Consider the following 287,290-nt stretch of genomic DNA (forward strand, 5'->3'; position numbering starts at 1 on the left):
GAAGTTCCCGTAGACACAGCAAACACTATCATGTCCCGTGTGACAAAAGCTGTTAAAGATGTGAGAGAGGTGAAAGCATTGTTGTGATGAAACAACCTCACCCACATCTTCCTGTCATGTTGAGAAACCTCGAAAGACAGATGATTCATACCTGGGGTTTAGCATCAGTTTCACTAGCACATACATTGCATTCCTGGTCACTGACTGTCGCGTCTGGAGACAGATCTTCAGATGACAGAAGACAGGAGCACGAGGCCAAATATGTCACTAAACTGGTCTGAGTAGTGCCACATGTACTGCATGGCTCCTTTAGGTGCTCCTTTGTTGAGATTTTATATCCCCGAGAAAGAGCAAACTATTGTTTGTTAAGCCACCTACTCATCTATCTTCCTTCCACCTGACTTCATTTAAAAACTGCAAATTGTAGAGAAAAGGTTCAATTACAAGAAGATTACTGTTTGTGATGATATATCATTATTTCAGATTGATGATAATAGTGGAGGTATGTACTTCAGCACCACACAGAGCAGGCTTTGTCAAAGCACAAAGCAGTTATTATCCCCATCAGAGAGGGGAAACAGTGCTCATGCAGCCCTCTTCCTGCTTATCTCAGACAAGGGAAGGCACTTTATAATCACCAGGCGTCTGGATGTAAGACTGCAGTATCTGAAGTCCACGCTCAAGACGCTAAACTAATCACATCTGTCTCACTGTTCCTCGCACCGCCTCACTGTCTCCATTTCAGTTTTCACTTCACTTAATGTGTTTCCTGCCGCAATTGCTAGACAACACTGTCCTGAATACATTTTTGACATGTCAGTACTAATAAAGTCTCGTAAAAAGTACTGTAAGAAGAGCAGTTTGTAACTGAGTCACTTTTTGGAAAGGGAATGATATTGTTTGGTTGTGATCTTTTTTTTTATTATGACAACAAAATCTGAGGCAAAGACTTCAAAATATGAAAATTATAGAGAAAATAAACAAAAGAAGCCATACTACTCATTATTATATGTTGATGTTTTTTTTTAAGCTGCTTCAGTTTCAGGGTTCTTGTGCATGGCTCGCTGTCACACTGCCCAATGACTTACACTTGAATAAAACTGAGTCATTAGTAATGTTACTAATACCTGTTGTTTTCTAAAACAAGTCAGAATGTTGCAAACCGGGTCAAGGGTATTAAACACCTATAAAAGTACTGCCCATACTGTATATATCTGATAGTACTGACACCATATTCATATCATACCTCCAGCTGTTAATTCTGTGAATAGGCTGTTTATGAGAGGATGGGCCCCTGGGCTCAGACATGCTCACATGCATAAAGCCCCAAGTCCTAAATTTGAGTTTCGAGTCCAAAACAAGTCATGATGCATGTAATGCATGCACATGCAACAAAATTTTAACAATAATTATATGTTAAATTTACAAAAATCAATCAAAACAATTTTTCAAAATGTGTTACAAGTTTGTAAAGAATTACTAAAGTGTTAAGCTAACATTACTTTATCGTAAGCTCATCATCATAAGTGTTAATACTGGTCTTGTCTTACCTCCCTTTGGGCAACTTTTTGTGCAAAAATGCTGAACAAAGCTGAAAGTTTTGACTTTTGACAACTGTGAAGATTTGTATGCAAACAAAAGTATCTTTGGTGCCATTTTTTCATACGGCACTCAGTAAGTTAATGTTAGCTCCTTCCAGTTATCTGCTGTGAATTCTTTATTGATGCTGTCAGATTGGTTCCAGCAAAGTAAATCATCTCGGGAATTAAGTGATGACTTGCTGGGAATGAATAGCATTAATGTTAGTTGAATCAGAAAATGAAGAGAAGTGAATTTATTTGCACCACACTTTTTAAATATTATACTTTAAAATCTTTAGGCTTGAGGGAAGGCATCATGTATTTTCATATCAAAAGGCTCAAATCCAAGTGAAGTCACGAGTGTTAAAGTCCAAGTCAAGTTGCAAGTCTTTTTGATTTTGTCAAGTTGAGTCTAAAGTCAACAAATTTGTGTCTCGAATCCAAGTTATGTGACTCAAGTATTGACTTCTGGGGTTATGAGCACAGTATAGAAATAATCATTTAATTCAATCAATATCAATAAAATAAAATAAAAATATATAGAGAAATTATAATTAACCCCCAATTTCCTTCAATGACCCAGTGAAAAAGGGTCATTTTACTGCCCGTGTAAGAAACAGACTGATTCTCTGACAAAGACAAACCTATTTTTGTTTGGCCATTTACGATGCATTTGCTGGAAATCAATTAACCTGTAGGTTTTCTCACTTACAGACTTGCAGAGTTTCCACAGTAGCCGTTTTCTATGTGGCTCTCTGGGAAAAGAAAAATCACCCTGAGATCAATATACTTCCATGCTGACTGAGCCAGTGAAAAAAGATTCCTGACTCAAACATGTCACTTGATTTTGGGAGACTTTCTGCACCTATCTCTGGTGTTTGCTGAGGCCTGAGTGCAACAACAGCTGCCACTACAATATGAAAGCTTTTGCATTGTCAGAAATCCTGGTCTGTTTCTTCATAAACCTGACACTGAGTAATTACAGGTTTTTGTGACAAAACTATGAGAGCAAAAAGCTCTCAGTTTCTCACACTACAACTAAATACCTACAGTGAGGCAGCCAGGAAACACAAGAAACAGTATTAAGTTACACTTCTCTCTAACAGCGAGGTGTTTTGTTACAGAGAGCCCTACCCAAGTAATAGAAGTAGATTATTTAAATGGTTCATGTTTCATGCTTCACGATTCACACTAGAAACATTAATAAACCAATTGATTAGTCCATTAGTTTCCAAAGATTAGTCTCTTTTCCTCTTTTCTCTCTCAGACGCATAAATACATGTGCAGCTTGTAACTTGATTGCTTTGTATTGACTTTCTGAAAGGAAATGCAGCCTTACTGGTCATAGAGAAATGCCTACCTCATGTAAACAATTACTACCCCAGAGAGGTGTGTCTTCCTGGAGGTTTCTGGAGAGAGATGGCCCTAGTCACTGAGCTGAAAACAGGATCAATGAGTATGACATTTTTGCTCTTCACACGGGGTTCTATTGCCATCTAGTGTTGTTTTATATACTGCAGCCTGTAGGGGGCAGACCCATGTCTGTCAACATTATAGCCAGGTACTTGTAGTGACTGTCTTATTGAATTAACAAGTTTGAACATTGATTGACAAGAAATAATGGGAGAGAGGGGGTTGGGTGACATGTAACCAGCAATGGAAGAAGTAAAAGTAGCAATACTACAGTGTAAAAACACTCTGTTAAAAGTGAAAGTCCTGCATCCAAGTCCTTGAGTAATAGTACTAGCCTCAAATTTACTAAAAGCACCAAAAGTAAAAGTATTCAAGCACACATCGGCTAAAGCACAGGCTCAGGGGCCTAATGTATAAGGGCGCCCTTTGGCCTTCACCTGCAAAATGACCCTCACATTAACATTTACTAGTAAGAGACACACAACAACCACAAGGAAGCACAAAATCAGTACAAAGAGACATAGCATGAACAGTGACAAAATAACCACAAAGAGACAAAAAAAAGCACAAGGAGATGCAAAAGGACCAACAAGGGACAAAGAACCAGAAAGAGACACACCAACCATGAGGAGACACAAGATGGATACAAAAAAGACACAAAATGACCTCAAAGACACAGAAAGCAAGCACAAGTAGCCACAAAATGACAAAAAAGGCCTCATAGGCACATAAAACAACCAAAAAAAGACACAAAGGGTCTTACAAGAGACATAAAACAACCCGAAAATACACAAAATTTGCCAAAAACCACCATCACCATTGCATGCAACAAAGTTCCCAGGCCACAATCACAGGATTCTTAAATCTCAGAGATAAAAAAAAACCCCACACATATATTTATGATTGGATTCATTTTTAAAAAAGAACATACATTAAATTTTTGTGTGCCAAAAATGCCTAAAATCACAAGTGCAGCTATCATAACTGAGACACAGCGAAAACGCAAGTATAACATAAACATAATAACATAAGATTAGCAGCATGACTGAATTAATTTGACTGTTTCAGTTGTATGGACCCATAACAGACACTGTCCTTTAAAGAAAAAAAATATCTGCATTATAATATAATTAGGAAATGTGCAACAGATATGAGAGACATTTTGTTTCAGAGGAAAGAAGACAAACATGCACATATAATGACTAACAAGGAACAGAAAAAAAGGGACAAACATCACTTTTTATATGAGCAGAACATTTTTTAGCAGGTAAAGAAAAGTAAACTCCCTGGGTGTGGGTTTGCATTTCACAGAGACAGCTGTGGTGCAGGTGGTGAAGTGTGTGTGTTTGTGTGTGTGTGTGTGTGTGTGTGTGTGTGGAGGGTCTTAGCTGCTCCTGATGAGTTTTACTTACTCACTTCCTTTTCTCCCACTGGGCTGCAGGGAGGCCAGCTGAGGGGAATGAGAGCCACACTGTTTATGGAAAGAGTTAAAGCAGAGGAGGGAGAGCATTAGCTACATCGGCTGCCTGTTTTACATACCAGATTTTCTGTTATGCTTCAAACAAAGCAAGGATGTGCATGTTTATATTTTCATTCATATCTTTTTTTTAAACTTACTGTTGATATTGCCACGAAAAGAAAACTGAATCCTGTATTTATTCAAATATATGTAATGTATTAAAACCAAAGCTATGCTAGTCACTATGAACTTCCCAAAAAAATTGGGTTATTATAAAGGTCCAAGTGAACTTTGTTGACTGTAATGGGACAAAAAAATAACAATAATATAATGTAAACCTGATTTTTACCAGTTTGATATCATATTTAGCTAAAATCCTATCAGTAGTTTTTTTGTATGAACTGGAGGAAAGCAACTGATGTCTGGTCTAAGTTAGAATAAAGACATCTGCAGTAGTTCTGAGGAGATAAAAGCATGAATGGCTTTTTTCAGGATCACACTGTTAAAAATGATTTAATCTCTACACAGTTGTACTACCCTGATGCTTGTTCGTCAAAGGATCAAAAAGTCAGATCAACCATATCTGAGGTGAAATGCAGTTGTGTATCATCGGCATAACATGGGAATGTATGCCATGTTTTTGAAATATGTGGCACAGATGCAGCATGTCAACTGAAAATTAAGAAGGACCTAGGATTGGTCCTTGGGGTACGCAACAGCTCCCAACCTAAACAGTTACAAAGAAGGAGCAAAACAATCGAGAGCCCAATTCATGATGTCTGAGTGGAGGAGAATCAGTGGGTTTATGCATGTAGATGTTTGAGATATTGGTACTTCACTTAAAGGCCGAGTGTGCCAGATTTAGGGGGATATATGGGCAGAAATTAAATATTATAAAGTGAGTATGTTTTCTTTAGTGAATAATGACCTAAAAATAAGAACCATAATATTTTCATTGCCTTAAAATGAGCCGTTTATATCTACATAGCGAATGGGGCCTCATCCATGCAGTTTGGACTTTACTCATTGCTTTTATCAGTTTAAATCAACTGGTTTGTTTATTTATTTGTTTTGGACTGGAAGAGAAGAAAACTCTGTTTAATAATTGGGCTCCCAGTAAAAACCTCCTGAACAAAAAACTCTGAGGGAATCCTAACCAGAGGTTACAGCTTAGTGCAATATGCAATCATCCCCACTAGATGCCACTAAATCCCCCTAAAGCTTAGGCTACACACTGTTCCTTTAAGGATTACCTCGTTATGCTACTTTGTATTTCTTCTCTATTACATTTCAGAGTGGAAACATTTGCTCTTTACTCAACTACATTTATTTTACTACTGAAATTCCGTTGAGCTTCATAAAAAATATAAAATAACATGAAATTATAAGACTCTGAAAGTGGCAAATCTGCAAAATGAGAAGTTTTATTTTGATATGTTAGGACATTTAGAAATAACACATTTGTATTTGTATTTTACTTTGGTAAAATCTGAAATGCAAGACTTTAATTGTAATACAATATTTTAACTTTGTGACACTGCTATTTTTGCTTATTTACAATATTTGTATACTCCAATCCACCAATGGCACAGTGTAAACAGATTTTTCCTGCCCCAAATACCAAAACGCTTCGGCTTATAATATATTAGTTCTCCTATAGCTTTTTAGGCTAGTAATAAAATAATCACACCCTGCGTTTTAGATACTTGCCAATATAGCCAGTATTGTTGTTGTAATGGATAAATTAGATGCGTGCGGTAGAGGAAGGAGCGCCTTTACGCACAGGGCGGAGCTGGTAGCCATTAAAGTTAAGGTGACAATGCAGGTTTTGAACACATTTATGTCGGACTTTTTAGACACGCTTACCCCCAAAATCACGTTTTGGCAGCCCTGCTCTGTGATTTTGTTACTTGTGTAACGTGATCGCAGTCTCGGCCCCTCCTTGTTTTTCTGGTTAAAGAGCGCAGCAGTAGTATCAGCACCACCCACCCCGCTGCCTCTCCAACACTCCCCCTTTTCACTCTGTACACACACACAGAGAGAGAGGCAACAACATTACGAGGCGCTGCGTAAAGACAAACACCGTCTCACTGGAATGAGCTGTTACACGGGAATCCCCTCCAAATCCCCCTCATCTGGTTGAAACAGCGAGAAGGAAGAGCCCATAGAATCAGATCTGCGGACTTACAAAAACTTAAGTTCAAACAGGATCCTGAAGAACACTCCCATCTCATACCGTGCATAACTGTGCATCACCAAGCTGGGAATACGTTGACAATAGCTTGAAAAAGCCACCAGCGGGAAAGCGCGAAGGGAGGAGGCAACAGAAAATAAGAGGGTGATCAGGGGGCGAGGAGGAGAGGATGGAGGCCCTTTTTCCTGTGCTGAAGCGTCACCCCGGCCCCTCATTGCTGGTGTTCTCCCTGATTTTCAGACTGACCCACCGGTTGCTCCAAAGGCTGCCTGTGCCTAAAGTGGTAAAACAGGATGACTTTCGCTCCTGGAAGTGGAGGAACCTCTCTGTGTCAATGGTGCACTCTCTGCTGACTGGGACATGGGCCTTGACCTGGTAAGTTTCCATCCAAAACATCTGTCTGTTCACCCATCTATCCACCCATCCACACTGGGGACACCATTGTCTATTCACAGTCCACATGATGTGAGTGTGTGTGTGTGTGTGTGTGTGTGTGTGTGTGTCCAGCAGTGACAGTCTGTGGCAGCCAGGAGAAGAAGGGCATGTTCAGACAGGGTTAGGGCCGGGGGAGAGAATGGCATTTTTAAGTGGGGAGGGAAATACCACTGTAAAGTATGAGCCACATAATAATGCTATGAGCTTGCACTGATTAAATTGAATTTCTCTTGTGAAGAACTAAATCTTTTTAGGCTCACATGTTGGCTGCACCTGTAGACACATCAACTGGAAAAACCTGCTGGCTCAATGATTCCTGTGCATCATGAGAAACTATTTTTTGGGGTGGGAACAGGGTTTGTGACTCAGCTTTTAACATTGCTCAGTAAAATCTGACAAGTGGATCATCCTTAAAAATGAACTTGGAAACCGATTGCCTTGAAAAAGTAAAGGAAATATAACTATAAATCTTTCCGTTAAGTTTACTTTGAATTTAACTGTATTTACTAAATATTGTGAAGTTGTTGCAAAATGAAAAGCCTTGTTCTTTTTAAGTGTTAGCAACTTCAGTAAACCGAGTTAATCTAACTTAGCCTGATCATCATGTAGAGGATTTTGCCAATGATGAAGTTAGGAGTTCTGCAAGTTCTGTTTTCTTAACATGTTTATGGGAATATTACCAGTTTGCAACCAGCAGAATACATACATATATATATATATATATATATATATATATATAGAGAGAGAGAGAGAACAGTAAACTTGGTTTCCTGAATTTGCTAAAATTTAGAAATATTGATTTAATTAAACTTTTTATGTTTAAGTTGCAACAAGTTCACAAAATCAAGGACATACTAAATTTTCCAAAGCAATTGGGTTCCTAGATTTTTGAAAGTAAAATCAACTTGTCAGGCTTTACAATTTGAGAAGTAGGATGTCAGATTTCACACCGCTATCTGCAATCTCGCTTATTTGTCAATACATTTGTGTGAATTAACAGTAAAAAAAAAAAAAAAAAGTAAAACAGTACACTAATTTACATGTCACACTATATGACTGACTAGAGGTTATTTATTAACCCTTTGAAACCTATGCAAATTAGTTTTATTTAAAAAAACTTGGGGAGAAGATAAGCAACCAATTTTTTTTTACCTGAAAATAAGCCAAAAAAAGAAAGTGCAGATTTTTTAAAGTATTTTATTATTTTGTGTATGTAACATAATTTTATATATATCGTTATTAGAATTATAAAGATACTTTTTAGACATTTTTCTCCATTTTTTTGGGATAATTTTCTAATAATACCCTCTTCTTAAAAATAATTTTTTGTTAATATCTTGTCACCTTTTAATAATTTCATGCAATTGCACATTTGTTTGTGTTTCAAAGGGTCAAACAGGTTGTGAAAGGTGTGTGAATGCAGCAAAAGACAACTGATGTTGATTCAGTTTTCAAAAGGTTAACAATTATTCTGTCATGGTGTGTTTATACAGGGAGGGGACATAGAGAGACCTTTGCTTTTTGAGGTGTGCCCCCTTTACCAACAGCAGTAAGAAGTGTCAAAGAATAATGTAACACCAGAGAAAAATAGTTGCACAATTGTGTAAATAATAGATATATAGATACAGATAGAAGCTAGATTGTAAAAAAATATTTAAAATTAAATTGAAACAATAATATTTCTCATACTATTTAAAGCAGGGGATATCTATTGTTCAGGGAGGTTAAAAAAGCCCTAATATCTGATATTAATGTCTCTGCTTAGTCAGGCTTTTCTCCAGGAGTGAGCCAATGTATGTCTGAGTGAGGTGATCCATCTATCCATAACATGTGCCTCTCTACAGTGCGCTGGTTTGGCCAGAGACGTTGAGCAACCTTCACTCTTACCACACCCCTCTGTCCTACCTGCTTGTCTGCATCTCAACAGGTCAGTAAATGCATCATGGGAAAAGAATGACTCATCAGGATGACAGTTTAAACAGCTGCAAAGTTAGGATGTGGTATCTAGAGGAAGTTGTAGTATTAAAATAGTGTTTTGTGATCTTTTCTATAGAAATTTTAAGTCAATAGAGAACTTTCCTTGGTTGTTGTGTTTTACCCTTTGAAACCTGAACAAATTGGCTTCATTAATTTAAAAAAAATGGGAAGAAGGCATTAAGCAAATAATCCAAAAATTTCATTCGTAAAATAAATAAATATATAGACCTGTGACAAGTGCTTAAAAAATAAGACTAATTTTGTGAAATAATTTTAAATTTGTCATTATAAATATCTTTTTAAAAATTATTTTCGGAGACTAATATTTTTTTTTGCAATTGATGGAACGTTTCTTACCAAGTTGCTCATAGCCTTTTCTTCCATGTTTTTGAAAGAAATCACACCAATTTGCTTAGGGTACAAATGTTTAAATATGTAAAAGTTGTCTGAAAGCAACACAAGAAAAGTGATGTTGCTCAAGGTTTGAAATGGTAAATGCAGAGCTGCAACAAAGGATTATTGTCATTATGGATTAATCTACTGAGGATTTTGTTGATTAAACTGTAAACTGATGTGCCTGTAAGACGTCAGGAAATTATCCAGGGGTGTCCTCCCCATGGAAATTTTGAGCATCAAACTTAAGGTGGGCTATATGGCTGTAAAATAATATAAGCATATGGGGTATTTTTGCGATAACTCTTCTTGATGATATGATAGATTACTGAAAAACAACCACCAACAACAATCAACAATCAGCAACATAGAATTGCAACAAAATAGGTGTTAAGTTTTAAATGTCAACAGTTTGCCTTTACATTTTCAGTGAGGAGCCGGTAGCAGTTTTGCTTTTAGCTGTGCTTCTCGTTGCTGTGTGTAACGGTATGATATCATTATGTCAACAAATAGGACTTTTACAGTTATCATGATATGAATGATCTTATCAAATAAAAAAATATACCTGTGTTATGATGAACAATATGATGTGCCACACCCCTACATCAAACCCTTAATTTCTGCATTCTGCATTTTTTTTTGTGGCAATGCATACCATTTTTTGTTTATGCTTAAACAATATATTTCAGTTTATGGTGAAAATGTCTTTGATTTCATCAAAATAAAAGTCCCCCTGCATGTCCCCTGTGTTTACAGCATTTTCTCTGCCATCTTTTAAATTGAGGATTAAATACATCTTTGGGGTATGGAACCGCTGCCTTTCCAATTGCTTCTTTTCAGAGAAACAACAGAAACGGTCCGCCCCCTCTCACCTGATTCTCAGAACAGACAAACAGGCGTCTCCTCTAAATCACCACGGACACCAAACATAATCCACAGAGGACTCGGTGGTCTGGTTGAGCTGCACTGTGTGTGGTTAAGTCTTACATGTTACCATGAAGACACAAATCTGTGGAGATCTGCCCTGACAACCACGAACAGCTCTGAGCTCCACTGAGGCCACAGCAGATACTGGAGGTCATATTCTTAAACACAGGGGCTGGTTGTGTCTCATTAGAAACAGCACGTCAGTCATACAGAGGCACAGAAGCACTGCCTGCACAGCGTAATAACTGTAGTTATGCTGTGAAATGTTTAGTTGGCATCTTCTAAAAACACGGACGAAGAGAGACATTTGACACTGCTGTCAGATCAGTTCAGTTTAATGCCTCCTGATTAATGACAAGTAACACTGGGATTCTTGTATTGTAATGCCAGATATATTTAACATAACCTTATAAGAAGCTGATCTTCCGGTATATGCTTTAAACCTTTGATACCTGAGCAAATTGGCATGATGTCTTTCAAAAACATGGGAAGAGGGCGACAAGCAACTAAACAAGAAGTTTCCCAAAAAATTGCAAAGAATTAAGTGAAAAGTTACAAGAAAATTACCTGAAAATAAGCACACAAAAAAGTAATGTAAAAACTAAACTTGAAAAAAGAAAACAACCTCAAGAGAGCACCAATAATTTTTCCTGTAACATGATTTAAAATATCTAATTAAGAGAATTATGAATATAGTTTTCTGGACATTTTTTAAGCTAATTTTCCAATATTTCTTCATAACCCTTTTACTAATTTCTTGTAGTTTGTGGGACATTTCTTGCCATGTTGCTCATTAAGTATTTTTTTCATGTTTTTGAAAGAAATCAAACCAATTCGCTCAGGTTTTAAAGGTTTAAATGCTAGTGAAAGGCATCTGAGTGCAGCACAAGAAAACTGATGTTTTCTTTATCACCATGCCAAAGGGGTAATAAGTGTCAGTTTTCTGCAGTAGTAAAATGAATAAAACACTTTGTTTGAAAAGTCTCAAGGTACTAAACTAATACTTGGTAACAAAAAGTAAATGTTTGCAAACTGCTGTTTTTTGAACAAAACAGGTTCTGCATGTTGGGGGCATGTTTAACATCCTCATATAAAAGAGAGTTTTACTGCTGCTGGAAACATATTCCCCTGGGAGGAGAGCTGGCAGCAAATATGGAGACAGTCCTTTGGTTGGTGGCTGTGGCGGCTTGAATTTGGGCAGTGCAAACCCCCCCAGAGACGGATGTCACAGCGAGCTGCTGGCCTGTGACAGTGCCAGGTCTAACCTGTGTAACAGCAGCAACAGAAAGTTTGCTGATCTGGTGGGGAGGAAGGGCTGTTCAGTCCCTTGGAGTTGGAGTTTGTGCTGGCTTTGACTGAATTTGCGTTGATGAACGGTGGTCTGTAGCAGTGGGGAGAGAGGTGGAGGACATCTTTACCCCTTTTCCACCAAGTTAGCTGTGGTTCATAAACTGGTTCCATTATTTACGCTAGGAACCTCGGGACTATCTAGTGAACCATTGTAATCAAGGATATGTCCAAAACACAACGGTAAAGTAAAGTAAAGTAAACAACAGGAGCATAATGGCAGATCACATTGATGACCTGCAAACTTTTGCTCTGTTATAACAGATGTTTTGTTTTATCCTAAAATGAGCATAGACCAACTATGCATGATAAGAAGACATAGAAGACTATTATGTGCAAGACTATTTTATTTTTTTAGTTCCAGCTGGGAACCAACTTTTGGGTTCAAAACAAATTTTTTTTTGGTCAGAATGCTCTGAATAGTTCAAGAGTTACTGCAGGAACCAGAACGTAACTGGTTCCATGTTAGTTAAAAAAGCATACATGTGATTCATGGCTTTATAGCCAAACATGATCACAAAACCACAGCTGTGAGCCTTATGCTCCTGTTGCTAAACTATTAGCAACATTTTCTCCACATTACTTAAGTGCTTTGCATATATTGGCATGTTTAATGTCTTCTATTGTCAGACTCTTGAAGACTCTTTTGGATAAGTTCGCTTTACTTTTTTTTGAGTTGCTCTGCCTTTGAGGCAGTTGTTGCCCATGCTTGAACAGCAACTTTCTCTGCAGGATACTCTTACAATAAATCAGGCTTTCACCTGAGGGACGTGCACGCATATCATATCTACATTTGCGGAAAGGCCAATAGGAACGCCCTCTCTCCAGCCAGGAGAGCCAGGAGGAGGTGCAGAAGTGTAATGTTCTCTCAGTCCACTTGAATTTCAATATACTCAAAGTTTAATATGGGTTTTTTGCCCAGTGACAACAAAATTGAACTGCGTACCCCAGCTTTAAAGCTGAATTTCCTAACAGTTTATGATGAATTTCTTATTACATCAGTTTTTAAGGCGAAATGAGATTAAACACTAACTGTAGTTGGAAACCTGTCTGAACTGGTAGACAACACCAGCTCTATCTAACCTTATCACCTCAGCCATGCATTTACATTTACTTTATCTGCTTGGCTGGTGACATTGCCAATTCATGTGGTGAAACAACTGTACTTAACAAACCCTCCTACAGCTTTGTCATTTCTGCTTTCTTGTTCAAGCTGTTTGAAGAGACAGAAAGATGAGGGCAGATTTACTGTTTAAGATATTTTGGCAAGCAAAAGACAATCACACAAAGCTTTTCACAAGTATTAACAAAAACTGTTACACACCCAAAGACGCCCAGTCTGCATGGGCACTACTTACAGAACATACAAAGGTAAGAAGAAGAAAACTAAAGGAAATAAAACACATATGACTGTAACCTAGGGGGAACCACACATGTCAGATATCAACCTACCAAATTAAACATACAACACTGCAATATGCTGAAAAGATTTTAACAAAAACGGAGCTACAGTAAATTAAACGTGTAACTGTACACTTATCTACGTACGTTTATGTATCGTGCCAAATAGGCTGGGATGTCCGCAAATGTTTTTAGGAAAAACTCAACTCAAAGATCAAATAAACAGTAAAATATGAAATGCATATGCAAAAACCTCATCTACTTCCTGTGTCTTCCCTTTCAGGGTACTTTGTGCAGGATGCAGCTGATATTATCCTGACAGGACATGCAATAGGAGCGTGGGAATTCTTACTCCATCATACAATAGTAAGATGACGTGTGTGAAAGACTGTAGAAGACTGTTTTTGCAGCCTGAGCTGAGCTGAATGCAGCATGTTGTCACAGAGCAGAAGATTACTGAAACTCAGCAGATTAGTTAATGGCATCTTAACTGCATGGAGAGTGTTTTTTTGTTCAGTCTTTATCTTGAATTATTTTATTTACTATAATTTATACCATTCTTTGTAAACAATTTGGCATCACTATAGCAACATATTGTCAGGCATGTTTCGTTTACTGTCCTGTCATTCTGTCAAACTCTTTGTTTTTCCCATGAAGTCCATGTCAACTCAGCAAAAGGCTGAAAACATAAATTCCAACAGAATCAAAGACACCAATCAGTGACAACATTAAAACCATCAACAGGTGTAATGAAAAGCATTGATTATCTTGATGCAATTCAATGATCTGCTGGGAAACCTTTGAAACCTTTGCGTTTAAGTAGATGGCACTTGAAGCAGACCACCCACTGAAACACTGTTGCAATTCCCAATTCAATCAAGCATCTTCGGGACAAACCAATACCCTGCATAGCAACCCACAAGACCGCCATTGCATTGGTGCCAGACCCCACAGGACACACCCCTAGAGGTCCTGTGTCCATGCCTTGAAAGGTCAGAGCCAAGTCTGATTCAAGGGGGCCCCACCATGAATCAAACTTGGCTCTTGAGTACCGGCATGTCCAGTGCATGCTCAATCGGATTGGGATCTAGGGAATTTGGAGGCCAGATCAATGCCTTGAGCTCTCTGTCTCATTCCCTGGGCCATTCCTGAGCGTTTTTTTTTTTTGTATGGCATGGTGGCAGTGCTAATATCCTGAAGGATGTACTTGGTCTTTAATAATGTTTGGTTTGGTGGGTGGTATGCGTCACATGGAAACCACATAAATGCTAGAGCCAGACATTTTCTAGCAGAACATTGCATTGTAACGAGATGATCAATGTTTTTTTCCTCACCCATCAGTTTCAATGTTATGGCCGATCGGTATATATTTTATTGTTTAACAATTTGTTCCATTGAAGCTATGTTTGAGTTAAGTTAAACGCTTAAATGCTTGAATCATGAAGACTTATGAGGCATTTTATATGATTTTTTCCTCCAAAATTCAGCCTGAAATATATGGTATCTTTGAAAACTTTTGCTTCTTCACTAAAAACATAAAGTTAACTTCTTTGGGTTTGGACTTTTTTTTTTTAAAGTACGGCATTAGAAGCTTGAGTTTTTAGTAACAGTGGGGTTTAAGGTGTTTTTTGAGGAGTATTGCTTACAGAATGTCTTACAGGGAAAAAGGACAAAGGAAAGGATAAAAGCAACGCAAATAAAGACAATGAACAAAACAAACACCAGAGATTAGCTGTCAGTTGTAAAAACACCTCCACCTGTCTCTGTCTCCCCCTCAGGTGATCTCGTGTTTCCTGTATACCCTCTATACTGAGTTGTATGTCTCCGGTGCTGTTATCGCTCTCTTTGTGGAGGTCAACAGCGTCACCCTCCACCTGAGATTGTTGCTTAAGTTGGCAAATGCTCAGTCCTCCACTATGTACTACATCAACAAATTCGCCAACATCTTCACCTACATCACGTTTCGTCTGAGCACCCAGTTCTACCTCACCTGGTACATCATTCACAACTACTCCTGGCTGGACCACGGTTTATTCTTCCTCATCCCTATAATAGTGATGAATATCATGATGCTGATTTATTTCTACCGCCTTGTACGCTCTGACTTCTTCCACCAGAGTAAGAAATCTGTGGGACAGAATGGAACGCATTACAACAACTCAAAGAAGTTTCTCTCTGATTGACTGGGGGAGGTTTACAGAACTGTATCATGTTTATATTCAGGGCAGGAGTTTACACATTTTTGTCAAACTGACACCATTCCTTATGATGGATGTTTTTTTTGTTGTGTGTCACTGCAAAAGAAAAAAAAAAAGCCCAGAACAACTTTTGGTGGAAAAAGATGCAGCCTTTTTCCGCAATGTTTGGAAGTCAGAAAGGTGGCTTTTCACAGGGTAAATACACAATGCAGCACCACTATAACTGAAGCCAATATTCTGAGTTAAAAACTCTTTTAACATCTCTCAAACCCATGACTTGTTACTGCTTTTACTTTTTATATAAAATAGATTTTCAGTATCACGTATTGTGTAAAGGAATAGCTGAATGTTTTGGGAAATAGGCTATGCTTAAATGTTTCTTGGCAGGAGTTAGATAAGAAAGTTCATACCAGTAAGGTTGTACCCAACTCAGAATGTCAGTCGAATCACAAATGGCTCTTCAGTATAAATATTATACTACTCATTTTTTTTTGTCTATATACAGTTTGAGAGATTGAAACAGAGTTCAGCAGGAAGTTCAGGGTGACAATAAGATTCACCTAATATAGTGAACAAGCCAATTTTGCCCTCTGAGCTGATGCGGGCTAACGACGCTAACAAGCGATCGATATTTTGCAACATTTTGAGACAATAAAAGATGTCAAACAAAAGTCAACAACTGTCATATTAAGGTGCTGTGAGTTGTAAATTCACTACTTCTAAGCAGAAAATAACGTTATTGCGGATAACCCTGGGTCTGTGTCTGCAGCTGCATATACCAGAGAACAGCGAAAAGTTAGGCGCTTACTCTGCAGCTAAATCTGGCTGATAAAGCTTACAAAAAAAGCACTGTTTGACATGAGGGAATATCAGTCGACTGAGGGCGCTACTGTCAGCAACCCGTAAACATAGCTTAGCATAAAGACTGGAAACGGAAGGAAACAACTAGCCTAGCTCTGCAATTAAGAAAAAAAAATCCATTTAACACTTTAATTATGTACAGACCACACAACCAAGATATAACATATTTATTTGTGAGCCTCAGAGGTGCTGACCGATAAGGGGATGTTTTTTTGTCTTTGGAAAGCGCCCAGTTAGCTTTTTTTCCCCTTTTCCAGTCTTTTTGCTAAGCAAAATGAGCAAACTGCTGGATGCAGCTTGAGTGTACAGATACAGAGGAAAGCATCAGTGTCATCTAAATCTCTGCAAGAAAGCAAATAAGCCGAAAAGCTCATTTTTACTCTCTTTAGACACAAAAATAGGTAGCTTTATTTGAAATGTTGTTACCATTACTGCCGACATACTTCCATGTGTCCTTCATGTTGGCATAGATACAGGCAATAAACAGCAAGAGAATGTTGAGACAAAAGTCTCTGACAACATACAAAGCGACACTAAAGGAGGTTGTAATAATGTACCATATAATGGAGACAGTGTTGTGGATGGTTGTCTGTGAGACCATTAAATACATCACAACATGTGGACGCAGAATTGTTTTTACTGTTTATTACAAATTTTAAATGTCTTTGTCATGTCCTATGGTCATGTCTAGCTTGAACTACACTACAATGCCCCCATGATTTCCTGTGGCACTACTTGGTTTCACCCCTAACCGTAACCTTTAGAAAACATGCACAAATACAGACGGCATAAACGCAAAGTACGGATAGAAGGCTTCATTCGTATTCATATACCTATCTAAAGGGGAGCATAAATGAGTCTTAATTTCCAAAAGTGTCAAACTATTCCTTTAGTCCATCAGAAAAATTTAGCAGCAACAGACTCACTCTCTTTCTCTGTCTCTATGACGCCATTTGTGACTGATGAGATACTGGGCTATGACTAAACTGGTACAGGACCAATTTAATTGTAACACAGGACAATTTATGGTCCTCTTACAGTTCTTTTTTTTTTTTTATATCTGTTGGCATTTGTTAGAGGTTGGGCTGAAGCTGGATCTTCCTGCCGTTTAATAGTCTGATAATTAAGCTCATGAAGAGGTGGACACTGTGAGAAACCCTTCATGATGAGCAGGTAGCAGCACAATCAGTACTGATTGATTTTCACCTGTAGTTAGACGTGATGTGGAGCAATAGAAGAGTATCCCCATGGTGTGTTAGGTTTGTGAAATAGTTCTTTTGCCCAATAGATGCTTTTTTTTTAGATAAGATAGATAGACAGATGTTGTCTTCTTTCCGCTCTTTCCTCAAACACAGACACGCCAGCTCTACCAACTGAGCTACTGGGCGCCCCGTCTGCTTTATGTTTTATGTGCTGACAGAGTCATTAAAAAATCTAATGATCAGTACATTTCATTTTTATTTCTTTGCTGCATCGCCTTTACCACAGTGCCTTTTTAAAATGAATAAAGCACAGACAGAGATAATGTACAGAAAAGTATCGATAAAGTGCAGACTGGTATGTATGCTTTTGAGTGGATTTTTTAGATAAACTTGCAGTAAACTAATTTGACTGTGGCCACAATGTATCTTGTAATAACTGTTTCTTTTTTTTTTTTTAGAAATCCATTATTTTTGGACATTTGAGTGATACTGAAAATTAAAAAAGATGTTTTCAAAATAAAAGAAGTAGTGATGTATATTTTTGCAATTTACTGATGGGAGAAGATTTGATGTTTTACATTAATGCAGTCACACCTGAGATGTCTGGTAAAGCTACAATCAGATATTGTTATACCATTCAGTAAAGTACCAATACAACAACGAATAAATACTCCATTAAGTTAAGGTCCTGCATTCAAAATCCCACTTGAGTGAAACTGTCATTTAGCATGAATGGGGTCAGCATATTTTCACATCTAACTGGGTGAATTCATATTTATTTAAACCAAACAAGAGTTGTTGATTGTTGGGACAGTTGAAAGAAGGACAAAGATGGTTTTGTGAGTTTCATTTTGTGTCTTTCAAGTTTGGATGAAGTGCATTTTATAATGATAAAATCCTGTTTTTGTTTTTTTTTTTTTCTGTAGGGATCCTTTCCATAATGTTTTGACACTTTGACACATAATAACAGTCTGAGCCTGCTAGTGGAAAAAAACTTGCACTTTAAGTGGACTTTAATTAAAGGTGCACAATTGCCTGGTAATGTTATATCACAGGCTGTTCCGCTGCTGTCGACTGTATCTTTCCATAGTGGACTGGTGTCTTTCCATTAGTCAATTAAACACAAAAACATCAGAAAATAGGTTCCAGATAACTCTTTTAATGATAGTTATTATTAAAATTATTGATGATATTTAGTTTAGTAATTAGAAAGTACTAATTTTACGTTTTTAATGAAAGTTTTATACTCTTTACATATTTTCTTAATTTTACTGAAATATTTATATTTCATTATTTTAGGGTATGCCTGCCATTCGTTTTGTTCATAACACAGAGCCACATTAGTCAGAAGAAGTTTAGAGCGCCCTCTGTTGTCCAAAAATCTAACTGACGGACAGGAAACAAAAAAAGTTACAGTATCTTCTCTTTTCAGACAAACAAGTATGAAAACATAATTGGCACCGACTATAAACTCTAAGAAAGCATGTAGAAACTCCGTAGAATTTATTTTCAGACGGTTTTATCCATATTTTCCAAAGCATGACCTGATTCTCGAAGCATTACTTATGCCTTTAGTCTTTTGCTTTCAAAAAACGAGCAAAAAAGGAGGTAAAAATATGTGTACAAGAATAAATAGCTATGCATGGATACATATAAAGAATCATGGTAAAAGGAGACTGTAAGATGTGCTCAATTTGATTCGCTTTGTTAGATCGACACCCCCAATTTCCGATTATTCCTCATTTCGTCCAGCAGGGGACCGAGCGGAGAAAATCTGGGAGGAAAGAGAAAAGAAATCCAGGGATCTGAGTCAGCAGCTGCAGCGGCCACAGTCTGCGTCTCCCCTCAACTTCCGTGGATCGATTTCAGCTCCTATCAGTATAAAATCAGCTATTCAGTGCTTATCAATGAACATGAAAGAGTCTACATTAGGCCTACAATAAAAAGCATCAACGGAAGTTAAAAAACAACAACACATCGGATCACTGAGGAGTCTGTGTCGCTGAGGTAACTTCTTTAGCTGCTCAAACACGCTGTTTTTTCTGTTTTCAGTTTAAAGTTGAATGTGATCACGTGTAACTTTTATCCTTCTTAACGTGGTCAATTTTAGGGAGATAATAAGAAACTGGTGTTTGGATGTGAAATGAAGTTTTAAAGTGGCCTGGTTTCAGATTTATGTTGGATCAAACCAAACTCTTCTTCTGTAGCGTTACGAGAAGCTTTGATGAACAAGAGGATTAAAACAGATCTGTTCAGTAAGTGGATCAACTCTGACTACAGTTGTCTGGTCTGACTCTGCATGTGGTCAGAGTGCCACACAATGGAAAACTATGATTTTCTCCCCTTACAGTGTATTGTTTGACTTGGAGCTCTGCCTGGCTCTCTGTATAGACTGTTACTGAGGAGGAAGATATTTTCAGTCTGGGGTACAGTCTATGTTCTGGGTCTGATATACAGATGGCAGAGGAGGAGAAATCCCAAATGTACGGAAACAGAGTCATTTCCTTTGTACTGTTTGGAAATTACATTTTAAATACAAAGTAGTAATACACCCCTCTCTCCTTTTTGGGTGCATTATTTCTACAGTCATAGATATGTCAGTTGCATTCAGTCAAGTTCAGTTGAGATCTTTATTGTCCCACAAGAGGGAAATATTTTTGCAGTAAGGCAACAGAAAACCAGAACAAACACAGTGAAATCAGAAAACAATTAACTAATTATTTTTTCATTATCAGCTAATGTGTTGGCTGTTTTATTTTTAGTTATTTATTTTTGGTTAATTCTGTCTAAAATGTTGGGATTTTTTTTTCAAAACCAACAATCACAAATCCCAAAGATGTTAAATTCAATATCAAAGAGGACTCAGACAACATTCATGTTAGAGCAGTCCAATCAGGTTTTTTTTTAATTAAAAATGTGACAAAAGATCAGTTATTAAAGTATTTTTTGTTTCAATTGCCTTTTTTGTTATTTTGAATGTCTTTGCAACTCTTTGTGGTTGTGTGTCTCTTTGTAGTTCTTTGCATCTGTTTTTAGAATTTGCAGCTTTTTATAATCTTTTGTGTCTTTTTGTGGTCTGTTTTCATCTCTTTAAGGTTTTTTAAAAAGAAATGTTGTGGTCTTTTTGCATATCTTTGTGGTCTTTTGTGTCTCTTTAGTTGCTTGTTGTGTCTTTCTGTGAACTTTTTGATTTTTTTTGTAGTCTTTTTGTCTGTTTTTGCAGGTCTTGCATATCTTTGCAGTCTTTTTTGTCATCTCTTGTGGTCTTTTTGCATCTCTTTGCGGTCTTGCATATCTTTGCAGTCTTTTTGCGTCTGTTGTTGTTTTTAGCATCTCTGTGGTCTTTTGTATCTTTTTGTGTCTCTTTGTAGTTATTTTGCATCTCTTTGTGTTCTTTTTGTGTCTTTGTGGTAATTTTGACTCTCTTCTTGCTTGGTACATCTTAATTTAAATAAAATTTTGCAGGTGAAGGCCAGTGGGCCCCGGACAGCTTGGGCCCCTGACTGTTTCCTGTTCTCAAAATATTTTTCTGCTTTTTTTCTGTATATCTAAGTTTATTATTGGTCGACTTTCGACTGTCAGTTGGACAAAAAGTTATTTGATAATCAATTTACAAGTCTATGTAAAATAAAAGATAAAATAATTAATTTAACGTGTTTTAAGTTTTATTTTCATGCAACAGGAGAAATGAGCATCAGGTCTGGTGACTGGACCTAAAACCCATTCACTGAGGTCTAAATATTATGAAGAAGCTAATTTAAAATGTCAGGTTATTTATGCTGCTGTCTTTCTCTCTCTGTCCAGCTCACCACAAAGCTTCATGTCCGTCCGAGTTTCAGCCATGAGTGTCCTTCCTCCTGTCCGAAGGGACCGTATCATCGCTCAGCTCCCTCAGGTAAAATCATAAACGGTTATTAAAGCCTTTAGTTGTTCACCATCACTCTAAAACAGCCTTACAACTCTGTCTTCTTCTTTTGTAGTATTTCAGAAAAGAGGCAGCTCTGCACACTAAGGAGGATTTCAACAACAAAGTGAGGACGGCCTGTCAGGAGCAGCGTACGGGCACAGTGGGGTGAGAGCAGGAACCAGCAGCCACATGACTCTGGATGTGGTGTTTTTTTGGCACTTATTCACTTGTTGCTGTCTTTTTTTTTGTTCCTCTCAGCAGATTTAAAATCTCTAAGGTCATTGTTGTGGGTGACCTGGCTGTGGGGAAAACCTGTCTGATTAATAGGTAAGCTCAAACATGTCACTGGTGCTGTTTAAATAACTGAAACACGAAATAAATCAGAGGACAAAGGCATGGAAGCAAGAATCCTCAAGATCGGTTATTTAGAAAGTGCAGCTAAATGTTAAATCTACATTAAAACACACAGTGTAATAGACATTGGCACAAAGTAACTAAGTACACTACTTTTACTTAAGTAAAAGATATGAGTACTTCTTCCATCATTGGCAACAGACAATCATGGGATATACAATATGTGCAAAGCTTTTTCATTCATTTAGATGGAGCAGTTTCATGAGAAAAACAGCCTTTTTTACTCTCAGAACCATTCATCCAATAGTGGTGGCATAAAAAAAATGTTTCCGGTGCTCAAAGCATTAAAATTAAGTTTAAGGCATTTAAAAAGGCAACATATTTTCCAGAAATGGTGCTGGTGTTTGGGTGAATAATCCACAGAGCATGCTTTTTAAAGTTTTCATTGTAACTCTACTTTGTACCAAAGAAAAGTCCCTAAAATTCGTTATATAAGCGGACATTTGGGTTAGCCAACCCTTTAAAATATTGGTGTTTCCACACTGTATTTTATGGCAGAATCTATTTGCATCTAGGGTATAAATAGCATCATTCGTAAATTTTTTTTCTTGTAAATTTACAAGTCAAATCTCAGAGATTATCCAAGATTGGCTAGTACTAGCCTTAACCACGACCTTGTTGCCCTAATCCTAACTGCCTCCAGCCTTAATGTGTTAATATGACAAGTACTTGACAATGGCAGCACGCAATGGGATCCCAAAAAATGCAGCGTAAGGATTGGTGTAAATAGCCAAATTATTGCAGTATGACTATTTTTACAATTTTTTTGTTTGATAAAAAATATCTAAAACCAAATTGTAGAAAATATATACTCTCTTTTTTAGATAAATACAGGATTTTTTTATGTTTTCAGATTTTGTAAAGATGCTTTTGATAAAAACTACAAGGCAACGATCGGTGTTGACTTTGAGATGGAGCGCTTTGAGGTGTTGGGGGTTCCTTTCAGCCTGCAGCTGTAAGTCTAATATCTTCATTATGATACATCAAACAAAGTAAACGGAGTCTCTCTGGTTGATGCTGATCACATGTCTGTCTCTGTGTTACAGCTGGGACACTGCGGGCCAAGAGAGGTTCAAGTGCATCGCTTCTACGTATTACAGAGGAGCCCAGGGTGAGAGATTTGTGTGTTACAGGGCAGCAGACTAATAAGAAATGTATTAAAGTCTGCCCTCTTTCCATGGACAGAATGTCAGGGTAGAAAAGAAGCTGTGTTCACATCGCTGGAAATTGTGGTTCTTAAACTTGACACATTTTCTTCTCCTCCAGTTGTGATTATTGCATTCGATGTAAATGATGTTGCCTCTTTGGGTCATGTGAGGTGAGTTTACTCAGTATGAGCAGATTGTTTGGACTTTGTGCAGTTTTTCATCTCAGCTGGACGACTTAAACTTGGCTTGTTCTGTCTGCAGGCAGTGGCTGGAAGACTCCCTGAAAGAGAACGACCCCACTGCAGTTCAGCTGTTCCTCGTTGGCACAAAGAAAGACCTGAGCGTATGTTTTTTACTGTTTAAAGTGGGCATGCCTGTGAACGTTTCTGTGTCTTTTACTGGAGTCAAATGTTAAGTGTTTGGACTGATGCCAGCAGCACAAAGCATTTGTGTCCTGGATCAAACCTCAGGAATGTAGTTTGTTTCCCCGTCTCTCATGACACCAGAGCTTTTCTGATAGAGGCTGAAATGACGGACATGCAGGCATTTTAAAACATCACTAGCTGTATTTAGGCAGTGGTGGGAAGAGTTATTTAGGAATTTTTCTTGAACTTTTTGAATTGTGTCTCCTCTTTTCCACTACTGTCATTTTCCCAGAGATAGTTTGAGCACACTGAAATCTGGTATTTTGTTTTTGTCTTTTTGTATTTGCTAATGCTGCGGCTCTCTAAAAAAAAACCCAAGCAAACAACAAATTACATTACTGGATTATTTCTTGAGAGCTTCTCTTGTCCCTGAGTCTTTCCCTCGCAGTGGAATAAAATATTTCAGGACTCCTATTGACTATGAAAAACAGTGAAATGTTATTGATGTATGAGGCTGAACATGTATTTGTTAGAAAATATGTCACTATGTCATTGTCAATTTTCAGAAAAGGTCCCTCTTTCTCACAACTTAATAACAAGCATTTGCTGTTTTCTATTTCTATATTTTGTTCATCAGCCAAAACAATCAATTTGAAAGCCTCACCATGGAGTCTACATAGGACATTACAACATTACGTTATAATGTTATAAATTATAAAATGACTATAATGGCCCCATTGTTTTACTTATTCTACCATTTTTCTCACAAAGTAATTGACCAGATAAGCATTAAAATAATCATTAGTCACAGACCTTTTGTGTTTGAGTCCATTATATCTAACGTTGCCTGCTCTGGTTCCTCTCCGACAGTCTCCTGCTCAGTATTCTCAGATCGAACAAGACGCCCTCAAACTGGCACAAGAGATCAGAGCGGAGTATTGGGCCGTGTCATCACTGACAGGTGAGTGTTTTATAATTAAATAAATAAAATGAGTGCCAGTAACCCCACCATTGACCTAGTGACTGTTTGAGAAATATTAGGTGGGGTCAGAAAAGTTGGAGGGTTTTACTTTGTTTTGTTTTGTTTTGTTTTGTTTTTGGAGGGAAAGGGGGTTAATTTTTTTCACTTTGGTATTCTCTTGCTGATCATATTAAATTTCAAAATGTGAGGAGATTTAAGAAGTAAAAGTACCACTTGTTTGTTTTTTCATAGACCATATTACACGACTCACAGAGCACTTTCAGAGCTCATTTATGCTCGATCATAGATCCGGACATGGAGGGACCCTTCTGTCTGTTCAGTTTGTCTATATTTGCAACACGTTATCATGTATATGTGCAATTTGGGCTGTATTAAAACTATTATGAAATCATTATTATTATTACATTTTAATCTTTAAAACAAAAATAGTAGCCCTGAGGGTCAAAACAAAACACGCCGTTTTGCTTGGTGAATTGTGGTTGTGTTTTATGAAATGAAGCATTTTGTGAAATGTTGTGTCTTTTGAAATGTTGTGTTTTCTGAAATATTTATGTATATTATATTAGGGCCTCTGTAGAAAGGGGATGGCAGTTTTTTTTAGTTTTTCTTTACATTACGGTGAAGGTGAAGCTCAGTGAATATAAATATTACTAGAGAGAGTCAAACCTAACTTTCAGCGCTCCTCCACACTCCAATAACTTGGTTACAGTCCCACACTGATCTATTTTTTCTCCATGCTGTAGGGGAAAACGTCAGAGAGTTTTTCTTTCGTGTTGCATCGTTGGCATTTGAGACCAACGTTCTCGCCGAGTTGGAGAAAAGTGGGTCGAGGCAAATTGGGGGAGTTGTCAGTGAGTATCCACTCTAATCTCTCTTTGATCATAAAAAACTGTCACATTTGTAACATAGTTTTAATACCCAGCTGTTAATTTGTTTCAGGAATTAACAGCAACACAAACAATCTGTACGCAACGTCAAAGAAGAAACAGCCAAACTGCTGCCAGTAAGGACGGGAGTTTAAAATCAAAGGTACAGACTGAAAAAGACTGGAATTATTTCTGTGGTCAGAGCAGGAGGAGGGACGCTGGAGTTTTTACTTCCTGACATGTTTGAGTTCAGTTTTTCCTGGCCTAGAAAGAGTTTTCCTCTGTGGGATGGGGATTCTTGTGGTGTTGCTCAGTTTAACTTGTCTGGAGTTACTGAGTGACACAGCAATTAGGCTACACAAAAAAATGACTGTTCTGCTCCTGCAGAGATGCCAAAGAACGACTGTGGATGTTTAACATGGTGTGTGTGTGTGTGTGTGTGTGTGTGTCAATGCTTAAATATTCAGTCTCGCTGCTGTAGTTTGTAATTTTTAACTGTTAAGTTTTTAATTCACCATAATACTCTGGTTTACCCTTAAGTCTGTTGCTTTGAATGACTGTTTTATGGTACTTCACCCGTTTTTATAACATTGTAGATCAGAGGTTCCCAACTTTTCTGTAAAAAGTAAAAATGTGCCGTAAATCAAAAGGAAAATGCAAAAATAGAGGCAAGACTAAAAATAAAGTCCCTCTCCAGACATGTTTTTAAGGTCCAGTGTGTAGGATTTAGGGGTATCTATTGGCATAAATAATATAAAATATTCATAACTGCATTTTCAGTAGTGTGTAGTAACCTGAAAACAAAAATTGTACTTGAGTTGCCTTTAATGAGCCGTTAATATCTACATACAGAGCAAGTTCTCTTCCACAGAGTCCAGCATGTTGTTTTTACAGTAGCAAAGAAAAGCCAAATCAAACAGTGGCTCACGGTAGGGCCATTCGTGTTTTTACTTTTTTGCGTCTGCCACTGTAGTTCTCCTACACGCTTGGCCGATAGGAGAAGTTTCAGTTCACACTGGACCGTTAAATTATACTTAAACTAATACTAATATTCTGTTTGATATGGTTTTCCCACATAACAGTTTAAAGGGTCTGGAAACAGATCTACTTTTTCTCTCTCATTGAGAAATTTGCTTTCAGTATGTTTTCCCTTTGCTTTCCGCTTTTTTTTTCTGTGACATTGCTTGCGTTAGATTGACCGTTAATGAGCGGTGTGCACCAAGATGGCTAGTGCTAGCATAAGAAGAAACAGAGAGATTCAAACAAACATGTTTGCATCTCAGTCAGACCCAGACTCAGTTGAGGAGTCTGTTGGGGACCAAAATGAGCGACGAGCATAGTATCAGAATGGTAAGTGTATAAGCATCATTTATTTATGGTGTTTGTTAGCTTGTAGGCTAACTGGCAGTCGTGCACACCACGTTAGTGTTTGGTTAAACATGTTATAAAATTTGATATGACCCGCTTTTTGCTCATTAGTGTAAGGATGCTTCAGGGTCTGATTCACAAACTGTAAACTCTACCACGTCTGCTGTCAGGACTTTCACTATGCTAATGCAAAATCTGCTGTCTGTATTGAAAGTCCACTCTGGGCTGGAGGTTTTAAGGTTTCTTTGCTGATGTTGTGTTGAGGTCTGTTCCCCAGTTGGTTTGCGTGTCCTGCATCCGACAGCAATTGGCTTTTATATTAGGTATGTACTAATATACAGCCTTACAACCAATTTTTCGCAGTATTGCACAAATTAAAAAAAAAAATCCTCTGTAGCCCAAAAAGTATTTTCCCCTTAGGTAACAATTGGTAAAAGAGACGTCTCTAAAACTGTTAACAGGACATCTCTAACTGCCAACAAGGTCAGGTGAATCTTTCAGTACTGATTTTTTTTTTGTTTTTAGCCATGTTGATGTAATATTTGTAAAAGTTTCCTCAAACTGAGAAAATCAATTTTAAAACCTGTGACGTTATCACAATATAAAGTCTATGAGACAAGCGGGAACTTTGAGCGGGGCCAGCGGGAAAAAGACATTTATTTTGACGATTTTGAGTTGGAGTGATATTTTTTTCTGATTTTCTATCCTGACAGCCCCTCGGACTCCTCGGGGGCCTCTTGTGGTGGTCCTGTACTCAAGTTTGGGATATATATTTGTTTGTTTTTTTTAAATCTACAGTGTATGCTTTATAGGTACGTTTTGCTTTTTGTTTACAATCCATGACTGAATTGGGATAATCATTTTTATAACAAAAATAGAAATAGTGTGTACGAGTATTTTAAGTCTTTATTTTCTTTAAAATGTCTCATTGTGTTTTTACATGTAATAAAAATGAATTTTTAAAAAAAGCAGTGTGTTTTAAATATAGGGCATGTATTTAAAAAAAACAACAGTTATTTAAATCACAGTTTACCTTGTACTGATCCAAAACAGAGGTTTCACTCTATTTCTTTCTCTTTTTTTTAAACACACATTCTCTCATTTCTTCTTTAGTGAAGTTGGACGAAATTATGTTTTCTTGCTCAGTTGAAGCCTTTGAAAAGATCAAGATACTTCTGGTCAATTTGGCTCTGGAGCTCTTCTGGGATGCAGTGAGAAAATTTGTAATTTTCTTTGATCCACTTTCCTCCTTCAGTGTTCTCGATGGCCACTGCTGCTACACCTGCAGAAAAGGGATTGTGTTATTTAGTAAAAAATGTTGAGGATCTTTGAATTATGGCACGATGATGTATCTATCTTGACTTACCTACAACAGTGGCTCCCAACTTCTCCACAAGCTGGATCGCAGCCTTCATAGTGCCTCCAGTCTCTATCCATTGGTCCACTAACAGTACCCTCATCCCTGCAGGATGGAGAGATGTGTCAGCCACTGACATCCCAGGAAGCTTTTTTTAAAAAACATTTTTTGCTGAAGTGTTCACATGGTAAACAAAGTAAAATATTTATTTAAAATGGAAATCCATTTTTGAATAGGACATAGCAAATAACGACTGTAAATGGAAAAACGAAATGAATAGTTCGCAATACTGTATTTAGGGCCAAATACAAAGCAAACAACACAAATAATATATTATTCTAGAAAATGCTAGGGTTAATACATGCCAGAAGAATGAACTAGATACTTAAAATTAAATCTAATAAACATCAATCTTTCTGCCCCATCTCTTATTCTCCACTGTGGGACTAACTCCAACTGTAAAATCTAACAGAATAAATATAAAAAATAAATAAATCTTTAATAATAATTTCCAAAACTGTGCATGTCTTGGCAGTAGAAAATACAGAGGGATACAAAAAGTCTGCCTGTGGACTAAGAAGATCTTGTGTTTTAAAATGAATAAAAGTAACTCCAAAGCGATGCTCATAATATCTGTGTCAAAATTATTGGATATTTTTTTTCAGCACACTCACACTAGAGGGTGCTGTGTCACAGGGAATAATGGACATGAAGTTGAAGAAACCTGCAGTTTAAAACATTTGGGTCATGTATTCATATTAATTTTAGACAATTAATTCATTAATCAGTTAGACCAAATCAGCTGCTATTTTCATGATTACGTAGAGGTTTTAGACATTTTTTAACACAAAATATGTGAGGATTTCATACTTTTCTTTGCCAAATATGATAATAAACTAAATATCTTTGTGTTTTAGACTGTTAAACAGCATTTTGAACACATCACCCTGGACTGTGGGATATCACAATGGACAATGTTTACTATTTTTCTTTTTTTTAATTTAAATTTTTAAGTGATTTATAGACAATCAAGTAAATGATCTACAGAGTAATTCACTATGAAAGCCAGAATCAATATATTGAATTTTCAATAGATATAAATAAAAAATATAAAAGATATAAATCTTACAGCCTGGTTTAACTTATCCATACATTTTTATATGTTTAAATTCTGTTTATTATTTCAATTTTAAATATAAATACACCTGAGCAATTAATATTTAGAAAAAACACAAATAAAATAAGTCTAAACTGATTAATTTCCTTATAAGCACTACCAAATGGTGGTAGATACACTTTAAGCTGTGGCTGTCACTACCCTGAGGCATCCAAACATTGCCAGCTGGGTAAACATTGGTCTCCTCAGGAGAAAAAACTGACATTGTGAGAGGGTAAAAACCAATGGAAGACGAACCTGGTCTTAGCGCATCCAGTCTTACTTCCATAGTCTTTTCTCTGCCTGTGTAGTCTTTGTAATTTTGGTTTTGGGTTGGGACACACAAGTGTCCCGCTTTGCGGACAGCCAGAAAACCTTTTCCAAGGGTGCTGGCAATAGACGCACCTGAAAAACATTTATCAGAAACATTCATCTGCACCGACAGAATGGCTTAGAAATTATCATGTTGTGTGGCTAAACTTCCAGCGTAAATAGTTTTCACACAGTGTTGTGCCCTCCATAAGGGTTACCGTGTCTAAATTTAGTACCTTAGGTCAGGGGTTAGGTTTCTAGACCAGCGTACTAACAGAGTAACAACCTCTTAAAATAAAATTACTGCTTGACACCAAGTGTGAATGCTCTTAGCCTACCAATTTATATCCTTCTTAAAATTAATTAGTGTGTTTTCTTACCGAGAATGAACCCCATTGCATCTATCCCGGCAACCAAGTCAATGGTGTCGCTGTGGAATGGGCTGAGAAGGTCTTTGACACAGTCTGCAAGAGCCTGGATTAAATGCAAAGACAGTCAGTGCACATAATGCCAAGTGTGCACATGAAATGCATGTACAGCTTGTATTTTTCAGTTAAAAATTAGTTTAATGATGTGTTCAGTGAGACAGGCGACAGTAGAAAAAGCATCAAATAACTATAAATCATCCTTTTTTTCCCCACTCATACCTGTGAGTTGCAGTAGAGTCTGGACGGGTCCAGCCAGGCAAACTTTGGTCCTTTAGTGTTGGGTGCCATCAGACAAAGGTACCATCCTTTATGTCGGTCTGCAGGAGCTGCCAACACGTCCATTTAAAAAACAAAACTTCAAGTCTGTGCTGTACGAAGGAGAAACTGGGGGGAATGAAGTGGACTGTGAATAAGTGAGTGACCCATCTCAGGTTCCAGGGGGGTGATTGGTGGGAGGGAGGGGGCTGCAGTGAGTGATTCGATGACCAGTCTCAGCCTTGTTAACCATTGCAGAAGAAAAGTCATTTTTATCTTGACATTTTGACATTCTGTATGTCACAAAGGTCTGGGTTGAGATGACCCATTACAATGACAAACCTATGTGGGTGAAACCATTTCCCTCCTGAATTTACAGGAGAACTCAACTTGACCCTTTTTATCTTTTGTCATCACAGCGTCTGCAATACTTGCTGTTAGGATGCAGAGCAGAAAATGCAGATAGCACTTGATAAGAAAAAGGAAATGCTCCACCATTTTCTTTTGTTGCTAATTTCTTTTTGTTTAACATCATTTGAGGAAGCTGTTTGTGTCTGAAAGTTTAGACTGCCGAACACCTTCTTGTTTTATGGTAGTGTGGGGAAAGTTTGTATTGCATTATTTAGCTCGTTTAATACAGCGCTTGTACACTTTACATCTCTGTAACTTAGTGTCCAGTTTTTTTTTTACTTCCTTTAATGTCCTTTTCCTACACTGCAAATCAGTACTTCATAAAAATGCATCGGAGAGGATGACCTAATTTATTAATGTTTCTAAATTATTGCTTTTTATGCTCTGGTTTCAATGAATTAAAACACTTTGTGTGCTTTTTAAAATAGTATTGTTAAGTATTTGATTAGCAAAAGTGCAATGTTTTATTTCAATATTGATTATCAGGTTAATTAGAAGACATTTTTGTGATGTTAGCAACAAAAGATAAATTGCATAATTTTCGTTATTGCTGCAACACTGAATAATAAGATATGTATTCATTCTATTTGACCAGAAGCTATAAATTATATTTAAAAGTCCAGTGTGTAGGATTTGGGGGCATCTAATGGCAGAAATTGTATGTTATATTTAACATATTAACATATATATATATCTTTTCTTTTTTTGTTTTTTTTCATCTTTTAATGTTGAATGAGCCATTTATATCCACATACAGAGCAGGTTCTGGTCCACAGAATCCACCATGTTGCTCTACAGTAGCCTAGAATTGACAAACTAAACAGTCTCTCTATGGGGCCATTCATGTTTTTGCATTTTCACATCAGCCACCGTGGTTGTGCACGCTTGGCACACAGGGGAAGTTGCAGTTCTGCAACCTCACCACTAGATGTCACTAAATTCTAAACACTGGACCTTTAAAATACAGCCACCTTTCACGTGGGGTCAGTGTTGCAAAAGAGACATTATTAGTCCAATATTACATCTAGACATGCCTAAAGCTTTGTATTCATTTATTTTCATTTGATTGGTTATAAACATGATTTTGAATTATTTTTTTCAAAAGTCTGTCACAGAAAATGACACACTACTTTTTGGGGATTATGGTTAAATACAATAGAATTTCAAATCTGTGATTGGTATTGGCAATACCCTCCCACATATTTGGATTTCTGTCAGTAAACCCACAAGTGTTGAAGCTTAGATTAGCAAGAATGTCTCATGTTTTAAGATTTCTGTGCATATTTGCACCAAACACAAACACTTGGTCAACAACTGACATCAACCCTGGACTGAAGAAACTGATGACTGATCCTCTAAAATTGTCAATTTTCCCCTCATGCATGCCTCAGGTTGTTTTTCAGAACTGCCTCAGATGTCACCGGAGGATCGGTGTTTGAATAAGCTCAGCTTGTGATCATGTTCACAGCTGGAGCAACAAATTCCATTTTCTTACTGTATTCCCAGTACATTCCCCAGTTCTCAGACCGGAAAGGTTATTAAATAAACTAATCTGAAATTTCATCCCAGTTTTGTACAATAGATTTCAAGCTGAGCTAAAGACTGAATGTCCACCTTTCTGCCAGAAGGGACTGTACTTTCCCACAGTTGTGTCTCATTGTGAACCAAGTGACCTCACAGTTAAGGTAAGACTGGGGTTATCACATGCTCTTTTACACTTTTGCATAAATGTATGCTCACTTCAAAGATTTCCATCATGATCAGAGAATATATTTACATATTAACATGTCTGACTGATAGTGCTGTGTGAGTTCATGCTGAATAATTTATCTTATAGAGAAATGCTTAACTTGCAGAAACAATTTTTGGGACAACATAACATAAACAAACAACAACACTGAAACAAAGGTGCAACAAAACATTGCACTTGAACTCAGTGCAAAGATCCAGCGACCAACTAGCACACACATTCTTCACCTGCATGAGAGGAGTTATCTCTCCATACCAGCAGGCAGCAGTAGTCTATATTCATCATTCACAAAGACGGGACGGATTCAAGATGCTAGTTGGCCAAATAGCTCATTGATAACACAACCAGATATTGAAAGGACAAGTATTTAGCATGCCCTAGCAAACAAAAACACAAACAATTACAAACTGTTACTGCTAAAGGGGACCAACAGCTAAAAAAAAATATGATCTACCTATTATAAAAAGTCTGTTTTTTTATCTCACTTTCTATTTTCTTCTCTCCTCGGCCGGCCATAGAATCAAAACAATGAATAAATAACAGCAACAACAGAGGGATTTTATATCATGCATTAATACAGAAATATATTAATTTCTAAGTCAGTCAGTACCATGAAAACCACCCCCCACCCCATTTCCAGTAGGTAGGGCTAACTTTACTACTACTGTACAATTGTTGGGATGTAATGTTATGTTGTCTTGGACCCCAGAAAGACTAGCTTGTCGCCTAGGCCTCAGCTAATGGGGATCCTTATAATAAACAATAACCAACTATGTAACATAAATCAGTGTCTTTAAATAGCTCTCTGTAGGCCAAATCGTTTATATTGATGAGTTAAAACATTCACTCTCAACTTTGCAAGAAACATTTTTGCATCTGTAAACTGTGCACACATATGTGGACAGTGAGTGTCTTCGACTCAGACACCGACTCTTTTAACTCATCCCGGGGCGCTGTTCTGCAGCTGTCCAGTCTGACAGCAACATTTCCCAGCGCGAATCAGTACAATACATGTTTCATCAAGTGTCAGCTTTCACACCCACTGTGCGCTATGAACTCAAAATCTTTCCACCGGGATTATCAGCCTCATTTTTTTTGGGCCCAAATCCCTCCTGCAGTCACTTTAATTCATGAGAAAGCTTTTTTCTTCCCCCTCCACCCTCAAGGTTTGGTCGAATGTTGCCTCTGGTGATTTTACATCATTTCTCTCCGCCTTCCAACAATCCGATTTCAGTGCCTTGAGTAGGCTGGATCTCTGCCTCTAGGGCTCCGTGTAAGACCAGCCATGTGACAAAACACTGGGCTGATGAAAAAAGCAGCCTGACAAGAGCTATTTCTTTTCTTTTTCTCAGTCACTTGTTCACAGATGCAGAGGAATTTGCTGTGCATCATTTTATTAACTGACATTGGGTTTGTGTGAGACTTTGTCAAAAAGAAAGAAAAAAAAATCACAGAGACCAAATATCTCCGATATATAGTCAGACACAGATCTGCAAAACAATTCATGCATGAAACAGTTTCCCTGATGACAATGTGCAGCATCACTGAAGCTGCTGATACACTGATGACTAAACTAATGTGTGCTTTTATTATTGTTTCATGCACACTATGTCCACTACAAGTATGGGCAAGACAAGGGTGCTGCAGATTGCATGCTCAAATAACAACAAAAGTCCACATATAAGGGACTGTATTTTATTTATAAGGGGGAAGGGGGTGATGCAAAACAGGGAAGGCATGTTAAATATTTTTAAGCACTGTGGGACTTGTTTTTCAATTTTGGATAAGGGTAGGGACAAACAACTTTAAATAGTTGTGTAATAGCTGTATTTTGTACTTAACACTACTGTACTCTACTTTAAATACCCCCTGAACCCCAAATGGGGTCCCCCTGGTGGGTTTGAAAGGCAAACCTATAAAACCTATTTCAGCCACCTAAAAAAAAATCCATATAAGTAAGTGTATGCTATATTGAGTATTTTCACAGCATTACCTTAATGTCAGACAGTGATTTCCAACTGGGAAAAAAAGCAGTTTTATCACTCTCTTCAAAGCCAGACTCCAGTGAGAAAAACAGTAATTAAACATCGCTAAACACAGGAGATGCTGGTCTACTGCTGCCTTGATCAGTTAGTTTGTGTTATTGTGTGACTTTGGGATTTATAAGGGTGCGTCTGGAAACTCCAATGTCACAAAAACCACAAACTTACTGCTCAAAGCAGCTGCAGATCAGCAGCTCCTGTGTTCAAGCTAAAATTACTGTTTTTCTTAATGGAGTCTGGTGGCTTTGAGGAGAGCATAGACAGGAAACTGAAGCTTTTAATGGCTTTTCTGAAAGGTAAAATGGTGAAAATACTCTCAATGTTAGCGACCACTTTAAATGATGTTGTTCTTATTGGTTGGACTTTTTTTTTGGGTGTTTAAATATGGTTAGTTGTTGACTCCTCCACAGCAGTACAACTTAGTTTCTGTATCGGCACTCCTGCCTGCTTCTCCAAACTGGGGGTTGCCAACTGACATATACTGCCTGTAACACACTGACTATGAATAAGTACCCCATAAAACCCCACTTCAACAGATCCTAACCATCCCTTTAAAAAATTAACATTTTTTGGGAGATGACTCTTAATCCTGTTCTATTTGCTTGATGTTTCAGCTCCAATAGGATCTACATTTGGTGTTGAATATATGTGTTATGGTTGGAAGAAGGGTGATGCATTTTGCCCCAGTCACTCAGGAAGGCTCAAGGAAAAATATTTGTAGTTTCCAGTAGGATAAAGACAAAAACAGCAACAGAGTCACACCCCAGCTGCCCCATCCTCAGATAAATAAAGAACAGTCCCTAAAAATTTCATTATTTTTTTATAATCAAAATTTCAGATCTTCATGTCCACAACAAAATGCACAAATCACCAAAACAAATCAAGTGCTATATTAAAGTGGTGAACTCGAAAAGAACACTAGTTAAATACTCCATCTTGCTTCCTTTTACAGGCTTTCCACACAGTTTGCAAACTTGCACACATCAGACTTGAACCTGTCCAATTTTCGATCTGTAGTCTGTAGTCTATTTCAGGGTTTAGTTTTTACAGAAATGTAACCCTGAAATAATTTGTAGTGTTTAGAGTATAAAACAAAGTGTGACTCACTTCACATCTTCCCAAATCACACAGTTCACCTCATCTGAGCCCTCTGAGGCCCTTCAGTCAGTGCGGTTTGCGTGTGACAGCGCCAACCTTTCCTCACATTCCACAATGAAAGAGTTTTGTCCCTACATTGTGATTTAGGTCATCACCGATTCAGTGGCTGTTTTGTGGCATTTGAAAGATGTCCAATCTCCTGGGTTGGCACAATCCCCCCATGCCTGTTACCATGGGAAGCAGGGGCAAGCTAGAACCTCCTCCATGCGTGTTCCCAAAGTAAATCTCCACTTTCTGGGGGACGTATGAGCTGGGGGGTTGGGGAGGTAACTTGCGGTCATCTCTGTGTACAGAGAAAGGTGCTGGAGGTCCATGCACACACCCACAAATTAACCCTGTCCTCTCCCTCTGCACGCTTTAGGTCAGTGAGGTAGCAAACTGCTGCGCTCTGCGGCTGTGTATTCTATGAAAATACTCAACCCCGGCTGGAAATCTAATGCGGTTGATTCAGCTGACTCCTCCCCGCGTTGCCATTTATCCTATTAATAATCACACCACTTGAGCTTCGCCTTAAAAGTGGGAGGGCTGCTCGAGCGCGCCAGAAAACCGCGAGGAGCTGTCTCCGTTACGCGTGGTGCTGAAAGTGCCACTCGCAGCATCATGTGGTCAGTCTTCTTTGTCTTTCTGTCTTATCTGGACAGAAACTTCGTCAAGGGAGACCTTTTAAGCCGCGCTTTAGACGCAGAGAAGGAGAGCAAAGAGATGTTCTCCATGCTCAATGGCACCTTTTGCGCTAAAATGTTAACCGTGAGGGAGAGTTTCCTTTACCAAGTGTCAGACGGAGCCGAGGTGGTGCGCTCCGTCGTCAGCCCAGCCGGGAAGCTCGTGAATTGCTCTGTAACAGTGAGCCAGATGCAGGTGAAAGCGTTCATGCACGAGTGCAGGTTAGGATTGAAAGAGCAGAGAGGCGGTCGGCAGCTGGAGACGCGTTTTGCTCGCATGGATGTAGCCAAAGTTATGTGCCAGGAGTTTAAAGACAGGTCGGAGCGCAGCGGCAGGATAGAAAGGGGAAACAGTGAAGATTCTGCGCTGCAGGACAAGGTTTTAAAAAGATCCAAGAGAGGCTTCACTTATCCTGGGACTCTTTGGTGTGGAGCTGGAAACATGGCTGATCATTATGACCAGCTGGGTGGGTAATATGACTTCACTATCTTTAAGGACATTCAGTTAAATATGTATGTTTTTATATGCAATAATAATTCTGAGCTCCTTGTTGCAGGAGACTTTGCAGAGACCGACAGCTGCTGCCGCACGCACGACCACTGCCCTCATGTCATCCACGCCTTCTCTTCCAACTATGGCCACACTAATTTCAAGTGGCACTCCATCTGTCATTGTGACTGCGATAATGAGTGAGTAAAACCCTCTACGAATGAGACCAGTGTTTTTTTGCTTGAAAAATAGCCCAGTTAATTGGACCATTATTGAGCTTTTAAGCTGTATGTAGGACAATGTTTTGAAATAAGACATAAAAAGGGAGACAGCAAGAGGAACTATCACAAAATTATGATATATATATATATATCTATATATAAACATTGCGCGTCAGCCTTTTAAAGAATCAGCCTGGGGGGGTTGAAAGCACAATCAACATAAAGAACTGCATCAGAATGAACTATAGAAAACGGAACTTTTCAAAATAAACTCAGACCTTACGTTCAATAAGCAGCTCTTTATATGTTACTATCTGAAACTCAAAAACATAACATTTTGCATTGGCCATCAACCTTAGGAGTTTTAGAAGCATAATTAAAAATGCAACACAATTCATTAAAACAAAACATAACTTGTTCAAATAAATCCTGTGAGGAACTGAGAAATGTGTCGCTATTGGTTTGATCGAAAAATATAATTTTGACAGCTTTAAAATGTACTAGAAAATGCTGAAATGTAATGACAGTTTGGCAGATACAGTGTAATCATAATCATAAATACACTTCACAAATTGCAATAGTTATTACTACTGGTTCTAGTATTGGTGTATTGCAGTGCATGTGGGTAGCTAAAATCAATGGCAAACTCTATATGATCTATTTCATTGTTTTTCACTTGTTAAAAAGTGGTTAAATGTATTGTAATATGAGTGGTGTGTAGGTTATATCGCTGGTGATTGTAAAAGCTTTTGCAAAATGTTAGAATGTCATAAAAAATGTAATAAAAAGCTCATAAAATGTCATATGTGTCATAAACAAGTCATAAAAAATCTTAAGTGTGTGTATTTTTCCTGTAGGGCCCTCAATCATATGACGACCGCTTAAAAGTGTGCACAGTCATTAAAACTTTGAGAATCCCTGATCTAAGATTTTTATTTCAAAATGCTTTAAGACGGCCAGTTTAACTGTTAAGTTTCTGAAAATTTCGCTAGGGGGAAATTTCCCCCTGGAGAGTTGGGTCGCAGAGAGTGTAAACTGTGGAGGGATTACAGCCCTGCAACAGCTGCAGTGCAAATTGAAAGCAGGAATCTTAAGTAGGGGTGGAATCATAGCATTAAGACAAACAGAAAAATGCCCAAATCAGTTACTCTGCTACTGTAAAATCAAACCGTGTTTCCATCTCTTTCTGCATTTAACTGATTTCTAAACAAGTCTATATGTTTGCTCTCTCTGCAGGTTGAAAGATTGTCTGAGGAAAGTAAACGACACATCCTCCCGGGTTGTTGGTCAGGCGTTCTTTAACGTCATCGGTGTGCCTTGCTTTGATTTTGTCTATCAAGAACAGTGTGCAGAGCGGCACTGGTATGGCCTGTAAGTATCTGGTGTTTAACTCTGATCTGCAACATAATATATTACCAGTGGTAGAAGACATGTTCAGATCCAGAAGTACTAATGCCACATTGTAAAAATACTCTATCACAAGTTAGAGTACTGCAGTGAAATTTTACTGAAGTAAAAGTAGGTATCTTCAGGAAAAAGTACTCAAAGCATTAAAAGTATAAGCACCAAATGCAGAAAAAACATCCCTAAACTATAGAAAAAAAAACTCAAAATTATTTAAAATAAAAGGAAAAAAACACCCCTCCAAAATCTAAATTATTTATACACCCTCAAACAGTTTTTCAAGAAATGTTTTATCAAAAAAGTTAATTGATTGACTAATCAGCTAATCATTGCAGCTGTACTTGTATAAACTGTTTTGTAATTACATTTTTAACAAAACATCATGTTTTCTAAACTCCTCTTATGTTTTTTTAATGCAAATATCTTAATCTGTAAAGTAACTAAAGCATTCAGATAAATGTAGTGAAGTAAAAAGTACAATATTTCCCTCCGAAATGTAACGGAGCAAAACTATAAAGTGACATGAAAAGAAATACTCAAGTACTAGTACCTCAGATTTGTACTTAAGAACTGTTCTCAAGTAAATGTTAATCTTAGTTACATTCTACCACTTCGTACTACTTCATAAAGTCACCACACACTACCTCTCCTTTGTTTGCTCTCTCGTAGGTGTAAACGATATGAGAAGTTTCCCATTGCTGTGATGAGAGAGGCGGTCCCGTACGACTATGGTGGTATTGACGTCATCGATGAGCTGACGCCGGGTCCTCCCAGGGTGAAAGATTTGCAGAAAAGCCAAAAAGGAGAGAAACCAGAGAGTACAACACAGTCTACAATGTCCAGCCCTGAAGAGCCATCGCTCAGAAACGTTGTCACTGCCGCTGAGGACTTCATCAAGGTCCTCGCCACCGTCTCCACCTCTCAGAGCTCCACCACCGACTCTGACAAAAGCGAGACGCAAAGCTCAGAGAAGAAGAAGAGGAAGAACAAAGCCAAGAAGAAAACAAACAAAAAGCGAAAAGGAAAGGGGAGGAAACGAAAGCTGAAAATAGGAGAAGTAGCTGCAGTTTCGCCGTCTGGCAGCAAAGCAGAAGAAGTCGTCACTCTAAGTAACTTCATCAGTGATTCACACAAAGGCGACCAGTCAGGTAGAGACACAAACAGAGTGGATGACAGTGAGTATAAGCTCGGAGGAAAAGAGGAGCCCTTTAATGAAGTCATGAAAGATGAACCAGCGATGGATAAGGAGACCGTTTCCGTCACATCACCTGTGACAGTCCAGAGGAAACCAGCGGATCAAATCACTCTTTCTACGAGCACAACTGTTAGAGCAAATGCCACGAGGCTCAGAAAAGGGAGAAAGAAAAGCAAGAAACTCCCTCTTCCTTCTTCTGCAGACCTTGTAATGCACACAACAGACAACTTAAGAGCCTTCTCTTTCCCCACCATCATTTCCATAGCCCAAACGGCACAGCCCGAGCGACAAAGCTTTGCTGCCAGTACCCCCATTGTAATCCCCAAAGTCAAAAGGAACAGGTCAAAGGAGAGAGGGGACAGAGAGGGGAGGAAAAAAAGGAGGAAACTCAGCTCAGCTTCTCCCATTGTGGCCGCTGCCCATGAAAATTCCTCCGCGGACAATCTGAAAGTAATCCCACCCACTGGGGCTCCCACAGTACCATCGTTGCCCACCACAGAGCAGCAGGTTTCACACAGGGTGGACGTTTACGGAGGGAGGACGACTGTCCAAGTTACGGCTCTGAACTCCTCCTTTAGTGTTTTGAAAAAGCAAAAGTCGAAAGGACTAAAAAATCGAAGGAGAAAAACAGTTTTCCCTTCTTCTTCAAGTCAAAGTCCTCCGATTCTTCAAACTCCAGAGACAAGCAATGCACTGGACAGTCCTGCAACCACTGCTGCACTCAGCAGGTCTACAGAAGAAACTCACAATGAATGGAGGCTTTTTACTACCATCACGTTGGCCCCTTCTGTCATCTTAAAACGACACAGAAAGACAATCAAACAGCAGAGAAAACCAAGACAGAAAGCTGAGGCTGCTGGTTTCAGTGATGTAGTTTCTGTCTCTAAACAAACTGAACAAACACTAATGACTTTTACAACCACACCACCCAAAGCTGCCACCACTGAAGAGCCACAGAGATCTGAAAAGCCTGATGTGACCACTTCAGCATCTCCCGTCATGAGTCCAATTCAGTTATCTATTGAGAGAGCAAAGGCACAATTCACCCAGAAGAAGAGGAGGAAAGCAGCACGGTCAGGGATGATCCGTGTGCTGCAACAGGAGAGCCGAACAGCCTAAAAAACACTTATCTGGTTCCTGTTGCTCAGACAAACCTACGACATTGAAATATATACAATCATTTATAATCTTTTCTGGTTCAGCAGTTAAATCACAGAAATCATTTCTGATTGTAATGTGAGATTCATGTTTTGTCATACTGTTTTCTGCATGTCTACAATAAAATTTTTTGAATTATCATATGAATGTATCTGACAGTGCCTCTGTTTATATCCAGTGATAAAATAAAAGTAACATATTGGTCATTTTGAGAGTGATGCTCATTTATTTTCTAACTGAGAGTTTAATTCTCTTTTTAAAGATTATTTTTGGCTTTTTTTTTTTAACCTTTATTAGACAAGACAGGGGACAGGAGAGAAAGAGGGGATGACATGTAGCAAAGGGCCGAGGGTGGAATCGGCCCCAGGGCCACTGCAGCAACAATAGCCTTTATACATGGGGCAGGTGAGCTAGTGGGCACCCTCAAAAGTTGGATTTTCTTACTTGCAATAAATAGACAGCAACATGTTTGAGATTTTTGGATTGATGTGTTGTTTTTGCACAAAATGATCTTCAATCACAGTGACTTTTTTCATATTAATGAGTCATGCCGTGTTACCTTGAATTCATAATGAAAATTTTGTTTTTTTCGCATGCCTCCACAAAAATGCAAAACATACCGATTTACTGATTGGGGGCCAAGAGCAAAACTATACAAAATCTCTGTTTACAAACCCTCACACAACTTGTGCAGTATAGTCCAAGTCTCATTTGTCCAGTCATATGTTCAGTGCTTCCCAAACACATGCATTTTAATGAAAATGATCTATTATCTAAAATCTAACCTCTTCAAAACCAGACTCCAACACAAAGAGTTTTTTGAAACTGCATGTGTTTGAGTAAGTACTGAGCATATGAGTGGATAAATGATTATACTGCACAGTTTTTTATAAACTAATGTTTTGATATAGTTTTATTGTAGCTTATTGTGGTATCAATATTAATCCAAAAATCCTCTGTGAAGTCATGCGAGGAAGACAGAGTTTTCTTCACTTATTGGGGTAACAAGGCATGACTTACTGATATAAAAATGATCAATTTGTGGGTGAAGTGTTCTTTTAATCAGCAAGCTTTAGAGGTGCTGGTGAGAAGATTTTGCTACCTTTTTGACAGCTAAAGCCTTTTCCACCTGTTTACAGCCACTGGCTGCATATTTGCAGTTCAGACACAAAGTGGTTGCAAGTTTTTTTGTTTAACACCGACATTGTGTGAAATACAGTTATCTATGTTCTTGCAAACAATTCCTTTAAATTTTGTAGATACCAGAAATAAATCATAATCATTTTGTGTGCACATTCCCTCAGCTGGAAATATCCATCAAGAGGAGAAAATTGGAAAACTCAGAGGCTTAAAGCTAACATGCTTAACCTGATTTGAATTTTTTGTGAACGTTTCCGTCCATGCAGCAAGCACAGAAACCGTGCCAAGAAAGTCCTGCAGGTTTATGTACTGTGCTCTTTGTTTAGAGGGGACTTTGGCCTTATAGTGTCCCCCTTTGTGTGGTATAACGCAAGGTCACATTCTCCACACAGATTAGGTGCTCACTTTGCACTTTAACCTCTCAGCTCTGAGGGTTTGTAACACCCTGTGCAGAGGCTAAAATCCTTCCAGGTCAGCTGATCATCACATGCTTGCATAAGACGAATTTAGCTGGATGAGTTTGCATGAAGTGTGATGTGCAGATTAGATCTCCATCACATCCGACACATCAAATACACAGTTGAGGGAAGATTTTCAGATATACAATACAACATCTGATTATCTTGTGTGAATCTTGCAAACAGTGGGAGCGATGAAACAATGCAGACTTTCACGCGACGGCTCAAGTTCAGATTTTTTGGAAGACACCCAAGCATTCAAAGGAGCTTGGCATTGAGGCACAATCATAAGCTGAAATGGCGGCACGACTAACACAGTTGGATCTGTGATTAGACCATTTCTCACAGTGAGGGGGAGAAAAGGCTGTGGGAATTTTCCATTTCTTCCACAAGTTTAATATGTTTGAGTTCATGTTGTGATGTTTCAAGTTTTTAAGCACATCATCTGCATATAAATATAAACACTAGGCTGGGATTTTTTAAAACTAAAATGACCATGATGCTTGGCAACGATAACTAAAGAATATAATAATTGCACAAAGGTATGCATTTGTATTTATGCCCCAATTCATTTATATAACAAATGAAACGCCGTGAGACAAATGTGTCTGGGTAGTTTTTTTTCTTGCTTAAGTCTGTACAATCCAGATTTATATGAGGATGAATAATAATTATTTCCAACACACAAACAGAATGGTGGAAGAAGTACTCAGATCCTTCACTTAAGTAAAAGTACTAATACAACATGTCACCACACGTAAAGGTCTTGCATTCAAAACTTACTTGAGTAGTAAGTGAAAGTAATCACCGTGCAGTAAAATGGTCCCTGTCAGTGTTTCACTGTTAAATATTATGGTTTTGGATTCAGATAATAATTTTACTGCAGCATTAATGCGTATGTTGCATTTTACTGCTGTCTATGTTTAAGGTTGTGGTCATTTTAACTCCTTTATAGGTCGCTGGTAGTTTAATCTACAGCAATGCATCACAGACTGTAATAACCTCATATCTCTGAAAAGTCCAGTTTTTATGGTGGCAAAAACAGGCCTGTTTCCAGCTTTGTAGTGGTTCATTTTCAAGCTAATCCAACAGGGATTTTTAAGGTGGGTAACTTTTTCCAGGAGTTGATTTTGGATATTAACCCCCAGCTGAAGGAAAACTCACTTAAAAATATATATCAAAAACAGTTATTTACTGTGTGTGCAGTACAGACTATTTGGAAAAAGTAGCTTACTGTGAATGGTGTGAAGATGAAACCAGAAAGACTCCATCGGTGGAGTTTTGATGTCCTGTGGTCCATATACAGCACGGGTGGCTTGGTGTCGTATTTGGAAGAGCAAGCAGTGATGGCGGACACCTGTGCACAGAACAGGAAATAAAACATGGTTATAAAATGAAATCATAATATTCCCCTCTGTCTACTTATAACCATTCCTGCTACTCCTAAATACAAATTTTGGCTTAGTCCTGAATAATATAACCACTGGAAATCTTATTTCCAAAGTCTACGCAATGTTTTGGGCAGGTGATAGAGCCTGATTCTTTAATATATCATTTAATATTCTTTAACATTTGGCATCTCAGGAGAAGAGAGTCCTCTTAAAAGGAGGTAAGTACAAGACTGCAGCTTTTATACTTCTTTAAGCATGCAGGTTAGTTCTCCTAAACTGTAAAAATCCACAACCTCCCAGTTATAATTTATGGTTAACCACCTTAAACTAGAGAAACTCAGATTTCTACTTTGTGGTTCTGCTAACAAATTTGTGAAAATGTGGCATCCCTTTAGGACTACACTTACTTTTGGATACATCATGTATGTGTGTGTATATATATATATATATATATATATATATATATATATATATATATATATATATATATGTATATATGTATTGACCCTGAGTTCCAATACCAATACCACTATACTATTTAGTATGCCAGAAAAAGATTTAGTGTGTCCCAATACAAAGTATGTGAAATGTAGTATGCCAAAAACACCAGGATGTCCTACTACATCTGGCCGCATTTTCTGTTTTTCTGACCCACAATCCTCTGTGCAGTGGATAATTCATCACATATGTCATGGTGTGTCGTGTGAATATATATATATTATATATACAAAGCCGAGAGAGCACAAACATTTGACAGCTCACTAACAGATGACAGTTGGCATCAAATGTAAGTACCAATAATGTTTTGCGACTTGTGTACAATTAATACCTAACTATTGCTGCACGAAGCTACATGGATAAATGAGTGAAAGAATGTCAACAAATATTTGAATGAATTTTACCTTAGAATGGCTTAGTATGTCCCACTTGTATGCATACTGCATGCAACAGTGTGTATTTTGTAAGGGCAGCTACAGTACGTACTAAAAAGTAAAAAGAAAAAGTATGCGATTCAGAATGCAGCAATAGTTTACTGCAAACTGAGATGTACAGCTGATGCCTCCTCCGCACTGCATTGGTCGGATGCCCATTGGGCAGAGGTCGTGTGAGGGTTTTGACCTCAGCCTGTTACTGTGGAGAGGGCTTTCAAACATAGGAGACATGTGTTCAGAGGCACGCTCTGGTCAGGCAGAAAAAAAAACAAAACAAAGCTATGTACAATCCATAGTATGAGCGATAATGAGTACACCGCATTCTCTGCTGCATCCTTTTAGGTGAAGAATCCAATAATTGATTATATTCATCAACACAGAGGAGGATTTATTGATTGAGAGAAACCAACACGCGCTGGTTAAATTGGCTGATGTGGCAGTGATGTATGAGGGAGAGAGGGATGTTGCGCTTCTGCTTCAAGTGATCCCGAAGGGTTGCTCATCAAATACAAACGATCCTGCTTCTCCAAACTGACTATGTTGGTTGTGTAGATACGGTAAATTAAGGGTGAGAGCAGTATTTCAAGTATGTATAGAATTTTTCAAAAAAAGGGCTACAAAGTGCTTTACAGTTGCAGAAAGAAAAATAAATATTTAAATCAAAAGGTAATCTATGGTTTTTAAATAAGAAGGAACATCAGTGAAATGACTGATTTAAAAATGTTTCTGAACGGCTTCCTGACCTAAATCATTTAATGATGGCGTTCCTGCTGCTTATTGATTGAATGAGGTTCTGTACATTCAAAGTTACTCATCTCATAACAGAAAAATCTTCATTATGACCCAGATCTGGAGGTTGAAATGAACCTGTAGTTCTATTCATCATTGTAGACTGTTTTTGTGTGAGTTGCTGAGTGTTCGAGATATTGGCTGTAGAGATGTCTGCCTTCTCTCCAGTATAAACGAACCAGCTGGCACTCTACTTGTTTTGCTCAAAGTGCCGTTATGTCCACCACTCTGCAACTCACACCAAAACAATCTAGATGAAAAAATAAGAAAGAAAGGTCAGAGGAAAAATACGCAATTTTGATTTTGGGGTGATCTGTCCCTAGGAGAATTTTCTTTTGTTAAAAATTCATTGTAATTACAAAATTTCTTCCAAACTATAAAAATTCTGTTCACTGGTGTGCTGCATGTCCATTCAAAGATCTTACTCAAATCTTACAATGGGATACGGCTACGTGCCTCTTTCTGTCTCTAAACAAGCCCAGTCATCATTATTTTATTCCTGGCAAGTGATAATGGCAGAGACTCGCCCCCCATTTCTCTGACCCACATTTTCTGTTTGGGCGCGAGGAGCCTCAGCCTGGTCACAAAACAGTGAGCCAAGTGCTTTGCCACTATTTGTGTACATATACAAATGTAGGCTCTGTGTAACTGGATGTTCATTAACATCAGAAAGATGGTGGGTGGTGGTGGTTGGCAGTCGTTGGCTAACCTTGGCTTTCCTGTGGACTGGAAGTTGAGCAGGAACCTCGCTGGCAGCTCTCTACAGGCTGAAACACACAGGAATGAAAATAGGTTTCTCAGCTATACAGAATGGGACTGCAGTCTGGACCTGCCAGAGGCTGCTTACATGGCTAAAAATTCATATATTTACATTATCTGATAACAAATTCTTGCACCTTCTCACCTCATCATCATCTCCTTTCATCTGTTGATATTGTGGAAGAAGAAGAAGCAGATTGCTCCTCTGTTGTTGACTGCAGAGAATAATAAGAGACATTTAAGTAACAAGCAAAACATTGTTCCAGGTTGATGCTTTTCTGCAGCCTCCTCAATATCGTAAAATGCATTAACTATGCCTCAGTTATCACTTTTTTCTCTTCGCATTGCTTTTCCTTATTTAAAAAGGAAAGAATGTTTTTGTGTCTGATTAATGTTCCTATCATTTTGTGATCATTTGTTTTGTGTTCATTTATATTTCTCCTTTTTTCCACAATGTTGTATATTTGCTTGATGTGTGTAAAGCAGTGGTTACTTGAATTATCACCAAATCATCTATTTCAGTATGACTTTAAGAAGCCATTAGCTTTTAACCTCATTAGAAAAGTTTTGACTGCCTTTAAAATCAGGTGATAGGTTACAGTTTTAGTTTTATTGAACAGATAGGGTAGGTCCTCCCTAGTTAAGGGGAAAAAACATGTATTTGTAAAAACTATTTAGGAAAATACATGTAAATACAAAGAAAAAAAACTAAAGGAGACACACAAAATGTATGCATGAATTTAGCACATATTATCTGACATTAACCATAAAAAATGCTGAATTTTGCCTCCTTTATAATATGTAAGACTGTTTTTACTGTCTTACTTCAGATTACATATAACGTATGTGTTCTTCTTAAATAAATACATTCATATTAGCCAAAAGCGCCCACCATGACGTCACCATATGGAGGCGTGAAATAATACTGTGCTTGTGACCTCTAGTGGGAAAAACCTGAAGGTATCCAAGTTGTCTTGCAAATCCATACTGTATGTTTGTGAAAAGTAAATTGTTTCATTTAAGTTTTTAAAATATTGTTGGATAACTTATATTATTTCATTGCAAGGCATTGTTAAAAACAATAACATCATTTAGGTTAAACCTACCATTTACATACAATCCAGGACTTGTTGATGAAACTCATATGTTCATATGGAGGAACTAGTAGATTTAAAGTAAGAACATCTGCTTTTCATTACCATAATTAAGTTCTTAGTCCTAACAAATGACTTACTGAAAAAGAACTCGAAGTGAATCCTTCAGGTATTGTACTTCAATTACTTACTGTACACAAGGAGTAGTGTAGAACACTATGATATATACTTCTGGTGGTCTTGAAGATATGACATGTTGTCTTGTGACTGAGTTGTTTGTGTAGAGCTACTGTGTGAGACTTTGAGTTTGTGTTATGTGTTACATTGGTGTTGCAATGTGCTTAGTCAAACTGTAAGTATGAATGTCATGGATGTGTTGTCACGTAATCTAGTAAATGAAATATTGTTCATGAAAATAAAGGAGACTCCAGGAATAGTAGCAGCTGTCTAACACAGAAGCTAAAAGGGACCTTAATAAACAAACTACTAAAACTAATAAAGTAAATCCCTATACTTATATAAAACTCTGAAAGTGCTTGTAAATGTTTACCAGCTCCCCCTCCAGCTCTTGAGCAAAGGGATCCAGTTCCAGCTCTGTGACGCTTCAACATTTACATGTTATCTTCCACTTCAAAGCATTCACAACCATCTTGTGTGCCCACTCACAGGTCTGGGGATGAACCATCCAGAGCTTCAGTGAAAGAGTCAGAGCTGTAAATTCAAACAGTGACAACACGCCACATGCTGGCCATCATGCAAATAATTTGGATTTTGTTCAGTCATACTAAAAGTGAGTTGTATGACAATTTAAATCCAAAACCAGTGATGTTTTTAATCTCACAGGGTTGCAAAATGTCAAAATGTGTTTTAGGGTCTGACCTCAGTCTTTTTTTTGCATGTCCCAGGACTCTTCCCAAACATCTTCAGCAAGTCTCAACCTCTTCTGTGCATCCTGGAAAGCTCTGTGAAGACACTAAAATGATGACAAATTTCAAATGAACAACAGATATTTGTGACACTGGTAAAACAGACAGAAGACTCCCATGCAAGACTTAACACACAAAAAAATATAAAATATAAATATAAAGTCAAAAAGGTTTACCTCTGTCCAAGGGCAAGCATAGATTTGCGAAAACGCTAGGCCTGAAGATAAAGTCAAAAATACAGAACAGAAACAAATACCAAAGAAGTTTAACTAGGAACATTAGACACAAAGGAAGTATGAACAGGCAAAGAGAACGGGGAACACTGAATTTGCTGGGGAGAAAGGCAAATGCAGGACAGGTGAAACTAATCAGACTTGGGTTGGTAATCACACAAACAGGAAGCACACAAGGGCAGGAAATTGAGGTGAGCATACAAAACAAAACAGGAAGTCACAACATATTATCAGAAACTTCATCCACAGACCGAATGTGACAATATTCATATTAAAACCACATGGATCACTCTAACTTGGAGGATTACATCAATGTACATGAACTTAATGAATATTCATAAATAAAGAGATAAAGACAAATAAATAAGTGAATAAATAGATGAATAAATAAAATGATAATAGCATTGATAAAATAAATAAATAGATAGATAAAAAAACATGATGAAGTAAATGAAAGGATAACAGCACAAAGTAAAATAATAATTATGTAAAAAAAAATAAAATGATGTTGAGAGTGGGAAAACTGTAAAAGAGACTAAAATATATGAATAAATGGTCAATGGAAAAATACTGTTCAATTAAAAGCCAAACTAAAAAGGTGGGTGTTGAGTTTGCTTTTAAATATATCAACCTCTTCTGCTGCCCTTAAAGTAAAAGTCGCAGAACCACTGTATAAAATACAAAAACTCCACTACAAGTAAATTTTATTCAAAGCATTAAAGCTTTTACTCAAGTAGAAGTGTTGGCTGCAAAATACACTTAAAGTATCAAAAGTAAAATTACTTCTGCTAAATAACATCCCTTAAAGTGTTTGTAATTCATGTCATGGAGTGTTATTAGTGATGCATTAACATGTAAGAAGCATTTGAATTGAGCTAATTTGAACAACCTTTTATAGTGTTAAATCGTTTTCTTTGACCAAGTATCATAATTAGTAAATTCATCTAATGTTGAATTTATTAACCAAAGCTGCCAAATAGACAGAGGAGTAAAAAAAGTAGAATATTTCTGTCGAAAGTGGAGTAGAAGTATACACAATTATAAAATCTATATAGTCAAGTAAAGTAAAAATATCTTAAATATGTATTTAAGTACAGTGGCTCGGTATTTGAAAGAATTAGTTCAGATTTTTTTTGTTTGTGCAGCTTATAATTTGATTATGTAAAGTTTCTTTTTTGTGACAATTGTAAACATGCTGTTAAAAACATTGTCAGTCAAAATGGGTTGAACTGAATGATGAAATGCCTCCTGAAAGTGAGAGCGCTGCCCTTTACACACCTCCTGTTTACAGCAGCTTATCTACATGGAGATGGATTAGGTCTTGTTTTTCATTCAATACTCCTGCAGAAATAATCAGTGCAGTATATTCATAGTAACTCCCAACCCTAGCCCTTCTGCTGAAGGGAAGTTCCTTATCTACAGAAGAAATAATCTAATAACCAAAGACCATACCTGTGTGCAAGAAGTCATATATGAATGTACTAAATGTCTGATGATGTTAATTAATAAAGAAATGGATTTGATGAGCATGACAGCATCAGAGCTGTATATTGAACTCAACTCTTAAAAGGACATTTCACAACATTTTTTAATGATTCACAACTTAAAAATTTAATTTAATTTAAAAAAAAATATTTTACTAATTTCCTCCAGAAATGTCACTATTACTAGTAATTTTTAGATATTTTGCAAATATTTTTGGACAATTTATTAATTTTTGTTAGATACTCTACTTACGTTTCACTGGATATTTCACAGATTTATACCCTGAACAATTCACACATAGCAGTTTGAAAGATATAAAAATATATCATTTTATATATATAAAATCTTGCATTTTTAAGGTTTCTATTGCATGTACGCTTTTCAGCTATGAAAAAAACATTTTGATAATTTGACACTTGTTTGTTGTTTTTTGTGCATCCTTGTGATCTACTTGTTTACTGCAGAACTACACATACAATTTTCTGTATATTAATAAAGTTAAAGGGCAAAACATTTCATGTTTAGATCAGACACTTTAATCTATACATGTGCAATCTTAAGTACTTATTTTAAAAAGCAAATTCATTTCATGATCAAATTAAGTCATTGTGATAATCAGATTTGGAATGTCAGTGCACTAAATTAGCGGTCACATGGTGCAGACTTATGACACCTGCTCCACAGGTCGCATCTGAATGTCACCAATCTGAAAGAAAAGACGTATAAAGGTTATCTCAAAGGTCAGCTAAGGTCATATCAGCAATGAAAGTTCAAATGTTGAAACAGGTGATAGGTCACAATAGAAAGCACCAATACATGCACAAGACATAACATACCTGCACATGAGGAGGGGCACTCAGGACGTATGTAACAGAATTTGCAACATCGATTGCATCCAAAGGCTATAAGACAAGTGAAAGGTTATTTATTCTAGTAATTACATCAATAATTCTCTATAATACTACTACAGTGGGTAATAATGTTTTTTACCTTAAATTTAGTGTATGTAGCAGCAGCTTTGTCTGCATTGTCTCTGTACAGCCGCGGAGCAAATTCTGTCTCCACCACACCAGGAGAAATGCACTGCAAAAAGATTGGATCATATCAGAAATTAGTAAACTTCATAAAATACTGTCTATTAAATACTGTGAGCTTATAATCATGGTGTTAATGGTGCTGTTATAGATTTTAGATTTTATTTGGTTTTTAGATGTTATTTTTTTTTATTAATGCAGAGTTACAGGCTAAATGTAAAAAGAAAAAAAAAAAAATCATTTTTTAGTATCTCTTACTGTGGCCCTGATGTGGGTGTTTGCCTCACGCAGCTCCTGTCTCAGACCCTCCGTCAGCGCCGTCACAGCGAACTTGGTGGAGCTGTAGAAATGAACATCAGCACTGGGAACCACACGATGTCCACTCATGCTGCAACAAAATGTATGAGTTGTAGGAAGAAATGATCAGGTCAGCACCAATTTAAAGACACCACCTTCGCTTCAAGATATTGTGACTATTGTGACTGTTTTCAATAATCAATCAAGGAAATATTGGCAGATTAATCAACAATGAAAATTTCAGTTGGTCCATAAATGGGTGATCTGTTATTTTACTAATCACGGGGCGACTGTGGCTGAGGAAATAGAGCGGGTTCAATTCCCAGCTCCTCCGGTCTGCATGTCAAGGTAACCCCAAAATGCTGCGAAGGCTTTGCCATTGGTGAGTCAGTGCATATGAATGTTGAGGCTAAGTAGCAGGTGGCACCTTGTATGGTAGCCTCGGCCGCCAGTGTATTAAAGTGTCTGAAAGGGTGAATGTGACCTGTAGTGTTAAAGCGCTTTTAGTGGTTAGAGGACTAGAAAGGCACTATACAAGTACAGGCTCATTTACAGTTGCCAGTTACAATTATAGAGAACTGAAACTGAAAAAAATCAAAAATAAATAAATGATAAACTATGTCATAATTCAATCCTCAGCTCTAAGTAGTGTGCTATAAATAAAATTTGAATGACATTTAAAAATTTCCATCAGTCAAACCAACAGAACCGTACTTAAAAATTCTGACCATCACTGAAAATCATCAGTGAATACAAATGTACCTGTTTATGTTTATGATGTGCCCATCGTCGATATTTCTCTCTTTCATCGACTGATAGGCTTCACGGGTGCAGATGCACAATGCAAGAACGTTCACCTGAAGACACCAACAAGAAAAGTAAACACATCAATGCCTTCCAGGTGATGGTCTCAAGTCTGACAGTGCAAAACAATTAGCAACAGAAATTTTGTTTCTGCACAGAAAGGTAACTTAATCTTTAATTCACATGGACAAGGAAACTGCTTCTTAGCCACTTAAAACTATAAACAAGTCAGCCCGAAGATGTAGGAGACATTTTATTTAATTACTTCTTGTTGTGTGTATATATATATAGTTATCTTCTTATATATATACATTTGCATACTTACATCCAGCATGTTCTTCCAGCCAGTGGTTTTGCCATTTAACAATGACTCTGGATGAGCCAAGCCAGCGTTGTTGATGCACACATCCACCCCTTTGTGCTGCGCTTTGATGGCGGCGAACATTGACAGAATCTCTTCGTCGTTGTTCAAATCACACTTAAAAGGCACCAAAACACCACTGTGGCCTGCACTTTTACACTCAGCTGCCAATTTCTGAAATCAGGAACGTATGAAGATGTCAGACAATTGGTTATATAGTCAACTAAGTTGTTCACACAATCCACCCCACCACTCATCAGAGGTTACATTTTTATTTTATTTTATTTTATTTAGAGTCCTCAATTTTAGAGATGAAAGGATTATTTCTTCTTTTTTTTCAATAAATTTAAAAGCAAATATTTTAACACAGCTAACTTTTTCTGACTTCAAACTTGAGTTAACTCTGGGCCATTTTTTAACAGGTTATCTCCCAGGAAATTGCTGAGGTGTTTAAGTGTCTGAGTTTTGACGCATCTCATCTGGTGAATAATTTATCTTAAAGAACAGAGACTAAGCCAAAGTCACACTCATTCATTTTATGGCAATTTCTTTGTGGAATAGCTCATCTGGCTCTTTTCTTTCAAAGCTCCAGTGTGTAAGATTTTGGAGGATTTAGTGGCATCTAGCAGTGAGCTGAATTTACCCGCAGAGGTCTCTGCCTCGCCAAAAAAACCCCACCCAAAGCTGGTGATGTTAACCCAGAAAAACGCTAAATAAAGCAATTGTATTTTATTAATAAAATAAAAAGCGGCTCATTCTAAGGTAATGAAAACAATACAATTGTTAATTTCAGGTGATTATATGCTAAGGAAAACATACCTATTACGCTATATCATATATAATTTCTGCTAATATTTTCCCCTAAATGTTACACACTGGGCCTTTCATAAAAGTTACTATTTTATTTCAGAAAATATTTATAATGTAAGTTGTACACTGGAGGGAGTCTTGTTTTAACTTGTTTATCTTGATGGACCTCTTTCACAGCAGACATTTGACTTGTCATAGCAGGAAAAGTGCATAATATTAACACTGGCTCAGTGTCCCAGTATATTATTCCAGTGAGCCAGCAAGCACAACTTCCCCTAAATGGAATGCAGCCATCATAAATAGGCCTGTCTTTTTCCTGCTATGACATTGCAAAATGTCTGCAGTGAAAAAGGTCTTTTAATGGATAATGTATTAACCTATACCATCCGCAGGAAGGTTTTTTTTTAAAAAATAAAATAAAAATATCTCAAAGTCATTATGACAAGTTAGCAGCAACGTCTGAGACAGAAGACAGTTTAACTAGTTTTTATAGGAGGTTGATTTGTACAAGTAAAGAAAAAAAGGGCAGCTGGTATGGTATCTCGTGATGTGATCACGAGTTTTAAAAACATTATTTACCCACTCACCCTCTCTAGCTTGCACAAAACTGACCCATCTGAAAATTATTTCTATAACCCAGTAACTTTTGGACTTCCGGTTAAAAATCATTAAGGACGCATCTGAATAATGTAAAATAAGTTGTGCAAACATTAAGTTGCAAACAATGTTTATAATAATAATAATAATAATAATAATAATAATAATAATAATAATAATAATAATAAACACGAACTTTGGGTCCCCATAAGCTTCTGTTTACGGGATAACGTCAAATTATTTTTCAGTTGTTTTTTTTTAACTAACTAAAAACAAAGCTTGATTACGTCTTTATTTGCTAATAGGTTACTGTAGCAAAGACATTTATATCATTAAGAGCATTTTAATTCATCTACGCCAAACAGTTATTACTTCCATAATGAAGTTTAGCTAGACAAGGTACTGCCAACGTTAGTTCGATGCTATCTTACTTAGCGTTTAAGTTTAGCTTAACAAACTAAAGCTAGAGCCTCTGATAAAGTCACATTGGTTTGTATTTTTGTCTCAGGTGGACTGTTACTCTGATAATCTTTGTCAAAGCTCAAAAAATTCATAACTAAGTTTTGAAGCACACCTGTATTTTTTCGACGTCCCTCGCGCAGCCCACCACCTTCATACCGTACCGGACCAGCTCCTTCGCTATGGTTGCCCCGATCCCGACCGAAGCTCCGGTCACTAGAGCCACTCTGCCCCTCCAGCGGTCCATCACGACTTGTCCACCGGTAAGTTACCGGCGGTAACCTGCTTACAGTGACAGAGACAGAGACAGCAGAGGTAGAGAGCTCCTGAAATGAGGAGCTCCTGAACGCAGCACAATAACTGGTTCAGCTCCGCCTACGGTCATTACGTCACGGTGCTGCATTCAAGACCACTGCTGAAATGGGCGAACTCCACTCCACTCACTATGTAAACTATATAATGCAATTTTTGTCAATATAAAAATAAATAAATAAATAAGAGCTGTAAATGAATAAATAAATAAAAGGGGAGCAAAATTATTTACTTAAATAAATAAATAGATTAATAAATGACTAAATAAAAAAACAAACAAACAAATGAATAAATAAACGGGGCAAAAAATAAATGTACACGCACAAAAAAATACGGACATATTTTTTATTTATTTATCTAATGGTCATGTTAATTTATTTCCTGCTCTATATTTACTTATTGATGTATTTATTTATCTATTAAAACAAATAGACAAATGATACCTACTAATGTTAATATGAAGCTTTTTCCATTATATTATAGATGTCCTATTCCTCTTATTTACCCTCAAAAGCTGCCTTGCATCTTTCTAGAACCTCCCACAACATCCAAGAATCTCTTTGCAGCATATTATTATCTTAGTTTTCTCCGATTTCCTTTCTGTTTCAGCTGCATAATCACTAACTATTGCCTTGAGGGCAAACTGCTGTTATTCATGTGTCTCCTAAACAAGCCCCTTTGCAAAACAGTTCATTTTATGCCACTGATATTTTATATTTCCATGTTTGTAATTTGAGTATTTGTCACATGTCCTGCATTTTTTTTTTTTGGTTTTTTTTTTGTTGTTGCATTGTGCCCTCCCTGTACATTAATTAATGCATTTGCTATCTTTAATAGTTTGCTCTTCTTTTTATTCCACATGACCACAATATACTTTTTTGTACTTTATTCTATGTGTGTGTATGTGTGTGTGTGTGTGTGTGTGTGTGTGTGTGTGTGTGTGTGTGTGTGTGTTAGTGTGTGTGAGTGTGTATTTCATTTTAGCAAGTATTAATTCTCTGTATACACACAGTTTGCAATGTATTTTTTTTCACTATGTGGTACATACAAAAATCCCTTGAGATGAATAGACTCTTTCCCTCCCAATCATTGCTTATTTTATCATTCATAGTGCACTTATTTTTCATAATGCAAACAGATATTTTTAGTTTGAACTTGTACATCTGTTTTGTGTTTGTACATTTATGCCACTCCTTTCTCTCTCCGTCTTGTACAGTTGTTGCACATGCACCCATCCACATCTATTCATTTCCTAAAACAGAAATGATTGAATTCGAAACCACTAAAAATTATGCACAAAGATTTTTTTCTTTACAGAACAACAAGCTAAACATTCCAATGTCCACAACTTGTGATAGATGCATATAAATGCAAATTCATACATTCATTTAAAAAATTTTATTCTTTCTTTATTTATTTTAGTCTTCTAGTCCACTGGTTTTTGGGTTTTCCAGCTGCTCTTGATTACCAACACAACATGATTTTAAATTTCCATAAATGATAGTCCTTCTTTAAGAGTTTCAAACTAGATGTTAAAAATACATCTGTATATCTCATAACATGCATTGTCTTTTTTCTAAGTTGTGTATCCTAGTTAGATATTACCAAACACACTGAAAGTTCAAAAGACTAGTTCTAATAAAAACAAATATTAAAAATGTAAAAGTAGCTATAGGCCTACCAGAAAGCGTGCATGTGGCTTAACAGTGTTACATGTAAAAGCAGCAGCAGTAACATAAAAATTTTTTATGAATCACAATCTGTCATCAAAGTGATAACACTACCTCCCACAGGTCATTAAGAATAGAAAGTTCATGTTGCACCTTAATACATTAATCATATCTGATCTGGTGGAGATTTTTCTGTCCATCATTCAAACTGTGAGATTTCAGAACAAACCCTGTAAATATGGCTTCATTCATTATCTTCAGATATCAGTGTTTGCTGTGTGTCAGTGGTCAAAGAAATCAGTAGTCATAAAACTAAAGCATGCAGTGTGGGCGGGATTGAAAGGTTAGTCTACCTGTGTTATAACAGGCTGGTTGAACTCTGTTTCTGGCATCCTCATCCAAAACCTTCATTTCAGTTCAGTTAGAAGCGGACAGATACAGGAAAGTCACAATGCTGCTCGCACCTGTTTTCATTTTGTTTGCATCTTTCATGAAGATTGTCTCAGGGGCAGGTAGGTTATCTAAGGAAAAATAACAAATGAATTGATTCGATTTTAAAAATATATTCAGTCTGCAGAGGTCTTTTTTATTTGTGGTGTTTGGTTTTTAAATAAGTCGCATGATATCAGATATTATTTAGCTAATGACAAAAGTGTTTGGGCTTGTTCATGACAAAGATGAAATTTCAGATTTCTCACAACAGAAGTTATTTTGCAGTTTCTTGACATTATTGACCTCTTTTGCAGATTGGTGCTACCATTCCCAAGTTACATGCAATCATACCTGCACAGGTAAACCTCAAGAAAAGCTGCTGACATCAACACTTAAAATAAACGAAGAAAATATATAGTAGTAGAGTTACTTTTTTTCTGCCTTCACAGTTCCAGAGGTATGGGGAGCAGTTTCACAGCACTGCGGTGGCAGACGTCAGTCTCCAGTTAACATTGTTACAAGGAGATTGCTACCAGATGAGCGTCTTACTCCTTTTCACTTCATTGGCTATCAGGAGGCTTTTCATGGTCGCCTCAGAAACACCGGCCACACTGGTATGTCTTTCTGATAATTTCAGTTTTATCTGAAAGAGAAGATTTGGTAAAAGAGATAAGTCAATGAGCCCGTCTAAAGTTAACGGGCTGTAAAATAGTCATAAGGCAATTACCACGGTCGTAAACTACTGAGTTATTGATTATATATAATGCAAGAGGTGGCAAAAAGGATAATAACAAAAGGGAAAAATAGTCCTGCAGCCCTGTCTTCTTGTATAATTAAACTAGAATAACCGCCTTATGGTTGTGTGCCTCTATGAAACAGTCAAGTTGCTGTTAGAGCTTCCATCCATGTCTGTCCAGACTCATATGTAGCAAGGACAGAGGACGGTGCTTCAAATACAGATGAAAAATTCAGAAAAAATATTTTGCAAAACATTATGATGTTTTAGTGAAGTTGACCTTTGACGTTTTGGATATAAAATGTTATTACTTCATCATTTTATTTGATTAGACATTTGTGAGAAATTTCATCATAATTAGCATGTATTCTTGAGATATGGCAAAAACGTCTTTTGTGAAGTCACTGTGACCTTGACCTTTGAACACCAAAAATTTAGCCAGTTCATATCTGAGTCCACGTAGATGTTTGTGCCATATGTGAAGAAAGTCCCTCAAGGCTTTCTTGAATTTTCACACTCACAAGGTTGGAATAGATGAAATATCACTGACCTTGACCTTTGTCCACCAAAAATGTAATCAGTTCATCCTGTGAGTCCAGGTGGATGATGTTATCAAATTTGAATAAGTTCCCTTGAGGCGTTCTCGAGATATTGGGTTTACGAGAATGGGACAGACACAAGGTCACAGTGACCTTGACCTTTGATTTTTTTACCAAGAAAATGTTATCAGTTCATTATTAAGTCCAAATGAAAGTTTGTGCCAAATTTCAAGAGATTTGTCCAAAACATTTTTAAGATATTGCGTTCACAAGAATGGGAAAGACAGACAAAGTATTAAGTGCGCAATAATAGATACTTGAGCCTGAAGAAGCTGCAAAACATTGTCACATTATAACTTAAAACAAAATCAGTTGCCTGAATGTTGAAATGATTACTTGAATGTTTTTTTTTCAGTTCAGTTGGATTTGCGCTCCAGTATGAAGATCCAAGGAGGAAACTTGGCTGGACCATACAAGGCGGTTCAGCTTCACCTGCACTGGGGTAAAGATGGAGGACCAGGGTCAGAGCACACAATTGATGGAGAACGATTTCCAATGGAGGTAAGACATATGGGGATTAAAGTGTGTTATAATAAGAACTTCATGTGATAGAACCTTACATGTACTGTACTGGATTAAAAAATAAATGAAATATTGACTTGTGTATGCCATTTACAGATGCATATTGTCCACATGAAAGAAGAATACGAATCTTTTTCCCAGGCTGTAAAAGATCCCACCGGTGTGGCCGTTCTTGCATTTTTCTTTGAGGTAATTTAATTCAATTACAGCAAAAAAAAAGTGGAGATCTGCTTAAAATTGAGGTTTGATGTAATTCGATGAAACTAAGTGCAATACTTCTTGCTCTAGATGAGCATTCCTCTTATTAAAATGTAGACAAGGTTTAAAGATCAGTCAGGGACTTGATCAACTGGAATCAGACATATGCATTTTTTAAACCTGTAGGAGGAGTAGGAGTAGATCTTTACACTTATGAAGGATTTCATCAATATTATTGATATGCCACATTGGAAACATTGTATCAAATCAACACAATATTCACAGAATGGTAAATTACAATTAAAAGAGCTCCTGACTTCTAAGATGCAACTTTGATGAATGGAGGCGATTGACAGGCTAAACGCACTCACTCAGGCAGGCACACAACCACACGCATGCTCCCCTGTAGACTTGCGTCTGGTGGAGATAACAAAGCATCATGACTTGATAAGTAACTCAACAAAGGGCCGTTTTAATGTTGTGATAGTGAAAAAAACAGAACTGTGGGCAATAAAGCATTGGCATCTTTTTTAACCAAATCATCGATGTTGTCCCCACTTTTACAAAAATGTGATTTCAGCTTTTTACTTTAATCTGTCATTTCAGGAGTCCAAGTCTGCCAATAAGAAATTTGATCCAGTTCTTAATGCTCTGAAATACATCAGGCGACCCTGTAAGTCAAAGGCTATCTCTTTACTTGGAAAAATAAGATAACTGTGCTTCATTATCTTCCAGCAGCATTGTGCCTAGGCGCCTAAATGTGCTGCTGATTGTTGCAGCATCAGGCTAAAGTGCAATTGTCATTAGATAACACAACATCATAAAACACCTCTTATACCACTTCCACAATAAATCTCTTATAACAATATCATTCTTACTTTGAACCTAATTGTGTTCTAATATTAAATTTAAAGCTAACTTTATTGTTGTGTTAATATTTTATGAAACCAGCAGACAGCACGGCACTGAAGGGTGTGTCCCTGGAAACGTTGATTCCTCCTCAGAAGAATCTGACCAAGTACTTTCGCTATGAAGGGTCCCTCACTACACCTAACTGTGCTGAAGCTGTCGTCTGGAGCCTGTTTGAAAACACCATTCTTCTTAGCCGGAAACAGGTAATTATGTTCACAGTAATATACCTAGAGTAAGAAAGGTAACTGATTACATTCATTGAAATACTGGATGTAAAAGTATAACACTGAGGTAATGTAAGGGAAAGTATACTTTATTGCTTAAACAACCACATAAAGTTACCATGTTTCAAACAATAAATAAATAGTCAGTTTACAGTATTCTGGTTCCTGTATGGAAATGTAAAATAACTTTTAGTCTTAATTTATGTTAACTTTATATCCACTTGTTAAGTTTACTTAAAATTTAGTTATATTTATTAAATTTTGTGAAGCTGTTGCAACTTAAAAATGGATTTAGTTAATCCTCCGCAGCTTCAAGCGACATTGTTCATGTTACATGAAGTCATTTAGTCCATTTCTACTATAAAAATATGATTTATCTTTTGTTACAGCTCGCTGTGTTCTGCCAGCTCCAGTTTTCTGATGGAAAGCAAATGGTAAACACTTACAGACCAGCGCAGCCCTTGAATGGACGGCAGGTGTATTACTCCAGAGGCCATGTTGCTCTGGTTAATTCTGTGTCAGTCATTGTGTCAGTGCTGGTATCCAGTACACTTTCCTTTTCTCTCTCTGTTTAATTTACACATCCTTAATGAGTAAATACTGCTGTATATGCCTGCTGATGATTGTCAAATACATGAAATATGATGTACTTTGTATATTTAAATGTAATATATGAATCTGTTGTATGTACAATGTGCGATTCTATTGTTGTAGCCAACCTTCCTCAAAACTTGTGTCATAGGCATTGTCTCTCTTTGTTCTATGCTGTATATCAAATAATTGTATATTTAAAGGAATACTTCACCCACAAAATCACCAATTATAAATGAACTAGCCATGTCGTGTTACCCTGAATTCATGAAAAAAACTTTACATATTGAATTGATTAGGGACCATGTTTAAAAGTGGCTAAACTACTTCAAACCTCAGTTTACAAACTCTCACAACTTGTGTTTTGTAATCCAACTCTCATTTATCCAGTTGTATGGTACGTACTTCCCCAAAATATGGATTTTTCACTGAAAAATGTTAGTATTATGCAATGCTCTCTCTCTTTGAAGAGAGAGCATAGATAAGTTTCACTTGCACTTCACTTTTAAATACTTATCAAATAAATAAATATCTCTGCTGTTTTCGGAAAAGGCATGGCAGAAAAACAAAGTTCTTTTTTAAAAAAATCTAGGTCACATGGCATAAATGAATAACAAATGATCAATTTGTGAGTGGAGTATTCCTTTAAATTGTAGAGTTAACTTCTTGACCCTTAATAATTTGTCTTTTTTGATTTCTGTAACAAACTGCATTGAACTTCACTGACAATATTCACATAATTTAGTTTTTACTTTTGATTGCACAGTTGCCGCATACTGAACTTTTTATAGACTAGTGGACTAATACTGAATATTGCTACACTGCCTCTGGTGATATGTTATCACAATAAATATGACTTTGATACTTCTATGATATTATTTCCTTCCTGTCCTGCAGTTATTTGAACTTTGAGCTCTGAACTGTCCTTTCTTGCAGTTCAGCAGTTCAGACTTTGGCACATACTGTTCAGCAGTTGTTTGTGAAACATTATGCAATAAATAAATAAAGTCTGATTGCTGCTTCGCCAAAAATATTTGGGAAGAGTTTTTTTGGGAAGGCATATCATTGTCTTCAGCAAGAGAGATGTTGTGTATAATACTTTGTTACAGTACTTTTTTGTGAGTATCTGTACTTTACTTGATTTTTTATATTTCTGTCAATTTTCACTTTTATTCCATTACATTGCCTTAATAGTGTGTATACTTTTACTCCACTACATTTCTCCAAGCATTTTAGTTACTTACTACAAGAAAGGGGAGGAAGGCAAAAGGGAAGATGGGAGGAAGGTATAGCTGGGCAGTTGAAGGAATGAGAGAGAAGGGGGGAAAAAAGATTTTGTATTTTATATTCTTTAATTTGTAAAAAAAAAAAAAAAAAAAAGTCTTTCTTCAAGACTATTGCAGGCTCCATTTCTTAGGTGCTGTATGTTATGAGGAGGGCCCACAAGGTCATAGTTGTCAAAATTCTGACAGTTTTCTTTTTTTATTAACAGCATTTACTTGTACTTTTACTTTTAATAGTCAATTACATTTGATAAAGTACAGTTAATATCAGATACTTTAAGACTTGAAGTTATAGTCTAATTACCTTTAATTCTACTTAAGGTGTTTCCTGATAATCTGTACTTTTTTTTAATTATGGCTTTCAGGCACTTCCACCACTGCTTGTGGATTACTGTAGCATACTTTATAGTATATTACTTTATATATAAGTCAGAGCGTCACCTCCACTGACATCCACTGCATGGCAGCACTGAACAAGTCAGTCAGTCAGTCATTTTCTGTAACCGCTTGAATGGCTTTTTGGCCTCTGCTTTCATTTAACTCTGAGTAGCACTTGCATGTTGCACACACATTAATAAAAAGTGCATGAATATCCTCAGACATTTTATTTCTATGTTTAGGAGTCCTGGGGAACAAACCCACAGTCATAATTTAATGAGACAGGTATAACATTTGACTGGATAGAAACAGGAATGGTGGCTTTTTTGTGGTGTGTGTGTATGCGTGTTAGTGATTATGATTATAACTGTTTGACCCTGGTTTGAAATCCCTTTTTTATACATTCAAGACTTTTCAGAAGTATTTGTTTAAAATACTAAAATACTTATATGTATGTATATATATATATATATATATATATATATAAAAATAATATTTACATTTACAAATAACAATTCATTTTTATTTTCAAGCTCTTCTTGTCAAGTCATTTCCTTGTTTGTTTGTTTTTAACTCCCCTTGTTTGTGTGGAGTTTCAGGTAATTTTCTTGTATTATTACTAATTTATTATACATTTTTGGGTCATGTCTTCTTACGTTTCTCATTGCCTTCTTTTTATGTTTAAAAAGAAATCAGGTCATTTTTCTCAGGTCTCAAAGGGTTAATACTCTTGATGACATTTTTTAAAATTGCAAATATCAGAAAATGGCTTAAACAGCAGAAACTATTTCAAAATTAAGTTGCATTCACACAGCAGAGGAGGATTTTCTCCCTGTCTGACATCAGTGAGCATAGGTGAAACATAATTCAATCAGTCCTAAGCAGCAACCTGGAAGGATAATGTGTACTGGTGTCATTAGATGATGCACTTGTTTTTGGCACGCTGACTATCTATACCACTTTAAGTACTCGAGGAGATCACTTTGGATGTAATCCCATGTTGCACAGGAATAGTTGTCTGATGCAAGGACAGTGGCGCAACAGCAGATAATCTGCAGGATGCACAGTCATGCCAGCCTGCAGGGGTTCAGTTCTTGTTTTGTTGGACAGGACATGAATAAACTCATTGTCACAAAAAATACAACATTTATGTGTCTGTATGTTTGAAAAATATCTTAATTATCTAATTTTTTGCAGCAAATTAGCCTTTTTGTCAGTTCTTCTATTTGCAACCTGTTTGTTCTTTTCATCTGCCACATTACTGTCTGCATGTCTTTTTTTTTTCTTTTTCTTTTCTCACAAGGACATCTTTTCTCAGTTTGAGTGTGCCGCCCATCCCCCACTTCCTCTTATTTCACTTGGTGTGACTCTGAGGTTTGGGTTGTCGTGACAACGGAGGACACAGGCCCATCTCTATTCTATTTGCGAAGTTTCTGTTGTTGCAAGCATATTGCACATTTGCTGCTGGGATAGGGAAGAGTCTTGCACCACCATCCCCCACCCACACCTTGTCAGAAACATGCAGGCGTGAACAAGTTCTCAGAAATATCAAAGGAGATATGAATCTCTTCCGGTAATCTATACAAAAGATTTTGGACTTGTACGCCTGTAAAAAATAGACATAAGATATTTAAGGGTAGTGCTGAGGAGCTCCCCTTGCTAACATAAATGTTTAACATCTCTAAAATAAGCTCACTCAATCAATAAATCTGCTAATAATCTTTCATTTACTTTAATCTTTTATCATTATGTTCCAGGTCAACGTCTCAAGCTGCATCAGTAAGGAGTTTTTTGTCCTGAGATAATTGACCCACATTAGTTATTAATGAGATCAATATCTATCTACTTAAGTGTTGGACTTATATTTTAAAAGCAGGTGTCACCTTGTAACTGCATGTCCTTAAAAGGGATGAGCTAAAGCTTGGCAGCAGTAGTGCAGTCTGGGTTTCATGGGCGTAGGTTTGAATTACAAGTGTGTGTGTGTGTGTGTGTGTGTGTGAATGTGTGTGTGTGTGTGTGCGCGCGCGCACATGTGCGCGCGTGTGTGCAGATGTGAAAAGTAACTAAGTACACTTCCTAAAATGTATGTTAAATTCTTAAGTACTGTTACTTTGACTATTTTTAGGTTGTGAAACATTTTTTTCCACCTAACTACATTTATCTAAATAACTATTTATTTACACACTTTACACAAAAATATAATATATAAATATAAAGCTGCTGTAAAATATTATTATACAAAAAACATAAGAAATTTTACATAAAACCATCTATGGGAGGTACAGGGCCATACATACAGTACAGTATAATAAATTCAAACATCTCTGAAAAAACACTGAAATGCTGAAAAAAAACTGCAAACATTTTATATATATATATATTTTTTTTTTTTTACAGTTTTTAGCAGTTTTGGAACATGTTCACATACTAGGGTACTTCAGATACTGTTCTCTCTACTGTGTGTGTGTGTGTGTGTGTGTGCATGTGTGTGGATGCATATGTATGTGCACATCTGCATACACTTCCCTGAATGTTTAGTTTTGTGTGTGTGTGTGTGTGTGTGTGTGTGTGTGTGTGTGTGTCCGACTGTTAGGGCTTTTCCTGTGTGAACCACGTGGCCACAGGGTTAATAAAAAGATCACGTTCACTTCTCGGTTTTCTTTCTTCTGGGGAATCCAAATGCTGGTAAGACCCTGACTGACAGCAGGTGACTCTTTAAAAATCTAATGATCGCTGCTTTTAATTGTTGCATTTTTCCTATTCAAATGTATTCACAGGAGTTACTTCTTTGTTTCATTATTGTCCTATTTTAACACAATTTTGAGTATACTGTCAAATACTGTGAGTGCACACTGTTTTCATATTTCTCCATTATAAAATGAAGCTAGAAATTCTTGATTCTTGTTCTTGTGTTTGATTTAATGTGTGGAAATGTGCCTTCATTCAACCCGTCATGTCTTCAGTGTTTGTGGTGGAGCGACCAGAAGCTTCTGTTGTACAGTGTTGTCACCCATAAAGTAGAAAGCACTACTAATATTCACTACACAGTGTAGTGTTTCCTACTTTATGGATGAGTATACTGTTGGCTGCAGAGAAACTTGCAAGAAGAAACCAGCAACTCTGTGTGAAAGATTTTAAAACTTGTAGACCGCATCATGAAATCCTATTGAATTTTTCTGTTTTTATTTTTTGCATTAATGTATTACAAATCAACAGGATAACAGTGAGTATGAAAACCTGTCTAAATCTAAATCTGTCTAACTCCTGTATAAAAAAATGATAGATGTGGTAAAATCATATACCAGGACAAAGTAGCTGAGACCTATGCAAGAAAGCGAGTGAGCATTGTACAAATTTAGCACGTTTATTTTCAGTTTCTGCTTTACAGTTCTTTTTATAATTACATGAATAATTTCTTTTGTACAAAGTTTGTTATTAAATATTTTACATAAACATTGCTGAAAAATTAAAAAATGAAAAAAGTCTCAATGCATTTTTTGCCATTTTCTCTATAAGTAAAAAACAGCATCAGCCAATTATAGAAAACTTATAAACAGGGTGTAAGGCAAATATGAATGTATTATATAAATACACTCTGGTCTGCAAAACAACTGAGACTAAAGGTGTATTATTAAGGCTAAAATAATAAATCTATTGCCGTCAGTTATGGTTGAAATAATTACAATTTGTTCAAACTGTAATGTGAATAGGCAGGCAAATGTAAATTGCCTAAAGTCAATATTTCACGTGTTTTTTGAATATATATTATTTGTATTTTCTGTACTGTTTTTAATCAAATGATTTGCAATTTTTTTGCAATATTTCAATAAAGACATTTTCTGAAAATTGTATGATGAGACAATTTTTCATTTGCATCCTGATCAGTGCTGCTAACATTTAGGGATAATTAATTGCTTATTTGCATCGGCCCTTGTTGACTCAAAATCTATAGCAGATGCAATGTCATACTATAATATAATAAAATAATTTGACACATCTTTTGATGAAATGTCCATTTAGCTATTTTTCTCACTTTGTCTGAGACTTGGCATTTGTAGCAAACATCTTAGCATGGCCTTTTTTTCTAGTTCCAGGGCAGCAGCTCTAGGTAGTTTGATGGAACCAAACCTCGTCGTCCGTGCAGATCCGCCTGAAAAGAAATGATAGTTAAATTTATGTGCAAAAGTCAGAGCAAGCACTAATCAATCTAATCAGTCGTTGTATTGGTATTGTAGAGGTGACACTCACGTAGTAAAATCCATCCTGATCCATTTCACCTAATGCGTACATGATGTCTCCTGAACGAAAGCCAAGTTCAGCCTTTGAGAAACAAAAGAGTTTTGAAACATCACCACAAACCACGCCATTGTACTTGATTAATAGAAAATGGTTTGTGTGGTTCATGTTGTCACTACAGTGCTTACTTCACTGTCCATGTTGGGTGAACTTTCCCACGGGTCGTAGTCAAATAAGGCCACCATTCGTCGAACAACCAGATCGTCAGGGATGCTGGCTACATTGCTCAGCTCTGGCGTTAAAGACATACCTGTGGGCCCAAATACACAAATACTTACTGAAATCATGCAACTTTAAAGCTAAAATATAAAACCAATTTGCACAGAAAGAAGAAATAACTGCTGAAAAAGTTAACATACTTGGGTAAGCAACATTTTTGAGCAACAGAACTGAAAGAAATAATTTCATTTGCAGTGTTTCATTCACATTATTGTCATATAAACTCAACATTTCAGACTCTCGCCCCTGCATTACATTATATTACCCCTAAGTTACTGTTCTGGCATTGTGTTACAGCCAAGTGTCCTGCAGAAACAGAGGGTATAAATACCTGTGTGGTCCACAGGGAGGAATCCCTGCTGTATGAGTAGATGCTTCAGGTACTCATCATCCACTGGGATTTCAGCCACCATGTTACTTGGCACGTAACCGGAGAGACCACCAGACTCACCGTGATAGAAACCATCAGAGTCTTTGTCTCCAGACACCTAAAAATAAATAAATAAAAATATAGAATAAAAGAAGGATTTATTGCCAAGTAGGTTTTCACTTATGAGGAATTTGCATTGCTTTTTGGTGCATATAAACAAATAATAAACATATTAAGAGAATACACACATTAAGAGGAATAAAAATAAGAGTGCTGCTATACTCAAGAATTGAAATATAGAATAGAAACTGTACAATAAAAATGCAAAGATACTCTTAAAAAATTACTATAACATTAAAAATCTATACAATGTAGCTGTTTCGGAATAAGCTGTACAGTTTTATGCAGGATGTGCAAAAACAAAAGCAGAGAAAGTTGAGTTTATTACTTTACTTTATGGTTTTAAAAAAGCATTTCATCACTGCATGTTGCACCAGCAGGCAGTGAAAAATCACATAAATCAACTGGAAATGGTGACAGGAAATAAAGAAAAAATGCTAATGTCTTTGCACACACTCAGCTGGCCTGAATTGAGCACAAACAGGAAACACTACTACTGTTCTTTCAAAGAAGCTTTTTAACTCATGAGGTGAGGAAATGCAGCTTCAACATGTGAGTTACACATGCCAGCACACTTGAAGGGCACCATGAAAGAAATGTATGCCAATAAACCTGCTCTGCTGTTAAATTAAAATGCAAAAAGTTAAAAGATATTATGTTTTCTTACCTTGATGATCTGGCCTGGTACAAAAGGCAACTCTTCTGCAGCCGTCTCATAGTTGGGAGACATTGCAGCAGGATTATATGGGTAAAGTGCCACAAAGAGTCGTACGGTGGGTATGGACACTTGGCTCGCGGTTTCAAGCTCCCATTCTGTGAGCTCCTCTGGAGTAACAATCCTCACTTCATCTGGGAATATCAAAACATCCAGCTCCAGCCGTGTCTCCATTTACAGCAGCGTGAGCGCTCCAACGTCCACTTGGAGGACAGATGGTCTGCTGCAGACAGCAGAACTCTCCTTACCCTTATCCTAATTTGAGGTAACTAAGCCAAGCAGAAGGACCAGTAATCCTCTTTGAAGCAAGCAGATAGATTCATTAGTGCAGTGCTGCCAGTTGCACTGTTAGACTGCTCTATGGAACATAAAGGGAGTAATAGTTTGCAAAAGACATCACTAACATGTTATCAGCTCAGATAATAGCATGCACTTCTTATAGGCTGCTTCTGCATCACATGTGGCAGCTGAGAGATCTTCTATAGAGTGTATAATAAATACATTTCTGAGAAAAATAAAGAAGCATGCTTTGAAAATTAATCATACTTCTCAGTTTTGGAATTTAAAGGTAAAAAAATGAGTTATAAGCCCTACATTTTCTTTTAAAAAATAAAATAAATTGATTCTCTTAAGAAACAATCAAGTTGAAGCATAACTGAGAATAGATTTAAACTAGGCCTGTTTTTGCAAAGACTCTGGTCTTACAGTCCTGACTTCTAAATCCACTTGATAATCAAAAAGCTAATTTTTGTTTTTGTGAAACCACAGAATACAAAGCCATATCAACACAATATTCATATATTAAGTATAACACATCAAACCACGGTAAAGTGTGAAGCAGCAGTATTTTTTTCCTCCCCCAATTTGACCCAGTTTCCACATCACTAAAAGCCAACACCTCCTCTCTTGACTTCTGGTCAGGTCAGCAGGTGATAATCTCTTTCTGGAGAGGAAGGAAAGGTTTAGGAAATTGACAGCAAACACATCTGATAGCAGTGCATGCTGGGTTGTTATTGCTTTTGTTTTTTGTTGTTTGTTTACCTCAAAAGATCTAGGTGATGTTTTTGTTTTATTATGTTTCATTCTAAATGTATATAATCATTTAATATTTTGATTTACATAAATTCACTATTCAGTCTTTGCAATTTTAATCAAACATGTTTTTTTAACTCATGAGGAGTTTATGATTAGCTCTAAAAAACATAAGTATTCAGTCCCTTTACAGTAATTCACTGTTAAAGGTCCAGTGTGTAGGGTCTAGGTGTATATATTGGCAGAAATGGAATATAAAATAATAAATATGTTTTCTTTGGTTTATAACCACTTACCAACCACCATTTGTGTTTTTGCATCGTCTACCATAATTAGCAGTCCCTCCACAACAAGCCAAACAGCATCAGACAAACAGTGACTTTTAAAGTGAAGCTGTTTTATTCAGTGTTTTCACTTGTTTAAATAAAAGAGATCCTTTGTTGTTGAGAGGAAGAGACCTCTGCTGATGATTTAGATTTCAGTAAACACCTCCGGAGATTAGTTATTTAACATATTAGAGAAAAGAAGTAAGCACACATTCACAGGCACTGGGCAAGAATCCTGTCTGCAACAAACTGAATAGTGTCAAAGAAACACTGATTGTAACATGAACTAGATTCTTACCTGAGAGTTCATGTTTGGCACATGACAAAAGTTTCAGCTGGTTGCAATCTGCAATCTGCCACTAAATCTACACACTGCTCCTTTAAATTCATTTGCACTCTCCCAAATCTCCACATGAGTCTCTTGTTTTTAAAAATCTGTTTACCTACACAGATACAAAATGTGAAATGAAAAATTCCTTTAAATTGGTAGTGTTTTGTTTAGTTGTCCTTTTTTTTAAACCTTTTTTTCAAAGATTTAAGTAAAACATCTGATCTTGCAAGCATCTGTACACAATTCCTGGAAACTGACAACAGTTCTTGCATGGTGTGCATACTTACCACACAAGTCACTCACCGAACATGTTTGGGATGTCAGCGTGTTCCAGGTCCTGCCAATATCCAGTTACTTCATACAGCCATTGAAGAGGAGCTGGCCTCCACCCCATAACCTGATCAACTCTATGTGAAGGACATGTGTTGCACTGCACAAGGCAAATGGTGGTCATGCCAGACACTGACTAATCCTTTGATAAATAATAAATAACAAATGTTTTTTTCAAGATAAAATTGTTCATCTTAAAATGGCCTTTTACTGTGACACCCAAATGCACACCTGTAGTAATCATGCTGTCTTATCAGCGTCTTGATAAGCTACACCTCTTCAGTGTATTCAGCCCCAATTTCCTAAACTGCTTACATAAAAACAGTTTTATTTTTGCAGGTTTCACAAGATAGTTCCATAGTATCAGAAGCTTTTTCACAACGAGAGGTTATAAAGTACATTTCCTTGAAATGACGCAATACCAAATATCACCCTCATCCTCAGGTACTGTCGTTTGGCCAGAAGAGGGAGCTGTGGACATTTGTTTCTCCTTCTGCTTTTAGCAGCTCCTGTTTTTTGGTAAAGAGCATATAAATCAGTTCAGTCCACGTATAAATCAGGGTGAAATGATTTACAAGTAATGTAACACACTGAAGTGTCTAAAATTTAAGATGCTGTGATATTAAACTGCTGCCTCTGATAAACATGGTCTGCTCTCTTTTGTAAAATAACTGCACAACACCGACCTGACCAGCAGAGTTTGCCCTTTTCTTCACTCTTCGCGTTTGGCCTTGAGGGCAGGAAGTGCTGTGAAATCCGATAACAGTTCAGGCACGCCTTCTGAGCAGTCCTGCCCCCCCCCAAAAAAAAGAAAAAGAAAAGATGATGTTGTGATTTAAAAAATGAAAATTTAAAGTTTGACGTTACAGGACAAAGTCTGTCCAGGCTGAGATGTTAACCAGTCAGAATATATGTAGCACCAAGTTTACAGTAAACACTCATCTAGTCCTTAAATTCAATCCAGCCATCACACCAAACCATGCTCTCGTGGATTGCTGAACAGGTCTACAGAGGCACAGGGGACTGACCAGGAAAAGATGCAAAATGTCCTCCAGGAAGCATAGAAAGACCACAAAGATACACACAAAAAACAAAAGTTAGGTGCAGAACAGCTGCAAAGAGACACACTGAGACTCACAATGACAACAAAAATATCAAAACAACCACAAAGAGACACAAAAAGACCACAAAAAGACACAAAATAATGACAAAGTCTGTGTATCTTGCTCCTATACGACAGGTGGTGTGGCCCTCTGCATGTCTGCACCAAAGGGCCCATTTCATCATTATCTGTCCATGCATGCACTACCTTAAAAATGGTTTTGGGAAAAGGGGGGGACTGAGATCGGTGTCTTATCAAACTGGGCACTCAAAATAAGATTTTTCACTACGAAGTTAACCCTCATTGGTCTAATTTGACACTCTGCTACACATAATAAATATGTCACTAAATTTGATGACCAGTATATCTTTACAGTAGAATTCAGATTGATACCCATATAGCAGAACACAAACTCTGTGCTGAGCACTGAAATAACACAAATCTAGACATGAAAAATGACATGATAAATCTCTTGTTTAAAAAACACAACAGAAAAAAGTTACTAGCTTTACAAAATAAATTAAAAAATAATAAAAATAAGTTGCTTTGGCAAAGAGAAATTTTGGCCAATGAAAGCAAATAATACAATGAACAGTACAAATTAATATCCGATTCATCTGATGTACCACCTGATAATCCAACCATTCTCAAAATCACGAATTCTGAAGTTCCCTAAATATGTCACTATTAGTGCCTCTACCCGTCACCATGGCAGTGAGTCCACAATGCAGCAACTTCTTAACATTTAGACTCTTGAGGACTCCTCATAAAACTTTATGTGAGTGCCTGTTTGCTCGAGACTAACTCTGTTTTTATGACCAGTCCAGGACTACCAGGCGTCTGACCCCGCTGGTCCGAGGGTCACTGAGGCTCCGTCTTGGACTGTGAGGAGCTCAACAGTCTGTGAAAGTCTGTGGTTGGGTTACGAGCATGTACAGTAAAAGTTTGGTCAGTGATGCCCGGCGTAGTGCAAGTCCAAAGGCGCAATTTCCACTGGGAATCTTAAGAGCATGTCCTCATTTTCATACTTAAATCTCTAACTGTGCAGCCACCACAGTCCAGATGACTGAAGATCTGAGTCCATCACATAAATACACTGAAGGAAACATAATGCCATGTTTAGGACTTGAATTGAAACGGTCGGGACTTGTGTCTGGACTTCACAGACTTTAGAGTTGACTTTTTATAAATGTTTTGCTAAATTGTGGGTCATTTCTTTTTAAGCTGCTCATTGCGGTCTTCCAGTGTTTTTGAAAGAAATTTAGCCAATTTAAAAGAAAGGGTTTATCTCAGGCACAAGAGGTGAGGTTGCAAGATTAATGTGTATTATTGAGGTTTTTTTCTGTTTCACTACTCAGTAAACTGTCATTTGATTTTCCAGTTATTAGGCTGTACCTTTATATGACGCTGCTTCAGTTTTGTGGTTCTTTTCATTTGGGGTCCAGATTAAATTGTATTCAACCCAGATTCGGGAGGAGTCAATTTATTGACAGTGGTGGAATGTAACTAAGTACATTTAGTCAAGTACTGTACTTAAGTTAAAAATTTGAGGTTTGTGTTTTTTACTTAATAATAATAATATTATTATTAATAATAATAATACATTTTATTTATAGAGCGCTTTTCAGGAAAGCCAAGGATGCTTTACATTGTGAAAAGGATCAAAGAATACAAATAAAATACAAGCGTACAAATAAAAACATAATAATAAAACATAATGCAGCACAAACACTTTACTTCACTTTTTCTCGTCATTCTACTGTATACTTTTACTCCTCTACATACATACTCAGAGGCAAATATTGTACTTTTTACATCACTACATTTCATCTGAATGCGTCAGTTACTTTATAAATTAATGGTTTTGCATCAAAACATAACAAGAGTTTATAAAATATTGTGTTTTGTGATAAACTAAAATTTTATACAAGTACAGCTGAAATGATTATTGATTAATCAGTTGATTGACATAAAATTAATTACGTGTAATTTCTCAGTAATTTTAAGCTTTGCGTTGTTTTTTTCCAAAAGAAAAAAAAACAATAAATTTGAGCATTTTGGGGGTGTTTTTTTTTAGTTTCCTTTTGATAACTTTAAGGTTTTGGTGTTTTTTTTAATTTAATAATTTTGGGTTTATTGGGTGTTTTGTTTGTTTGTTTCTAAGATTTTTCTACATTAGGTACTTTTACTTTTAATACTTTTCAGTACATGTTCCTGATTATACTTTATTACTTTTACTTAAATAACATTTTCAACACTGACAGTGGTATCAGTACCTTTACTTAAGTAAAGAAACTGCATACTTTGTCCACAATGGTTTATAAAGTATGTGGGCTTTAGACTTTGTGCCACCTCACTCATCTCCTTTCCATGGGCCAAACAGCTAACAAAATATTCTGTCAGAACCTACCCTTAAACCCAATTAGCCACATGCAGGTTGAGATTAAAAAGTGACCCTAAATCCCACCAGCAGCCCCCACAGAGAGTTGCTGTGTCACACCCAGACCCCCCATAATCCATCAGTGTCAGCAGGCCTCTGGCTCCACACATGCATCCACGTAGGACTCCATTCCCCACAAGGCCTTCAGCCCAGCTGCTCCCATCCATCCATCCCTATACGCCTCTGGTTCCCCATGTATGGAGTGTTACATCATTGGCACAGGCACCCACCTTTCTGAGTGATGACGCAGCCGAGGGAGAGCGTGTGAGGAGGGAGGGAGGGAGTCAGGCAGGGAGGGAGGGAGAGAGGAGAGGGTGTCCCGTCTACACGGAGCACAGACAGACAGCAGGGAACAGCTGCAGCATTAGGTTCGCGTAGGATTTCACTGCATTGCGATTTAAAAATATCAATCATTTCATCCCCAAAAACTCAAGTAGAGCAGCTCGACTAAGCAACCAAATATCATTTTTTAAAAATGGTTGATCGCGAGCAGCTGGTGCAGAAAGCCAGGCTGGCTGAACAGGCTGAGAGATATGATGATATGGCAGCTGCTATGAAATCGGTAAGTCTATTCAAAAAAGAAAAAAATGTGATATTTATGACTTGTGTGAATGATGTTTTGCTGTCTGTGCGTAAAGGCGCGTCCTGCAATCTCGACTGTGTTGGCTGTAAATCTGGGGGTTAGACTGCTGGATTCACATGTCTGCGCTATAGTTCTGTAAAAATAATAATATCTAGTGCATTTATTGTGTTGTCGTCAATTCATCGAGAGCCCAGCGCCTTTTTTTTCTGACACGAGTCCAAATCGTCTGCTCCTTGGGCGGTGCCTTTCTGTCGGCCGCGCCGTTCAATGAAGTATTACAATGAAATGCACTCAGGCCTGAGCTAGATCTCTCGCTTAATAAGAAGTTCGTATCATATAATGGCTCTGCTCTATTGCATTTGCTGTTTTTTCCCATCCTTTTTACCACCCCAACTCCCCTCCCTCCATTATGCCTAATTTATAAAAGCTTCTGCTGCTGGGAGCCATGTGAGGTTGCTCGGAAAAAGCCTATCAACTGCTGCTGCTACCCCCCCTCCTCCTCTTCCTCCTCCTTCTCCTCCTCGTCTTCCTCCTCCTCTCTTTGTCACATTAATTAAAATAATATGCATTATCAAAATCTGCTAATTTTTCATTCTAGTAACCAAGGCTTAAAGGCATTTTTGGAGTATGGTTGCATTATGAAAAAAAAGCCCCAAAAAGCTCTTTCCTCTAAACAAACGTAGGAGGCAGCAGAATCTCTCTAGAATATTCTTTGTCATATTGCAGTGAGTCAATATGCTCAGATTTGTAGGCATTTGTTTCCTCCTCTTGCTTGTCTCCTCATACGTGTGCATGTGCTGTTTCTGTGTCAGATTTCTCCTGCAGCATTTTGGAGTCATTTTGGGTTAATGGCCCCTGATGAGGTGGTGGTGTAATATTTCATGCAAAGAGGATGACCTACCTCACAAGGAGCTTTCTCAGCTCTTATTGGCCACAGTTGAGGACAGAGCCTTTTGTCTGCTTTCTTTTTTCTCTCTCTCTAAAGAAATCATGGGAACTGGATTCACCAGTGGGTTAAAAAAACTGCTGTGTCACACCAGCTCATACTGGAACCAACAGCATCCTGAGAGTCTCAGCGTGAGCTCACATATAGATTAAAAATGAGCTTTAAAGGAGGAACATTTTGTCTGATGTTCCTCAGGAGAGATGGCAGTGAGCCCCTGTGGGTCATTTGTCATGGGGGGTTTCTGGTTGCAGGAGGTGGGATGATGTGTGTGTGTGTGTGTGTGTGTGTGTGTGTGTGTGTGTGTGTGTGTGTGTGTGTGCGTGCGAGTGGGTGCAGGGAGGGATTCCTTTCCCTTTACACAATCTGCCATGTCAGTGCGGTCCAAACTAGGCCCTCTTGCAGGGGTGTGTACTCTCACTCTCTAATCAAAGGGAATCCCTTGTCATTGCAGCCAGAAATGACAAAACGACATAAAAAATACATACAGGTTATTCTCATTGTAACAGCTTTTTGTGCAGCTTTTCAGACTGAATAATTTATTGATATGCTAGGGCTGCATCTGACGACTGTTTTTTGTGTTTAATTGCTTAATCATTTGGTCTTAAGAGTCAGGAAATAGAAAAAAATGCCCATAAAATGTTTTGATTTGTCTGACCAGTAATCCAAAATCAAAAGATTTTTAATTTACTATCATTGAAGAAAAAATAAAGAAATTAATAAATATTCACATTTGTGAGGCTGAAACTGGTAAATTTTTGCCATGTGTTTGCCCCAAAACAAAATTCAAAATGAATGCGCAGTTATGAAATTATTTAGTTAGTTCCTGTTGATAAACTAATTAATGAATCAACTATTCCAGCTCCAAATGCATGTTGGGCTCTTTAGCTCCAAATGAGGATCGTGGTATTGGTCATGGATTATGATTCATGGCAGTGAAGCCCTTGAAATTACTTAAAATATTTATGTCAGTCAGATGCATTCTCAGCTAATATATTATATATATTATCATATCTGTAATCCAACTGACACACAAGCTTGCTTCTCAAACACGAGAGCATTATATTTAGAGTGATGACCTGTTTGTTTCCTGTAAAAAAAAACACAACAGATGAGTCATTTGATTAACAGAAATTTGATAGTAAATTCTGCTTGTTTGTCATTGGGTTGACAGTAGGCCCCTCTGTCTCCACAACTTGAGCCCTGCTCTTCATCCACTCAGAGTGTGACGTCGGCGATTCTGCACCATCTTTGTGCTCCTCCGCCTGAGCAGAAAATGTCAAAACTGAGAGATGAGAACTGTTAGCAAGACAAGGAGGAGATATTCAAATAAAAAGTAGCTTTAACGTTTTGTGAGCACAAATATATACATATATATAGTCATATATCTATGAATATATATGTCAGCCATTATTGATTTGACAGAAGCCAACACAAGGTAACCTTTCAGTCAAATAACCCACAGTAATACTGTCTTTTTATAGCAACATTCTCTCTGTAAAAACTCCCCAACTATCAAACTGATCTGTCAAAATCTATATTTAACACTCAAACTCAGAGTGATGTCACGGCGTGGTGTTCTCGACAGGTAAAAAGGTCAGTTGGAGCCAGAGAGAAGGTCACTGGGACACGTGAACCGCCTGTGCAGTGATGGTTTTCACTTACAGTGCAGCTGCCCTGGAGTGCTCGTGGGAACATTTTAGCCATCTCCAGCCCTCCAATCCCCCCACCCCACCCCTCCCTCTGCCGTTGACTATCTTAAATATTGTTTCTCACTAACCAGCAGCAGCCGTCCACATGGAAACTGGAGCCACCGGTGCACTAAATGACTGGACTGGCATGGAGACTGGGAATTGGACATGAGAAGTGAAATATTGTTCACCTTCTGTGCTGTGAACTGTGCTGTTAGTCCAGAGTCTTTCACTTAACAAAAGTTTTTTTTTGTTTTTGTGTTTTTTTTTTAAATGATTAGAGCTGAAATTGATGGTTCTTTTCACCGTTAGTTGATCTGTCAATCATTTTTGGTTTGCAAAATGCCAAAACCTTAAGTTACTTCCTTACAGCATATTTTCTTGAGATTTTTGTAGCTTTATTACAGACAGTAGTAAAGAGATGAAAAGGGGAAAAAAAAGAGGGATAATCGCAGGTCCTAGGTGGGGCATTGCAGTACATGGTTGTCGTGTTAACCCCGAAAGCACAGTGGCTCCCCCAAATATCCCATCTCAAAATTGCTTTTTTTCCGCAGACTGATTATCAAAAAACAAAGACATGTTCAATTTACAATGATCGAAAACAGAGAAAATCCTAAACTCCTCACTTTTGAAAAGCTGCAATCATAAAATGGTCGGCATTTTCTGCCAAAACTTGGATTTTCTTGGATTATATGTTTTCATATTCATCTTTTTATATCTTATCAAAGCTTGAGCTCTAAATCTGGTGATTCAACGGTCCGTTGTCTTTGTCTTCCAGGTAACAGAGCTGAACGAGGCCCTGTCCAACGAGGAGAGGAACCTCCTTTCTGTGGCCTACAAGAACGTGGTGGGGGCCCGCCGCTCCTCCTGGAGGGTGATCTCCAGCATTGAGCAGAAGACCTCGGCCGATGGCAATGAGAAGAAGATTGAGATGGTGCGAGCCTACAGGGAGAAGATTGAGAAGGAGCTGGAGGCCGTGTGTCAAGACGTGCTCAACCTCCTGGACAACTTCCTGATCAAGAACTGCAGCGAGACGCAGCATGAGAGCAAAGTATTCTACCTGAAGATGAAGGGCGACTACTACCGGTACCTGGCCGAGGTGGCCACGGGGGAGAAGAGGGCCACGGTGGTGGAGTCGTCGGAGAAAGCCTACAACGAGGCCCATGAGATCAGCAAGGAGCACATGCAGCCCACCCACCCCATCCGCCTGGGCTTAGCTCTCAACTACTCTGTGTTTTACTACGAGATCCAGAACGCCCCGGAGCAGGCCTGTCATCTGGCCAAGACCGCCTTCGACGACGCCATCGCCGAGCTCGACACCCTCAACGAGGACTCCTACAAAGACTCCACTCTCATCATGCAGCTGCTCCGAGACAACTTGACACTGTGGACAAGTGACCAGCAGGATGACGAGGGAGGGGAGGGCAACAATTAAAGAGAAACCACACTTCGAAAAAAAATATATGAAGGGCCGGTGGACTTTGGCAGCCGCTTTTGCCGATGATACCGCAGCAGCAGTTCTTTATTTTTCCATGTGTTACAAGAAAAGAATCAAAAGAGAGGTGAGAGTGGAGGTTAAATCTTAGTTTAAATATATATAGAAATATATATACAGTTGAAAGGGGCCTCCGTCTTCTTGATTTTCTCTTTGACATTTGCCAAAACCACTGATATGTCAGTCAATCAGCCTGAAGTGGTTGTTGTTGGATTGAAATGGCAGCCTCACACTGGCATAGGAACTGATCTTGTTCTGTCAAGATAAGCTGCTTAGTTAGGTTTTTGCGTGATAGAGATGCATTTGAGTAACTTGAGAGAGAAAATGCTTGAATGGGAATGCCTCACAAAAATAGTTTGCATTGGTTCCAGTAGTCTAGTTATGAGATAAGGGGCCCTGAAAGATGTTAAACTCACACAAACAAAGAGAAAAGAGTAAATGAGTTAACCAGTTGAACCCCACACCAAAAAAATAAATAAAAAAATTAAAGGATAAATTAGACAGTAGTGAAAATGAGGACTTGATAAGATAATAATAATAATAATAATAAAATTGACTCCCCTCGTCAAAGTACAGATTAGTCTGTCACTGGAACCATAGGTTCTTTTGGAGGTGAAGGTTATTAAAGGCAGAGACTTAACGATATTAAAACACAAAAAAAAAGTTACAAAAAAAAAATTAAAAAAATAAAAGCAGCTTCAGAGTTTGTGGTTTACTTCTGTGTTTGTTTTATTAAATGCACTTGCCTACTATACTGTTTCTTCAGTGTAAGATGATGACAACAATAATATTCAATATTGTGCATGCTGGTGATGTATTTATATACAGTAGCTTGACTTTATTAACTTATACTGTGGGTGTTAAGTATTCATCGGATTGAGAAAAACCGGCTTTGTCTGATTTTCTGATTTCTAATTTATTTTGTTATGGTTTTTTGATTTGCTATACCAAAATGGTGATCGTAAAAATTGACCTGTAATGGGCGTTGCTATAGTGACATGCAATATGTGTATTTAATTTGTTACCGAGAGAAAAAAAAGGAAGATCTAAAAAAAAAACTCACCAGTGATCACTTAATCTTACCAGCTGGTGTTTGTCACATTAAAGTATGATTATGATATATTTTGAACAGTATTTAAGTATTTTTTTTCTGTCATGCTATCCAGTTTTAATAATGGTGAAGTTTTCAGGCTCAGTGTTCTGTTATGAATTCACAAACATGGACCATATTTTATTTCTGACCGTTTTTTTTGTTTGTTTGTTTTTATACCTTTTAGCTGTTCCTGAGTGACAAAATATCTTGAATGTGAGTCATTATGTAGCAGTTGCACAAGAACCGAAATAATAGCTATGATAATAAAAAAGAATATGACTAAATTATACATGCACCATTTCTGTGGTGGTCTAGTGTATTGTTGTATCGTCACCCATAAGAAAAGTTTGTTTTTAAGGAAAAACCATGATGTTTGGACAGTTGGTTTGAGTACAGTATGTGCTTTATTTTTGTGCCTGTATCATTATTTAATATGCCTCATGTGCAAGAAAAAAAAGATTTTTCTGCCAGTATTTTTAAGTTACTGCAAGCATGTGTGCAAGATGTAATATTTTCCTCACTTTGACATGTGTCTGCTCTCTGTACAGCACATAGATATGAATATTCAACACCAATGCACAACAGGGAATGCATAGGCAATTCAACAGAATTGGTCATCGATTAGCAAATGTGATTCTTCAGAACAAACTTTAGATGGTTAGGAAGCTGCTCAAGAGCACAGAAAGCTGCTGAACAGATTTATCTCCATGATGCTGCTACTTCTATAGATTATTACATTAATATATTCATACAGATGGCAGTTTTCGGGACTTTATTTTTCCTATTAGATGGCAGGTATTTGGGGGGGAGTTTATTTTCTAATCTCAGACATGATGGCTTAAGAGAGAAACCAAAAGCCTTAAGGTCAGTCACACAACCTTGTGCATGTATGCCAGTTAATTCATTATTTCACCATCATGAGTCAGCCTCTGTGAGCTCACACTGTATGTCACGGCTGATTTGATTTATTTTTAACGAAATATAAAGCTGATGGTCGTAAAGGCGCACCAGACAAAAAGCATGAAATCATGATGCCAATCTGCTCACACAGGTCAGAATCAAATCCTTTATTTTATTTTTTGTGTGTTTAAAAAGTTAACTGAATTATTGTTTGAATATTTTTTAAAAATGTCAGGAGACTTTCACTCATTGCCAAAAATACATGCATTGTGTTCCTTTTTATTATTTTTTCTTCTGTGTAATTTTATTTTTTTAAGTTTTTATTATTTGGGATGTTGATCCTTGTTTCTGCTGTGACATGAAAAAATACAAGAAATGGGGAGAAAAGAATTTTAATCACAAATTAGATTAAAAGAAGAGCTGACCTGCTGGGAATAAGCAAGAGGGGGCAATAGGAATACAAACTGTATGCTCTGAGGAACTTTTTGGTTGCCATCTGTTGCCCATTAAAGTTATTTGTTTATCGTTATTATTCTATATTTTTCATTTCTCTCTTGCCATTTACAGCCATGCCACAAACACCACAGCTTTATTTTCATCATTCAGCAGATTTTCAACGTTTCTGTTGAATTTTACAGCCTAAACATTGATGCAGGAAGTCAATATGACCTCATGTAACCCTTTGTGGGTTACAAAATAGATTGTGTGTGCTTGAGTGTGTGTGTGTGCATCCATATCCAAATGTGTGTACTGTATATGCCTGCATCATTGCATGTATGAGATGGAGTCTGTGTTAGCTGCAGTGCAGAGACATGGCCAGCTCATAACAACTACAGTATGTCTTAAATGAGGCTCTTTTTAAGCCCTCCTTGCTAATCATTAACTAAATTAGGGCACAGATCAAAGAACATTGCATCAAAAGACAGCAGGTTTTATGATCGCAGCAGAGGAGCGCTGCAATAAAATAAAATCCTGCATCATGATGGACAACGGAATGAGAAGCTGCTTCTCTCAGGCTTTTAGATTCACATGGAAGGCGTATTTTTGCACCTAAAGCTCGGGTTTATCTGGTATCTGTGTGTTTCAAACTGGGAGCCACACTGATTGGTAAACTGAAGTAGCAAGCTGCTGGATCACCCACCCTCAGACTGCAGCCTCTTGCTGCAGCTTGCTGCACTGAACCTTTCATGAGATGAAATTCTGTGCTTTGAAAGGTCCTCCTCGTCAGCCAATCGCTGACAGGCTCACTCTCCGCAGCCACCAATCCTCTTCCTGTTGCTAGGGCTATAATAAGTATCCCACTATTAGCCCATCTCCTTGCTGCACTGCTCAGACACCTATTGCATCCTGTAAAAAAAAAAAAAAAAGCTCAGAGCACACAGGAGGCATTAGGATTCAGCACCAACCTATCTTCCGGCTTGTGTTTTAATGCACTGCTACACTTTCAGGGACGTTGGTGTCATCATTATTGGTAAATCCCGGTCACATTATACATCCCAAAACACACTGGGGTCGACTAATGCATGTGTAATTCAATCTACAGCTGCTACATGTTAAATTTAGCATGTTCAATGACACATTCTGTCAAATTTAAGAAAAACTAAATAAAGATGCAGCATAAAACATTATATAATTTATGCTGTCTACATTTAACATAAATATCCATCCAAACCTGCTCATTAAATTGATGCAATCTACATCCCTCCAGAAGATTATCTTTTAAAGGTCACATCTACAGGATTCATACAAAGCAGAAAATTGCTCAGGCATGCTTCACTTTGACGTACACAATCACCGCTCTGTCTGATCACTTTCATCACATGAAGTATTATTTCCCTGAGGGGGGGTCAGGATGACAATGCACAAGAGATCACTGAGTCATTATTAGCCTATGTCACACGAACACGAATGCCCTCTAAATCACTCGATCAAATTCCTCGTTAGCATCAGTGGACATGATGCAACTTTCAGCATCAAAGAGGGCCCTGATGATGTAAAATAATCCACATCTTCGATGAGTAAAAATAGACTGTGAAAGCTGTGGCTTATCTTGAAGATGACACAGGTAAGTTATTTTTGTCCTCTCTGAATTCTATGAGCTGTTTTAGGTCTGTAGAAAGGTAGTTGTGTTCACGCCTCTTTTTGGAGAAGGTGCAGGATGTATGTACTGCATTTAAATTAATACAGTACTTCCACCTTTATTTTATGTTTTCTGGAAAAAGAAAATATGCTTTCTTGCTCGACTGTCTAACAAGAAGCTACAGCCAGCAGCCAATTAGCTTAGCTTAGCATAAAGTCTGTAGAAAACAGCTACCCTGGTTCTGTCTAAAGCTTTACCATTTAACACCATCAACATATACCAGCACTCCAAACCTCTACTAAAGTCTTAAACTTGTAAGGAACAAAACGACAAAATAAAATGAAAAGTTAGTTTTTTCAGAGGTGCTCTGATGTTCATGATGCTGATGAGTTCATTACATCTGAGCCAGGGCAGCAAACTGTCAACACTTTGGAGTGGTAGCCCACGGACTGGGTTTTGAGTACCATTAACCCTTTGAAACCTGCACATATTAGCCTGATTTCTTTCAAAAACATGAGGAAAAGGCAATAAAACAATGAAAGAAGAAATGACCCAAAAATGAGCAAGACATTAGTAAAAAATACAAAAAATTACCAGAGAAATCTAAAAATAAATAAATAAATGACAACATTTTAACAAAATATAAAATAAATAAATAGTAAACAAGAAAATGACCTGGGGAAATGTGCTCAAAATTATCAAAAGAAATCTCTAAAACAATTTCAAATATTAAATCATTTTAATTTTAGATATTTTTCAGCCTAGCTTTTATTCCTTTTTCCACCCTAGAATTAAAAAAGTCTTTTTCTAAAACTATTAATTCTTGCAATTCATGGATAATTTCTTTCCAAGTTGTTAGTTGCCTTTTTGCACCATGATTTAAAAGAAATTGCACCAATTTGCTCAAGGTTCAAAGGGTTGTGGCATTGACCAAAATAACCCAGTACCAAGTTGAATCGCAACTTCTCCAGACAAACAATACCTACATCCCAGATTGTCACGACTCCACATTAGATCAGTAAACTTTGTGTTGGCGCCCATCTCCCCCTGGTTCAGTGAGCACGAGCTAACATAAGTAGCAGCTCACAACCAACACAAAGCCATTAAACTTTTCCAACATGCTCACACTAACACCAAAATGGTTCAGTGTGCTGAGATGGCACCAAAACACTCAAAAGCAAGGCTTTACTCCATGCCGCTACATTTATATTAGGGGTGTTGGATGAAGTACTTGATTGGTATCAGTATACTTTAAACTTATTACTGTTATTGGGATTTTTTTAAAACTCCCCAGCTCTAGTAGCTGGATCGCCTTTCATACTGAGGGAGTAGCAGAGTGCAGTGGAGGGGTGGGCTGTATGGTTGGATGTTGTAGGATGAGCTATTCACAGCACAGTAAGTAAATTCGAGTCTTGAACTTGATTTGAGCGGCTAACACGAGCCAGTGCAGGATGTGGAGTTGTGTGGGAAAACTAGGCGGGTTGAAAACCAGCTGGGTTGCAGAGGTTGTGTTGCACATGAAAGCACAGCAGTCAGGAGGGGGTTCAGTAGGCACAAATGACAAGAGCCTGTCTGCCTCTTGGGTGAGGAATTGACATATCCTCTTGATGTTGTGGAGAATAAATCAGCTGGAGAGTCAATGTCACAAACATGTTGGCAGCAAAAGACAGTTGTCAATCCAGTGTCACAACCATTAGCTTGATGATGAGTCAAACCTTTTTCTTTTCCAGTCCTATATTTTTGTAAATGTAAAGCCTGTGTTCAGATACTCAATTCTACACCTTTCAAGTTTCAACACAGCACGTTTTTAGCATTGCTAACGATGTGGTGCTAGGAATGGCAATGTCAGTCTGTCCAACACTTTTCTGACAAATATTTGATAGATTGCCATTAATTTTTTTTAACAGATATTCATGTTCTTCAGAGGATGAAACACTCTGTATTTGTTGATCATCTGAACTTTTCTATAGTGCTAATATATATATATATATATATATATATATATATATATATATATATATATATATATATATATATATATATATATATATATATATATATATATATATATATATATATGCTTTTGGGGTGTTTTTTCCTCTTTTTAAAGTAATTTTGGATTTATTGAGTGTTTTTTTTTCTATTTTACCTTAATAATTTTGAGGTTAAGGGGTAGTTTTTCTGTGTTTCAATAATTTGTTGTCTTTTTTTCTTGAGAGTGTGTTTTTCATTTTGAAATAATATTAGGTTTATGAGATGTTTGTGGGTTTTTTGTTTTGTTTTTTTAAAATTTTTCTGCATTGGGTACTTTTACATTAATATTTGTAGTACATGTTCCTGTTTACTTACTTTTATTTAAGTAGCATTTTCAACACAGAACTTATAGTTGTAACAGAGTATTTCCACAGTATGGTATCAGTGCTTTTACTTAAGTAAAGACACTTACTCCTCGACTGGTGGCAACTTTGTAAGTTTAGAGGTTAAATATGGCAGTTTGTGACCAGTCAGGTGTAAGAAATAAAAACTTGGATTAACAATTAATTAAACTGCTATTCTTCAACTCTGATACCAAACACTGGGAGCAAAATATATTTGTGAGCAACAAAGCCACACAGATGCTGATAAAATAGTCAGACGCGTCAGATTTTGAAAAGTTTATGATCTGACTCAACGTGATCTGCACCTCAAAGATGCAAAGAAGATAATAGCTGCACAGCTCCAGAAATATCAACCCATTAGAGGGGGGGTGAGATGGAGGAAAAGAGGGGACCAATGTAGAAGCAGAGAACAGAGACAGATCTATAAATAGGTCTCCCTGCAGCCTGTGAGTAGACAGTGAGTAGACCAGAGACATCAATGTGACAGCCACTCCACTATAGAGAATATCTGCCTCTGTATGGATGGTGAGAGTTCATATCTTTGGTTAAGGAGCCTGATTCATCACTTTTACCTTCAGCTGAGCAAACACACGACCGTGACATGAAATTACACCACAATTAATCAGCTCCGATATCTCTGCTCTTTTATCAAAGTTCATCCCACCATGTTATTATTTTTTTTGTTAAAGTTATGATAGCACAAAGAGCGCTGCTGCTGACTCTTTCAGGCACAAAGACAGCTGTTATGCATGACTGCTGCAAAATGAATTATTCAAGCTAACATTTAGACTTTCTATTATTTATCAAAAAGTGCCACAACATTCAGCTGAAGGTTTTAAGAGACTATTTTAAGGCTGCACTTGTCCCAAAACATTGCAGGATACATTTCATGTGCTGGGCGGTGTCATCACATGATTTTTGGGAGTGTTTCATCCCCACCAAATGAACACTCTCCATCTTGCTGCAACATACAACAACGCTGCTGTCATAGAAAGTTTGTTATTTTGTGATTATCAGACCGGTTTCATACTGTAATGTAATCATACTGTAGATGATTACTCATAACTACAGAGCCTTGTGTGATGAACAGTTTGTAAAAGATGAGTCTAAAATTAAATCCAACATCCCTCTACCTGCACTGTCTCACAGTTACATCACGTTGCATGTTCGTTTAATGCCCATTGCAGGAGGATCACAGTCATAACACACCGCCCGAGAAAAAATAACAACTTCATCATTGAAATAACACAAGTATGCTCAAACCCATTATTTAAACTCTTGCTTTAAGTGTCGGAAATCATAAAGCTCATTTACTTTGTTGTAGATAATTCTCTTTTCTCAAATAATCACGTTAAAGCATTTTGTCAATTTCCTGTATTTTCAACACAGTTTCAATAGATTTTTTTTCTCCCAAAAAACTTCTTTAAAATAAAGATCTGCTTATTGATGAGCAAGCACAAAATTTCCACTGTGAAAGATAACTTCCAAACAGTAACACAGTATTATTTCTCGAAATTTCTGGTCGCAAACTTGTTAAAATCGGTCTCAGTGAGCACTTCTCTTTCCTCAAGATAATAAATCCACTTGCGGTGCGGCATATTTAGATGCTCATAAATTAAACAGCATGATTTTGACACAGCCTTGGGATGGTCGCAATAAAAGGCCATTCTAAAATAAGCAGTTTTATCTTTTTTCGGGTTTCATATAACTTGTGCTGCAGAAATGTGCGTTTTGGTCACAGACACCCCAAAGAATCAATATCTGGTGTGACCTTATGCATGTCAGGCTCACAGGTAATAGACACACATGCATGCCTGTGAGGCAATTCAGGTAAGAGATAATCAAGGGCTTTATTTATAGCAAGACCCAGTACACAAGAGGTTAGTCAACAAAGAAAACAAATCAGAAAAGAAACAGTCTGATACAAAAAGGCACGAGGAAGCTTATTGGGAAATATAGCCGAAACACTCGCTATACAGACAAAGACAAACTGGCACAGAAGGAAAGGTACACCGAGCTTATATAGCCTACACAAGGGAAGCTAACAAGACACAGGTGTGGCAATCAGACGCAGGTGAAACATGTTAGAGGCAGGGCAGGTAATCACACGGGGGAAAACTTGACAGGACATGGGGATTGAAAACAATGGGTTGTTATGTTATGTAGAGGCTATATGTTGTACATGCCAATTCATGCTCAGTGTCTGACATGCCTGGTGAGAATCAGGCAACACATGAACTGGGATGTTATTATCTTCCAAGAATTGTGTACATCTTTGCAACATGGGGCAGTGTATCATTATGCTACAACATGAAGTCACAGTCACACATCTCATCACAGTATCTCTGTGCATTCAAACTACGTCAATAAAATGCACCTGTGTTCCTTGTCTGCATACACCAACCCATACCGTAACCCCGCTGCCTATGTGGACACTCTGTTCACAATACTGGAATTAGCAAACCTCTTGCCCACATTACGCCATACAGCCGTGTGCCATCTGCCTCATACAGTGTAAAAACTGGGATTAATCTGTGAAGAGAACACTTCTCTAAAGTGCCAGACACCACTGAAGATGAGAACTTACCCACTCAAGTCAATTTCAGCAGTAAACTGCTTTCCAGTTGAGTGAAAAAACTGCAAACTTTACAGCGGCCTTTTATTGTGACCTGCTGTTTTTGCATTTCCTGTGAGGACAAGTGACTACACTAATACCTTATACTCTAAACTAAAACCTTACACTTAAAGAAATATAATGTGCCAGTATGATATTTGCAGAAGTATTTTGAGATTTAAAAAAGAGCAGATAAATAACAGATATTGCTGTTTTTAAACAGCAACATCTATGTTTTAAATTTGATTATTTATATTTATTTTTGAAATTTATTTTTATTTTCCCTTTTTTCCAGTTCTTCCTAGACGTCCATGAAGTTTGAGACACAGAGATACAAACAAAACCTTTCCTCCTGAAGAAAAACTCCAAAAAATGCCATTCACCATTCATTTAAGTGAAGCTGTCTTTGTAGTACAAAATTAGATGATTGACAACAAATGTGAATTAAATCTTTTCTTGTGTTCTAATACCAACAAGAATCACTGATGGTGGCTTCTCGGAGCCCATCCTTAAGCATCCAAAGCCTCTCTGGACAGTCGTACAGTGTCCGTGCACTCAGCTCACTATCAATCATAAGGAGCCGGCCTACAGTATGTGTGTGACCTCCTATGACAGAGCATTGACTACAAGGAGTCTGCAGCGAGGAGGCCACACACAGTGAAGCAGTTAACACCTAATGTGCTAAATTTAGCCGCATCTGAATAAAGAAAGTGTTTTTTTTTCCTCAGGGTTTTGTTTATAGTCATGAAAGTGAGAAAGAATGACAACACTCGTCTGGCAGGATGTGGTGTGAATCTGCACATTATATGAAACGTCTATTTTGGAAATCTTAACTCCCACCTCAGACCGGCTCACAATGTGATAATCGAAACTGTTAATGATTAAAATACAACATGCAAAATTTTGTCGATTCATCTGTTAATGCTGAGTTTAATAAAGGACCTGCAGTCTGATGCTTTTATTAAGCAGTTTTGAATATTTCTTGCCTCTCTGCATGTTCTTTTACCTTGACTTTTACCTTTACCTTTAGGTGCCAACGGGTTGACAAATTATACCTCCAAGTGTTTGTGGGTCTGCCTGATGTCTGAGCCGGTGACTCATTATGTATGTCAGCACAGGGGATTCCCAACAGTGTAGGGAAGGACAGAAAAAACTTCCTCAACTCTGCAGCCTGGAGGGTATGTACAGTTTAACTGACAGTGGGCCAGTGGGGTCGGTCGTAGTGAGTAACAGGCAGTGGGCCTAAGAGAGAGGAGGGTGAGTGGTGATGTGGAGCCGGCTGACGCTGAAGGGGTGAACTGTGGTGTAGTGACAGCAATACAGGGTTAACAGGGAGAGCCAAAGGTCAGTGTTTAGCTAAATATGTGAGGCTGAGCTGCAGCTGGCTCTGGATGTGGAAATAGAGGGGAGTCTGGGCGTGGAACCGGACGCTGAACCAAAGTTTCCCTTGCACATCCTCGAAACAATGACACCACAGTTACAGCCCAGAATATAAAGACCTTATTATGCATGTGAAAATACAGTAGAATAGAATAGAAAAGAGTAGAATGGAACATTGCATTACTACTCATGTGGCGAGCTCTGAAAAAGAGCAGTCATACAGTGAAGTTACTACTCTGTATGAGCGCAGGATTGTGCTGTTGCATGGCAACAGTTTCCACAGAAATCTTTGCTCAGAAACACTCCTCTTTGGTCCTCGCATAACTGCAACGGCAGAAAAATGGGCTGACTGCAGGAATACAAATGGTCTCATGAACCATTTCAGCTCACAGAGGCTAAAGAAGTCTGGAAACATATTTCCAGATCAGTCGACACATAAATGAAACTTGAGAGCTTATTTTGTATCTCATATTTGAAACCATTTTGAACTGTATTATAATGGAGGGCACCAAAGGACATATGGTGTCAATCTGTGATAGAATATGTGCTACTACAGCTTCCATATTACATGTGGCCAACTGATCAGATAATAGCAATATTTTACTGTTGATCCTCAATGATACATATCAAGCTTTCCTCTGTATTAAATGCTGCTATGACATTTTTCACACAGCTCTGATAAAAAAAAAATTCAAGCATGCCAGCTGTATTTGTTACACAATTCTCACCCAAATCAGTCAAAGGACTAATTGTGCTTTGTTCTGTCACTTGGGGCCTACATTTTGTGTTTTCCTTCACATAAGAAAGAAATTTTCACCATAAATCAAAGGTATGACACCCCATATTTGCAGGGGGGGTGGGACCCCCAGACCCCTCACTTCACATCTGAAGGATAGCCTACATCACCTTCTGCTTTTCTTCCAGTAGAAATCAGTGTCAAATTGCCACTTTCTGATTGGCTGCTGTTTGTGGTCAAAATGAGATCCGATTAAATATTGGTCTCATAAAAATGAATTAAAAATGAAATTCCAGTTGACAAATCATTTGCTTTATGCCAAGAGTGAGGTGAGACAATTGATACCGCTGTCATCACACAGAGTGGTATCAATCTTTTTGTCTAATTCTTAGCAGGAAAGTGGAAAAGCCCAAAGTGTGGAACTATTCCCTCTATAGCTGCCATCATATCATTATTACATATAAATTGATGGTCAATCTTTATGGATCTGTAACCAACAATGTGATTTGATTTAATCTTGCCTGCTGTACTTTTAAAGGTCCAGTGTATATGATATAGGTGGATATGTTTAGCAGAAATGGAATTCAATATAATAAGTGTGTTTTCTTTCATGTATAATCACCTGAAAATGAGAACTGTTGTGTTTTAGTTTCCTTAAAATGAGCCATTTATACATAATGAGCAGGTCCTATGGAGTCCTTTATGTTGCACCGCCATGTTTCTACAGTAGCCTAAGACAAACAAACCAAACACTGGCCATAGATGGGTAAATTAGACTTTACCAGTGAAATCAGCGTGTCAACGTTTGTTTTGGAGCAGAAGAGACCTGTGCAGATAACTTCGCTCCTGGTAAAAACCTCCTGAAGACTGAAGAAATTCTAAGTAGGAGAAATTCTAGCTGGTTGTAATCTGCAATCCTTACCACTAGATGCCACAACATCTCGCTAATCATACACACACTGTTTCTTAAAAGGTCCAGTGTGTAGGACTAAGTGCCATCTAGCAAATGGTCCCATCTGGAGTCAGTGTTTGGTTTGTCCATTCTGGGCTACTGTAGAAATTTAGCAGTGCAACATGGTGAACTCCGGGGGCGTATCCGCTCCCTATGTAGATATAAAGGACTCATTCTAAAGTAACAAAAACCTGCTTATGATTTCAGGAGATTATACACTCATGAAAACATAGATATGAATATTATACACCATTTCTACCAGTAGATGCCCCTGAATCCTACACACTGGACTTTAGATAGACCGAACTGTGTAGTTAGTTCAGTCTACTGATTTCCAAAGAAACTGTTTAACCTCCGTCAGTTTACTTTTTATTCTGTTCAAGGTTTTCCACTAAAATGTCCTTTACATTTTGATCTGTTTTCTTCTCATCTGTAGTCACACAGCAGCCTGATCATTCATCAAAAGTTAAGCTAAAAAGTAGATTTATTTTTATACATCTATCTTTGTCTGTGCTCAGTGTTTGTTGCCATTGTCTCTGTTCCACATTGTTCTGTTTGGTCTCAGACCACAAGAGATGTTGTTCCACCTACTACACACACCTCCAGAGAAACCTTAGGGCCCACTCCACCTCACTCTACTGGTTTACCTCATTAAAACCTGCCTATCTAAACCAACCATGTATCCACAGCTCAATGTGATTAACCTGAAATTTGTGCTGATCAGACCACGTTATGGACAGTACTGCTGTGAGAGGGACTCTCAGTGGCACTCAGGGATTTTACATTTTGCAGCATCATGCCTCCTCATCCACAGAAGTCTATTTTTTGCTGCACAGTTACAGAAGAGAGAAGTTCTGGGATACAGTTTGCATTTACATAAAATATCTAAATAAATTATGATCGTTACAGATGGGGTTTACATTAGACACCCCTCCCCCCAAAAAAAAGTATATGTATAGTATATGTATATTTCTTAAACTTGTTGTTGGATTGGCTGTCTGGACTGTACCAAAATATTCTAAAGCTTAAAATGTACCAATGATATACCAATAATAATAAAAGGATGCATTATTTTTTTAAACATATTTTAACTGCAGTAAATTAACAAAGAGAAATTTGCTCCAGCAGTGTCCCTGGAGCTGGAAGTGACCCAGTGTCTTGCTCAAGGGTACTTCAGTAAAATTCCAGCCCAGTTGCCAGAATAATTGTTGGCATTGAAGGTTTCTGCAAAGATGGATGTTATATTTGTTATTCCATGTGTAGCAGATACACTGAAACTCTTCTTTATGACTCTTATTGTTACAACCTTGTGGTCACAGTTGGTTTGGATAAGGCTAAGAAAAGATAAGAAAAAGATCATTCTCCTGGCTTACAATGTCCCATTTGATCACTACAAACAATGCTTGACATTTCTCAAACTGTCATTGATAAACACCCACTTTTGTCACTACAAACACAGCTGGACGTGTCCTGGAGTGTTGTTAAAAAAAAAAACAAAAAAAAAAAACAGCTGCTTTTGGCGCTACACAAACCATTCACCAGACCCCTCCTCCACCTGATGATAAACTCAGCTCACATACATGTAGTTCAATATACATACACATGTAAGGTGAACTATACATGTAAGGTGAACTATGGTATACATGTGAACTATGTCATACATGTAATGTTTCTGTGGTTTGCAGAATTGTACAATGCCAATATTTTACTCTGGTGACCAGACTATAAATTTCACCACTGAGGGATAAAAAAGTCCTTCTTTCTGAAAACATAGACTGTATATAAAAATGTGATATTTATATTCAGTCTGTTACTGAAACTCAGGGCTTCCTGGTTTGCAGTTGATCTCTTTATTTGCAACATGATGTTGCCCTCTGCTGGTGTGGGGAATGACGAGTATTTGACACTGAAACAGGCCTTAAAAAATAACTAAATACATTACAGGCTACAGTTTGTCAGTTTGCAGTGTCTTTAGAGTTTTGAGATGAGATCCTCTGTGTCACTGCAGAGCATCCTTAAAGGTCTGGCTAAAATACAAAGTGATGCGGAGTATTTATTTATGCGTGTATATATATTAATTAAAACTTCACTTTAGGACATTTCTAAATGGCATCATGGCTTTAAAATTTTAAGGCCTCCTAGGAAAAAGCAGAAAGACTGAATGGGGAACCTACACAGAGGCAAAATAAGGACACAACAAAGAGAAAATGAATATACTTGTTTTCACAAGGCTGCCTTCTGGTGTTCAATATTCAACACAACAGCACTGCTATGGCGCTGTAATAGAAGTTGCATTTACACAAAATGGCCTTTTCTGCAATCATTTAAAGTCATTGTTTAAAATTGGAACTTTTATTATCTTTAATAATAAAATTATCTTCAACAGCTGTAGTAAAAAGGTAAAAATTTCTTCTTTACGGAGCATATTTACATTTTAAGAACATTCCAAAGTAAATACATAATTTTGATGCTCATGAACAACATCAACAATGCCATCTGTAAACAAGAACAGAATGAAATTTAATCTAACTTGTGAATGTTTTATGTATGAACTACTCATTTTTATGATATTGAATACATCACAGAATTAATTTCAGAATTATCAGTTTTATGCACTAAAGTGAGAAGCAAATTTTATGCATGTGAGCAGAGCAAGCAAAAGCAAAAATAAGGGATAAATTAGGACAGAAAAAAGGGTACAAAAGCAAATTATTTGCTGCAGCATCTTTTTGTATGTTATCTGTGTGCATATGTCAATTTAATCTGTACTCTCTATAAATGTATCGTCTTCCATCAAGTTCTCCAACTCCCCCTCTCTGCTCCCCTCATTGCTGATTTTCCTGTGGGGCAACAAACACTCGGTGAGGTTGTCGAAGGTGCAACATCAGATTGCAGGTGAGCAGGTGGAGGAGGAGGTGGGGGAAGTTAACAATAGATTAAAAAATGTCATGGACTACTTGTCCTCCACAGCTCAGCTCATCACTTCTTGTTAACATTGAGAGAGATGGGAAAGCCAACACAAAGCAGCCAACAGCAAATGTTTGTCTATTTATTTCAGGTACAGCTCGTTGTTAAGAGCCTTGTCTTCCTGAAATCCTCTTAAGGGTTGAACAAACAACTGATAAGCTGTGCTGTGTATGAGGCGTATGAGCGCAACCTTTTATAAAAATTTACCTTAAGGAAGGATGAAGCTGCGGTGAAGACCTTAATAAGCCCCAAGAGCCACTGCAAGAAGGAGATGTAATGTAAGAATTTATCCTCTAATAATTTACAAACAGAGGTTTTATTCTAGCAGTTTAAATGCAGTTAGACATTGATGAGAATAAACCTTTTCTCTTTTAAGCCATGACTTCAGTGAGAGGATTGATACCTCTCTCATGATTGTTTAGTAACTATAAAACTACAATGAGTTAACTTAGCTTAGCAAGACTGTAAATAGAGGGGAACAGGTAGCTTTACTCCATGCTCACCTACTTGCCCTTGTAAAGCTCACTGATTAACACATTATATCCATGGGCAGATTATGAGACAATGGGCCCCTGGACATAGAAATGCAAAAGGCCCCAGCACCTCACATACATAGGAAGTAAGACATACAGACTTTGTGGTGTTTTTGTGCCGTTTTTAGTCACTTTGTGTCTTTTCAAGCTAATTTTGTCTCTTTTAAGTCATTTTGTGTCATTTTTAGGTAATTTCGTGTCTCTTTTCAGTCATTTTGAGGTAATTTTGTGTCTCTTTTTAGTCATTTTAAAAGGTAATTTAGAGTCTTTCATGTCTCTTCTGGATCATTTAGTGTCTTTCTGAGGTAGTTCTATGTCTTTTTGAGGCAATCTTGTGTCTTTTAGTCATATTGTGCCTCTTTTAGGTCATTATTTGTCTTATTTAAATAATTTTGTGTCTTTTTTGGTTTTTTTGTGGTTGTTGTATATTTGGTTGTTGTATATTTTGTCGTTATTTGGTATCTCTTTCCAGGTCCTTTGCATCCCTTTGTGGTCTTTTTGTGTCTTTTTGTCAATATTCAGAGTCACTTCCTTGTCAGTACGTGTTCATTTTGAGTGATATTTTGCAGGTGAAGGCCGGGGGGGGGGGGGACACTTTGGGCTCTAGGGCCTGTCCCTAATGATTATATATCTCATTTGTTTAAACTGTACATAAAAATTTAGAAACAATAATTTATGGTTTAATGGGGATTATGTAACTGACTAAAAATGTAATTTTTGTTTTTACACTTTTTTATGAAATTAATCAAATGATGTGGAAGCATTTTGTGAGCTTTGAAGGTGCTAACAGGCAGATTTTGTTAACAGTTGATGGACCAGGCTAGCTGTTTCCCCTTGTTTCCAGTCTTTATGCTAAGCTACCCTTACTGGCCACTGGCTGTAGCTTATATATGATAGTGGTATCAATCTCCTCATCTGACTCTCAGCATTAAAGTGAATGAGTGCTTCATTTATTGATTCATTTAAGTTTCACTATTTGAAATTTCATTATAGTGCTCCATATGGGTGATGATGGAGAACCAAAGTGTTCAATATAAAATATGCAAATAAGAAATTACATAAATAATTATGTAAATTAACAGATAAATCATAGAAAAGTGTGATATTACAATACATCATCCCTCCAAGAAGATCAAACCAAAACACTTGATCTTCCTCTTGAAGCCAGCTGTAGAGCCAAACTATGCCTTTTGATCTTTAATTATTGCATCCGCTTTCGTATCCAGGTGCTCAAATATAATTTTAAGTTTTACCCTTCACACTGCAGCTGTCTAAGATTTACTTAATGTATGATCTCCGCAGATTACACATGTGTGGGAGACGACGGTACTGTGGCTCTGGTGGTGGTGCCTGGGTAAGTGTGGAGGAGGACGTAGCTGCAGCTCCACATCTCTTCACATGGAGGTGTAATTAGCTGTGCCAGAGGCCCCCCCACAGACAGGACCGGCTTGTTAATGGAAAACAAAAGCAGCACAGCCATTACTGCTGCCACAGGGGCTTCCATTTAGCTTATCAGGAGAGGACAAATGCTTTTATCTGTCTGAGTGTGCTGCTAATTTCTGGACCAAAACAAAATAAATACAATGGGAGTTAGAGCTAGTCAGTATTCAAAGATTTTTATATTAAATATGATGGTAGATCAAACATTTTTAATATGTGAGAGACACGCTGCACATATAAAGAATGTAACTGACTGATCTATTTTTATCGAAGCATCTGCTCGCTGCTTTGTTTTGTTAGAGGCCTAATCGCAGAGCTGGCAGTTTGGCAGAGCAGAGCAGGCAGGATCTGCAGAGTAGGCTACTTACGTAAGAAGACCTCCAGGGGCAGACATGGACCTCTCCGCCCGTCTGCCCTGACACTCAAAGGGATTACTGAAAGACCGCTTCCTCAGCATGGACTTCACCAGAATCTGCAGTGGACATCAGAAAGAGAAAACACTTAACATTTCCATGCTGCCAGTGAGGTAGTGAGGTATAACACCAAATTTTAACACTAATAAATGTCAAAATATATATTTTAACATGAAATCCTATCAATTTCACTTGTAAACTTGTATACAATTGTAAACTGTAAACCATTGAGGGTTTACACTTTATAGTTTTTAAAACTATATTATTATCTGATACTTTTAATAATCTCCCCTTCACCTGTACTGTCATATGAATATTGCAATTCCACAACTTCAAACATAAAGCAATCACATAAATAGCTTTTTTATGTTCTCCTGTGTCTGTTAATGTCTACATCTTGAGATTTGAGTGCTGGAATTTTGTAAAAGTACATAGATGTGATTTCATTTAGGCGAAATACATTGTCCCCTTATGATTGTTAAGGCCCAGACACTCAAAATCAGCATCAAAGAACTAGTGGCGATGAAGGCTGACAGTTGCGTTGCCTCACATCACCTCTGTCTCGGCCAAAAAGTTGCACTTTAACACACTGCAAAGACTACAGCCAACAGCCAAATAACTGGTACGTTCTGCACGCGTGAGAGGGAGTAACTCTCTCCACCAGCAGGCAGCGGCAGAATGCATCTGTCACGCAAACTGGGAAACCAGAAGACAGACAGGCCGGATTCAAGAAACTAGTCATCCAGGTAGCACTTTAACAACACAACCGAATGTTGAAAGAACAAATTATATTTACCATGGGCTAGCAAACATGACCCAAAGAACTACAAAACGTTTCTGCTATAGAGCTCAATGGCTAAAAAATATAATCTTACTGAATGTAACAAGTTTGTTTTGAGATCACACCCTCTTGACTTCAGTCGTGTTTTTTCTTTCCTCACTTCAGTTTCTCTTCTTGTGCACCGAGCTGAACTGACAGTCAGAGTGATTTCATTCACCTATGGCCTTCATCATCACTGATTCACGTTCAATATGCTGGCTTGGCCAAAAAGTAGCCAACGAGAGCTGACAAGTGCCAATGGTGTGGGACACACTGCAAAATCTAGGGTGTCACATGTTCACCGACAGCCCGAAATTGACCAATGGCCAACCGTTGGCTTGGTGCATCGATGCTGTAAGACTACAGATACAAGATTTTAAGAAAAGGCCTTCAAGCAATTAGCTGAGATAAAAGCTGATATTTTAACTGAGCTATCTCAGTTGAAATACTCAATCCAGCAGCCCATTGTGGTCATCAAAGTGTTAAATGGGGACCGGTAAGTGTGCGACTCACCACAGTGGAAAGGCTGGTGATGAGTTTGATGCTGTTCTGCACCTCCTCCTCAGTGACCTCCACCGCAGTGCAGTTCTCCTCCTCCGGTGGAAGAGGATTGGAGCCGTTCTCTGTCACCCACACGTGGAGCTGTAACAACAAAACACCATCATTCTGAAAATGTAGCATAGATTGACAGTGAACACATGATGTTTTGTTTAATATTAATCAGATGGTGTGATTTTTCATTTCCTGTCACCTTAATTTCAGGGATGGTGATTCTTGTTTCAGGGTTTTTATCCAGCATCCTTTCAATGAGCCCCCTCAATTCATTACTAATGACTGGTCTGTGAAAAAAACAAAACAAAAAGACTGATGTTTTTGATATTGGTTCCTGTTACAAATCCAGCCCAGGGGGAAGAAATGTGAGGAGAAAACAAGGTTATTAAGTTTATGAAGTGAAATAAAATAAAAACTAAACAAAGTGGTGTTTAGAGACCCTGCTGGCTGTGACAGGGTAGGAGGGAGGTGGAGGATGGGTCTTTTGTAGGTGGATCAGGTGATTGGAGGGAAGGGTTTAGTTGATTGGGAGCGTTCTGAAACAGAGGTAGGAAACCAGGGACTCGTTCAAACTGAAAACAGTGTGCACTGTTTCGAGATGGTTTAGCAGTTAAACAACATATTTCCTTAAAATGGTTTGAAATGGGCTTTTGAGGTTTGTTTTCCATTGTGTGTCTGAGGTGTTACTTAATCAGCAGTGACGTGTGCATAAATCCTGTGACATAAAGAAGCACTAAGGCTATGTGCTTGTGTAGCATAGCAGGGAGTTCAACGCACCACCATTTTTGTTTAAATAAACATTGTTTTATGTTTGAACATGTCAAAATACAAACAAAAAAAAAAACATATTGTGAGGGACAACACCATTTGGGTGCTCTGTTGAAATAAATATGGCTCAGAAGGAATGGTAAGACAACGCAAAAAATTGCAAAGGACAGCACACAAAATCATCCCATGTGACCCTTGGGGAGCTCCACAGAAATATTCATATGGCTCAGAAGCAAAGGGGAGAAGAGAAGTAGTGCAAGGTTGTGCAAAAAGAACGCAAGTTTACTGCAAAAGAACACAACACATTTTGTTCTCGGAGAGATCTGTAAAAGTGAACAAATGGCTCGGTAGAAATGGAGGAAGAAAAGTATTTTGAGGTAAGGCAAAATATTGTGAGAGAATGCAAAATAATGGAATGGAATCAACCAATATTTCAATTTTTAATCACTTTTTTCTCTCCAGTTAAGAGAAGATATTTTTTTAGTGAATAATACTGTAATAGGCACATCTACTGTAATGTCTTTACAAAGTGAGATTCAAACTGTTTTTTGTTTTATCACAAGCAAAGGCACTTGCTGCCAGATGACACAATTTTAACCAATACTGATATTATATTATAGCTACATCATGTATCCTGTCACAAGACAAATACATTTTCTTGTATCTAAACGTTTTGAATGTTTCCTTACGTCTCTGGAAACTCCACAGGTTTGTTCTTGATCTTGTTGTGCAGAGAGACAATGTACTCGTCGTAAAAAGGGCACTGCAACAGGACCAACAAAATGAAATGACTGACATGTTGAGTAAATGTTGGACTGGTTTAATTATTGTACATGCTGTGAGCTTTCTTACCTTCCCAAAGACAAAACAGTAGAGTGTGACTCCCATCGCCCACACGTCTAATGCCTGGTAAACAAGCACAGTCATGATCAAGGCTGTGTCATTACTGAGAAGCTCTCAGTAGGCGGTTGGACATAATTTCTTCATCATTTCTCGCAATTAAACACAGTCTGATATGATGAGTCACATCCAAAGCATGTGTCATTCAGTGATTACCACTGTCTGTTTTCCTGTTTTGCCTCACCTTTCCGCTGAAGCTCTGCTCGTGTTCGGTCATCATTTCAGGGGCCATGAAGGCTGGTGTCCCCGCCGTGCTCGACAGGAGGGCGTCCGTCCCCTCAAACTCGTTGCTCACGCCAAAGTCTGCGATCTTTATGTGACCGTCGTCCCCCAGCAGCAGGTTGGAGGGTTTGATGTCCCTGTGGATGATCTTGTGGTAGTGCACTGTGAAAGACAGTGCAGAGAAACTGCTCACAAAAAGGTCTGTGGATTATCTTCAGTAAACTGTGTCATGATTTCTGGAACGAGTCATTGCTGTTGAATTTTTCAAATGTCTGTTTCTGGCGCTTTGAGCCACACAAGTCAAGTGACATCTAGTTCCATTTTACTGGAGAGAAGATAGACATCTCTATGATGTGAGTATGATCTTGATTGATAAATAACACTACAGGTGAAAGGAAAAACCTGTTTTTTTTATTTGGGTTAAACTGTACCTTTAAGGCACCAGAGTTAGAGATCTTCTGGTTCTACACATAGTAGCTTTAATCCCAAAAAAGTCACTACTGAATGTGTAAAACACAAATGATTTAAAGCAAATGTTACCAGTACATTTGAAGCTGTAAATGTTTATCAAATATCAATATTAAATCATGTGTAAACTTACAGTACTCTATTCCCAGGACGACATCTGTGAAGTAAAAGCGAGCCTGCTCCTCAGTGAAAGGGTCGTCTGTCGGCACCTCCATCACCGGGCTGACCCACGTGAGAAGTGAAGGGAAAAAAATATGTTAATTATACTTTGAAAGACAAGCTTAAACTTTTAATACTAGAATGTGACTGCATACATAAACATACCCTTTTTTCACCAATTCGAAGGCTTGAGGACAAATAATCAGGATTTAATGACTCTCCCACTTTGTATTGATACACAGAAAAATTAAAAAAAACCAGACGAGAGCATTCCTACCCATATGAAGTCCATCTTCATCAGGATCATCAAGCACCTGCAAGACATGTTGAATTCAGCGGTCTCATATTCTTCAATGTTTCACACAAATATATATTAAGTCTAGTTAGTAAAGGTCATGATACACCCACACAGGTGATCTCAATTATTTTGGCTGAGTCCTGTGACGATATTTAATTCCCAGTGTACCTTCACCATTGGCAACCTGAGTAGAGACCAAATGAGCAACCCAGCTGTCCAGCAATGTCATTAGATGTTTGGTTGAGTTTAGGTTGTTATGTCAGGTGACCAAAATTCAATGTCAGGACAGTGTCTAATGCCAACGTCAATTCTATGTGGAATACTGACGGCAGAGGATGATGATATTTTATTTGTCTGAAGTTGTGTTGTCAAGTAACCAAAATCCAACATCTTTCAAAACTCTCATGCCACCGTAATTTTGACATAGAATCAATATTTAGTCGTAAGGTATGGAGAACAAAACCTAATGTCTGCAAAACGTTTTATTATTAATGTCCACACAGTGTGAAATTCTAACATCAACACATCAAATACTGTCAACTGGATTTTTTTTTCTGTAAAATTATAATTATAAATTTGCAGTGTTTACATATTTTTTCAACTTCCATATTTTTCTGTACATTTTTCCCATTTTTTGATAATAACTAATTATCTCCCTGCATTTTCAATTAATTTTCTTGTCTCATTTTACTATTTTTTGCAATTTGCCAGACATTTCTTGCCAACGTTCTTAGTGCCTGTTTCTTTTTTTCTTCTTCAAAAAAAATTATTATTTAGAACACTTTCCTCCAGTTCCAGAGACTTAAATGCTTGTAAAAGATTTCTGAACGCAGCACGACACTGATGTCGATCCAGATTCTAAAGGGTAAAGTTAAACATGCTGTTCGATTGTAGGATAAATATGTACAGCAAATGACTTCTGACTGACCTCCACTAGTTTAACAACATTATGGTGGTCCAGTTTCTTCAGAATGGCGATCTCTTTGTACACTTTCTCCAAAGGGAACACAGAGTTTGATCCTGGAGGAGGCACACGGCCTGAAATCACACAAAACATGTCACCACCAACACCTTGAGAAAACTTATTATTAGACATTTAAATTTTATGATTAAAGACTCACGCAAAAATCCACACTGCCTCATCAGCCTCTTCTTGGAAACAACTTTCATTGCCTGAATATAAGAGATTAAAAACATTTTGGTGATGACAAACTGGCATGTTAACGCAATAAAAGCAATATGTATAAGCTTCAACTTACGTAGTACTGCTCGGAATCTTGATTATAAGCTAATCTTACGACTCCGTATGAACCCTAGAGTGAACGAATAACAAAGGTAAACAGCTTTATGAGTAATTTGTCATCACTTTTGCTGAGTCATTGTGCAGCACTGAGTCACCACCTTTCCAATTTCATTCTTTAGCTTATACTGGTTGAGCTGGACACAATCCTGCAGGAAATGAGAACAACATGAAATCAGTAAATCATCATTAAGTCAAAACATTCCACTCTTGAGTATCATTTCTGTAGTTAAAGTGTCCTCACATCACCATCCGTGATGGACACACGTTTGGTCTCGATGGTGGGCTGGCGAGCCATGCGGCTCCCTCTCTCCTGCAGTGACAGCTTCCTGTCTGAGAGTTTCATGGCCCTCGGAGCACCCGACCTGTAGCCGTTAGGCGGGGTTATGCGGTTGGCAGCCACATTTATGGCCGAAACCAAGTCAGCCAACTCACAGTTGTGCTCCGAGTCCATCTCTGTCCTGCAAACAGTGTCGGCGCTCATGGTGGTTTGTCGTCGTTCACTTACAGCTGAACGTCCCAGAGCTTACTTGGTGAGGAGGCATCATTGCACTGAAGAGGCAGAAATGGAGAAACATGGGATCACACACACACACACATACACACACAAACATGTGCATTTCCTTTTGTCAAATGTTTGTCTTTGTCTTGTGGAAACTCTTCTGTGTTCTGGTAATGTAATGTAAAAAAGTCCTTCTGGCAGAATTCTAAATCTAAAGCCTCAGAGTTGCCAATCAAACAGCAAACTTTGTAAGAAATCAAATTCATATTTGTGTCGTGTTTGTCGTGTGTTCTTCGTCTTTGTAACACCACCGCTTGTCAATGCACTAACTTTTAGTAGCTGACTTTCATATCTTGAGATGCAATATGTCTCTCGTGCAACTCTCTGCATGGAAATCTAAAAATGGTCAAACAGTAAACGCTCAAAGGGAACCCCACCGATTTTACACATCAAACTTTTTGCAGGTCTTGGGGAGTTCTACTGCAAATCCCAACAAAACACTTTTGTGACTCCAGAGGAAGCTGTACAAAGTCTGACAAATTGACTCTAGTGAAGTCACATGAGTTTTACTCTAGCAGCTACTTCTAGTATTTTAACCGAAATGCAAGGAGAAAAGTTGGCACTGCACATCTCTGCAAACCATGTTACATTTGCACTTGATTATATAGCGGACACACAAACTTCTCCACTCAACAACACTGTGATAAATGTGTAGGTATGTTTAGGTCACAAAACCCACTTTGGTGTGGTTAGGAAAAGATTATGTTTTGGCTTCAAATATCCTTTATGGGGGGCACAATCCCTGTCAGAAAAACAGCAACAGGTTGCGACACCAAAAAGTTTGGTGCTTAAAAAGCTGATGGAGACTGAGACTCACTTAATTGCAACCGGCTGTGTTGTTTCTTGGTCTCAAGAAGTGGTCTGCAACTTTGTCTGCAACATTATATTCAGTGAGCAACAGACCTCTGCCCAAGTCTCAATGGATCTTTTTCACAGCACATATTTTGACTTGTCATAGCAGGAAAAGCACAGGTGTACCTGATAACTATAACGACGGCTTTGTTCTCATAGGTAACCCAGTAAGTCATGACATTAAGCCAGTATGCAACAATGTGAAAATGCCTTACATGGAAAACATTTGTCATTAACGTAATAAGCAACATCTGTGCTTTTCCTGCTATGACGAGTTAATGTGTTGGCTGTAAAGGTTCTGTTTGTAAGCTAAAAACGTCACTGTTTATGTGATATTCCGCTAAATATCAACTTGATTTGATTTAAAACAGAAAAACAGAAAACTTTTGACATAAGGATTAACTTGTCTGTTTGAGTCTATTGGCGTCCAATCTGCAGCTTAAAGGGTGAAAACAGTTCCTCTTGTCCAGATCTTTGTTTCACAGATGAGCCAAGATAAGAAGTTAAGGTACTTTTTGACACAAAAACACAGAAAATGAGAGATCTCACTCTCTGAGAACAGTCTAGCAACAGATAAGAGTCACCATTGCCTTAAAGGGTGCTGAAAAGCTTCTTATGTAACAAGGTAGAAAGCTTTAACGGGCAAGCACTGTCACAATATATACATTACACAAGACCGTCAAATGTGTACACATGATAAAATAAACTTGTACATCATAGCAACACCTAAATGTGAAACTTAATATAAAATGATAAACAAGACTTACTAATGTGCAGCAGAAGCCTAAAGCTCATCTGAATCCCCTTTAACTTATTACACTAATAAAATACTGTGTAAGATAAAATATAAGGTGAATTATTAATTTTACTTACGCGGTGCAGACGTCCTGTGTTGGTGGCTGTTGAGGTTAATCTGCATGTTGCTCTCAGGAGGGAAAACTCCTCTGTGGCTCAGTGTGCAGGACTTTCACTGACGAGGAGCTGCACGCGTCTTTAAGGATTAACTCAGGCCACATATAGCTGAGGCAGAGTTATTCTGAGGCACACACACACAAACGGAGAGAGAAGACAGGACTGGACATCCAGAGATACACATGTCCAGAGGGTAACCCACAGTGGTAGTGATAGGATGTTAACAACACATTAAAACACACTGTCCATTGAAAAAAGCATGTTTAAAAAATTAATTAATTAATTAGTTAAAAAAAAAAAATATATATATATATATATATATATATATATATATATATATATATATATATATAAACATGCGATATTTAATTATTTTGATTGAATAATACTAATACTAATAATAATAATCAAAATAATACTAAAAATATATTTAATATATTATGTTCTAACATATTATGTCTGTTAAAAATAATAATAATAATAATAATAATAATGTATGTAAGCTATTGTTCTATTATATACATGCATGTGGAAAATAAAAAAAAAAACTTGTAAAAATAAAAATAACCCTTAGCCTATTTGCACAGTATTACATATTATTAAATATTTCAGAATGAATCACAGACATTTTTATTTACAAACTCTTAATTCCAGCGTTACATGTAATTAAACTAAAAAAAGGCTTTAATGTATTGTTTTAGTTTATGTACTGCAATCCTCACGTTGATTGAGGCTTAAAAAACGTAACGTCTACATGTAAAGCTCATAGTATCATAAAAGGCGAGTGTATGTGAAAAAAACTACACGATGTAATGATTAAAAGATTTCACAGCGTTTTTCACATGTAGAGTGAATTAAGCCAAGTTTAGTTCAAAAACCACTTCCTGAAGTTACCAATCAGAGGCGAACTTCAGCATCATCAACTGCAGACTGTCTTCATTGCTCTCTCTTTCTAAAACTCAGACCAAACTGAAACCTAACTGTAAAAACGGGGTAGCACTAATGAAATATAAAGAGTTTTGTTACTGTATTCTCCATCAGTCAATGTTTTTTTGAAATATAATTTAGCTTACCTTTTAGCTTTAACACAAGATTTTTTGTTACCACCATGGACGTGCCGGCTGCCATTTTGTGTTCAGTGCATTCTGGTAGTTGTAGGTTTTCTACCTCATGGTTTAGGCTTGACATTCAGTATTCTTGCACTTGCTGTAAATGAGAAGAAGAAACAATCTGTCATTTATTTTATAACTGTATGTAAACCAGAATGTTTTTCAATGATGTTTAACTTTGTATATGAAGGTAACTGAACTAACAATTCATTTGCAGGATCAAGACATATTTATGCAAGGTGTAGAAAGACATCATTATTATTATTATTATTATTATTATTATTAATAGTATTAGCACTAGTAGTAGTAGTAGTAGTAGCAGCAGTAGCAGTATTATATTTTATTTTGTTTTATTCTATTTTATTATATTATCATTTAATTTTATTCATTTATTTATTGTGCAACTGTTTTTACTTTTGGGAAAAATCCACATCCAGAAGAAGAGATGGGCAGACTCCAAACCAGACTTGAACTTTTCTTATAAGAATTTAAACAATATGGCACTATAATACAGGGCCTTAAAAATGAAAAAGGCATTTAAGACAATGTTTCTGATATATTCACAGGAACTGAAGGGGTAATACTTTTGTATGTATTTAGATTTTGTATTGATTTTCATTATTTATGTCAATTTTGTTTTATTTTCTTTAATTTCCTCTTTATATATATATGTACCCCTGGTATCTTAAGTTTGTTGTATATATGTATGTTTGTTGAAAATAATAATAATAAAAAAACAGTGGTCAAGTAGCACCAATTTAAAAAAACAAAACAAAACCTGTCTCTCTACAACATAGACAGCCTAGTTTTGTGAAAAGACCATATTTCCAGCATTCAGATGCTTAAAATCCTAGTATCATAGCCCTCAAGCCTGTGCGCTGTAGTGCCGTAGACTGTACACAGTCAAGGTGTAGAGTTTACCGTCAGTCCTTGAATGCATCATTTCCAGACCACATAGCGCCCCAGCAGGATGCAAGAGGAACAAACAGGTACCAAACTTTGAAGAGACAAAGAGCATCCAGTGTGCTGGAGGAGTCATTATGTCTCTGTCGGTGCAGTTTGGTGCTCTGAGGACCAGAGAGCTGCGAGAGCTGCTGGAGGATGAAGACAAAATCAATCACATCATCAGATGCAGTGAGAAGGTGAGGGTCTGACAGAGGGACGTTAAAAAAAACATCAGCAACGGCAAAAAAAAAAATCAAAAAAAAAAAATCGAATTGCATAGAGAGACGATTTGCATTGTGAAGGATTTTTATCACTTCTCAATCTTATTGCAAATCAAACTGGAATCCCCGTTTCTTAAACTATTCATCCATGATTATTTGCAGTTTCAGGGGCTAAAGAGAGCTGCGGAGAAGATGCTGGTTTCTAATGAAAGATTGGCAAAAGTCAGTCTTTCTCAAAAACCTAAATTCAGAGATGCTAAATTGATACTTGCAATGAAGTACAAGGAACTGGAGAAACTTCGAAGCTTAATCCAGGTCAAACAAGAGAAACTTGGTGAGTTTTTAATATATTGTCAAGCCTTTTTTATGTACTCTTTTTATTATTATTATTTTTTTTAATATGTAAATTTTAATTCAATTTCCTACATATGCTTTGCAGTAGAAACAAACAGTGCTCATTCTGCTCAGTGGAGCCTCCTGAAAAAGATGAATGATGCAGAGGAGGAGTGTGAGGTTAGTCCATGTAACTTTGATTTGTATTTTATTCTGTGATGTATTTTCCTTAATTTAAGGAGCAGCAACAATCTTACACACAGACAGTGCAGCACATGGGTTAAAAGTAACAAACCTGCCTAGAGCAATCAGACTGTGTACATGGTTAAATGTAAGTGTATGCTCCATGGTGTATAAATATATATATATAGATATATAGAGATCTACTTTTCTTAACCATATGAAAACTGAGCAATTGGCTTGATATCTTTCAAAAACATGTGAAGAAGGCAATGAGCAACAAAACATTACTCAATAATTGACAAGAAAAAAAAAATACCCGAAAATGAGTAAAAACCTAAATAAATAGAAAGTAAAAACAAACAAACAAAGCAAACAAGACTTGGGGAAAGTGCTTTAAAATGATATTAACCCTTTAACATCATTTTTACTATGTAATTATGACAATTATTTTTAAAAAATTGCTTTTTTTCTTTTCTCCCTAGAAATTTTCCCTGGCTTAAAACATATTTTTTTCTCAATCTACTAATTTGTTGCAGTTTACCAAGTTGCTCATTGCCTTTTCTGTCACGTTATTGAAACATGGTTTCATGTAAAATCTGCAGCTATTTGACTATTAATGAATATATGTTAATAAACTCAAACCCAGGGAGTGTTAAAATGGAGATTATATTAAATCACTGTTAATAATTTGTCTTAACAAAGAGTAAATAATGTGATGGTGCTTAATAAATGATACAAAATACTACTTTATTGTAATATATCAAAAACATGAGCAGCAAATATCACAAGTGGCCCTGCAAGGTAACGTGTCCCTTCTGCAAATAAACTTTACACAATGAGGAGTGTGTTTGATGACTGTGAGATCATAGCCAATTCTCAGTACAAATACTACATGTAGATGCATATAGTCTTACACCCCCTGGGAAGGCAGTAACACACCACCACCTCTCTTATAGAAATGGTCTGGAGGACAAGACACCATCGAAAACAGGACAAGCAGAAATGACAGACCTGTGGGAGAACAGCTGGTTGACAGCAGACAGCATCAGACAAATAATACATGTCAGCCTTGTTTGTTCACACTCTAGAAAGCCAATATTTTAGGCTGTTGTAGGAGCAAACAAGAGGTGTAATATTTATTGTGTTTTTGAAAATGGAATATTTCTCCTCACAGATGCTGTTTCAGAGGTTTTTGGAGAGGAAAACGCCGCTGGCAGAATTCCTGGATTCCTTTATCAGCTCGCGGAAACTCCAACACATCAGGGTGGTCGTGGTGAAGAAGCTCCAGGAGATAGCGCTCACTGACATTCACCCTGACACCCAGCATTTCTCAGTGGAGGAGATACACAACGCCTGCCCCACAGTCTGTGGGCTGACCACCGCTGTGGTCCTACCTGCCTGCTGCCACCCTCCAGTCCTGCTGCCCTGCAGTGTCCATGTAAATACTGCTCACTGTCTACAGCATTTACCGCTTTGTCTTGATTACAGTCATGATTGCAACGAGTCCCTACATCCAAGAGTGCATAGACGAGGCACCAAATGGCCAGCGAGACCTGTCCGCCTGCAGCCCCTGAGGGTGCAGCAGAGGAGGCATCAACAAGCACCACAGTAAAGTCCAGTCCAGTCTCAGATTTTGTATTTCATTGAAGTTACCAAAGTGAAAACAGTCACTGGGTAAAGCTTCCATATCATCACACCCTTATGTATTTATTTGTGTTGAAATATTTTCTGATATGAATGGTAACTTAATTATATTAATATAATAGTATTTTATTTTGGTGGGTATTGAATGTTTGTTTGTGTTAAAGGTCCAGTGTGTACGATTTAGGGCGATATACTGACAGAAATGGAAAATAATATTATAAGTATGTTTTTTTTTGTTACTACGTTGCACCGGCATGTTTCTACAGTAGCCCAGAGCGGACAAAGCAAACAGAGCATCAGAAAAACACTTTTTTTTCACTTTTTTTCCCACATGAAACTGTTTTCTTTTGTGTGTGTGTGTGTGTGTGTGTGTGTGTGTGTGTGTGTGTGTGTGTGTTTTAAACCCTTCGTCTGTTTGTTTTGGAGAGGAGGAGACCTCTGTGGATAATTCAGCTCCAGTAAAAACCTCCTGAACACAGAACACTGAAGGAATTCTTACCAGGAGCAGTTTAAACTGGTTGCAATCTGGAATCTTCACCATTTGCAATCTCTAAATCCCCCCAAATCTTACAAAGTTCTTTTTAGACAAAATTAATAAATACTTATGGACAGAGAAGTCTGAAATACTTGGTAAACTAGAACATCCTATTTCTAAATCTAAAATGCATGTATTGTATTAGCAGTGGCATCCAAAAGTACTAGTTACAGACAATGGATAGATATGGTAAGTGTAGATTTAGATCATTTATTTTTTAACCTGGCATATTACATAATACAAAGTTAAGACAATGTTTGACAGTTAGACAGCAGCTCCTACTTTGCATTTACATCGAGGATTGCAGATTGTAAACAGCTGAAACTTCTCCCAGGTAGAATTCCTTCAGTGTTCGTTGTTCAGGAGGTTTTTTTACCTGGATCCGAGTCGTCCACAGAGGTCTCTTCCTCTCCAAAACAAACACGACTGGTGATTAAAACATGTAAAAACTTTGAATAAAGCAGTTTAATGTTAACATGATGCTGCGTGTTGCAGAGGTGCTGTTAACTATGGTGACTGATGCAAAAATGCAGATGTTCCTATTCAAAGCCAGTGTTTGGTTTGTCCGTTCTGGACTGCTGTAGAAACATGGTTAACTATGGACGAGGGCCTGCTCACTACATAAGGGCCTCATTCTAAGATGACAAAAATATGTCAATTCTTATTTTCAGGTTATTATGGATTAAAGAACACATACTTATTATATTCCATCTCTACTGATGTATCCCCCTACATCGCACACACTGGACCTTTAATATATCTCAAAATATGTGATTTGCTGTCACTTTGTGGCACTGTGCGTATCAGTGTTCATTTGGCCAGTTATCTGTAGGAAGTATGACAAAATGTAGTCAGTAGAGCATGTGCATCGTCATCGTTCCAGACACATCTGAAGGTTGAAAACCAGTTCAGCCAGTTAACCAACAGCTTGTTACACAAAAGGAAAAATGTATCATGTCCGATAACAACATGTTTGTGTTGCCTCGGTTTAGACACATTGCTCACTGTTGGTTCAGTGAACTTGAACTGCTCACTGACACTCGATATCTCTGATCATCTGCGTGCAGAGACTCCTGCCAAGGTCAACACAGGAGCACTAACACCTTACTTATCACAGCTCCACCTCTTCATTCCAGCATTCACCAGCATGGCTTTTCATAAAACGCCAAAGGCAATCTTGTGAAACTCATCATTTAGTCAGTGTCTTTGTGTGTGTCCCGACCAAACTGACTCCCCTAAATGCTCATGAGGGTTAGCCAGAGTGCCATATGGCCCAGCACAGCCCACCATACCAATTCAACCATGGAGAAGCCTCACTGGTGCCACAGGAGATGATTAGCAAGGTGGAGCATGCTCAGAGGCTTTTGTTACCCCACAGACTTCAGTTACATCTTTGTCAGCAGCCTCTTTTGTCCCACAAGACTCAAATTGGGCAATTTTCTCGTCTGTCAGCTGACTGTTTTGTGCTGTTTGCCTCTGTGTGTCCGCATTGTTTGATAGGAAACCCGGTTATTGCTGCACATAAATATACAAAGCTCATATAAACAGTATTTAGATTTCAAATGATGACAATCATTAAAATGCCACAACAAACCTGCACTGTATCTGATATTTAACAAAATTACTGTACAAGTAACATTAAAACCATAGTGTCAATGTAAACACAGCCTATCTCAGTTAGGGGGGTGTTTCATCTTCACATTGTTCTCCTGATTGGTCAAATGTAAAGAGGATTATACAGTAGAGTATCTATAACCGCATCCGGTTGTAGGGCAGGTGTGGAGTGACACCCCATTTGTCACAGTGGAGTGAAAGTCCCTTTTGTGGGGTAAGAAATGTGGGTCCGTGTTGGTTGACCTCTTTTGAAAACACACTTTTACACAGATTTCAATCAGATATTTGTGGTTCATTTCATTCATCCTGTATTTAAGACGTGAACGATTGTTGGTGTGGTTCTAGTTTCCTATGTTAAAGCTACAGTTGGTAATTTTTAAACAACCTACATATTATATTGACAGTGTTGTAATGTAAACTAAATACATTTACTCAAGTACTGTACTTACGTAGGAATTTGAAGTACTTGTATTTAACTGGAGTATTTTCTTTTTATGCTACTTTGACTATTACTTCACAACATTTCAGAGGAAAATATTGTACTTTTTACTTCACTACATTTATCTGACAGAATTAATTAACTTACAAATTAAGATTATTGCATAAAAAATCATAAAAGGAGTTTATAAATTATTATAATATAATAATATAATATAATAGTTTATACAAGTACAGCTTCAAAGATTAATTGATTAATTAATCTGTTGATTCACAGAGAATTATCTGCCTACTATTTTGGTGAACATTTAAGTGTTTATAAAATAATTTTGAGGCTGGGGAGTGTGTTTTTTCCTTTTCATTATGATTTGGAGTTTTTTTCCCCCCTCTTTTTAGTAATTTTGAGTTTTGGGTTGTGTTTCTAATTTACTTTTAATAATTTTGAGTTAGTTGGGGTTTTTTTGTATAATTTTGAGTTGTGTGTATTCATCCTTCTTTAATAATTTTGATTTTTTTGGAGTGTGGGGTTTTTTGGTTGCTGTTTTTGTTTTTTTTGTTTTTTTTTTTAAAGATTTTTCTGCATTGGGTACTTCATTTCATTTAAGTAAGTGTAATTAGGAAGTGTACTTATAGTACACTTCCTAATTACACTTACTTAAACTTAAGTCTGTTTTTCAAAGCAGGACTTTTACATGTAACAGAGCATTTTTACAGGGTGATATTAGCATATTTGCTGAAACTATCACTATATTCTGAAAGAAGTTCATGAGATAAATTGTCTGGCAAATAAATCATGTCCCTCCTCCTCCTTTTCATAGTGCTTCTGATGGCAGTCACTGTCTCTAATCTCTCTAATGCAGCTGTAAATAATTTCAATTATTTCTTGTGCGGTCAAACAAATTTTGCTAATGTAATGATGGGTTACTACAAATACTTTTTTTTGTAGATGAGAGTGATGGTTCTGCACAGGAGACAGTTGAGTTCAACTGATAGATACCTTAAGATCATCGAGTCAGGCGTCTCTCGGGGAAAAGTGGAAGCTGTTTTGGAGAACTGCCCACTCATACACAACATCTGTGCAACTGTAAGCCAACAGTGACCAGTAGTATGTGATCAGCTTCGTGCCTCACCACAAGCAGCAGATGATGCTGAGAGCAGCTGCAGGTGAAGGACACTTGGGAGGAGATGCGCATCAACTCCCAGGTGGAGAGAGAAGTCCTCCAAATCATTACTGAGGCTGCAATCTCAGCAAAAATTGACAAAAAATGTGATGAAAAATAGGCAATGCAGTGAAAGAATCTGGATTCATATTTGATCAGCACTGCTCAGTTTGACTGCACCTCACGAGCCGTGATTGAGATGATTAAGAGCTGTGTGAGAGACTCCCCTGCTCTGATTGGTTGTTTTCATTAACGACCAGTAAAACTATTAGAAATGCTACAAGGCAATCGAATTTAGAGCTGTGTGAATATAGTGACAATTTCAGTCATTTTTTAAAATACCAATTGCACGTATGATTCACTGCCACACACATGATTTCACATTTTAAAGAGATAAAAAGATATAATATGTAACATATTCGAAGAACATTTTGAGGACTAAGAGACTAACTGATTCATGGTTAAAATAATTGGAATTGGAATTGGAAAAATAAATCCTTAACCTTAACCCATTCATTTTCACCTTAATTCCTAAAGATTCATATGAAACAATGCAAGAAAATTATAAAGTTTCACCTGAAACCAGACATGAAATACAAAACCAAAGGGAACCAGGAAACCAATAAATTACAGCACTTGAAAGACAGCTCTGTAACTAACCCTGCATCCACACCCACACTTTACTTTGTAAACAGGTCCTTTTCTCAGTGGACATTTGAACTTCTCATTGACGGAAAAACACAGGTGTTACTCATATCATTAACAATGGTTCTGTTCTATTCAGGTGTCTCAGTAAGGCCAGATCTACACAGGTACAGATATATTTGCAAAGTGATATTTTCCTCTACATTTTGGCCTCTCGTCCACATGCAAACACATTTTTAGGTAACTAAAATGGAGATATTTTACCTTCCGGGGTGCCCACTAGCTCACCTGGTAGAGTGGGCGCCCCATGTACACAGGTTATGTCCTTGCTGCAGTGGCGGCAGGCTCAATTCTAATCTCAGCTCTTTGCTGCATGTCATCGCCTCTCTCTCACTCTTTCACACTTAAGCTGTCTTATCAAAATTAAGGCCAAAAGCCCCCCCAAAATAATCTTGACAAAAAGAAGGAAAAAAAAACTTTTAAGTTGCAGACTTTTTCATAACCTCAGTTACAGTGTATCTGAGTGGATGTGTAAAATGGAGCATCGAGGACATAATGACTTAATGTCATCAATTTTGTGCATGTCCACTGTTGCTTTGTGCAATAAGCATACACCAGAAACAACAACAACCGCGGGCTGCTGATTTGGTAATGTTTTGTAAGCACTGCTTGGGCCAATGACTACTTTACGCTTAAGTATTGCTGCAACACTTAACCACTAATGTTTTTTGTTCCGCTTGAGCGTCCGTAGTTTAAAGCCAAGAAATGACCATTTTGGATAAGGCCCAGTCAAACCAGACACTTGTCATTATTCTTCAACAGAACATGAATCATCGGTATTGATATCTTCAGTCGTTGTTTTGAAAAAGTTTACATTAGCCAGAAAACCTATTACCTTTATGACAAGGGTAGACTTTGAGAGAGCTAACACTGGCTAACGTTCTGAGTTGTTTTTTGCATTCTCGTTTGAACAGAAATATTTTGTAAAACAAATGTCGTGGAGAGAGCTAATTTTTTTAAACATAGGAAAAATATCAATTTTCAAAAATACCTGTATCCATGTTGACAGCGATGACAGCACACATAATACCAGGACCCTAAAACTGAAGCAGCTAAATGGAATTCAGCCATCACTGATTTTGTTATTTACACCTGTGATTCTCTCACTTAATGTGTCCTTTGTGAAAAAGGCCAATTGAAAACACTATTAGAAACATTACTAGAAAAAAACTAAAAGTGTGCGTAAGTCATTAACAATTCATTGTATAACATCCCTGCAGTTTTTCTTTGAGGTGCAGCTTCATTAAAAAGATGCGGTTTAATCCCTGAGGGAGAGCAGGTCTGAACCAGCAGCAGTCCTCACCACACTGTCTCTCTTCAGCGCATACTGATACAGACACTCCTGGTTTTGCCACACCAATAACATCAATCCAGTGCTAAACCAGCCGTCAGATAGGTCGGGGCGGAGACTCCCAGTACTGTTGAAATCTCGCGACACCTCTCTTGATCTGCTCGTAGCTCACAAACATCACAATGTTCCAGGAACCCAGACGAAGAAACGAGGGAATGAATCTATAAAAAGAGTCAAGAAAAATGTCATTTTCCTTTACTTTGCTAAACCTCTGTGTTAGTGATTCTGACATGCTCGTTTTTGATAGCTACTCCACATACCCCTTGTAGAAAGCTGTGGGTCCCTCTTTCATCAGCATGGTTAAGGCACAGTTAATAGCGCCGCTGTACTTCCCAGGAGGTGAATTCATGTAGCGTGTTTTCACCACATCCACCGGAGACGCTACAATGGTGGTGCAGAAACCTGCTGCAAAGCCTGCTGCAAAGTGACACGGCATGTTGTCTGTTGGGATGAGAAAATATTTGCTTTAGTATTTAAAAAAAAAAACCCGACATAACATAGAAAAAAAACCTTTTATCTACTTCCTTTGGCTTAGGCAAAGAAAGTATGTGGTTTAGTTTAGAAAAAAACAGAAATGTTTTGGCTCTGTTTCAAACATTATATAACATCACTTGACATACCTCACATGCAAAGTCAACATGCAACAACACTGTTGTTAAAACGAACTTTTGCCTTTTGGTTTCAACCGGTATTTTACCAACACTGGATTTTTAGTTGGGAGCTGTGAGACCGGCTTGTAAATTTTGAAGACTTTAAGTAAAGAGTTAGTACTTACCTGTCATCAGGTTGTACTTCAGGATGAGCTCTTTGATGATGTCATAGGTCACCAGCTCGGAGCAGTTTACGATGGCATTGCGAGCTATGTTTGGCAGACAACCTGAAAAGACAGTTTGACAGTTTATACAACAAAAGGATAAAAAAAAAACAAAACAGTGCAGCAAAATCAGATTTTTTTTAATATGCATTCTTCTTTCTTGTCAAAACCTGGTTCCTACATTACCCATAACACAACTCTGACTTCCTACACTTTTAAGAGAGTTGTGTAAATAGCCCCTAATGTAATCTCAAACTGTTAGTCTCAAACAGAGATGAGGAGCAGGTTAACGAGGTCAGGTAAACTTACTTCCTAACAACATCGCCTTGGTTTTATTTCATTTTCAACTTGTAGTCGTCAGCACTAACCTACTGAAAACATAGATGTGTTAAATCAGTGGATATCCCCTTTAAAAAGGTTAATGTTGTGGATAAAAATGTAATAAATATATGTCAAGTCACAGTTCTGTAAAAATCACTTCATTTTTGCTTACTATTTTGAGATAATTACTAATGTAATCTGACGAAATAGTTCATTGAAAACCAACGTCAGCATTGATTTTAGGTTAATTTTACCAAATTTAAAAGTGACTGTACTCATACTGTGCCTGCATTATCTGCTATTTGGATTTTTTCCGCTGAGATTGTGTTGTATATTCTTGACTTGTACACGTTTGACTACATTGTGTGCCTTTTATTTTAATGTCGTTTGTCTTAAATTATTATTTTAGGATGCCTTCTGACATCTGGCAAGGGACTACCGATGAAAATTAGCTCCACAGCAAACTCGGGTGTATTTGCGTTTGTTTGAATGTGGATTAATGTACATGATCCCTTTTTAAATAAATAAATAACAAATTACTGACATTGCAACAGTAACATTTATTGTATTGTAAAATAACAAATGTCCCCATTTTAATTTACCCTTCCAAAGACCTCTAACACCTTCCTCCCTGGCGATGGTCCTGTAGGCATCAATCGTGCTGTTGTATCTCTTCACAGAGCCACTGTCAGGCAGCCGGGCCTGAGCCTGGAACCTGATTTTCACCACATCGGTGGGCTGAGCAAAGGAAACGGCCATCGCGCCTGTGGTGCTGCCTGCCAGCAGCCGAGCACCAAGTCCTGCATCTGTGGTGAATGCAAATACACTTGTTTTCCTCTGATGCAACGAGCATGTTAAAACAGTCCTTAGAGATTGAACAGGGTGCAGTTTCCATAATGATGATGTTAAGCTGTAGACACAAAGGTAAAAGTTTGGCTGTGAAGTTCCCCGTTCAAAATACCTGTTAGGCTTTTACTGTGCCTGTCAATAAAATATTCTAACAACATGTTACATTTGAGATTTTTTCCCCTCAATTCTGAAGCTTCATTTGAAGCTTTTGCATTATTAACTCAAAGAAGTAAGACTGCTGCAGGAGAGAAGCATATTATTTACTTTGAGGACGCACTGCAGAGCAAACTACTCTGCTTGTTAGACTTCTAACTGGTTTAAGTGGTTGTCTGCAGACGTGCACTGAGATGAAAATGGGACCTTGTCTGCAGAAGTCTTTCTATCTAAAAATGTCTAGTTACACAGATAGATATGGAACAGGTACAGCCTCGGGCATGAACATGAATCTGTTCCCTGAAAGAGGAATCTGACCTGTGTCCTACATCCTGGAACTGGTTTTCTGCAAAACCTTTGGAGCGCACCTTGTGACTTTGTGGAATACAGTCGTTTCCCCACATTATTAATTTTTCGGTCATGCATATTTTATTTTATTTTTTTACAAATATCACCATAAAAACAAGCTGAGAGAATGTGAATCGTTATATGTACAGTGTCAGTAATTTTCCCTGACATTTGGGGGCAGTGTTTGAACAGTCTCATTTTCTTCTGTAAACTCTGTATAATTTGGTCAAACTGCTTGTTGTTGGAGCAAGCAACAGACATGTTTCTATGTTATGAACATATGTATCTTAATGCAAATTGATTTTACTTTTTTTTTGAGATGACAGTCTGGCTTGCAACATTTGCATTTCAGCATCTTAAAAAGTTGAAAATCTGACAATACCTGAAATATGAGCTATCATTTAGTTACAAAGGCCTGCAGGTAAATATAAGTGATGATTAGAGCTGCAGCAAATAGTTGATTAATTGATGAGTCAATTGACTAAAAATTCATTGGCTATTTGATAATCAATTAATTATTTGAAAGAGCAGTGTGTAAGATTTTGAAGGATTTTGTTGCATCCAGGAGTGAGGATTGCAAACATAAAACATCCATAAACTTTGGCTAGTGAAGATTCTTTCAGTGTTTATTGTTTTGTAGTGGGAGCCGAATCATCTGCAGAGGTCTCTTCCTCTCCAAAAAAACCCAAACAAACAACAAAGAAAAGTACCAGGGGTTTTAACTGCTAAAAACACAAAATAAATAAGTTTCATGTTTTAAAAAAAAGAAAGAAAAAAGTCAGTGTTTTTCCAATAGTATAATCGTCAAAGGGCTGTTAACTACAGTGACCACCAGAAAAACGCAAAAACACGAATGGCCCGATCTAGAGCCAGTGTTTAAAACCAACCATTCCTGTTTTCAGGTGATTAAAGAAAATATAATTATTTTATTTCATTTCTGCCAATATATCCCCCTAAATTATACACACTGGACATTTAAGTCATTTTTTCAAGCAAAAATGCCAAAACATGTGATTATATTATTATAGACATATATTATTTATATATATTATTATTATATGTAATATAATAATTATATATTTCTCAAATATTATTGCTTTAATTCATTATCTTACATTCTGTAAACTGAATATATATTTGGGTTAAAAATGATCATGAATTGCAGCCCTATAGCCCCTCTGAATGAATGTGGTCAATGACTTGAACAACATCCCAACTTTGTCTGCTGTAATAGAATTTGCAAAACTACAATTTAACTTTATGCTCAGAAGGGAAAGATTTAATTTGCTCTGTTGAACCATTCTTATACATACTGTCTGACCCTCTGGTGTAGAACTGCTTCATGGTGTCGTACAGGCCGATGCGGACTGAGGCGAAGCCCATCTGTCTCTGCAGCCCGGCCACCAGCCCACTGTACAGACTCCTCGGGCCCTCAGTCTTCACCATGGTGAAGATGGTACCGAACACACCTCTGTATCTGATCTTCTGGCCTTCCATTGGCTTGTTTTCACCTTGAATCTAAAAATGCAAAACAACCAAATGTCAAGCAGAAGTCCCCCACTGCTGCAAGTAACAAAAATGTGCCTTTAGGGTCGCTCTAATGACTACATCAGTCTCTTGTGAAGCTTACATGCCAGTCATAAGGTTTTTTTTCCACTTGTTATGAGTGTTCTGTCATTGGTTTGACATGCAGCAGCATGCAACAAGATTTCCCTCCTGTTCAGTGCCTGCTGAACTCTCTGTGACAGCTACAAGTCCTGCATTCATGCCGAATGACCCATTTAAGAAAATTGTTTATAACTATAATATATCTACTGTTTTATTTGTGTACATCATTAAGAAGTTGCAGCTAGTAAAGCTCAGTGTGATGGATTTATAGACTGCTTGGGAGCTTAAAACTTGATTTGTTATTGTAGCTAAGTAAGTAATTTATTATTTGTATTAATAATCTGAATCTTAAAGGTAAAGATAGGTTTTAGGTAAATTTTGTGGAGTTAAATGCATATTTGCATCCAAAATGAAGCAGAGTAGAAGTTAAAAAGTTCGTTCCATTAAAGCACAAGCACCTCTGGAGACTGGGGGCAATTGTGACATTTTGGGGGTTTTGATGTTATTACTTAAAAACCTCCTCAGAAATCTGGATTCAGTGTTTATCTAAGTAACTTGTATGTGCGTTATGTATATGTTTATTGTGTTCTACTTGTTAACAGTATATATATAATATACATATATGGTTAAAAATACAACTATCAATTAAAAGTTAATTTCAGTTGATCAAAACAGCATTATTAACCATATCAAGTATGAGACATCTGTTTGTCCTTTCGCAAACATTAGTAATATGTAGTTACCTTACATTGCCTTACCACAGAGCATACGCAGAGTTTAATGGTTCTGTCTCATTTCTGATCATCACCTTGCGCATGTCATGCTGAACACAGCTTTAAGCCTGGTTGTGGTGGGGGCCTTAACCCTTTGAAACCTGAAACAAATTGGTTTAATTTCTTTTAAAATTGTGAAGAAGACAATGAGCAATGAATAAATAAATGTCCCCCAAAAATTGAAATGATCTGAAAATTAATTAACAAAATAAGAAGGTATTATTATAATTAAACATTTCCCTAGCTGTTTTTCTTTTTTCCCCTAGACATTTTTTTTCGGTTTTTGGTGGACTTTTTTTCCCTAGCTTTTTTCCTAGTTTCCCTAGCTTTTTAAAAATAATTTTCTAAATCTACTAATGTCTTGCAATTTGTGAAACATGCTTTACATACGTGCTCATTGCCTCTTTCACATTTTTGAAAGAAATCAAACCAATTTGCGCAGGGTTCAAAGGTATGAATACCTATGAAAGGCGTCTAAAAGCAGCACAAGGAGAGTGACGGTTTCAAAGGGTTACAACATGTACTCGTAATGTAGTTCGTTTATACTCAAATGTTAGCTTTTTAGCTCTGACGATTGCATTCAGGCTTCAAAAATCTTAAAATTGGTGTTCATCTGTGAAGATGCTGAACAAAACACGTATCATAAACATTTGTTTGCCACAGAGTTTACTTTCTGCTGCAATCCTAAACGTCTCTAACGTCATCCCCGGGGCACTCTATCACCTGCTGTTTCAATTGTCCCCGCTCTCCACTATTTAAGTACAGTACTTGAGTAAATACACTCAGTTACATTCACAAATCGGAAATTAAATTTACAGAAAATATAGCCCTTATTAAGCAGATAACATGTGCAGACATGTATTTATTTTTTTAATACCGCCTTCAGGTGTTTTAGATGGCCATGACAAAGACCTTGGGATGATTATTTGGGGCTTTAATATTGTCAGTATTTCACCACTGTCTCTGTGAACAGGTGATGGTGCTCACCTGCAGTCTGACTTTGGCTGTGTCCAGGGGGAAAGTGACCAGGTCGGCCACACAGCCAGCTGTTCCCGCTGAAAAGATCTTGACAAGGGCTGATGGGGCCAGATCAGCAGCTCCTCCACCCACCATGATTAATGATTGAAACACAAAGTTATAAACAAAATAAAGTGAGCGCAGACAGCAGCTTCTGTCCGCATTTAGGACTTATATCCTACAATTTAAGTATTTGAACAAGTGAATCCTCTGTCCCTGCATGACAGATCGAGGTGGGTTGCAGCCGACGTCAAGATTCAGATAATGACGTTAGTTTGTCCTATGAAAGCGAAGTCCTCCTGTTGCGCCATGAGCCCCAAACTCTGGTGTACGTTTTAAAAGCTATAACAGCCCATCTCCGCAAATACCCGCAAAGCAACGCAAACACAAGACCGCAATATCAGCGCACTGGCTGACAGACTGAACCCGCAGGATCCTCTGAGTGCAGCCCTCTCTGCTCCAGTTGCTGACTTTTAAAGAAGCTGCTGCACCGCCCTGCGACAAAACCAGACACGCCTCATGCAAACACGTCGCTCCACGCCTATTTAGAGCCAAAGAGGTGAAAACATGGGTAGAAAGCAACAAACAAACAACTTAAGACATGGTCAAAAAATTGCATGGAATTAGTGAAAAGATAACAAGAAAGTTACATGAAAAAAAGCAAAAAAAAAAAGAAAAAAAGAGTAAAAAACAAAAAAATAATAATTAATTTTTGTAATGTGTGCTAATAATAATAATTATAAAAAGAGTAAGTTAGTTATAAATATAGTTTTTCTGGACATTTTCCCTATGTATTTTTTGTAATTTCCCCCTTTTTAAACCAACTTTCAGGTCATTTTTTGTCACCTTTCTAATTCCATACATTTTGCTGGACATATCTCCAGGTTTCAAAGGGTTAAAATCAGCATTTTACAACCTACCAATATACTGTATATACCAGTTATATCACCAAACTGAAAACCAAACCACTTGTACAGTATATATAGGTACAAATGTGACTCCAGATGAAAGTTTTGTGTATTTCTGAGCTATTTGGCCTTCAGTGAAACAGAAATGTGCAAGTTTGAACAGTCAGGACAGTAAATCTTCATGTAACCTGAGGCTTCTTCCAGAAAGCATGTTCTGTTATAGCAAACAAAAGAATATGTTAAGAAAATTGTCAAAACTGTCAAGTATTGAAAACAGTCAATATTTATTTATAAAAATACAAAATTTTACCTTGATTTACATGATCTGAAACCACTGAGCTGTACAAATGTCTTGCCATCAGAGCCACCACGTGCTAGTGATTGTCATTGAAGTGAGCTGCAAATATTTTTGCTATTCTTTCAGTCTCTTTCTTCATGGATGACGGCGACATGTTGGGACGCTGTCGAGGACCTCTGTGATGTGGAATGCTCTGAGCTGCAGAGCTCGGCCCCTGGAAAGATCAAAACAGAAACACACCTGCAGTGAGAGTGCTGCAGCAAATAAAGAGCCTAAGAATACTATTTTTCACTATTGTACTACTGTACTGTACAAACTGCACGCGTATAGATTCATCAAAGGATAATTCATTGGGTGACTGAGGTGTGTGGTAACACTGACCGCTCAAACAGAACAAGCCTTTCTTTGGTTAATGTTCATGTTAATGGTTTTGAGGCTTGTCGCATGTCACTCTGTATACACTGTGTATACGGTCATCTCCAACTTCCCTTTTGTATATAAACAAACGGTTGCATTTATTAATCTATATGCATCAAAGTGCACCATTTGCACTTTGCAACATGACACTACTGTCTGTTTACAAACTCACTGTATTGTTAATATAAAATGTAATATAAAATGTAGATGATATAACATTTAAATAATTCCCATTTTTTTCACAAGGACAAGTTGAAGATCTCAGACTTTTTATATCCTCACTGTAGATATATTTCTCTCAAATGTTGGTTTCCAATTGTTAAAATACCCCTCACAAATGAGTTTCCCTGAGACAGTTTCTGATGGTTTGTGCAGAAGTTCTTTGGTTGTGCACGATTGTTATTGCATCAACTATCGAGGTAGCTAGTCTGTTGATCTTGCAGGTGAAGACGGTGGATGTGGAGATCCTGAGCTACTGTGGCAACATGTAGTCTGTGGTTATGTGACGAGTTTAATGTACTGTTAAATTCACGGGAACTACACTGAAAAAGTCTTATGGTATCGTGAAATGAACATTCAGTTCATGGTCAGCACATTTGGTGACAGTCCTGCAGTCAGCATGTCAATGACACACTTCCTCAACACTAAACTGCATATTTTAGAGTGGCCTTTCACTGTGACAATCCCATGGCGTCCCGTGTCGTAATGATGCTGTTTAATCAGCATCTTGATATGCCACACCTGTCAGGTGGTTGCGACACCATTTTAAGCAAAAAATATCTATTGACTGCATGAAAAAAAAGTCTTAGATCTTAAACTTAAATCTGTGAAAAATGGGAGCAAATGTGAAAGTGCTGCATCTAAATTTTTGTTCAGTAAACACACACACAAATACATTTTTTTCTGCTGTGTACATTGAGAAAGCTAATTTGGATCAGCAACAGGTGACTATCTTAAAGCGGCTCTTTAAAAGGTCCTTCCTGCAAACACAGGTACATCAAGTCCCTCCCCAAACATCAGCACCTACTCACATCTGACATCACCACACCCTCCCTGAAACTGCACTTGTACTATATATGAATAGAAAGAAGTATACTATAACAGGGCTCCTGCATCTTAAGGCAAGTGTGATTTAACACTTTTTAAAGACTTTTTTAAAGCTTCTTGGAATTAAATTTAAGGCAAATTTTAAAGAAGCCTGTATTTAAGAAAAAAGTACCCACATCAATAACTTAAGGTTAGGGGGAAATTTAATTTATTTTTCAAGTATTTCTTTTAACATAAAACATGAAACTTTGGTGATGCTAATGCAAAAGGCATTCCCTAAATTATTATTATTATTATTATTATTTAAGTTACCCATTATTTTGTGCTTTTGAAATGCAATGTAGGAAAAAAAAGATTTATAAATTTCCTCTCTCTAAAGTCTAAGCATTTTTAAGACTTCTGAAAGACTGATTTAAGACATTTTAATGCCAATCAAGGCATGGACTTAATTCGTTTTAAGACGTTTTAAGGATCCCAGGGTACCCTGTATAACATCCAACATCAAGTTCAGAGTAAAATTTGAGCATAACTTGGTGGGCTCTTCATAGCAACAGACGAGACTCATTTATATTATGTTGCATACATGCCTGAAAAAATGTTAAAACCTGTTTATGTGATTTTATATGTGTTTTGTTTGTTATTTATTCAGAAAACTAACCAACAAATGGACAACATTAAGTTTAACTCTTGGTGTGACATTCCAAAAACAAAACCACCTGTTACCAGTCTGGTTTTGTTGTGTAGCAATTTTTGTTGAGCACAGATGCCTGAGCCCTGACTGCTGATGGGGTTAACACTCAGGGCGTGAGGCCGTGTTTTGTTCTTGCAATGAAAACACCCACCGCATACCTCTGGTTACGTCATAGCAGTGTCCTTAAATAGAGTGTCCTGGAGGTGAACGGTGGATACAAACACATTATTCTGGTGATCTTACGTACGAGAACATGTGAGGGGGTAAAAACGTAAGCACTGCAACCAATGTTGGATGAGGGCAGATAGATGACACATTTTCCTCTGTAGTGTAAAAAATGGGTGGAACAATGAACACTAAATGTACTCAATATCATCTGACAATGTGTACAGTATCTTTTTAAAATATTTGCACAAATCAGATCATAAAATGCTGGGCGGACCCCAAGCTGCAATTACACTGAACTTCAGTTGGAACACTGGTCTCTGTTCTGTATGCGTCATATGAAGTGTTACCTGATCTATAAATGACACCCTGCTTTTGGTAGTTGGGTCATAATGTCACCTGACTACCAATTCTACTTAAATGACCAAAAAAATCTCTAAAAGTGGGAACAAGTAATAAATTGACATCATAAAACTGTTGGTAATAAAACAAAACGGCTTAAACTGAGACATATTTAAACTGAGATATTCGGGTGCTCAATAAGAGGGGAGGAGAGCGAGTGAGTGGAAGTCGAGTTGGTGACAAATACTTACCGGGTCACTGGCTGTCTGGGAGAAAGAAGGAGCCAAACGAATGACTCTCATAGACGCCTCCAGTTGGTGAGAGGGGAGAAAGAAATTAGGGACCTCCACAGGGATTGAGCTTAATGTAGGATGTTAAAAAAAATAAAGAAGTACTGTGCGATGATATCCTGTGTGAGAATCATTAAAGGAAGCTGGTAAAAGTCAAAAAGGCCATTTATAAACTCACCTAACAACATCAAAGTAATAAGCAAAGACACTGTTGGTGATTTTTATGGAGCTCTGCAGTGTCACTGTTTGGTCACCAAAAGGTCACCTTAAATTTCTGTGTTAAAACTGTACAGACATCAGCTGTGAACTAATGCTGTGTTTATACTACAGGCGACACATAAACAGGTGACAATTCATTTTCAAAGGAAGCTGCAAACAGGCATGACATGCTACAAACAAAAGTCGAGCTGTCCTCAACTTTTCTCAGTGCTCAGATAACGGGATGAAGCGTCAACGAATCACAAGTTTTTGTTTTTAGCTGTGGTACCAGGTTATTTATCTTACGCAGCTGATGCTATGCTAACTTAATGTGCACTGCGGTGCACTTGTGGATACAACAGGAGGGTGAAATGTGATGTTAAAATGGGGCTTAGACATTGATCAAAAGCACTTGATTTTTTTTGAGCAAATACAAACTTAACGTCGAGGTGCTTTGTGGCAAGTAGCAGACACACACCACCCCACATGACTGCATAACTACTTAACGAGCCCTAAAGCGGCAACTTGGCAACACTAAAGCGGCAACTTGGCAAAAATGTAGCTTTTGGTGTTGTGTTGTTGTCAACTCAGCATAAGACTATATAATAGGAGTGTGTCTGTGTATGTGGTTCTTTCCGTCTTTTCCTTCTAGTCTCTCTACTTTCCCACTCTTTCAAAATTAATTCCTAAAGCCGAGAGATATGTGCAAATTCTTTGCTCAAGTTGAAACATTTACAACTCCCTTCACCTCAATCTTCACTTCAATTCACGCCACTCCCTGCAAATTTGCATCTTTCCATTGCCTTCACATGCAAAATTTGCCTTCTGTTAAGTCTGAACAAACAGTTACACCAAACAGTTTCAATCTAAGTCAGAGGGTGACTGCCTGCATCTGTTCATGTGATTACACTGAAGCAAAAAACTACGCGGTGCAAACTATGAGTGTCACAATAGGCAAGACAGGACACTCAAAATTCTCTGCTTGCTGAAGGACAATTGACTCCCCAAACTGGTTTTACAATGACTGACCTTTAAACGCAAACGGTAACAGCGAGAAGCAATCTGACAGCCAGACAAACAACAGCAAATACATGTAAAGGATACGGCTGAAGCTGAATGTCTTCATTGTCCAGACAGCATGAAGCATCATGGGTATCTGTGGCATACTGTGTGCTGGGTGATCTGTCAGCTGACCGCTTGTTGAGGCTGTTGGGCTCTGCTGCTTGTTTCTCATCTACAGCTTGTAGTGTCCTTTCACCGTCTCTTTCTGTATCTGACTCTGAAGTGTCTGATCCTTTCATTCTGTCACTTTCATCTCGTCTGACACATTTGCGTTTCTCGCTGCAGAAGTGAGTTTGCAGATTTACCGTCTGCGTCTTCTCGTCCTCGTCTTCTCTCAGATCCGGCTCCTCCGGTAGCTCCGGGCTCTCCAGAGAAACCAGGTCAGGGTCTGACAGGATGCTGGTCCAAGGGCTGGTTTTGTCTGTTAAAGAGGTCACCTCATTTAGAGCCCTCGGCTTCACAACAACCTCCTCGTAATCTTCGTCTTCCTCTTCATCATCTTCCTCATCCCGTATGCAACCTGTCCCATCTTCATCATCGATTTCGTCTTCAGCTTCGTCCTCAGACACAGTAACTTTGTGGTTTCTTCTGTGCTTTTCTTCATCAGGCTCAGAGTCTTTGTGGTCTTCAGACGTCTTTGGCAATGGCGAGTGCGGAGGAGACACTTCTTCTTCCTGAGAAGAATTTGAAGCTCTGCGTGAACCGAAGATTCTTTCAGGTATAGTTTCATGGTTGTTGTCACCAACGGGGGAACTTGTTGAGCTGCTCTGGTGATCTGAGGGAATTGTTTCCAGGGGGGTTCCTCGTAAACCTTGGTGAAGAGGACAGTGAGGACTTTAGCAACAGTGCTCCTGAGAAAGATAAGGCCCTTTTTTAAAAAAAATTATACTCTTTTTTGTTCAGCTATTATTAAGTGTTTTTTTTCTTTTATTCCAGCAATCAAAGTCAAAATTTTAAAAGTCTAGTGTCTAAATTTTAGTGGCATCTCGCAGTAAGAGAATTACAGGGGTCAACACCAAAATGTGACTGGCCTTATCTAGAGCCAGTGTTTGGTTTGTCGTTCTGGGCAACTGTAGGACAACATGGCGGACTGCGTGGAAAGGGAAACACTCCCTATGAAAATATAAACAGCTCATTCTGAGTTAATGAAAACACAACAATTCTTATTTTCAGATAATCATACTCTAAAACAACATAATGATAAATGTTATATTCCATTTACGCCAATGGATGCTCCTAAATCCGACACGCTAGACTTTTAAAAAACTTTGTTTTCCATGTTAGTAACGTTTAAATCTGGAACTTGGCAGTGGTCTTTATGGATTGTTCACATCTTAAAATTTTAAATTTAAAATCATAAAACCATGCTGTCTGTGTCCACAATTGACAGCAATGATCTAACAAGCACTGTAGAGCTGCAACAATAAGCTGATTAACTGAAAATAAAGCTTTTTTCCCCCAAATAACAGTAATTTTCAAGCAAAAAATAAAATTCAAATGTTAGAATTGAATGCTTTTCCTGAACTTTTATCTTTGAGTTTTTGAGTGGTGGTCAGATAAAATGAGCAATATGACTGCATCACCTTGAAAATTTTACTGACAAATAATAAATAAATTGATTAATCAAGAAAATAATCTACACATTCAGCAATAATAACAATAACTGTTGTTTGCAGCCCTCAAGTACCATATAATACCCTGACTTAAATAGCATTGGCACTTTTAGAGTGAAAGAGATGCAGTGTTGACTTTATTCCTCTGGCTGGCATTTCAACACCACTGGTCCTTCTTCAGAGGACTGAAGAAGTCGAAGGTACAGTGACACCTCCATTTATGGTTAAAGTGTGAAAGCTACACAGTAGACTGTGTCTGCAATGAACTGTGGGTCAAGTGCCAAGGCTGGGTAAACCAGAACAAAGTTTACCTGCCAAGAACAATCTTTAAATGGTAAAATGACTCTTGGACATTTGTAAAAGAAATGCCTCATCCATTGTTCGATGTTTAAATGCTCAAATGTTATATTCATTAAATACTATTGATGGCTGAAATAAAAATGGACAAGAATCTCACCACTAATGATATCGTTGACTTGTCCAACTAACTGGTTGGACTTGAGAAGAAGCTGACATGTGTCTGTCTCTGTGTCCCTCTGCTCTTCATGCTGGGTGTGACAGTCCTGCTCACTCATGGACGGGAATGTGGGAGTTGAAAGTTTACGGCTGAAGTATCTCTGGATGTTGTCCAGCTCGCTTAGTTTTTTCCTGTAAAAGCAAAGAGTTGGAGTCAAAGCTCTGGTTTAAAAATGCAAATAATCAGTGTGTGGACTGTCTATCTGAGGAGTGATACCTGAGTGCTGAAAACAAAAGCGAGCTGGAAGGATTGATATCACCAACACTGCTGCTGCTAACAGAATGAGCCGCTGTTTGCTCCTGCAGACTCTGATGGTAAAGACGTATTTTGTCTACGTGCTCAAAGTGACGGTCTCCCTCACTGAACCTACACAGATGCAAAGACAGGGAATTAATACAATGGTAGACCGTGGAAGCTTTTTCAGCATGTGGGAATAAACTTTAAGTAATTTCTGAATAAAATTGTTCTAAAACCTTTCAGAGAACAGACTGTCCGTGTGGTCAGGTGACGAGATCTTCTGCTCGGTGTGTCGGCTGATGTGAGAGGGGAAGCTGCTGTATGTGGCTGTAGTATGGTAGCTGAGAGGGAGTGCCTGGAATAAAACCTGCAAGTAAAACACATTCATCATAATTAACATAAAACATAAACAAGTTTTGTTTTTTTTTTCACTGTATGAATGAATATTTTCCCTCACCGGTGTGTTTTTGGCGGCATCTTCATTCACAGTTTTTCTCTGCCCTCGGAGGTCTTGGACCCCCTTCAGTGGAGTGATGGACACTTTGAGCTGGCCGTGACACTGACCACTGAAGTCTGTGATGTTGTACCAACCACATACTGACTGGAACCCACAGATTAAGGGAGACAGGTCTACTGAGGCAAACCCAATCACCCTCTCAGTTTCTGTGGAAGTGAAGCGACCCAACAGTGAGTGAATATATCAAACAGATTACTGTTATATACTTTTCAAAGTGAAACTGCTTCCCGTACCTCCTTTGTGCCAAACTTTGAACACGAGAGATTGCTGTGGATCAACTAGTAGCTGCTTTGAAAGCCTGTAAATTTGGAACAAATCATCAGCCTGATATTTGATAAGTAATTGTTTCAGTGTTCACATTACAGGGCTAAATGCTCAATTTCAATAACTTCTCCAGATCGAATCTTTCTGCTTATACTCTTCATCTTCATGTTTAAAGTGACCCATAAATGACATCAGTGCAAATAAATAAAAAATTTAGTCAACATTTGCTTGTAATGTGAACTTAACCATAGATATATTTAGGGATTTATCTTAATATCTGTGATATAACCTGACCTGCACTCATGTTGATGGTCCCACACAGGGCAGTCCGTGTTGGCTACAACAGCTGTGGACACTGGTTCAGCAGAGTCTGCAGTGATGTATGAAACACAGCAGCATGGTGACCCATCGCTACGCTCTACTAGAGGACACCCTGCAAGAGAAACACAACAAGTACATCATCATCAACGTACTGCACGTATAAAAGGAGAGTGGAGAAAAGAAGATTTACCCTTTAAAACCTTAGGCTAATTGGCCTGTTTTCCTTCAAACACATGGACAGAAGGCAATGAGCAACTTAAGAGGAAATTACCTATAAATAGTCAAGAAATAAGGTACAAGAAAATTACCTAAAAAACCCAAAACAATCATACTAACAAAAACAACACAAAAACAAAAAAAACAACAAAAAGCAGGAAATTACCTGAAATAAAGTGCAAAAAATTATAATAATTTTGTAAAATAAGTTTAAATATTTAATTGCGATAATTCTAAATAGAGTTCTCTTTACATTTTATCCTAGCTTATAAAAATATAATAATTTCTTTTTGTTTTTGCAATTTGCAGGACATTTCTTGCCAAGTTGATCATTACCTTTTTCCCCATGTTTCTGAAAGAAATCAGAAGTTCTCAGGGTTCACAGGTTTAAAAACTCATGAAGGGCTGTAAATGCAGCTCAAGGAAAGTAATGACGATCCAGGATTCAAAGGGTTACGGTCACAAGCTCACCTTTCAGATTCAGGTGCATAGCTCGATCCACTGCAATAGTCACAGGGAAACATTCATCTGCGCTTATTGCTGTGTGCTGCACAGATGTGATGTCTGGAGTTGCTCTAAAGGATTTACTCTTGTGTTTGCTTGGTGATTTTTTGAGTGTGGTGGGTGAGGGGGCTTGATCTGCTGCTTCCACTTCTTCTGATGAGAGCTCATCCGAGTCCACAGGAGTGTCAGCTCCAGCAGGAGCCTCCATAGGGACAACACCTGCTGTCATGGTGATGTGCACCCTCAGAGCCGCCCCTTGCAGATCAGCTGCTGAGCGTCTGAACAGCGGATACACTCCTGAAGAAAAACACAAAACTGTGATCACACTCAAGAATACAGGCATAAATTTCCTAAAGCAATAATATCAGTCAAATTAGCACTATTATTAATTTCTTACCACTGATACTAAGCATCTGCTTGGGCGTCTTTGCAAGAGAGGACAGATCGATAAACGCTGAGCCCACCAGTCTGTCTGTGTTTCTGGGTCTTTGGGCTTTGTCCTTTGTAAAGGCGACCCACACCTGAACCTCCAGCCTTTCCTCTCGTAGATACCACATCAAGGGCTGAGTGCTCCTCAGCTCCACGGTTCTACTTCCCTGGAAAGTCACTGTGGCCTGGCCTCCCTCCTCAGCAGAGGGGTGTTTCATCTGGGAGCAGAAGGCGTCCTGGTCGTAGAACTTGTACCTGAAGTAACAGTAGGTTGAGCGCTCCAGCTCACTGAGGCCTGGCAGAAGCAAGCAGTGGAAAGGAATCCACGCTCTAGGCATCGAAAAAGTCAAAGACATTTTTTTCATGCTGTCTCCCCAAGCATCGTCATCTTGCAATTCATGCTGGGATATTTCCCAGCTCAAACCCTGAGCAGCTTTGATGACTCTTTCCCTGTCTGAGTGATGGGCAAAGTGGATGGAGATCTCGAGGCCCCCGACCAAGATGTGCTGGTGCTGAGAGGAACCTGTTTCCTGAGGTATGTACACTCCAAACCAGCCAGAAATACCTTTAAGTTTGGAGGAAGAAACAAAGTGACTGCATGTTTGTCAGAAAATCTATTTGACCCAGCAGCCAGTAAGAGCGCATTGTACCTGTTCTTTTATGGATGAGATCAGCCAGAGGGATTTTCACGGTACCCAATAAAACATCCTGAGGCTTATGAATGTGCACGGCTGCAACAAATAGCACAAAAAAAGTTGTAACTTGCAGACACATATTATTTACTAACATTAAAAATAAATACTTGCAGAAATACTGCTCCCACACCAGAGGTTTTTACACCAACTAAAAGATAAACTGTGGAACAAAATGATGTCCAAAAACTAGATGCAAAACTTATTAAACATACTTTTGTACAACTTGTGGAAGTTTCAAAGCTCTGTAAACAATAACAAACTAATTATGTGGACCTATAAAAACATCACTTGCATGTAAAGTGTTACTACTATTATAAAAAATGAAAATATGTCATTATGATGAGTAAAATCTAAAAAGAAGCTTTATAAAACCTTTGCGATTGTCTTTGTTCCAGACAGTGAAAACAGCAGAGGCTTCTTCCAGCTGCTCAGCCAGGCTGCAGGTTTCTCCGCTGCTCCCCTGAACCAGCAGATCACAGGACACCTCCATGTGGTGGTCAAACTCGGGGCAGAAGGTTCTGGCAGCTATGCGGGTGCACCTCCTCTCTCTCTCAGGTAAGAAGGAGAGCTGGACTGCGACGTATGTGTTCACTCCCACACTGGAAAAGTAGCCAAATCTTTCATCTTGTTGTGTTACAGCCCTGAAACAGAGAGACAGAAACACAATGGCAGACTGTAGAAGACACTGTAGCAGTACAAATGTTTAGAAGGAGAAACTGAACAATGGCCCTTCACAATAAATGCATTTGTCATTACACATATAGAAAGTGTCACACACATTTACCCCAGCAACTGAGGGGAGTGCGTGTTTTATCTGCATGTGTGTAAATTCCCCCTTGAACCCGTAATTGTGTAAATTTGGTTCACTATCACACGATCAGTGGTGACGTACCTTGCTGCGGCCTGCAGACCTGATGCTCTGTGCACTTGAACCACGAGTGTCACAACACGAGAGGCAGCTCCTCTACCGGTCTGACCCTCAGGTCTGACTGGTCGGTGCTTGTACCGAACGCACACATCCAGCAGGCCTGAGAAACATAAGGCATCAGTCACACCAGATGTGCCAAATGTGCCAATGCAGTACCATAATCTGTGGGTGTCTGTGTACCTGAGGGCTGAGGCTGATGTCTTGTGGGACTGTCCGCCCTGGGAATCAGGGGCAGGGAGAACATTTGAGCCTCATTAGGATGCTGTCTCTGCATGGTGACCATGGCACACAGTTTGGACAATGGAAGCATTCCTTTGGCCACAAGCTGGTCTCGAACATTTGGATAATAGTATCTGAAAAAATAGAAAAATAAAGAAACCCCCCCCCCAAAAAATACAAATGACTTGGACACTTTAGTTTTGCATCGGGCAGTCACATCTTAGATTCGTATTGTCAGGCACTGTTGCACATTTCTACACATAGTAATGGTGGTTATATTCTTGTGTAAGAGAGTAACAATTGCTGAAAGATGTTTTAGACTCGTTGCTTTAGAAGGTCTCAAATAGGGCTGCAACTACTGATTACTTTCAATGTCAATTAATCTGTCAAGTATGTTTGACTGATTAGCTGTTTGGTCTAAAAATGTCAACCTGATGATATTTAGTTTACTGTAACAGAGGAGTAAATAAACCAGAAAATATTCACATTTAAAAAGCTTGAATCAGAGCATTTTGTCTTTTTTACTTGAAAAACTACTCAAATCAATAAATCAAATTAATTTGCAATTAATTTAATGGTTGGCCACCAATGGGTTATTTGCTGCAGCTCTAGTCAGAAAAACACAACTTTGTATCATTTCACTAAAAAGCAGACCATTTGTGTTTCTTAAAGGTGAAGTCAGTGATTCTGGAAAAAGATTGTTGATATATAAACTCAACCCTTTAAACATGTTATATTCACATGCTGTCTCCCCATAAATCCTGTAACCCTGAAATAAATTTATATTTTTTAGGCACAGGACACAAAATGAACAAAACTGTAAAAACCACAAACCTGCACCACACTTCAAACTGCACACCTCCTCCACTGCTGAGGCCGTGACTGGACAGAGAGCTGAGCAGCAGCCTCTGAACAGGAACTCCTTCAGGAGCCAGAAGCACATGTGTCTCAGTGTGGCCAAACACTGGGTCAGGGACACACAGAGTCGTGGTGGTACGAAACATCTTCAGGTTCACGCCTGTTGGAGATGAGATACGATAAGTGAGAGTGATGCAGAGGAAAGAAACACTTCTTGAGAAAATTGGCAAATACACAAAAATGGCCTTACTACTCTCTATGAGGTTCTGGTCCACTTGTGCAAAGGGGTCACCCTCCTGACAGGGGAAGCTGTACTGGACGTAGCAGTCAGCTTCACCCCACACTGTGGACTGAAGAGGTGTCAACCCATTTACTTTATCCACTCTTACCACAAACAGATGCTCTCTCATACTTCCTGCTTGTGCTGCATTTGCCTGAGGGGGAAACACAAACATGACAGAGACATGACAACTTGTCAGTACAGTCGGTATGTAGTCTTCACAGGAAACAAAGAAGAAATGCACTTAGCTGGAAGATGTGGCACATTTCTTTACTGACAAGTCTGCACACACACAAATACAGCATACAGTACAGTAACACAAGAATTCATTGGGTCTAACCTTTTTTAGATTACATTAATGTCAAACAAGAGATTCTTGATGTGTTTGCGTAACATTTTCATGACTATGCAGTATGATCTTGAATAGTCCATAAATCAAACAAAAACAGCTGGGCATGCTGACCACATACTTTCTAAATATCTAAATAAAAGTCAGCCTAGTTACCTCACAAACTTTTAGTAGTATTTTATCATTGCAGATATAATTTTCTATGGTTTCAGCACTTCAAAAAGATCTTTTGCCAAGGAACTCCCACTGCAGTTATCTATTTTACAAGAACACACACACACACACACACACACACACACACACACACACACACACACACACACACACACATGCACGCACACAATAAAACACACACTGACCTTTGTTTGTGAATGAGGCTGATGATCAAGCAGATGAACTGGTCTCACAAGATGAGGCACAGAGTTACAGTCATCATCCCTCGTACGCTGGAGGGCAGATATCTGCTCTGATCGGCCCATAGCCAAAACAACCCTGAGGTGTCCTTTACAATTCCCTGAGAACACATCAACGACTGGCATGTAGCAGTCCACCCCTAAAACGGGATACTGTGCCTGGAGAAGAAGATGGGCGATCCTTGGATCCCTAATGAGGAAGAAAAAAAGAGAAGCGAGGGTTACTAGTCTGACGTGCAGCCTCACTGTGACATTATTTTATGGTGGTGGACTTTCTTGTGGAAAATTCATCAAGTTTTATTCTGAGAGTTCGAGAAATGTATGGCATGTGGGATAAAAGACAAGAACATATTTCATTTGGAGTAGTACACTAGCACCTCCCAGAGGGCAGGATAAATAACAGCGGATGTAAATGATCCCAATTAGCCTTTTGCCTGCTCTGAACCACAGTTATGTTTTTAATTCCTAGTTCTGCAAGTTATGAATATGGTTAATTATTTTCTCTATTAATAATTTGGTCCATACAATGTCAGAAAATTGGGGGCAAAAATGCTTAGAAGCCAACTTGGGTCAAAAACCCAAATTAGATTTACTATCATAGAGGATGAAGAAAACACATTTTAGGTCAGAACCTGAGAATCTCTTGTTTTTATTTTGTATTTATTTGTCTGTTTTCTATCTTGTCTGTAGTTTTGTTTTATGTTTGACGTGCATTTTAATATGCAGGACCCCAGGAAGCCTAGGGGCACATTCAAATGCCCCAAATGGTGCCCCTTGAATAAAAATTAAACAATCATCTATACTTTTATATAACTGATAATCAAAAAACTGCAAATAAATGTTCAAACAAATAAATGACTACTTGTTTCAGCTCTAATTTCAGCCTAAAAGTAACCAATTCCGCTTGAAATATTTAATGATCATTCTCTGTCAAATCACTCCTAAACCAAACAAATAACTTTTTTTTTTTGCTGATTTCTGTTCAAAATAATCAACATTTTTAAAACTTGCCTAAATGACGTGTAGAACTGGTGAAGAGGCAATTTGACAAGGCCAAGGAGTCGATCCTGCCCTGAACTTCCAGTCCTCTGCCACACCTCGATTACCATCACATTATTTTTCATCCGCTCAAGCAGTTTAGTTGTTAAGGCCACAGGAGTCACCTGAGGCAAAGAATGGAGAAAAAAAGAAGTCATACATATGTAAGAGAATCTTTGTACCCTGATTTAAAATTTCTGATCCGGTTATTAGTCTTGATCCCCTGGGCTAACCTGAACAAAGTTGAAAGAAGGATTTGTCTGACCCCAGCTGATGACGGATCTCGCCGTCTCATCACACCACAGTTTACAGTTCAAATACACATTTGGAGCCTGCGTGGGCCCAGAGCTGAAGTTCTTTCCGTCTGGCACCATGAGCAACGTATGCAGCAGAACCTCAGGGTCCTCCTCCACCTGCTGCTGCTGCTCTGTGTGTTTATAAGGAGATGTGCGGAGACCAGGACGTGGAGAGGGTTCTTTTGTGGGTTTCTGAGGACTCCAAACATTGAGTCTGGGAACTTCAAATGAGTCAGCTGGTAACGCCTCCCTGCCAGTGTCCACATGCTGAGATCTGGAACTGGTCCCTCTTTCTGTGGTGTTGTCTGTAACAAGTTCAAGTGTCACCTGGAAAAAAAATGCTTCCATGAATATAAGAGTCAACTGGGTAACAAATACCAGGCTTGCAAACATTTATTCCTGGTTAAAAGAAGACAAACTAAACCTTGAGGGGTCCTATCTCCTGTGTTTGACTGTTTCCTTCCATGCTCTGCACCGGTAAGATGACAGACTGACTCAGCTGTTTGCTCTGCAGCAGACAGCGCAGCGGATGCATTGACTTGCCGATGGGAACAGGCTGCAACAAAAGAAGCCATGGTCATCACCAGCACTTCATTTCTTAAGGTATTTTATTTCATTAATGTTTTCCTATGTTTAAATCATTTTTTTAGACATAGGAGGCTGTTTTTATTTGTTTTATATGGCAGCTACTTCATAAAAGAGTCACATTAACAAAGAACCTTATTTTTCTCAGTGGTGCTTAGGGAAGTGCCTAGCATCATTACAAAATCATGAATGCATCCCTTAAAATATAATACACTATAAACATCCATTCAAAACCATCAGAACCATGTTGTGCAAACAGAGGAACATTCAGATTTATTATTACCAGATCATCCTACATTACAAAAACTACAAACAAGTCAATATTACACATTACAATATTACAAACAATTGGAAATGAGTAATGTTCAATCAATAGCTACTTACTTTCTTTTGGTTGCTTTTTCGTGAAAAAATCTTGAAAATCAGATCAGTTTCCCACAGTTTTTTGATCGTTGCTGTACTAAAGTGGACAGGAAACACAGAGTGCTGATGGAACTTCACCGCTAAATAACACAAAAGAGGGTATGTCGGATTGAGTCAAACAAAACCAGTGACTATCAAAAATGCTGTTTTTCACTCAGGTGGATTACATAAAAGCAGTTTCTAACAAGTCGTACCTCCCCCTGTGACTTTACTGGCGACAGCTCTGGTCACCTCTCCATTTCCACCCTTACTTCGATCATGTCGGCTTGAGGTAGAAGCCATTGGGAACATATACTCTATAAAATATGTGCTAATGGAAAGACATGGGAGATATCACAAGTTTTTGTTACAAATATTTTTAAATGAGATTAAAATAATGGTTAATGTTTTGCCTACCACTTCTTGCTGTTTAATGGTTGAGGAGGTTTCCCTTTGCTAGAGGTCTTTCTGGGTGTGGTGGTTGTACTGCCTGTAGGTACAGTCAAGGAGTCGATGGTCACTCTCACCAGCCGGATGGAACTCAGCAAAGTCAACTGCTCTGCACTTACACCAGGAGGGAAACCACCAGCATCTGCAGACCGCTGAGGCTCTGAGTTTGGACTGAAAACAGTCAGAAAAAGTATAAATAAATGTATCAAATGTAAAAATAGCAGTATGATTACATCTAGTCTGTTTTCATACTTTGTGTTTTGCCTGTGATATATTCTATCCAAAGCCCCTTTCATATATGCACTGCCAACCAACCTCCAAATCAGTTAAATCTAACATTAAAAAGGACCTTACCCCGCCAGCTCCCTAGTACAAAAATCTTACATGAAAGAAACAAGATTCAGGAACTTCTGTCAGTAGGGGTTGAAGTCAGAATCGTCAGACAGATTAGAGGAATGGCAGGAGACGCTGTTTTTTATTACCAAATTATGAACCGGCTACATGATCATGGTGTTAAAATGTGTCAAGTTCTGCCTCCAGGAAGCTCTACACAGGGGGCCACTCCTTGCCTAAACCAAGTACAGTATTTGTTGTAGGTGAATCCTGAAAAAGACAAACTGCTGTTGTGGGCTACATGTGTGAAAGGCAAAACTCCAGACAACGTCCACACCTGATTCTCAAGACATTGTCCAGAGTTCATATGAGAAAACATCTCTAGAGCACGTCTCATATATCTGTTGTAAATGGTTTATTAGCTGGTCAGTTACACAGTGCATTCCTTGTTACTGGCTTATTTATAGATTTTGACCAAATAGAAACCCTTAAAGTGAAGAATTGCTGTTTTAGAGTGGCCACTTTGTAGGTAGAGGGGTAAAACACACACATACAATCCGCACTGATCTTGTTTTTACTTTTTACCGTTTCCTCTTAACACAGCTTAAAGATCATGTAAAGGACCTTACCCTCCACTAATCTTGGGTCCAGACTGTGTGAGCTCTTTTTTACTTGAGGATGCTGTTCCTTGAACTTCGGCCTCTGTGTCATTTGTTCTAACATTTGACAACTGAAACACAAGAGGACAAGTCAATCAGTAAAATGACAATGTTATCACAAAAAAATATGTGCTTAGCTCTGAGAATCATCATAAAGTTGTCTACTTACGGAAGTTTTGTAAAACAAATTTTCCAGCAGGCTTTGATCATATTGGGGATCATTGAGCTCGCTGTCTCCACACACACTACTATGACCAGACAGAGATTCAAGGATGGAGCCATCTCCATCCCAGCGAGGCAGAGGAGACGTGCTCAAGCTAAAATAATAATAATTTAAAAAAAAAAAAGATTTTTAAAAAAGGGTAAAAATCTTGGGGGAAAATGTGAACATTTTCTATGACCTTTCTAAATGTGCCCAAAAGTACCTGCCAAGAAGCAGATCCACAGCTCTGTTATCTATGTCGACATGACAGTCTAAGCTGCAGTCTGGAACTACAGCAACATCATCAGAGTGCTTGAGTGCCGAGTCAGCATGAAGAATATTTTGAAGAAAATTCCCAGAGGGAGAAGGAGAGGGCCTGCAGACAGAGAAATAAAATATTGTGAACTGTTAATTACAGGATGACGGTAAGGATTGTTATTTTTTACAAACTCTTGAGGCACTAACTTTGAAGGTGGCAGAATGTTATCCTTCGGGAGAGGCAGAGGGGTGTCTTTCAGAGCGGAGGCTGAATCCATGTCACATTTCAAAGCTGATACCACCATGGCGTTTCTGAGCTTGTTTCCACGCTCCAGAATTACTGAGATCAGAGTTTGATAAGAAATCGTCATATTTTTGCATTTGTGTTGATGTATATCTGATGTGTAGTCATGCTGCAACCAACCTGAGATGATGTCATTGGTTGTTTGGCCACATGGCTGCTGATTTGAAGGATTCACAGCCGTTTGACTGTTTGGCATCTGATTCTCCACAGACTCGTCTTTACTGCTGTCTTTCTGGGCATTCTGGAAATATAAGTGGTCTCTCCCTCTGAAATCATGACAGCAGTATATACATTAATATTATCATGCTTAGATTTAAAATTACTAGTACCGGTGGGCTCTGGGACACAAGCATTTGATTTTGAATAGCAGCATCATGAAACCTTGGAGTGTTTCCACCGCTGCTCCCTACTGATTCCTTCCCACTGCCAGCTGAGAGCGATCTGGGCTGTGAAGGCACAGTCAGTGTGGTGACTTGTGGTCCTTCGATGCTGATATCTGTGACGGGACCTGAGCTGCTGCTGTCGTAGGCTTCTGTCAGAGGCTCCAAGTTTAGGGACACCTGAGGGAGTAAAAGAAAAAGATAAGATGTGGATTTAACATTGTTTACTACTGAGGATACAAAATTATAAAACATAATTATAAAGGGTGTTTAATAAAAAAAGTCCTATATATTTAACACAGGAGTTAAATGGTTTGTTTGTCAGTGTCACAAATTTAAATGATGATGAAAGCCATAAGTGGATGATTAAGTGGGTCCCAAATTACTGTGTGCACAAGAGGCAGCCTTCAATGACAATCTTGAAAAAAAATCTTGTAAAAATTAAAAAAAAATAAAAAAAAAAAAAATTAATGTTTGGCTCCCTCTGCTGGGATGTCCTGGTGTTGTTTGCATTTCTGGATATAATTAATCACACCTTTTCTTTGTGTTATTGCCAGTGTACACGTTGAAGAAGGGCGTCTGGCCCAAAACGTCTGTGTGGCAATAATAAAAGACACTATAATTGGAGTACTGTCCTATTTTGACTGTTCTGATGACCATTTTGAGGATTCAGCACCCACTTTCAACAAGTTATTTTGTGAGTGAGTGTGTTGTATTTGGTTTCATTTGAGTGAAATCTAAACCATCACATAGCGCAGCACTGGATTATAAATTAGTAATACAAGAAACATATTTCACACAGCATTAGACATGTGTTGTGACTTTTATGAACACATTTTAAACAATATCCAAAACAGTGTACATTCCAAATGTTTTTTTTAAATATAACCTTTTCCAGGCCTGAAAACAGTATTACTAATTTAATAACTTTTCCAGGAATTTAATTACCATGGAAACACAACACTACAGTATGCCAAACATTATTCCACAAATGCAATTCACAGGTCGATGTAAATTTTAGTTTCCACTCACCTGTAACTCTCCCAGCTTCTCAGATGTCGGAGATACAAGTGTGTAAAATCCACTGATGGGGTGTGATAGTGAGAGACGGGAGATGCCGACAACCTGAGCTCGTGCAACTGGCAAATGATCGGGTTTTGTCAGAACTTCCAACACCAGAGAGCCCATATCTGTTCATCAGTGACAAGTTAGTGGTTGATTTTAAACATAATTTTAAATTGTGACATATCAGTACCTTCTTTGTTACCTGTAAGATATGAAGTGAACTGCTTTGGCCCACAGCGGATGGGAAAGCGAGCTGTGGTCTTGATGGTCATCTGTGACGGCTTTGATCCATCTCTCGGAAAGAAGTGTGTACCATTGGATGACTCTCCCCACCAGCGCAGCCTGATGAATGTTGCAGATGGCGGCTTGTGAACTGTCCATAATACCCGGCTAATCGTCACCTGCAGGAAGCATCTTAGCTGGCCTTCAACCAGAGGAGGGAGGCTGGTGGCGGGGGACACATCGCTGGGGACTGTAAAATGTCATTTTTGATTACAGCAAAGTCAAGAACAGTTAAGAGTGGTATTTGCTGGAGCGTTAAGCTAGATGTTAGCTGGTGAAACAGTCATAAACTAAACTGTTCATGGGGCTGTGCTTTTGTCCCGTGTAACTGATGTTAATAATAGTAATTATTTATCTGTTGATACTGTGCAACCATGATATTTTCTGATATGGTTATCACATCATAAAAGTCTCATATTGCAACCCTAATAGATGAAAACATTCGTATTTTTATTGTGATAACAGTTACAGCCAAATCACCGAGCTCCACTGTTCAGATAGCTTGCAAATGCATCACACTGCTCACAATAAATCCCCCTATGCTACAGCAATTATTCCTGTTGCAATATCTAAATTTAAAATCAATGAGACACTGACAATAATGCATCAACCCAGGAGTATGTGAAGGTCTTTGAAAGCGTGCCAACACTACTTTGTTGTCACAACACTTTAACTCAGAGCTTGAGAGGAATCAAAACAACAACTATGACTCTAATGCAGGGGCGCCAAACAAACAGCCCGCGGGCCAGAACTGGCCCATCAGATGACTTTGCACACCTAATAGTGATGCATTCAATTTTCAGGAGAACTTTCAACAGTTGGTGAGTACTTGAGTGAGTACTGCTTCAAGGCTTTTCACCCTGATTACAATAGTTCTATGAAAAAAAACCAAACAATTAATACCTACTGTGACATATTTAAACACATTGCAAGATACTGTGAATCAGCATCAGTGTCAGACTTCTATCTTAAAACAATATTGGTGTAAGCCTATCGCTCAGGCACTGCCAAAAACATTTGATTTGTAAATGGTCTGTAAGGTAGGGGATAACTTAACCTGCTTCCTCAAAAGCTTTCACTTTACTTTGGTGATGAGATGCCAGCATCACTACACGTGGAAATGCTTGCACATGGGTGAGTGGCAGACTCACTGAATGTGGAAAAACAGACACATTGTTGATACTGAACATGTTTTTCTGTTCATTGTCTGTTTTGTAAAAGGATGAACATTTTTAGAATGCACTGACACTTCTTGACACTAAATATAACAAAACGTTTAAAGGTGTTTTAAATTAAAGGTTTTTCTGCAATGGTATTACAGGTCTGGCCCAGTTAAGATCAAATTGGGCTGTTACTGCTCATGAATTAAAATGAGTTTGACACCCCTGCTCCAATACTTACAGTCAGGGTCTTAACACCACAATTGAATAGTTTGATAAAAGTGTATCCCAATGACGTGAAGCTATTAAGTTCTTTATTTTACCAATATGCTCAGCACTTATCAACAACAAATACAAGAGCGATTTTAGACTTAACGTCCGAAAAAGAATCAGAAATAAGTATTGATCCCCAAAGGGATATTGTGAACAATTAGAAATATCTTTAGTATAGTATCATAATAGTAGTAAATACAACTGCAGGAACAAAACACTGTGAGAGACACATTTCCACTAAACAGCTGAGTAAACAGTAACTGTTAAAGACTGATATTTTCATTTAAGTGGAAAGGGTTTGTTGTACTTTGACGCTAGCCCATTGCAAACTCACAAACATCGTTACAAGTTAATTATCAAAAGCTTACGCCCATTTACAACATTGCCAACGCATGCAAAACAACATAAATCAAGAGAAAGTAAAATTATCAACTTAAGAAAACATTAAAAGCTAACATACGAAGCTAATGTCAGACGGACAGCTGACGCAGCTACATGACTTAGCTGTGATGCTAGCAGGTAGCTAAGCTAACAACACTTTACCTTTCTTTTTGCTGCCTCCAGCTCTGACGGACCTCTGTTTCCTGCTCTTCATGCCTCAGCTCAGTAAATACAGAGGGTAAATGACCGCCTGGCCGAAGCAGAGGCTGAACCGTTAGCATACATGATTATTATCACACTCCAGCCGACTAATAATCCGTTTAACAGAGCTGCTTGAGCTACAAACACACACCCACAGCGGCAGCGCGCTAAACTGTTTCCGAGCAACAAAGTCCGAACGTGCCGCGGCTGCCGCCTCCGCTGCCGCTGATTTTCAGAGAGGCATTCTGGGAAATTGAGTTTTTTTTGTAGCGGTGCGGTCACGTTTCTTCAGACTCGTTTCAGCTAGTGCACCAGAACAAACAACTGGTTTCAACCAGTTGTTGCTTTAAGAGATATTCTAGTGCACTAGTTTCAAAAATAGACTGTATGGTTTCAACACATTTAGTGATCTCTGCCTCTTAATAACAGTCTTCCTTTATAAATTAAATAATAAAAATACATATTTACTCTAAATATAATTTCTACATCCATGAACTAATGTGAAATTATACTATAAAAGCACCGCATTCATTTTACCAAAGTGGGAAAAAAAAGTCACTGGTGTCATGCAGCCTTCTTTTGCATCACCAGCAGAGGGAAGCACTGATCTTTCCATCAAGGCTACAAAGCAGCTTACTGACAGGAGCACATCATACATAGTAATTTTTTTCTGTCTTTCTTGAAGTTGAGATTTAAAAAGGCATGCTGTATTCCTGCAAATTTCTCATTTTCTGTCACTGGACCTTCTCTGTTAGTCTGATATGTATTCAAGTCTATTTTTCCATCAGTCTTGCAAATCAATGACACTGTACCAAATAATCTGTTAGTTCTCAAAATCTTACAGAAGTTAGGGCATTTCCCAACATGTTCAAAAATTATTGGAAGCTTTTGAGGTGCTTTTTGTGGTGATAATAGTAACAGTGAGGGCCACCAAGGGTGTAGCCTATAGAAAGAGTGCAGAAAAAAAAACTTTTTACTGAACCTGTAAAAACATCACTTTAAACCTTTCTGCTTTCCTGGATTTCCTAGTTTATTTGTTTCTTGCTATTTTTCAATTCCAAGGGAAAATAATCAAGTCCTGCTGTTTAGCTGCACACAGGAATGTGCAATATGCATCCAGCATATAGCCCCTTCGTATATTTTCTGAGTGTCAGTATGTGCATTGAGAGCATGTCTGTTTGTGCACACTGTGGGAAGCTCAAAAGAAAATGTTTATCACTGTGAGCAAGCAGAGGTATTATTCCTCTGTCACACGCACAGATCCCTTTATTCAATCTGCAGGATGCCTCTAAAAAAAGGTCACATATAAAGGCCCCTTATTGCCTACGCTTTCAATACTCTGTAAAGTCTACCTCACTCTGTTTTAAGATGGGTTATGACCTATTTAGACACAGAAATCTGATACATCTGGGTGGTATGCAGATAGATTGGGTGTGTGAGTTCAGACACAAAGTCTGGAGAAGACGTGTTCCCGATCACTTGGCGCGTAGAGCGTGATTAATGACGACCAGCCTCTGAAGCTCAATAAGAGGCTGACAGATCTGGTTCATCTGTTCCATTAGGCAGCCAGTTATTGAAAGAGGCAGCAATGACCACATTGTTCAGTCAGCTAGGAATAAACAAGCAAATGCACAATGACTGGCTCCTCTGACTCATAGCACCAGTCTGAAGTGCAGTCATGAGGTCTGCGATGACCCATCACAGAAGAACTTTAACTGAAAGCTCTGTTGTTAATCTGCAGTGTTGACCACAGATTTACCTTTAAAGGGGAACTTTTGTATTTTCAACCTTAAATCTGTTTTCCCATGTTCTTTGTCTAATTGACAGTAGAAGACAACAATTTTTTTAAACTGATCCAGTACTGAAGCTAGCAGCGAGGTGAAACAGGATGCAGTGTAACCACTCAGGGCATTTGTGCACTGTCAGTATAGGCCAAATACAAGTGCTTGTTTTTGCCACTGACGGGCTCAAATTGTTATTTTAAGTGTTTGACAACATTATGGAGAGGATTCCTCCAGAGATATAACTTTTTTTGTTAACCCTTTAAAACCTAAGAACAAATGGGTTGATTTCTTACAAAACATGGGAAGAAGGCAATGAGCAACTTAGGAGGATATGACCTAAAAAATAATTTTCTAAATCTATTAATTTTTTGCAATGTGCTGAACATTTCTCACCAAGTTCCTCATTGCCTTTTTTTCCCCCATGTTTAAAAAAAAAAGCAAGCCAATGTCCTCAGATTTAGAGGAACTCCATCTAAACAAACAGTAATAGTATCATTGTAAAACACACTTTAAGTCGACAAAAACAAAATAAATCTCACAAAAGCTATCTTAGTTCATCTTCCCACTGTTTTAACAATCACCACTTCTGATTTGGTTAAAATAAACCCTTAATTCACCTAGCTAGATGTGAATATATGCTGGCTCTATACACACTAAAATAAATGTTGATTTAAATGGAGTCTGGTGAGGTTGGCTGTGGCAATTCTGGGGCTGGTTTCAGTTACACAAAAAAGATTTTACTCTTTAAGAAAAAGGTCTGTCTCTTTAGAGATCATTTCCATAATCCTGTCAGTGACTTAAAATAACAATCTGGGCCTGTCAGTGGCAAAAACAAGAACTTTTAGAAAACATACATTGATGATGCACAAATGCCCTGAGTGGTTACATTGCAGCCTGTGTGACTTCTGCTGTCTGAGGCGCTGGCCCAACACTGGACCAATCTAAAAAAAAAATGTTGTTACCATTAGTCACTCAGACACACAGAAAATGGCAAGATAAGGTTCAGGTGAAAAAGTTACCCTTTAAAATCATAAAACTTTTTCCCACTGTGTATGATAATGTCACTTACTCTGTATCAGCTTGTTCCAGCACTTCATGGAAGCATTATCACATTTAAATTCACTTAAATATTCAAATCCAAAACCAGAATTCTGTCTTTGGCTGCAGCATCACATCAATTAAAAAAATATTCTAGATGCCTTGTGCGTCACTTATTCACTTTTTATTGTGATTCAGGCACATTAGGTAGCTTTGTAAACTTCTTATAGTATGCCAACGTACTTCTGTGTTGATTTGTAATGACAGACCCTAGAGTGGGCCCAGTGTAGAAAAAGGACTGCAACATGTCAGTTTTTGAGCAAGCAGGAGGCAAACAGCCTCACACAGTTAACTGAAACCAGCGCAGTGCGTGAATGCAGAGGCCTCTCTCCATCTGCAGGAACTGGCCAGTAGGAGCCAGAGAGCATTTGGCCTCTGGGGGCTGATTGCCAACTGACCCAGTCCTCCTCTACCCCGCCTCTCTGCCTTGTGCTGTCCGTGTCCACTGCAGTGCTTCAGGCTCCCTGGGGCCCGGGGCTCCAATCACAGGCTGCCCTAAAACGGCTCTCCCCTCCCCTGCCTGTGTGCTCACTTTCTGGCTCCCTCCTTCTCTCCGCCTGCAAGCGTGCATGTCAATTGTAGAGGCTGGCTCTTGTATTCCAAAAAGGGGCCCAGCTCTCGCTCCACCCCTCTCACTCCTCAGGATTCAGGCTGCAGCGATGTTGAAACTCCTGGCCATGCTCATGGATCCATTTGTTTGCCACTGCAACATACAGAAAAATATCTTAAATACAGAAAACAAACTACATGAATGAAGGTTTTCTTGCCTTTGCGTCTTTTAAACATTCAGATAATTGTTTTTAAGATTAGTTTCTGCTTTTGTACATGGTTGCTAAAAACAACACAGCCACCTATTGCTTCTGCAGCTGCTCTGCAATGATTAATATCGTTCCCCAACACACATTTCAGGAGTTTGACTGTCTGAGACAACCGGCAGCAGATGTTCATCTTCCAAGATGAGCGATCAGCATTTGAACTGCACTTTCTAACATCTCTAAAATGCATAATGTAGCACAGATGTTGCCTTGCTCTCTGCATTAGCTCCTGTATGACAGGAGAGCTGAACTCTGGACCATGATAAAGATGCAAAAAGCATAATCTGTTTAAAGAGAGCAAGGACGCTGATAAATGACTGTGCCTTGTTCCTATCTTTCTTATTCACATCACTTTCTGGGTCCTGTAGACAGCATCATCATATCATACTGGATCTCTTGACTCTCACCCCATTTGTCCCCGATAAGCACGGGGCAGCCAGCGTGCAGCGTGTCAACATTTCCTTGACCATTTCTGTGGAGATTCCACCAGAAAATGGCAGCTTTCTGTGAATTAAAAAACAAAATAAATCACTTTAATATTAGAAAAGTTACAAGTTTATTTTCATTATCAATTAATCTAACGGTTATTTCCCTGGTTAGCCGATTGACATTTCAATCACTAAAATGTTAGAAATGGTGAAAAATTCCCATTATTCCCACAACTGTCCAAAATATACTCTGTGTACTATAATAAAACACACAGAAAAGTATGAATATTTGGTATTATTTGCTTGTAAATTCAGCTTAATGATTTGTCAGATATCATATTACACTATTTTTCTCTCAATTGACTAATTCAACTTTAAATATCTCAGGCAAGTCGAATTTAAAGCACAAGAGCTACACTATTTTATTTGCAAGTATTTTATTGCGCAGTTTGTTAAGTTCAGTTATTTTCTGTATAAACAGCCAGGAAGTGAGATCTCAATAATATGAAAGGTGAGAGGTTAAACCCCAGGATTGGCCTGGTAAACCTTCCTCTGCTACTCATTTATCAACCAAAAAAACAGCCTCAATCTCCACTGAGACGCAGCTTTATATATAGCAGCATTATGTCATGACTGTTGTTGCTAGGATCTGACCTCTTAGCATTTTGGCAGCTGCACTGGAGACTGTGAGGCGCAGAGTGAAGTGAAAAGGATCTAGCCTGAGGCAAAAATGACATGAGGACCAAAGAGCAGCTCATTTTAGACATTTGCAGTGTTTACCTCCACGACAGGAACGCTGAAGTTGGCGTAGATGAAGGCTGTAGACCCACCTGCCTCAACAGAGCTGAGCTGTGGAAAAGGACATTCTTTCAGAGCTGTGTCTTGTGTTTATGTGCTCATGTTATGAGAAGCCGTTAAGTCTGCTGCACTGTTTTAAAAGCCTCACAAAAGACCGTTCTCAAAAATCACAACTTGGTTGTACTCAAATGTTCACATTAATGAGAATAATAAGCCAAAACACAGTTAAAAATCACTTAAAAGATTAGCTACAAGATAAAAATGAATTAAAAAAATAAATGGAACAAAAAGATAAGGGCAATAATAGATGTACGCTGTATAATGGAAGCCAAAGACAAAATTTAGAGTTTGGATTAAGTCTGTTGTGTGACAGAACATCTATAAAAGCACTGAAGTCACATCTAGTCTGTGTTTCTCCTGCAGATCGTTCCAAAGTCTTGCAGCACTCGTGGCAAAGGCCTGACCTCTGTGTTTTTAATTTAGACTTTGGAGCAGCACGAACAGGAACTTGCCCAAGAACCTCTGGCTGGGGTCATACAGGGTCACAAGATGGTTTGGCTTCACTCACATAAATCATGAAGGTTGCCACTCTGTTCCCAGTTTTCAGCCTGAACACAGGACTTGAAGGCGACTAGAAAATGTTGATTCATTGTTATTAATGGAAGTACAGAAAACATGTAAAGTTTACAGCAATATAATCAAGTGTTGCAACTTACTGTAGCATGGTCAAAGTGAGGCTCATAATGGCCACCAATCCCATAATTCACTACTTGGAGATACTCGCCGTATGGATGCTTCGCATTCAGACCTGTTAGTATGGAGATCTTCTGGTCCAGCTTCTCAACAGTGGAGTGTGCTGAGCCCTTCAGCCATGCACTGAAATAAAACACATATGAATAACAACTTAGAGTGAAAAAGAACATCATTTGCAAGCTGTCAAAAGTCCAGGGTGTAGATATAGAGGGATATATTGGCAGAAATGGAATATAATATAATAAGTGGGTTTTCTTTTGTGTAAAATCACCTTGAAAATCAGAATAGTTGTGTTTTTGTTACCTTAGAATGTCCTGTTAAGTGAGCCAAACAGCATCAGAGAAACACTGATTTGTAACATGAAACTACTTTATTTAGTGTTTAACTGCTTTTAATCACCTAGGGCGATGCTCTCAAACATTCTCATAAACTCTCAGGGAGCTCCTGACTTAGCGTAAAAATTTCAAGCAAATAGTCCTAGTTTAGGAGAGATTTAGGAAAATACTCAGAGCAAGGAAGGGACAGAAATGTGACTCTGTGGCTAGGTATGACACATTCTTTTAACAGATGTGATTGGTTGTCATAGACATGCCCTTTCATGAGCCTGCAAAGTGCAGACACCCAGTGGAAATGAACTGTATAACACTGAGGCTGTGGAAGTCCTTTTTGTGTGATCACAGGCGCACTGTAACATTTTTACAGTTGCAAATATTTTAGGATTGTGATCACTTTATTTGTGGAGCTACAGTGTTACTGCATTGGGTGGGAGATATTACAGTATCTCTAATGAGATCAACCACAAACATCCCTGCACTTACTTAACTGTAGTACTCATTAACTCACTGTCATTCAGAGTTTGGAGAATATTTCTTCGACCTTTCTGTCTTTCCACCATTTTGTCCTCTGCTTCAGAAACTCTTACACACCTTAAAAGTCCTCCTGTCTGCTCCAAACAGATTTTTACTTTAGGAGCTTAAGGGGCTAATACCCTTTGTGAATTAGTTTTATCTTTCCCAGGACCTAGTCATTACTTAATGGGGATGTTCTTAGAAAATGTCACAATTCTAAGAATTTTCTGAGAATTTTGTCATCAGGACAAACTCTTTTGTACTACGAATCTTTGTGAATACTGCCCATGGTCTGAGGAAGAGACATCTGTGGATGATTCGCCTCCCAGTAAAAACCTCCTGAACGATGAACACAGAAGAAAACCATGAGAAATTTCAGCTGATTGCAATCTGCAGTCCTCAGCGCAAGATGCCACTATATCTAACACTGTTCCTTTAAGTGTTTTAAATTTTATTTTTAACTCCAACAAGTGTTATAAGAAAAAATTGTTGTCAGTAATTTGTACCTCTTGCTGATGCGATACTCTGCTGTTGCTTGTTTCTCTCCAGCTGCCACCACAGATCGTTTCAACTGGTCAGCAAAGACAGAAAAACACCATTTTATGAGCATGTTGTTGTTACTGCAGCCAAGCTCTGATATCCAGCTGCAGGACATAAGGAAATGTGAGTTATAACATGCTGACATGCTACACTGATCTGCTCAAAATAACAACTGAAAGCAGATTCAAGAAAATCAAAAAATGTACATCTTAAAGGCCACAAAGATGTACTTGGATGATTTTTCTAGTCTAGCATAACCGATTTTGGGGGAAATTTCTCCTTCTTCAACTACAGGTATGAGTTTCATTTTATCTTCACCTTGCCAAAGTGCACCTCAAAAAGTCTGGAAGGGAGTCTGGGAAAAGTCAAAAGTCCATATGTTTTGGACAGAGACTGTCCTTCTTAAAACTGAGCCTCTGTGATTTATATGGAGTGCTTTACTTCATATGTGCTTTACAGTTTGCAAAATGTTCTATGCAAAAAACTGTTAACACAATATATCTGATTCACTTTGAAATTCAAACTCATGATGACTTCCAGGCACCCTATGACCAGAAGAGACATTATGTCTCTGTAAAGCACAAAAGAGGCTAAATTGGGGAAAAAACGTATTATTTCTCATATCAATTCCTCATCAAGAAAGCAACACAATGACAGATTTGTTAACTCAGAACAACATGTGCTAAAGGCTCTGGGATCCAGCATGAACAAAGTGTAAACCATGATCATCATGGTTAACAAATGCAGCTCACTGCTCCAAACTAATACCATACCCTGAGCCTGTTTTCAATAAACCCACAGGCTGACATAATGATGAAATAAGTACTGGGGTTTCCATCTGAACAAACGCTGGAAAACTCACTGAACAATGCCAAAACCTCACAGACACTATAGGGCACCAATTGAGTTAGCCCACCAAATATTCCCAAAAGTAACAGAGTCAGCTCTGAGGACCAGACACTGCAGCTTTCCATTAAATGAACCGTAAATTGATAGCTGCTTTCATATAGATACTGAGGCTCTGTGATAGTGGGCTGAATATTTACCAGTGGAGCCGAGCAGGGTTATTTGGACAGTTTGAGGCGCTTCGCCAAGTTTTTATAGTAATGTATCCCTCATTCCTTTAAGCCTTGCTAAATGTTTGGAAGCACACCAACACTTCCTCCATAGGGTTTTTCCAGGATCTTTCCAGGAGAAAAAGGTTGGCTTGCACCCCAGCAGCCAGAGAGCCCCACAGCAGAGCACATTATGTATGTTTCCAAAAATATTCTTTAAAGGCACCTTTACTCATAATACCATAAAATCATTTCAGTCTCAAGGCTGCATAATGTTGCCACTTGACTTCAAGCTAATTATCCTTTTCAAAGCACTTGACAAAGTTTAATCAGCAAAATGCACTACTTTAAGTACTCATTATACAAAATGGCGCGTTTCAGAGCATTATACTGTTATATATGTTATTTTCTTGGATTATTAGTACAAACGCATGCTGTATTTGGGCGAGGTTGAGGCAAACTTTATTGTTTATTTCAAAACGATTTGGGGTTTATTAATAGGGATGCACAAGTACATCATTACATATATCTGTATTTGTATCAATTCAATCAACTAAACTATCTGTATCCATATCTGTACTGTGAATGGGCTGGATGTAACCAGTTGTAGAGGGAACCTAACCAGAGTTAGTTGTTTTAAGCCAGAAATTGATATCAGTTGATCAGAATTTGCTATATTTTTTATTTATTAAAGAACCAGCTTCAGAACAGCCTCAGGATTGAGCTTCAGATCATTTTTGGATTGTTGGAGGAACTGAACAAAGCTACCCAAACTATGATTTTTTTGCCATGACAAGTACGGTTATTGACACACTTTACTCAAATGACACTCATAACGCAACATTTAACATAGTAACAGTGATGAATATGTGGTGGATGAACACTATTATAACATGGCATGTGACACCTTGTGAGGACTGTTCTTGTCTCAGTCAGTAGAGATCAGCTGTAGTGTCAATGCACAGCTTGTACCATGGGACCCTAAAGTGGTTGCACTACAGTCCTGCTCATTTCAGAGTGATGGAAAGCTAACATATGGCCATGTGTTGGAGAACATCCCGAAACAACAATGATACCAGCAAAGCCAGCATCAACAGAGTCTAGTTTCCTGGTGGAAGCTGCAAATAAAAGTTAATATCTGTGGTAACTATAGGTAGTTTTATCTTAATTATTTAGAAAAGACCTGATTTTTCAATGTCGGACTGATTCACAAGGCGTTCACTTGACAAAATGTTAAACTCACTCTCAAACGTGGTTCGTCTATTTGTTGATTTCAACACATTTCAAGAGACTCCCTTAAACTTTTACTTTTGCCAAGAAAAAATACTTTGCAGCTTCACTTTTTGTGAGTCCCATGTGAGAAAACTCAACAAAACATGGGATACAAAACCAATCTGAGGAACTAAAGCACCGACTGTGAAAACATGGCTCTTTTTTTTATTATTCCTAAAAATCTGACGTGTTAGAGACATGGGTTTTTTATTTTTTAACCAAAAGTGATGAGCAAGATGCACTTACTCCTGGCTGGGCCACCCTCTTGATGTCCTCAACCTCTGTGTCGGTGATGAAGTCGTGGTAAAGGACCACATACGGCTGCAGACTCAGCACTTCACGTCTGACTGGCAGCAGGAGCAGCGCAGGATTCCCGTTGGTGAAGTAGTCGCAGAATAGTCTTGGGTTTTCAAAATGCATGTGCTGCTAAGAGAAACAGGCACCTGTTAATCCATTCATCCATTAAAAAGATCAAAACAAGAATTCATGTTTTTCTATTTTTTATCTGCAAACAATTACTCTTAGCATTGTTCTCTCCCCACAAAAGAAAATATGACTTCAGGATAATTAGGGTCTTTCACTGGCGAAGGAAGCCCCAAATACAAACTTGCATCTTAATAAACTTTTGTAGAAAGGCTGAAAAGGCTGAAAAGATTTTTGTCAAATATATGACTAAAAACTTGGGGCTGTTTAAACAGCTTTAAAAAAGAGACTTGATGTGGTTATTTTAGCCAAGCTAGCAGTCGTTTCACTACCTCAGTTCTGGCTGAAACATGTCAACAGCCAGTTTTTGACACACATGGTCCCCAGAGGATGAACCCTTCTGACTTTGGTGAATCCTTGAGGATTCCTTTATTGCTACCAACTATTGGATGATTGCCATTAAGCTTGGTACAGACATTAATGATACCTTGCCTGTGTCTCACCCAAAAAAGTTGTGTTAAACACACTGCAAAGACTACAGCCAACAGCCAAGTAGAATGTACGCTCTGTGTATGTGTAAAAGGAAATATCTCTCTCTCATACCAGCAAGCAATGGTCATCTGTAACCGTCATTTAAAAAAAGGTAACCAGAACACAGACAGGACACTAGTTAGCACATAAACAACACAATCCAGTGTTGAAAGAACAAGTGTTTTTAATGTGTGACAATGAGTTACAACTAAAACCACCAGGAAACATTTCTGCTAAAGAGTTCAATGCCTAAAATACCATATGTACTAAGTTTGTTTCCATCTCTTTCCCTCTTGAGTTTTGTTGTTATTTTAGGGCCTTAACATAAATGCTGAAGATGATCATTTTCACTCCCGCCACCTAAAAAGGGGCAAAAATGGTCTGTTTTATTACTTTTAAGTTCAATAACATAGGTTGAGTAAGGTATATGAATTTGGTGTAAACAGCATTTCTAATCTTGAAACCTATTTTTGTTATACTCTGCTCGAATAGAGTTCAGTGGATAAATGTTAACTACATATCTGCTACATGTGAATCCATACAATAATAATCTGGGCTGCTAAAATTGCGAAGGGTCCCCAACAATGTCAAGTAAATGTAAACTGAATATAAGGCAAACAGAATACCATTAACTAAATTATGATAGATTTCTTTCGGGCAGTGATACTCAACTTACTGCATGTGGGCCAAATCTGGCCTGCTATGGAGTGCCAGGTGGCCCTTAGACCATTTTCTAATTTACAATGAAAATAAAATGATTCACACTGGGATTTTTTGTGCTTTTGTTGCATTAGAGTGCATAAAAAGCTTTAAAATAGAGCTTGTTTAGCCAATAGAAGCGGTTCCTAATTTCCTGAATTTCTGGCCACCAGACTCTTGACATTTTGCAAAACTGGCATCCACACAAAGCAAGTTGAGTATCCTGCTTTAGAGAGAAGTAGAATATAAATTTGTGGATTCTGAGAAAACATTCAGGGCTGGAGAAGCCTCCCCCTTCTCCGCCCCCCTTCTCTAAACCTCTTTCTACATGTAAGTTGCATCCTTCAACATTACACATCCAGCAGGACATAACTCACTGCTGACTTTACTGAGCATTTTCTCTAAAATCTCAAATGTACAACGGCAGATGAACATCATATGGAACATTTGATTGATTGTACATCCCTAAAGGAAGAGAGTGTAAAAGCAGAATTACTATGCATGTTTGGTTAGCATAATACAATTATAAATACTCTGGTTGTTGTATTAACCATCCCTGATCCCTTCAAGATATTTTCCTAGTTTGCAGTATGTGTTTAAAATGATTAATGGTGATGAATACCTGAGAGCCTTGTGTCTGGCAGAGCCTCTCGTAAGTGTCTCTGGTGGTTAAATGATTGGAGGTGGGTCTCCTCAGCCCAGCGCCCCTCACTGATATGGGTGGACTGGTAACCAGCAACTTCTCATATTTGTCAACATTCTGCAAAACTCTTCCATTCATTGGATCTGAGAAGAAACAAGGAAATAGAGTAATGGCTTGGTGTCTTAGTTGCAGTGTAGCTTTTTAGTTTAGGGACAAGTTTAGCACCACAGACAGGATTAAAGAATAGGGAGAAGTTAAATGAAAAGAATTACCATGATGCAGTAACTCCTGAGATAAACTGAGAGCGTAGGAGATGTTTCCTGTCTAAAACAACGAGAGGAATTTAGGGCAATCCATCATTTGTCTTCCACATGTGCATTTCCAAACTGTCCTTTCACCTACTTTAAAGTGAGAGAAGGCCAGGTGGTCCAGAGCATCCTCTAAAGTGCCTTGATTCTCTGGGCTCCACTCGCCCCCTGATCCTCTGAAGAGACGCACCGACTCCTCCAACCACTGCACCGAATGGTAATAGTCTTCCTGTTCGTAGGCCACCTGCAGAATACAGTATAACTCCTAGGTTACAGACAGTCTTTTTTAAGGCAGCTAAGTGTCTGCATGTTTGGATGTGTTCAGGCACTGGCTTTGAGGAACAAATGTCATCATGGCACGGGTCCATGTGCGTGCATGGCTGCCAGATAGGTTTTAGGGTCACATCTAGGTAGCTGATCTTGTCAGGCTAGCTTTGGGTCGACGGCAGAAGCCAGAATCAGTTTCCTCAGCCAGCTCTATCTCATCATTCAGCTGACATAATGCTTTCACCCTGGCATGCTGGATCTAGGCTTTTAGGCCAAACTATTTTGGCTACTTCAACTTAATTTGAATCGAATTACAAAAAATGAGATTTTCCCCTGATGGCATCTTGAAGGAATGCATAAGTGTGATGTGAAATACAGTAGCAACACAGACAATATGAGACTTAAAAACTCTGTTGAATTAATTTAACCTTAAGGCCCTTTTTACATGTTACTGTGATTTTTTCTGATGCTTTGTGTACATGCTGTGTTTTGTTTGTATATCTCTGTACTTATTTCTTATTTCTCTCTTGCAAAACATAACGTGATTTTAATGACAAACTGATTTACTTAAGGTTATAATGTCAGCAACATTACTTGACCTAAATACTAACTTCAGGATGTGATGTAACAGTAACTTGTATTATTTTTTAGAGTACAGCAATAGTTTGATTAAATCCAATATTATTTTTTCATTTGATTTATGGTTTAATCTATAAAATGTCTAGAAAATTGTGGAAAACTGCTCATTACAGTTCACCAGAACCCCAGATTGGATGTTTTTTTCTGTCCACAGAAGATTATCACTGGTGGAAATTGTCTTTTCACAAAACTGGGCCTCCTATGCAGGAGAAAACAGGAAAAAAGTACTGGGGCATTCCATTTTCCTTAAAAGGTAGAAAATCTACAACTACCAGACTGCACTGCGCTGCACCAGACCAATAAACACTCCTGCTGACAGGTCATGTAATGCAAGCTGCTAATCTGAAAACAATTTTGCAGCCAGGTGGCAACAGTCTCATTAAATTTAAGTAAGTTAAAATTGTTTCTAAAAATATTTAAAGAGAGAAACGGGGAACGCAGTAACAGAATCTGCGTTTCTATTTGATCAGCATTGCTTAGTTTTAATGTTTGATCTCAGTTTTCATTTACACAATACAGAAAACATTGTGGTGCCCACTTCCTGTTCACAGATTATCATAATACGGCCAAACAGTGCACTGAAATATGTTTCGGAAGGCATTTTAGGTGAGAAATAGGCAGTACAGTTACCTAATCTTGGTTTATATTTGATTGCAATGCCTAGTTTTAGTTCGCTTCGTTAGATCTGAATTTGGTCCAAGTTTTAGAGAGAGAAACATAGAGAGGCGGGTCTCTCTCTTCATCCACTTTATACTCTTTGTGTCTGTGTTGGCAGGCATATCCAATTTGAGCTGGTAGATGAGCAGGGAGATCTGGACACTGGTATAGTGGAGGTAAGTTTAGCACAGTTCATTTACACATACTGCCCACACTTATGATACAAAGCTGGTTGCAGCTCTAGTCTCTGAACCTTTTAAAAATATATACACTTCTTTCTTAACCTGGTTCACTGTCATCATGCCAATCTATGAGATTACACCTGTCTGATCTCTCAAGCAAGTACACTGTGGACAGAGTCTGTTGATCAGAAACACCTCTAGTGTTGTTTTAACGGTAAGAAAATCATGAACACTAGCTACAGTCTATCTTTTTAGCTGCCATCATACAACATAGCTTTTGTATCTGATTTGAGTAAGTAGGTGCTGACTACAGGCCTGACAGCACCCACACAGACACAGGGTGACATGTGGCTCCCCCCAATCACAGATTATACCCACAACCCCTCCGACACACAAACAAAAATTCCAGTGTACTCTTTGACCCCCCCAAACACACAAACTCACCTCTTAACTGAACTAATCACACACCGACACTTGTCTACCTTATCACACGCCCAGCTCACAACTTTGCACACCATAATTTGTGAGCTGTTAGTCTTTAAAGAACCAATAAATTCTTAAAATAGTTAATATTCTGCAGATCTCAGAAAAGCCTGAATGAAGTATCAGTTGTTATTCTATTTTAAAATGGCTCCAAATTACACAGAAAAGCTACAAACTAATGTTACAGTAACAAACCTCTCTGAGGTGTGGTTGAACAGCCTTATAAAAGCATGTGCAGGCAGCACTTTTACTGAAAACACCCTAAAACTAACTGTTTATAGCGTGTGTCAGATAATCTCAGCGTCACTACAAGCAAAGGCAAGCTCGGCTCTTTGCTCCTTCTGCTGCGTGAGATAATGTCTTTTCCATACAAAAGGATGACTCTCCCACACAGCACCCTGCCCTAACACATCGCCACTGTACATAAACAGTGGCAGTCATAGAGGGGAAACCGTTTTTTTCTTTCATACTTGTATAATAGTATATTTATCTTCACATAAAACAAATTCCCAGGCACGCAATGGGAAAAAAAAAATCCACTTTTCCAGGCCACGTGTCTGGATTTCCCACCACATTGACTGACAGGTTGGAGCAGAGGTATTTAGCAGACCTTTTGGAGGGGGATGTTCATCAGGGACATTTTCACATTGTCCAAATATCTGTCAGTCTCATTACTTAACACAAGCACTTTTACACTGAAAGGTGACCGAAAAGGATGGGAGACTTGTTTCAACATAACCTCATAATGTTCACTTGCTGCATTTTAGGAAATGTAGAGGTTACTAATGAGCAACACAGACCTGCACTTGAAGGTAAAGTTAAGATTTTTTGACAAGGGGTTGTTTGGGGGTAATTATCTCTAGAAAATATCTATTACAAACAGTAAATGTCTGTCAGTGTGTCCCCAGTGGGGAGAAGCAGGCTGACACTTAAGGCAACTTACTGCTGTGGAGGGGTTGGCAACAAAACATTTAAATATCAAGTGTACCCTATATTTCAAATACTTTCACTGCTTTACCTTGATGTCAGAAAGTTCATGTTTAAGACATGTCTTGTTGAATTGCTAATTGCCTTCTTTAAAAGGGTTAAATACATTCTTCTAATAATGCATCCGTTCTTCTGGGGAAGGACTTTGAATGAAAGACTTTTACTTGTAACTGAGTATTTTTAGATTGTGGTACTCATCATTTTTCTTAAGTATTTCCACCAAAGGCAAAGAGTAAAAACAACAAGAGGGAGAAATAAAGAGAATTAAGGGATTGTGTACCTTTCCAACCATGAAGCAGTCATCACCAGACAGTGGGACAGACACTGCAGGCAGGTAGATATCAACAGGCTCGCCATCAGTGACTCTCTGGAAACGACCCCTTACGAGGCTCGTGACCTGGAGAGCGTACACATCCTGCAGCCTCATCAGCCCCTTGGCGGCCCCCTGAAGGTCCTCCAGTTTGGGCAGATCAGCCTCTTCTTCCTTGTAACTGGACCTGAGGGCTGGACAGCAGAGGGCCAAAAGGTGAACTGGGAGGGGGGTTGGGTGGTGACAACAGAGAACCGTGGGGGGTGTTTAGTTATCACCACCAGATGTGTCTGTGAAGAAGGCACTGAGCAAACCTTGTATATTCTCCAGGGCCTCGTTGCTGTAGACTACATTCAGCCACTCTGACTGTAGCCGCTTGATCAGGGTGAATGCCACCAGAGGGTTCGCCATCGCAGTCGCAGGGCCTTTGTAAAACTCAGTGTGAAGGTTGGACACTCTGGCATAAAAGCTGTGGGAAAGAATGTGGACATTGGTTACAGAAAGTAGGAAAAGTGCTCAGACAGTTTCACATGTAGAGGTCCCGGGAACAAGGGTGTAGGTTTAGTTTCATCATTGTGGTGGGACACATATGAAACGGTGAAACAGTCCTGCATTGTGGTAAATTTCTATGCACCAATTTGTGTATATTATGCATCAATTTATGGTGTTTTGGACTTAGACAAAAAAAAGGAGGGGGGGGGTAGAAATTTTCTAAATAATGAGGGAACCTTTCCCCTGCGTCCCCACTGAAGTCTACACCAATGTCACATTAGAGAACAATAAGGTGCTTTTGTGTAAGATAAAAAAAAAAATCTCAGAAAAAAATAGTCCCCCCAGCACAGACAGGCTTTTTTTAAAGTCAAATATAATGGTTTAAAGTAATATAAACAGACTGAATCAAGCTGGTAATAGATGCAGACAATAAAGTGGATATAAACAATGATGCATCACATTATAAAATGACCAGCAGATACAGAGAAAACAGCTGTGACACCAAATGCAAAGATACAGATAATCATATGGGGTTTGGACCTTTGTTGGGGGCTCGTGTGTGTGGAATTTGCATGTTCTCCCCGTGCCAGCGTGGGTTTTCTCTGGGTTCTGTCGGTCCTGTGATAGTCTGGAGACCTGTCCAGGGTGTACCACTCCTCTCGCACAATTATAGACCTTTATTCTATTTTTTAAAATTTTTTTTATGAACAATATTTTTATTTTGTGTTATTTTATTATGATTATTTTTTTTATTATGTTTTTATGTTTAACTGGTAGAAAATAGCACATGGATAAACATATTCATCAACAGTAAAACAAAACCAAAAATGATCAGAACAGCCAATAATAAATTAACAAAAACAGAGAAAAAAGGATAGATAATACCCAAAATATATGTCAAATAACGTAAAATAATTATACACAGTTACAATGTACTGCAGAGCTTAGCTGTCTACCACTGTTTAAATGCCAACACTGAACCATAGGGGCCGCATGCCCACATCGCCAGCTCACGAGTCACTCTACTCCAAATGGAATCAATATAAGATCAATATAATTCCCTCATTTAGTGTGCAGGTCTAGACGATTTACCATCCAGTATGCGAACTCCTCCTAGACTGCCACTACACTTAAATGGGTAAACTATAGACTGGACAGAGGAAGATCCACTGATTTCCATTCTCTAACAAGGAGCAGTTACAGCTGATGGATGAATTAATAAAATGAAATAAATACCATACAAATCATATGTCAGTGTGATGACAATCAGTCAGTACAGTTGAAGCTGCAGTGTGTAGGACGTAGTGGCATCTTGCGTCATTATTTTATTAGCGGCCCCTCTGCAACAAAAAACACTTGATTTTTTAACATGAAACTGCTTTATTGCAATTTCTATTTTAATAGAAATTAATTAGGTTTAAATAAAATTATATTAGATAAAATGCCATTGAATCTCCCTAAATCTTACATATTCCTTCAAAACTGTTGTTTATAAAGAGAGTTTTTAAAGTGCCATGCCATAGAATAATATGGAATTTTAGACTTGACATATTAGGGACAGAAAGCTAACATTATTTCTCTCATCATCATAGATATTGTTAAAACAGATGAATACAGCTGAAGCATGACATTACTCATTTTCCAACCTTACACCACAAAATAGCCCCTGCAATTAACCAATTTCATGGTCAAAAGAGCTCCTCCGCTACATGAGAGGCACACTGTTGAATCATGACTATAAATGAGTGGAAAGTGACTCGTTAGGTCTTGCTTCCCATCAGTCATCATGTTTTCACCATGAAAGCTTCTGAGTGGAAGAGAGCAGCTAATAAAATCTCATCCTCATAAAACACAGCCCAAAATAGAATTTAAACTGTGTTATTCACATGAGTTTGGATGATGACATCACTTTTCTTGTGCTGTGCTCAGGCACCTTTACAAGTATTTAAACTTTTGAACTAATTGAGCTAATTGGTTTGATTTTCTTTCGGAAACAACATGGGGAAAAACTTGGCACGTACTGTCCTGTCAATTGCAAGAAAAAAGTAGATTTAGTAAATTATTTTTTAAAATAAAAGCTAGGGAAAAATGTCCGGAAAACTATATTTCTAATTATAATAGATATATAATTTTTTTTATATCATTTTTTTTCTAGGTCAATTTCTTTCTTTTTTTTTTACTGTCTCAATGGTTTGTTATTTTTTGTTCTTGTCAATTTTCTGGTCTTTTTTTAATAATTTCTTGCAAATTTTGGGGCCATTTGTGCTCAAGTTGCTCATTGTTTTCTTTCCATTTAAAAAAAATTAAGCCCTTCAAAAGGTTAAAATCGAAATTAGTCATGAAGTGATGTCATCAAGTGGCCTGTTTTGGTTTAGTGTAACCCTAAATTATGCATGATTTGATCCAAATAAGGTTCATTACAGCTGTGAAAAGGAAAAGCTGTGAAAGGTCTGAAAATGTGACTAGTTAAATCTCCACGTGTGCTCTCATCATCATGCCCCAAAAACTTGCTCCATTATGATTCACTGTCTGTCTGTGGAGGGGCTGCAGGATTTGTCCCAGTCTTGTATCTCTGCTATCAGGAGAAACTTATCTTAAACTGAAACTGTGAATTGAAGCGAAATTGTCCTTTAAACTCCCAGTTCACATGTGCAGTTCTCTTTCTATAGGTTTTGCACACTGAAAACTTGTGAAACAATCAGCAGTTTTCGTGGTGCATCATGCATGCATGCAGGTAACTCACCGCTTGATGTCCTCGAGTCTCTGTAACTCGTGGTCAATGTAAGTTTTCAAGTAATCGATCAGCTTCCGTTCAACACTGATCGCCTGCTTCACGTTCAGCAGCGATGTATACATTTCACCTACAGACACGGGAACCACAGCTACAGTCAGGAGACCCCAAATAAAGTGAACACATGTTGGATACTTCATCTCCGGCGCAGACAATGTTCCTTCTCCTCTGCAGCTGCAGCTTCAGTGACTGAGCTCCTCTCTCTGTCCGTCTGATGGAGCGTCAGGATCTACACACGGGCATCTCCCTCATCTGCTCTGAGATCAGCTTTCTCCGTCTGTTTAGGGGACTGACCTACAGCCTGGATTCAGTCCGGATCACAGCACTATACCGACAGGTTTATTTGTAGTCTTAATACCAGGGATACATTAAACTGAATTGAGTTTTGGATCCAGCGCCAGTTATAAAAGCTGTTTTTGATTAGCTGCTCTTTCAGCCTGAGCTTTGAATCACTCGCGTAAATGATAGAAATGTATGTAAACCGTGATGTAATTTATGCATCACTGTCATTTAACTTTTTAAAAAAATTGCTTTGGAGAGAGAGTGATTAGGGACAATTACAAGTAAGCTGAATAAATCAAGTATTGAGTTTGGAGTCAGTGCGACACCTGCAGGTGAATGTCCTGCACAACAACCAGTCTGCCACCAACGGGCTGCACAGTCAAAAATAATTTTGAGTGACGCCATTGCTATGGTGAATTAAATACATAAATAATATGGGCGGTTCTACCGAATTAGCTCAAACTGCTGTCCCACAATAAACAACAGCTGTCACAACCGGCCCAGTGTGACTCCTGTGTGTCTGCCTGCTTGAGTGTGATAATGATGATGATGATGATGATGATGATAATGATGATTATTATTATTGTAATTATTATTATTACTAAAACAAAAAACAATGAAGTATTCAGATCCTGGATATTTATTAGGATTATTACAATCTATTCCAACCCAAGGCATTAAATGAAATATTAAGCTAAAAATATACAAAATCATCAAAGTGGGGCAGAGAGACTGAGAGAATAAAAACAGACATGGATGACCCAGTGAAGCTAAGGAAAGAAAAATAATAAAGAAGGACAGTTACAATGTATCATAGATTTATCTGACAGGGAGCAGAGAACTGTTAGGAAATCATGGAGGGGGGGGACCTCAATGCTAAGTCCTTTCCAGCAGCCAAGGTTCAATTCCGCCCTGCAGCCCTTTGCTGTGTTTCATTCCTGTACTCTCACCCCTTTTCCTGTCAGTTTCCAGCTATCCTGGAGTAAAGGCAAAAAGCCCTAAAAGATAAAATTTTAAAAAAGAAAGTCATGGAGGAAAAGACAGCAAAACACAGGGTGCAGGTGAAAAGACAAAAAGTTGGTATTTAATCCTCAGTTTCTTTTCAAACCTGGATATAATATAACCAATATATACCAATATAACCAACTTTGGAATTAAGAGGGATTTGCAGTAGGCCTATCAAATTCACTAAAATTTGAATATTTCAGTTCTCTTACAACACATGGTAGGCCTAGTCCATGATGGAGCATGCCCAGAACTGGAGAGACTGGTCCTGAACACTTTCCAGCATCCAGTCACATTCCCGGGCTGTACCCACGCCTAATGGTCCATTTGCTCCCTTCTTTTAATGGATAATCCTACATATTCTGAATTCATGGGCTAGTCCTGTGCCTTAAAGTATCTTTGTTAACTAATTTGATGTTTCTGTGAACAACATGTGTAACACTTTCTAGTGTCTTAAAGATTTGGAATCTTTGTTACAGACCTTTCAAGGCCTGACAACAATGGCTTAATATGAAAGTGATTGTTGACCTTTTCTTTTTTTATTTTAACTTAAACTATGTAGGTTATTAGTTTCAAGATACTTGTTTGTCCTTAGACAAAATTGAGAAATAATGTTTAGAGAATACAATCTTGCAGACAAAATACAGAGCTCACTACCTGAACAGTGCAGTTACTACTGACTCACTGGGTGTTTTGTCAAAAACAAAGTATGCTCGATTATCTTCTTAAGTGTTATAATAATGTCTTTTTTCATTTTATAACTCTGAAATCAATGTATTAAGTGTTGTGCATTTTTACAAGGATGTTTGCATTTAGATTTTGGTGAAAAAAACTTTATTGTAGAAATGTGTTAAACTGGAATCATTTCCAAATGAGCTCATATTTATGTAGCTATTTCTATTGTCTGTATTGATAATATGTATTGTTATTTTTGTCTTCAGATTTCTGCATTATACCATCATGTTGTCTTGTTTAATGACTTAAAATCTCCAGTATCACTGTTATATAATTTCTCAAAATGCAAACAAGTAAATACATTTTGAAAATAATTTAGTTAAATTTGTCATTTTAATTAATTTACTTGTCAAAAGCATCTAGATTGTGTTGAAATGTAGAGGAGGGATGGTTTTGGGAAGAAAACCTACAATTTTCAAACTGTTTTTAACTCTGACGTCAAACCAGTTTAGAACAGCCCATATTTTCATAATGTGATGTGCTGTAAAGTAACAAAATAAACCAGCAGTCTATAAGAGGAATTAACAGGTGACCACTTTATTATTTTCCATGAAAACAAACTTGTCATTTCTCACTCATCACTTTGAAATGAATTTAGAACAAAAATGCATAAAACATGAATAAATTATGTGCTATATATGTAGATATCTCTTCACTTTTGTAAATATGAAATCAGTACAAAACATAATTTATATGTACTTTAATGACACATTTTGCATTATGATGGTCCAGTTTGCACTTTTGGAGTCCCCAAGGTTGCTATCTGTATTGTTATTGTCACCACCATACTAGAAGTAGCCTATCCTTCTTTTTTTTTTGCACCCAGAATCTGCACAGAAATATCAACTAACTAATCTGCTAGAAGGGCTTGAAAAACAACAACAATAGTGTCTTTTTGTGATGAAAGATTTTTAAATATGTGAAATAGTAATAATCAAATTGGATTAAAGAAAGCCAAAAGCATTAGTTTTCCAGCAAGTTGTCCTGCCGCTGGCCTCTAACACCAGGTTTGACTTTGTCTGAGCTGCAGAGGAATGTTTTCCTGATGCAGCCCCTGAGAGTCTGATCTCTGAAGCCGTAGATGAGAGGGCTGAGAAAGCGTGGAATAAGGATGAAACTGAAATAATTAAAAAAGGCAATGTCCGCTGGATTCCAGTCAGCATGCAGCACTATGAGAGTTTCAGTGATGGGGTAACTGAAGGCCAACACACACAGCAGCAGCTGAAAGCCATGCAGCAGCACAGTGTGCATGGCTTTGTTCACAGACACTTTATCTTGTCTCATCCTCCTGGTTTCCAGCAGGATTCTCACGTATGTAAAAAGGATGACAACAGCCACTACTGCAAAGAAGAGAATATTTTCAGCAGCTCGGAATATGTCCTGGATTGGAGATGAGTTGATAATGCTAGAGCTGCAATACACAGGGGTAGAGAAGATATCCACAGCAGGATCAATTTCCCCAATAGAGTAGTGAATCACAGGGAAAATAGAGCTGATGAGCCACAGAGACAGAATAATGATCCAGATACGGTCTGAGCGCCAGGCAGCCGGACGCTGCAGGGGATAGAAGATGGCAACATAACGCTCCAGTGACATAGTGGCCAAAATTAAAGGTGTGTTCTGGAAAGTGGCACTGGAAACAAACAACAAAGGAATACACAGGATAAAAGCAAATTTCACTTGGCCCATGGCAAAGAGGAAGAGCAGCACAGAGAACAAGAGCTGGATGGTATCATTAATGAGCATGGAGGCAAACAGGTTGTAACGTGAGGTTTCCAGAAACTGCCTGTGAGATGCAAAGATGTGCAGCATGACCATAATGCAGCAGAGGAAGATGCAGAAGAAGGGGACAACCACACACACCTTGATGATCACAGACAGGTTTTTGTTGGAGGTTACATTGCCTGGAAATCCAGTCAGATTCTGCATTGTGCAGTGATGCACTGAAGAAAACCTGCAAAGGACAAGAAAAAGATTTTTAAAAAATCCTTACGCATTGAAATACATCCTCAAAATACTTAATAACTGAGACAAAAACAATACACATCAGCTTGTCCAGGTTCTTTTAGCCACTCTTTAAAACACATTATTTTCAGTGTGAATAAATACAAATTCAATATTCAGAATAAAAGAGTAATACTCACTTAAGACTGCCTTCATCAGTCAGAAGAGTTAACAAGGCTTTAGATATCTGTCATGAAGATCATCGCTGGGATGTCTTATCTGAAATGTTCGGTGCAGTTCAGATCTGTTTTACTTGACCTGATTTGTCCAGAGATACATTATTTACATATTGTCATACAGCATGATGTGTTTCATTACCTGGGGAGATGGGATGCTGTTGTGGAAAAAAGGTAATGAACTAGAGAAAGGATATGTGTAACACACTTGTTAAGCAGACAACCATTTCACAGTGTAAGGCATGTAAATAACTTGTTTTGATAAAATTGTTTATTACACATATGAAAATAAACTGATAAACCAGAAAAACCTCCTTTATAATTCTCATTGTTTTGGCTAACATCCAATCATCCCATAGTCTTGTAAAATCACATATCTTGGCACCCGGGCCACAAGGTGATTTGCAGTTTCAGAGTTTACACAAAAACATCTGATGTGGTTAAAACATAAAAATTGTTTTCATTGATTGAACGTGACAAAAGTACATAAACCAGTTCTAAATTAGTTCCAAATCATAGTTGCCATTCTCCCTAATTACACTTTTACTCAAGTTTGAATATTGCAGGACTTACCCGGTATCCATGGATCAGATATGTATGAATTTTGGTTCATTACTTTTTGTAGAGAAACAAATACACAGTGCATGAGAATAGCCTGAATTGGGACCAACTAGCAGCAACACAATCTTTAAGTTGACTACAGCAAAATACAGTATTTGTCTACTGCTCCTTCATAAATGGGCCTTCTCAGGGCCCTTGGCTTGATCTTGTTGAAGTTTGATGCATATTGTCGTGTTATTTTTCTCACTGGAAAGGGCTGTATGGCTGAAGAAGAAAAGACATGACACAACCAAAAACATATGATGCACAAGATAACCGTATATTAAAGGATATATATTTATTATATAATATTGTGTAGTCATTTACAGAAATAAAATGAGACAGAAATACAAAAAGGAGCATGTTTAAATAAAATGTTAACTTAAAACTGACAAAGGAAAGGTCGAATTTTATAGTCGTGGGTAAAATGTAAACATTTTGATAGGAACCCAAAAACAAGTAAATAAGCAGTTAGTCTAGAGCACAACTAGTTTGAAAAACTTTAGGAAAATAGTTCTGTCTTATTTGAATTAAGTGCATTTATTCTTTTATTGATCATTACTACAGTGATCTTTCATATACAAGGGTTTTAAATATGCTTTAAAACTAGTTTATGATTAAACAAGAGCACATTCAGTTTGAGCCTTAATTTATGCAAATAAATGATGGAAATGCATTAAACTATGATGCAATTCATGCACCACTTTCATTTGACTTGTTTTCTTTGCTTTAAAGTGGGTGATGTCAAACATTTGCTTGCTGAAAAAAAAAATGCATTATTGATTTGAAGGTAGTGAGTTAGTGCGACACCTGCAGGTGAATTCCCTGTACAACAACCAAACTGTCATTTTAAAGCTGCAGTTTATGTGTCTGCATTCAAACAACTGTTTTGCATCTGAGAACAGCACACAGATTTGTGAATGCAAATATCAGTGTACAAACCTGCAAGAATCTTCAAGATTTTTATGATCTTAGGCTTTTAAATATCTGCAGTCCAATAACAGTGGATTAAAGTAGGCCAGAAGCATTAGCTGGTATGCAACCCAGTCACACAGTCATCATAAATCCTGCGTGATCAGCACTGCATGCTAATTGGGAGAATGAGAGTTGGAGTCCTAGCAGCAGTTGCCAGAGTTTTTGTAAGACACCTTAAATTCTTTCATATAATTACGTAATTGTCATTGACGCTGCTGGCACAGGAATATGGTCACTGCCTGGTTTATGATTAACAGCAGTCGAGCCATGAAACTGTTGATCTTGTCTCAAAAAATGGTGCCAATGTATCTGAAGATCTAAAAGGTCATGATTGCGTTTTCCAGGGCAGCAGAGGTTACCAGTGATTTAAGCAATGCGTAATACATTTATATTTAATTCATATCAGTTCTTCTCTTATTCAAAACTGTTACTGTAAATATTTAGATTAGAACAACGGACATTGCTGGTAACTGCATTCATGTATGAAGACAGAGAATATTTTAACAGGGTTTCTGCAGGGTTGAGCCAGTTGAATTTAAGACTTTTTAATACCACATTGAGCCAACCCATCAACTATCTGTGCCTGGGCTTCCCTTATCGACAAAGTGAAAGATGCTGTGTGCACAACTACTGGGTTATAAACCCAATATCTCCAATGTAACTTTATTTACTATCAAAGTTTTTATTGATATTTTAAGTGTTCATAAAGGTTTTTTTCTTTCTTTTTCTAAAAGTTTTAAATCTTTTTGTTACTATGTCTGTTTTTTTCCTTAACAATTTCTTTATCTTCTTTTTCAGTACATTTTCTAAGGCCTTTTATAATGCGATATATGACTGGGGTACCGCTGGGGGGTGGGGGGACTGTTGTGTGTTATTGTGTTTGTTGTTTTACATGTTAAAATTTTTTTAAAATAAAGTTGAGACTAAAAAAATCACAAACATTTAGTACAAATTAATACCTCAAATATTCCCAGGATCCTCAAGCATTCATGACAAGAATTTCCAAGTAATCAATAAGATAAACCAGACTTTTACCCAGATACTGCGTGGATTTACCAATTAAAAATGATTCATCAAATTTAAGTTAATTTCTGCCAAAAATAAACATTTGCCTATTATGAAACAAAGAGCATAGTTTTGCAGGTTTGGCAGTGTTTGCTGCAGGTCTGATGCTGCTGGCTGAAACTTCACACAAAAGAATTTAATCATCTTCCTGTGTGTGCAACACACTGTCAAAATAATCCCATTTGTTTAACAGAATGACAGCTAACATCACTAACTGCAGCAGGCAAGAAAACATTTTAATAATTGCTGTTTGTTAATTGAAGTCAAGACTTTTAAATACCTTTAAAAAGAAGAGACTGTAATCAGTGCTCTTTTAGACCTGCAGAAACCACTCCAATATCACAAATACATTTTTTGACATTTGTGCATTAGGTTTAAGAGCTCTGTCAAAACTAAATCAGCCACTTCAAGAAGCAGACAAGTTGTCCTGCCGCTGGCCTCTAACACCAGGTTTGACTTTGTCTGAGCTGCAGAGGAATGTTTTCCTGATGCAGCCCCTGAGAGTCTGATCTCTGAAGCCATAGATGAGTGGGCTGAGAAAGCGTGGAATAAGGATGAAACTGAAATAATTAAAAAAGGCAATGTCCGCTGGATTCCAGTCAGCATGCAGCACTATGAGAGTTTCAGTGATGGGGTGAGTAAAGGCCAACATACACAGCAGCAGCTGAAAGCCATGCAGCAGCACAGTGTGCATGGCTTTGTTCACAGACACTTTATCTTGTCTCATCCTCCTGGTTTCCAGCAGGATTCTTACATATGTAAAAAGGATGACAACAGCCACTACTGCAAAGAAGAGAATATTTACAATGACCAGAAACATTTCTTGAATTGGAGATGAGTTGACAAGGGTGGATTTGCAAAGCACAGAGGTAGAGAGGATATCCATAGCTGGATCAATTTCCCCAATAGAGTAGTGAATCACAGGGAAAATAGAGCTGATGAGCCACAGAGACAGAATAATGATCCAGATACGGTCTGAGCGCCAGGCAGCCGGACGCTGCAGGGGATAGAAGATGGCAACATAACGCTCCAGTGACATAGTGGCCAAAATTAAAGGTGTGTTCTGGAAAGTAGCTGTGGAAATAAACAGTAGAGGAACACAGTAGACAAAAGCAAATTTCACTCGGCCCATGGCAAAGAAGAAGAGCAGCACAGAGAACAAGAGCTGGATGGTATCATTAATGAGCATGGAGGCAAACAGGATGTAACGTGAGGTGTCCAGAAACTGCCTGTGAGATGCAAAGATGTGCAGCATGACCATAATGCAGCAGAGGAAGATGCAGAAGAAGGGGACAACCACACACACCTTGATGATCACAGACAGGCTTTTGTTGGAAGTTGCATATTCTGGAAACTCAGTCAGATTCTGCATTTTGCAACTGTACACTGGAGCAAACCTGTAAAAGACAAAATAAGTTGAAAAGTCAAGATGCTTGATAGCTGATGAAAAAATAACAAAACATTTAAAATTTAGCTTTTCCTCATCCACTCTTTAAAACAGACAATTTACACTGTAACTGAATACAAATCCAACATTAAGACTGAAAGAGCATTACTCACCCAAGAGTCAGATGAGTTAACCAAGCTTTCGCTCTTCTTAAGGTAAATGAAGAACATCTCACAGATGCTCTCCCCCTTATCTGAAGTCTTCGGCACAATTCAGATCTGTTTGACTCGTCCTGAATCCTCCAGAGATGTATCATTTACATGATATTGTCATACAGCATGATGTTTCTCATACATTGATATTTCAGTGGGGAAATGGGATCCTGCTTCTGTACTTGTGCATAGAAACAGACTAGATACAATGTATGCAATGTATGTTTTACAAATCTGTTGAGCAGACAACAACTTCACAGTGTAAGACAGAAAAAAATAACAAGTTTTGTGTGGCCAATACAAAAAAACAGGCTACAAAGTATATATTGTTTTTTATTGATTTACAGGGCTCATGCACATTTTTATCAATAAATTTCCATGACTGAAGAAAATTTTCAAGACTATTCTCTGAAACAACCATTGACACTCCTTATGGGTTCTTTTCTATTGCTATATTAAAAAAATAGTGAATTCAGAACAGAATTTGAACTGAATATTTATATATAACGTGGGACTGTTCATTATTTTAAGGACTCGGGAGAGATTTATGTTTTAATTTGGCTTTAGTCAAAGAGCATACAAGTTTAAATGGCTATATTATGTTTCATGTTTCTTTTACTGCCATTTTTTAAAGATTTTTTTTAAATCACTAAAAATTATTAAAGAAAATTTAAAATGGCAATTTCTTTTTAAAGAAAGCATGTAAGGCATGTTTTCTTTAAAAAAAAATGGAAAAGAAAAAATGAGCCATTTAATATTTTCTTTAAAAGTTTTGGGAGATTTTTAAAACAATCTTGAAAAAAACTCTGGAGGTTTGGAAGGCATACTTTCTTTAAAAATCAATAAAATTTACATAATTTATTTATTATTTCTGTAAAAACAGAAGTTATCTTTTTCAAATTCCTGACAGTCCTTGAGCACATAATGTGTTATTGTACAGGTGAAACATACCTGTACAATAACAATATATGTGTATGTATGTATATCTGTATGTATGTATAATAATACCTGCATTAACCCATGCAGTTTAATGCAATTTTGTTCACATACACATGCACATAACACGATTTTTCAAAAACTTTCAGGGTATATTTAGTTTTCCAAAACTTTTCCAGACATCACTATTTTCAAATTATGTGACTTTCCCAGTTTTTGTCATGGCTGTACAAACCCTTGATTTAACAAGCCAAAAGCATAAGTTTATTCCAATATGATCACCTACAACAGAAAACCCTTCTGTCTTTCAATCTAGGACTGACCTCAGACCAAACAGTAAAACTAGGCAGTTCTGGTCAAAAATAAACAAAAATCCTTGCACTGTAATGCCTATTTCTATCTGTAGTATAAGAGTTTGTAATCAGGAAGTGGGCAGCATGCTGATAGAATATAAACAAATATTCTGTCACTACGTTGCCTATATATCTCCTAAAATGATTTCAGAAACATTTTTTTAGCTTACCGTTTAACTGTAATTCCAGATCATTTGTGACCACAAACGTTACAATGCATTGCACTCTGGTAGTTGCAGGCTTTCTATCTCATAAAGAAGACTGCCACAGCACCTTTCCCTTGTTTTCTTTGGTCATATAGGCTACCACCAATTTAAAAAGTATTTGCGTCTTTGTAGTGCACAGACAGGCCAAGTTTTTTGAAAACACTATCTTTCCAGGAGTAAGATAATTCTTCAAAATATAATGTAAAGACTGCATCAGTCATGTAGAAGACAGAAATCCTCCAAGACACACCTATGGCGCATTTCCACTACATGGTACCAGCTCTACTCTACTCTACTCGCCTTTTTTGGTTTTCCATTAGGGAAAAGTACCTTGTACCTGGTGCCTGGTACCGCCTTTTTTGGTAGACTCTCCTGGTGTTCCAAAAAAAAGCCGACCGGGTACAATGAGGTACTAAAAGATGACGTGAAACACTACAGACCACTGATTTGCACGGACAGAATCGTCACTGTGTCATTAATTTGTGCAAAGGGTAGTCTAATGCTAGTGTTGGGAGGCTAGCTAACATTATTTTGAAAGATTTGCTAGATAATATTTTAAATTATTTCAAACTAGAAGCAGCTGAATTCAGCAAAGTTACCCGAGGAAGACATCTAATTGGATTAATGAAAACTACATAGACTACTTTATTAAAAAAGATCAAATTAACATTAGAAATTGAAAAAAGTCACTCAGTTGAATTTATTGCAAGCAGATATGAATGTAAATGAACTACCCACAAGCTAATATAAGATGCACAACTTACTGCCCTTTTAAGTTTATAGATTGCCAACATGCAGTTGGTATGTTACGTGCAACAGCTGTTCTTTTTGCATGTTTAAAAGGCAAACAGAAATGTTTATGCAGAGCTTTGCTAACAGTCATATAAATACACCAAACTATAAAATATTTCCAACAAAGATCAATAAAATTTATCTGCAAAATTATTTTTAAAGGGTAACCAAACCCTCAAGTTCTGCAAAAACCCTTTTGCCCAGCATATAAAAATGTATGAAAGGCAACAGTCAATGCTAAGTAGCATCACCAGTGTAGCAGTGTGACTGCTGCAGAGTTTGAGATGTGCCCTCACATAAAAAATGACACTTTCACCATAAATTGGTGCATAAAAAAAATTCACCAGAATGCAGGAAATGAAGTATATGACACCCAAAATACATTGAGAGTACTGCTACAACACTGTGGACACCTTGCAGAAGACTCTGCTGGTTCATGTCTGTGAAAGTGAGGGTTACTGTAGTGGTTAGAGTTTGGGGGAACTCCAGGACAGACTGGGCAACTACACTGGCAGCTGCAAAATGTAACTTTAAGTTTTTTCTTTTTGCTGATGCAGAGCCGCACAAAACTGAATGGTTTCCAGCTGGAAGAGGGAGCTCATATTGATTGTTGGCACTGGGTTGCTGTTGCTGAGTAGACACTTTCAGGTGAGCGGGGTCAGTTGTTCCAGCTTTGTCTTGTCCAATGCAGTTTGTGAACAGTTGAGCAAATTGTTTGGCAGTGTCCCTCAACACTTTTTTAGACTGTAGTTTGACCCTTTGAAACCTGGATAGAAATCAGTCTCTTGTGTTACGTTTGGACACCTCTCAGAAGCGTTTAAATCTTTGAAACCTGGGCAAATTGGTTTAATTTCTATTGAAAACACAGGAAAAAGGCAATGAGCAACTTAATGAGCAATGTCAAGAAAAAAGACGAAAATGAACTGAAAATTAGTAAAAACTATCAAAAAAAAGAAATAAATAAAAAGAAAAATATATATAGAGAGAGACAAAGAAAACTATGAGAATATATTATTATAATAATATAAATATAAAATAATATTTATATATTTAAAGATAATAACATTTACATTTTAGAATTTTGCATGCCATTTCCTTGGTTTTTATTTATTTATTTATTCTTTTTTAAATCTATTTTTCTTTTATTTTTTATGTGCTAATTTTTTAGGCAATTGTTTTCTAACTTTCCTTTTAATTGGGTAATTTCTTGTGAAATTGTTCCTGCCTTACAAGTTTTTGGTTTGAAATCAAGCTTAGGTCAGGTTTCAAGGGGTTAAAGTTAATGGGATTGTGGAAGCTGCTGTGGATGACTGAGTTTGTGAGGTGAAGAAGTCTATCACTGCAGGACTGCCAGAATGGGTCCAGGGCCTAATTAAAGTAGTCTCTCTTGTTTATGTTAGCAGGGGATTGCTTAACTTAAAGTTCACCATTGACTCGTAATAAAGACATTCAAGGGTACATTGTACAGTACTTTTTTCACCAGTTACATGATAGAAATTGTGCATCTGAAATCTATTAGTTCAATCTAGGCCACATCCGAAGTCAATAGATAATAAAGACTGTACTGGCCTATAAGGCAGAACAGGCACATGACGGGTTCATGGTTTAAGTCAGGGTTACAGGACATTGCACTTGAGATCGCTGTTAAAATCTGTTTAGTGGAACATGTGTTACCAGACAGAGGAATGTAAACCTTGTTGATACCGATGCAAAGATCAGTACTGAACATTTCATGTAAGAGATAACAGTTTGTTATCCTGAAATTATGCTAATTGTGCAATAACTACAACTAGAATCAAGAAACTATGCAAAATATAAACAGCAGTCTTAGATTCATAGAAACTAATACATCTATTTGTAATAATTACAGTTCATGGTTCTGTGGTTGTAGCTTTTTAAAGAAAGCTTTAGGTTTTAATACAAAAAAACAACAACAACACAACAGTGGGTGACTTTTAATGACACATAATTGATGCTACCAGAATTAAATACAATTTCGCAGAATCTGTCAACTTATGTACATTTTATGCCTCCACACCATACATAAAGATGGAGGATGCATCCTCACTTATCCCCGCTATGCAAAAGTGACGCGAAAATATCCCTGATATGGACGCTGCCATCTTGCACTGGTCATTTAGAGCCAGAGTCGGTGCAACAGCAATCTCCACAATGGTAGATTTGCTGCCCAAACACTTGCCAGCAGCACCATTGAATGCAATCACATGGATGGCAAACACAACTGTCAATCATGGCAGCAAATCCCTTTTTTATAGCATTAAATAGCTCATAAAAACCAAACTTGAACGATTGTTGGGAAAAATGTATTTTATTTTGCATGTTAGTTTGGCCCCTGTCCTATTTATGAACATGGAGGGGGCGGGTTTCTGACATGCACAGCAGCCAGCCGCCATGGGACAACGGAGATGTTTTGGCTACATTTGTGTGGAGCCGTCATTTTGTCCCTCATGTGTGTGAAGCATCTATGTTTTAGAGTACACAGCTTCATTGCAGCGACATTTGAAGCATTCAAGGAACTGTCATGGCTACATACAGACAGACTTGGATGTAAACTAACTTGATTCGTTAATAGAGGCATACAATTGCAAGACAGTATTGCAGTTTTTTTTATTAATTCATTAATTTATCTATTTTTATTATTTCTTTCTTTTTCAAACCATTTATTCACCATGTAGTGCGTACATAAACCAAAACAAAAGTCAACAAAGCAATGATACTGGATTGGATATTGGATAAAAGTAAAATGGCGACAACAATAATGGACATAGAGAAACATAAAAAAATACAAATAAATAAAAAAAGAAAGCAAAAACAAGAGGAAAAACAAAGAAAAGATAATGAAAGCAAACAAAACGTTAATTACCTTGGTTTAGTTACATTTCATGTTAGAGTTTGCAGGAAAAGTCTGGTTTGACGTTATTAATTCTTTCTGCTCATGCCTGCTCACATAGACTTTTTTTTTTGAACCCTGTTTCTTGTTGCGTTTTCTGCTTTCCAGTAATTCTAGTTATGTCAGTATCAATGAAGTAGTGAATATGGTGGTTTCAGGCTTGTACATGCTGTAGGTGTGAGGCTTGGATGTTTGTGAACTGCAGTGCAGTGCAAGCAAGGTACAAAAACACCTTGAAAAACATTGTGACGCATTGCTTTATCTGTTTTGACCTTGTTTCAGTGTCACGCATTAACAAAGTTTTTGAAGTCAGTCATGACATAACTTTTAGATGCAACTCAGTTTTCAATAAGATGCTGAAACCTGTGAGGAGATGTTTAAATGACGTACCTGAGCTGCACTGTAGTGACTCAGTGCGATATCTCCAGAGCACAGTTAGAGGGTATCTTTCGTATTCCCTGCTTAGTAATTTACAGACTTGTTGATTATTAACATAAAGCCCCTGAGTCTTATTGTGCAACCTGAAGTTTTCATTTGTTTGGCAAACAAGTTGGCTCTGTTGAGAGCAGCTTCTGGGGTCTTGTCAGCTCTTTACGCAAGTTCTGCGTCAGTAATCAGGACTGCAGGGGATTGGACCATAATCTGTTTCCAAAGCAAACTTTCTGCGTCTGAACCTCAGCGGACACCACCTTTGCTGGCTGTCAGACAGAGTGAATGATAATGTCAAACTTTTGGCAACAAGAGTTTATGTGAAACATTAAACAGCATAGAGAAGTGACAAAAACAACTAAACTATTTCCAGTAAAGCTGTGTAGCAGTATAAGCATGTCATTTAAGTACTTTATTTAATGAAATTTCCCTGCTATTTATATGCTGTGTGAAGGTAAAATGTTTGTTATGTTTGTAGAAACACACACACAAAACACACACACACACACACACACACACACACACACACAAAACAAAAAACAACCCTTAACAAAAAAATGCTGTTTATGAGACCATCTAAATTTAAAGAGCATCCTTTAGAATGATTCAGCAAGTGTTGTCCATTGCTTGTTGTGTTCTTGTTCAGCATAATGTGGCAGTAGTCCAAAGTTAGTTCAAATATAAAACATACAAACAGGCCTCACAGCACAGGACTTTGCATGTTGTCCCCATGTCCTTGGTGACTAATCCATTTGTAGATTGTGTGGGAACTGCCTGGTCTGTTTTCCATTCACCTGCTTTAATGCACATTTTCAATTTGTATATAAAAACAGCTGAATAGAAAAAAAAAAAATCCAAAAAGTCGAGGTGGAAAAGTTGATTGATAAGAAAAATGCAACAAAGTCAGATAGAAACAGGCATGAAACCAACATGGTTTTCCATTGTCTGACATTTGAGGTGACTGCCACTCTGACAGTTACACCATCACGATGCATCATTTTGCTCTGCAAATGATTTAATGTGGGAACTAGAGATCTGTTGGGTTGTTTTCAGCTCACAGTGAATAAATCATTGTGTTTAAAGGGAACAGTAACTGGTAACATCCAACTGGATGTGCCTTGCCAAGTGCGTCAGTAGTCACCTTTAGTAATTTATCGTCAGGCGCCCTAGGCCCACATGCAGAGCACTTTTTACACAGTGCGGAATCAGAAAGATGCATTATTTTAGGAAGCTTCATTAAATTGGATTAACTGGATGATTTGGCGACACCTGTAGCTATGGTAGTAACAGGAAATGCAGTTACATGCTAAAGGTCAGAGAGTTCTGGGGCAGAAAAATAAAGTATTTTTGTTCTTATATGAAAGTAAGACAATAACTGGAACTTTTCATCATTCTTTGATCTTATTGCTTCATAATAAAAGTCATCTCATGTCTCCAATGCCGCCATTGATGTGCAAAAGAAACAGTGTAGAATAATTCATCGCTTGGTACGCATAAAAGCATGGGGGCTCTGTGGTTGTTTTACAACAGTCTGGTGCTGGTTTCACAAAATGTAATGGTGGATCTGCAGTTTGTAATTGTGGCTCGACAGTGTAAAGCATCATTCCATTTATAGACTGCGGATGGAACAGATACTTGCTGCCTTTAAATGGCTGTAAAAAGAGTAACCAGTGCAAAGGAAAGGCCTTCAGTATAGCACTAAGGTGCATCAGAGAACAGTGATGATATTTACATGTTGAAATGACCCTTTCCCAGCACCTGCAAGCTGCTATAGCGATAACCACTAAAAACAGCCCAAACTCAGTTAGAGCACACGGTCTCGTCATGACGAGATGTCACCAGATGTTATCTGCATTTTTTTGCCTGAAATATTCATAGAAACGTGCATTTATGAAAATATTCATTTTAGAATTTCAGTAAAACAGTTTAAATTTGCACAGCATTGCAATGTAAAATCAGCATGGCTCGTGTGTGTTACGATTTCCCCACCAATTTAGCACGACACTATGTTTTTGCAAGAAAATGCTGTGGTCTTTTGGATCATTGGAGAATATGATCGTTTTTAACGTAAGTGAAAGGAAAAACAAAGCAAGTTACAAGTATTACTTTTTTTTAAATTTTTTTTTTTACAGATTTTACAAATATCTTGTCTTTTATTTAGTGTGCATTCTTTTGGAAATCTTGACCACAGTTTTAAGCCAGATACCTAGAAAATTGGTGGAAGCTGAGAACCTGTAAAATGGAGTTGTGAGTCAAGTTTATAGCGGTAAAACAAGGCGAGCTCGACTGGGTTACATTTTTTTTTTTAAAACTGAGCCAAAAATAACCAGCTTACCTAGATGCGTTCTTTTGGAGCAGTCACAGGCACTCTTGTATCAGAAAGAAAAGAAAAGTAGAAAAGAATAGAAAAGTAGGAAAAAATGCAGACACGCTTCAGCACAGTGGTCTTTGTCAGGGGGTTGTGCTGAAACAAATTGGCGTTAGCTGGTTCTTTTTGGCTCTGTTTTTTCAACCTGTAAAGTGGATTTAAAAAGAAAAGTGCGATTTCCATAGTTAACACCAAGATAAAAAAAAAAATTAAACACTCAGTATATATTGGCAGAGCGATTTTCTTTTAAATATGTGTATCACAATAATTTATACCTGAGATGGTTGCTGTATAGATCTATAATCAGCTTCATTTAGGGAGCGGAAAACTGATAAATCCAGTAATATAAAATACACAAATGCAAAAAAAGAAAAAAAGAATGCAGTTTAAGTTATAGTTGAACCAGTTAATGCCTTAGGGTTATTGGATTGTTAACGGTGTTTTCCTAATAGCAATGTAATCATAGTCATGCTCATAACAAAAAATACAGAGTGGTCTCATATTAACAGAAATTGAACTTTGTGAGTCTTAACTATAGAGGTACTCAGCTGAGGCCTTTCTCAGTGATTCTCTTATACAGGCCAAAGAGGGCATACTTTTTTAGCTCAAGAAAAAACTTTTCATCTCTGAGACCATAAATGAGAGGACTCAGACACTTTGGAGCAAGGCTAAACATAATGTAGTTAAAGTACCTAACCTTGTTAAATATCCTGAAATTGATCTGTAGTACAGCAGCTTCTATGAGAGGACACCACAAACGGAAGAGACAGAGCAGCAGCTGAAAGGCATGAAGAATTACTGTTCTGAGCCCTTTCCATGTTGACTTTTTATCCTCTCCTGATGCAGCTTTGGCCACTGTCATTATCTTAACATAGGAGAATACAATAGTAATACACATCATCAAGAAGTAAAACTGGTGCACAGCTGATCGAATATGATCCTGCCATATGTACAAAATGAATATCTCCACAGTACATATTCTGTATTGTGTGTAAAAGCTAAGATGGGCTGATGCAAAGAAAGTTGAGAGAATAACAATACAGGGTACAGAGCTGAGGGCATGAATGATGAGGATACAGTGCACAGTGCTGCGAGTGGAGCACAGCTCTCCGTGGCGCAGGGGCATGCATATGGCCACATAACGCTCCAGGGTCATTGCTGTCAGAGTAACCGGTGTGACCATAAGATACAGAAATACTGCAACAGAGATAATGATGCATAACCAAACATCCATAGTAATTTGATAATAGGTTAAGATGAGCAGGACATCAGACATGAATAAGATAAAGCTATCAGACAGTAGGGTAACAGCAAATAAGATGTAGCGCGTAGTTGTGTAGAAGTACTCCTTTTTAAAAAAAGTTATGACAAGCAAAAGGTTGATGCAAAGAAAAATTATCACCAGGAGGTGCACAATTATGACCTGCTCATTGATCTGCTGCTCTGGAGACCCACCAACTAATGAGTTATTATCATACATATCGGTTTTCTAAGTGGACACACAAGTTTTTGAAGGACAGACCAAAGTCAAATCAGTTGTCATTTTGTAATTCTTCTGTCAGTAGAAAAAAATTATTACAAAGTGCTGGTTCAAATGCAGCTATTTACCATACCCCTCATACTGTTCCAACAACGAACTTCTTCTGCTGAGCTCACTGCAGCCTTCTGAGAGAGGACAGTGCACGATGAATTTAAAGACTACACCCTCCAAGAATAACACTGAACGAAACTTAGCGCACCAGTGTCATCACAGCACTTTCCCATTCCCAGGTCACCAAATACCAACCCTTTGTCATTCAACCTCAGCATGTGATATGTCAAATCCTCCCTTTGCCTTCTGTAACTGACACACCAAACTTTCAACCAATTTCAAAGAAAACCCATCCACCCAAGACGGACACCCTAGAATAGTGTCAACCAGGAGGCGACTGATATTGGTTTTTCAGGGCAGATACAGATTTTTAGTAGTTCATGAGACCGTTGCCGATATTTGGAATCAAAATGCATTTACAATAAAAATGAAAATCTTTCTGTCTGTATTAAGAATTTGGACTTCAACAAACTCCAACACAAAACTTTGTTTATATTTCTTGAGCAAATGTTTAATCAAAACTGAAACATTCAGCATCATATACAGCAAGTTCCCAGAAACTTGAAAATTAAAAAAAAAAACGGAATAAATAAAAATGGCTCCCCAAGGTTTTACAAAATAAAAGTTCCTCCCATGCTCACACTTTCTTTGCAATTTTTAATTAATTAATTTCATCAGTGATCATTGAAATATAATGTTGATACAGATAATCTGCAAAATGTCAAATATCGGCCCCAGGCCGATACTCTGTTAACTCATAGTGTCAACAATTCAGGATCCAACCAAATGTCTCACCTTCTGTTATGTTTCTGAGATGTGATGTTGAGTAATGGCCAGAATAGTGTTTTTGCAGAAAACTATGATATCAAGGTGAAGTTGACCTTTGACTTGTTGGATATAAAATTTCATCACTTCATGATAAGTTAAAATGTTTCGTGAGGTCACAGTGACCTTTGACCACCAAATTCAAATCAGTTCATCCCTGAATTCAAGTGGATGTTTGTGCCAAATTTGAGGAAAAGTCCCTCAAGGTGTTCTGAAATAAGGTTGAAATGGTATGAGATTTTCACTGTAGGATAACTGTCTTAGAAAATATTGAGGTTTTAATGGTATTACAGTATTACAGAATGATTATTATTATCAGTCAGAATGACTCTTAAATGAATAAAAACAGAATGATTCGTTTTGGTTAAACAAATGTTTTATTACTATGATGAACACTTGAGACCATTTTTTAATGAAAGTATTTCTCAAAAGTCTCCCTTTTGAAAAAAAATAGAATAAAGGTAAGATTCTCTGTCTAGTTCCATTGTTTTTTTCAACATCAGATACACAAATGTACGTGATATGATAATTGTCAATTTTTATATGACTGTATACCTTAAAACCTGTACATCGCTGTAACCCTGTTCTGAAGATATCACATTTATGAGAATGAAACAGAAAAGTTACAATGACCTTGACCTTTGACCACCAAATTCTAATAAGTTCAATGTTGAAACCAGGTGGACAATGTGCCAAGCTTGAGAGATTGAGATATCATGCATGAGAATGAGATGGGTTTGAGGTTACAGTGAACTTGACCCTTGACCACCAAAATCTAATCAGTTCATCATTGAGGACGTTTGTGCTAATTTGAAGGAAGTCCCTCAAGGAGTTCTAGAGATATCGCGTTCACAAGAATGACATAGATTCAAGGTCACAATGGCCTTGATTTTTGACCAAAAACATGTTTTGTGAGGTCACAGTGACCTTGACCTTTGACCATGAAATTCAAATCAGTTCATCCTTGTGTCTAAGTGGACATTGATGCCAAATTTGAACAAATTTTCTCAAGGTGTTTTTGACCTATTGCACTAAGAATAATAGCACATACATTATTTCTCAGTCTACAGAGGCAGAGGCGTAAAGATTTAACCCTAGGCCAAGGTGAAAAAGTTAGTCATTATAAGAAAAATGCAACAAAGTCCAATAGAATCAGACATGAAACCAACATGGTCTGCCAGCGTCCAATATGAGGTGACTGCGGTTCTTGTAGTTACACCATCATGTTGCATCCTCTTCCTCTGCAGTGGTTTGATGTGGGGATGTCAGTTTTGGTTCATTTTGCTTGCCATAGCCCAACACTCTCCAACTGGCTACCAAGTTGTTATTTTTTCAGAAAAAAATGCAAAATTATGTGAAATACAAGAAGCCTTTTTCCTTAAGTCCGCTGCTCCATTGAATCAGTGAGCATGTGCCAAATTTCACGTTGCCATGCTTTTACAGGAGGTTTAATTTTAATATTTTGTGATAGAAATACTTTGTCTTCTATTCTGTTTTCTTTTTTCTTTGCTGACAGTGTTAACGTGTGGAAACATGGTGGACACCCTCTGCAGCTTCATTTTTAGCCACAAAACCCCATTTAGGATTGTTACCTATGTAAGCACCGCTAGCACTGCCTACTGCTAACTTAGTCACCCGGGGCAACCTGGGTCGGGAAGCCGGCTGGCCACTATGTTTCCACAGCAATGTTGCTGGGTCGTGGGTCTGGGGGGTTACTAACGGTTGACACAGAATGAGTGGCACTTCTAGCTAACTCCTACCAGACCCAGGGAACTCAGCAGTACCAGTTACCCTATAGAAAGACATGCCTAATTGGCCAAAATATACTCTCAGAAGTTAATATATTAATGGTTAACCTGTTATATTCAACAGTAGTGGATGGAACTGCTCATTACTTTGCATTTTCCTTTGCAGATTTTCTGTAAAAACAGTTAGAATTTCGACGACATTGTGGTGTAAAACCAGCACAGTACGTGTGTGTTTAGATTACTCCACAGATTTAACACTGCACTATAGTTTTTGCAGGAAGTGCTGTGGTGTTATTGGAAAACTGGAAATTATGATAAAAAAACACTGAGAAGAAAAACAGACCAAAACTGATTGTTAGAAAGCTGATGTGTTTCATAGCTTTGTGTGAATGTTATGTCGAAATATAGACCACAGTATGACTCAGATAACCAGATAAGTGGAAACTAAAAAAAACAACAACCAGAAAACAACTAAAAAAACACGAAATGGATTCAAAAGCAACATTCTGCTTTCACTGTTTACGCCAAGTTAACCAATGCAAAATTGGTAGAACAGTTGTCCTTATAATACATGCATCACATTAATTTACAACTGGGTTATTCACTGCACAGATCTATAATCAACTGCATTTAGGAGGCAAAGACCTGTTAAATCCAGTCATGTAAAAGGCTCAAATGCAAGAAAGGAAAAGGTGTTCATTTTCAGTTACAGTTTAAGTTGTTCATGCCTCAGTGTAAACGGTTTGTTAACAGTGTGTTCTTTATAACAACATAGTAATGGTCATTACAAGAAATGAATTGTGGCAATTCTTACTGAATTTATTTATAAAGGCCAAAGAGGACATCTTTTTTCAGTGCATGAAAAAACATTTCATCCCTGAGGCCATAAATTAGAGGACTGAGACATCTTGGAACAAGACTAAACATAATGTAGTTAAAGTACCTCACATTGATAAATAACCTGAGACTGATCTGTAGTATAGCAGCTTCTATGAGAGGACACCATAAACGGATGAGACAGAGCAGCAGCTGAAAGGCATGAAGAATTACTGTTCTGAGCCCTTTCCATGTTGACTTTTTATCCTCTCCTGATGCAGCTTTGGCCACTTTCATTATCTTAACATAGGAGAATACAATAATAATACACATAATCAAGAAGTAAAACTGGTGTACAGCTGATCGAATATGATCCTGCCATGTGTACAAAATGAATATCTCCACAGTACATATTCTGTATTGTGTGTAAAAGTTAAGATGGGCTGATGCAAAAAAAGTTGAGAGAATTACAATACAGGGTACAGAGCTGAGGGCATGAATGATGAGGATACAGTACACAGTGCTGCGTGTGGAGCACAGCTCTCTGTGGCGCAGGGGCATGCATATGGCCACATAACGCTCTTGGGTCATTGCTGTCAGAGTAACTGGTGTGACCATAAGATACAGAAATACTGCAACAGAGATAATGATGCATAAGCAAACATCCATAGTAATTTGAAAATAGCTTAAGATGAGCAGGACATTAGACATGAATAAGATAAAGCTATCAGACAGTAGGGTAACAGCAAATAAGATGTAGCGCGTAGTTGTGTAGAAGTACTCCTTTTTAAAGAAGGTTAGGATGAGCAAAAGGTTGATGCAAAGAAAAATCATCACCAGAAGCTGCACAATTATGACCTGCTCATTGATCTGCTGCTCTGAAGACCCACCAACAACCAATGAGCTGTTATCAGCCATATATGTCAGTCAAATCAGGTTTATTTTGTAATTCATCTCTCAATAGAAATTTAGATTATCACAAAAATGACAAATGTTAAGTACAATGTCAAACTTCTCTGAAGTGCTACAATGCTGGTTCAAATGCAGCTATTTACCATACCCCTCATACTGTTCCAAGAACAAGCGTCTTCTGCTGAGCTCACTGCAGCCTTCTGAGAGACGGCAGTGCGCGATGAATTTAAAGACTACACCCTCCAAGAATAACACTGAACGAAACTTAGTGCACCAGTGTCATCACAGCACTTTCCCATTCCCAGGTCACCAAATACCAACCCTTTGTCACTCAACCTCAGCATGTGATATGTCAAATCCTCCCTTTGCCTTCTGTAGCTGACACACCAAACTTTCAACCAATTTCAAAGAAAACCCATCCACCCAAGATGGACACCCTAGAATAGTGTCAACCAGGAGACGGCTGATATTTTTCAGGGCAGATACCGATTTTTAGTAGTTCATGAGACCGTTGCCAATATTTGGAATCAAAATGCATTTACAATAAAAATGAAAATCTTTCTGTCTGTATTAAGAATTTGGACTTCAACAAACTCCAACACAAAACTTTGTTTATATTTCTTGAGCAAATGTTTAATCAAAACTGAAACATTCAGCATCATATACAGCAAGTTCCCAGAAACTTGAAAATTAAAAAAAAACTGAATAAATAAAAATAGCTCCCCAGGGTTTTACAAAATAAAAGTTCCTTCCATGCTCACACTTTCTTTGCAATTTTTAATTAATTAATTTCATCAGTGATCATTGAAATATAATGTTGATACAGATAATCTGCAAAATGTCAAATATCGGCCCCAGGCCGATACTCTGTTAACTCATAGTGTCAACAATTCAGGATCCAACCAAATGTCTCACCTTCTGTTATGTTTCTGAGATGTGATGTTGAGTAATGGCCAGAAAAGTGTTTTTGCAGAAAACTATGATGTCAAGGTGAAGTTGACCTTTGACTTGTTGGATATGAAATTTCATCACTTCATGATAAGTTAAAATGTTTTGTGAGGTCACAGTGACCTTTGACCACCAAATTCTAATCAGTTCATCCCTGAATCCAAGTGGATGTTTGTGCCAAATTTGAGGAAAAGTCCCTCAAGGTGTTCTGAAATAAGGTTGAAATGGTATGAGATTTTCACTGTAGGATAACTGTCTTGGAAAATATTGAGGTTTTGATGGTATTACAGTATTACAGAATTATTATTATTATCAGTCAGAATGACTCTTAAATGAATAAAAACAGAATGATTAGTTTTGGTTAAACAAATGTTTTATTACTATGATGAACACTTGAGACCATTTTTTGATGAAAGTATTTCAAAAAAGTCTCCCTTTTGAAAAAAATAAAATAAAGGTAAGATTCTCTGTCTAGTTCCATTGTTTTTTTCAACATCAGATACACAAATGTACGTGGTATGATAATCGTCAATTTTTATATGACTGTATACCTTAAAACCTGTACATCGCTGTAACCCTGTTCTGAAGATATCTGTAACGGGTGTATGGAGGACCCAGATGCAGTACAGTACACTTCACTGGCAGTTGGTAATAACTTTTATTAAAACCAACACGAATGGAAAACATGATACAGACTGAGAGTTCGTTCTTCGAGCTGTGAGCCCTAGCAATGTCTCTGGGAATCACACGAAGTGAAGACATGAAGCTTGTACCCACTGTGGCTGTGACGAGGAAACCTCGTAGCTCCGTGAGCCGACAACACGTGTGTGAGCGTTGTCGGGGATAGAGCGGAGAGGTAGTCGAGGGCAGGCAGGGGTTCGGTTACCGGGAAGTCCGTCCACGGAAACAACAGCACCAGCAGGGATCAGGCAGGAGAATCGTCGAAGCAGAGCAGAGAGGTCTTTACCAGGGAATCTGTCAGATTTCCGGAATGCCGAAACTGAGCACGTGGTCGGGGACAGAAGGCAGGTAGGTTCACGAGGAGTCAGGCGAGGAGAGCAGGTCGGGGACAGGCAACAGATGATCTGTTTGGAGAATGCTGGAAAGACATGCATGCTGCAGAGGATGATCTGGCAATGTGTGTGTGAACAGGAGTGTCTTAAATACCGGCTTAATTGGTGATGAGCTGCAGCTGTGGTAGAGCAGGCTGCAGCAGTGGGCGAGGCTAGGAGGCAGAGCAGGTCAGAGGAAGGTGAGTGGAAAGTTACTGGCAGGGAGGGGGAGGAGGAGAATGCAGGAATCATGACAATATCACATTTATGAGAATGAAACAGAAAAGTTACAATGACCTTGACCTTTGACCACCACATTCTAATAAGTTCAATGTTGAAACCAGGTGGACAATGTGCCAAGCTTGAGAGATTGAGATAATATGCATGAGAATGAGATGGGTTCAAGGTTACAGTGAACTTGACCCTTGACCACCAAAATCTAATCAGTTCATCATTGAGGACATTTGTGCTAATTTGAAGGAAGTCCCTCAAGGAGTTCTAGAGATATCACGTTCACAAGAATGACATAGATTCAAGGTCACAGTGGCCTTGATTTTTGACCAAAAACATGTTTTATGAGGTCACAGTGACCTTGACCTTTCGACCATGATATTCAAATCAGTTCATCCTTGTGTCTAAGTGGACGTTGATGCCAAATTTGAACAAATTTTCTCAAGGTGTTTTTGACCTATTGCACTAAGAATAATAGCACATACATTATTTCTCAGTCTACAGAGGCAGAGGCGTAAAGATTTAACCCTAGGCCAAGGTGAAAAAGTTAGTCATTATAAGAAAAATGCAACAAAGTCCAATAGAATCAGACATGAAACCAACATGGTCTGCCAGCGTCCAATATGAGGTGACTGCGGTTCTTGTAGTTACACCATCATGTTGCATCCTCTTCCTCTGCAGTGGTTTGATGTGGGGATGTCAGTTTTGGTTCATTTTGCTTGCCATAGCCCAACACTCTCCAACTGGCTACCAAGTTGTTATTTTTTCAGAAAAGGCCTTTTTCCTTAAGTCCGGTGCTCCATTGAATCAGTGAGCATGTGCCACATTTCACGTTGCCATGCTTTTACAGGAGGCTGAATTTTAATATTTTGTGATAGAAATACTTTGTCTTCTATTCTGTTTTCTTTTTTCTTTGCTGACAGTGTTAACGTGTGGAAACATGGTGGACACCCTCTGCAGCTTCATTTTTAGCCACAAAACCCCATTTAGGATTGTTACCTATGTAAGCACCGCTAGCACTGCCTACTGCTAACTTAGTCACCCGGGGCAACCTGGGTCGGGAAGCCGGCTGGCCACTATGTTTCCACAGCAATGTTGCTGGGTCGTGGGTCTGGGGGGTTACTAACGGTTAACACAGAATGAGTGGCACTTCTAGCTAACTCCTACCAGACCCAGGGAACTCAGCAGTACCAGTTACCCTATAGAAAGACATGCCTAATCGGCCAAAATATACTCTCAGAAGTTAATATATTAATGGTTAACCTGTTATATTCAACAGTAGTGGATGGAACTGCTCATTACTTTGCATTTTCCTTTGCAGATTTTCTGTAAAAACAGTTAGAATTTCGACGACATTGTGGTGTAAAACCAGCACAGTACGTGTGTGTTTAGATTACTCCACAGATTTAACACTGCACTATAGTTTTTGCAGGAAGTGCTGTGGTGTTATTGGAAAACTGGAAATTATGATAAAAAAACACTGAGAAGAAAAACAGACCAAAACTGATTGTTAGAAAGCTGATGTGTTTCATAGCTTTGTGTGAATGTTATGTCGAAATATAGACCACAGTATGACTCAGATAACCAGATAAGTGGAAACTAAATAAAACAACAACCAGAAAATAACTAAAAAAAACACGAAATGGATTCAAAAGCAACATTCTACTTTCACTGTTTACGCAAAGTTAACCAATGCAAAATTGGTAGAACAGTTGTCCTTATAATACATGCATCACATTAATTTATAACTGAGATAACAAAGACCTGTTAAATCCAGTCATGTAAAAGGCTCAAATACAAGAAAGGAAAAGGTGTTCATTTTCAGTTATAGTTTAAGTTGTTCATGCCTCAGTGTAAACGGTTTGTTAACAGTGTGTTCTTTATAACAACATAGTAATGGTCATTACAAGAAATGAATTGTGGCAATTCTTACTGAATTTATTTATAAAGGCCAAAGAGGACATCTTTTTTCAGTGCATGAAAAAACATTTCATCCCTGAGGCCATAAATTAGAGGACTGAGACATCTTGGAACAAGACTAAACATAATGTAGTTAAAGTACCTCACATTGATAAATAACCTGAGACTGATCTGTAGTATAGCAGCTTCTATGAGAGGACACCATAAACGGATGAGACAGAGCAGCAGCTGAAAGGCATGAAGAATTACTGTTCTGAGCCCTTTCCATGTTGACTTTTTATCCTCTCCTGATGCAGCTTTGGCCACTTTCATTATCTTAACATAGGACAACACAATAGTAATACACATCATCAAGAAGTAAAACTGGTATATAGCTGACCGAATATGATCCTGCCATGTGTACAAAACGAATATCTCCACAGTACATATTCTGTATTGTGTGTAAAAGCTAAGATGGGCTGATGCAAAAAAAGTTGAGAGAATTACGATACAGGGTACAGAGCTGAGGGCATGAATGATGAGGATACAGTACACAGTGCTGCGTGTGGAGCACAGCTCTCTGTGGCGCAGGGGCATGCATATGGCCACATAACGCTCCAGGGTCATTGCTGTCAGAGTAACTGGTGTGACCATAGCATACAGAATTACTGCAACAGAGATAATGATGCATAAGCAAACATCCATAGTAATTTGAAAATAGCTTAAGATGAGCAGGACATTAGACATGAATAAGATAAAGCTATCAGACAGTAGGGTAACAGCAAATAAGATGTAGCGTGTAGTTGTGTAGAAGTACTCATTTTTAAAGAAGGTTAGGATGAGCAAAAAGTTGATGCAAAGAAAAATCGTCACCAGAAGCTGCACAATTATGACCTGCTCATTGATCTGCTGCTCTGAAGACCCACCAACAACGAATGAGCTGTTATCAGCCATATAAATTCATCTCACAACAGAAATTTAAATTATTACAAAAAAGAAAAAAGTTAAGTACAATGTCAAACTTCTCTGAAGTGCTACAATGCTGGTTCAAATGCAGCTATTTACCATACCCCTCATACTGTTCCAAGAACGAGCGTCTTCTGCTGAGCTCACTGCAGCCTTCTGAGAGACGGCAGTGCACGATGAATTTAAAGACTACACCCTCCAAGAATAACACTGAACGAAACTTAACGCACCAGTGTCATCACAGCACTTTCCCATTCCCAGGTCACCAAATACCAACCCTTTGTCACTCAACCTCAGCATGTGATATGTCAAATGCTGTCATGTCCAGGAAATTATGTTGATTTGTTTTTTGTCTTGTGTCTATGTTGTCTCGTGACTTCCTGTTTTATTTTGAAATTCTAACTCTCCTCTCCTTTCAGGTGACTTTTTTCCTTCCTTTGTGTGTTTTCCCGCCAGTGTGATTGTTGGCCAGTTCATCTTGTCTGCTGAGTCAGTGAACCAGCGCTATTTCCATGCCTAGCATCTTAGTCAAGACAAGTTTTGTTTGCTGTTTGTTTCAACTCCTAAGTCAGGTCAAGTACAGTGTTTTGTTTGTTACTTTGTTAACTCTTTACTTTTCTAGTGGTAGTTGTTATTTCCTCATTTGAGTGATTTTCTGTTTTCGCCATTCCTCTGTGTGAGAGTATTTTTGTTGTACTTTGTTTAATAAATCGTTTGTTTGATACTTTTGTCTCTTGAGTCGTGCCTTTAGGTTCTTGTCCAAGTTCGGCCTTGTCAAAACCACGCTTTGCCTTCTGTAGCTGACACACCAAACTTTTAACTAATTCCAAAGAAAACCCATCCACCCAAGATGGACACCCAAAATTAGTGTCAACTAGGAATCAGTATTGTTTTTTCAGGGCAGATACTGATTTTTAGTAGTTAATGAGACCATTACTGATATTTGGAATCAATATGCATTTACAAAGAAAATGAAAATCTTCATGTCAATATATTCAGAATTTGGAAATTTAACAAACTCCAACACAAAACTTTGCTTATATTTCTATAACAAATTTTTAATCAAAACTGATGTATTTAACAACTACAACATCCAAGAATAACGCTGAATGAAACTTTGCTCACCATTGTCATCACATGCCCCTTAGCATGTGATATCAACATCGAAGATGGTGGATGTGTCAAGACACTGCTGTTTGTGTCCCATGTCATTTTAAATCATTGCTCTTTTAATGTTGCATTACATAACTTCCAAGTACGTCAATGACATTCTTAAGTCAGTCACATGTCACATATGAGATGTTTCGTGCTTATTTTAACTCAAACCATGTTTTTGGGCTGTCTGTCCATCCGTCCATCCCATTCTCGTGACTGTGATATCTCAAGAACACTTTGAGAGAATTTCTTAAAATATGGCACAATCATTCTCTCATTCTCTTTCACTCTCTTTCTATTTGCCACTTCCCTGCCATTTTAAGGAAGAAATGATAAATTATACCATTGTCGTCTTTGATTTGTAACAACTTGTACTAATTATATGTGAAAAATGTTGAAAAAATATGCCATGCTACTTTTAATGTCATGCATGATCATGCAAACTTTAACAAACCCCAATATTATTATTATCCAAATTTTTGAATAAAGGTCTATTTTTTACACTTTTACTGGTTCTCTTTCTCATGCACACAATGGGGGGTGGGGGGGCTGCACGTAATTCCTGTCTCAGTGGGTGTGTTTCAGATAAAGTCAAATACGCACATCTGCAGGCAGAGTCAACAGATCAATGTGTTTTACGCAATGAAATGGTGCCGGGGCCTTACAAATACCCGCAGGACATGGCAGTTGGTCAATGTTAAGCATTCTGAAAGATTACAGGCATCGTACAAGATTGTTTCTCTGATTTGACAAAGACAAGTGTGTAGGTGTGCAGCAAATTAGTTTAAATTGTGGAAAACAGAAGACCGGTGGTCAGCAACTAATTTTGCATACATTATATTAAATACAATCTTCAAGTGCAGCAGATCTAAACAATCTGCAAAATGCAAGCCGTTGGTCAGTGTTCAGTGTGTGCCAGCCGTGCTGCTGCAGGACTTCTGCGAAATCAGACAGACTTTTTACTGCTCCGTACCAACAAGAGTGTCCTCAGAAGGGGAGCAGCCTGTGTCCGTTTCCTAAGGTAGGTTGTGAATAACATGCAACGCCACATTGTGTGTATTTGAAGACAAACTAGATTTCTGCCGCCAAGTACTGCCAATTGAAGCTCTTCAGCTAGCTTGTTTATTTTTCTGTTTTTCTACTGTTTAAAGATTTTAACCTTTTTAGAAGACTGGATGACTTGTTTAGATAAAGGCTTGAATGGACATCACATGTAGATTTGGCAGGCAAATTCAGACTATAAATAGATTAAGTACATCTGCCTATTTATGTGCTAATTCACAGCACGCTAGATTTACTAATAACCTGCTTATATTCTTATCTTCTTTTTCTAAAGCAGTTCTGACAGTGTCCTATTCAACAGCAAGAAACCTGGATTCCACAAAAGGGGGGAACGGACAGATATTGTGCACATGAGCATAGCAAGTTTAAGTGTTGGCCATGGGCTTTATGCTAACCCTTTTACACAGGTGGGTCAGTCTGCTACTTGAGACAAATTATGTCCACAAATCTTGTGTCCCTTTAGAAAAAGTTTGTTCTTATTCTTTGTATTCTTTAGATGGAGAAATTTTGAATGAAAAGGTTAAAACACTAAGTTTGTCCTCTTGTTTGTAGCAATTCGAAAACCTCTCTCATGACTCCCTGATCAGAAGAGCAGCATCAGTGGTTACGGACAGTTCAAGTACTTTTCTTTCCCAGACCTCCTTGGCTCTCATAAATGCCCTTACAGACTACTCAAAGGTAAGTTTCCATCCAATGTGAGACATTTTAACCACTAAGCTCAATGTGAGAATTTTAATTCCTCATTGAGAAGAAAAATGTTCTCATGCTACATTAACAGAAGCATGAGAAAGCACATCATCACAGAAATGACACTGATTACAAATAGAGAGAGAGTTTTTTTCATTTAATAAGATGTTTGCATACTTTCATTTTAAATATTGCCCTGCACTGTCCCTGACTGTTTGTCCTCCCCCTGTTTGCGAACAGGCTGTGCACACACGCATTGCCGTCCAAAGACGATATTTAGCCTCACTGGGAAAACTGACCCCAGCAGAGGTGGATTCTTTCCTGGAGGTGATCAATGGCCAGCGTGCAGAGGTTAGTTTTTGTTGTTGAAAACAAACTTAAATGTAATCTAGCATTCGGGTTTTCCAGTTAAAATCAGCCTTTTCTTTGCTAAAACAAGAAAGATAGATTCCTTATATTGATTTTGTCCCATGTCTTTGTCCCAACAGGTTAGTGACAGACTAAACGAATGCAAACGTTTTGAGTCAAACTGGATCAATGCTGTCAACTTGTGTAAAATGGCAGCTGAGGCAGCACACACTTCAGGTAGGTAAAATGTCTGTCTGAGTACAACTATAGCTCTTGATGTGCTCTCAAAAACTCTTGTTTTTATAATGATGGATCAATGATTGCATAAAAACGTTACTTTTTTGCTGCCCATGTTACACTTTAGAAAGCATACAGATCAGATGGTGTCACTGAGTAGAGCTTTAGATAAAACAAAAATGGATTATGTTGACAGAAGTGCCTTCTACTGCTGTTATCTTAACTCTTGAACTTTTTAATAAATTTGACAAATTGCATTTTGGATCTGTATGTGTTTTCAGGAGCCGAACAGGCATCAATTGCAGTAAAGACAAACATTCAGGTGGCTGAGGCGCAGGTGAAGGAGGCTCGGACACTGTCAGTAGATGCAGATAAGAAACTGGCAGAGACAAAAGTAGAAGAGATCCAAAGGATGGCGGAGTATGCTGCCTTTCTAGAGGATAGTGAGGAGCATGAGGTGCATGAGGCCTATCTACGAGAGGACTAAGCAATAGAGATATCAGAAAACCAGCAGAAAATTGGAATAAGTGCATTTTTACCTTTGAAAGCTTTAGATTTCTATGTTTGATTTCCCTATTATGTCTCTTTTGTCTTTGATGTTTACATATTTTAATTTACACAAGGAAAATTGAAAAGGAAATGATATAAATTGCTTACAATATGCAATGTTCCTTATGTCATTATTTATTTGATTTGTGGATGTCAGCTTCTTTTGGAGCTTCAGGAGAATAATTAATGAATCTCCAGTATATATTGTATAGCAGTGGGGCTTATCCAGCATTTTGTTCCAACAATGACATTTTTTATAAAGATATTGTTTGCATAATTGTGTTTTCATTGTTCACATTATTGCAAAAAATAAAATGAATTGATGAAGATTTGATTTAATATTTGTTTTCATGGGTCCCTCAGGCAGTGTAATACTGCTCACTGTCACTGTTCATCAAGAAGGCAAAAAGCCTTTTTGTCTTTGCCTTTGAAGGTTTCCTACAGATGAATAACTTGTATGACAGCAGCTTTATCAGCAGATATTTAACTGAACATAAAGCATGATCTATTGTCAAAAATGTGGATGGTACCAATAGAATTGTTTTATACCGGTCCACTTTATTATCAGCCCTCTGTTGAGGTACCTAGTACACTGATCAGATACTAAAAGGTTGAGTGAGAGACACTACAGTCCATTGATTGGTCAATAAAGAATTTATACTCTTCCTCATCTACGGTGAACTCTAATCTCTAACACTTGTAAATTTACACACATTTGTCCACTTAAACAATAAAATGAAAGGATGTTTTTCTTCCTTTTCATTTTTTTCAACTTAACAGTCAGTTGCTATAGACTAAGAAAAAATAACTATACCACTGTGCTGCTCTGCTTGCCAGTAGCTCTTGGCCACTGACAGCATTTGTTAACATGCTGTCCTTGGTTGCCATGTGCTTTTGTTGCCTAAACATAATCACATCCAGCAACATCCCACCATGTGCTTGTGTTGATATCATGGTAGCAGAATCTGAGAACAGCAGATGCAAAAGGATACGTGCTGCAATCTGATATGTAGACGTGATAATCCATTGCAAAGTGGTGACAGGTGATGGCTTACCCTTTGATTCCACCGGCAGTATGTCGATAGCATTACATCCGCAGCACTGTTTTGCTCCGTCCTCCATGCGGCCCCATAATCCACCAGGAGTGTCTGTGAGCATTTCAGAAGTGGAGCATCCTGCCAAATGTCACTTTCCCTTGATTTTGTTGTCATTTTCCCTTGATTTTTGTGATTCTGTCATGGCTGAGTAGGCTTCATATATAAATGCTATCCTTCTCTGTCTGTTTAACCCTTGGTTTACCATTGAACGTAATTCAGCATGGGCCAGGGCTTGCAAGTCAAGTATGGAGGCTAACTGGCTTCATTTCAGACAACCGAGTAATACTTTTATCTCTCTTCTCAGAAAATCAAAAGCTGACTTCTATCTGGCTATGACTTCAGAAAGTCTAAACAATCCAAAGAAATTTTGGAAAACCACTTAGTCGTTGTCTGCTTGCTGTAACTCCATTAACTTTCCGTCTAGTATACTCATGGATGGTCTCAGGGTAACTGACAAGAATGATGTAGACAATTGATGTTTTACCCACTTTGTTGTGCTGCAGCCTACAGTCCAGCCGTAAACGATGTAGATCTGTGAATTCTGGCTGTGTTTCAGTACAAAAAAAGATGAAAAAACATCTTAATAATTTTACAGACCAGTATAAATAAATCTAGTTAAACATTGAATAAACAGAAGATTTGTGGCTTTTATTTTTGTTAAAAACATATGAATCTTATTTATTATACAAATTAATAATTATGAAATAGAAAAAAACAACTGTTTTTGTTAAAAAATACAGTGCTGTTGTAAATTCTGATCTACTTTCTGTCTATTTCATGTACAGTGGCTGTTAGCAGGAGCATTAATTCTCCCGCTGGACAGAATACAGATGGCTGCTGGACGGAGGAGGAGCAGATACTGTTGATGTAATGTTTTAGTTAAGTTGAGCATGATCCCAAGTCCATGCAAGGCACTGTATTTTGAAAATTGACTGGATACAATGCTGCTTGACTTGCAGATCTGCTCTGTTCAGCTTTACATAGTTGCTGTTTGTCAAAAAATAGACATGCCGCCTATTACATGCAGAGCAGAGCGGCAAGCTGCTTCTTGGCAGCTGCTGAGACGTTCTGGGGCACACCAGGCGGAATAACGAGCATTGACTAGAATGTCTCCAATCGGCCCCAGAGGCCATGCCGTTGATGCATCTGGTCGAATTTAGGGGTTAGGATGAGAATGTGTTGAGGAGACGCAAAGGATAAACAGAAATCCTACAGTAGATACCTACAGTACTCTGATTTATAGTTACGGATCAGATTTTACTAATTGATAGCCCCATCGCAGCAATAGATGTATGTATTGTATGTGATATTTTGTTTTTACTATATGCACCCACAGCAATTGTGCTTATAGTCTTTCATCTGCTTTGTAATATAAAGTGATGATGCGACTGATTCATAGAGCTGGAATTACATTAGCTTATCTTTGTTTTACCTGTCTCTTTGCTGGAACAGGAACTATTGCTGTGCCTTCATCCAGGCCAACTCAAGGAAAGAGGAAAGTCCAGCACCTATCCAGGTATTTGTTTCCTGAGCCAGGGTTATGCAGGTAAGCCCAATCTAGGAACCCAATGGCTGTCCGTGTACAATGATAAGCCTCAGGGGGATATGGCCAAAAGTTTGGGGGATCTGGTGTAGCCAGCAGATATCTGGGCCAAGACTTCTTCTGTGTACTGGTCATTTTGGCTAATCTATAAACAGATATCTGCATAAGCTAACTGATAACTAAATTGTCATGTGATGATAGCCACTGGGTTGTGAGATGGCATTCAGCCAGTGCATTCTGCATCCTTACATGGACTGTTTACCTTCTGAAACATGCTTGATCAGTACTACTTGGGTGACAAACAGTAACCTACAGATTCTACACACATAGTCAAAAATTTACATATAGAGGTCAAGGTTATTATTATAACCTTTATTTAACCAGGATGGTCCCATTGAGATCAGAGATCTATTTTACAAGGGGCACCTGGCCAAGATCAACAGCAACACAGAGTTTAAACAATAAATGGACATAAAATCACATAAATTAGAATACACTGACACAATCAGGTAAAGCATTTGCACAAAGCCAGGCTGGACTCAATGGATTTCACCACAGTTTTGAACTCATTGAGGGTTACTGAGTTTTGAAGCTTGAGATCAGTCTGGAGATTGTTCCACGTAGCAGGAGCAGAAAACCTGAAGGCCTTCTTTTTCATTTCTGTTCGAACTTTGGGAACTATAAAACAAGTCAGACGATAAATAATAATAATAATAATAATAATAATAATAATAATAATAATAATAATAATAATAATAATAAATGTTCTCCTCTATGGTAGCATGACTATACATTTCCTTAAAAATTTATAAGACTGTATAAGGCTGAGTGAATGCAAAGTTACTTTAAGGTTTTAGTTTTTCTCTGTCTATGCGCATGTGCTCAGAGGCGGGGCTTCCATGGTGGCACGGGGGGCACCCGCCCCCCCTGCAGTCTGATTGGCCCTCGTGTGCCCCCCCAACGGCCATTGACTAATCATAATGTCAATCATTGCGTTGCGTAAAGTTACTGACGCTGCATGATAAGACGGAAGCAAAGCCGGAACCTTGTTTGATTAGACTATGTTAAAAACTCATGAAGGCTTTTATTTTGGAAAAAGAAGGAAGTGGCTCGTCGGCTCCGCGCATGAACTGCTGTAACTTCACCAGTCACGGACTTTTTTTCGACGTGATGCTGCAGCTGGAATGAAGACGCTAACCAGTTTGCTTGAGTTTACAGGGTTCCTGGAACCTTTTAAAGAGGTCTTCTATGAACTGTTCAAGTTGTGCAAAACTGCTTTGGCCCTACCTGTAAGCACAGCTGCCTGTGAGCGCAGTTTTTCTGCATTGAAACTTATCAAAAATCACTTGCGCACCACCATGAACAATGAAAGACTGAGTGATCTTGCTGTGCTAAGTGTGGAGTCCAAGAGAGCCAAGGCCTTGGATATGGACGAGTTTGTAAGGTTGTTCAGCAGCAAACACGGCAATCGCAAAATACAGTTATTTTGAAGTGTCAGCACCTTCAAATGAGTGATACATTGAGTGGTACTTACTCTGATTGTGATACAGAACACATAATTGTTTAAAATACACAGTGTAAAGAGCTGAGCACTAGTGATTTTGAATATTGTTGTTGTTGTCCATTTCACTGTGAGAATTTGAGTGGCTGTGGGGAATTATTTTTCTAAAGAGTAACATGGAGCAACCTGTTCTTTGCAGAGCACTAGTGATTTTGAATATTGTTATTATTGTCCATTTCACTGTGAAATTTGAGTGGCTGTGGGGAATTATTTTTTCTAAAGAATAACTACTACATGGAGCAACCTGTTCTTTGCTGAGCCTTTTTTCCTCTGCTTGAAAATTGCATATAATTAATAAAATGAGTACATCTGGAACCACAAGGTCTGTTTAAATAATTTTGGTGTCATAGGGACCACTTTGAGGATTTGTTGAGATGGGTAATTATTAGTATATGTGTTACTGGTGAATAGTAAATGAAGATGAAGTATACCTAGCAGATTCAATGTGGCCAAGAAAAGCAAGATGAAAACATAAGCAATGTAATATTGAAGTGGGCAGCCTTCATTTTTGTTACTTTTGGGCGGCCCCCCCAGATTTATTGTCGTCACCCCCTGTGCCCCCCACCAGAAAATTCTCTGGACCCGCCCCTGCATGTGCTATGTTGAAAGCTTCTCCAAATGGATCTCTGTTGTAATAAACTTTTACATTCAAGGACAACTAAGGCTCATAAGTTATTCTTTTACTCATCTTAGAGAAGATTGTTCTGATGTATACATTGTTCACAGCATTTTCAATGCTACAAGGGTCAAATCAATATTCAATCAATTCAAATCAATATTACATATAACTTAACATAAAGACAAAAAAACATAGTCACCTAAAAATGAAAACTGATGCAAGAATAAACAGTAGTGACAGAACAACAGTAGTGAGCTTAATTTACTGCTTAAACAGTAATGAAATCGAAAAAACATACAAGTTAATTGCAGACAAGCTGGGGTGCCTTGTGGTGTTGTGTAGTGCTTGTGTGTTTTTTGGTGTATGCTTGGGGGGTTCTCTGTGTGTCCACCTTTGTTGCAGGGGCTGGGTGTGGATTTCGGTTGCTGGAGCTCTGTGCACACTTTCTCACCTGCGCCTCATGCTGCGCCTCGTGCTCTATTTGTGCACTCTCCAGTGCCTTCCTTCGCCAAGCTCCAGCGCCTCTCTGCCCAGCCCCTCCCCTCAAGCCAAGTCACTCGCCACCCTCACCACCTCGGACAACACCCGCACCCTTTCCCCGCTTCTCCTCGCCTCCTTCACCACCTCTGACAACCCCCACTCTCTGCTCACACTTCTCCTCGCCTCACCTTCGCCATCAGCACCGCCAGCCTCACCTGCTTCCTCTGCCTTCACGCTCCCTGGCTCCCATCCCCCAGCTCCACTCCCTACCTCACTACATTCACATAATCATTAAAACTTTCAGTACCAAGCAGCATAACACAAGCACAGTAGAATTTCTAGTTGATCAATTAATGCATTCATCTGTTAAAAAATAATTAATCTACCTTGTCAAATATTTCTCTTATACGAGCCAAAGAAGGCATAACTTTTCAGTGTAAGGAAAAACTTTTCATCACGAAGGCCATAAATTAGAGGACTCAGACATCTTGGAACAAGATTAAACACAATGTAGTTAAAGTACCTGACATTCCTAAATAACGTGACATTAATCTGAAGTACAGCAGCTTCTATGAATGGGCACCACAGCTGGATGAGACAGAGCAGCAGCTGGAAAGCATGAAGAATTACTGTTCTGAGCCCTTTCCAAATTGACTTTCTGTTCTCTCCTGATGCAGTTTTGGCTATTTTAATTATTTTAACATAAGAGAATACAATAGTAATACACATAATCAAGAAGTAAAACTGATGTACAGCTGACCTAAGATGACCCTGCCATCTGTGCAAAATGAATATCTCCACAGAACAGATTTGGTACTGTTTGTAAAATTTAAGATAGGCTGATGCAAAGAAGACAGCGAGGACAATAAAACAGGGTACAGAGCTGAGGGCATGAATGATGAGGATGCAGTAAACAGTCCTGCGTGTGGTGCACAACTCTCCATGGCGCAGGGGCATGCATATGGCCACATAACGCTCTAGAGTCATTGCTGTCAGAGTAACTGGTGTGATTATAAGATACACAAGCACCACAACAGAGATAATGATGCATAACCAAACATGCATAGCAATTTGAAAATAGCTTAAGATGAGCAGGACATTAGACATAAATAACATAAAGCTATCAGACAGCAGTGTAACAGCAAATAAGATATAGCGAGTAGTTCTGTAGAAGCACTCCTTTTTAAAGACGGTTACAATAAGCAGGAAATTGATGCAAAGAAAAATCATCACCAAAATCTGTACAATAATGACCTGGCCATTGATTTGTTGCTGTGAAGAATTGCCAACAAATGAGTTGTTATTAGCCATCAATTTTCTAAGCAAATACACAAGTTCAAGCAAAGTACCCTATCTTCTCTGCAGTGGCATGTCATTGTGGCACAGATTTCTACTGGCAAATGTTGTCGGCCCTCTCTGTGCTCTGAGTGAGGGCTGTGCTGTGCATGAAGATTTTATAGAAGTGAATAGAGTATGAGCAGAGGAATTGCAAATGAAAATTTGCTCTCCACAGTTTCTGTTCCTGTAAAAATAGTGAGGTATCTGAATGATCCATTTTGCTCTTTTTTGGAAAATAGAAAGTGAGTGTGATGAACTTTTGTAGTTACCCCAAACTCAGTTTACTGCACAGTAATTTAAATATGGTAAAACTATTGAACATTAGGGAATGTGAGGTGATTTCTGATCCAGAACCTGCTTTGCTTTTATTAGTGCTGAGAAACATCTAGACAGTTTAGTAAGTACATGTTTAGTGTGTGATTTCAAGCTGGTTCTATCAACTGTTGGAAACCCAAGAAATGTATTTTCATGAACTCTTTCCATTTCAGCCCTGTCTAACTGTGTTTTTACTTGCATATTAATTCTACAGTTACCAAATCACATCATTTTTGTTTAGTTTAAGTTTAATGATAATGAGTTTCCATCAAACCATACCTTTAAATTGCTCATTTCCTTGGTTACATCCTACAATAGTTGTTTTAAATTCTCCCCAGAAATGAAAATATTTGTATCATCTACAAACAATACTAGCTTCAGTACACTGGATACTTTGCATCCATCCATGATATACTGAAATATACAACTTAAGACCCAACACTGACTCCTGGGGGACACCACAAGCAATGTCGAAAAAAATGATGAGCAGAAATTACCTTTCTAACTTCACAAACTGTTGTCTCTTACTTAAAAAAAACTTTTAACCAAATCTAATGCTATAAACCTGATACCATACCTTTCCGGTTTATTAATTAATATCTCATAATTAATTGTGTCAAAAGCTTTTTGGAGATCAATAAATATCTCAACTGCATATTTTTTGTGATCTATAGTAACTGTGATTTCCACAACTGACTCTATTATTGCCAGTGACGTCAGTCTGTTTCATATGAATCTGTATTGGCAGTCAGAGACTAATTTGTGCTTTTCAAAGAATGTGTCCAATCTGGTGCTGAAGAGTTTTTCTAGTATTTTGAGGAACAATGGAAGTAAGTGTAACTTAAGCTATTTTTATTTTTTTTGGAGATGAACCGATTTGGAACCATAAACTAGAGATGTATGTAATTTTCAAAATCCCCTCAATTACCTTTTTCACTAATGTCAGTAAAATCAATAGACATTTTTTGACAATATCCACTATTTCTTTCTCATCTGCTGCTTTAAGAAACACTGAGCTGAGATTTCTCTCTAACAAGCCAGATTTTGTTCAGATGTTACAGGATAAGGGAGGTCAGGTCCAACATTTAAAAAGAACTGATTGAAACGATTAGCCACATCTTCCATTTTCATTATCCTTATCAATAAAATACTTAGGATAGCTTGGATTTCTAGAGTTGTTTCTTATAGTACTATTTAGTATACGCCATATTCCTTTGGTATTGTTTTTTATTACCATATTTTCTTATGACATGTTTCTGACTTGTCCTTATAATATGGTTATCTTATTTTTATAAATAAGTAGGGCGGCATGGTGGCGTCGTGGTTAGCGCTCCCTAGTTCGAAACCCGGTTGGAACGGGGTTCGGTCCAGGGTCGGGGGCCCTTCTGTGCGGAGTTTGCATGTTCTCCCCGTGTCTGCGTGAGTTCTCTCCGGGGTCTCCGGCTTCCTCCCACAGTCCAAAGACATGCAGCTTACATGCAGCCCTTAGGTGTGACTGTGAGCGCGTATGGTTGTCTGTCTGTATGTGTTGGCACTGCGATAGTCTGGCGACCTGTCCAGGGTGTACCCCGCCTTCCGCCCGATGTCAGCTTGGATTGGCTCCAGCCCCCCGCCACCCTTACAAGGACAGGCGGTTACAGAAAATGACTGATGACTTATTTTTAGATTTTTTGATTTTTTTTTTCTGCCTCTTTAGTTACCTGTCTTACTTTGCTTTTTGCAGACATTTTGTAATCCCCTTGAGATCGATGGAAAATAAGTATATTTTAGTTTTCTGCTATATTCTTTTGTGGGGTAGTGTACTAATGATGGCACTCTGGTTTGTTTTTCTCCATTGGCATCTAGATCACACATTCCAGTATGACTAATAAACCTGCAAAACTCATTAAAGCTTATGGGAGCCTGAATCATAAATTATTTATACTATACTCTGCTCAATTTCGCTGTGACTGATGACAGTTAAATCTCTTTAAACGTTGTGAAATTACCAGCAGTCCAACTGCCTTGATGTTTTATTTTGAACCATAAATAATGACTGACATGAAAGGGGAGAGGTTTTTGACCTTAGGTGCAGCCACCTTCTGGGGACTATCAAGATGTTATGGATTCACTTTTGGGGAGCTATCCTGTTGTCCATCTCTATATGCAGTCATTTATATAAACATCCATGTTCCCCTCAGGATTACTTGTAATCGCTTTGATGACCCAGTGACTTTTTATGTGCCAACAACAGTTCAAAATCTCAATTGGCCCAGTATATTCTGATTTCTAACTAAATATTTTCCTCAGCTATACTTTGTGTTGAGTGCTAATTTGAAAATGTTAGTGAATAACATATGTTCATATAGCAGCTAGCTGAAAAGGAGCATGTCATCAGCTGCTGTGGCAGAGTCGGACATACTTCTATCAATAAATGAGTTCTTTGATTCTTCTGTGCTTGTATACTGGTACAAGGACAGTCATCCAAATCAATGACCTAATTGAGCTATAACCGTAATTTGACTAAATTGTGCATGTGAACGTACCGACTGTCTTTTTTGATACAACCACTTGAAGTCTCTCCCTCATCTGAAACAACCAGGGATTCCAGAATCTAAGAAAAGACAGTATCCAACCAGTAAAAAACATACTTTTTGTGCAATCAACAAAAATTGTATTGAACAAAATACAACATTGAAAATGATACAAGTCAAAAAAGATGAACATCTGAATGAATGATTTTTTGTGCAAGTGGTTACTAGAATTTCTCAGTGACATTTTCAAAGAAAAAGAGCCATCACAAAACAAAATTATAAACAGGGGTAATAATTCATCAAAAGCCACAAGACCTAAAGAAGGAATTTCCATACCAGGTGGGATAAGGTACCACAGGATATAATCTGCATGATGGGCCATTAAATTTGCCCAAAAGATTATGTGGATTAAGTATCACTTATACAATATAAATATAGTCATGGACCAATAAAAGTGATTTTAGTTAGAATTTATGGAAACAGTAACACAATTTTAATTATTAGTTAACATTTTATGCTAAAAAGAATACATTATTAATTTCTGTAGCAAATTTGGGCCCTAATTTGTCAAATGAAAAGAATTGTTCTTCACAAAGCCACAGAAAACATAGTACTTCAGTGCCAGAAAAAACTTTTCATCTCTGAGGCCATAAATTAGAGGACTAAGACATCTTGGAGCAATGTAAAATATAATGTAATTAAAGTACCTGACATGAATAAATAAATTGAAATCAATCTGAAATAAAGTAGCTTCTATGAATGGGCACCACAGCTGGATGAGACAGAGCAGCAGCTGGAAAGCATGAAGAATTACTGTTCTGAGCCCTTTCCATGTTGACTTTTTATTTTCTCCTGATGCAGCTTTGGCCACTTTCATTATCTTAATATAGGAGAATACAATAATAATACACATAATCAAGAAGTAAAGCTGTTTCATAGCTGACATCAGATAAATCAGCCAAGTCTGCGAGATGAAAAGCAGAGCTGAACATATTCTGTATTGTGTGTGAAAGCGGAGAGGAGCTGATGCAAAGAAGATTAAGAGGACAATAAAAACAGGTACAGAGCTGAGGCCGTGAATGATGAGGATACAGTGCACAGTGCTGCGTGTGGAGCACAGCTCTCCGTGGCGCAGGGGCATGCATATGGCCACATAACGCTCCAGGGTCATTGCTGTCAGAGTAACTGGTGTGACCACAGTGTACACCGCTGACAAAATGTAGAATATGAGACAATGCCATATTTGCATGGTTAAATGAAAATAGTCAGAAATTAGCAAGATATTTGTCACAATCAAGATTAGACAATCAGACAGGAGGGTTACAGCAAATAAGATGTAGCGCATGGTCATGTAGAAAAATTCCTTCATAAAAAAGGTTATGATCAGCAAAAAGTTGATGCAGAGGAAAAGTGCTATCAAAACCTGAACTAACATGACCCGATAATCAATCTTTTTCATTATGGATTCAGCACTATCTAATGAGTTGTTGTTAGCCATATATTTCTCTTTTTTCTGAAAAAATTCTGATATCATATTTTTCTGTGGTGATTTGGTCAAATAAGTTCGATATGAAGGACATCCCAGCTGCAACTGGTAAAATTTGCATAGACCAAAATCAAAACAATACACACCAGCAGCATCTGACATACATGTACAATGAATTTAACAGAAACATTACAACATGTCGAATTTAAAAAGATCTTTAAGTTTACCAAACCATCCCTGCAGTAATGTGACATGTTGGTATGCAGCTCCACAGATGAAGGTCTTCTTCTGAGTTCTGAGAGAGAGGACTGTGCAGGAAGACTTTATATATATGTCCTTTGAACCAGCCTTTACCTATAATTCATCCAGGTGTGTTTGTGGACAGAAGGTTGTCTAAAATGTAACTAATGCCTGCCTCTGCCCCTGACTGTTGTTGAAATCCTGCAAATGTTTTTCTTAAAGGAAAATTCCTTGTTTTTCCCCAATCTGGCTCTTATTTTTAGTTGTTCTTACAGTTTGGTACAATTGCGATTTGTCACTCGTCATTTGTCCAACTGATATCAAAAACTATTGGATGAATTGCCATAAAATGTCTGACAAACCGTAGATTTTAGATTAAGACTGACGATGCATATCGATCTCTTCTCATTGTACAAAAATGAGGCCAAAATATTCTGGACAAGGCCACTAGGATTGATTTTGAAGCAAGACTCTGTGCAGTAGAAATCCAGAAGTGGAGTTATGGTATCAATTTGCTGCCCATACACCTTTCCGACCCAATCACGAGCAGCACCATTGATTGTTAGCACACCAAATGAGACACACAGCCGTCAGTCATGACCTCACACCCCCTATGGTAGCCTAAAATGAAAAGAAAACTTTTAAATTAACCAAAGCATTTAAAGATTCACCAGCATGATGAGAAATACTTCAAATGACAGATACCATCTTTGTGAATAAGGTATATGACGTTTACCTTGATGTTTTAGTTTGACCAATGTCCCATTCACTATCATGGAAGGGGAGAGGTTTATGACCTTAGGTGCAGCCAGCAACTGGGGACTATCGAGATGTTATGGATTCACGTTTAGGGAGCTGTCATGTTGTCCACCTCTATATGCAGTCATTTGTACAAACATTCATGTTCCCTCGGGATGATTTGTTCCTGTTTTGATGGCCCAGTGACTTTTCATGAAGTGCCAACAACAGTTCAAAATCTCAGCTGGCCCAGTCTGTTCTGATTCCTGACTGAATATTTTCCTCAGCTGTACTTTGTGTTTAGTTTTAATTTGGAAATGTTTGCAATGTATGCTAACAAGCTAAATTAAGATTTGCACAGGTTGTGCGAAGTCTGTATTTTACCCAGATTTACTGACATCCACTGGATGTGATGAGCAAAGTCATTGATAACATTACTTAACTCACAACACAGAAACTCTGCATCACTAGCAGTCATGTACAGTGTTGATCTCCTGTTTTATGCCTCCGCACCAGCAGTAGCTGTGGCCAGAGCCATAATGTTTTTGGGTTGTTGGTCCATAGGTCCCATTCTCAGGAATGTGAGATCTCAAAAACAGTCAGTCAGTCATTTTCTGTAACCACTTGTCCTCGTAAGGGTCGCGGGGGGGCTGGAGCCAATCCCAGCTGTCATCAGGCGGAAGGCGGGGTACACCCTGGACAGTTCGCCAGACTATCGCTGGGCCAACACATATAGACGAACAACCATACACTGTAAAAAAGAATATGATCAATAAGTCATAGTAAGTTATTTCTTTAAGTTACTTCTATGTAACATAATGAGTTATGAAATTTCAACTTAATATCACGAGTTAAGAGTATTCCAATTCAGGTTTGTAAGTCAGTTAAATGAAATGTAAATTTCAATGTCTTAACTTAACTCATCAGTGTAAATAGTAATTTTGGTAACCGGATCTCTCAGCATCAAGGGCCATATTAATGCACGTTGCAAATAGTCCCGGAAATTTGGTCTTGCCTAATATGGGACGAAGCTAACAACAAGGGTATAAGAATTTTTTAACACTACATCCCCATGCTCGTTCTGGTTGCAATTCACCATTAACAGAAGAGGAACACCAACAGAGCAGATCGGCACGGTTAAAATGCAAGCGGCGGATGAATATGTTTTGCCAGCGAGATCACATAATGTGACCTGCGGCGCAAATATTACTGCGCAGTAAAAATAGTCCCGGGAATTCGGTACTAATAAGGGATAAATAACAAGGATGTAAGATTTTTTTTAACACTACAGCAGGTGCCCCACCCGATTTTTAATTCGCCATTTACAAAAGAAGCAGAACACCACGTGAGCACACTGTCGGCAATTGAAAAGGCAAGCGGCGGAGGAATACGTTTTGTCAGCGAGATCACCGGCCCTTTGTGTGACCTGGCGGCGCGACGGCGGGACTTTTCACAGCAGCGAAGCAAGGTGAGTGATTGCATTCCTTTTCAGTCAACTCGATTTTTAAACTAGTAATAATAACACACATTCATGGCGCTTGGTAAAAGTTTTGTATGGTAACCGTTGTTTGTGGCTGAGCTAGCGGCTTTGAAAGAGGTTCTGTGTGTCGTGATATTCCTAATTAACGGTGTGTGCGTACCGCCCGCCTCTGCTGTGTTGTTACTGAGCTGCTCCAGAGAAATTGAGAGGGTTATTTAACATAACCGGGACTGCGAGTTGCTTTTTCTCATAAGCTTAGCGTAAGCGTTTGTTTTGTGTGTTCAGCTCAAGCTAAACCTGAGGGTTTTAAGGCGGGAAAAAAGTTGACTAACGCCATCTTGGCTGTGGGGGAGCTGCCATTAACCCTTCAAATCCTAGTGCGTCATCGGCCACACGTTTGGGCTAGCGCACTTTGGAATACCATAAATGTCACCGTTTGTGCTATCGGAAAACATCCAATGGTTTCTGAAAGCTGAGGCGTTTAGCTTTACAGCTAATATGGTGTTATTACAGTAATTTCATTTTGCCCCAAGCTCTTGAAATACACACACAAAAAAGTATGCTCAGTTTCATTTTGTCCCCCCATTAAAACACTAAAATCAAATTCCGTTTTAGTGTTTTTCTTCATTTTAACTATCATTACACTCTGACAACAGGCAGTAAATCATAAATAACTGCCAGAAAATGAAAGTTTCTTCTTGAAAATGGGCACCAGCACTCACAGGACATTTTCTGACCTTTTTGTAATCAAAATAAGAAAAAAAGACCAGGCGGACATTTTGAGGCTCAGGTCTTAAAGGGTTAAGTAGGCTTTGCAGCAGAATTATGTTCATGTTGTTTGGTGTACCTTACAAGACAGAGCAGTGACAAATATATATATATATGTGTGTGTGTGTATTGTAGACACACTTTTGAACTGTTTTCCTTTCCCGTTTGCCAGTAATTTTGTCCATTGATACTGCATGTAGTATTAATGGCAAGATAATGTTAAAACCAAAGGATTTGATATTTTGTTAATGCTCCAATTTTTAAAAGCTAAATTGCTAATGCTAAATGGTTCTGATTACTGTTGCCATTGTGTGCAGTTTATTCTTTGTCATTTTTTCAGCTCATATGACTAAATACAGGTTATTTATACTATGTTCTAATTTATATTCTGTGTTTCAGGTGCAGATGGTTCTTTCATTGAAGTTTGGCTGCAACTGTGGATGAGAATGGAGTTGTAAGTTTTGCAGTTTTGCCACTTACAATGAAAAAACAATAGTGAGTCATTATAAAGACAATCATGGACGTGGAAGGCAGGGCTTGAGCTGCATTTATCCAAACTGTCTAACAGTTCTCCAATCCCATGCAGACTTTGTGAGACATACAAAGGAGCACAAAACGGATCAAATCCAGTTGCTAAATTACGCTGTGAACTTTGTACTTTTCAGCACCAACCAACATCAAACAATATTTTCTTCATTTAAAGAGACATTTGAAAACTAGAGACTGTGAATTGCCCATTTGTGGGATGCTCTTTTTAAGTCTAGGGTATTCTCAACTTTTACTGCCCATAGAAGTGGGGTATCATCGTGCTTCTCGTTTCAGGATTTCAGACCTGACCTTGTTGTTAGGTGCCACAGTCAAGCCTTTGTAAATGATGAAGAGGATGACTTGGATTATTTAGTGTCACCAGATGTGTTGACTGAACCTGATTTTCAGCCTGTACATAAGTCTATTCAATGAATTGCATCCCTTGACTGCAAGCCGTCCTTCATGTGTCACAGTCAGCAGTTCAAGTAATTGTGGATGATTTATTTGATATTGGTGAAAGTACTGGACAAATAAGTAAGCAGGCAATTGAAAATATTTTGAAGGGACATAATTGCTCATCTGAAGAATTGACATTGTCATTAACTGAAGCATTACAGTGCAAACCCACTCACTTTGCTTTCAAGAGGGACCTCTAGGCACAGAGTATAAAAGGCAGTCATTTTATAGACAATATTTTCTGTCATTGAACCTGTTGAATATGTTTTGAGTATACAAAAAAGGTCTCATACTGTGCGTTTATGTCCTATTCTAAAATTACTCTCTGAAGTTCTCAAAGAGAGGAGGTGCAGCATGTATTAGGGAAAACAAACAGGTTGAACAGTCTGGCCACTACAGGTCATTTCTGGATGGTGACTATTGTAAAGAAAATCAAATTCTCTCAGGCCAAGATGTTAGTTTATGCATAACCTTGTACATTGATGATTTCGAAATTTGTAATCCTTTAGGCACATCCAGAAAAAAACACAAAGTCTGTGGTGTTTATTGGGTTCTTGCCAATTTGCCAAGAAAATACAAGTCAGCACTGTCATCAATCTATCTAGCTTTACTGTGTAAGACTGTGCATATCAAGATTTACTGGGTATAATAGGGTTTTGGAGCCACTGATTAAGATGTTCAGTATCTAGGAAACAGTTGGTGTATCACGTGGAGAAACTTGCTTGTAATGTAAAAGGACCATTGTGTATGTTGCTGCTGACAACCTTGGCTGCACACTCCTTAGGTGGATTCAAGAATCTTTTAATGTGGAGAAGTTTTGTAGGTTTTGTCTGGCTAATCGAGAAGAAATACAGACTTGTGATGTTAGAAGTGGGAACTTTGTTTCGGTCACCAGAGTTGTATGATGGAGCTGTAGATGTGTTGAAGCAGAGTGAACTTGTGTCTGTTGATGGTGTGAAAGCAGGAATGTCCTCTTAACAGATTGGCAGGTTTTCATGCATGCAGAGGCTTTCCACCTGATTTTTCTACATGATGTGCTGGAAGGCATTGTACCTGTAGAACTAAGTCTGTGCCTTGCAGATTTTATTTCTAAGAAGTATTTCACATTGGATGAGCTTAATAGTGAAATACAAGGTTTTCCTTTTAAATTCTCTGACAAGACAAACTGCCCTCAGAAACTTCCATCAACTTTTAAACAGAACAGGACTCTAAATGGTAATGGACATGAAAACTGGAGTCTTGTGCGTTTCCTTCCCTGATCATCGGTCACCGTGTTCCAGAAGGTGATCTAACATGGGAATTAGTCCTTGAGCTCAAAGACTTGGTGGAGTTATTGTCGACCCCATATTTCACTCCAGACTCAGTTTGTTATTTACAATCAAAAATATCGGACCACAGACAGTTGCTGCTGACAGTTTTCCCACATAACAAGTTGCGTCCCAAACATCACTTTATTGAGCATTATCCATATCTTATTCAAAGTTTGGACCCCCAATTGAGTGGTGGACAATCAGGTTTGAGGCAAAACATTCTTTCTTTAAGAAGGTTGTGCATGATGCCAACAATTTTAAAAACATTCTGCTTACCCTGGCCACAAGACATCAACTTATGTTGGCACATTATCTTGAAATGCCAAGCATTTTCAAGCCTGAGACTGAGACTGCAAAGGTGTCTGATGTGTGCCTGGAAGTCTTAGACAGTGGTGTCAGACAAGCTATCTTGAATAGATACAGTGATGTTGACACAGTTGGACTGACCCCTTATGTCTTCCTAAATGGAACAAAATATTCAAAGGGAATGATTCTCCCTGCTGGGAGTACAAGTGGACTACCAGACTTTGGAAGGATTTTGGAAATATGCATTGTGCTGGCTAGTAATGTTTGCTTCATTATTGAACCTTTAACAACGTACTATGTGGAACATCTGCGGAGTTATCATCTTGTGAAGAAAAGTCCTACTGAATGCCTCTTGGTGAAACCAGAGGATCTCAATGACTACGTGCCACTGGTGTCATACTTCATTCAAGGTCGTCTCTTAGTCACTCCCAGGACATTCTTGCTGAAATAAACATGCTGTAAGTAATTACACACTTAATTAGGGCTGAACGACCTTAAAAAATGTCCAATTGTCATTATTTTGACTGCTTTGATTATATTGCAATTAAGATGATTTGTGTTACTAGAGGAATGATCATTTTACATTATATAATTTTTATTGAAAACATTAAAATCACTATAGTGTGATTTTGCAGGAACTGGACCAAACAAAGATAATTCTTAAGTCTGTAGAATATGGTTTTAGGACATCTATTTAGAATGACAATTTTAAATTTAAAATGGCATTTTGTCTTTAACAAAAATGGCACCTCCCGTGATGTGAAAATTTAAGTAGGCCATATTGCAATTTTGATAAAATTTCAATTAATTGATCATTTCAATAAATTTGACTATTCAGCCCTAACTCGTATACATGCATAATATACATGCTTATATAGATTCAGTGGCCATTTTATTAGGACCCCTGTGTAATCTAATGCAATTGTTTACAACAGTTCTGCCCCAAATTCTACTTTTGTTAACCCTCATATCCTCTTTGGGCATTTTTGTACATTTTCTTAACTTTGATTTTTTTGATCTGGTGATCTTTTGGCTGTGTTACAGCCTCATGCATGAATTTTTTCAAAAACGTGTCTTTTAGTTACATTTTCTTTCATGTCTTTTATACTCTGATGCATTTACTATACTCTGGACACCTTCGTGCCAAAAATGTACCCGCACAAAAAAACTGCTATGAAATCATAAAACATCTATATTTTTTTCTGATTTTTTTTTTTTTTTCATAAATCACTTAAATAGCTTCCAACTTAATCCAAAATATAAAGCATTCAATAATTTTCAGGATTTTCACCATTTAAATGCCAGTTTAACTATTTTAATTATGAATTATTATGACATAAAAGACTACATCTGAATACATTTTTTTTTGCTTATGAGAAAAAAAATATCTAATTTTGGCCACTTTTGCCTGTACTCTGGCCTATTATATTTTTGAATAAATCCTATTTTGTGATTAAAATGTTTAAGGACAGACATGTGGACCCTTTACTGAATATTTGAACTTAAAAGGATATATTTTTCTCCCTTTTCAGGTAAAAGTGGTCTACAATGCTGCTGCGTTATCATATCAGAAAATGAAATCAGACGTCTTTCAATTGAAGACATCCCCACAAGTGTTGAGGAGCTGTACCAGGTGTTAAGAGCAAACTTTGGCCTGAGAGGTGGATTCATTTTGCAGTTTGAGGATCCGGATTTCAATAATCAGTTGTGCAACCTGACAGATATCAAATACCTCCCTGCAGAGCGGGCAACATTAAAAGTTGTGTTCATAGCTGATGACGTCTCAGATTCTACACTGGACACATGCAGCTTCCCATCTCTCAGTAGTGTGGATTCTGCCGAATGGCCTGACCCCTTCCCGATTCCACAGTTCTCACATGATGTGGAGCTCCAGCTGAAAGAAGCAAATTGTAGGTATGCTAAGGATGGATCTGTGATGGTGATTCCTAAAGGTTTAAAGACTGGTATCCTTGACACACTTGCAGACAGTATGTCGAAGATTAGTGCTTATCCTGACAGGCATCACTACGAGAGTGTAGCCAAATCGCTCGTAGAGAAGCATCCCAGTCTGAAGGACCCAGGGTCTGAAAAAGGATGGTACTCGTGGTTTCACAGCCTGAAATTTAAGCTCGGAAACTATCGGCAAAAGTTAAGTGCTGCAGGATGTCCTGAGGTCATAATAAACAAAAGAAAAGCAGGAGATGTCAAGGGAAAACGTGTAAAGAAGTCCAAGAAAGGTGAGGTCAACTACTGTCCAGATCCACCTGAAGGACAGACTTCTGACGACTTGGAGGAAAAGCGTAAGATGATGGAGGTTGAAATGCTGAAAAAGGACCCTGATCACCAGCTGGTAGAAGACCTGATGGCCGCTACGTTTTCCCAGCGCAGAAAAGAGATTGTTGGAGATCAGCCACTCATAACAGAAGTCACTTCCAGATGGCCTGCTCTGTTCAATGAGAGACAGGTAATCAGTTACACAATTCAATCGAATTTTATTTAGAGTGTAAAATTACCATGCAACACATTGTACATTAATTACACAAAGACATAAAGCATGTTGTGTCAGATACTGTATACTGTGTCCTATTCAGCAATGTGTTTGACTAATATTTTCTGTTTATGTCTCCTCAGATTAGGGCAGAGTTTAAGAGAATCGTCACCACAGACTTGCTGGAATCTTTTCTCAACGGACTTGATGGCCTGGTACCAAGACTGCTGGAGATGTACAAAGCAGCAACCAGGTCTGGAAAGAAGCAATCACTCAGAGACATTTTGGACTGCCTTGAGAAAGATGTAAGTGGAGGAGCTGATGACCATAAACTTAGGCACCCTTTGTTATGTTTGCTATAAGATTTTTATGGTACTGCATGTTCCTTTGTCTCGTAGGACACAAACGAGAGGAGGAGGACTGCTGCTCTGCTCGGCCTGCCACACTTCATAACCGGCGAAGATCCATCAGACGTCATCAGGATGTGTAATGTAAGACCATAACTATATCTGTCATTCAAAACTGCAGATGTGTGTATGTTTTGTCTGTTTCACTTTTGTTGTTTTGTTTGTTTATCCTATTGGCTGTGTTCATTCTAATGGTCATAAATTTGGCTTTTTTTTTTTAAATAAAATTTTCATATTTAAACCGTACAACCTTAAGGATAAAATGTTCCCATTGGATCATTAAAACTAACATTTTGATCCCTCTGCCGTTAGAGTAAAGAAGACCATTTAAAGGATTAAAATCCTGAAATGAATTAATATTTGGTTTTTATGTTGGTTCAGACTGTTCTGGGGACCGACGGACAAAATGGGGGGCATGACTTCCTTGTTCTATTTTTAAGGATTATGATGACTGAAATTTGAATTAGCCTTGTAAAGCCTATTTACTTGTCGACGACAACAATTACATTATCATTTCTGCTTTTTTCAAGGCTCATGTTGGGGCTCTGGATGAAGCCATGAAGGGGATGCAACTTGGCCTACTGATAGGCTATGAAGATGCTGAACGGAATGCCTTTCCACGTGAGGTCTTCGGTGTGGCAGTTGTGGTCGAGGAGACGATTGTGCTGCACAACATGAAAGATGTGCCATTCAGCTTTGCCATGCTGATGGGCGTCATCTACTGTGTGAATCTTGAGTATCCAGAAGCCATGAGGTATTCCTTTGAGTTTCTTCAGAGAGTGGTGATGAAGATCAAAGCAGACCAAGCCTCTGCTCGAAAGTACACGGTATAAGAAACAGGATCCTGAGGTACAAACTGTAACTTCTGTTCATCATCTGGAAAGAGTTCCTTGTCAATAATTTTGCTCATTCTGTTGAATACAGACTTGTTGTGTTAGAGGCTGGTTTGTCTGAGACTTTAAAAGGAAAGACTTGTATTTCACCAAAAAAAAAAAGTTCCCATTTCTATCTTTTCAGTGGAATAGGACTGAAGTGGACATGGAAATTACACACACTTAAAATAACTTTAAGCACAGTCTAAGGATATAAAGAACTGATATTGACCCACTTCATTTTGTTGGACTGATTATGAGAGGTGATGGTCTCTGCTGTTCTCTGCTCAGGCAGAATTTTATTTAAGACATACTGTATGTTTTATGGATGTTGAATGCAGTTGTATGGCAAGCCCTTTTTAACATTTAATCAGTAGGGCTGACTAGTATTTTAGTTTTCACTAGTGGAAATGATATTTTGTTTTAATTCAGCAAGTTGCAGACATCTACAATGAACATTTCCATTAGTAAGCAATTAATTACTGATATCAAGAATTAACATTTTGACTAGTGAGAAAATAATTGTAGATATCCTTAATTAGTCTTGCTAGTAGTCAAAATTACACTATGGATATGCTAGCTCGGGATTCAAAGTAGTCAAAAAAAAAAAAAAATTTTTGCTGTGTACATTTGCTACCACTACTGATTAAATGTTAAAAGGGCTTGCAATATACTTGTCCATTGCAGTAGTCCAAAGTAGTTTCAGGATTTACAGCACAGTTATTTAACCACTTCATTTTAACCACTTCATTTTCTACTGTTCTCTGCTCAGGCAGATGATTTTCTTTTAACAGATTTTTTGAATGTGAAATGCACTTTTACACAAACCATAAGAACAATCACAGGGTTTAAAGGATTTCTATTGGCCCACTTCATTTTGTTGGACTGATTACAAGAGGTGATGGTCTCTGCTCAGGCAGACTATTTTTATTTAACATACTATATTATTTTATGAATGTTAAATGCCATACTTGTCTTATGTAAGCATTCAACAGTCTCAGGATTTAAAGCATGGTTATTTAATTGTTTTATTTTAAACTGATGGTCTGGGGTGCTCTCTTTTCAGACATGATTTTCTTTAACGCATTTTTTGAATGTGAAATGCACTTCACAAATCATCAGAACAGTCACAAGTGAATTAGGGCAGCTATAGGGTGACTGTTGTTTAACATATTGTTTAAATTTTCTTATTTAACATGCATAACAGTCTCACTTCAACACACATCGGTTTGTTGTGTAGGTCTTGGAGATAAATCCTTTCATTTATTTTGGCTTTTAGCATTGTGTGTTATCCGGCGTCTGCCCTAAGTGTGTTCAAATGAGTTGAAGGCTGAGGCAATTGTTCAAATAAATGTTTTTGAACAGATAAGTTGTAAGTTTGTTGTGAAACTGGTAAACTTGCCATTATTAGTCAAGATAAGGCATAAAAATTAAAAATGTTAGTTTAGTTAGCTTGAAAACTGAAGTTAATTTGCTGCCTTAAAAACATGAGTAAACATAACTTGAAAATCCAATTGGTATGAATATGGTAATTTAAAAATGTGAGTTGAAATAGTGTGGAATTGTGTGTTTCTTTGACAATAGAAAGCAAGTTTTATTGAATGTATAATGTAACATCGTAAGTTGTTTTAACTTGGACTATCAAGTTCAAACAATGAATTATCATTAATTAAAGACTTCTAGAACTTAACTTTGTGAGTTGAAATAATGTGGAATTGTATGTTGATTTAACAAGACAAAACAAGTTTTATTGAATGGATAATGTAACATAGTAAGTTGTTTTAACTCAAAGTATCAAGTTCAAACAATACATTATCATTAATTAAACAACTTGTATAACTTAAATGTGTGAATTGAAACAAAAATTATCTTTAAGTTGAGTTAACTCATGTTTATGAGGCAGCAAATTAACTTACGTTTTTAAGTTGAACCACCTTGATTTTTTTTACAGTGTACACACTCGCAGTCACACCTAAGGGCAATTTAGAGTCACCAATTAACCTAAGCTGCACGTCTTTGGACTGTGGGAGGAAGCCGGAGACCCCGGAGAGAACCCACACAGACACGGGGAGAACATGCAAACTCCACACAGAACCCCGAACCCCGTTCTAACCGGGATTCAAACCAGGGACCCTCTTGCTGTGAGGCAACAGTGCTAACCACAAAGCCACCGTGCCGCCCATCTCAAAAACACCTTGAAGGAATTCCTTTAATTTGGCAGAAACTTCTACTTGGACAAAACACAGAATTGATTAGATTTGTGTGGTCAAAAGTCGAGGTCACTATGACCTGGTCCATCTCATTCCTTTGAACGTGATATCTCAAGAGCACTTTTAGCGAATTGCTTCAGATTTGGCACAAATGTCTATTTGGGACTCTTGGCCACAACTCGAGAACCATACACTCACTTTGACAAGATTTCACACAAATGTCAAATAGGATAATGTTTGCCCTCCACATTTGGTGAATTAGTGCCCCTGCTGAGCCTTTTATTTTTCCTTGAGTTTAACATGTGCTTTGATCCAGAACAGGAAGTTAGCCATTTTTAGTTCAGTATGAAGCCACATCTCTGCTGAATGCTCTTCATAACCATCTGCTGCAAACGTTTCCTTTGTTAGGCCTTTGAAAGCATTGTCTGGAGGTATTAGGCCATAGAACAACACCTGGACAGTATTTTGTGTTTATTTATAAAGCCTCATTACTTTATAATAAATTATTTCTGTAACCTGTTGTGCATCTGACTTATTGTATTTTTTATAGTTTAGCTTCTATACATATTGTATATGAAAGTGCCGCCCAGTAAAGTGCCGGGGTCTTGGACACAATGTCCTGACTCCCGTATTTATTGCATGGTTAATTGAAAATGGTCATAAATTAGCAAGATATTTTTACAATCAAGATCAGACAAGTAGACAGGGTTATAGTGAATTAGATGTAGTGCATGGTTCTGTAGAAAAATCCCTTCATAAGAAAGGTTGTGATCAGCAAAAAGTTTGTGCAAAGGAAAACTGACACCAATACCTGTAATACGATGACCCAATAATTAATTAATCTCTTGCATTCCACATTTACCACCATCTGCTGAGATGTTGTCAGACATATATCCCTCTGATTTTTCATTCCAACACCTAACTTTACTGTGGTGAGTTCGTCAAATAAGTTCGATATAAAGGACTTCACAGCTGCAACTGACAGAATTTGGATAGACCAAAATAAAAACAATACACACCAGTGGCTTGTGATTTTAGTGTTGGCTCAGATGAAGGACATACAACATTAAAGGGTTGTATTTGATATTTAATTTACATTAAAAGGTCACATCTCAGTCACCCCTCCTCTGATAAGTTAAGTTCAGTCCCACAACACAAAAACAATGTCCTGCTGTAGATGGGAAAACATTTCTAGCTACCTAAAAAAAATCAATAGACTTATTAGCTTAATTGTACATTATATTTGAATGTTTGCTTCTCTTTATCTTTGACAATCTCTGATCAAGGAAGCAGTAGAGCAGCAACTTTGCTGTTCAGTAAGGACTGTGTAAAGACAAGGTAAAGCAGTATAAATATTCTAAATATTGCATGAAATTAAAAGGATATTGACTTTTTTTGATTGCTCAAACTAATCACTAAAGGTAGAGTTTGCTCAGCGCCGTTTGAATAGATGTAGCCTAAGTGTTGCAACATTTTTCTAAACCAAAATTATTAAAAAATTATGTTTATGATTGTGATTTGGTCTTTATCATAGACTGTATCAATAATATAGGTTCATATAGCAGCGAGCTGAAAAGGGGCATGTCATCAGCTGCTGTGGCAGAGTTGAACATACTTTTGTCAATTAAACCAATTTTTTGACTCTTCAGTGCTTGTATACTGGGACACGGACAGCCATCCAATTAAATTGCCAACTAAATTATGCATGTAGCATATTGACTGTCTTTTTGGATACAACCACTTGAAGTCTCTCCCTTATCTCAAACAACCAGAGAAGCAAGAATCAAGAAAAGAGAGTATCACTTATACAATATAAATACAGTCATGGACCAATAAAAGTGATTTTAGTTATAATTTATGGAAACAGTAACACAATTTTAATTATTAATTGACATTTTATGCTAAAAAGAATACATTATTAATTTCTGTAGCAAATTTGGGCCCTAATTTGTCAAATGAAAAGAATTGCTCTTGACAAAGCCACAGAAAACATAGTACTTCAGTGCAAGAAAAAACTTTTCATCCCTGAGGCCATAAATAAGAGGACTCAGACATCTTGGAGTAAGGTAAAATATAATGTAATTAAAGTACCTGACATTAATAAATAACCTAAAATCAATCTGAAGTACAGCAGCATCTATGAATGGGCACCACAGTTGGATGAGACAGAGCAGCAGCTGGAAAGCATGAAGAATTACTGTTCTGAGCCCTTTCCATGTTGACTTTTTATTTTCTCCTGATGCAGCTTTGGCCACTTTCATTATCTTAATATAGGAGAATACAATAGTGATACACATAATTAAGAAGTAAAACTGATATATCGCTGACCAGATATGACCCTGCCAACTGTTCAAAATGAATATCTCAGCTGAACATACTCTGTATTGTGTGTAGAAGCTGAGAGGAGCTGATGCAAAGAAGATTAAGACATTAACAAAACAGGGTACAGAGCTGAGGCCGTGAATGATGAAGATACAGTGCATAGTGCTGCGTGTGGAGCACAGCTCTCCGTGGCGCAGGGGCATGCATATGGCCACATAGCGCTCCAGGGTCATTGCTGTCAGAGTAAGTGGTGTGACGACAGTGTACACAAATAACAAAATGCAGAAAATGAGACATAACAATATTTGCATGGTCAACTGAAAAGTGTCAAAGATGGTCAAGATATTTGATAGAATCAAGATCAGACAATCAGACAGTAATGTAGTAGCAAATAAGATGTAGCGGGTGGTTGTGTAGAACATTTTCTTCATAAAAAAGGTTGTGAGCAGCAAAAAGTTGATGCATAGGAAAACTGACACTAGTACCTGTACCACAATGGCCCGATCAGTGATCTTTTGCATTACAGATTCACCGCCAACTGACGAGTTATTGTTAGCCATATATCTCTCTGCTGTTTAATTCTGATATGGTGCTGGTAATACAGGAAAATACGTTCGATATGAAGGACCTCCCAGCTGCAACTGGTAGAATTTGCATAGACCAAAACAAAAACAATACGCCAGTAACATATGACATATATGTACAATTAATTTCACAGAAACATATCAGCAGGCCAAAGCTAAAAAGATCTTAAGGTATACCAAACCACCCCTGTAATAACATGGACTTGTGACCCAAAGCTCCACACACGAAGGTCTTCTGCTGAGTTCTGAGAGGACTGTGCATGAAGACTTTATACAGTATGTCCTTTGAGCCAGCCTTAGCCTATAATCATACAGCTGTGTTTGTGAGGGTTGTCTTAAATGTTACTGTTAACCTCTCCCCTTTCTCGATGCTGAATTCCTGCAAATGTTGCTCTTAAGAAGTATTTCAGTGCTGAAAAGATGGTCTTTTCATTAAACTAGGCTGTCTATGCAGTAGAAAGATACTAATACTTTTGAAACTGGTGCTACACGAACAGAGAAAACAGGAAAAAGTCCTGTGGCCTTCACTTTTGTTCACGGGGTAGAAATCCTGCAACTACCAGAATGCAATGTGCCTCAACAAACCAATACAAACTCTGCTGTCAGCTTGCAAAAGGTGAACTCATCCGTTTAACACCGTGGTGGCCACCTCGTCATGTTTTTTAGTACCCTGCTTTCTTGGAACTAACTATGTGAAAGTACAGGATGGATAATAAAGAAATCTGGGTCAGTCAGACAGCCATTTATGTTTCTTAAGAATTACTGTTTGTATGAAGATAAAAGTCTGCTATTAATTCTTTGGAATTGTGATTGAATTATAATCCCGGTTTGGCTTAATTTTTGATAAAATCATGACTTTTTTTTCTCTTCCAGATTCACTGTTAAACCAACAAGATATGCATTTTTATTTGTTGTGTTCATCCATGGTATTTTTGTAAGAGTGTATGAATGTATTTGTGTGAACTTCAGGAGGAATAGCTAATGCTTATGCTGGTGCACATGGGGATCCAAATATAGAAGGACAAGCACTGGCCATGGTGGGAAATGTGGGCACTGCTACAATACTTATATAGGCTAAGTATTTTGTCAAATTAAATTGATTTTATTTTCTAATAAATTAAAATTCCTTCATTAATATAATTTATGGTGCTGTTTGTCAATGCAGGTGTGTGCCTACTAGGAGGGCAGCAAGCCAGAGTGTTACCACTGTAAAAAAAAAGTTGGTTTTGAAAAGCTAAACACCATATAATATAGATTTAAGGAAAATACATCATGAGATAACAACCTGTTATAAATTTAAAAATTATTACATCTAACTTTCTTCTCATTAATTGTGACTTTTGGACTTTACTATTCTCTTGAGTTATTGAAAATGTTTGGCATCCTCTGGTATCCTCCATCAGATGCCCCAATGACACAGTGCAGTAACTTAAAAATGCAAGTGAAGTTTGGAGATGTAGTTAAATCTGTATATGGAAAAAGAAATGTTTTTTTTTCAGCAGGTACCTTTAAAAGGTTGAGCTAGCAAGGACGTTTTGTGTTCATATCTGTGGTACTAATTTAGTTTGGAATACCCCACAATTTTTAGATAATATGAGCTCAAGTTGGCCAGCGGACTCAGCAAAGTCCATAAAACGTCTCTGTTGCTAGGTTGAGACTAATGTTCGACCCACTTGCCGGAGTAAAAACTAGGTTTCATTACATATATGATTCTACTGACATGACACCAGTTATGAGTCAGACCACATTTATTTCCATGGAAACAGAGACAACACATGCAAAAAACTTTTTATTTTGAAAGGAAGTTGCCCTCAACATGAATACATTTTCATTCTATATCTTATTTACAACAATGAGGCCAAAGTATTCCAGATATGAGTGCTGTCACTTGCGTTTTGGGAGCCAGAGTCTGTGAAGTAGCAATTGAGAACTAGAGCCATGGTGTTGAGTTCCCACCCATACACTCACATTTAAGTTGGTGGTCTGCTGTTACTGAATAAAGGAGAAAATCTTTGAATCTAGTAACTACAGTAGCAATAAAACACCTGCTCGATTCTGTGAATATTGCCACCTTTAAGGGTCAGTGTGTTGTTCATGTTTAGAGGGACATGGGACAATTCATGTCATGAACTGACTTTTAGTGCCATAAGAGTTGTGTATAATCAACATGGCATACATGGAAACAATGAATTTAAAAAATCCAGTCATCTCAAACAAACAAATGTGCAAAGAGCATAAAAGAGAGAGATTATCCAGTTCAGCTGGGGCTTAAATTGTTAACACCACCATAGGTTTTTTTGGCAACCAACTTTTAATTGAACCATAAACAAGAAACTTTAAGTAAATTCAGATAAAAGAAACGATGCACTACATTTTAAAATTGGGTAAAGGGGATAGGATAGGTGATTTACCAAGAAAGAAAAAAAAGTGTGTGTGTGTGTGTGTGTGTGTGTGAGACACACATTTGGGCCCTAATCGGTCAAATGAAAAGAATTGTTCTTGACAAAGCCACAGAAAACATAGTACTTCAGTGCCAGAAAAAACTTTTCATCCCTGAGGCCATAAATTAGAGGACTCAGACATCTTGGAGTAAGGTAAAATATAATGTAATTAAAGTACCTGACATTAATATATAACCTAAAATCAATCTGAAGTACAGCAGCTTCTATGAATGGGCACCACAGCTGGATGAGACAGAGCAGCAGCTGGAAAGCATGAAGAATTACTGTACTGAGCCCTTTCCATGTTGACTTTTTATTTTCTCCTGATGCAGCTTTGGCCACTTTCATTATCTTAATATAGGAGAATACAATAATAATACACATAATCAAGAAGTAAAACTGATATATTGCTGACCAGATATGACCCTGCCAACTGTAGAAAATGAATATCTCAGCTGAACATACTCTGTATTGTGTGTAGAAGCTGAGAGGAGCTGATGCAAAGAAGATAAGGACAATAACAAAACAGGGTACAGAGCTGAGGCCATGAATGATGAAGATACAGTGCATAGTGCTGCGTGTGGAGCACAGCTCTCCGTGGCGCAGGGGCATGCATATGGCCACATAGCGCTCCAGGGTCATTGCTGTCAGAGTAAGTGGTGTGATGACAGTGTACACAAATAACAAAATGCAGAAAATGAGACATAACCATAATTGCATGGTCCACTGAAAAATGTCATAGATGGCCAAGAAATTTGATAGAATCAAGATCAGACAATCAGACAGTAATGTAGTAGCAAATAAGATGTAGCGCATGGTTTTGTAGAAGAAATCCTTCATAAAAAAGGTTGTGAGCAGCAAAAAATTGATGCATAGGAAAACATACACCAAAACCTGTATTACAATGATCATGTTACTGTTACGTCGTGTCACAGATTCACCACCAACTAATGAGTTGTTGTTAGCCATATATTTATCTGGTTTTGAATTGAGATACCCAAATTTTCAGAGTTGATTCGGTCAAGTAGGTTTGATATGAAGAACCTCACAGCTGCAATTGGTAGAATTTGCATAGACCAAAATAAAACCAATACACACCAGCAGCATATGTACGATGAATACAACAGAACGATATCAACAGGTCAAAGGACAGAAGATCTATAAATTCACCATGGCATAGTGACACACAGCTACACAGACAGTGGTCTTCTGCTGAAAGAGGACTGTGTGAGGACCTTTTATGGGCAACTATAACACAAGAGGAAAACCAAATGACATCAGCAAACAGTGTCGTCATCACCTGTAAACATCATTGCTTTTGTAACTATGATTATACACATTATATTCTGTACAAATTCTTAATGTCCTCAGGCTTCTCCAAATAAGTTTACCCACAAAATGAAGCTAGACAGCACAAAGAAACACGCTAACTGTACAGGCTTCTGAGTAAGAGGCTTAGCTCATTCTGTTAGACCCAAAAACTCTTAAAGACCAGTACTTGTCAGTATGGTCGAATACCTTTATACACCCATTTTTTTCCAGCACCGTTAGTGATGCATTCACGGACCTCACCGCTGGTTCAGCCCTCTCCTCTTTATGGTCCTCACACACTTCAGGCCCCTGACATGGGGGGAGGCATGTGTTGGTGAGGACAAACAACATCACCACAGTGGCCTCCATTAACAGGTAGGGTGGAGTTTGGTCTGCTGCCCTGTTGATGATGGTGAAAAGCCTTTGGCCTCCACAGTCCAGCACTGCAGAACAGAATTTTTGGCCTCATTTTGAGGGCCATACCCCTACCAGATGAGTGGGGGCTTCACCTTAAGCATCACTGCCTGATGTAGATATGCAGAAATGGCTCTAAAGGTGGTGGCCTAGCCCTTGACCATCCTCCAGTGGTGGGGGTCTCTGTCTGGTACAACAGACAAGTTGCCCACTCTAGATTAACCTCTCCAGGCCTTGCTTCTGAGACAAACAGGCTGAAGAGGGCTGGACTGTCTGTGCAGGTTGCGTAGACTATCCTGGCAGCAAAAGCAGGATCTATTACTGTCTGCTCCAAGACAAGGCCATTGAGGTTCCAGTGCTGGTTCAAGGAAAGGAGGCTAGATACTTTGTAGTGAGCAGGTGGTTCTATTCTTGTCTTTCTGCAGAGTTTATGGGTCGATAGAGCAGTCTCATTTCAATATTAAAGTGTATGCAGCAGCTTTCTTTTCCTTCCATGAAAAGTTTTGGTGACAGACCAGTCTTTGCCCACCATCTTTAGAAGCGGTTCTTGCACAGGGTCAGGAGACAATGCCTGGTCATGTATTTCTCCACTCAAATAGGGTCTGGCACTGGTGCTCAAGGCCTTGGTGAAGGATCCCTTTGAGCCTCTGGAGAACTCCTCTCTGAAGGCTTTGTCATTGAAGACAGCTTTGCTGCTTGTACTGATCTCAGACTGTGTGTACTGACAGCTCTTTGCACTCCAGGTGCTTGCAGCACTGGAATGTTATGTTAAATGATCAGATGCATTTGACAGCTGTGTGTGTACTTCAGGTTTGGTGTGGCCAGAAAGGCCTTATCCAAGAAACACCTTGCTTGATGGTTTTATGAGAGCTTCTCCCAAGCGTATAGCCAGGTAGACAGGGACCCTGCTGCTGTGGTCCACATACACCCGACCCACAGTGCTGCAGAGTTAGCTACATATGTACAGCAATGCTGTGTGTGATTATGCCGTTCTATCTCTTGGACATGTTGGGCTTCTTTTCAAGGTCTGTGTTCACTGTAATGACACAGGACTGGTGAAAATGGTTCGGTGCATTTCAGGTGTGTTGCACCTGATGCCACTCTGGGCATGATACATCTACATCTTCCTGTGCTCAAGATGATCTTGAGAACATGGTTGCAGTGTGTCTATTGCTTGTGCTTTGATCCCTGCAAGGTTAGGCCATGGCACCACCAGGTTCAGTTGCATACCTGGGTTTGCTGGGAGCCCCTGCTTCTCCATTGTTGTGGCCTAGGTTTTAAAGAATTAAGCCAGCTGTGTGACTAACTTTTAGCCAGTAAGGATCAGTGTTACTAGGTTGATGTCATGTTGCAACAAGGCTCCGCTCTGGGCTCCATCCATGTCTTTCTCATTCTTATAAATGCAATATCTGAGGAATTCCTTTTCCTTCAAACTAATTGACACTTTGCTAAGTTCTGCCCCTCGCACACAGACTGGCCGATCATGGCCTACCATTGGTTAACTCCAACAAGAGTCCGACCTGCGAGGTTGGAAGAAGATAAACAAATCTTCCCTGTTGCAAAACCAAAATCAAACCCTGAAAATTGTAGGGTTTTCTTGCTAGCTAGCTGCTGAAGCTGCTAACCCTGAATGTATATACAGTACATGCAGTGTTTGCATTTTAATAAATATAACACTAAGTAAAGACCTACCCTGCTTTTCAGAAACCAGTAAAGGGAAATAAGGAAACTTGGCCAATATTACAACAGCTATGTGTTATCTCACAGTGTGCTGGTGAACAGGGTTCGGCTCGCTTGCCGCCCCCAGCTGGCAGCATTGTCTTCTGTCTTGGTTGTCAGACACTGTGATCTGAACAATAGGCTTTAGCTTGTAGCTACGTTTATCTTTTAATGTGTTTATGCTTCTGAGTGAGTTTAAAATTGCAGATATATCCTTCAAACAAATATTATAAACCCATCTGTGTTCATCTATCTGAAATCACTTTTTTGTTTTTCTAAAATTAATAATGTTTCTTCAGGGATTGCAGTTTGTGACAGTCAAGGCTCCATGTCCCAAGAGCTTGATGGACATTCACAAAGTAGAGGGGCTTATTGGTAAATGGTAAATAGACTGTACTTGTACAGCGCTTTTCTAGTCTTATTGACCACTCAATGTGCCTTAACACTACATTGTCACATTCTCCCATTCACACACATACAAACACTGGCGGCCGAGGCTACCGTACAAGGTGGCACCTGCTACTCAGTAATCATCCACACGAGCAATTTCGGGTTCAGTATCTTGCCCAAGGATACTTTGACATGTTGCCTGGAGAAGTCGGGGACTGAACCATTGACCTTCCGATTAGAGGACAACCCGCTCTATCTCTGAGCCACAGCCGCCAATTAAGGGTCCATTATGACAACATCTTAGGCAAATGTCTTTAACCAAAGAGGAGTCATTTGATCAGATACTGAATTTTTTCACTAATCTTGGGAGCTCTCATCGAGACTGTTGTTATTGCATAGATCTGTGGATGGAGACGTATAAAGCAACCATATGTCACCCCAAAAATACACAAAATACCTTTTATTAAAATCCTTCTTTACCACATGTATTACACGACTCTGTAAACTGCAACATGACTGGTTGGTGGAGGCAAACAACCACAAGATGGTAATTCTAGTTTAATACAACACATTGGTCTTTAAATCATGCTCTCAAATCATTAGGTCAAGGATACACGTTTTGAGTTCAAGTAGAGTTTAAGAGGACAATAAATAAAAGTGGTTGTAAAAAGCTCAAAGTTTAGCTGAACTAATCTAAACCACCCATTCGAGCATGAAAGCAAAAGTCAGTGCACCTGAAGTGCTAATTTGACGACACTTTGCACAACTGCACAATACTTTTTACCTATGAGACAGTTTGTTCTGCAATCAAGTTTCAGATTGTTGTTGTTGTCTGGTCTGTGCACTTAGTTACTAGCACTTAGTAATTAGCAGCAGCTAACACTGAGGTATCATTGGGAATACAACACGCTTTGTTTTTCTTCATGTGAATTTAGACTCCAAATAGAGCGGTGATACTAATGAGCCAATCTTCAGTATTCTCTTATGGCAAATAAACTCTTGTGAACTTATTAAGGGTTCATGGGTTTATTAATTATTTAAACTATCCTTTGTTGATTTTAGCTCTAAGTGAAAATGGATGACTTAACCTTTGAAAACCTTTGATTTTTCTTGCAGTTTATATAAGAATCCATTGTTTTTCCTAAAAAAAATGATCAAGATGTTTGTAAGCAAGATATTTGTCACAATCGAGATCAGACAAGTAGACAGGAGGGTTATAGTGAATTAGATGTAGTGCATGGTTCTGTAGAAAAAATCCCTTCATAAGAAAGGTTGTGATCAGCAAAAAGTTTGTGCAAAGGAAAACTGACACCAAGACCTGTAATACAATGACCCAATAATGAATTAATCTTTTGCATTCCACATTTACCACCATCTGCTGAGATGCTGTCAGACATACATCTCTCTGATTTTTCATTCGGACACCTAACTTTACTGTGGTGAGTTCGTCAAATAAGTTCGATATTTTAAGAACCTCACAGCTGCAACTGGTAGAATTTGGAAAGACCAAAATAAAAACAATACACACCAGTGGATGCGATTTTAGTTTTGGCTCAGATGAAGGACATACAACATTAAAGGGTTGTATTAGATATATAATTTACATTAAAAGGTCACATCTTAGCCACCTAAAAAAAATCAGTAGGCTTATCAGTTTAGTTGTACATTATATTTGAATGTTTGCTTCTCTTAATCTTTGACAATCGCTGATCGAGGCAGCAGTAGAGCAGCAACTTTGCTGTTCAGTAAGAACTGTGTAAAGACAAGGTAAAGCAGTGTAAATATTATTCTAAATATAGCATAAAATTAAGTGGATATTGACTTTTTTTGATTGCTCAGACTAATCACTAAAGATAGAGTTTGCTCAGCGCCATTTGATTAGATGTAGCAGCACTTTACACTTAGATGTAAGTGTTGCATCAGTTTTTTAAACCAAAGTTATTAAAAAATCAGTTATGATTGTGATTTGGTCTTTATCATAGACTGTATCAATAATAAAGGTTCATATAGCAGCGAGCTGAAAAGGGGCATGTCATCAGCTGCTGTGGGACATGAGTCGAACATAATTTGTCAATAAAACCAATTTTTTGACTCTTCCGTGCTTGTATGCTGGGACATGGACAGCTGTCCAATTAAATTGCCAAATTGAGCTATAACCATAGCTCAACTAAATTGTGCATGTAAATGTACTGACTGTCTTTTGGATACAGCCACTTGAAGTCTCTTCCTTATCTCAAACAACCAGAGAAGCAAGAATCAAGGAAAAGAGAGTATCCAGCCAGTAAAAGACACCATACTTTTTGTGCAACAGTTATTAACATATAAACATTAACGTTATCGGTAAAAAAAGAAAAAAAAGGAGTGAAAATAGGAGTAACAATGCATCAACAGCCACAAACAGACTTAAAGACTCACTGATAAGTTTTTAATACTGTTTTTTAATGCACAGCAGCAGATACATGCATTTTTCTTAAACCATTCTTATGGAAATCAGTGGGTCTCCTACATAGTTGTTAGATTTTTTATGATATACAAGGAATTTAATATAAAGATTTAAATAATTGCTGCTTGTGAGTTAAAAAATATTCAGTGGTTCTACAGGGATGTGGCAAGTGCAGAAAACACTAAAACATCTTCTTAATACTGATTATTTGATTAATGTTGTTATCTGCTGTTCATGTGCATATAAGTGTATTTTCCTCTGCACATCTATACATGGAATCATTTGTATTTTTCCTGCAATTAGGTTCAATAGTTTTTACTTGTCTTCATGGATTTAGCACAAAGATTATTTTCTTGTATACTTTTTTTCATATTATGAATTTGTTTTCAAAGCTTATATTGTTTCTTAAGATTATTATGTTGATTTGGTTTCTGGTCTTTGTTTGATAAGGGTCATACTCAACATGATACAGTAATGCTGAAGAAAGCCTAGGGCTGAAAAGTGTCCATTTCTGTCTGCTGCTGTGCATTAATAAACAGTATTAAACACTTATAGCTGAGTGCTGACGACTTCCTTTCACAATTGTGACTTTCGGGTAGGCACTGAAAACATTTTAAAGGATTTTTGAGTGAGCATGCCACTTCTTTTGTTTGAGGGCATTTCCATACCAGGTGGATATAATCTGCACGATGGATCATAAAGTTTGCCCAAGAGATGTAGATTATGTGCATTAAGTATCTTGTAAATACAATGTACATATAGTCATTGACCAATAAAAGTGTTTTTAATTAGAATTTATAGAGACAATACCACATTTTTAATCATTAATTGACATTTTACAATAAAAGGAAAACATTATTAATTTCTGTAGCAAATTTGGGCCCTAATTTGTCAAATGAAAAGAATTTTTCTTGACAAAGCCACAGAAAACATAGTACTTCAGTGCAAGAAAAAACTTTTCATCCCTGAGGCCATAAATTAGAGGACTCAGACATCTTGGAGTAAGGTAAAATATAATGTAATTAAAGTACCTGACATTAATATATAACCTAAAATCAATCTGAAGTACAGCAGCTTCTATGAATGGGCACCACAGCTGGATGAGACAGAGCAGCAGCTGGAAAGCATGAAGAATTACTGTTCTGAGCCCTTTCCATGTTGACTTTTTATTTTCTCCTGATGCAGCTTTGGCCACTTTCATTATCTTAATATAGGAGAATACAATAGTGATACACATAATTAAGAAGTAAAACTGATATATCGCTGACCAGATATGACCCTGCCATCTGTAGAAAATGAATATCTCAGCTGAACATATTCTGTATTGTGTGTAGAAGCTGAGAGGAGCTGATGCAAAGAAGATTAAGACATTAACAAAACAGGGTACAGAGCTGAGGCCGTGAATGATGAAGATACAGTGCATAGTGCTGCGTGTGGAGCACAGCTCTCCGTGGCGCAGGGGCATGCATATGGCCACATAGCGCTCCAGGGTCATTGCTGTCAGAGTAAGTGGTGTGACGACAGTGTACACAAATAACAAAATGCAGAAAATGAGACATAACCATATTTGCATTGTCAACTGAAAAGTGTCAAAGATGGTCAAGATATTTGATAGAATCAAGATCAGACAATCAGACAGTAATGTAGAAGCAAATAAGATGTAGCGCATGTTTGTGTAGAAAAATTCCTTCATAAAAAAGGTTGTGAGCAGCAAAAAGTTGATGCATAGGAAAACTGATACTAGTACCTGTACCACAATGGCCCGATCAGTGATCTTTTGCATTACAGATTCACCACCAACTGATGAGTTGTTGTTAGCCATATATCTCTCTGCTGTTTAATTCTGATATGGTGCTGGTAATACAGGAAAATACGTTTGATATGAAGGACCTCCCAGCTGCAACTGGTAGAATTTGCATAGACCAAAACAAAAACAATACACCAGTAACATATGACATATATGTACAATTAATTTAACAGAAACATATCAGCAGGCCAAAGCTAAAAAGATCTTAAGGTATACCAAACCATCCCTGTAGTAACATGGACTTGTGACCCAAAGCTCCACAGACGAAGGTCTTCTGCTGAGTTCTGAGAGGACTGTGCATGAAGACTTTATACAGTATGTCCTTTGAGCCAGCCTTAGCCTATAATCATACAGCTGTGTTTGTGAGGGTTGTCTTAAATGTTACTGTTAACCTCTCCCCTTTCTCGATGCTGAATTCCTGCAAATGTTGCTCTTAAGAAGTATTTCAGTGCTGAAAAGATGGTCTTTTCATTAAACTAGGCTGTCTATGCAGTAGAAAGATACTAATACTTTTGAAACTGGTGCTACACGAACAGAGAAAACAGGAAAAAGTCCTGTGGCCTTCACTTTTGTTCACGGGGTAGAAATCCTGCAACTACCAGAATGCAATGTGCCTCAACAAACCAATACAAACTCTGCTGTCAGCTTGCAAAAGGTGAACTCATCCGTTTAACACCGTGGTGGCCACCTCGTCACGTTTTTTAGTACCCTGCTTTCTTGGAACTATGTGAAAGTACAGGATGGATAATAAAGAAATCTGGGTCAGTCAGACAGCCATTTATGTTTCTTAAGAATTACTGTTTGTATGAAGATAAAAGTCTGCTATTAATTCTTCGGAATTGGGATTGAATTATAATCCCGGTTTGGCTTAATTTTTGATAAAATCATGACTTTTTTTTCTCTTCCAGATTCACTCTTAAACCAACAAGATATGCATTTTTATTTGTTGTGTTCATCCATGATATTTTTGTGAGAGTGTATGCATGTATTTGTGTGAACTTCAGGAAGAATAGCTAATGCTTGTGCATTAAAAAAGTTGGTTTTGAAAAGCTAAACACCATATAATATAGATTTAAGGAAAATACATCATTAGATAACAACCTGTTATGAATTTAAAAATGATTACATCTATCTTTCTTCTCATTAATTATGACTTTTGGACTTTACTATTCTCTTGAGTTATTGAAAATGTTTGCCATCCTCTGGTATCCTCCATCAGATGGAGATGTAGTTAAATCTGTATATGGAAAAAAGAAATGTTTTTTTTCAGCAGGTACCTTTAAAAGGTTGAGCTAGCAAGGACGTTTTGTGTTCATATCTGTGGTACTTATTTAGTTTGGAATACCCCACAATTTTTAGATAATATGAGCTCAAGTTGGCCAGCGGACTCAGCAAAGTCCATAAAACGTCTCTGTTGCTAGGTTGAAACTAATGTTCGACCCACTTGCCGGAGTAAAAACTAGGTTTCATTACATATCGAATTCTACTGACATGACACCAGTTACTAGTCAGACCACATTTATTTCCATGGAAACAGAGACAACACATGCAAAAAACTTTTTATTTTGAAAGGAAGTTGCCCTCAACATTAATACATTTTCATTCTATATTTTATTTACAACAATGAGGCCAAAGTATTCCAGATATGAGTGCTGTCACTTGCGTTTTGGGAGCCAGAGTCTGTGAAGTAGCAATTGAGAACTAGAGCCATGGTGTTGAGTTCCCACCCATACACTCACATTTAAATTGGTGGTCTGCTGTTACTGAATAAAGGAGAAAATCTTTGAATCTAGTAACTACAGTAGCAATAAAACACCTGCTCGATTCTGTGAATATTGCCACCTTTAAAGGTCAGTGTGTTGTTCATGTTTAGAGGGACGTGGGACAATTCATGTCATGAACTGACTTTTAGTGCCACAAGAGTTGTGTATAATCAACATGGCATACATGGAAACAATGAATTTAAAAAATCCAGTCATCTCAAACAAACAAATGTGCAAAGAGCATAAAAGAGAGAGATTATCCAGTTCAGCTGGGGCTTAAATTGTTAACACCACCATAGCTTTTTTTGGCAACCAACTTTTAATTGAACCATAAACAAGAAACTTTAAGTAAATTCAGATAAAAGAAACGATGCACTACATTTTAAAATTGGGTAAAGGGGATAGGATAGGTGATTTACCGAGACAGGAAATACAGTGTGTGTGTGTGTGTGTGTGTGTGTGTGTGTGTGAGACACACATTTGGGCCCTAATCGGTCAAATGAAAAGAATTGCTCTTGACAAAGCCACAGAAAACATAGTACTTCAGTGTCAGAAAAAACTTTTCATCCCTGAGGCCATAAATAAGAGGACTCAGACATCTTGGAGTAAGGTAAAATATAATGTAATTAAAGTACCTGACATTAATATATAACCTAAAATCAATCTGAAGTACAGCAGCTTCTATGAATGGGCACCACAGCTGGATGAGACAGAGCAGCAGCTGGAAAGCATGAAGAATTACTGTTCTGAGCCCTTTCCATGTTGACTTTTTATTTTCTCCTGATGCAGCTTTGGCCACTTTCATTATCTTAATATAGGAGAATACAATAATAATACACATAATCAAGAAGTAAAACTGATATATTGCTGACCAGATATGACCCTGCCAACTGTACAAAATGAATATCTCAACTGAACATACTCTGTATTGTGTGTAGAAGCTGAGAGGAGCTGATGCAAAGAAGATAAGGACATTAACAAAACAGGGTACAGAGCTGAGGCCATGAATGATGAAGATACAGTGCATCGTGCTGCGTGTGGAGCACAGCTCTCCGTGGCGCAGGGGCATGCATATGGCCACATAGCGCTCCAGGGTCATTGCTGTCAGAGTAAGTGGTGTGATGACAGTGTACACAAATGACAAAATGCAGAAAATGAGACATAACCATAATTGCATGGTCCACTGAAAATTGTCAAAGATGGCCAAGATATTTGATAGAATCAAGATCAGACAATCAGACAGTAATGTAGTAGCAAATAAGATGTAGCGCATGGTTTTGTAGAAGAAATCCTTCATAAAAAAGGTTGTGAGCAGCAAAAAATTGATGCATAGGAAAACATACACCAAAACCTGTATTACAATGATCATGTCACTGTTATGCCGTGTCACAGATTCACCACCAACGAATGAGTTGTTGTTAGCCATATATTTATCTGGTTTTGAATCCAGATACCCAAATTTTCAGAGTTGATTCGGTCAAGTAGGTTTGATATGAAGAACCTCACAGCTGCAATTGGTAGAATTTGCACAGACCCAAACAACAACAGTACACACCAGTAGCATATGTACGATGAATATAACAGAACGATATCAACAGGTCAAAGGACAGAAGATCTATAAATTCACCATGGCATAGTGACACACAGCTACACAGACAGTGGTCTTCTGCTGAAAGAGGACTGTGTGAGGACCTTTTATGGGCAACTATAACACAAGAGGAAAACCAAATGACATCAGCAAACAGTGTCGTCATCACCTGTAAACATCATTGCTTTTGTAACTATGATTATACACATTATATTCTGTACAAATTCTTAATGTCCTCAGGCTTCTCCAAATAAGTTTACCCACAAAATGAAGCTAGACAGCACAAAGAAACACGCTAACTGCACAGGCTTCTGAGTAAGAGGCTTAGCTCATTCTGTTAGACCCAAAAACTCTTAAAGACCAGTACTTGTCAGGATGGTCGAATACCTTTATACACCCATTTTTTCCAGCACCGTTAGTGATGCATTCACGGACCTCACCACTGGTTCAGCCCTCTCCTCTTTATGGTCCTCACACACTTCAGGCCCCTGACATGGGGGGAGGCATGTGTTGGTGAGGACAAACAACATCACCACAGTGGCCTCCATTAACAGGTAGGGTGGAGTTTGGTCTGCTGCCCTGTTGATGATGGTGAAAAGCCTTTGGCCTCCACAATCCAGCACTGCAGAACAGAATTTTTGGCCTCATTTTGAGGGCCATACCCCTACCAGATGAGTGGGGGCTTCACCTTAAGCATCACTGCCTGATGTAGATATGCAGAAATGGCTCTAAAGGTGGTGGCCTAGCCCTTGACCATCCTCCAGTGGTGGGGGTCTCTGTCTGGTACAACAGACATGTTGCCCACTCTAGATTAACCTCTCCAGGCCTTGCTTCTGAGACAAACAGGCTGAAGAGGGCTGGACTGTCTGTGCAGGTTGCGTAGACTATCCTGGCAGCAAAAGCAGGATCTATTACTGTCTGCTCCAAGACAAGGCAGTTGAGGTTCCAGTGCTGGTTCAAGGAAAGGAGGCTAGATACTTTGTAGTGAGCAGGTGGTTCTATTCTTGTCTTTCTGCAGAGTTTATGGGTGGATAGAGCAGTCTCATTTCAATATTAAAGTGTATGCAGCAGCTTTCTTTTCCTTCCATGAAAAGTTTTGGTGACAGACCAGTCTTTGCCCACCATCTTGAGAAGCGGTTCTTGCACAGGGTCAGGAGACAATGCCTGGTCATGTATTTCTCCACTCAAATAGGGTCTGGCACTGGTGCTCAAGGCCTTGGTGAAGGATCCCTTTGAGCCTCTGGAGAACTCCTCTCTGAAGGCTTTGTCATTGAAGACAGCTTTGCTGCTTGTACTGATCTCAGACTGTGTGTACTGACAGCTCTTTGCACTCCAGGTGCTTGCAGCACTGGAATGTTATGTTAAATGATCAGATGCATTTGACAGCTGTGTGTGTACTTCAGGTTTGGTGTGGCCAGAAAGGCTTTATTCAAGAAACACCTTGCTGGATGGTTTTATGAGAGCTTCTCCCAAGCATATAGCCAGGTAGACAGGGACCCTGCCGCTGTGGTCCACATACACCCACAGTGCTGCAGAGTTAGCTACATATGTACAGCAATGCTGTGTGTGATTATGCCGTTCTATCTCTTGGACATGTTGGGCTTCTTTTCAAGGTCTGTGTTCACTGTAATGACACAGGACTGGTGAAAATGGTTCGGTGCATTTCAGGTGTGTTGCACCTGATGCCACTCTGGGCATGATACATCTACATCTTCCTGTGCTCAAGATGATCTTGAGAACATGGTTGCAGTGTGTCTATTGCTTGTGCTTTGATCCCTGCAAGGTTAGGCCATGGCACCACCAGGTTCAGTTGCATACCTGGGTTTGCTGGGAGCCCCTGCTTCTCCATTGTTGTGGCCTAGGTTTTAAAGAATTAAGCCAGCTGTGTGACTAACTTTTAGTCAGTAAGGATCAGTGTTACTAGGTTGATGTCATGTTGCAACAAGGCTCCGCTCTGGGCTCCATCCATGTCTTTCTCATTCTTATAAATGCAATATCTGAAGAATTCCTTTTCCTTCAAACTAATTGACACTTTGCTAAGTTCTGCCCCTCGCACACAGACTGGCCGATCATGGCCTACCATTGGTTAACTCCAACAAGAGTCCGACCTGCGAGGTTGGAAGAAGATAAACAAATCTTCCCTGTTGCAAAACCAAAATCAAACCCTGAAAACTGTAGGGTTTTCTTGCTAGCTAGCTGCTGAAGCTGCTAACCCTGAATGTATATACAGTACATGCAGTGTTTGCATTTTAATAAATATAACACTAAGTAAAGACCTACCCTGCTTTTCAGAAACCAGTAAAGGGAAATAAGGAAACTTGGCCAATATTACAACAGCTATGTGTTATCTCACAGTGTGCTGGTGAACAGGGTTCGGCTCGCTTGCCGCCCCCAGCTGGCAGCATTGTCTTCTGTCTTGGTTGTCAGACACTGTGATCTGAACAATAGGCTTTAGCTTGTAGCTACGTTTATCTTTTAATGTGTTTTTGCTTCTGAGTGAGTGTAAAATTGCAGATATATCCTTCAAACAAATATTATAAACCCATCTGTGTTCGTCTATCTGAAATCACTTTTTTGTTTTTCTAAAATTAATAATGTTTCTTCAGGGATTGCAGTTTGTGACAGTCAAGGCTCCATGTCCCAAGAGCTTGATGGACCTTCACAAAGTAGAGGGGCTCAAATGGTAAATGGTAAATGGACTGTACTTGTACGGCGCTTTTCTAGTCTTATTGACCACTCAATGTGCCTTAACACTACATTGTCACATTCTCCCATTCACACACATACAAACACTGGCGGCCGAGGCTACCGTACAAGGTGGCACCTGCTACTCAGTAATCATCCACACGAGCAATTTCGGGTTCAGTATCTTGCCCAAGGATACTTTGACATGTTGCCTGGAGAAGTCGGGGACTGAACCATTGACCTTCCGATTAGAGGACAACCCGCTCTATCTCTGAGCCACAGCCGCCAATTAAGGGTCCATTATGACAACATCTTAGACAAATGTCTTTAACCAAAGAGGAGTCATTTGATCAGATACTGAATTTTCACTAATCTTGGGAGCTCTCATCGAGACTGTTGTTATTGCATAGATCTGTGGATGAAGACGTATAAAGCAGCCATATGTCACCCCAAAAATACACAAAATACCTTTTATTAAAATCCTTCTTTACCACATGTATTATATGACTCTGTAAACTGCAACATGACTGGTTGGTGGAGGCAAACAACCACAAGATGGTAATTCTAGTTTAATACAACACATTGGTCTTTAAATCATGCTCTCAAATCATTAGGTCAAGGATACACGTTTTGAGTTCAAGTAGAGTTTAAGAGGACAATAAATAAAAGTGGTTGTAAAAAGCTCAAAGTTAAGCTAAATTAATCTAAACCACCCATTCGAGCATGAAAGCAAAAGTCAGTGCACCTGAAGTGCTAATTTGACGACACTTTGCACAACTGCACAATACTTTTTACCTATGAGACAGTTTGTTCTGCAATCAAGTTTCAGATTGTTGTTGTTGTCTGGTCTGTGCACTTAGTTACTAGCACTTAGTAATTAGCAGCAGCTAACACTGAGGTATCATGGGGAATACGACACGATTTGTTTTTCTTCATGTGGATTTAGACTCCAAATAGAGCGGTGACACTAATGAGCCAATCTTCAGTATTCTCTTATGGCAAATAAACTCTTGTGAAACTCATTAAGGGTTCATTGGTTTATTAATTATTTAAACTATCCTTTGTTGATTTTAGCTCTAAGTGAAAATGGATGACTTAACCTTTGAAAACCTTTGATTTTTCTTGCAGTTTATATAAGAATCCATTGTTTTTCCTAAAAAAAATGATCAAGATGTTTGTACGCAAGATATTTGTCACAATCAAGATCAGACAAGTAGACAGGAGGGTTATAGTGAATTAGATGTAGTGCATGGTTCTGTAGAAAAATCTCTTCATAAGAAAGGTTGTGATCAGCAAAAAGTTTGTGCAAAGGAAAACTGACACCAAGACCTGTAATACAATGACCCAATAATGAATTAATCTTTTGCATTCCACATTTACCACCATCTGCTGAGATGCTGTCAGACATACATCTCTCTGATTTTTCATTCGGACACCTAACTTTACTGTGGTGAGTTCGTCAAATAAGTTCGATATATTCAGGACCTCACAGCTGCAACTGGTAGAATTTGGAAAGATCAAAATAAAAACAATACACACCAGTGGATGCGATTTTAGTTTTGGCTCAGATGAAGGACATACAACATTAAAGGGTTGTATTAGATATATAATTTACATTAAAAGGTCACATCTTAGCCACCTAAAAAAAATCAGTAGGCTTATCAGTTTAGTTGTACATTATATTTGAATGTTTGCTTCTCTTAATCTTTGACAATCGCTGATCGAGGCAGCAGTAGAGCAGCAACTTTGCTGTTCAGTAAGAACTGTGTAAAGACAAGGTAAAGCAGTGTAAATATTATTCTAAATATAGCATAAAATTAAGTGGATATTGACTTTTTTTGATTGCTCAGACTAATCACTAAAGATAGAGTTTGCTCAGCGCCATTTGATTAGATGTAGCAACACTTTACACTTAGATGTAAGTGTTGCATCAGTTTTTTAAACCAAAGTTATTAAAAAATCAGTTATGATTGTGATTTGGTCTTTATCATAGACTGTATCAATAATAAAGGTTCATAAAGCAGCAAGCTGAAAAGGGGCATGTCATCAGCTGCTGTGGGACATGAGTCGAACATAATTTGTCAATAAAACCAATTTTTTGACTCTTCCGTGCTTGTATGCTGGGACATGGACAGCTGTCCAATTAAATTGCCAAACTGAGCTATAACCATAGCTCAACTAAATTGTGCATGTAAATGTACTGACTGTCTTTTGGATACAGCCACTTGAAGTCTCTTCCTTATCTCAAACAACCAGAGAAGCAAGAATCAAGGAAAAGAGAGTATCCAGCCAGTAAAAGACACCATACTTTTTGTGCAACAGTTATTAACATATAAACATTAACGTTATCGGTAAAAAAAGAAAAAAAAGGAGTGAAAATAGGAGTAACAATGTATCAACAGCCACAAACAGACTTAAAGATGGCACTTACATTTATAAAAAGAAGTCGACAGCACTCACTGATAAGTTTTTAATACTGTTTATTAATGCACAGCAGCAGATACATGCATTTTTCTAAAACCATTCTTATGGAAATCAGTGGGTCTCCTACATAGTTGTTATATTTTTTATGATATACAAGGAATTTAATATAAAGATTTAAATAACTGCTGCTTGTGAGTTAAAAAATATTCAGTGGTTCTACAGGGATGTGGCAAGTGCAGAAAATACTAAAACATCTTCTTAATACTGATTAGTTGATGAATGTTGTTATCTGCTGTTGATGTGCATATAAGTGTATTTTCCTCTGCACATCTATACATGGAATCACTTGTATTTGTTTTCAAAGCTTATATTGTTTCTTAAGATTATTATGTTGATTTGTATCAGCTGGTGATCAATCACTGGCAGGTCTCTGGTCTTTGTTTGATAAGGGTCACACTCAACATGACACAGTAATGCTGAAGAAAGCCTAGGGCTGAAAAGTGTCCATTTCTGTCTGCTGCTGTGCATTAATAAACAGTATTAAACACTTATAGCTGAGTGCTGACAACTTCCTTTCACAATTGTGACTTTCGGGTCGGCACTGAAAACATTTTAAAGGATTTTTGAGTGAGCATGCCACTTCTTTTGTTTGAGGCCATTTCCATACCAGGTGGATATAATCTGCACGATGGATCATAAAGTTTGCCCAAGAGATGTAGATTATGTGCATTAAGTATCTTGTAAATACAATGTACATATAGTCATTGACCAATAAAAGTGTTTTTAATTAGAATTTATAGAGACAATACCACATTTTAATCATTAATTGACATTTTACAATAAAAGGAAAACATTATTAATTTCTGTAGCAAATTTGGGCCCTAATTTGTCAAATGAAAAGAACTGTTCTCAACAAGGCCACAGAAAACATAGTACTTCAGTGCAAGAAAAAACTTTTCATCCCTTAAGCCATAAATTAGAGGACTCAGACATCTTGGAGTAAGGTAAAATATAATGTAATTAAAGTACCTGATATTAATATATAACCTAAAATCAATCTGAAGTACAGCAGCTTCTATGAATGGGCACCACAGCTGGATGAGACAGAGCAGCAGCTGGAAAGCATGAAGAATTACTGTTCTGAGCCCTTTCCATGTTGACTTTTTATTTTCTCCTGATGCAGCTTTGGCCACTTTCATTATCTTAATATAGGAGAATACAATAGTGATACACATAATTAAGAAGTAAAACTGATATATCGCTGACCAGATATGACCCTGCCATCTGTAGAAAATGAATATCTCAGCTGAACATACTCTGTATTGTGTGTAGAAGCTGAGAGGAGCTGATGCAAAGAAGATTAAGACATTAACAAAACAGGGTACAGAGCTGAGGCCGTGAATGATGAAGATACAGTGCATAGTGCTGCGTGTGGAGCACAGCTCTCCGTGGCGCAGGGGCATGCATATGGCCACATAGCGCTCCAGGGTCATTGCTGTCAGAGTAAGTGGTGTGACGACAGTGTACACAAATAACAAAATGCAGAAAATGAGACATAACCATATTTGCATTGTCAACTGAAAAGTGTCAAAGATGGTCAAGATATTTGATAGAATCAAGATCAGACAATCAGACAGTAATGTAGAAGCAAATAAGATGTAGCGGGTGGTTGTGTAGAACATTTTCTTCATATAAAAGGTTGTGAGCAGCAAAAAGTTGATGCATAGGAAAACTGACACTAGTACCTGTACCACAATGGCCCAATCAGTGATCTTTTGCATTACAGATTCACCGCCAACTGATGAGTTGTTGTTAGCCATATATCTCTCTGCTGTTTAATTCTGATATGGTGCTGGTAATACAGGAAAATACGTTCGATATGAAGGACCTCCCAGCTGCAACTGGTAGAATTTGCATAGACCAAAACAAAAACAATACACCAGTAACATATGACATATATGTACAATTAATTTAACAGAAACATATCAGCAGGCCAAAGCTAAAAAGATCTTAAGGTATACCAAACCATCCCTGTAGTAACATGGACTTGTGACCCAAAGCTCCACAGACGAAGGTCTTCTGCTGAGTTCTGAGAGGACTGTGCATGAAGACTTTATACAGTATGTCCTTTGAGCCAGCCTTAGCCTATAATCATACAGCTGTGTTTGTGAGGGTTGTCTTAAATGTTACTATTAACCTCTCCCCTTTCTCGATGCTGAATTCCTGCAAATGTTGCTCTTAAGAAGTATTTCAGTGCTGAAAAGATGGTCTTTTCATTAAACTAGGCTGTCTATGCAGTAGAAAGATACTAATACTTTTGAAACTGGTGCTACATGAACAGAGAAAACAGGAAAAAGTCCTGTGGCCTTCACTTTTGTTCACGGGGTAGAAATCCTGCAACTACCAGAATGCAATGTGCCTCAACAAACCAATACAAACTCTGCTGTCAGCTTGCAAAAGGTGAACTCATCCGTTTAACACCGTGGTGGCCACCTCGTCACGTTTTTTAGTCCCTGTTTTCTTGGAACTATGTGAAAGTACAGGATGGATAATAAAGAAATCTGGGTCAGTCAGACAGCCATTTATGTTTCTTAAGAATTACTGTTTGTATGAAGATAAAAGTCTGCTATTAATTCTTCGGAATTGTGATTGAATTATAATCCCGGTTTGGCTTAATTTTTGATAAAATCATGACCCTTTTTTTCTCTTCCAGATTCACTGTTAAACCAGCAAGATATGCTGTTTTATTTGTTGTGTTCATCCATGATATTTTTGTAAGAGTGTATGAATGTATTTGTGTGAACTTCAGGAAGAATAGCTAATGCTTGTGCATTAAAAAAGTTGGTTTTGAAAAGCTAAACATATAATATAGATTTAAGGAAAATACATCATTAGATAACAACCTGTTATGAATTTAAAAATGATTACATCTAACTTTCTTCTCATTAATTATGACTTTTGGACTTTACTATTCTCTTGAGTTATTGAAAATGTTTGGCATCCTCTGGTATCCTCCATCAGATGGAGATGTAGTTAAATCTGTATATGGAAAAAAGAAATGTTTTTTTTCAGCAGGTACCTTTAAAAGGTTGAGCTAGCAAGGACGTTTTGTGTTCATATCTGTGGTACTTATTTAGTTTGGAATACCCCACAATTTTTAGATAATATGAGCTCAAGTTGGCCAGCGGACTCAGCAAAGTCCATAAAACGTCTCTGTTGCTAGGTTGAAACTAAGGTTCGACCCACTTGCCGGAGTAAAAACTAGGTTTCATTACATATCAAATTCTACTGACATGACACCAGTTGCTAGTCAGACCACATTTATTTCCATGGAAATAGAGACAACACATGCAAAAAACATTTTATTTTGAAAGGAAGTTGCCCTCAACATGAATACATTTTCATTCTATATTTTATTTACAACAATGAGGCCAAAGTATTCCAGATATGAGTGCTGTCACTTGCATTTTGGGAGCCAGAGTCTGTGAAGTAGCAATTGAGAACTAGAGCCATGGTGTTGAGTTCCCACCCATACACTCACATTTAAGTCGGTGGTCTGCTGTTACTGAATAAAGGAGAAAATCTTTGAATCTAGTAACTACAGTAGCAATAAAACACCTACTCGATTCTGTGAATATTGCCACCTTTAAGGGTCAGTGTGTTGTTCATGTTTAGAGGGACGTGGGACAATTCATGTCATGAACTGACTTTTAGTGCCACAAGAGTTGTGTATAATCAACATGGCATACATGGAAACAATGAATTTAAAAAATCCAGTCATCTCAAACAAACAAATGTGCAAAGAACATAAAAAAGAGAGATTATCCAGTTCAGCTGGGGCTTAAATTGTTAACACCACCATAGGTTTTTTTGGCAACCAACTTTTAATTGAACCATAAACAAGAAACTTTAAGTAAATTCAGATAAAAGAAACATTACAACATACATACATACAATTGGGTAAAGGGGATAGGATAGGTGAAGTGATAGGCTAATTAAACAGTTAAATTTACGACACAAAATACAGTGTGTGTGTGCGTGTGAGTGTGTGTGTGTGTGTGTGTGTGTGTGTGTGTGTGTGTGTGTGTGTGCGCGTGCGTGACCGACCGACCACAGCTGGGCTGTTGGCGCTGGCCTTGTGAAGAGAGCGGTCGTAAATAGAGCCTCCATGCTTGCCGGCTTATTAACAGTTGATTTATCTGTCTCTCTGTAAGGAATGTGCGCCCTTGGTACCCGAGCCCAGAGTTCGGCCCCAGGGGGCCTCAATTACCAAGTGCCATGTGTGCATGTGAAGAAGTGTCAAGGGAAAATTTTGCGCTGCGGTGTCATAGATGTCGTGCGTGTGCCCGTGTCTTATATTGCTGTATACATCAGAGCAACTATTCAGCACCAGGGTCATCTTAATCATCACTCACACACACACTCGCACACACACTTTTCATGCCAACTGTGGAGGGAGATACTAGGGGGAACAATAGGATGGGATAAATTTATTCAACAGCTTTCTACCCCTACAGTGATTTATCAGAGTATTTATCCTGCTGATGTGCCTTTATCTTTTTTTTCCTCTTCTCCCTCTGCCTCTCCCTCGTCTTTCTTTCCTTCCCGTGCTTTTACATTAAGGCCATGTGTATGTTTGAATTGTGTGTGTTCATCATTATAAGCACTGACACTACATTATCTTTTACTGTTAACACAGCTGCGTGGTTTTCATTTACTGCATTAAGGCTGAAGTTTAAAGGCCCCGTCTCATTGTATTCATAATGTTTGGCTTTCCTCCCGCCATCCATTTCAAGAATACGTTTCCTCTTATCCTATCTGTAAAATGTCACTTTGATCAAATCAGTTTTTTTAATCTCTTCCTGTCTGAGCATTTTGTCTTGAGAAAACTATTTTTCACATATTTTGTTTTCTTAATCTCCCATCATCATTATAATACCAGCACAGTTTAAGTTAAGTGCTGTCAAGTGAAGAAAATGAGTCACAAATCAAGATAAAGCTTCACACACTATATTTAAAGATTTCTAAGATGATACTTGAGAGACTAAAATGACTAATACTCATGTTTTGCTTTGTATCTTTAATATAGGCAGATCTTTGGTCTTTGGCAATGTTGACTTAAGACCCTCTAGAAATTAGTTGGAGTTAAACCTCTATGTACAAAAGCCATATCGAAGTTTACAAGTGTGTTTTTTACCTGGGTATATGTGCTGCATACAATATATATATACTATATATATATATATATATATATATATATATATATATATATATATATATATATATATATATATATATACGATATCCAAAATCTAAGATGATATTAGTCTATTATCACGACATCGATTGCCCAGCTCTATTTTAAAGTTGACTCCAAGTTGAAACCTTGATAGCTGAGAAATGAAGTTAATTGAATGGCCACTTGAAACTGGTTCCAAAACATCATCAGCCCACATCAACCCATATTTTACAGTGTCCAAAAAAATATATTTATATAGGGCTTAAACATGGCAGCTTTTGAGTGAAAGGGGTGGGTGCAATTGCTCGCTGTGTGCTTGCTGTGCACTGAATTGTACTAACAGACTGTCCAAGACGTCTGTCCTCCATTTTTGCAGTGAGTTAGCTCGTTAGCCAGACAATTAGCCTCATGACTTATCCTTGGGTTATCCCAGCTGTGCGAAAAATGCTAAAGGGATCCTATGCTTTAGGTTTTTATTTCCATTTGTTCACATTTGATTTTTCAGAGTTTTGCGGTGTGTTGGACTGCACCTCCTTGTCACCCTCAAACACCACAGCGTGTGTGTACTCTCTGCTCCACACTGGGTCTGCAATACAGTGCTTATGATGATCAGTGAAGTGAAGTGCAAGATGAAAGACTCGCATTACTCCATGAAAGTGTTACCTGGGGGAAAATGAGTGTATCAACACTTTACAGCATGAAAGACCTTTGCAGTTTGTCACTACAGCAAAAGAAAAGTGTTGGAAGTGTTATTTTCACAAAGTTCTGCAAGTTTTACCCACAATGTTTGTTCCTGTGAATCCCATATGACAAGCATGCGTGAGAGCATGTGTAAAAACTAATTTTACTCTTCTAATGTGAGGCTATGGTAGGATTAAAAATATTTTATGCATCTGTAATAATGTAATAAGATGATGTGTGTTTTGGGGCACAGTCTGAGGTTTTACACCTCTGTGCTCCTTTAAGTCAACATCAGTAATTATCACATTTAGATCTGACCTGTCAGCTAGCAGCTGCACACCTCCCTCTCACCCCTGCGCTAGTTCGCCCTCACGCTGGCCGTCCGTCTATATTTAATAATTCATTTAATTTCAGCCAAAATAAGACAAACCCATTTGAATTATTTTTGCTCTGTCTTTATCAGTGCGGTGTTAGGGAGAATTATTAATATTCCAAAACAAAAAAACAACCAGTTCAACAACTGTGTGTGAAACTACAATTGTGTGCAAGTTTAATTGGAATATTACGAGCACCTCTCACATAGCACTCTACTTTTCCGAACAGCTCAAAACACTGCGTTCATTTGTTTGTCTTGTTAGTTATGTAGAGACGATCCTGTGGGGAAATGGGGAAGATGGAAATTTCATGTGCTCTAGTTTGCATCACTCTCTGTATTCTGAACCCGTCTGCTCCCGCTGGATGATGGGAGGCTCTGCACTGATCACTGTCGAACACACACGGTAATTAAACTCTGCAGCATGCTGACTTGAAATGTTCATATCTATCGGTATCAGTCTCACTTTTTACCCACTCAATCAATGCTCATTATACTGTATGCTGGCGCTAAGAGGAAGTTGCTGTTGAAAATACTTTATTTTTTCTCATTAATCATTTTTTTTGGAGAGTTTAATTAGCTGGTACGTAAGATTACCAGTGTGGTGAAATGTGTGCTCCTGATTGTTGTAGATAAACTTGTACCACTGACCACATAACTAGCTTAAACAAGCAGTATGGTATAATAAGTAACAAAACTTAAACCTGCAGTAACTGATTTTTAAGCCTTAGTGCTGGTTATAGCTATGGCCAGAGGCATTAGGTTTTCGGATTGTCTGTTTGTCCCATTCTCGGACACAAGATATCTCATCAACACCTTTAGGGAATTTCTTCAAATTTGGCCCAAATGTTGACTTGGACTCAACAATGAACTGATTCAATTTTGATGGTCGAAGGTCAAGGTTATTTTGACCTTGAATCTGAATCCTTCTTCCATCTCCTCTCTCATTTTTTTTTTTTTTTTTTCAAATTTGGCACAAACGTTGACTTTGACTAAAAAATGTACTGATTAGATTTCGGTGGTCAAAGGTTGATATGACCTTGCATCCATCTTATTCTTGTGATTGTGGTATCACAAGAACACTTTGAGGGAATTTCTTCAACTTTTGTAAAAAAAAAAGATCACTTGGACTCAAGAATGAACTGATTTGAATTTTGTGGTTGAAAGTAAAAGGTCACTGTCTCTCCAGTTTTTTTTTTTTTTTTTTGGGTGGTGGGGCTTTTTTGGCCTTTAGGTTAGACAGCTATAGTGTGAAAGGGGCAGAGAGAAAGGGGATGACATGCAGCTAAAGGCTGAGGGTAGAATCGAACCTGTGGCAGGTGTGGCAAGGCCATAGCCTTTGTACATTGGGCGCATAGGAGTTTTACTGTAATTGTTCAGTGTCTCTGACTTTTGGTCTCTCTCTGGTTCTTTCTGGCCCTATACAACCCCATCTGAGTGACCGGGGATGCCGATCCCATCACACACCCAACAGCAACTCCCAACACCCTGACATTCCCGTAATCCCCATCTTTCCATCTTCACACTCATTCTTTCCTGTCTCACTATGGTAATGAATAACAAGCACATCAGAGCAGGCTTTAGCTCTATTACTGGGTCTAATGAAAGTGTTTGCTGTTGTTGCTTTGTTCTCGTGTTTATCCTGACATGAACACAAAGGATTGTCTCCCACTGTAGTCGACACAGCATGCGTACAATATGTGTTGCAGATCTGTCTACTTTTGAAGTGATAAATAAATAAGTAATCATGCTAGAACAGAGAGCTGTGTTGTTAGATGAAAGGGGGATTGCGTATGGACAGTTGAAGCTTTTATATTTATTTGTGTGAAGTGGTGGTGTGTTTGTAGATGTATTTGAGCTCTTTCATATACAACTGCAGAGCATCGCACATTATTTGTTTTTCATTAGTATTATTAGCAGTACAGTTAAGCTATTGTGGTGGCAACTTAAGTTAAACAAATCTTTTTGCTTTTTGTTTTTTTAAAAATATAAAATAAAAATAAATAAATATAAAATATTGATAGCTGCTTTAACTTTTAAGCCAGCATGGAGAATAAGTCCTTGAAATTGTATTTTCTTGTCTTTGTTTATCATTGACATTTGGAACATTCAGGTTGTATAATCTGTTTGATATTTACTTGACAGTTCTTTTCACCAAGTTGTACTGCTTTCTTTGTTAGGATTTAATTAGCCTTAAAGGGGAACACCAACTTAATTAAGAATTCCAATATGCTAGTTCCTTGGCTGAGAAAAGTTTAATCAATATTTGTGAACATGAGCTACTTTTCAAGTCTAACACGTCATGTCATTAAGTATAAAGTCTGGTGCCGCTGCATAGATAGTCAATGGGAGCCTGATTGTGTGGACCCTAAGTTTATTTTGTTTTGTTTTTTTAATTCTATTCTATAGTAGTCGAGTAGTTCTCAGTTCTGAAACAGAAAATGTACCCATATACTCAGAGCATTCCCCTGGAGGCTCTCAGTATCATTTTTAACATCTATCTCCCAATTCATTGTCTATGGAGCGGCTCCACTTCATACCCTATGACATCACATATTTTACTTAACAGTCTAGTTTTTGATTTGGGAGAGAGCTGTTCATGGTTACGCAAATTTTTTGACTGTCGTAGACCACAGAAATAACATTTATACATTTTGAAAATGGGCATAGTTCCCCTTTAATTGCTATAAATTTGACTTTACTTTTCTATCATTCCTTAATGCTGTGCAACAGTGTGATCAATTTCGTTATTGCCAAGTTGCTTTAAAAGTGTTGCTCAAGTGCTCATTAACACAGTCACATGGTCACGGGCCTCTGTGTGTCTGCTACTTGCTGCAAAGCACCTCAATTTAATGCCATCTAAAGTGTGCACTTGGTCAAAACAGTATCTATACTTTTGATCAATGTCTGAGCCCCATTTTAACGTCACATCTCGCTGCTTTATTGCATCCACGTGTGCACTGCAATGCACAAAAAGCTAGCATACTATCAGTCAATTTAGCTAAATAACACAGTACGACAGTTTGAAAAAAAAAACAACAAACAACTGAGTATGAGGTTAGCCCAGTTTAGATTTGTTGCATGTCATGCCAGTCTGCAGTAACAAGTGTCAGGCGTTATTTTGTAGCTTCACGTCACTTGCATCCTTTGAAGATGACTTGTAGCCTGTTGCTGTTGCAAAATAATCCCTTTTTATATATTGATATTATATTTTATCCCTATGTTTTAACTTTATGTTTAAAATTCCCATTTTACCCGTTTGTTTCTCTTCACATACATTTAATGAGAATTGCTAAAGGGAGCCTGACATCTAAGATTTTCATTTCCAACGACTGCTTCTCTGTAACACAGTATTTGTGCAGATGACAATAGAGAACTTGAACTTTGAAAATAAGTCTCTAAAACTGAATAGGCTAAACAGATAGCTTCCTCCATTGTGGCTTCTCTAGTGTGACTGCCTTAGACAACAACAGTCAAATCACATGTTCACCAAACATCCCCACACTTGAACAAAAGCACCGTGGGTTCACTTCACCTCCTCAGGAGCTTCCTGGTAGCTGAGATGTCTAAACACAAACATAATCACAACATCTCTGGTTCCGTTTTAGCTGACATTTTTTACATGTCATCCTTAACTCCAAGATGTAAATTTATTCATGTATATACATTATCATTCTCATGACATGTATACATGCACAATACATGCATATGGGATGCCTCTGTGCAAGTCTATGTATATCATGCAGCTCAGTTCGTCGATGTACTTGGTATTATTAGAATCGATGGACGTACATGTGAAAGCCAACCCACACATTTTGCACCCACCCATGCTGATTATTATACCGTGGGAAATGTAGAGATGTGGATGTATATTTCATAGAATATTTAAAGCTGAAGGAGAAAAGATCAAATCGATGGAAATTCAAATTCACTCATGGTATGCCACGTCTCTTACTAATCTTATTCTAAAAACATGTCAAGGACGAAGTGTGATAATGACATGACAGCAGATGGATGCAGCTACTGACATATTATCCAACTCATCTTCGACTTTAGCCTATTTCACTATCTCTAAATAAACAACAGGTTTACTTTAACCACTGCAGCATTTACGCAATATCGTTTAACTCACCATTAGTTGTTGGCATGCTCTCTGTGCGTAACCTTCAGCTTTTATAACAGGGATTTAATATAATCAGCTTCATTTCTATGGGGACATTCTTCAGTGGGGAGTTAAATGAATCAGTCTGTACAAGAACTACTGTCGCAAATAGTGTGCAACATAAATTTACTCTTACTTATTGATATTGCTGGACTCAGCAGCCATAGATCCACACTACCACGGCACATGGCAATTAAACTTGGACCAACATTGACAAACGTGACTCACTGTCAGTGACTGGCTGCCAGCAAACCAAAGGAGCACTCATGCTTTGGAGTAAAAATCTGCGCTGCTTTGAAGGTGTTCACCCTCAGTGTACCCCTGCCCTCTGACTGGACCTCTTGTCCTCTCCTCTCAGTGTCTATCTAGTGTAAACCCAGAGTATCTCTCTTTCTACTCCCCAGACTGTAATCATGACAGCAACCTTTGAGGTAGGACACAAACAGATGAAAGAGAATGGGAATAAAAGAAGACGGTTTTCAGAGAAAGTGTAGATAGTGGAGGCGAGAGATGACTAGATGATACTGCGTCATCTTTGTGCTGTGGGATAAAAGTTTATTTAGCAGACAAATCTTGTTTTTTAATAAGGTGTAAATTACATTTTGGTGTATTTTAATAGATAATTTGATGCCATTCAACACTTTTGTTTCTACATGACTCTTTTGCAGATGCAACGTTCTCACTTGATGAGTGTGAAATTATCAGCGAAACTTTTAACAGTGCCCATATCCCAAACCTATCATCAGACAGAGTGCTGATATTGGACCATCTGCAAAAACCTCATATTAAGTCGAATTAGAATGTTTTTTAACATCATTGCCAGCACTTTAAAATTACTTTCTTCTACAACATGAGGATATGGCATCACTGTTAAGCTTGGGGACTTTTTTAATGACTATACACTGCACATAATACACAAAATGTATTACCAAAGCTGTCTTTTGTTGTTGCATTCAAGTGCTTGGTCTCCGCAGGAAGACTAAAATGCTGGTATAATTTCAATCTCTTTATAGTCACTCTGTGCTGTGAAGCTCCTCTCATCCTTACTGAGCAGATGAGAAGGTCTCAGCGGTAAATATGTGTTTGGTTTTACACATTTTATGAAGCGGACGAACTTTCAAGCTCACCTATCACTTTGACTGCTTTGGGGAAAAGGTGGGTGCTCGTGGGCTTGCGTGTGTGTGACAGTAACTTCTTTCGGTGTGTGCATAATGCTGTTTGTTCTCTTCTGGCAGTTTTAATAGATTCATTCTAAAGTCCTCAAGGAGAGCGAGGAGACACACACACACACATGCACACACACACATGCACACACACACACGCACACACAGACAAGATGAGTTCACACTTTCTTTAGCTCTCTTCAAGACGCATTATTAATCTCTTCATAGAAACTGGTCTGTCCATGAACCCGTCAATTTAACACTGCACCAAGTGCCTTTAGTGTGGTTGTGTTTGCAATAAAGGACCAAAATAAGACAAAGACAAGAAAGTTATGTAAGATTAAACTGTAAAAGTTGTGCTTGACCTCAAATTAATAACTACCCATTTACCTAACTTTCCATTTAAGTCTTTCATAATGCTACCTATGTTATACAAAAAGAAGTTTATATAGTTATTCAATCTGGTCTGTTTCCCCATACTTCCTCAACCATTGCTTTTAATATTCATAATATACTGTGCATCCATTTGCCTTTATTTGTGATGGTGGTACATCATGTCATGCACAAGTCCCCAACTATAAGCAGTGCTTCCATAACATTGAACTAATATGCTGTAAATCATATTGTAGAAATGGAGGCAGCTGACTGAATTGAGTGCCAGAAAGCTGGGACCTAATTAATTATCACGATGGTCGTGATAATTAATCAGGTCTGCAAGTCACTGTCACAAAATGCAGAATGGCACGAAACAGTTTGTACATTTATTCCCAAGTCTATATGGCCAAAGAGTTGTTGTTTAGATCATTTTGTGTAGCAGCTCTTTTATCCAAGCAACAAAGTACTTGGTGTTGCTAAACCAAAAAGCTGATAAAATAGCTTATATGTTAAATCATCTTCAAAAGTTTATATCAAAGCCAAACATAAGTGTTCCGGTAACTCATCAACCTTTCACAAAAGCTTATGGAAGTAAAATCAGTTTTGTTCACGCCAGTTGAATAATGCTGTATTTGTGAAAAATTAGCATGATTGAGTGCACTTGTCAGGAGAGACCACTGTATGTATTAGGAGAGTGGAGTGCTGTGTTTGCAACTGTGCAAATAGCACTGTACACACAAAAACACACACACATGCAGACACACGCATGCATAACAAACGCACAATAGAACGAGGGCTATGTGAAAAACCCTGCACCTGTAATGGAGTGATATTGCTGAGTAAGACAGACACACACACAAAGACATAATGACTAGAACTCCATCAAACTGGGCTGTAGTGTAGTGACCTAAATGGGTTGGGATTGCAGCATCATTGGTAATTATCATTGAAAGCCTTGTGATATATAGCATCTATAAACAGTCTATAGGGGAACATATTCACACTGGAGCACAGAGCTATGTGCAGCTCTGCAGTCTGAGACAAATACTGTCTATTCATCATTAAAAGACATCTCTGCATACTGGGAACACAAAATAATAACGTCAGTTCTTAAAGTATAAGCAGTTTTATTTAACTTTTATAGCATGAAATTATTACAAAAGAGGCTCCTATTAAGGTCGTCATTTCCTATGTATCACTTAAGTCTGCCAAACTGTATTCCTGCTGGTTAGACAAATGAGTTGGAATTGGCATATGTTGTCATGCCTGTCCAGATTATTTACTTGCACAAACCAAATGTTTGATTTTTTTTTTTTTTTTTTTGCATATTCTGGTCCTTACGGATAATTTGGTCTCTTTGGGGCTCAGTTAATTGACTCCTGTCACTTTGAAAACTTGCATTTTAAGGAGCTGATTGCTAGAACTCTCAGAAGAGTACAATCAATGCACAGAAATGCTGCTAATTGGAATTTAGCCTAATGTGATCCACATTTGTAAGCTATAGATGCAAGGCACGTCTACGTGTTGGCAAATTTATAAACACATGAGCAAAAGAAAAATTAGCATGAAATTAATACAATTAATACAACAAAGAAAAGGCATGAAAGCATTTATTGGTAGGTGAAACCTGTGCATTGGTCATCTTCTACCTTTCTAAAACAGGTTTAGAAGATGGTGTGAACTGAGACAAGCCCATTACAGTAGTGCGATCCCCTACAAGTAAAATGTTTTAGCTGTAGTAAAAAGCTGATTTTCATTGTCTTAATTCAAGTCAGAAACCGGGATGATTTTGGATTTGGGTATCTGTTTTCAGCTACAACAATCCTGCAGGATTAATTGCCAGTTGACAACCTGGGAGTGACTGTTGGTGTAAATGTCACATTGATTTGCTCCATACTAATTACAGATTAATTACATTAAATTATGCACAATTGTAGTGTAGTGTATTGAATTGTATAACACACCTGTGTATTTAATATGTTATGTAACATAGAATCTTCTATAACTGTTTGGCAACATTTTTTTTGTCCATGCCAATAAAGTTGTTTGAATTTAAAAAAAAAAAAAGAACAAAGAATGGCATGGAATGCAATGATGTCATCATGGAACGTAAAGATTACATCATAAAAGCATGAAAGTCTGTGACATCATGATCATGCTTTATGATGTCAGAATGTGGGAAGTCTATGTATAGGGGTGATTCGCATTACATTTTCAGTTAGTTCGGAGACTGGCTTGAGTTGGAGATCAGTCTTGGTGAAAAACATCCTAACGACACCTAGCACAGACGTCCAGCATTAGAGATCAACCTCAGTTCACTCGAGATGGAAACTCCAGTTAACTTCTACTTGAGTTCACTTGAAGAACAGGTTCGGTGTGAGTTTCATGATGAAGAAGTGAAACTTACACAAAGTTCCACCAAGGGGAGACTCCACCTAGAAATCCAGGAGGATGCTCTCACCAACTTTCTTGATCTGCTGCAAGAAAAGAGGGAGAACACTAACTGGACCCAGGAAAAACAGAACCTTCAGAGGGAAATAAGTGGCCTTAAAGCCCAGCTACGTTTAGCTCAGGCTGAAATTAGCAGCTCTCTGAAGGCACAACTGGATACGACCTCCACTCTGCTCAGAGACACCAAGAAAGATCTTGAGCAGCACACCAAAATCAATGTGGACCTGCGTGCTGAACTCGAGCAGGTGAAGGCAGCTTACAAAGGCCTTCAAAATGAGCTCAGTGCAGTAAGGCAGGTGGAGTGCATGACGGCTCAAGGTCAAGAGCAGCAGAAGCTTTTGGCAGCCATCAGCGACCTTCACATCCAGTTAGAGCACGTGAAGGGTGAGAAAGAGGCTCTTGATAGGGAACTGGATGAAAAGAAGTCGTTTCTCCGGACTAACACCAAGCTTCTTGCTGAGGCTAAAACAAACATGGATTTGGAAAACAAGCTAAAGTTTGGGCAGGTTGAAGCTCAGCAATACCTTGAGCACCAGGCCCGGATTATCAAGCAAATGCAGTTCAGATTGGGGCAGGCTGAAGAAGAGAAAAAGGCCTTTCACAGAGAACTGGCGTCAGTGAGGTCTGAGCTCTCTCGTAACAAGGAGCTTCTTTCAGTGGCTGGAACCAACGCGGAGCTGGAGCTGGAGAGGGCCCAGACTCGAGAACGACACAAGACGGCGATGTCCACCATCACATTCCTACAGGACCAATACGACAACGTCATGGAAGAGAAAGAGGCTCTTCAGAGCAAGATCAAAGAAATGAGGTGCAAGAACGTAGAAGTTACGATGCTCTTTAACCACAAGAGAGACATTGTAGAATCACTTGAAAAGGATCTAGCCTTTGAGAGGACTCTACTTAGAGATCTGCGGCAGGAAGTAAGGAGGGATGAGAACGTTCTGTGGAAAGAAAGGGAGGAGGCCAAAAAGGTTGCTGCGGCCTTAAAAAAGGCTCAGGATGAACTTGTGATGGACCGCCTCTCTTTCCAGCAGGAGACAGAAAAGATCAGAGCTTCCTGTCAAACTCAAGTGGACAGAGCAGAAGAAGAGAAGACCAAACTGACGGCCGCTCTGAAAGAGGCTCGGCAGGAGCTGGACAGCAAACAGCTCCAGTGGCACCAGGAGAAGTTTTCTCTCACTGCATACATGGAAAAACTGCGGGAAACTCATTTTGCTGAGCTGCGGAGACAAGAGAATAACAACAACCACCTTGTGTCTGCTTTGAAGGCAAAATTTGGAGACAAGCTGCAGAGTGACTACCTCCAATGGCAGCAGGAGAAAATGTCCCTGCTGCAGGAGACACAGAGAGCCAAAGCCACCTATGAGGCTAAGCTGGGAGACCTCAAGCAGGGACACAACACTCTCAGGGCCGCTCTAACCAAAGCAGAGCAAGAGTTGCTGAGTCATCGCAACATGTGGCAGGACGAGAAGAACTCCCTTCTCCAGGCCACCAACAGGCTGAAAGAGACTCTGCAGGAGAAGGAGCAGGCTGAGGGCTCCCTCAAGGCCGCTCTGACCAAAGCAGAGCAAGAGTTGCTGAGACATCGCAACATGTGGCAGGAGGAGAAGGATTCCCTTCTCCAGGCCACCAACAGCCTGAGAGAGACTCTGCAGGAGATGGAGCAGGCCGAGGGCTCCCTCAAGGCCGCTCTGACCAAAGCAGAGCAAGAGTTGCTGAGACATCGCAACATGTGGCAGGAGGAGAAGGATTCCCTTCTCCAGGCCACCAACAGCCTGAGAGAGACTCTGCAGGAGAAGGAGCAGGCCGAGGGCTCTCTGACCTCTCAGCTGGCAGAACTGCAGTCCCAGATTGACAAGAAGAAGCGAAAGAAGTGGTTCAAGCGCTTCTAATTCTTCTTGTAATGCGCATTAGTTCTTGTGTAGATTAATCACAGTCATGACTCTTAACAACCAAAAAAGTCATTTTCTGGGGGTTAAGACTAGACTTTACACCAGAGAGTGAATTTCTGGTGTAAGATTGGTCCACACAATAACTAATGCGCACACACACAGCCGCCCCCTGCCCACACGTGCATTATGTTTTCTTTAGTTGTGAGGACTACTCTTAACCCCCAGAATGTGAGTTTTTGAGGGTTAAGACTTGACATTTGGTCCACACAATAACAAATCCACCCACACACACACACACACACACACATGCATTAGTTTTTCTTTAGTTGTGAGGACTACTCTTAATCCCCAGAAAGTGACTTTTTGGGGGTTAAGACTTGACATTTGGTCCACAAGATTAAAAAATTACTAATGCAAACACCCAGCCGTCCGAGGAGAGGGGATCTCTCTTTGAATTGCCTTTCCTGAGGTTTCTTCCCATGTCCATTAGCTTGTTCTGATGGCCATTGGGAGTTTTTCCTCATCTTCTTAGAGAGCGCGGGCTGGGCACCTGTTGCTGTTCTGGGTCTATCAGGCCCAACAAAACACCTTCAGCAATAACAAATGCACACACACACACACACACACGCGCGTGTGCATTATGTTTTCTTTAGTTGTGAGGACTACTCTTAACCCCCAGAATGTGACGTTTTGGGGGTTAAGACTTGACATTTGGTCCACACAATAACAAATGCACACACACACACACACACACACACACACACACACACACACATGCATTAGTTTTTCTTTAGTTGTGAGGACTACTCTTAACCCCCAGAATGTGACTTTTTGGGGATTAAGACTTTTGGTCCACAAGATTAAAAAATTACTAATGCACACACCCAGCTGTCCGAGGAGAGGGGATCTCTCTTTGAATTGCCTTTCCTGAGGTTTCTTCCCATGTCCATTAGCTTGTTCTGATGGCCATTGGGAGTTTTTCCTCATCTTCTTAGAGAGCGCGGGCTGGGCACCTGTTGCTGTTCTGGGTCTATCAGGCCCAGCAAAACACCTTCAGCAACACAAGTCTTTTTATTTCTTCATAATTTTTCTTTTTCCTCTTTAAAAAAATAAAAAACAAAAAAATTAATTTCATATTTGTATGTCCGTTGTTGAAAAGCTGCAGTACAGACATATGTTATATTGAATACTTTGATGAATAATCAGTGTATGTTTTTGGTCAAATATTGGTCAAATATTGTTATTCTGTCTAGGGTTATATGTTGGTTATCCAAAGAAAATAATCTGTCTGAAGAAGCTAAGGACTTTAAGGAAAGGCAGCTTTATCCAGAGTCTTTCAAACATAGTTGCAATTCAAAGTTTTAGAAATAAGTCACAGTATTTTGAACACAATAAAGAGAAAAATGATTAGAAAAAAATATAATCAAAATGATGACCTAACTTCTATTAACCTCTTGTTTCTTAGTGTCAGCTAATGGCAGGCAATGCAATGAATCAAATAACGATAATGTTAACGATAAATAACAGTCAATTGCGAAATAACATTTCCACGATTGAAATATGAGACATAGTTGATAGAATGTCGATACACCTCATTCCAGCTATCTTTTGACAAACAACACGAACAGTCAATGATAATAAGAATAGCTTCGCAACAAATGAAATGCAGTGAACGACTTTGACTATAGAATACAGCTGAGTGTTTGACAACCAAGTCATATGTGCTTCCACAGCGTTACATTATCAGCCGACAGCAGTGCAGTGAGACAGACTTCTTTAGACATATACAGACTACTTTGTGATAATTTCAGATTTAATCAGACTTCGGCTGGATTTTTTTATTTTTTTTAATTAAAAAAAACAACAGGACACATCGCTCCATGTCTCATCCAGTCACTCGTGCTGAGCTTTCATTATTATTACCAGGGGCAGATGTAATGTTTTGGGGGCCTTGAACCACAGACTCATTACCATATTTTCACCCTTTCTCTAACTAGGAATGTTAGCAAACTGTTGGCAGCTTTAGGAGAAAAAGGCCTACTCAAATATTTTTCTTCTTTTCTAAGTAAAATGATTAATAGCAAGGTTTCACTGAAGATTGACAGAAGTCAGTGTCCTGGAGTCAGGAGAGGTTGGCCTATTATCAGCACAATGTGCTTAAATTTACCCAAAGTTAATGAAGTTATTTTTTACATTATGCTGGAAAGTTTAATAAATTATAAGAATCAAGAAATGTTTATTACACTCCAACACAACATAGTCAAGTGAAACTGTGTCAGCAAACTAAGAGGGCAGAAAACAAACTACAAAAAAAGCAGAAAGCAAAAAAAAACATTCATTAATTGTAAGCGTAGTAAAATGTTTAATTAATCGTGATATAGATTCTAAGTATGAGGGTTGGACTTTATCTTGGAGGAAATTTTAGTAACTGGACCTCTTTGAATTTTAGTTGAATAGGTCAGCCAGTTGGTGATGCCTGTAGGATAGAGCTTTATGTGGGTTTATATGATATTTGGAGACACAAAAAATATAAATCTGTGTATCATCAGCATATTATAAGTCAGTCTCTTGTTATGCATATGTTATGCCTCATATATGTGGCTGTTAAATAAAAAAAACACTTGAGCACTGGGCAACCACACGTGATTTTAGTTCTATTTGATACATTTACTACAGAGACAACATATATATGGATATGGATTATGGTGTCAGCATATTCTGGTTTTCGGAGCTTTGTGTGGACATGAAGACATCACATTTGGCAAATTTGTCTAGTTTAGGATATGTAAACCAACTAGCCAACAATTTGCAAGGCCTGGGTAGAGATGCATTCACACAGAAAAGCCAACTTATCTGGAAGGAGGGAGAAACATACCTACTTTTAAACATTATGAAAGACTGATATCAACAGGTTTTTGGACATGCGCAAAATATTCAAACATCAACATTTTCAAGAAGGTGGTTGAAGTAATAAAAGAGCCATTTATAGCCATCCATTAGCCATTTAACAGTTACGTAAGAATAGGAATGTAACAGTGAAGTCAGAATATTGGAATTATTTTTTTTTACATATATATTCTACTACTACAACTGTACAGGTAAAGCACGATTACCATTCTCCTACTTATCTGACAAAACATCTGGTCAAGCAGGTGCTATTTAAGCAATTTTGCACACAAGGGAGTGCAAAACATTGACTTCATGCAGCAGCACACCACTGCCAGTATCACATGTTTAAGTATGACTTTGACTTCATTATTGTAATTTTGAGTCCTGAGGAATAGATTATTAATCTGTTAACAAAAATGACCTAAGACTTTCCCACTGATATCTTTTGGGCTCTCTACATTAAATTGTATAGGAAATATATCGTATTTTGGGAGCAGTCAGTTCAAGATGAATTCTTCTGACAAAAATACTTCCAATGTAAGGGCGTCTGAACTTCAGAATAAAGCTTTTATTAACCATCCTATTACAGTTTTAGCAGTAACATTGAGGGTAGCATTGTGAAATTGTAAGGTCAGCAGACAAATGAAATGGAGGCCAGTGCTCAAGGACTTTAGAAGCTAAAGTACAATGAGAGAAAAGAAAGTTGAGAAATTGGGAAGTTTAGAGAAAAGAACAGATTAACAGTTCACTCAGAAAGTGTTAGAGCTATAAGACAGCTTTTGTTGTGATGGCTCTGCACTCCATCATGGGGGATTTGAAATCAAAGTTCTGAGTTTCACATTTTTATTTGAAGTTGTTAACATCCAAATCATACGAGTAACTTCCATTTTAACATTTTTAGGTAGTTGGATAACTTACAACTAATTGTGATTAACTTTCATCTTCAGTCTGGTCTTCAGCAAGTAAATCAGCTTCTCTGTTGGACTGAGGTCACTGATTGACTTGGTGAGTCAAGAACATCCCACGATTAGCTGCTTGTCCTCTTTTGTTTAATTGTTGTCGTAGAAAATGGCAGACTATGTGGAAAATGGCCCTTGAGTCGTACATTGTTCACCCAATACAAATGTGAAAACCTAGCAAACTCTTATAATCAATACTTAAACCTCATCATAGCTGTTTCAGTTGAAATCCAATGAAACATATCTGTCACAATGCTTTCTTACTTCCAATATTAAAGTTCCAGTGTGTAGATTTTACAGGGACACATTGGTAAAAATGGTATATAATATTCACAAGTATGTTTTTATTTGTTTATAATAAACTTAAATAAGAACCTTTGTGTTTTTGTTACCTGAGAAAGAGCTGTTTATATCTACATACCAAGTGGGTCCTCCTCTATGGTAGCCCAGAACAGACATCAAATACTGGCTCTAGATAGAGTTTTTCTGTCTGCCACTGTAGTTCTTCTACAGTCACAATCAATCAATCAATCAATTCTGGAAATAGAAATTGAAGTAGAGTGACGAGTGATGAGAAGAAAGCATAGACATGTCAGTGAATGACAGATGTTTAAGAGTCAGTGATTAAAGCACAAGAAAAAACAACAAAAAAAAAACAGGAAAATGGGGGAACTTAGCCAAAGCTTTGCTCACTACTTGAGTCAGTTTGATTTAAAAAAAAAAAACCTTCTAGAAAGAGACTACTTCTGTTGGGGTAAACCTCTTTTTTCGTTTTTTTTTCCTTTCCATTTAGACACCTTATGTATTATTGATTCTCACACTATTAACACATTAGAGCTTGCTGATGGTGAGCTGTCTGAATATTTTTCTCCAAGTCTCATGGAGAAAGCACATCTATTAGTTCTTGTACGTGTGTGTGAGGACATTAAATTAGCATCTATTAAGCTATTTACCACTGTGTGTGTGTGTGTGTGTGTGTGTGTGTGTGTGTGAGAGAGAGAGAGACAGAGAGAGAGAGAAAGAGAGAGAGAGAGAGCGAGAGAGAGAGAGAGAGACATTTGGGCCCTAATCTGTCAAATGAAAAGAACTGCTCTTCACAAAGCCACAGAAAACATAGTATTTCAGTGCCAGAAAAAACTTTTCATCTCTGAGGCCATAAATTAGAGGACAGGTCAGAGTAAGTGGTGTGACAACTGTGTACACAAATAACAAAATGCAGAAAATGAGACATAACCATATTTGCATGTGTGGCAATGCTACGAGGGTTGAATTTATTTACTGATTTTTTGTTAGTTAATAAGTGCCCGACAACGCCACCTAGGGGAATTTCATCCCCAGGAAATACATCAGAGGGAACCACCACTCTAATATTAACAAGGTCACCCAGGTTCGAGAGGCACCAGAGACTGAGGGATTCCAAAATAAGGTATCAAAAGAAAGTTTATTAACAATATGTCAACAATTAAAAGGCTGAACAAATCTCAGTGATGATGCAAGCAATAATATAATAATATTAATACGTGGCAAAATATTACACAATCCTCCAGGGCACCTTAACAGGTTGGTTGAGTTGCAAATAAAGTGCATGTGCTAGGTACAGGGCTGAGGGCTCACCAGGCGAGGATGACTGAGAGGGGGAGAAGGGTCCTGATGATACACACCACACGTGAAGAAAAAGAGGAACCACACACCATCAACTGACACCCAGGTGCACTACTGTACAGGGAGTGAGGGGACCGCCACCGCAGGGATCAGTCACTCGCCACACCAACCAGGCAGCTCCTGTCCAAGAGAGAGAGGCAGATATTAATCAAGGCAAGAGGGCAAGAAAACAAAACTAAACCAAAAATGCCCCGACACCACACTCTGCCGGGCCCAGGAGGTCACCACCAAGGTTGATTGTGCTTCAATTGCCGCTCACGCACAGTTAACCCAATCAACCAAACAATAAAAAAAACAAAACTTATGCAAAAAAATAACTGAATAACTAAACACAAAGTCTACAGAAAACAATGATCACAAAATCCATACACAATAAAAATGAATATCGAAGTACAATACCAAAATAAACAATAATCAACCAATGATTAAAAAGTTAACTGGCGTGGATCAGTCCTCCTAGTGCAGCTTTAAATCCTATGCTGCGTGTTACGTCCACATGATCCACACCACATACAGTGCAGGCAACACTCACGGGTCATCCAGAGGGATTTACTCCAGGCGTGCGAGACCGCACGTTCACGCCGAACACACAATTATATATAAAGGAAAGAACAAAACGGAAAACAGTGGACACAAATGTAATGAGTGGAGAGCTTGCTGCGGCGAATCCGCGACAGAGCAGGTAGACAGAACAGCAGCAGCAGCACAGCGGCCCACGTCAGAGGAGGAGCCACCTGCTGTGATACAGACTAAAATTAATACGTGAATTGCAATTAGATGAATTAAAACAATCGCGCATACATACCCGTGAGTGAGGGTGCAGCGTCACAGGCAACAGGAGAGATAGCCACCAACCAACCACCTTTATAACTGCTTACAGCAAACAGAGACCAGAATCACACAACGTGCAGCCCGACAAAGCACATGAGACACGCCAGACACAAACGAGCCAGCCTACCTGAGGGTTCCCAACGCAGTGCACGGATTATTGCGCACGGCTCTGAGGCCACGCACTCCCAACCCCCGGCCAGAGTACAGGCCAGAGAGCAGAAAGCGTATCAGACACGGCACCAATACAAGCCAGAGACGCAGTAATAGTGTCCGAGCCTACCTGGCAAAGTGAGCAGAGGAGACGCGCCGACCTACGTCTCAAGACAGCCACGTGGATCAAACTCTGCCACGCCAAACCACACTGCCCACACACACGCTCAGGTTTCCGGATGAGTTGGGAGGGCGCACATCTGAGAGGCGCAGCCCTCCCCCATATATAGCTTTGGCTGGCCTCGCCCAGTACGCTGGTGAAATTGGATGATTGCTCCCAGCCCAGTGTCACTCAATGGGCGGGGAGCAAAGGGGCGAGCCTACACAGCTATCCACCTGACCCAGCACATAACTAACATGAGTGGAGACCGGCTGTGCCGTCCTGCCACACATGGTCAACTGAAGTGTCAAAGATGGTCAAGATATTTGATAGAATCAAGATCAGACAATCAGACAGTAATGTAGAAGCAAATAAGATGTAGCGGGTGGTTGTGTAGAACATTTCCTTCATAAAAAAGGTTGTGAGCAGCAAAAAGTTGATGCATAGGAAAACTGACACTAGTACCTGTACCACAATGGCCCAATCAGTGATCTTTTGCATTACAGATTTTCCGCCAACTGATGAGTTGTTGTTAGCCATATATCTCTCTGCTGTTTAATTCTGATATGGTGCTGGTAATACAGGAAAATACGTTTGATATGAAGGACCTCCCAGCTGCAACTGGTAGAATTTGCATAGACCAAAACAAAAACAATACGCCAGTAACGTATGACATATATGTACAATTAATTTCACAGAAACATATCAGCAGGCCAAAGCTAAAAAGATCTTAAGGTATACCAAACCACCCCTGTAGTAACATGGACTTGTGACCCAAAGCTCCACAGACGAAGGTCTTCTGCTGAGTCCTGAGAGGACTGTGCATGAAGACTTTATACAGTATGTCCTTTGAGCCAGCCTTAGCCTATAATCATACAGCTGTGTTTGTGAGGGTTGTCTTAAATGTTACTGTTACCTCTTCCCTTTCTCGATGCTGAATACCTGCAAATGTTGCTCTTAAGAAGTATTTCAGTGCTGAAAAGATGGTCTTTTCATAAAACTAGGCTGTCTATGCAGTAGAAAGATACTAATACTTTTGAAACTGGTGCTACACGAACAGAGAAAACAGGAAAAGGTCCTGTGGCCTTCACTGTTGTTCACGGGGTAGAAATCCTGCAAATACCAGAATGCAATGTGCCTCAACAAACCAATACAAACTCTGCTGTTAGCGTGAAAAAGGTGAACTCATCCGTTTAACACCGTGGTGGCCACCTCGTCACGTTTTTTAGTCCCTGTTTTCTTGGAACTATGTGAAAGTACAGGATGGATAATAAAGAATTCTGGGTCAGTCAGACAGCCATTTATGTTTCTTAAGAATTACTGTTTGTATGAAGATAAAAGTCTGCTATTAATTCTTCGGAATTGTGATTGAATTATAATCCCGGTTTGGCTTAATTTTTGATAAAATCATGACTTTTTTTCTCTTCCAGATTCACTGTTAAACCAACAAGATATACATTTTTATTTGTTGTGTTCATCCATGGTATTTTTGTAAGAGTGTATGAATGTATTTGTGTGAACTTCAGGAGGAATAGCTAATGCTTATGCTGGTGCACATGGGGATCCAAATATAGAAGGACAAGCACTGGCCATGGTGGGAAATGTGGGCACTGTTACAATACTTATATAGGCTAAGTATTTTGTCAAATTAAATTGATCTTATTTTCTAATCAATTAAAATTCCTTCATTAATATAATTTATGGCACTGTTTGTCAATGCAGGTGTGTGCCTATTAGGAGTGCAGCAAGCCAGAGTGTGACCACTGTAAAAAAAAAGTTGGTTTTGAAAAGATTTTAAATAGATTTAAGGAAAATACATCGTTCGATAACAACCTGTTATGAATTTAAAAATGATTACATCTAACTTTCTTCTCATTAATTATGACTTTTGGACTTTACTATTCTCTTGAGTTATTGAAAATGTTTGGCATCCTCTGGTATCCTCCATCAGATGCCCCAATGACACAGTGCAGTAACTTAAAAATGCAAGTGAAGTTTGGAGATGTAGTTAAATCTGTATATGGAAAAAAGAAATGTTTTTTTTAGCAGATACTTTTAAAAGGTTGAGCTAGCAAGGACATTTTGTGTTCATATCTGTGGTACTAATTTAGTTTGGAATACCCCACAATTTTTAGATAATATGAGCTCAAGTTGGCCAGCGGACTCAGCAAAGTCCATAAAACGTCTCTGTTGCTAGGTTGAGACTAATGTTCGACCCACTTGCCGGAGTAGAAAATTAGGTTTCATTACATATCGAATTCTACTGACATGACACCAGTTATGAGTCAGACTACATTTATTTCCATGGAAATAAGAATTTGGCTTCTCCAAATAAGTTTACCCACAAAATGAACCTAGACAGCACAAAGAAACACGCTAACTGTACAGGCTTCTGAGTAAGAGGCTTAGCTCATTCTGTTAGACCCAAAGACTCTTAAAGACCAGGACTTGTCAGGATGGTCGAATTCCTTTACACACCCATTTTTTTCCAGCACCGTTAGTGATGCATTCACGGACCTCACCACTGGTTCAGCCCTCTCCTCTTTATGGTCCTCACACACTTCAGGCCCCTGACATGGGGGGAGGCATGTGTTGGTGAGGACAAACAACATCACCACAGTGGCCTCCATTAACAGGTAGGGTGGAGTTTGGTCTGCTGCCCTGTTGATGATGGTGAAAAGCCTTTGGCCTCCACAATCCAGCACTGCAGAACAAAATTTTTGGCCTCATTTTGAGGGCCATACCCCTACCAGATGAGTGGGGGCTTCACCTTAAGCATCACTGCCTGATGTAGATATGCAGAAATGGCTCTAAAGGTGGTGGCCTAGCCCTTGACCATCCTCCAGTGGTCGGGGTCTCTGTTTGGTACAACAGACATGTTGCCCACTCTAGATTAACCTCTCCAGGCCTTGCTTCTGAGACAAACAGGCTGAAGAGGGCTGGACTGTCTGTGCAGGTTGCGTAGACTATCCTGGCAGCAAAAGCAGGATCTATCACAGTCTGTTCCAAGACAAGGCGGTTGAGGTTCCAGTGCTGGTTCAAGGAAAGGAGGCTAGATACTTTGTAGTGTGCAGGTGGTTCTATTCTTGTCTTTCTGCAGAGTTTATGGGTCGATAGAGCAGTCTCGTTTCAATATTAAAGTGTATGCAGCAGCTTTCTTTTCCTTCCATGAAAAGTTTTGGTGACAGACCAGTCTTTGCCCACCATCTTGAGAAGCGGTTCTTGCACAGGGTCAGGAGACAATGCCTGGTCATGTATTTCTCCACTCAAATAGGGTCTGGCACTGGTGCTCAAGGCCTTGGTGAAGGATCCCTTTGAGCCTCTGGAGAACTCCTCTCTGAAGGCTTTGTCATTGAAGACAGCTTTGCTGCTTGTACTGATCTCAAACTGTGTGTACTGACAGCTCTTTGCACTCCAGGTGCTTGCAGCACTGGAATGTTATGTTAAATGATCAGATGCATTTGACAGCTGTGTGTGTACTTCAGGTTTGGTGTGGCCAGAAAGGCTTTATTCAAGAAACACCTTGCTGGATGGTTTTATGAGAGCTTCTCCCAAGCGTATAGCCAGGTAGACAGGGACCCTTCCGCTGTGGTCCACATACACCCGACCCACAGTGCTGCAGAGTTAGCTACATATGTACAGCAATGCTGTGTGTGATTATGCCGTTCTATCTCTTGGACATGTTGGGCTTCTTTTCAAGGTCTGTGTTCACTGTAATGACACAGGACTGGTGAAAATGGTTTGGTGCATTTCAGTTGTGTTGGACCTGATGCCACTCTGGGCATGATACATCTACATCTTCCTGTGCTCAAGATGATCTTGAGAACATGGTTGCAGTGTGTCTATTGCTTGTGCTTTGATCCCTGCAAGGTTAGGCCATGGCTCCACCAGGTTCAGTTGCATACCTGGGTTTGCTGGGAGCCCCTGCTTCTCCATTGTTGTGGCCTAGGTTTTAAAGAATTAAGCCAGCTGTGTGACTAACTTTTAGCCAGTAAGGATCAGTGTTACTAGGTTGATGTCATGTTGCAACAAGGCTCCACTCTGGGCTCCATCCATGTCTTTCTCATTCTTATAAATGCAATATCTGAGGAATTCCTTTTCCTTCAAACTAACTGACGCTTTGCTAAGTTCTGCCCCTCGCACACAGACTGGCCGATCATGGCCTACCATTGGTTAACTCCAACAAGAGTCCGACCTGCGAGGTTGGAAGAAGATAAACATATCTTCCCTGTTTCAAAACCAAAATCAAACCCTGAAAATTGTAGTGTTTTCTTGCTAGCTAGCTACTGAAGCTGCTAACATTGAATGTATATACAGGACATGCTGTGTTTGCATAATGCAACAGATTGGTCTTTAAATTATGCTCTCAAATCATTAGGTCGAGGATACAAGTTTTGAGTTCAAGTAGAGTTTAAGAGGACAATAAATAAAAGTGGTTGTAAAAATCTCAAAGTTTAGCTGAACTAATCTAAACCACCCATTTGAGCATGAAAGCAAAAGTCAGTGCACCTGAAGTGCTAATTTGACAACACTTTGCACAACTGCACAAGACTTTTTGCCAATGTGACAGTTACAAGCACTTAGTAATAAGCAGCAGCTAACACTGAGGTATCATGGGGAATACAACACGATTTGTTTTTCTTCATGTGGATTTAGACTCCAAATAAAGCGGTGACACTAATGAGCCCATCTTCAGTATTCTCTTATGGCAAATAAACTCCTGTGAAACTCATCAAGGGTTCATTGGTTTATTAATCATTTAAACTGTAGTGGATGATGAGGACAACTCTTGATAAGAAGATATTCAAATGCCTACCCAAAACTGAAACTTCTTTTGGAGATTCCTTCGATGACCCTCGGGGTCAGCTAATGGACCTAACTGCCTTGTTAAACTTACGATTTTTGTAAACAGAACTAAATCACGACAGATTTTGTTGCCTTACCGACAGTTTGAGCTAACTTACGACTCATTTGGGACAAGGAGCTGTCAGGTGAGCTCCTGCAAAGACTCAAGAAGACATCAGGAGATCTCTACATCATAGGAACCGACAATTTATGTTTTTGCTGCACAACCAACACGTGACATACCAGCATATCTCCAGACTGTAAGACTGTATTTTGAGATTTTGAGGCCAAAGTAACAAACACAAGCTGCGCCTGTGTGTGTGTGGAGGGGTGTGACCTTTGGTAACCCCCTGCTAGCAGCGTGACACACACTGAATGGGAAGACACTTAGTACAGACTTGCATTTTGATATGCATCTCCTCTATCTGCATCTTAATTATCCTTCCTTTACACTGTTGTGTACAGATGCTATTTGTTTTGTAGTCATGCAATTTGTGATTTTCTAATTATAGGTTTTGTTGATAGACCTTTGGTTATATTAAGTACTTTCATACTTTGTTATAGTTTGATGCTAGTACTTGTATACCTTTACTCGAATAGGATCTTTAGCAACCTTTAATTGTATCAGAGTGTTTTGACACCGTGGTATTACACTTAATTATTTTCACACATATTCATAATGTTTGACGTGGTTAGCTTGGTTAATACTGTTTTACTTCGTTAATGATCTTCCAAATAATTATTTGGTGTTCTCATAAGTGTTTGGTATCGATCAGCAGAGGAGAGCATCATGGTTTCAAATACTGATGATTTGAAGGCCTGTAGTGAACTTTATCAACACTTTATCTATTTCAGTGCACCTGATCGAGTCCAGATGTCACATCTAATTCAGTTCCTCGCTGGTTTTCATCCCCTCATTTTTATTGTTGCTTCATTTATTAGTTTGTTGTTCATTTAGTCATTTTATTCAGTTTGTGTCTTTGCTGTATTCACTGTTTCATCAGTTATCCATACTTATTCTTAAACTCAGTCATTTGTAGTTTTAGGAGTGTAACGGGTGTGGTTTGGACCCAGATGCAGTACACCGGCAAACAGGAACAGTTGGTAATTACTTTTATTTAAACCAACACAGGCAAGGTACGAAGCAAAGTGAAACAGTACTGAGTAAAGTTCGTTCTTCGAGCGGAGCGCCCAAACACAGTCTCTGATGGTCAGACGGTGTGAAGAAACGAAGCTTACTGCACACGATGTCAGCGAGGAGGAAGCCCCGTAGTCCGACGAGCCGGCGGCACGTGTGGAAGTACCGTCGAGGAGAGAGCGGAAGAATGGTCGGAGACAGGCGGGGGTTTCGTAGCCAGATGAGCAGTCCGTGAATGCAGCAGTACCGACGGGGAACAGGCAGGAGAATCGTCGGGGCCAGGCAGAGAAGTCGATACCAGCAGAGCAGATCAATTCCAGAAACGCTGAAGCAGAACACGTGGTCGGGGACAGAAGGCAGGTAGGTTTACCAAGGATCAGGCGAGGAGAGCAGGTCGGGGACAGGCAGAGTCGGCTTTGTGAGTTCAGGCAGAAGAACGCTGGAAAGTCTCGCATGACGCTGTAGAACAATCTGGCAGTGAGTGAGTGTGCTGGAGAGGCTTATATGCAGGACTGATTGATGATGAGCTGCAGCTGAGAGGTGAGTGAGCTGAGCTGGCAGAGGAGGTGGGCGTGGCTTGCAGGTGATTTATTAATTAATTAATACTTTTAATTGAAAACCTTTGATTTGTCTTGCAGTTTGTATAAGATTCCATTGTTTTTCTTAAATAAAAGATCAAGATGTTTGTATTGGACTAATCTTATACTTAAAGATGAAATAGTATTTAAATGTCCGTGTAATTATTTTTAGTGTGAATGCAAACCGCAAAAGTGTGGCGTCACGACCCTTTCATTGTTTTTTTATTGTTTTATTTTTTGTTTGTTTTCTTGGAGGTGCTGGAGGTGTCAGAAAAGTTACCTTCATGTTGATGTTAAGCTCTTGTTGATGTTTAATGCATAAAATGTTTGCCATCTCAGTTTTGTGTGTTGGTAGGTTTACATTTGCTGATAAGCACTGAACACAAACATCTGAAGCACCTGATGGGAATGTCATTAGTTTTGTTTGTGCCACATGAAAGAACAGGGGGGTAAATGTTTTGACAATTCATCTTTTGAAGACCATGAATGTTTGTACTAAATGTCATTGTAATCCATCCAATAGTTGAGATATTTTGTTAAAAACAAAAATGTCAACCTGCTTGTGGTGCGACATTAAAATTCAGCGGCTCACCAAAGTCAACAGAATACATTTTCTTTATGTCTCAACAAAATTTAATGGGAATGCACTCAATAACCAACACTGCCATTCCTAGAGATATGCGCCTTGCATGACTAAACATCATTCAAAATATATTTTATTAAATCTTCTATTGGTTGCACATGGATCAGCTTGATTATTTCGGTACAATGCAATGTTTTTCTGGGAAACCTTGGGTGTAGGCATTCATGTGGATACCAACTGACACACTCCACCCACCCAAACACCATTGCAGACCAAGGACGTACCCCTCATGACAACAACACTCCCCGATGGCAGTGGACCCCCGAGCAGGAAAAAGCGCGCTGCCACACCATAAAAAAAATGTTCAGGAATGGCCTGAGGAATGTGACAAAGAGCTCAAGATGTCACCTTAGCCTCCAAATGCCTGTGATACCAATCTGATCAAACATTTGTGGGGGGATGTGCTGGTACCCCACAGATGCCCTGATCCACAGTGGGGCCTCCTTGGATTGGACTTGACTCTGACCTGTAGAGGCATGGACACAGGACCTCTGTTGGGTGTCCTGAGGTGTCTGGACACCTTGAGCTCTTTGTCACGTGCCTTGGGCCATTTCTGAGCCGTCTTTGCAGTTTGGCATGTTGCATTTTCCTGCTGGCGGGGTCACTGGAGTTGGGAACCTTGCCATGAAGAGGTATTTTTTTTGCAGTGGTGTTTGGGTTGGTGTGTGTGTGTGTGTCAGGTGGCTTTCAAATGAATGTCAGTACCCAAGCTGTCCAGGCAGAACATTGCATTGTAACAAGATGATTGATGTTATTTACTTCACCAGCGAGTGGTTTTGAAGCCATGGTTGATCAGTATATATCCTATTTGAATAATTGCTCAATATCTCTATTTTTGCTGCATGCATAGATAGACCAGCTGACTGCAGCCCACCTGATGATAGAACAGTCATTCTGGTTAGATGTTACACTGTCCCAAAAGCTACTGCTGTAAGGCAGGTGCAGTGGTACAGGTTTTATCATCACTTCTCTCCACCCCTTCAAGTGGATCCGTCCATCTTGTAATGTCAGGTCAAACAGGAGAGAAGCATTAAAAAAAGGCAATATGGCACATAATTTGATGAATGCTTGATGAAAAAGAGAAAATAGAGAGAATAATTCGCACAATATGCCAACTCTCTGTCTCTCCTCCTGCTGCAGCTGACAATTATTGTAGTGGTCAGAGGGCACTGAAGGAAGGATAGACATTTTGCTGAGGTCCACTGTTTGAAATGTGGTATATTTTGGAGTTGAACCATCCATCAGTATCAGCCACTCTCACCTCAGCTCAGCACTGACACTGCCACAGGCAGCACTGTGATTCTTATTATTATTTTGTTTTTCTAACTAGACTTTTTAATCTTTTGACTGAAAGTTGTGCACTTCGCAGGGCCCAGACCTGTTAGATGCCTGCGCTGATGGATGGTGTAAACTTTCAACCTGTCCCCAAACTGCATTTGAAATCATGGACTGGGTGGATGCAATGGGCCAGTCCAGAAGAAAAAACGCCAGGGCCAAGTTTTGTTCCCAGCCCAAGCCTGACCGTAGTTGTGGCTGTTTCTCAGCTGTCAGAGTAACTGGTGTGACCACAGTATACACAGCTGACAAAATGTAGAAGGTGAGACACAGCCATTTTTGCATAGTAAAATGAAAATAGTCAAAAATTTGCATAAAATTTGTCACAATCAAGATCAGACAATCAGACAAGAGAGTTATGGCAAATAACATGGAGCGCATGGTTGTGTAAAAGAAATCCTTCATAAAGAAGGTTATGATAAGCAAAAAATTGATGGAGAGGAAAAGTGCTATCAAAACCTGACCTAAAATGACCTGGTTATTAATCTTTCGCACTTAGGATCCACCACCAACCAATGAGTTGTTGGTAGCCGTATATTTCAATGTTGTGCATAAACACAGAGTTCTGAGAGAGAGGACTGCGCAGGAAGACTTTATATAAATGTCCTTTGAGCCAGCCTTTACCTGTAACTCAACCAGGTGTGTTTGTGGACAGAAGGTTGTCTAAAATGTAACTGCTGCGTGCCGCCCGGTTGTGTGCGTACATTACACACTTTGTTGTCGCCGTTGCTGCGGTTGCTGTCTTCCTCTCTCTCTCTCTCGCTCCCTCCGCCCTCTTTCCTGAGCACCTGTTGCCAATTCCTTCATTCAGGAGGGCAGGTAAGGGGGTCAGAGGGGGAGGCTCGCTCTCTGAGACGCTCCGCACAAGGAGGAGGCAGAACGGCAGCCTGGTTTGTGAGGGTTCTCTCTCTGGATTTTTGTTTCTTCTTCTCTTTTTCTTCGGCATGTCTAGATTGCCGGGTTTTGTTATTTTAGTTTGTTATGTTAGTTTGGGTTGGGGGTTTCTGGCGGTTCAGTTTTCTTTGTTTCTGTTCTTTTAGGGAGTTAGGTGAAAGAAACTGAGTCTGACGGCCCTTTGTGGGCTGGCTCAGCGGCTTTCCACCTTTTTGTTCCTTTTGACCGGAACCTCCATCCCTCTTGATTTGTTCTGGTGATTGTGTCACCAATTGTAAATTCTGTCCCCCAATAACCACAACAAGTAATTGTCAGACACTGGGTTTATTTTACAGGAAAGAGTCTTTTACAAATACCACATGGAATCTCTCTGAAGCTAAGTTAATCCACCGATAAAAAATTTGCAGCCAGGCAAGAGGAAGGGGTGAGCACACTGCTAATGGCGTAGTAGCTATCTCTACAGTAACGTATGGCGTGCAGAATATAACATGGAAATAAATTAGATTAAAAACAAGTAAGAGACAATAAAGCATGCTAATAAAATCTGCTCCAGAAACGCATAAGTCACCCGACCAGCGGGGATATGGCAGCACACTCACGCTGTCTGTGCGTTATTACTCCTCCCTTCATGCGCAGGTTTGAGGGCGTTGAACAAGCAACGGTGTAGACAGCTGCAGACTTCACGTCAAGGGAGAGACCAAACGGACGGTACGCCTCGGGGACTGCTTATCTCGTTATCCGGGGTGGTTTCACCATCCGTGTCCTCTCCGCGCCGATCTGCCGTCAAAAAAACAAGGGCCACTCTGCTTCCTTCTTCCGTTTTTATAGTCTGCCAGTTCCGCGTCAATTTACCTGCACAGGAGGAAAAACACAGCGCGCTCTCCTGGCGCAACATGCAGCTGCACACACACACCCTCAGTGTTCACACAGGGAGTCTGTTTACAGTTGAAATATGTCATGACCATCATTAACACAATAGTTCCATTTGTGACAATTGTTTGTTCATTTATTTCTTTTTCATTTTTCAGAGAGCCATCACAAAGTTACTTTACCAGTACTGAATAAAGTTTTGTCTTAATTCGGTATTCGACTGTCTGGTGTCCTTCATATGCTGCGGTCTTTGTTGAGCAGTTTTGTTAGTTTCGTTCTAGGCCGTAACAGTAACTAATGCCTGCCTCTGCCCCTGACTGTTGTTGAAATCCTGGAAATGTTTTTCTTAAAGGAAAATTCCTTGTTTTTCCTCAATCTGGCTCTTATTTTTAGTTGTTCTTGTGGTTTGGTACATTTGCGGTTTGTCACTCGTCATTTGTCCAACTGATAACAAAAACTATTGGATGAATTGCCATAAAATGTGTGACAAACCGTAGATTTTAGATTAAGACTGAAGATACATATCGATCTCCTCTCATTGTACAAAAATGAGGCCAAAATATTCTGGACAAGGCCACTAGGATTGATTTTGAAGCAAGACTCTGTGCAGTAGAAATCCAGAAGTGGAGTTACGGTATCAATTTGCTGCCCATACACCTTTCCGACCCAATCACGAGCAGCACCATTGATTGTTAGCACACCAAATGAGACACACAGCCGTCAGTCACGACCTCACACCCCCTATGGTAGCCTAAAATGGAAAGAAAATTTTAAATTAACCAAAGCATTTAAAGATTCACCAGCATGATGACAAATACTTCAAATGACAGATACCATCTTTGTGAATAAGGTATTTGACGTTTACCTTGATGTTTTAGTTTGACCAATGTCCCATTCACTATCATGGAAGGGGAGAGGTTTATAACCTTAGGTGCAGCCACCAACTGGGGACTATCGAGATGTTATGGATTCACTTTTAGGGAGCTGTCATGTTGTCCACCTCTATATGCAGTGATTTATACAAACATTCATGTTCCCTCGGGGTGATTTGTTCCTGTTTTGATGGCCTAGTGACTTTTCATGAAGTGCCAACAACAGTTCAAAATCTCAGCTGGCCCAGTCTGTTCTGATTCCTGACTGAATATTTTCCTCAGCTGTACTTTGTGTTTAGTTTTAATTTGGAAAACATTTGAAGATAGACCAAAATAAAAACAATACACACCAGTGGCTTGTGTTTTTAATTTTGGCTGAGACGAGGGACATACAACATTAAAGGGTTGTAATTCATATCTAATTTATTTAAAAAGGTTACAACTCAGTCACCCCCTCCTCTGATAAGTTAAGTTCAGTCCCAAAACACAAAAACAATGTCCTGCCTCAGTGGGTCTCCTACATAGTTGTTAAATCTTTCATGATATACAAGGAAATTAATATAAAGATTTAAATAATTGCTGCTTGTGAGTTAAAAAATATTCAGTGGTTCTACAGGGATGTGGCAAGTGCAGAAAACACTAAAACATCTTCTTAATACTGATTATTTGATGAATGTTGTTATCTGCTGTTGATGTGCATATAAGTGTATTTTCCTCTGCACATCTATACATGGAATCATTTGTATTTTTCCTGCAATTAGGTTCAATAGTTTTTACTTGTCTTCATGGATTTAGAACAAAGATTATTTTCTTGTATCCTTTTTTTCATATTATGAATTTGTTTTCAAAGCTTATATTGTTTCTTAAGATTATTATGTTGATTTGTATCAGCTGGTGATCAATCACTGGCAGGTTTCTGGTCTTTGTTTGATAAGGGTCACACTCAACATGACACAATAACGCTGAAGAAAGCCTAGGGCTGAAAAGTGTCCATTTCTGTCTGCTGCTGTGCATTAATAAACAGTATTAAACACTTATAGCTGAGTGCTGACAACTTCCTTTCACAATTGTGACTTTCGGGTCGGCACTGAAAACATTTTAAAGGATTTTTGAGTGAGCATGCCACTTCTTTTTTTTGAGGGCATTTCCATACCAGGTGGATATAATCTGCACGATGGATCATAAAGTTTGCCCAAGAGATGTAGATTATGTGGATTTAGTATCACTTGTAAATACAATGTACATATAGTCATTGACCAATAAAAGTGTTTAAATTAGAATTTATAGAGACAATACCACATTTTTAATCATTAATTGACATTTTACAATAAAAGGAAAACATTATTAATTTCTGTAGCAAATTTGGGCCCTAATTTGTCAAATGAAAAGAACTTTCTCGACAAGGCCACAGAAAACATAGTACTTCAGTGCAAGAAAAAACTTTTCATCCCTTAAGCCATAAATTAGAGGACTCAGACATCTTGGAGTAAGGTAAAATATAATGTAATTAAAGTACCTAACATTAATATATAACCTAAAATCAATCTGAAGTACAGCAGCTTCTATGAATGGGCACCACAGCTGGATGAGACAGAGCAGCAGCTGGAAAGCATGAAGAATTACTGTTCTGAGCCCTTTCCATGTTGACCTTTTGTTTTCTCCTGATGCAGCTTTGGCCACTTTCATTATCTTAATATAGGAGAATACAATAGTGATACACATAATTAAGAAGTAAAACTGATATATCGCTGACCAGATATGACCCTGCCAACTGTAGAAAATGAATATCTCAGCTGAACATACTCTGTATTGTCTGTAGAAGCTGAGAGGAGCTGATGCAAAGAAGATTAAGACATTAACAAAACAGGGTACAGAGCTGAGGCCGTGAATGATGAAGATACAGTGCATAGTGCTGCGTGTGGAGCACAGCTCTCCGTGGCGCAGGGGCATGCATATGGCCACATAGCGCTCCAGGGTCATTGCTATCAGAGTAAGTGGTGTGACGACAGTGTACACAAATGACAAAATGCAGAAAATGAGACATAACCATATTTGCATGGTCAACTGAAGAATGTCAAAGATGGTCAAGATATTTGATAGAATCAAGATCAGACAATCAGACAGTAATGTAGTCGCAAATAAGATGTAGCGCATGTTTGTGTAGAAAAATTCCTTCATAAAAAAGGTTGTGAGCAGCAAAAAGTTGATGCATAGGAAAACTGACACTAGTACCTGTACCACAATGACCCGATCATTGATCTTTTGCATTACAGATTCACCACCAACCGAGGAGTTGTTGTTAGCCATATATCTCTCTGCTGTTTAATTCTGATATGGTGCTGGTAATACAGGAAAATACGTTCCATATGAAGGACCTCCCAGCTGCAACTGGTAGAATTTGCATAGACCAAAACAAAAACAATACGCCAGTAACATATGACATATATGTACAATTCATTTCACAGAAACATATCAGCAGGCCAAAGCTAAAAAGATCTTAAGGTATACCAAACCATCCCTGTAGTAACATGGACTTGTGACCCAAAGCTCCACAGACGAAGGTCTTCTGCTGAGTCCTGAGAGGACTGTGCATGAAGACTTTATACAGTATGTCCTTTGAGCCAGCCTTAGCCTATAATCATACAGCTGTGTTTGTGAGGGTTGTCTTAAATGTTACTGTTAACCTCTCCCCTTTCTCGATGCTGAATTCCTGCAAATGTTGCTCTTAAGAAGTATTTCAGTGCTGAAAAGATGGTCTTTTCATTAAACTAGGCTGTCTATGCAGTAGAAAGATACTAATACTTTTGAAACTGGTGCTACACGAACAGAGAAAACAGGAAAAAGTCCTGTGGCCTTCACTTTTGTTCACGGGGTAGAAATCCTGCAACTACCAGAATGCAATGTGCCTCAACAAACCAATACAAACTCTGCTGTCAGCTTGCAAAAGGTGAACTCATCCGTTTAACACCGTGGTGGCCACCTCGTCACGTTTTTTAGTACCCTGCTTTCTTGGAACTATGTGAAAGTACAGGATGGATAATAAAGAAATCTGGGTCAGTCAGACAGCCATTTATGTTTCTTAAGAATTACTGTTTGTATGAAGATAAAAGTCTGCTATTAATTCTTCGGAATTGGGATTGAATTATAATCCCGGTTTGGCTTAATTTTTGATAAAATCATGACTTTTTTTTCTCTTCCAGATTCACTCTTAAACCAACAAGATATGCATTTTTATTTGTTGTGTTCATCCATGATATTTTTGTGAGAGTGTATGCATGTATTTGTGTGAACTTCAGGAAGAATAGCTAATGCTTGTGCATTAAAAAAGTTGGTTTTGAAAAACTAAACACCATATAATATAGATTTAAGGAAAATATATCATTAGATAACAACCTGTTATAAATTTAAAAATGATTACATCTAACTTTCTATCATTAATTATGACTTTTGAACTTTACTATTCTCTTGAGTTATTGAAAATGTTTGGCATCCTCTGGTATCCTCCATCAGATGCCCCAATGACACAGTGCAGTAACTTAAAAATGCAAGTGAAGTTTGGAGATGTAGTTAAATCTGTATATGGAAAAAAGAAATGTTTTTTTTTCAGCAGGTACCTTGAAAAGGTTGAGCTAGCAAGGACGTTTTGTGTTCATATCTGTGGTACTAATTTAGTTTGGAATACCCCACAATTTTTAGATAATATGAGCTCAAGTTGGCCAGCGGACTCAGCAAAGTCCAGAAAACGTCTCTGTTGCTAGGTTGAAATGAAGGTTCGACCCACTTGCCGGAGTAAAAACTAGGTTTCATTACATATCGAATTCTACTGACATGACACCAGTTGCTACTCAGACCACATTTATTTTCATGGAAACAGAGACAACACATGCAAAAAACATTTTATTTTGAAAGGAAGTATCCCTCAACATGAATACATTTTGATTCTATGTTTTATTTACAACAATGAGGCCAAAGTATTCCAGATATGAGTGCTGTCACTTGCGTTTTGGGAGCCAGAGTCTGTGAAGTAGCAATTGAGAACTGAGTCCCAACCAAAAAAAATCACATTTAAGTCGGTGGTCTGCTGTTACTGAATAAAGGAGAAAATCTTTGAATCTAGTAACTACAGTAGCAATAAAACACCTGCTCGATTCTGTGAATATTGCCACCTTTAAGGGTCAGTGTGTTGTTCATGTTTAGAGGGACATGGGACAATTCATGTTATAAACTGACTTTTAGTGCCACAAGAGTTGTGTATAATCAACATGGCATACATGGAAACAATGAATTTAAAAAATCCAGTCATCTCAAACAAACAAATGTGCAAAGAGCATAAAAGAGAGAGATTATCCAGTTCAGCTGGGGCTTAAATTGTTAACACCACCATAGGTTTTTTTGGCAACCAACTTTTAATTGAACCATAAACAAGAAACTTTAAGTAAATTCAGATAAAAGAAACGATGCACTACATTTTAAAATTGGGTAAAGGGGATAGGATAGGTGATTTACCGAGACAGGAAATACAGTGTGTGTGAGTGTGTGTGTGTGTGTGTGTGTGTGAGACACACATTTGGGCCCTAATCGGTCAAATGAAAAGAATTGTTCTTGACAAAGCCACAGAAAACATAGTACTTCAGTGCCAGAAAAAACTTTTCATCCCTGAGGCCATAAATAAGAGGACTAAGGCATCTTGGAGTAAGGTAAAATATAATGAAATTAAAGTACCTGACATTAATATATAACCTAAAATCAATCTGAAGTACAACAGCTTCTATGAATGGGCACCACAGCTGGATGAGACAGAGCAGCAGCTGGAAAGCATGAAGAATTACTGTTCTGAGCCCTTTCCATGTTGACTTTTTATTTTCTCCTGATGCAGCTTTGGCCACTTTCATTATCTTAATATAGGAGAATACAATAATAATACACATAATCAAGAAGTAAAACTGATAAATTGCTGACCAGATATGACCCTGCCAACTGTACAAAATGAATATCTCAACTGAACATACTCTGTATTGTGTGTAGAAGCTGAGAGGAGCTGATGCAAAGAAGATAAGGACAATAACAAAACAGGGTACAGAGCTGAGGCCGTGAATGATGAAGATACAGTGCATAGTGCTGCGTGTGGAGCACAGCTCTCCGTGGCGCAGGGGCATGCATATGGCCACATAGCGCTCCAGGGTCATTGCTGTCAGAGTAAGTGGTGTGACGACAGTGTACACCGCTGACAAAATGCAGAAAATGAGACATAACCATAATTGCATGGTCCACTGAAAAGTGTCATAGATAGCCAAGAAATTTGATAGAATCAAGATCAGACAATCAGACAGTAATGTAGTAGCAAATAAGATGTAGCGCATGGTTTTGTAGAAGAAATCCTTCATAAAAAAGGTTGTGAGCAGCAAAAAATTGATGCATAGGAAAACATACACCAAAACCTGTATTAAAATGATCAAATCACTGTTACGTTGTGTCACAGATTCACCACCAACTAATGAGTTGTTGTTAGCCATATATTTCTCTGGTTTTGAATTGAGATACCCAAATTTTCAGAGTTGATTCGGTCAAGTAGGTTTGATATGAAGAACCTCACAGCTGCAATTGGTAGAATTTGCACAGACCCAAACAACAACAGTACACACCAGCAGCATATGTACGATGAATATAACAGAACGATATCAACAGGTCAAAGGACAGAAGATCTATAAATTCACCATGGCATAGTGACACACAGCTACACAGACAGTGGTCTTCTGCTGAAAGAGGACTGTGTGAGGACCTTTTATGGGCAACTATAACACAAGAGGAAAACCAAATGACATCAGCAAACAGTGTCGTCATCAACTGTAAACATCATTGCTTTTGTAACTATGATTATACACATTATATTCTGTACAAATTCTTAATGTCCTCAGGCTTCTCCAAATAAGTTTACCCACAAAATGAGGCTAGACAGCACAAAGAAACACGCTAACTGCACAGGCTTCTGAGTAAGAGGCTTAGCTCATTCTGTTAGACCCAAAAACTCTTAAAGACCAGTACTTGTCAGGATGGTCCAATTCCTTCGTACACCCATTTTTTTCCAGCACCGTTAGTGATGCATTCACGGACCTCACCACTGGTTCAGCCCTCTTCTCTTTATGGTCCTCACACACTTCAGGCCCCTGACATGGGGGGAGGCATGTGTTGGTGAGGACAAACAACATCACCACAGTGGCCTCCATTAACAGGTAGGGTGGAGTTTGGTCTGCTGCCCTGTTGATGATGGTGAAAAGCCTTTGGCCTCCACAGTCCAGCACTGCAGAACAGAATTTTTGGCCTCATTTTGAGGGCCATACCCCTACCAGATGAGTGGGGGCTTCACCTTAAGCATCACTGCCTGATGTAGATATGCAGAAATGGCTCTAAAGGTGGTGGCCTAGCCCTTGACCATCCTCCAGTGGTGGGGGTCTCTGTCTGGTACAACAGACATGTTGCCCACTCTAGATTAACCTCTCCAGGCCTTGCTTCTGAGACAAACAGGCTGAAGAGGGCTGGATTGTCTGTGCAGGTTGCGTAGACTATCCTGGCAGCAAAAGCAGGAGTGAGTTTAAAATTGCAGATATTTCCTTCAAACAAATATTATAAACCCATCTGTGTTCGTCTATCTGAAATCACTTTTTTGTTTTTCTAAAATTAATAATGTTTCTTCAGGGATTGCAATTTGTGACAGTCAAGGCTCCATGTCCCAAGAGCTTGATGGACCTTCACAAAGTAGAGGGGCTTATTGGTAAATGGTAAATAGACTGTACTTGTACAGCGCTTTTCTAGTCTTATTGACCACTCAATGTGCCTTAACACTACATTGTCACATTCTCCCATTCACACACATACACACACTGGTGGCCGAGGCTACCGTACAAGGTGGCACCTGCTACTCAGTAATCATCCACACGAGCAATTTCGGGTTCAGTATCTTGCCCAAGGATACTTTGACATGTTGCCTGGAGAAGTCGGGGACTGAACCATTGACCTTCCGATTAGAGGACAACCCGCTCTATCTCTGAGCCACAGCCGCCAATTATGGGTCCATTATGACAACATCTTAGACAAATGTCTTTAACCAAAGAGGAGTCATTTGGTCAGATACTGAATTTTTTCACTAATGTTATTGTAATTGTAATTGTAACTAATCTTATGTTATTGCATAGATCTGTGGATGAAGACGTATAAAGCAACCATATGTCACCCCAAAAATACACAAAATACCTTTTATTAAAATCCTTCTTTACCACATGTATTACACGACTCTGTAAACTGCAACATGACTGGTTGGTGGAGGCAAACAACCACAAGATGGTAATTCTAGTTTAATACAACACATTGGTCTTTAAATCATGCTCTCAAATCATTAGGTCAAGGATACACGTTTTGAGTTCAAGTAGAGTTTAAGAGGACAATAAATAAAAGTGGTTGTAAAAAGCTCAAAGTTAAGCTGAATTAATCTAAACCACCCATTCGAGCATGAAAGCAAAAGTCAGTGCACCTGAAGTGCTAATTTGACAATACTTTGCACAACTGCACAATACTTTTTACCTATGAGACAGTTTGTTCTGCAATCAAGTTTCAGATTGTTGTTGTTGTCTGGTCTGTGCACTTAGTTACTAGCACTTAGTAATTAGCAGCAGCTAACACTGAAGTATCATGGGGAATACGACACGATTTTTTTTTCTTCATGTGGATTTAGACTCCAAATAGAGCGGTGATACTAATGAGCCAATCTTCAGTATTCTCTTATGGCAAATAAATTCTTGTGAAAGTCATTAAGGGTTCATTGGTTTATTAATTATTTAAACTATCCTTTGTTGATTTTAGCTCTAAGTGAAAATGGATGACTTAACCTTTGAAAACCTTTGATTTTTCTTGCAGTTTATATAAGAATCCATTGTTTTTCCTAAAAAAAATGATCAAGATGTTTGTAAGCAAGATATTTGTCACAATCAAGATCAGACAAGTAGACAGGAGAGTTATAGCAAATTAGATGTAGTGCATGGTTCTGTAGAAAAAATCCCTTCATAAGAAAGGTTGTGATCAGCAAAAAGTTTGTGCAAAGGAAAACTGACACCAAGACCTGTAATACAATGACCCAATAATGAATTAATCTTTTGCATTCCACATTTACCACCATCTGCTGAGATGCTGTCAGACATACATCTCTCTGATTTTTCATTTGGACACCTAACTTTACTGTGGTGAGTTCGTCAAATAAGTTCGATATATTCAGGACCTCACAGCTGCAACTGGTAGAATTTGGAAAGATCAAAATAAAAACAATACACACCAGTGGATGCGATTTTAGTTTTGGCTCAGATGAAGGACATACAACATTCAAGGGTTGTATTAGATATATAATTTACATTAAAAGGTCACATCTTAGCCACCTAAAAAAATCAGTAGGCTTATCAGTTTAGTTGTACATTATATTTGAATGTTTGCTTCTCTTAATCTTTGACAATCGCTGATCGAGGCAGCAGTAGAGCAGCAACTTTGCGGTTCAGTAAGGACTGTGTAAAGACAAGGTAAAGCAGTGTAAATATTATTCTAAATATAGCATAAAATTAAGTGGATATTGACTTTTTTTGATTGCTCAGGCTAATCACTAAAGATAGAGTTTGCTCAGCGCCATTTGATTAGATGTAGCAACACTTTACACTTAGATGTAAGTGTTGCATCAGTTTTTTAAACCAAAGTTATTAAAAAATCAGTTATGATTGTGATTTGGTCTTTATCATAGACTGTATCAATAATAAAGGTTCATATAGCAGCAAGCTGAAAATGGGCATGTCATCAGCTGCTGTGGCAGAGTCGAACATGCTTTTGTCAATGAAACCAATTTTTTGACTCTTCAGTGCTTGTATACTGGGACATGGACAGCTGTCCAATTAAATTGCCAATATGAGTGAAGTTCGATATAAAGGACTTCACAGCTGCAACTGGTAGAATTTGGATAGACCAAAATAAAAACAATACTCACCAGTGGCTTGTGATTTTAGTGTTGGCTCAGATGAAGGACATACAACATTAAAGGGTTGTATTTGATATTTAATTTACATTAAAAGGTCACATCTCAGTCACCCCTCCTCTGATAAGTTAAGTTCAGTCCCACAACACAAAAATAATGTCCTGCTGTAGATGGGAAAATATTTCTAGCTACCTAAAAAAAATCAATAGACTTATTAGCTTAATTGTACATTATATTTGAATGTTTGCTTCTCTTTATCTTTGACAATCTCTGATCAAGGAAGCAGTAGAGCAGCAACTTTGCTGTTCAGTAAGGACTGTGTAAAGACAAGGTAAAGCAGTATAAATATTCTAAATATTGCATGAAATTAAAAGGATATTGACTTTTTTTGATTGCTCAAACTAATCACTAAAGGTAGAGTTTGCTCAGTGCCGTTTGACTAGATGTAGCCTAAGTGTTGCATCAGTTTTCTAAACCAAAATTATTAAAAAATTATGTTTATGATTGTGATTTGGTCTTTATCATAGACTGTATCAATAATAAAGGCTCATATAGCAGCGAGCTGAAAAGGGGCATGTCATCAGCTGCTGTGGCAGAGTTGAACATACTTTTGTCAATGAAACCAATTTTTTGACTCTTCAGTGCTTGTATACTGGGACACGGACAGCCATCCCATTAAATTGCCAACTAAATTATGCATGTAGCATATTGACTGTCTTTTTGGATACAACCACTTGAAGTCTCTCCCTTATCTCAAACAACCAGAGAAGCAAGAATCAAGAAAAGAGAGTATCACTTATACAATATAAATACAGTCATGGACCAATAAAAGTGATTTTAGTTAGAATTTATGGAAACAGTAACACAATTTTAATTATTAATTGACATTTTATGCTAAAAAGAATACATTATTAATTTCTGTAGCAAATTTGGGCCCTAATTTGTCAAATGAAAAGAATTGCTCTTGACAAAGCCACAGAAAACATAGTACTTCAGTGCAAGAAAAAACTTTTCATCCCTGAGGCCATAAATAAGAGGACTCAGACATCTTGGAGTAAGGTAAAATATAATGTAATTAAAGTACCTGACATAAATATATAACCTAAAATCAATCTGAAGTACAGCAGCATCTATGAATGGGCACCACAGCTGGATGAGACAGAGCAGCAGCTGGAAAGCATGAAGAATTACTGTTCTGAGCCCTTTCCATGTTGACTTTTTATTTTCTCCTGATGCAGCTTTGGCCACTTTCATTATCTTAATATAGGAGAATACAATAGTAATACACATAATCAAGAAGTAAAGCTGTTTCATAGCTGACATCAGATAAATCAGCCAAGTCTGCGAGATGAAAAGCAGAGCTGAACATATTCTGTGTTGTGTGTAAAAGCGGAGAGGAGCTGATGCAAAGAAGATTAAGAGTACAATAAAAACAGGTACAGAGCTGAGGCCGTGAATGATGAGGATACAGTGCATAGTGCTGCGTGTGGAGCACAGCTCTCTGTGGCGCAGGGGCATGCATATGGCCACATAACGCTCCAGGGTCATTGCTGTCAGAGTAACTGGTGTGACCACAGTGTACACAGCTAACAAAATGTAGAATATGAGACAATGCCATATTTGCATGGTTAAATGAAAATAGTCATAAATTAGCAAGATATTTGTCACAATCAAGATTAGACAATCAGACAGGAGTGTTACAGCAAATAAGATGTAGCGCATGGTCATGTAGAAAAATTCCTTCATAAAAAAGGTTATGATCAGCAAAAAGTTGATGCAGAGGAAAAGTGCTATCAAAACCTGAACTAACATGACCCGATAATCAATCTTTTTCATTATGGATTCAGCACTATCTAATGAGTTGTTGTTAGCCATATATTTCTCTTTTTTCTGAAAAAATTCTGATATCATATTTTTCTGTGGTGATTTGGTCAAATAAGTTCAATATGAAGGACATCCCAGCTGCAACTGGTAAAATTTGCATAGACCAAAATCAAAACAATACACACCAGCAGCATCTGACATACATGTAAAATGAATTTAACAGAAACATTACAACATGTCAAATTTAAAAAGATCTTTAAGTTTACCAAACCATCCCTGCAGTAATGTGACATGTTGGTATGCAGCTCCACAGATGAAGGTCTTCTTCTGAGTTCTGAGAGAGAGGACTGTGCAGGAAGACTTTATATATATGTCCTTTGAACCAGCCTTTACCTATAATTCATCCAGGTGTGTTTGTGGACAGAAGGTTGTCTAAAATGTAACTAATGCCTGCCTCTGCCCCTGACTGTTGTTGAAATCCTGCAAATGTTTTTCTTAAAGAAAAATTCCTTGTTTTTCCCCAATCTGGCTCTTATTTTTAGTTGTTCTTGCGGTTTGGTACATTTGCGGTTTGTCACTCGTCATTTGTCCAACTAATATCAAAAACCATTGGATGAATTGCCATAAAATGTGTGACAAACCGTAGATTTTAGATTAAGACTGACGATGCATATCGATCTCCTCTCATTGTACAAAAATGAGGCCAAAATATTCTGGACAAGGCCACTAGGATTGATTTTGAAGCAAGACTCTGTGCAGTAGAAATCCAGAAGTGGAGTTATGGTATCAGTTTGCTGCCCATACACCTTTCCGACCCAATCACGAGCAGCACCATTGATTGTTTGCACACCAAATGAGACACACAGCCGTCAGTCACGACCTCACACCCCCTTTGATAGCCTAAAATGAAAAGAAAAATTTTAAATTAACCAAAGCATTTGAAGATTCACCAGCATGATGAGAAATATAAAATTTAGTTCAGTATGAAGCCACATCTCTGCTGAATGCTCTTCATAACCATCTGCTGCAAACCTTTCCTTTGTTAGGCCTTTGAAAGCATTGTCTGGAGGTATTCGGCCATAGAACAACACCTGGACAGTATTTTGTGTTTATTTATAAAGCCTCATTACTTTATAATAGAAAAATATTTTTTGTAACTTGTTGTGCATCTGACTTATTGTATTTTTTATAGTTTCACTTCTTTTCATATTGTATATGAGGGTGCGCCCAGTAAAGTGCCAGGGGCTTGGACACTATGTCCTGACTCCTGTATTCATAACATGGTTAACTGAAAATAGTCTTAAATTAGCAAGATATTTGTCACAATCAAGATCAGACAATCAGACAGGAGTGTTAGAGCAAATTAGATGTCGTGCATGGTTCTGTAGAAAAACGTGCAAAAGTTTGTGCAAAGGAAAACTGACATCAATACCTGTACTACAATAACCCAATAATTAATCTTTCACATTACACATTTACCACCATCTAATGAGATGTTGTCAGCCATATATCTCTCTGGTTTAATTTGGACACCCAACTTTTCTGTGGTGAGTCTGTCAAATAAGTTTATTGTCAAGGACCTCACAGCTGCAACTAATAGAATTTGGAAAGACCAAAATAAAAACAATACACACCAGTGGCTTGTGTTTTTAATTTTGGCTTAGGTAAAGGAACATACAACATTAAAGGGTTGTATTTTATAATTTATTTATATAAAAAGGTCACATCTCAGTCACCCCTCCTCTGATAAATAAAGTTTAGTCCCACAACACAAAAACAATGTCCTGCTGTAGATGGGAAAACATTTCTAGCTACCTAAAAAAAATCAATAGACTTATTAGCTTAATTGTACATTATATTTGAATGTTTGCTTCTCTTTATCTTTGACAATCTCTGATCGAGGCAGCAGTAGAGCAGCAACTTTGCTGTTCAGTAAGGACTCTGTAAAGACAAGGTAAAGCAGTGTAAATATTCTAAATATTGCATAAAATTAAAAGGATATTGACTTTTTTTGATTGCTCAAACTAATCACTAAAGGTAGAGTTTGCTCAGTGCCGTTTGAATAGATGTAGCCTAAGTGTTGCAACAGTTTTCTAAACCAAAATTATTAAAAAAATATGTTTATGATTGTGATTTGGTCTTTATCATAGACTGTATCAATAATAAAGGTTCATATAGCAGCGAGCTGAAAAGGGGCATGTCATCAGCTGCTGTGGCAGAGTTGAACATACTTTTGTCAATGAAACCAATTTTTTGACTCTTCAGTGCTTGTATACTGGGACACGGACAGCCGTCCAATTAAATTGCCAACTAAATTGTGCATGTAAGCATATTGACTGTCTTTTTGGATACAACCACTTGAAGTCTCTCCCTTATCTCAAACAACCAGAGAAGCAAGAATCAAGAAAAGAGAGTATCCAGCCAATAAAAAACATCATACTTTTTGTGCAATAAACAGTTATTAACATATAAAAAATTAACGTTATATTGAACCAAATACAACACTGAGAATGATGAAGTTACAACTGATAATTTTTTTAATTTTAAAAATGTGAAAACAGGAGTAACAATGCATCAACAGCCACAAACAGACTTAAAGATGGCACTTGCATTTATAAAAAGAAATCTTCAGCACTTACTGAAAAGTTTTTAATTCTGTTTTTTAATGCACAGCAGCAGATACATGCATTTTTCTTAAACCATTCTTATGGAAATCAGTGGGTCTCCTACATAGTTGTTATATTTTTTATGATATACAAGGAATTTAATATAAAGATTTAAATAATTGCTGCTTGTGAGTTAAAAAATATTCAGTGGTTCTACAGGGATGTGGCAAGTGCAGAAAACACTAAAACATCTTCTTAATACTGATTATTTGATTAATGTTGTTATCTGCTGTTCATGTGCATATAAGTGTATTTTCCTCTGCACATCTATACATGGAATCATTTGTATTTTTCCTGCAATTAGGTTCAATAGTTTTTACTTGTCTTCATGGATTTAGCACAAAGATTATTTTCTTGTATCATTTTTTCATATTATGAATTTGTTTTCAAAGCTTATATTGTTTCTTAAGATTATTATGTTGATTTGTATCAGCTGGTGATCAATCACTGGCAGGTTTCTGGTCTTTGTTTGATAAGGGTCACACTCAACATGACACAATAACGCTGAAGAAAGCCTAGGGCTGAAAAGTGTCCATTTCTGTCTGCTGCTGTGCATTAATAAACAGTATTAAACACTTATAGCTGAGTGCTGACGACTTCCTTTCACAATTGTGACTTTCGGGTCGGCACTGAAAACATTTTAAAGGATTTTTGAGTAAGCATGCCACTTCTTTTGTTTGAGGGCATTTCCATACCAGGTGGATATAATCTGCACGATGGATCATAAAGTTTGCCCAAGAGATGTAGATTATGTGGATTTAGTATCACTTGTAAATACAATGTACATATAGTCATTGACCAATAAAAGTGTTTTTAATTAGAATTTATAGAGAAATACCACATTCTTAATCATTAATTGACATTTTACAATAAAAGGAAAACATTATTAATTTCTGTAGCAAATTTGGGCCCTAATTTGTCAGATGAAAATAACTGTTCTCAACAAGGCCACAGAAAACATAGTACTTCAGTGCAAGAAAAAACTTTTCATCCCTGAGGCCATAAATAAGAGGACTCAGACATCTTGGAGTAAGGTAAAATATAATGTAATTAAAGTACCTAACATTAATATATAACCTAAAATCAATCTGAAGTACAGCAGCTTCTATGAATGGGCACCACAGTTGGATGAGACAGAGCAGCAGCTGGAAAGCATGAAGAATTACTGTTCTGAGCCCTTTCCATGTTGACTTTTTATTTTCTCCTGATGCAGCTTTGGCCACTTTCATTATCTTAATATAGGAGAATACAATAGTGATACACATAATTAAGAAGTAAAACTGATATATCGCTGACCAGATATGACCCTGCCAACTGTAGAAAATGATTATCTCAGCTGAACATACTCTGTATTGTCTGTAGAAGCTGAGAGGAGCTGATGCAAAGAAGATTAAGACATTAACAAAACAGGGTACAGAGCTGAGGCCGTGAATGATGAAGATACAGTGCATAGTGCTGCGTGTGGAGCACAGCTCTCCGTGGCGCAGGGGCATGCATATGGCCACATAGCGCTCCAGGGTCATTGCTGTCAGAGTAAGTGGTGTGACGACAGTGTACACAAATAACAAAATGCAGAAAATGAGACATAACAATATTTGCATGGTCCACTGAAAAGTGTCAAAGATGGTCAAGATATTTGATAGAATCAAGATCAGACAATCAGACAGTAATGTAGTAGCAAATAAGATGTAGCGGGTGGTTGTGTAGAACATTTTCTTCATAGAAAAGGTTGTGAGCAGCAAAAAGTTGATGCATAGGAAAACTGACACTAGTACCTGTACCACAATGGCCCGATCATTGATCTTTTGCATTACAGATTCACCGGCAACCGAGGAGTTGTTGTTAGCCATATATCTCTCTGCTGTTTAATTCTGATATGGTGCTGGTAATACAGGAAAATACGTTCGATATGAAGGATCTCACAGCTGCAACTGGTAGAATTTACATAGACCAAAACAAAAACAATACGCCAGTAACATATGACATATATGTACAATTCATTTCACAGAAACATATCAGCAGGCCAAAGCTAAAAAGATCTTAAGGTATACCAAACCATCCCTGTAGTAACATGGACTTGTGACCCAAAGCTCCACAGACGAAGGTCTTCTGCTGAGTTCTGAGAGGACTGTGCATGAAGACTTTATACAGTATGTCCTTTGAGCCAGCCTTAGCCTATAATCATACAGCTGTGTTTGTGAGGGTTGTCTTAAATGTTACTGTTAACCTCTCCCCTTTCTCGATGCTGAATTCCTGCAAATGTTGCTCTTAAGAAGTATTTCAGTGCTGAAAAGATGGTCTTTTCATTAAACTAGGCTGTCTATGCAGTAGAAAGATACTAATACTTTTGAAACTGGTGCTACACGAACAGAGAAAACAGGAAAAAGTCCTGTGGCCTTCACTTTTGTTCACGGGGTAGAAATCCTGCAACTACCAGAATGCAATGTGCCTCAACAAACCAATACAAACTCTGCTGTCAGCTTGCAAAAGGTGAACTCATCCGTTTAACACCGTGGTGGCCACCTCGTCATGTTTTTTAGTACCCTGCTTTCTTGGAACTATGTGAAAGTACAGGATGGATAATAAAGAAATCTGGGTCAGTCAGACAGCCATTTATGTTTCTTAAGAATTACTGTTTGTATGAAGATAAAAGTCTGCTATTAATTCTTCAGAATTGTGATTGAATTATAATCCCGGTTTGGCTTAATTTTTGATAAAATCATGACTTTTTTTTCTCTTCCAGATTCACTCTTAAACCAACAAGATGTTCATCCATGGTATTTTTGTAAGAGTGTATGCATGTATTTGTGTGAACTTCAGGAAGAATAGCTAATGCTTGTGCATTAAAAAAGTTGGTTTTGAAAAGCTAAACACCATATAATATAGATTTAAGGAAAATACATCATTAGATAACAACCTGTTATGAATTTAAAAATGATTACATCTATCTTTCTTCTCATTAATTGTGACTTTTGGAATTTACTATTCTCTTGAGTTATTGAAAATGTTTGGCATCCTCTGGTATCCTCCATCAGATGCCCCAATGACACAGTGCAGTAACTTAAAAATGCAAGTGAAGTTTGGAGATGTAGTTAAATCTGTATATGGAAAAAAGAAATGTTTTTTTTCAGCAGGTACCTTTAAAAGGTTGAGCTAGCAAGGAAGTTTTGTGTTCATATCTGTGGTACTAATTTAGTTTGGAATACCCCACAATTTTTAGATAATATGAGCTCAAGTTGGCCAGCGGACTCAGCAAAGTCCAGAAAACGTCTCTGTTGCTAGGTTGAAACTAATGCTTGACCCACTTGCCGGAGCAAAAACTAGAATTGATGCATAGGAAAACATACACCAAAACCTGTATTACAATGATCATGTCACTGTTACGCCGTGTCACAGGTTCACCA

General features: G+C 38.3%; 17 protein-coding genes and 13 pseudogenes across 29 annotated transcripts; 7 read left to right on the plus strand and 23 right to left on the minus strand.

The window, feature by feature from the left end:
* Window positions 1-6,460: 6,460 nt before the first annotated feature.
* Window positions 6,461-18,129, plus strand: tlcd1 (TLC domain containing 1). Its single transcript, XM_042487396.2, has 4 exons — window positions 6,461-7,021; window positions 8,926-9,008; window positions 13,410-13,492; window positions 14,905-18,129. The coding sequence occupies exons 1-4, from the start codon at window positions 6,816-6,818 to the stop codon at window positions 15,307-15,309; spliced, it is 777 nt and encodes a 258-aa protein (XP_042343330.1). The 5' UTR covers window positions 6,461-6,815; the 3' UTR covers window positions 15,310-18,129.
* Window positions 18,130-19,114: 985 nt separating this feature from the next.
* rab34a (RAB34, member RAS oncogene family a) lies at window positions 19,115-27,405 on the plus strand. The gene is made up of 12 exons (XM_042486630.2): window positions 19,115-19,394; window positions 21,192-21,282; window positions 21,368-21,459; window positions 21,553-21,621; window positions 22,562-22,663; window positions 22,755-22,819; window positions 22,975-23,026; window positions 23,118-23,199; window positions 24,092-24,182; window positions 24,947-25,054; window positions 25,143-25,232; window positions 27,151-27,405. Exons 2-11 carry the CDS (start codon window positions 21,208-21,210, stop codon window positions 25,208-25,210), a joined length of 804 nt encoding a protein of 267 aa, XP_042342564.2. The 5' UTR covers window positions 19,115-19,394; window positions 21,192-21,207; the 3' UTR covers window positions 25,211-25,232; window positions 27,151-27,405.
* LOC121942763 (zgc:174895) lies at window positions 27,326-49,574 on the minus strand. Of its 5 annotated transcripts, none has more exons than XM_088079096.1 (11): window positions 48,102-49,574; window positions 47,879-47,961; window positions 47,666-47,710; window positions 46,051-46,120; window positions 45,856-45,913; window positions 43,269-43,391; window positions 29,910-30,016; window positions 29,643-29,736; window positions 29,209-29,355; window positions 27,804-27,899; window positions 27,326-27,719 (listed from the first exon to the last, which is right to left on the minus strand). In XM_088079096.1, the coding sequence occupies exons 4-11, from the start codon at window positions 46,069-46,071 to the stop codon at window positions 27,580-27,582; spliced, it is 786 nt and encodes a 261-aa protein (XP_087935222.1). In that variant the 5' UTR covers window positions 46,072-46,120; window positions 47,666-47,710; window positions 47,879-47,961; window positions 48,102-49,574; the 3' UTR covers window positions 27,326-27,579. The 5 variants fall into 5 exon arrangements, with proteins under 5 accessions (XP_087935222.1, XP_087935220.1, XP_087935223.1 ...); XM_088079094.1 differs by having other exon boundaries at window positions 47,550-47,710; XM_088079097.1 differs by having other exon boundaries at window positions 47,879-47,972.
* On the plus strand, window positions 35,230-43,245 carry proca1 (protein interacting with cyclin A1). 2 transcript variants are annotated; one of them, XM_042486008.2, is made up of 4 exons: window positions 35,230-36,435; window positions 36,538-36,658; window positions 37,916-38,050; window positions 38,753-43,245. In XM_042486008.2, exons 1-4 carry the CDS (start codon window positions 35,907-35,909, stop codon window positions 40,395-40,397), a joined length of 2,430 nt encoding a protein of 809 aa, XP_042341942.2. In that variant the 5' UTR covers window positions 35,230-35,906; the 3' UTR covers window positions 40,398-43,245. The 2 variants fall into 2 exon arrangements, with proteins under 2 accessions (XP_042341942.2, XP_042341941.2); XM_042486007.2 differs by having other exon boundaries at window positions 35,233-36,435; window positions 36,526-36,658; window positions 38,753-43,244.
* A 582-nt stretch (window positions 49,575-50,156) lies between the features above and the next one.
* On the minus strand, window positions 50,157-54,361 carry LOC121943315 (dehydrogenase/reductase SDR family member 11-like). The gene is made up of 7 exons (XM_042486827.2): window positions 54,121-54,361; window positions 52,104-52,313; window positions 51,737-51,831; window positions 50,936-51,065; window positions 50,634-50,726; window positions 50,480-50,545; window positions 50,157-50,349 (listed from the first exon to the last, which is right to left on the minus strand). Exons 1-7 carry the CDS (start codon window positions 54,250-54,252, stop codon window positions 50,308-50,310), a joined length of 768 nt encoding a protein of 255 aa, XP_042342761.2. The 5' UTR covers window positions 54,253-54,361; the 3' UTR covers window positions 50,157-50,307.
* Window positions 54,362-56,413: 2,052 nt separating this feature from the next.
* ca4b (carbonic anhydrase 4b) lies at window positions 56,414-61,076 on the plus strand. The gene is made up of 8 exons (XM_042487373.2): window positions 56,414-56,499; window positions 56,734-56,778; window positions 56,869-57,033; window positions 58,110-58,255; window positions 58,373-58,465; window positions 59,081-59,147; window positions 59,426-59,589; window positions 60,000-61,076. The coding sequence occupies exons 1-8, from the start codon at window positions 56,439-56,441 to the stop codon at window positions 60,183-60,185; spliced, it is 927 nt and encodes a 308-aa protein (XP_042343307.2). The 5' UTR covers window positions 56,414-56,438; the 3' UTR covers window positions 60,186-61,076.
* A 4,251-nt stretch (window positions 61,077-65,327) lies between these two features.
* Window positions 65,328-70,284, minus strand: LOC121943109 (RIMS-binding protein 2). Its single transcript, XM_088079101.1, has 5 exons — window positions 67,535-70,284; window positions 66,709-66,865; window positions 66,287-66,408; window positions 66,111-66,182; window positions 65,328-66,012 (listed from the first exon to the last, which is right to left on the minus strand). Exons 1-5 carry the CDS (start codon window positions 67,754-67,756, stop codon window positions 65,947-65,949), a joined length of 639 nt encoding a protein of 212 aa, XP_087935227.1. The 5' UTR covers window positions 67,757-70,284; the 3' UTR covers window positions 65,328-65,946.
* Window positions 70,285-73,444: 3,160 nt separating this feature from the next.
* Window positions 73,445-80,377, plus strand: ywhag2 (3-monooxygenase/tryptophan 5-monooxygenase activation protein, gamma polypeptide 2). Its single transcript, XM_042486514.2, has 2 exons — window positions 73,445-73,705; window positions 77,139-80,377. The coding sequence occupies exons 1-2, from the start codon at window positions 73,619-73,621 to the stop codon at window positions 77,793-77,795; spliced, it is 744 nt and encodes a 247-aa protein (XP_042342448.1). The 5' UTR covers window positions 73,445-73,618; the 3' UTR covers window positions 77,796-80,377.
* A 673-nt stretch (window positions 80,378-81,050) lies between these two features.
* On the minus strand, window positions 81,051-103,338 carry camkk1b (calcium/calmodulin-dependent protein kinase kinase 1, alpha b). Of its 4 annotated transcripts, none has more exons than XM_088079099.1 (17): window positions 103,116-103,336; window positions 101,073-101,380; window positions 100,930-100,977; window positions 100,788-100,841; window positions 100,650-100,701; window positions 100,457-100,566; window positions 99,508-99,544; window positions 99,396-99,417; window positions 99,205-99,293; window positions 98,566-98,765; window positions 98,334-98,387; window positions 98,171-98,244; window positions 96,913-97,000; window positions 96,675-96,803; window positions 95,297-95,400; window positions 93,163-93,213; window positions 81,055-81,195 (listed from the first exon to the last, which is right to left on the minus strand). In XM_088079099.1, exons 2-17 carry the CDS (start codon window positions 101,310-101,312, stop codon window positions 81,186-81,188), a joined length of 1,362 nt encoding a protein of 453 aa, XP_087935225.1. In that variant the 5' UTR covers window positions 101,313-101,380; window positions 103,116-103,336; the 3' UTR covers window positions 81,055-81,185. The 4 variants fall into 4 exon arrangements, with proteins under 4 accessions (XP_087935226.1, XP_087935225.1, XP_087935224.1 ...); XM_042486764.2 differs by lacking the exon at window positions 81,055-81,195 and adding an exon at window positions 91,710-92,828 and having other exon boundaries at window positions 103,116-103,334; XM_088079100.1 differs by lacking the exon at window positions 93,163-93,213 and having other exon boundaries at window positions 81,051-81,195; window positions 103,116-103,337.
* Window positions 103,339-107,056: 3,718 nt separating this feature from the next.
* Window positions 107,057-120,633, minus strand: LOC121943535 (dicarboxylate carrier UCP2-like). Of its 2 annotated transcripts, XM_042487074.2 has the most exons (7): window positions 120,494-120,633; window positions 119,246-120,397; window positions 117,191-117,395; window positions 115,130-115,333; window positions 114,168-114,269; window positions 113,653-113,833; window positions 107,057-113,553 (listed from the first exon to the last, which is right to left on the minus strand). In XM_042487074.2, the coding sequence occupies exons 2-7, from the start codon at window positions 119,369-119,371 to the stop codon at window positions 113,430-113,432; spliced, it is 942 nt and encodes a 313-aa protein (XP_042343008.1). In that variant the 5' UTR covers window positions 119,372-120,397; window positions 120,494-120,633; the 3' UTR covers window positions 107,057-113,429. The 2 variants fall into 2 exon arrangements, with proteins under 2 accessions (XP_042343008.1, XP_042343009.1); XM_042487075.2 differs by lacking the exons at window positions 119,246-120,397; window positions 120,494-120,633 and adding an exon at window positions 118,244-118,349.
* On the minus strand, window positions 120,449-143,175 carry c2cd3 (C2 domain containing 3 centriole elongation regulator). 2 transcript variants are annotated; one of them, XM_088079102.1, is made up of 33 exons: window positions 141,284-143,175; window positions 139,228-139,497; window positions 138,993-139,099; window positions 137,962-138,140; window positions 137,701-137,846; window positions 137,484-137,616; window positions 137,242-137,394; window positions 136,986-137,133; window positions 136,787-136,887; window positions 135,792-135,995; window positions 135,590-135,705; window positions 135,357-135,475; window positions 134,812-134,943; window positions 134,325-134,714; window positions 134,065-134,216; window positions 133,000-133,243; window positions 132,262-132,445; window positions 131,988-132,171; window positions 131,115-131,287; window positions 130,899-131,034; window positions 130,379-130,647; window positions 129,962-130,042; window positions 129,280-129,876; window positions 128,850-129,179; window positions 128,136-128,274; window positions 127,811-127,875; window positions 127,518-127,723; window positions 127,297-127,427; window positions 127,040-127,189; window positions 126,764-126,954; window positions 124,736-125,504; window positions 123,395-123,503; window positions 120,449-120,695 (listed from the first exon to the last, which is right to left on the minus strand). In XM_088079102.1, exons 1-33 carry the CDS (start codon window positions 141,333-141,335, stop codon window positions 120,558-120,560), a joined length of 6,498 nt encoding a protein of 2,165 aa, XP_087935228.1. In that variant the 5' UTR covers window positions 141,336-143,175; the 3' UTR covers window positions 120,449-120,557. The 2 variants fall into 2 exon arrangements, with proteins under 2 accessions (XP_087935228.1, XP_042342657.2); XM_042486723.2 differs by having other exon boundaries at window positions 138,993-139,150; window positions 141,284-143,174.
* A 1,138-nt stretch (window positions 143,176-144,313) lies between these two features.
* On the minus strand, window positions 144,314-160,413 carry p4ha3 (prolyl 4-hydroxylase, alpha polypeptide III). Of its 2 annotated transcripts, none has more exons than XM_042487126.2 (13): window positions 160,078-160,413; window positions 157,157-157,311; window positions 156,813-157,036; window positions 153,412-153,561; window positions 153,282-153,333; window positions 152,989-153,152; window positions 150,960-151,136; window positions 148,353-148,417; window positions 146,962-147,121; window positions 146,814-146,876; window positions 146,228-146,296; window positions 145,427-145,523; window positions 144,314-144,907 (listed from the first exon to the last, which is right to left on the minus strand). In XM_042487126.2, exons 1-13 carry the CDS (start codon window positions 160,263-160,265, stop codon window positions 144,837-144,839), a joined length of 1,635 nt encoding a protein of 544 aa, XP_042343060.1. In that variant the 5' UTR covers window positions 160,266-160,413; the 3' UTR covers window positions 144,314-144,836. The 2 variants fall into 2 exon arrangements, with proteins under 2 accessions (XP_042343060.1, XP_042343059.1); XM_042487125.2 differs by having other exon boundaries at window positions 150,960-151,139.
* A 2,697-nt stretch (window positions 160,414-163,110) lies between these two features.
* Window positions 163,111-164,076, minus strand: LOC121943459 (odorant receptor 131-2-like). Its single transcript, XM_042486979.2, has one exon. It carries the CDS (start codon window positions 164,074-164,076, stop codon window positions 163,111-163,113), a length of 966 nt encoding a protein of 321 aa, XP_042342913.2.
* A 3,297-nt stretch (window positions 164,077-167,373) lies between these two features.
* Window positions 167,374-168,339, minus strand: LOC121943460 (odorant receptor 131-2-like). The gene has a single exon (XM_088078295.1). The coding sequence runs from the start codon at window positions 168,337-168,339 to the stop codon at window positions 167,374-167,376; it is 966 nt and encodes a 321-aa protein (XP_087934421.1).
* Window positions 168,340-177,105: 8,766 nt separating this feature from the next.
* Window positions 177,106-178,041, minus strand: LOC121943461 (odorant receptor 131-2 pseudogene; annotated as a pseudogene).
* Window positions 178,042-181,544: 3,503 nt separating this feature from the next.
* On the minus strand, window positions 181,545-182,459 carry LOC121943667 (odorant receptor 131-2 pseudogene; annotated as a pseudogene).
* Window positions 182,460-186,622: 4,163 nt separating this feature from the next.
* On the minus strand, window positions 186,623-187,537 carry LOC148189400 (odorant receptor 131-2 pseudogene; annotated as a pseudogene).
* A 1,859-nt stretch (window positions 187,538-189,396) lies between these two features.
* Window positions 189,397-191,921, plus strand: LOC121943367 (diablo IAP-binding mitochondrial protein-like). Of its 2 annotated transcripts, none has more exons than XM_042486888.2 (6): window positions 189,397-189,725; window positions 190,041-190,173; window positions 190,319-190,444; window positions 190,694-190,804; window positions 190,942-191,038; window positions 191,320-191,921. In XM_042486888.2, the coding sequence occupies exons 1-6, from the start codon at window positions 189,589-189,591 to the stop codon at window positions 191,523-191,525; spliced, it is 810 nt and encodes a 269-aa protein (XP_042342822.1). In that variant the 5' UTR covers window positions 189,397-189,588; the 3' UTR covers window positions 191,526-191,921. The 2 variants fall into 2 exon arrangements, with proteins under 2 accessions (XP_042342822.1, XP_042342824.1); XM_042486890.2 differs by having other exon boundaries at window positions 190,044-190,173.
* Window positions 191,922-197,277: 5,356 nt separating this feature from the next.
* LOC121943653 (odorant receptor 131-2 pseudogene) lies at window positions 197,278-198,198 on the minus strand (annotated as a pseudogene).
* Window positions 198,199-201,612: 3,414 nt separating this feature from the next.
* LOC121943462 (odorant receptor 131-2 pseudogene) lies at window positions 201,613-202,551 on the minus strand (annotated as a pseudogene).
* A 71-nt stretch (window positions 202,552-202,622) lies between these two features.
* LOC148189401 (uncharacterized) lies at window positions 202,623-212,093 on the plus strand. The gene is made up of 5 exons (XM_088078350.1): window positions 202,623-202,647; window positions 209,898-210,829; window positions 210,997-211,158; window positions 211,252-211,344; window positions 211,791-212,093. The coding sequence occupies exons 1-5, from the start codon at window positions 202,623-202,625 to the stop codon at window positions 212,091-212,093; spliced, it is 1,515 nt and encodes a 504-aa protein (XP_087934476.1).
* Window positions 212,094-216,285: 4,192 nt separating this feature from the next.
* Window positions 216,286-217,224, minus strand: LOC148189402 (odorant receptor 131-2-like). The gene has a single exon (XM_088078351.1). It carries the CDS (start codon window positions 217,222-217,224, stop codon window positions 216,286-216,288), a length of 939 nt encoding a protein of 312 aa, XP_087934477.1.
* Window positions 217,225-219,719: 2,495 nt separating this feature from the next.
* LOC148189403 (odorant receptor 131-2 pseudogene) lies at window positions 219,720-220,658 on the minus strand (annotated as a pseudogene).
* A 6,191-nt stretch (window positions 220,659-226,849) lies between these two features.
* Window positions 226,850-227,788, minus strand: LOC148189404 (odorant receptor 131-2 pseudogene; annotated as a pseudogene).
* Window positions 227,789-230,023: 2,235 nt separating this feature from the next.
* Window positions 230,024-230,962, minus strand: LOC148189405 (odorant receptor 131-2 pseudogene; annotated as a pseudogene).
* A 6,152-nt stretch (window positions 230,963-237,114) lies between these two features.
* On the minus strand, window positions 237,115-238,053 carry LOC148189406 (odorant receptor 131-2 pseudogene; annotated as a pseudogene).
* A 33,719-nt stretch (window positions 238,054-271,772) lies between these two features.
* Window positions 271,773-272,702, minus strand: LOC148189407 (odorant receptor 131-2 pseudogene; annotated as a pseudogene).
* Window positions 272,703-274,969: 2,267 nt separating this feature from the next.
* Window positions 274,970-275,908, minus strand: LOC148189408 (odorant receptor 131-2 pseudogene; annotated as a pseudogene).
* Window positions 275,909-280,332: 4,424 nt separating this feature from the next.
* LOC148189409 (odorant receptor 131-2 pseudogene) lies at window positions 280,333-281,271 on the minus strand (annotated as a pseudogene).
* A 3,526-nt stretch (window positions 281,272-284,797) lies between these two features.
* On the minus strand, window positions 284,798-285,736 carry LOC148189410 (odorant receptor 131-2 pseudogene; annotated as a pseudogene).
* Window positions 285,737-287,290: the final 1,554 nt, after the last annotated feature.

The sequence above is a fragment of the Plectropomus leopardus genome, chromosome 6, assembly GCF_026936395.1.
Source record: "Plectropomus leopardus strain MGB_pleo_1.0 chromosome 6, ASM2693639v1, whole genome shotgun sequence".
Lineage (NCBI taxonomy): Eukaryota > Metazoa > Chordata > Actinopteri > Perciformes > Serranidae > Plectropomus > Plectropomus leopardus.

What these genes read in the sequence shown, in the direction of transcription:
- tlcd1 (XM_042487396.2), top strand. Translation starts at nt 6,816, where the DNA reads ATGGAGGCCCTTTTTCCTGTGCTGAAGCGTCACCCCGGCCCCTCATTG. An exon ending in GGGACATGGGCCTTGACCTG is followed by an intron (nt 7,022 to 8,925) that starts GTAAGTTTCCAT and finishes GCCTCTCTACAG; the next exon opens with TGCGCTGGTTTGGCCAGAGA. An exon ending in GCTTGTCTGCATCTCAACAG is followed by an intron (nt 9,009 to 13,409) that starts GTCAGTAAATGC and finishes CTTCCCTTTCAG; the next exon opens with GGTACTTTGTGCAGGATGCA.
- rab34a (XM_042486630.2), top strand. Translation starts at nt 21,208, where the DNA reads ATGTCCGTCCGAGTTTCAGCCATGAGTGTCCTTCCTCCTGTCCGAAGG. An exon ending in GTATTACAGAGGAGCCCAGG is followed by an intron (nt 22,820 to 22,974) that starts GTGAGAGATTTG and finishes CTTCTCCTCCAG; the next exon opens with TTGTGATTATTGCATTCGAT. An exon ending in GCACAAAGAAAGACCTGAGC is followed by an intron (nt 23,200 to 24,091) that starts GTATGTTTTTTA and finishes CCTCTCCGACAG; the next exon opens with TCTCCTGCTCAGTATTCTCA.
- proca1 (XM_042486007.2), top strand. Translation starts at nt 35,907, where the DNA reads ATGTGGTCAGTCTTCTTTGTCTTTCTGTCTTATCTGGACAGAAACTTC. An exon ending in TGATCATTATGACCAGCTGG is followed by an intron (nt 36,436 to 36,525) that starts GTGGGTAATATG and finishes TCCTTGTTGCAG; the next exon opens with GAGACTTTGCAGAGACCGAC. An exon ending in GAGCGGCACTGGTATGGCCT is followed by an intron (nt 38,051 to 38,752) that starts GTAAGTATCTGG and finishes GCTCTCTCGTAG; the next exon opens with GTGTAAACGATATGAGAAGT.
- LOC121942763 (XM_088079096.1), bottom strand. Translation starts at nt 46,071, where the DNA reads ATGAAAGGAGATGATGATGAG. An exon ending in CAGTCCACAGGAAAGCCAAG is followed by an intron (nt 43,392 to 45,855) that starts GTTAGCCAACGA and finishes TTCTGTGCACAG; the next exon opens with GTGTCCGCCATCACTGCTTG. An exon ending in TGCAATGGGGTTCATTCTCG is followed by an intron (nt 29,356 to 29,642) that starts GTAAGAAAACAC and finishes AATGTTTTTCAG; the next exon opens with GTGCGTCTATTGCCAGCACC.
- LOC121943315 (XM_042486827.2), bottom strand. Translation starts at nt 54,252, where the DNA reads ATGGACCGCTGGAGGGGCAGAGTGGCTCTAGTGACCGGAGCTTCGGTC. An exon ending in GGGACGTCGAAAAAATACAG is followed by an intron (nt 52,314 to 54,120) that starts GTGTGCTTCAAA and finishes TCCTGATTTCAG; the next exon opens with AAATTGGCAGCTGAGTGTAA. An exon ending in GCTGGAAGAACATGCTGGAT is followed by an intron (nt 51,832 to 52,103) that starts GTAAGTATGCAA and finishes TGGTGTCTTCAG; the next exon opens with GTGAACGTTCTTGCATTGTG.
- ca4b (XM_042487373.2), top strand. Translation starts at nt 56,439, where the DNA reads ATGCTGCTCGCACCTGTTTTCATTTTGTTTGCATCTTTCATGAAGATT. An exon ending in CAGAAACACCGGCCACACTG is followed by an intron (nt 57,034 to 58,109) that starts GTATGTCTTTCT and finishes TTTTTTTTTCAG; the next exon opens with TTCAGTTGGATTTGCGCTCC. An exon ending in TTCTTCTTAGCCGGAAACAG is followed by an intron (nt 59,590 to 59,999) that starts GTAATTATGTTC and finishes CTTTTGTTACAG; the next exon opens with CTCGCTGTGTTCTGCCAGCT.
- LOC121943109 (XM_088079101.1), bottom strand. Translation starts at nt 67,756, where the DNA reads ATGGAGACACGGCTGGAGCTGGATGTTTTGATATTCCCAGATGAAGTG. An exon ending in TACCAGGCCAGATCATCAAG is followed by an intron (nt 66,866 to 67,534) that starts GTAAGAAAACAT and finishes ATTTATTTTTAG; the next exon opens with GTGTCTGGAGACAAAGACTC. An exon ending in CACCCAACATGGACAGTGAA is followed by an intron (nt 66,183 to 66,286) that starts GTAAGCACTGTA and finishes TGTTTCTCAAAG; the next exon opens with GCTGAACTTGGCTTTCGTTC.
- ywhag2 (XM_042486514.2), top strand. Translation starts at nt 73,619, where the DNA reads ATGGTTGATCGCGAGCAGCTGGTGCAGAAAGCCAGGCTGGCTGAACAG. An exon ending in TGGCAGCTGCTATGAAATCG is followed by an intron (nt 73,706 to 77,138) that starts GTAAGTCTATTC and finishes TTTGTCTTCCAG; the next exon opens with GTAACAGAGCTGAACGAGGC.
- camkk1b (XM_042486764.2), bottom strand. Translation starts at nt 101,312, where the DNA reads ATGAGCGCCGACACTGTTTGCAGGACAGAGATGGACTCGGAGCACAAC. An exon ending in ACTGTTTTGTCTTTGGGAAG is followed by an intron (nt 98,245 to 98,333) that starts GTAAGAAAGCTC and finishes GTCCTGTTGCAG; the next exon opens with TGCCCTTTTTACGACGAGTA. An exon ending in TCACCATCCCTGAAATTAAG is followed by an intron (nt 96,804 to 96,912) that starts GTGACAGGAAAT and finishes TTGTTGTTACAG; the next exon opens with CTCCACGTGTGGGTGACAGA.
- LOC121943535 (XM_042487074.2), bottom strand. Translation starts at nt 119,371, where the DNA reads ATGGTGGGTGGAGGAGCTGCTGATCTGGCCCCATCAGCCCTTGTCAAG. An exon ending in GAAGTACAACCTGATGACAG is followed by an intron (nt 113,834 to 114,167) that starts GTAAGTACTAAC and finishes TCATCCCAACAG; the next exon opens with ACAACATGCCGTGTCACTTT. An exon ending in CCCACAGCTTTCTACAAGGG is followed by an intron (nt 113,554 to 113,652) that starts GTATGTGGAGTA and finishes CTCTTTTTATAG; the next exon opens with ATTCATTCCCTCGTTTCTTC.
- c2cd3 (XM_042486723.2), bottom strand. Translation starts at nt 141,335, where the DNA reads ATGAAGAGCAGGAAACAGAGGTCCGTCAGAGCTGGAGGCAGCAAAAAG. An exon ending in AGAAGCTGGGAGAGTTACAG is followed by an intron (nt 138,141 to 138,992) that starts GTGAGTGGAAAC and finishes TTACTCCCTCAG; the next exon opens with GTGTCCCTAAACTTGGAGCC. An exon ending in AGCCTCATTCACAAACAAAG is followed by an intron (nt 132,446 to 132,999) that starts GTCAGTGTGTGT and finishes TTTCCCCCTCAG; the next exon opens with GCAAATGCAGCACAAGCAGG.
- p4ha3 (XM_042487125.2), bottom strand. Translation starts at nt 160,265, where the DNA reads ATGAAGTATCCAACATGTGTTCACTTTATTTGGGGTCTCCTGACTGTA. An exon ending in ACTGCTTCATGGTTGGAAAG is followed by an intron (nt 153,562 to 156,812) that starts GTACACAATCCC and finishes TGTATTCTGCAG; the next exon opens with GTGGCCTACGAACAGGAAGA. An exon ending in CTCACTTTGACCATGCTACA is followed by an intron (nt 146,877 to 146,961) that starts GTAAGTTGCAAC and finishes AACATTTTCTAG; the next exon opens with TCGCCTTCAAGTCCTGTGTT.
- LOC121943459 (XM_042486979.2), bottom strand. Translation starts at nt 164,076, where the DNA reads ATGCAGAATCTGACTGGATTTCCAGGCAATGTAACCTCCAACAAAAAC.
- LOC121943460 (XM_088078295.1), bottom strand. Translation starts at nt 168,339, where the DNA reads ATGCAGAATCTGACTGAGTTTCCAGAATATGCAACTTCCAACAAAAGC.
- LOC121943367 (XM_042486888.2), top strand. Translation starts at nt 189,589, where the DNA reads ATGCAAGCCGTTGGTCAGTGTTCAGTGTGTGCCAGCCGTGCTGCTGCA. An exon ending in GCCTGTGTCCGTTTCCTAAG is followed by an intron (nt 189,726 to 190,040) that starts GTAGGTTGTGAA and finishes CTTTTTCTAAAG; the next exon opens with CAGTTCTGACAGTGTCCTAT. An exon ending in ATGCTAACCCTTTTACACAG is followed by an intron (nt 190,174 to 190,318) that starts GTGGGTCAGTCT and finishes TCTTGTTTGTAG; the next exon opens with CAATTCGAAAACCTCTCTCA.
- LOC148189401 (XM_088078350.1), top strand. Translation starts at nt 202,623, where the DNA reads ATGAAGGACATCCCAGCTGCAACTG. An exon ending in GGACATCCCAGCTGCAACTG is followed by an intron (nt 202,648 to 209,897) that starts GTAAAATTTGCA and finishes CTCCCTTTTCAG; the next exon opens with GTAAAAGTGGTCTACAATGC. An exon ending in ACGTCATCAGGATGTGTAAT is followed by an intron (nt 211,345 to 211,790) that starts GTAAGACCATAA and finishes GCTTTTTTCAAG; the next exon opens with GCTCATGTTGGGGCTCTGGA.
- LOC148189402 (XM_088078351.1), bottom strand. Translation starts at nt 217,224, where the DNA reads ATGGCTAACAATAACTCGTCAGTTGGCGGTGAATCTGTAATGCAAAAG.